The sequence below is a fragment of the Adiantum capillus-veneris genome, chromosome 20 (assembly GCF_014529385.1).
Source record: "Adiantum capillus-veneris isolate H3 chromosome 20, ASM1452938v2, whole genome shotgun sequence".
NCBI classification, from domain to species: Eukaryota; Viridiplantae; Streptophyta; class Polypodiopsida; order Polypodiales; family Pteridaceae; genus Adiantum; species Adiantum capillus-veneris.
The window spans coordinates 4,463,400-4,751,757 of NC_140950.1; the positions used below are offsets into that span (position 1 = coordinate 4,463,400).

Here is a 288,358-nt window from a genome sequence, read left to right on the forward strand (position 1 = left end):
GTGTGTGTGTATGTGTGTGTGTTTTGTCGCTTTTATAGATAAAGGCTGCTCTTCAAAGCAATTCTTTAAGCATTTGCATAATACATGGGTCTCACAAGCAATTAAGCGGGTTATGCTTCTCTCGGGTGTTTGGACTTCCTCGAAGCAGGAGCTTGCTGATGCCATGGTTTTGCATTATCGACAGGTGTTTGCTGCTACTTCTCAGGCATCTTCGATTGCTTGTCACGTGTGTCAATTGATGCTTTCCTTTGTTCATCTGATCATATCCTTGCAGTATGCATGTTGCCTTGAGGAACCGTTCACTAACTCAGAATTGCATAGTGCATTGCTTGCATTGGGACCGTGGGCGGTCTCCCGGCTGGGATGGGCTTACTATGGAATTTTTCCTTTCCTTCTGGGAGTCTCTTGAACGACCGTTGCTTTTCATAATAAATACAGCTTGCGAGAAACAAGATTGGTCTCTTCAGAAGGTTTACTTAAAGAGTTGCCTAAGCAAGCACTTTGCGAGCGATTCTCTCACTGGCGCCCTGTTACTTTGATGCCAGTGGTTTACAAGATATTGGCTAAGATGCTGATGCACCGCATTAAGGACCATCTTTTTACAAGACTCTATGAAACTCAATATGGTTTCATTCCACGTCGCCAGATTATGGACAATCTTGCCAATGTTATGATTGGCATGGAGTATCCTAAGTACACTCAACAAGATGTGTTGGTTATGCTAGTTGATATTGAAAAGACCTTTGACATTGTACAGTGGGACTTCATTGCTGCCAAGATGAGGTGCCTAGGGTTTGGTCCTAAATTGGCGAATGTGGTTTATTTATTGTATGCTTGTAGTACATCTTCAAGGATCCTGGAAGGTGAATTAACAGACTCTTGGTCTCTTGGTTGTTCGGTCAGGCAAGGTTGCCTCCTTAATGCTTTGCTATATGCTATTGCCACTCACCCCCTCTTGATTTATCTTGATCACATGACCTCTGTTGAGCGTCTTCATGGTTTGCGGTTACCCTTGGGTTGTAGCTTCATTGGCTAGGCTTACGCCGATGACTTGTTGTTTATGACTCGTAATCAACAGGCTGATGTGGAAGTGATCATGGAAGCCTTGAAATTGTTTGGCATTGCGAGTAGACTTAAGAGTCAACTTTTGTAAATCAAAACTTCTGCCTCTTCGCTCTTGTGATTGGCATAGTCTATTGTGGCCAGGCGAGATTGTCTCTTCAAATGTGATTACTAGACATTTGGGTTATCCAATTGGATGGAATGTCACTCACTTTCAGAAAGTGGATTGGGTTATGCAACGTTTGCATGTCAAATTGCACTACTGGAAGTTATCCACTTGGGCATTACATGTTCGTCTGCGAATTATTCAAAGTATCTTGATGGCATATGTTCAAATCTTTTTGCCACTAATGCACTGGCCTCGTCGTTGTCTTGATTCTCTTATGTCGAACATTATGTCCCATTTTTGGCGGACACATGCTCAGAAAAAAGGCTTGCGGTTGAAAAGTATATGAGGAACATCAAGAAGTTTATTCAAAACCTTGAGAAAGACAATTTTATGTCCTATTAGGTTACCAACCTATTGTTAACCAAATTTTTAATCTAACAACATTGGCTAACAATCATTTGTTAACCCAACATCATACAATCATTTGTTAACCCAACATCATATTCATGTAGGAACCACAACATTCAATCACAATTACCGCACACAACTGGCATGAAAAGTTGTGCAATCGAATGTCTCTTAGTGCTTAACCACAGCATCCACCTGTTGTTCTTGCTGCCCGTGTTTTATTGAGGCTTCAGCGTTTGGGACACATGCCTCAGCATAAGTCAGTTCAAAACAGCCAGTTGAATGGAATGGGAGGAGGAAAAGATTCTGTTTGGGAATCAAGTGAAATAGTCCTGCATATGTGAATCTATTTTGCTAAGCTTCCTAAAGGGCGCAGTAAATGAGATGGGGTGACAAGCAATCGCGAACTGAATTGCCAAGGCAATCGCCAATGACCTAGGCCTTGTTGTAATCCAAAACAAATGCAAGAAATCAAAATACGGACATCTTAGCACCATAAAAACCTCATGACCCATTATACAAGCTTCAAAGCACCCAAGCTGGTAGAAGCTAAGCACATTGCTCAAACCGTGCACACAAGAGAATCTGCACAGAGGTACATAGGTAGATATCTGAATATAATAAATACGCCTTTTTCCATTCCAATATACAGTATATGCAATGGGGGATTGATGTCTAACCAGACTCGTGAGAAGAAAACTAGCATGACCACATTCCCCCCCCCCCCCCCCCCCCCCCCTCCCTTCCTCCTCCTCTCGACATTTGTGGAGCTAGGAGCCAGTAGTAGACCACTACAATAGACTTGACATCAACTTACATAAAAGATCCTGAGAGCGCAGACCTGACAAGGTCCATATAGATCCCACTCAAATATGGGGCTCTCTCTCCTAACCTGCTGTGACATAGTGTGCCTCCCTACTAATCTTCTCTCTCTCTCTCTCTCTCTCTCTCTCTCTCTCTCTCTCTCTGGATACATCATGCTGGTTTGCACAGATGGCATCATGGTTTCAGACACATGGTTTCACCATGGACAGGTTGCCTCCTTTTCAATACTCTCTACAGGCACCCTTGAGGTCTCTGACACGGGTAGAGATTAATAGACTTATTCGTCAGGATCTGATCCAGTTGGACACGAGGAGGACATGGATAGAGCCGTTACAGGAGTTGGGCACAAAGATGGCTTTCTATAGAGAGCATCTTCTGCACCTCACGAGCTATATGGACATGCATCTTTCTCATGGTTTGCGTTGTGCCATTGGCCAGATACGCACGTCATCACATCAACTCGAGATTGAGACTGGCAGATTCAGAGGGACCAGCAGATAGCAGGATATGCCGCCTATGCCATCTAGAGCCAGAGACAGAAGTACATTACATATGCCATTGCACAGTGTACTATGAGATACGAGGCCGTTTTCATTGTCTATTCAGAGAAGGTTTTGGGCCTCTATCTAGGGTCATGAGTTATGAGGATCAGAGATGTCTTGGGCTATATCTACTTGAGTTACACAGGCATAGAGAAACTTTACTGAGAAGAGCTGAAGAGCGACAACCCCAGAGAAAGATCACAGATTTCTTTACACTAGATATTGTACACCCAGAAGAACAGACAAAGGAGCAGCCAACAGTGGAGAGGTCTACCCGCACTAATGGCATTCTCATAGACCGAGCATTGGAGCTAGGGAGATCTAGACGACCCCGATGGGGAAGAGGAGCTACACAGTTTCGAAGGAGGCTACAGCAAAGGATTCGAGCCAAACTCTTTCGTCGTCCATAGTGCAGATGAAGATGGATCCCTATGAAGATGGATCTCTACTCCCCTCCCATATTGCCTTCACATTGTACTGCTTAGTTTAGGATCCCACAATATTTATATTTTGTTATCCTAGTTTAATTTATTTTGTTAATCTGACTTTGTATTAGATACACCGCATTGTAACTTTCTGGTCTCATAGGTCACTTTGGCCTTTTGAAGACGTTAATATAACATTTCATTTCATTTCATTTCTCTCTCTCTCTCTAACCAAAGAAGAATCATCATCTCTTTGTGTAACGATCCACAAGCCCTTTCATGCTTTCCGGGGCGAAAAAATTAGCCTGCATTTCAAAAGCACAGATGTAGCTAATAAGAAGAAAACCTGTTAATGCAGAACAATCACTTAAATTTGTGACTCTGATACCTGTATGAACATCCGTTCTGCTTCCCCTTGCAGACCTTGTTCTTTTAATAAGAGGCCCTGCCCCAACATATGGACTTGTCAGTGTAAAACAAAGATTTCACACTCAACATATCAATTTCGATCCCTCACTGATGTTTGTACACTCTCAGATATATTTATATACTCTTAGATGACCGCAAGAAGGTTCTATGCTAATGCATTTCACAAAAAATATTCTTCAAGGAAGATTTAACCTGGTATGACCATGTTAGTTTCTGAAGCTAATCAACCTATTTGTATTTATGAGCGTACCTCATCATCATTGTGTGTAGAGCAGAACTCCCAGTCACATTCCTCATGCTCACAGGCAGTTCTCAATGTCATGTTGTAGCTTTTAATTTGATTTTATATAATGATAATCTATCTCATAATTTACCAAAAAGACATACACACAAGATGAATTCATTCAAGGCCCACTCCAAAGAAATTTAGAAGCAACAATTCTTCTTGTATCTAAGGATAAGACTGCTGCATATGGCGACTCCCCTGCACTCCATGACAATGCTCCTGTCTCTTTCTCCTGCTCCCTTAAGTTTGCCTGGTTTTTGCATAAATCAAGCCATACGAGGGGAAAGAAGAAAATAGGCAAGTATGGTGCATGTGTCAATCTGAAAGCAGACCCATAACACACATGCAGTCTTGTCTTGCCCATGATCGTTGTAAACCGCTGAAGCTCTCGTCTAAAACAACTAGCCAACCCATTCAGCCCTCTATTGCATCCCTCTCTTTGTATGTTTCCACTGAAAGATTTACTTTCACATATCCTTCCATGTGGGGCAAACCCCACAAAAGAGTTATATCTCTATCTCCTATCAACTGCACCATTCAAGGATCTGGCCATAATGTCCCATTGCAGTTCCATGCTGCAAGCAGTGTCTGCATCACATAGGCCATGTATCCCTGTGTAATAACTTGTCAGCAATTATGACACGACAAATCACCGTACATTGCTCTCTTACCTTCCTCCCATGCCTGGGTTCATGCGTACGAACATTTCAATATTTGAATCACTTCTGTGCGGGGACATTACCCTGCTAAAATGGGAATTCGCAAGTCCTCTTAAAGGGAATTGGATGTAAGATATCTATGCAATCAACAGTTGTGTGCAGTTTACAATGCAATTGCTCGTGAGATATTGAAGGACATGCCCCTCACAAAAGCCTGTATTCACCACACTTGCAATGGAGGTTATGTGTTCTCTCTTGACAGAGCATGTCAATTTGGGTTTACATCCTAGACCCTTATACAAGAAGGCAAAAGAAGTATGTCAATTCCTTATCGAAGCATGTGAATTTTCGATTGGAATTCATCCATGTGGATGGACTATTAGGTCAGACAAGATCATGGTAAGCCTAGTATACCAGTAGTTTTTTCCCTACATTCATGACAATATATGAAATTTGGTGCAGACGATTACAACATAGTCTGTAGTTGTGTGGAATTCCAAGCTTTTTCTTTTTTATAAGTAAGACCTAACATTAGGTTTTGTAGACTGAATGGAAGGGCACTGAAGTGCAAACTAAAACTGCACTCTCAAGCACCATCTTCCCATGCAAGACATTCAGAATATTTCACATACAATGTAAAGGAGAACCATGAATGTAAGTTTTCAGTAGACTTGCCAAAGCAAAAACCGACTCCTGAATGATTCATACAAAGCCTTAAGCAATGGCTAAGACAAAAGCGTGCAGCAGACAAGGTGTTAGGGTTGGAGTGGATAGAGCAAAGAGGCAATGATGATTAAGAAAGATAATCAAATGCATTATTCATGAGAGAGTACAAAGAGGCTCTCTTCAAAGCCTTGAGCTAGGCATCTAAAGCTAGTACAAATCTGTAATACAAGTTATAACCTAATGAAGAGTGCATGTACCTCCACCAAGATCTCCTAGGAGGGGGAATCAACCCATGAAAGAAGTGGATGATTTGGACTAGTGTCCGAGCAAGGGTAGTGTGAGACGTCCAATGAGGCTGGTCACTTATAAATTGTAGATGACGATCTCCACTGGTGGAGTGCCAATATTAGCCCGTGATGCTAGGCATGCGCTGGGTCATCTCGAGGAGGTGAGGCTGTCACAAACTGCTGACGTGTCAAGCCACTCAAGAACGGAGCCGACTTGCACATCCCGATCGAGGAGCCTAAACCCTAGAAGAAGCAGCAAAAGAAGTTCACCAACAGGCAAAGTCTTGACGAGTGGCCTACTATTTTAAAGAAGAGTTCCCACCAACTTATGGGACCCCGTCCAATGGGGCCAAAGTGACCTAAAAGAGATCAAATAAAGCAAGACCCACACACCCACACACTGATTGGAGTAAATTGTTGATGACATGGCATCTGTAAGGACGCCCGTGTTTTGTGCTGACAATGCCATGTGGCAGATTGTACGGACCTCCGCATTTCACGTTGCTTGCTGTTGACGTGGCAGGTGTACGGGTTTCCTAAAATTGCGCTAGCTGATTTTCAGCATGTGCTTTTGGGCTACATGCTTTTGAGTTTGAAGCTTTCACGTAATTGCTTTTGAGGCCAAGGGCCTTTAAGTATAAGCGAAGGGCTCATTCTCTGGCACGCTTCTCGGTGAAGGTGCAAAGTGCGAGTACCGGCATTGTACTGAGTTCAAGCAATATAAAGAAACACCGAAAGGGGCGCCAAGGTTTGGGGCTGGTGTTCTTTTGGGATGGAACTCCGTCACTCCGTGTCTCGTGTGTCCTGCATCTCTTTCAGTTCAGTTGTTATTTGAAGTACTTAAAGTTGTTCAGTCTATTCTTTTTCGTTGGCACGTGGTGCTCGTCCCCGCGACAGTGGTAACAAAGCTTCAGGCGTGTGCTTTTTAGAAGGCAGACCGGTCCTACCAAAGAGCAGACAGAGCAAGATGGCGCTTCCAAAGTTCACACGAAAGTATATCTTTGTGTCCCGACCCCAAACTTATTAGTAAAGAATCTTTCTGTTCCCACCCCAGACTTATTAGCTACTCTCACCCTTACTCCATTGCGCATCGGGCACGCTCCCGTTCTCATGGCTCTGTCTTACAAGGCATAAGCCATAAAGATCACATGCAAGAGAACGATCAAAGAATTTTCAAGCCACTATTTTTCTTAGAGGTAGTGCCATGGAGTGGTGGAAGTCTATAGCTACCAAACCACACACTCCAAGGACTTGGCCAGTTTTCAAGGATTTTTTTTTACCAGAAGTTATATACCTTCAGACATCTTTCTTCGAAGTGCTCCTTCTGGCAAAGTGGGGTATCCTAAAATAATAATCACAGAGGACACCCATTTTTGGGCTTCCCCTCCCCACTTGCTGTCCCGCCCTCTTTTTTACACTAAAAATCCATTTGAGCCCTGTCCCCCATCCCCACTCCTCGGGACGAGAAGAAGAAGCAGAAGAAGTTTCACCAACATGCAAAGTCTTGACGAGTGGCCTATTTTTTTAAAGCAAAGTTCTCACCAAGTTATGGGACCTCATCCGATGGGGCCCAAGTGACCTAAAGAGATCAAATAAAGCAAGACCCACACATCCACACACTGATGGCGTAAACTGTTGATGACGTGGCAGTTGTACGGACGCCCGCGTTGCTGACAGTGCCACGTGGCAGATTGTACAGACCTCCGCATTTCACGTTGCTGGTTGCTGATGTGGCAGGTGTACGGATATTTCAAAAATTGTGCTAGCTGATTTTCAGCATGTGCTTTTGGAACGCATACTTTTGAGTTTGAAGCTTTTGACGTAACTGCTTTTGAGGCCAAGGGCCTTGAGATATGAGCCAAGGGCTCATTGCCTGGCACGCTTCCGGGTGAAGGTGCAGAGCGTGAGTACCGGCATTGTATTGAGTTCAAGCAATATAAAGAAATACCGAAAGGGGTGCCAAGGTTTGGGGCCAGTGCTCTCTTGGGGTGGAGCTCCGTCACTCCGTGTCTCTCGTGTCGTGCATCTCTTTCAGTTTAGATATTATTTGAGGTGCTTAAAGTTGTTCAGTCTGTTCTTTTTTCTTGGCACATAGGGCACATCCCCGCGAAAGAGGCGGGGTGGTATGGGATGCTCGGTCTTACAGGTGTGTGCTTACGTCCTTGGACTCTGGCCTCAACTAGGTGCTGCTGCCGGATGGTGGCTATGGTCAGGTGGTTTATTCGACAACTGCCCTTAGGTAGTTCAGGTAGCGGAGAGGTCCTCCCTCGTGTTCTATTCAAGCTGGCTTGGCATGCACAGTTGACATACCACCTTCTCATAGGTGCGAGAAACCACAAGCATAACCTCACTTGGTACTCAGAGTTCTTTTCTCCTTCTCCACAAATTGTTACATGGAATCATATCAAAGGCTTTCTTGAAGTCCACTAAGCAACAATACAATCGCTTACCCCTTTCAACTTGCTTTTCTCCATGAGAAAAAAAATAGTGTTAAGATGATCAATGGTATTAAAACCTTAAAGGAAACCCGCGTGTCCTTTTGTACGCTTGGCATTCTTTTCAATCCATTCACTCAGTTTTATCTCCATTATGCACCCAAATAACTTTGCCATAAGAGATATAATCATTATAGTCCAGGAGTTGTTTGCATTCTTTAGATCCCCTTCTTAAGGCAAAGGCTTGACCCAATTAGTACTCCAATCACAAGGCATACTATGTTGAGGTGCAAGGGTGAACATAAATGGATGGGAGAGGCATCACATCGTTGGATGCCTCTCCCGTCCATTTAATAATTTCCAGCTTGATATCTTGAAGATCTTCTCCTTTCTGAGTGGCCAACTTTTTAAGCCTACCCTGTACATCTCCAATGCTAAAAAAGAGAGGGCGTTCATGGAAGGGAACCATAGTAAAGCATTTTTCCGCCATTAGGTTCCTCATATAGTTGCTTACAATGCGTATACATATCCATAAGACTCAAGTTACCAAAACTCTAAACCCGCTTACCCTTTAGGTGTTTCCATAAACTTCCACACGCAGGTGCCTTTTCTTGAACTTAATAAAATTTCGGATTGACTTCCCATCTTCTTCTCTTCTTTTGAATCAGTGCCTTGTATGCATGAAAATGACTTTGATAGTTATATTTGTCCTTAAATGCATCTAGATTTATCGAGGACTCTCGAGCAGAACTTTTGTCAAACCACCTCTTGCGTGATCTACCTTTATTAGCACCTTTGACATGCTTTATAGCAAAGCATTCTTCGGCACAAGAACATATAACTTTCTTGAAAGCTTTCCAATTATTTTCTAATGGTGCATTCCGAGCTCCATTGGTAAAGTGTAAAACTCTTTATGCGATACATGATGGCTTCCAAGAGTAGCATATAGTCAATCACCACTATCCCCATTGTGTTTTCTACCTCTAAATCTATCAATTCCGATCCATAAAAATAAACCATTTGCAATGAGCATATCCGTACTATTAACCATGTATAGAAGTAGCTTTTCAAAGTGATCTAACTCTTTCTCATTTATTGAAGTAGGATAATACAAGCGATCTTGCTCCAACTCCCTTGTAATGTATGGCATATCAAATTGTTATGTAGCATGTTGCAATGTTTTCCTATGGACATTTATGCCCTCAAAGACAATAAAATCACCTTTGCCTTTAAAATACGCAATGTCGTTCTCTAAATAAAAAATGGCTGATCTCTATCCATAGAAGTATAAAAAGGGGAGTCATAATGAGAAATGTAGCAAATGGCTACAAAAATGGCTATTATTTTTTGTGTTATAATTTTCAACCAAACAGAACGTTTGTGATTGTCCTCTTTTACAATTGATACAAAATCTTTCTTAATCCTATGCTACTCCTCCTTGCCCTCTTCCTTGCTTGAGATTTTTTGACCACATCAATGAATGTACATTGTATTTCTCTAGCCCATTAATCATGGTCATAGGGGACGTCCATTTTTGAGCTTCCCGTCTCCACTTCCCGTCCCGCCCCCTTTTTTACACTAACAATCTATTTGAGCCCCATCCCTCATCCCCGTTCCCCATTCCCTGACGCGTCCCTTGTGACTATGCCATTAATCCTGTGTGCATCATGCTCTAAAGTTTCAACAAGAGATACAACATCCGCTTTGCTAGTTAGTTCATGATTCATCTATGATAATCCCCACATTCCATGGATATCCATTACAATTCCAATCGTACCTCCATCTCATAGGTCACGCATTCCTATTTTCTCGATGGACTTGATTTCTCCTTGAGCATGTTTTCTTCATGAGACATGTCCTTGTTTTTCTTATTCTTATCATCATATCCATTGCGACACACATTTTGTTGCATTAGAGTGCAATCTTCACATACAAAACATTTTGTACCTTACCAATATATCCAACTATTATCAAGAATAATCTTCCTCTTGGTTTCATCTGACAGTGCAAACGGTTGGTCTTTCTCCTAAACGAGAAGCTTCTTGCTTACCCACTTTATGTCCCTCATAAACCGTAACTCCTGACATACCAAAGCGGCTTGATTCAGATTGACCCAATATGCAAAGGCAGAGGCCGAATGGACCTATAGAATAAATCTAGTATACCCATGATACATTTCACTTTAGCTATCATGCCAATAAAAAAAGGAGAAAAAAAATAGCTAAAAATACCATTAAAAACCATTTATTACTCATAAGAGTTACAATTAGAAGTCACGTCTAAAACACGGAACGGGGATTCGAAACGGACAGTTGGAATGAAAACGGAAAACGAAGAACTAAAAATAGCTCTGAAAACCTTTTACTACTCATAAGAGTTACAATTAGCTCTGAAAAACTTTTACTACTCTTAAGAGTTACAATGAGAAGTAATAATGACTCAGTACAGAAGAATTTGAAGTGTATTTTTGTAGGAAAATGAGCTCGCTACTGCTGCTACCCGCTCTCTCCCCCTCGCCATAGCTTCTCCCTCCCCCTCCTCCCCTCCTCGCCATCGTTGCCCCCCCCTCCCCCCAACCCTCGCGCTGGTCACCCCCGCTTCGCCCAACCTTGCCCGCCGCCCTTCCCCGCTGCCTCCCCTTGCCCGTCGCCTACCCCCCGCCTCCCCTCCCCCCCCCACCCCCCCACCCCACCCCACTGCCCGCTCTACCAACCCCGCCGCTCACTCAGCCTGCCCGCCCAACCAACCCCGCTGTTGCCCTGTCCCGCCCCCATCCTTTTGCCCACCCTCCTTCCTGCCCGCAACTTTTTTGCCCTTTCCCCTCCCGCCTGCTTTTTCAGTTTTTAGCCTTCCCTGCTTGTCGAGCCTCGCCAATCACTTTGGTGTGTTTGGTCCAGCGGAAGCCTCCCCCACTCGTTTCTTCTTCACAGCAGTAGACACAAATGGAGGCTCAAGCTCCACCGGAGAGGGACTCCAATGAAGCCCCCTCGTCTGACCCCGTTGAGCCCACCATTCGACTTGCTCTTTCACCGATAGAGCAAGCGAGCCTAGCCGCAGAGGTAGAGCGCATGCAGGCGACTTCTGTCATCTGCAAGATTCTCGACACCAGACCCAGCAGAGGAGAGCTGCGTGATCTTCTCCAAGCCCGCCTTCTCACAGAGGTGGACAAGATCTTGGACATTGAGATCCTTGGACGAGGCTCCTACCAAATCGAGTTCGAACCTCCGAGATGGCGTCCAAGGTCACCGCCATGAGTCCATTGACCATCCGAGCAAATCGAGCCCACTTTCGACAGTGAAGACATGGTTTTGACCCTGCTTCAGATGTTCTGGTAGAGGAGGCAGACATCCCCATCTCCGTCTACTTTCCTCGTTTGCGGAGAGAGTACCTACCACTTTTGTCCAAGATAGGCTCAATGATTGGGACTGTCCTGCAGACACCTCGCACGGTTGCCTCATTAGCTGCCAAGGCGGCCGGCATTACCTCAGTTCACATTCTGGTTAGAGACACTCACACTCTCCCGAAGGTCATCCTCCTGCCTCGGGTGAGTGGGGGTTGGTTTAGACAGAGCGTGGAGTATTCGGGCCTCCTGAACCAGTGCTTCATTTATCGACACATGGGCCATCTTGCGAAGGCCTCTCCACGGAGGAGGCCTCGACCTACACCACAGACTCAGCCCCAGCCTACAAGGGCAGCCAACAGCCACAGGCAGAGACACAGAGCACGCATGTAGAGCCACCCTTCGAGCTCCTCCACACCCCCCCCCCCCCCCCCCCCCCCCCCCTCCCCCCCCTCCCGCTCCAGTTTCACAGTCGACCCAAGGGACAAGGACATCCCCGGCTCCTAGGAGATCTCTTGGCAGCACCTTTGCCACGAGTCGCTTGGCGAGAGAGGGACTGAACTTTACAGCTGCACCACCTTCTTTGTAAGCCTTCGGCTTCTCTAGTGCCCCCAAGTTGTCATAAGGGATGGTCTGTAACATGGGCATTGTAGTAGGCATGATCGGCACATCTTGGCCATTCACATTTTGCATCAGAGGTGCGATATCTAGCTGCTGTCCAAAAAAACCAGCCATGTCAAAATGACCCTGTGACACCCCAAACTGGCCCTGGTTGCAGTGAAAACCTTGTTGCATGCCGATACTACCATACATGGGGTTTGGCATGGTGCCTTGCATACCCTTGAACACTGTTCCTGGCATGTACGCTGACTTCTAGGCGCATAACCAGCCATACTTTGGAACACTGATCCACCCCCAAAATACCCAGGATGTACCGTGGGTGGCGGAAAAACTGAGTGCAAAACCTGGTATCCAGTTCCTTGTCCATTCAAGACAGCATGCTGGCTCTGAAAGGTGGTGGCCTGAACTGGCATAACCTGTGGAAAAGGCGTTCTAGCCACCTGTTTAAGCACAGGAGGAACCTGTTTTGGAGCCCATGACTCCGCAACATGCGAGTGTTCCCTTTCCTCCTGAGCCGCATGAAGTACCTGGGCTTGAGCATCAACAAGCTTCGTACGCCGCGTAGGTTGCCTATTTTGCTGTTGCACTGGTGGCGCTTGCAAGAACTCCATAAACCTTGGATTCTGCACCAGTTGCGAAAAGACATTCACCGCGGCAACTAACTGAGTCTTGAACGCATCATCCTCAAGTTGCCAATCATAGAGCCCTGTACTATTGGAGGGACATTCACATTGACAGGAGGTACCGACTGACGTGGCCGTGAGCTCTCGCCAATCTCGAAAACCATAGGGATCTCATGCCTGTCCTTTGAAGAGGTACCCTCTGCCATAATGCCCTTCCCCTTGTCGGTCATAGTGTAATCCCATGTTCCTGCACTCTGTGTCTTTACCCAAAACAATCCAGGCTCACTCTTTAAGGAAAAAGTGATTGATGTCCCGGCAATGGAACCATGAAACCTGCCCGTGGGGCGGTAGGCATTGGCTTTCACCCAAAATTCTTTACTTTAGACACACACAGAGTACTTTGCAAAAGTAACCTGTAACGGCGATGAACACCTAAGTACACACACGGCTCGGAAGCTAGAATGCTCCGAGCAGACGCCGACAACCTGTAGGCCCCAAAATTGGCGCCCCTTTCGGTATTTCTTTATTCTTTAACAGAGGGAATAAAACCTGTGATCTCCTACAAGCTGCCCCGCACAATCTAGGCTAAGAAACACCTGTTTTGGCCCGATTTCGGCAGCATAACTATACTAGGACGCTTCACAGTCAGTATCCCCACGCAATAGGTGACTTTCCCGATGCATACGGACACTTAGCAAAACCTGGCGAGAATCTGCAGCACGCTGAATTCTCTGTTTTCTACCCCGAAAATGCGCCAGTTCACCTGTACAGCAGTCCCCTCGCGTCCCCGAACCTCCTGGGGGTATTAGGGTCCGTTTAGGGCCGAAACCCTAAACCTGCAAAAATACACAGCAGGCTGTAATTCCCTGTTTTGGGCTCCGTTTTACGTGCCGATCGCGTCTGTAGCAAGACCTCAAGGTCCCGCACCTATAGGGCTACTTGCCCTTTGAATCGGACGAGATTTCTGACGTGAAACCTCTCCGAATCACCTGTACCTGCGGGGGATTAGCCGCTAGCTAATCTAGTACCTGTGCAAGAGGGTCTTGCCTCGGCAATCGCGCATGGACCCACATAACTGTACATTGGTTAAATGAAAAGCCCACCAGTGGGGCATAACATATTGCTCGTAGGGGAGAGAGAGAGTAGTGCGTAGCGTGCAGCGCATCACTCCTGGCACTGTACTGTACATAAGGGGGAAAGGAAGCACTCCATAGCTCTTAACTTGTGTGGCAGATTGCAAATGAAGCCCCTTCCCTGCATAAAATTCAGCGCCATTTTTTCTGCATGAGGCAGGTTCATGAAAAAATGACACTTGGCGTGTTTACAAGCATTTGCTCGATTCGGGTTTGCCGCTTAAAAATATCCGGACTGGTCGCCCAATTGACTTCGCGGCAGAGTTGTAAAGTGTTTCCCTAGTCATACCGGAGGTAATGATGCAAACACATTTCACGGCCCCAAATAGCAGTTTCCTAAATTTTAGGAAATGATTCCGTTGGGCTCCCTGTAATCATCTGACCATCTATCCTCATTGGGACCGCATCCAAAAGTGCAATGGGGCCCAACTGTCGGATACTTTCTGTTGGTAGTCACACCTTGACGTTAGGCCTTTATTGAGTTCACTTCCTAGTATCCACCAACTTGCTAAGTGCGACAATGGGACCTATATGATCTTGCTCTGAGCCTAGACATCCTCTTACCATACGAATTCCAGTGCAGACCACTTCCCGTCTGCGGGTGAAACCACCGTTCACATTGGCCATACAATGTCCGACCGTTTGCTACTTCAAGAAGAGGGTCTCAAAAATAAAACAAAACCCATTGGAAAGAAACAAACAACTAAAGTTAGCAGTTGCCACGTCCTCGTGACATAGTTTAATAGCTGCCACGTCCCCGTGACATACCCCCCTCTTGAAATCGCAAACGTCCTCGATTGCATACCATAAATACACGCCACTGATGATTTTGTGTTGTTCACACTCTTTTATCATCGCATGTATCCGCAAGAAAGGTCATAACACATAGATACAAATGACTTAATGAGACCTTCATACTTTTGTCATTTCCATCTATTACACTGAATTCATATGTACATTTCATGTACTAGCTCTATCATTACCCCTCCTTTGCACACGTTGGGTTGGGGCATAAGTAGGCTGTAACCCAAAGGCTTCAAGGTAAAGCTGCAATACATTTGGTGACTCTGACAGTTCATGCTCTTCCATCCACTTTGCATCCATAGGCGGATAGTTCTTGAACTTCACCAAATAGCGTCTTGCAACTTGTCCTTTAACTTTTATGTCCTTATGTGCCAAAACTTGCTCAGGTACCAGGATCTCATCAAGTTCCTCAACTTCTGGCTGATCCTCATCTGGCATATCTTCTGGCACATCACCCACGAAGGGTCTTAGAAGACTCACGTGAAACGCATTATGAATCTTCCATGCATCAGGCAATTTCAGCCGTAAGCCACATCGTTGATCTTGTCAAGTACTTAAAAGGCCCATACTAACGCATGCTGAGCTTAGGAAACAACCGTTCCTTGCCCTTCATCTTCTTTAACCTTGCTTTTTCGAACCTTAACAAAAACCAATCACCAGGTGATAACAGCAATTCACGACGGTGACGATCAACAACCTTTTTCTGCTTTGCCTGAGTCGTCTTCAAGGCAACTTTAATCTTCTTATACATCTCATCCATGTTCTCAACATATCGATCTGCCTCAAAGATCTTGTCCTTTGTATGCAACATGGGAGGAACCTTTTTGCCGCCTTCAACAATCTCAAAAGGTGCTTTGCCAGTAGACGAATGCACCGTATTATTGTACACATACTCGAGCATAGGCAAATATTGTTCCCACTTGCCCTTATTATCTGACACATAGCATTTCAGCAGATCTAAGACAATAGAATTAGCCTATTCTGACTGTCCAACAGTTTGTGGATGAAACGAAGACGAGAACTTGAGCGTAGTGCCCGTGTTCTCAAACAATCCTCTCCAGAACAAATTGGTCATGCGAGGATCACGATCACTGATAATCGATTGTGGCATACCATGGTACTTAAACACATTGTACATGAACAAGCGTGCTATCTGATCAAATTTTATCTTCTTCCTGACAGGGATAAAATGGGCCTGCTTGCTAAACCTGCAGATAATGGTCCATATACCATCATTCCTTGTTGGCGTTCTTGGAAGATCAAAGATAAAGTCCATAGCAATGCTTTCCCATGGCTTATCCGGAATCGGCAGTGGTTGTAACAATCCTGGTGCCTTTTGCCTGTCAAACTTGACCTTTTGGAAAACTATGCATGCTCGCACAAAGGCATCCACATCTCTCCTCAAGGTAGGCCAATAGAAGAATGTCTCTACCGCTTTAACTGTTGCATCAATGCCACGATGCCCTGCATACGGTGGGACATGACTCTCTTCCATAACCTTATGTCGCAGTGGCCTAGTGACACAAAGTCTGCCATGCATCATCATAAAACCATCTCTGAGGAGGTAGTGCTCATGATGTTGCCCCTCTTGCAATTGTTCAAAGATCCTTGCAAAATCTTCATCAGCAGTATACTGTTCCTTCAAGTCATCTAGCTCATGATGATAAGGAATTGACACAGCTGAAAGTTGTGGCTTTCTTGATAACGCATCAGCCACAACATTCTTCTTGCCTTCCACATGCATAATCTGGAAGTGGAACATGGAAAGAATGTTTGCCCATCGCATATGCTTTTCGGATAACTTTGACTGTGTCAAGAAGTATCGCAAGGTCTGATGATCTGTTTGGACAACAAAATCAGCACCTAAGAGGTAGTGCTTCCAACTAGAAAGCGCATGAATCACGGCCAAGAGCTCTTTCTCATAGACTTGCATAGTCCTCTCTCACCCTTGCAAAATTCGGCTTTCATAAGCTGCTACCCGTCCATCTTGCATTAGCACTCCTCCGATGCTACTACCACACGCGTCACACTGGACCACAAATGACTTCCTAAGATCTGGCAAAACAATAACTGAATCTGAAGTCAACTTTTCCTTTCAGAGACTAAAAGCTAAAATCTCTTTTTGGGTCCATCTGAAAGTGACCTCTTTCTTTTGCAAAGCATGAAGAGGCGATGCTCTCTCTACAAAATTTCTGATAAACCTTCTATAGTAGGAACACAATCCCAAGAAGCTTCTGACATCGTGCACAGTCTTCAAGTCTGGCCATGTCTTGATAGCTTGGACCTTTGCGGGATCCATTCTAACACCATCCTTTGAGACTATGTGGCCAAGAAAGTGGATCTCTTCGAGGAAGAATTCACTTTTCTTAGGATTGACAAGTAACCTGTGAGACTGCGCAGCTCTTCAAACACAATGGTCAAGTGACGCCTATGCTCCTCTTCATTCTTCGAATACACGATCATGTCATCGAAGAACGTCCCAACAAACTGTTGATGCAAGCGGAAAATCTGGTCCATCATTCTGTTGAACGTGGCAGGAGCATTTGTTAGCCCAAACGGCATCACTAGAAACTCATAAAGACCAAATGTCGTTCTAAATGCAATCTTGTGCGCATCCTCTGGCCTTATACGAATCTGATGGTACCCACTCTTAAGGTGTATCCTGCTGAAAATTGTAGCAACCTCTAAACGATCGAGAATATCATCAATCTAGGAATAGGAAACCTATTCTTGATGGTATTCTTATTCAACGCACGGTAATCAACACACATGCACCATGAGCCATCCTTCTTCTACACTAGGAGCACTAGGGAGCAAAAGGGTGAAGAACTAGGCTGAATCAGCCCCTTCTCTAATAACTCCTCAACCTGGCCCATAATCTCTTTCTGCTGTGCCGCACTAACCCTCTAGCGAGGTCTATTTGGTGGGCTACACCCTGGCACCAAATCTATCCAATGGTCCTCAGGTCTCTCTGTCGGCAATTGTGGCGATGATGAATCAGAAAAACAGTCACTAAACTTTTGCAAAAATGTTGACCTTTCTTTATCTAACAAAGATAAATTTGACTGATCACTATCTGAGACATCACGTGCAAAAATCAAGTACACAGAAAGATGATTCTTTATTACAGAAGTGATAGCAAAAGCAGATACAATAGGGACTGACTCTCCTTTAAGATTTACATCCAAGATGTGAGTTTTGCCCCTATGCTGTGTACAGTGATCTTTTTGTTGTAGGCATCCAAGACTCCATGCACTCGGAACATCCACGGGATCCCCAACAAGGGTCACAACCTTCCAGCGGCATGATGTAAAACTCTTATGTGTCCACATATGACTGAATATGCAGACACAATTTTCCAATGATGGGAGTAACACACTCTGAGTGGCCAGGACATGCCAACCCTGCCTCTGCAGTGTACCCCATGTCTTCAGCTTTGATGCCCAGCTTAATAGCTAACTCTGGTGAGATAAAGTTGGCTTTGGCACCTGGACCAAAGAAGATAAGCACCGTCTGATCCCTAACTTTACCCCATGCCCTGCATAACTCACTGGCATCTGTGCTGGGTCTGTCACCCACCATGTCTGGTACTAAACCTTCCGTGGGTTTAGGCTTCTTGCCTTTCCGGTCTTCTTTATCCTCTGAGTCAGCTGGTCTTTTCCTTTGTGGAGAATCGATAGAAAAGTGACCAGGCTGCTCGCATATAAATCATTTGTTCTCAGCCATTAGGACTTTCTCTTCCTCGAGCGACTTGCGCACAAAAGGCTTCCTTTTCTGTTTCTTTGCCTGCGCTCCAGAAGTCCCGGCTGAATCCTTGTCTTTGGTGGCCCTTTCTGACCACTGTGACGCATCAAGAGCCGTTTTCACAAAGGGCTTCTTCGCTGAATTTTTCTTTTGCTGCCCTCCTTTGTCGCTGCTCGGAAATCCATTGTCCTCTCCTTTCAACAAGGCAAGACCAGTGTTCGCAACTTCCATTAGCTGAGTGAGGGTAGCCACTCTGTTCTTCGTACAGTAATCGCGAAGCCCTTTAGGCAACCCACAACACTACTTCTCTATCTGCTCTGTCAATGGCACAAATTTGTAGGGGGTCACTTGAGAGTAACGCTTTACAAAACCTCCTATTGTACTCCAGCAAGCTCTTGCACGAAGCTGAAGTAAGCTGGTGCCAATCTGTCATGACGCCGGCTTCAAATTCATTTGACAGCCAAGCATATGCAAACATTTGCTTCAAGTAAACCCAAGTGGCGGGTGCCTGTCCTTGCATTAACAATGTCGTCCACCATGTAAGCACATTGTCCTTTAAGAAAGTGGCAGCTTTCCTGACCTTCGACGCCTCTGTAAAATTCCCTCCCGCATAAGATGTATCAAACTGCTAGAGGAGGGTAAGAGCCTTCGTCTTATCCTCAAAACCACTGAAGGTACTGAACTTTACAGCTGCACCACCTTCTTTGTAAGCCTTCGGCTTCTCTAGTGCCCCCAAGTTGTGATAAGGGATGGTCTGCAACATGGGCACTGTAGTAGGTATGATCGGCACATCTTGGCCATTCACATTTTGCGTCAGAGGTGCGATATCTGGCTGCTGTCCAGAAAAAAAAGCCATGCCAAAATGACCCTATGGCACCCCAAATTGGCCCTGGTTGCAGTGAAAACCATGCTGCATGCCGATACTACCATACATGGGGTTTGGCATGATACCTTGCATACCCCCGAACACTGTTCCTGGCATGGACGGCTGACTTCCAGGCGCATAACCAGCCATACTTTGGAACACTGGTCCACTCCCAAAATACCCAGGATGTATCGTGGGTGGTGGAAAAACTGAGTGCAAAACCTGGTATCCAGTTCCTTGTCCATTCAAGACAGCATGCTTGCTCTGGAAGGTGGCGGCCTGAGCTGGCATAACCTGTGGAATAGGCGTTCTAGCCACCTGTTCAAGCACAGGAGGAACCTGTTTTGGAGCCCATGACTCCGCAACATGCGAGTGTTCCCTTTCCTCCTGAGCTGCATGAAGTACCTGGGCTTGAGCATCAACAAGCTTCGTACGCCACGTAGGTTGCCTATTTTGCTGTTGCACTGGTGGCGCTTGCAAGAACTCCATAAACCTTGGATTCTGCACCAGCTGCGAAAAGACATTCACCGCGGCAACTAACTGAGTCTTGAACGCATCATCCTCAAGTTGCCAATCATAGAGCCCTGTACTATTGGAGGGACATTCACATTGACAGGAGGTACCGACTGACGTGGCCGTGAGCTCTCGCCAATCTCGAAAACCATAGGGATCTCATGCCTGTCCTTTGAAGAGGTACCCTCTGCCATAATGCCCTTCCCCTTGTCGGTCATAGTGTAATCCTGTGTTCCTGCACTCTGTATCTTTACCCAAAACAATCCAGGCTCACTCTTAAAGGAAAAAGTGATTGATGTCCCGGCAATGGAACCATGAAACTTGCCCGTGGGGCGGTAGGCATTGGCTTTCACCCAAAATTCTTTACTTTAGACACACACAGAGTACTTTGCAAAAGTAACCTGTAACGGGGATGAAAACCTAAGTACACACATGGCTCGGAAGCTAGAATGCTCCGAGCAGACGCCGACAACCTGTAGGCCCCAAAATTGGCGCCCCTTTCGGTATTTCTTTATTCTTTAACAGAGGGAATAAAACCTATGATCTCCTACAAGCTGCCCCGCACAATCTAGGCAAAGAAACACCTGTTCTGGCCCGATTTCGGCAGCATAACTATACTAGGACGCTTCACAGTCAGTATCCCCACGCAATAGGTGACTTTCCCGACGCATACGGACACTTAGCAAAACCTGGCGAGAATCTGCAGCACGCTGAATTCTCTGTTTTCTACCCCGAAAATGCGCCAGTTTACCTGTACAGCGGTCCCCTCGCGTCCCCGAACCTCCTGGGGGTATTAGGGTCCGTTTAGGGCCGAAACCCTAAACCTGCAAAAATACACAGCAGGCTGTAATTCCCTGTTTTGGGCTCCGTTTTGCGTGCCGATCGCATCTGTAGCAAGACCTCAAGCTCCCGCACCTATAGGGCTACTTGCCCTTTGAATCGGACGAGATTTCTGACATGAAACCTCTCCGAATCACCTGTACCTGCGGGGGATTAGCCGCTAGCTAATCCAGTACCTATGCAAGAGGCTCTTGCCTCGGCAATCGCGCATGTACCCTCTGCCATAATGCCCTTCCCCTTGTCGGTCATAGTGTAATCCCGTGTTCCTGCACTCTGTGTCTTTACCCAAAACAATCCAGGCTCACTCTTTAAGGAAAAAGTGATTGATGTCCCGGCAATGGAACCATGAAACCTGCCCGTGGGGCGGTAGGCGTTGGCTTTCACCCAAAATTCTTTACTTTAGACACACACAGAGTACTTTGCAAAAGTAACTTGTAAAACGGCGATGAACACCTAAGTACACACACAGCTCGGAAGCTAGAATGCTCCGAGTAGACGCCGACAACCTGTAGGTCCCAAAATTGGCGCCCCTTTCGGTATTTCTTTATTCTTTAACAGAGGGAATAAAACCTGTGATCTCCTATAAGCTGCCATGCACAATCTAGGCTAAGAAACACCTGTTCTGGCCCAATTTCGGTAGCATAACTGTACTAGGACGCTTCACAGTCAGTATCCCCACGCAATAGGTGACTTTCCCGACGCATACGGACACTTTGCAAAACCTGGCGAGAATCTGCAGCACGCTGAATTCTCTGTTTTCTACCCCGAAAATGCGCCAGTTCACCTGTATAGCGGTCCCCTTGCGTCCCCGAACCTCCTGGGGGTATTAGGGTCCGTTTAGGGCCAAAACCCTAAACCTGCAAAAATACCCAGCAGGCTGTAATTCCCTGTTTTGGGCTCCGTTTCACGTGCCGGTCGCATCTGTAGCAAGACCTCAAGCTCCCGCGCCTGTAGGGCTACTTGCGCTTTGAATCGGACGAGATTTCTGACGTGAAACCTCTCCGAATTCACCTGTACCTGCGGGGGATTAGCTGCTAGCTAATCCAGTACCTGTGCAAGAGATTCTTCCCTCGGCAATCGCGCATGAACCCACATAACTGTACATTGGTCAAATGAAAAGCCCACTAGTGGGGCATAACATACTGCTCGTAGGGGAGAGAGAGAGCAGGGGTGGAGATTGCTGGCTCATTCACCAGGACCTCACCCAATTGGACCTGAGGAGGACATGGATAGAAGCCGACGCAGGGAGATAGTTTACTGAGCAGATATAGAGAGAGACAATCCCGGAGAGATCTTACTAATTTCTTCACACCAGACACTAGACGGATACACGAGCAGCAGCCACTACTGCAAAGGTCAGCTCATACTCACACCCGCAAGTACTCTCATTGACCGAGCATTGGAGCTATGGAGATCAAGATACCCACGACTGGGGAGAGGAGCTTCACAGCATCGACGGAGACTACAACAGAGGAGTCGAGCCATACTATCTTGATATTCAAAGTACAGACAAGGTGGATTTATCACCCATTATATCACTCTCTTGTATTGGGCACCCATTGTATTAGTGGTCACACATACCCCACACAGTTCCTGAAACCAGCCCGTAGGATGGTGGACCTTGGCATTCACCCAAATTCTTTAATTAACTTTAGCTTTCACACACAGAGAAACCTTTGTAGAAGGAACCTGTAACGGGATTCGTCACTTAAAGCACACACACGGCTCGGAAGCTAGAATGCTTTGAGCAGACGTCGACAACATGTTGGCCCCAAAATTGGCACCCCTTTTGATATTTCTTTATTCTTTAAGAGGGTAAATTACAAAAGGTTAGCCCTCGGAATCTTTACCTGTATTCATTGCTCGAACTCACTTCCACTGTGTCAAGGGGACGTGGCAACTGTTAACTATGTCACGAGGACGTGGCAGCTGCTAACTTTAGTTGTTGGTTTCTTTCCAATGGGCTTTGTTTTATTTTTGAGACCCTCTTCTTGAAGTAGCAAACGGTCAGACATTGTATGGCCAATGTGAACGGTGGTTTCACCCGCAGACGGGAAGTGGTCGACACTGGAATTCGTATGGTAAGAGGATGTCTAGGCTCAAAGCAAGATCATATAGGTCCCCCCGTTGCACTTAGCAAGTTGGTGGATACTAGGAAGTGAACTCAATAAAGGCCTAAAGTCAAGGTGTGACTACCAACAGAAAGTATCTGACAGTTGGGCCACATTGCACTTTTGGATGCGGTCCCAATGAGGATAGATGATCAGATGACCACAGGGAGCCCAACGGAATAACTGTTATTTTGGGCCGTGAAATATGTTCGCGACATTACCTCCGGTATGACTAGGGGAACACTTTACAACTCTGCCGCGAAGTCAACTGGGCGACCAGTCGGGATATTTTTAAGCGGCAAACCTGAAACGAGCAAATGCTTGTAAACGCGCCAAGTGTCATTTTTTGATGAACCACCCTCATGCAAAAAAAATGGCGCTGAATTTTATGCAGGGAAGGGGCTTCATTTGCAATCTGCCACAGGTTAAGAGCTATGGAGTGCTTCCTTTCCCCCTTATGTACAGTACGGTGCCAGGAGTGATGCCCTGCAGGCTACGCACTGCTGTAAGAGACAGCAATGGTGCATCAAGGGAGTAATGAAAGGGAGGCAAGCTGCCCATGGTGAAGACATGTATCTGGAACCGTGATGACATCTGCGCATACCAGCATGATGTGTTCCCTTGTAAAGCTAACTATCTGGAGGACTCAAGGCCAATTTGGCATACCTGTCTTTGATAGTATCCCATAAGCTGTGCATAAAGGAGACTTGATCTGGTAAGCGCCTTGATCTCCATAGGGCGCGGCTGCTTACTCCGCTTTGATGATGTCGTGTGGCACGCAGGCCTTAACTCTAATCAGCCGCGAGATCATAGATACCAAGGGCCTCTCCATACCCTTCCACCCATCCTGACCCACAGAGGGTCCCCAAACCTGAACCCCATAGAGCATAGCTAAGCTACCAAGGTATCAAAGAGCCAGAGCTTTGTTTGGGGTTCCTGGAACTGAACATGCAAACGCATCCTTTCTAATCCTCCCAAGGCCGCATACGCTCCAGTCAATCTAGTCTATGCTGCTCTTTTCAAAGACAACCTTGGCACAATGTGTTGATCTCCTGATCCACTGCAGTGTGGTGTTAAACACCATAACCTTGGTTTTACCGAGGTTTACAGACAATCCACTATCTTCCCCAAATCTATGTAATGCATCAAAATGTCACTACATACCCTCCGGTGAGTAAGAGATCAACACAATATCATCAGCATATAACAACAATAGAATCCATGTCCCTACCAGCTGGGCACCTTTGTCACCCTCTCTTGCAATGTAATCCAAAACCTCATCTATATACATATCAAATAGAGTAGGAGACAATGGGCAACCTTGTTTCACTCCAATAGTTTAGTGAACTAAATCAGATATCCCCTCTCGAGTGCGTACATGTCCCACCACTGATCTGTATGAAGCCATGATCCCCCAAATCAACTCAATGGCACTCCCATCTCCCCGTAGTTTGCGCATCAATCTCGCTCTGGACACCATGTCAAATGCTTTGTGGAAATCCACAAATCCATCTCCCATGTGCCCTACGCTCCTCAATGATGGCTTCGAGTGTTAGAATATGGTCAAGACCCAAGAGTGGAGAAGCCTCTCCTGAAACCCGTCTATCTGGCTGCCCGTATGCTCTCACTCTCTGCGCATCTGCTCAACTGCTGCTGAAGGATAGATGTATACAATCGTGCCTATGTGTGTCCAATCATAATAGTACAATAGTTTCCAGGCTCCGTAGGATCTCTTACCTTGAAGATAGGCACAATAGTTGACAATCTCCAAGTCTCAGGTAGACCCTCACACATGACACAATTGGACAGAACTGCAACAACCTTTGCCACCATAAAGTGCTCCGGAAATAGACCATCGTGATCATATCCTAATCTTGTCAATGGCCATCTTTACTATCTCAGTGGTAAAGAAGATACTCATAGATGTGCATGGCTCAAGAGGATCTGAGAGGGGTGTCTGTCCAGGGGCCGTATATAAGGATGTTGCATACGACCCCACACATCAAGGGAAGTAATCACTCAGGGAAGGGAGTGCTCATGAAAGAAACACCATGCTTCTTCTGAGTCTCTTCTCAAGAATAACTCGTATAAGCCTCGCTCCATCTGAGCTAGGAACACATGATTCTTCCATCGCACAGGGCGCTGCAAGGCTATCCGGGACTATCTGTGATTGATGACCCCTAGGAGAAGATCCCTCTCAAGTTGTGCTCTCGTCTCTCTACACTCCTCATGAGGCATGCTCCCCGAACGATGTCTCTCATCACGCTGAGTGGGTATGCCTCTACTATTGCATCATGCAACGTCTCAGTCAATAAAGTGGCGATCCCCTCCACTAAGAGTCGTGGCCTGGCTGCTATAAATAGACGACTATAGATCTCCTCTATATAAACAGAGTCGGTCTCTGTTGTAAATATATAGTGGGTATCTGTCCTCCCTCTTAACACCCGGGTTGTACTGTATTAAAAGGAGACGGAAAGTGTCAAGAGAGCATGATCCACTGCCATGACATAGTCCACAATGCTGGCCCCATGCCGTGCCTCCATGCCTGTGTGGAAAGAATGTCAAACCGGCTGCTCTAGGAAAATGTTGTAGGCCATTAAGTATGGCCAGGCCATGTGTAGTCGACATCACCATGAGATGTCTCCCATACTCTGTCTGCTCTGCGTCCTGTGAATGTCTCTCAAGCCCCAAATCTCCAGCATCTAGCTCTCTAAGCATCTCCTTTGAAGTATCATAGAAGAATGTCTGAGCATTGTGTGTCTGGGCATTGAAGTCCCCTAGGAGGATGATATCACCATCCCTGGGAAACTCCCATATGTCATCGTCTAGGACAGAGAAAGGTGACTACCCTTTAGGCCCAACATAGACTGATGAAGTGGGGGGAAAGTAGCATATGGCAAAGTATAAAGATCGGCCCGTGTCTGCCCTCAACCTCACCCACATGTTTCTAGCATGATCATCTCTTTGTACAATGTGTAGAAGTGGCTATAGCTCCTCTCTAAATAACACTCCTACTCCCCACAATCCTTTGCTCCCATGCTCAAATCTCGTGTCACTCTGGCTAGTTGTCTTCCATCTATATCCCGTCACATGTGGCATCATTTGTCCAAGGGCTTGATGAGTCTCTGAGAAGAATATAATGTCTCTGTCCCGAAAGTTATCCTCAAAGGCGTCCACATCCAGCCTATAAGATCCATTACAATCCCACGCTGCCATCTTCAATATGGTTCCATAGGTCGCGAATTGTCATGTAGAGCGTCACTCTACAATCACCACTCGAAGATTTATGTATCTTTCGTTTCTCCCTTGCTGCTGAGAGAGAGAGAGAGAGAGAGAGAGAGAGAGAGAGAGAGAGAGAGAGAGAGAGAGAGAGAGAGAGAGAGAGAGAGAGAGAGAGAGAGAGAGAAATGAAATGAAATGTTATATTAACGTCTTCAAAAGGCCAAAATGACCTATGAGACCAATCTGTTACAGAATAGTGAATTTGATACCATGTCTGGGTACAAAAAGACTAGAACAAAAATACTACTACTACTACTAGAATCCATCCTTATCTGCACTCCGGATGTCGAGAGAGTATGGCTCGAATCCTCTATTGTAGTCTCCATTGATGCTGTGTAGCCCCTCTCCTCAATCGTGGCCGTCTGGATCTCCGTAGCTCCAGTGCTCGGTCGATGAGAGTAGTGGTCGAATGAGTGTGGGCCGAGCTTTGCAATGATGGCTGCTACTCTGGCTGTCCCATATCTAGTAAAAAGAAAGCTGTAATCTCTCTCTGGGATTGTCTCTCTCTAGCTCTCTCCAGTAAAAGTGTCTCTATATCTGTGTAACTCAAGTAGATATAGCCCAAGACATCTCTAACTGAAGAGCTAACTTTCTGGAACACTCAAGGGCCAGTCTAGCATATCTGTCTCTAGAAGTATCCCACAAGCTGTGCACAAAGGAGACTGATTTGGTAAGCGCCTCAATCTCCATAGGAGGGGCAGCTAGCTCCGGTGGAATGATAGCGTGGGGTACGGAGGCCTTGGCTCTGATCAATCGAGAGATCATAGATACCAAGGGCCTCTCCATACGTCTCAAACCATCCTTGCGTACAGAAGGTCCCCATATCTGCACCCCATACAACATAGCTGAGGCCACTAAAGTATAAAAGAGCCATAACTTTGTCCGAGGTTCCTGGAACTGAACCTGCGAACACATCCTCTCCAAGCCTCCCAAGGCCGCATAAGCTCTAGTTAGTCTAGTCTCTGCTGCTCTCCCCAAACAAAACCTTGGTCCAGCGAAGACAACCCCAAGGTAAGTGTATGCATCTGTATACTTTACAATCTCCTGACCATTTGTGAAAAACGGTGCTGATCTCCTAATCCACTCTGGTGTGGTGTTAAACACCATAACCTTGGTTTTACCAAGGTTTACTGACAATCCACTATCCTCTGCAAAACTGTGTAATGCATCCAACTGGTGTTGCATACCCTCTGCTGAGTCAGAGATCAACACGATATCATCAGCATATAACAATAATGGGATCCACGTCCCTTCTGATGTCTGGGATGTACTATACTGAAATGAAACGAACAATGTAAAAAGAGCATGATCCACTGCTACGCCCACTGGTCTGGCTCCCTCTATGAAATCCTAAATACAAGGAATAAAGCTCGGCTGTGCCATAACATAGTCCACTATACTAGCCCCTTGTCTATGTGGAAAGCATGTGAAACCGGCTGCTCTAGCAATTCGTCGTAAGCCATTAAGTATGGCTAACCCATGTGCGGTCGTCATCTCCGTGAGGTATCTCCCATACTCCGTCTGCTCTCTGTCATGTGAGCATCTGTCAAGCCCCAAGTCACCCACATCAAGCTCTCTAAGCATCTCATCTGAAGTGTCGTAGAAGACTGTCCGAGAGTTGCCCGTTCGGGCATTGAAGTCCCCTAGGAGAATGATATCACCATCCCTAGAAAACTCCCATATATCATCATCTAGTTAGAGAAAGGCGATTGTCCTTTGGGTGCAGCATATACTGATGTACTGAGGGGGAAGTAACATATGGCAATGTATAGAAATCGGCATGTGTCAGCTCTCAGCCTCACCCACATGTATCTAGCATGATCATCTCTGTCCAGTGGGCTGTCTCCAATCTGTATCCCACCACATGTGGCATAAGATGTCCAAAGGCCTGATGAGTTTCTCAGAAGAAAACAATGTCCCTGTCTCTGAAACTGTCCTCAAAGGCACGAATGTCCAACCTCATAGATCCATCACAATTGTCTCCCACAAAGAGAGAGAGAGAGAGAGAGAGAGAGAGAGAGAGAGAGAGAGAGAGAAATGAAATGTTATATTAACATCTTCAAAAGGCAAAAATGACCTATGAGACCAAGAAGTTACAATGCGGTGTATCTGATACCAAGTCAGATTAACAAAATAAATTTTTAAACTAGGGATACCAAGTTATAAATACTGCGGAATCCTAAACTAAGCGGATAGGTGTGAAAGGCGAAAGGCGTGAAATGTGTGAACTGAGCAATACAATGTGTAGAAAATTTGGGAGGGAAGTAGAGATCTATCTTCATAGAGATCCATCTTCATCTGCACTCTGGACGACGAAAAAGTATGGCTCGAATCCTTTGCTATAGCCTCCTTCGAAACTATGTAGCTCCTCTTCTCCATCGGGGTCGTCTAGATCTCCCTAGCTCCAATGCTCGGTCTATGAGAATGCCAGTAGTGCGGGTAGACCTCTTCACTGTTTGTTGCTCCTCTATCTGTTCTTCTGGGTGTACAATATCTAGTGTAAAGAAATTTGTGATCTGTCTCTGGGGTTGTCTCTCTTCAGCTCTCCTCAGTAAAGTTTCTCTATGCCTGTGTAGCTCAAGTATATATAGCCCAAGACATCTCTGATCCTCATAACTCATGACCCTAGATAGAGGACCAAAACCTTCTCTGAATAGACAATGAAAACGGCCTCGTATCTCATAGTACATTGTGCAATGACATATGTAATGTACCTCTGTCTCTGGCTCTAGATGGCATAAGCGGCATATCCTGCTATCTGCTAGTGTCCCTCTGAATCTGCTAGTCTCAATCTCAAGCTGATGTGAGGACGTGCGTATCTGGCCAATGGCACATCGCACACCATGAGAAAGATGCCTGTCCATATAGCTAGGTCGAATCACAAAGCCATCCCCCGTGAGGTGGAGAAAATGCTCTCTATAGAAAGCCATCTTTGTGCCCAACTCCTGTATCGGCTCTATCCATGTCCTCCTCGTGTCCAGCTGGATCAGATCCTGACGAATGAGTCTATTAATCTCTACCCGCGTCAAAGACCTCAAGGGTGCCTGTAGAGAGTATTGAAAAGGAGGCAACCTGTCCATGGTGAAACCATGTGTGTGAAACCATGATGCCATCTGTGCATACCAGCATGATGTATCCCCATTAAAAGCTAATTGTCTTGAAAAGGAGGCAACCTATCCATGGTGAAACCATGTGTGTGAAACCATGATGCAATCTGTGCATACCAACATGATGTATCCCCATTAAGAGCTAATTGTCTAGAGGACTCTAGAGCCACCCTGGCATATCTGTCTCTGGTAGTATCCCACAGACTGTGTACAAAGGAGACTGATCTAGTAAGCGCCTCAATCTCCATAGGGGGGGCAGCTAATTCCGCTTGAATGATATCAAGCGGTACGGAAGCCTTGGCTCTAATCAGCCGAGAGATCATAGATACCAGGGGCTTCTCCATACGCCTCCAACCCTCCTAGCCTACAGAAGGTCCCCAAACCTGCACCCCATATAACATAGTAGAGGCAACCAAAGTATCAAAGAGCCATAACTTTGTCCTAGGTTCGTGGAACTGGACCTGCTAACACATCCTCTCCATTCCTCCCAGAGCCGCACCAGCTCTAGTTAGTCTAGTCTCTGCTGCTCTTCTCAAGGAAAATCTCGGCCTAGTAAAGACTACCCCCAGGTAAGTGTATGCATCTGTATACTCCACAATTTCCTGACCATATTTGAAAGTAGGTACTGATCTCCTGACCCATTGCGGTGTGGTGTTAAACACCATAACCTTGGTTTTACCTAGGTTTACACACAATCCACTATCCTCTGCAAAACTGCGTAGTGCATCCAACTGTCGTTGCATACCTTCTGGCGAGTCAAATATCAGCACAATATCATCAGCATATAGCAACAATGGGATCCACGTCCCTGCCAGCTGTGCACCTCTGTCACCCTCTCTGTCGATGTAATCAGACACCTCATCAACATACATACCAAATAGAGTAGGAGACAATGGGCAGCCCTGTTTCACTCCAATAGTAGAGTGAAGTAAATCAAATACCCCTTCCGGAGTGCGTACATGTCCCATCACTGATCTGTACAAAGCCATAATCCCCCAAATCACCTCTATGGGCACCCCCATCTCCTGTAGTCTACGCATCAATCGAGCTTTTGGTACCATGTCAAATGCTGTACGAAAATCCACAAAGCTACAATAGATCCGTCTCCCATGTGCTCGCCCTCCTCAATGATGGCCCTGAGTGTCAGAATATGATCAAGAGTGGAGAAACCCCTCCTGAAGCCGGCTTGACCCTTTGCTCGTACACCCTCGCCCTCTGCCCAATTACTCAAGTGTTGCTCCAGGATAGATGCATACAACCGTGCCAATGTGTGTCCAACCATAATAGTGCGGTAGTTCCCAGGCTCTGTAGGGTCACCAGCCTTGAAGATGGGCACAATATTAGACAATCTCCAAGTCTCAGGTAATCCCTCACACATGGCACGATTGAACAACACTACGAGAACCTCCATCAGCATATCCCTGGCATGTATAAAGTGCTCCGCTACTAGACCGTCATGATCATATGCCTTCCCGGTCTTCATCCTGTCGATGGCCCTTTGTACCATCTCACGTGTAAAGAAAGTGCTCGTAGCTGGGCAAGGCTTGGTAGGGTCTGGAAGGGCTCCTCTCCTCACTCTTGGGCGTCTCAATCTCCCTAGCTCCAATGCTCAGTCAATGAGAATACCGCGGGTGTGAGTATAAGCTGAGCTTTGCACTGGCGGCTGCTCCTCTATCTGTCCAGTGTCTGGCGTGAAGAAATTTGTAATCTGTCTCTCGGATTGTCTCTCTACAAATCTCCTCAGTAAACTATCTTTGTGTGTGTGTAACTCAAGTAGATACATTCCAAGACATCTCTGGTCCTAATAGCTCATGACTATGGAGAAAGATCCGAAGCCCTCTCTGAATAGACAGTGGAGAGACCTTGTATCTCGTTATACATTGTGGACTGACATATATAATGCATCTCTATCCCTGGATCTGTATGGCATACGCGGCATATCCTGCTAGCTGCTAATATCCCTTTGAATCTACTAGTCTCAATCTCAAGCTCGTATGAAGATGTCCGTACGGTGTATCTGACCAATGGCACACCGTAAGGCATGGGTAGCTGTGTATCCATATAGCTCGGTCGAATCACAAACCATCCCTTGTGAGTCGGAAGAAGATGCTATCTATAGAAAGCCATCTTCGTGCCCAACTCCTGTGTCAGAGAGAGAGAGAGAGAGAGAGAGAGAGAGAGAGAGAGAGAGAGAGAGAGAGAGAGAGAGAGAAATGAAATGTAATATTAACGTCTGCAAAAGGCCAAAATGACCTATGAGACCAAAAGGTTACATGTGGTGAATCTAATGCCAGGTCTGGGTACAAAAAGTACAATGAACTGAAAAGAAAATAGTGGGTAGGGGTGGGGTAAAAGCTGATACAAAGGGAATATAAAAGGTGAGTTGATACAATGGAGCTCTCTGACAGTAGAGGCATCATATACATATACATCAGTATCCAAAAGGCTATAGAGATTCAATGTCCTCCAAGGTAGGCACTTTGGCGGGACGACTCCTATGTCGTGCCAATATGGTATGGATCCTCTATCTCAATCTGCATCGATGTCGAGAGGGTCCCCTCATCCGTGGCCGACGGGACCGCCCCAACTCTATCGCCCGATCAAGCAGTATGCCTCTGGTGCCTCTGGTGCTGTTATGCCGTGGGGGCTTCTCGAACTCCTCTGTCTGTGAAAGAAATATGTAATCTTTCGCTGTCGCTAGATCTCTAATGTAGCTCTGTCTCGGGCTCTATCTGGCACACCCGACAAATCTTGGACTCAACGGGTACTCCTCTAAATCTGCCTGTCTCGATCTTAAGCTGATGTAAGGATGTGCGTATTTGACCCATAGCATATCGTATCCCGTGGGATAGATGAGTATCCGTGTATCCTAGTCTGAACACAAAACACTCCTCCGTGAGCTGAAGAAGATACTCTCTGTATAAAGTCATCTTCATACCCAACTCATGTGTAGGCTGTATCCATGTCCTCTTTGTATCCAACCGAATCAAGTCCTGTCTGATGAGCCTGGTAATCTCTGCCCTAGTGAGGGAGATGGAGGGTGCATCCAGAGAGTACTGAAATGGGGGTAGCCAATCCATACTACAGCCATGTAACTGAAACCAAGATGCCATCTCTGCATACCAACATGATCTATCTCCCTGCAATGCCAGCTATCGCAAAGACTCTAGTGCTAATCGAGTATATCTGTCTTTAGGGAGAGCCCAGGTGCTATGCAAAAATGAAACTAATCGAGTGAGTGCCTCCACTACCAATGGAGGAGCAACGAGCTCCACCCTAACAATGTCATGCGGTACTGACGGCCTTGGCTCTAATCATCCGAGAAATCATAGACACCAAGGGCCTCTCCATACATTTCCATCCATCAGTACTGCCAGCTCTGCTATGATGATCAACTAAGGGGCCCCATATCTCCACTCCGTACAGCATGGCCGAAGTGACCAAAGTGTCAAAGAGCCAAAGCTTTAGAGCCAAAGCTTTGTCCGAGGTTCCTGGAATTGAACCTGCGAACAAATCCTCTCGGCATCCATCAGTACTACCAGCTCTACTATGATGATCAACTGAGGGGCCCCATATCTCCACTCCATAAGCATGGCCGAAGTGACCAAAGTGTCAAAGAGCGAAAGCTTTGTCTGAGGTTCCTGGAACTAAACCTACGAACAAATCCTCTCAAGTCTCCCCAATGCTGCGTAGGCTCTGGTCAATCGCGTATCTGCTGAACGCCTCAAGGAAAATATTGGACCACTGAAAACAACCCCAAGATAAGTGTATGTATCTGCATACTCCACAATCTCTCGATCATGTGTAAAAGTGGGACCGGACCTCTTTACCCACAACGCCGTAGTGTTAAACACCATCTTACCAAGGTTCACAGACAATCCACTATCCCATGCAAATACATGCAATGCATCCAAATGATGATGCATCGCCTTTAGAGAATCTGAGATCAGCACAATATCATCAGCATATAATAGCAAAAGAATCCATGTCCCTGCAAGTTGAGCACCTCTATCACCCTCTGTCTGTACATAATCTGAAAACTCATCTACATATATCCCAAAGCGAGTGGGAGATAGGGGACAGCCCTGCTTTATCCAAATGGTGGAGTGAACCATGTCGGACATGCCTTGAGTAGTGCGCTGTCCTGTATAAAGCTAAGATCCCCTAGATCAGCTCTGTGGGCACCCACATGTCCTGCAATCTGCGTATGAGTCTGGCTCGTGGCACTGTATCAAAGGCTTTGCGGAAATCCACAAAGCTACAATATATCCTCCTGCCATGGTGTCTACCCTCCTCAATAATGGCTCCGAATGTCAAAATCTGGTCAAGAGTGGAGAAAACCTCTCATGAACCCTGCCTGTCCTGCTACCCGTGTGCCCTCTCTCTGCCCATCCACTCAACTCATGCTCAAGAATTGATGCATATAGCCTACCCAGAGTGTGACCAACCATGATGGTGCGGTAATCCCCGGGAAGCATAGGATCTCCCGACTTGAAGATAGGAACAATCGTGGACATACTCCAAGTCTTAGGAAAACCCTCATATATGGCTCTATTAAACATCATAGCAAGAGGCTCTGCAAGCATATCTCTGGCATGGAGGAAGTGCTCTGCTACCAGAACATCATGATCATGTGCTCTTCTTGTCTTCATCTTGTCAATGGCTTTCCTTACCCTCTCAGCAGTAAAGAAAGAACATGTTTCTAGGCATGCCTCTGGAGGGTCAGGCAAAGGTGGCTACCCCGATGATGTATAGAGAAATGTAGCATATTCCCCCCATGTCTCTGTGGAAGTGATGGCTAGCGGTGGAGAGTGCTTGTTGAAAAACCTCCATACCACTACAATGGTGACTCATAAACAGCTGATACAGACCACGCTCTAATTGAGATAGGTAAGCCCTCTTCTTTCGTCGCACTAGGCGGCGAAAGATAATCCGTGATTGTCTATGTGTAGTAGTACCCATGAGCACCTCTCTCTGTTATCTGATCCTCGTCTCTCTACACTCCTCATCATACCAATTGTTCTTAGGCATGCTCCCGGATCGTCTGCCTGTAGGCTGGCTGTGGGGATATGCCTCTCATGCTGCATCATGGAGCGTCTTTGTCAAAATTTGGGTGAGCTCATCTAGTGGTCGTCCTGGCTCTTGAGTGCATAGCTGCCTGTATATCTCATCAGTGTACACGGGATCCGTCTCCCTCATCGAGGTATACCAAGTATGTGTGTAGGCCTCTCTTAGTGGAGCTGTGTTGAATTGGAACGATAGAGTGAAAGACAAGATAGCATGATCGACTGCTACCCCAACCGGCCTAGTTCCCACCATGAAATCCTAAAAGGAAGGAATGAGTCCTGGCCGAGCCATAACAAAATCCACTGTACTAGCGCCGTGCCGATGTGCAAAGCATGTAAAACCACCTGCTGCAAAGAATCTCTCTAGAGAGAGAGAGAGAGAGAGAGAGAGAGAGAGAGAGAGAGAGAGATGAAATGAAATGAACAAAATTTATATTAACTTCTTCAAAAGGTCAAAACGACCTATGAGACCAAAAGGTTACATCCATGTGTGACTCTAGTTCAATGTCTGGAGAACATCAAGATACATAACAAATGAGGGTACCTAGAGTAGGTAGGTATGTAAGCCTACTCTACATCCCCATCATCATTAGCATCACATAATACATAATCTCAAAACACAAGGGGAGCGATACAATTACATGAGGTCTTATGAGGCGTACAATGGTGATCATCCCATGAACTCTCTCATCATTCATGGGTCTCTACAGTGGCCGCAATGTCCTCCATAGTCAGATCTTTTGGGGATGGGGGGGGGCTTGCTATTGCTCAACAATGCTTTGTACCCTCCGATGTAGACCTTGTCTATGATGTGAAAATTCCTCCTTTTGCTAATTCGTATTCTTTTCTCCATGCGACCTACTGTAGATTTTCATGCATGGTTGGTTTCTATTCCTTGTGCATATCATGTTTGAAGCATGTTTAAATGAAGTTTTTTTGTCAAAAAGGGGGGCCAATTTAATGTAAACCTTGTGTCACAAACTATTGACCTCTCAAGCCACTCAAGACCTCATTGGTTAGGGCTCCCCGAGCCTAACCCTAGTCAATTTGCAGATCCCGATCGAGGGGCGTAAACCCTAGCAGCAGTAGAAGGAGAAGACTTAAGTTCTCACAACCTTACAGGTCCTCGTCGAGTGGGCCTAGTTATTAAAAGACTTCCCAACTTATGGCACCCCATTTGACGGGGGCTAGAGAAAGCACACACCCATAAAGAAAAATCGTGTAGCCAACTGATGATGTGGCAAGCTGTACGGATCTTCCGCAATTCACATTGACATGCTGATGTGGTAGTGTACGCACACCTGGAAATTGCAGTGGCTACTGAGATGGCAGCTGTATGGATTTTCGTAATTTGCATTGGCAGCTTTTGTATGCCAGCTTTTGGACCAGATGCTTTTGAGTTTAATGCTTTTCATGTAAACAACTTTTAAAAGGCCTGGGGCCTTTAAATATGAACAGTGGGCTCTCTCTCTGGCATTCTAGTTGGAGCTCATGCAAAGCAAAGCCGCCGGTGCTATACTGTGTTGAAGCAATTTAAAGAGATACCGAAAGGGGCGCCATCATTTGGGGCCAGTGCTCTCTTGGGGTGGAACTCCGCCACTCCGTGTCTCCTGTGTCGTGCATCTCTTTCAAATTAGTTGTTTTGAAGTGCTTAAAGTTTGTTCTGTCTATTCTTTTCTATTGCCACATGGTGCCCTCCCATTACAGTGGTATCAGAGCTCAAGTCATATGCTTTTCTTCAAGCATACGAGTTCTTCAAGAGCAGACAGAGCAAGACGGGGCTTCGAGATTTTGCAGAAATTTTTTCCCTTCTCTCAAGAGAAAAATGAGCCTACAGATGGAGGTATGGGGTTGGATGAAGAAGAAACAAGAGAAGGAGACGATGAAGGAGGAGTTCGTTTTTGCCCTAAAAAGCACATGCTTTTTGACGCGTGTTACAGAGGCCTCTAAAAATCTCTTCAACGGTTGAGAATTTGAGTATAAACAGTGGGCTCTCTCTCTGGCATTGTAGCGAGAGTAGATGCAGAGCACAACCACCGGTGCTATACTGTGTTGAAGCGATATCAAGAAATACCAAAAGGGGTGCCATAGCTTGGGGCTAGTGCTCTCTTGGGATGGAACTCCGCCACTCCGTGTCTCGTGTGTCGTGTATTTGTTTCAGTTTAGTTGTTTTGAAGTGCTTAAAGCATAGTAATAGGGAACGGACGGAATGGCCCCTAAATGTTCCGAAATGGCGTTCCGGACGGGTCAAGCTCCCGAAACGGAGTCGGGAACAGAACGCCGTTCTGGAACGGGGTGTGACCGGAACAGCTACCCGGAACGGGGGGGAACGGCACCCAAAACGGCGAAACGGGAATCCGGAACGGGAAAGCCAAAAAGTCAACTTTTTTGACTAGCCATTTGGGGGCATGTTTGGGACTGTTTGGGGGCTTTTTGGAGGGTTGGTTTGGGGCTATTTGGAGGCTCGTCTCACCTCCTCCTCAAGCTCTCAACATCTCTACTGAGCTACTCTCCTTGCTAAAGCTTTAAGCTTGGATATGGAGCTGGCTTCTTCCTGTTCTTTTTTGGCAGTTAACACAACACCCTTAAAGAACAAATGTGGCTTCTACCTCTCTTTCTCAAGCTCCATCCCTCCCTCTCGTGTCTCAAGCTCCATTCCCCTCTCTCTCTCTCTCTCTCTCTCTCTCTCTCTCTCTCTCTCTCTCTCTCTCTCTCTCTCTCTCTCTCTCTCTCTCTCTCGTCAAACTCCATCCTTGTCTCAAGCTCCGTCATCGTAAAACATGTCTAAATATGGCTCTAATTAGGATGGTCCAATTCCAAAGTTTAGCTTATAGATTGTCACTAGCATATGAGCCTATAATACATATAATATATATAGTTTCTTTGGTCTACCGTTCCAGCCCCGTTCCCGTTCCCTCCCCCTTCCCGTTCCCGTCCCATTCCGCACCCTGCTGTTCCCATTCCCCGTTCCCGTTCCGGGTAACTATGGCTTAAAGTTTGTTTCGTTTGTTCTTTTCCGTTGGCACGTGTTGCCCTCTCGTTACACCTTGCAAATAAGTTAAAAATCGTTCGAAAGAGCTAGTTTCATGAGAAAACTTACTCTAAAAACTCTATCTTTGTTTCTTCTTCGAAGCCTCCTCTCTCACATCTGTTAGTGTTGTCACGCTCCCATCGTCACTTGCAATACTATAGCATTAGGCCTCACGTATCAATCTCTCTTTATATAAAGTTTCCATAGATAATGGTTTTGCAACACCAATTCGTACAGGGGTTTGTTCGACCCAATAAGTCTCCATTGGGAGCACATTAGTTGCTTTCACGAAACAAAGATAACACTTTCTGCCTTGATTATAAAGGTCTTCCCAAACTCACTATCAAGCATAAACACCCACTCCCTCATATGGATGATCAGATAGATTGACTCCATGGAGCGCTATACTTTCCGAAGATGAACCTGCAAGTCGGCTATTCCCATCGTCGGAACAAACTTCAAGACGTTCCTAAAACAAGTTCCCATACGCGTTAGGATCACAGTGAGTACTTAGTCTTACCTTTTTGTTTGTCTAATGCTCATGCTACCTTTCAATGGATGATGAATGATCTATTGAGGCGGTTTCATTGTTGTATTTCTCGATGATATCTTGATTTACAACTACAACCTATTTCAGCACATTGCGCATATATGCATTGTTCTCAAAAAATTGAGAGCCGAGAATTTTTAAGCCTCTAAGTGCAAGCTGTTAAAGAAGAAGCTTCTTTACTAGGGTCATATTATCACTCACGATAGAATTCATGTTGATCAATGATAAGCTTGACAAATTACAAGACTGAACCATTCTAAAGAATATGCAACAAGTAAAATACTTTTTAGGTTTCATTGGATTCTTTCGCAAGTTTATCAAGGACTATTCCAAACTTGCTACTCCAATTACGCTACCTTTGAAAGGAGGGATGAAAGGACTAATGTCACCCTGTTTTGAGAGAAATATATAGAGAAGGTAAAAGTCGATACTATTGCCTATTCATAGTACATTTGTTCATAAATTCATTCTGCAAAACATTGTCAGCCCGTCAATACCCCTAAAGTCTCAAAGAGAAATTAGTGACTTTATTCAATCTAGGCAATCTATGACAAAGGAGTGGAGTGGTTCCCCTCTTGTGCAATCCGCACCGCACTGGATTCAACCTCTTCCGGATTCAACCTGCTGATTCATCAGTAACTTTTGGCATAGACACTACTCATAACCCAAAAGCTTCAAGGTATAGCTCTCTTTGAAGAGAATTTATGATGTTCTCTTCCTCATCCACTTTGCATCGAGGGCCAAAAAGTACCCTTGACCAAATTATCCAGTGGACCTAGCTTAAGTTTTTGTTCTTTTCTTGCGCCTTGTGACCTGTTGGTAGCCCTGTTGGGCTTCCCTATCCTTGGCACCTCAAACTGGATCCTTAAAATTCTTTGATCTACGAGCTGATTCCCTTTATGTTATTTTCTTGTGCTCTAGGACGTATTGGTAGCCTTGCTAGCCTCCCCTGTCCACTGACACTCAATCTCAATCGTTTGAATTCCTAAGGAACCATCTGTTGATTCCTCTACTTCTTCGGAACCCTCAGATGCGCTATCATCGATTCCCTTGCTTCTCCTGAATCCTTTGATGAACTTGCGGTTCCCTAGGTTCGTCGGAACCCTCATATGCAATAACATTTGATTCCCTTTCTTCTCTGGAACCCTCTAATAAACTTTCATCCGGCTTCCTTGATGCATTCTCATCATGGGAAGACTCTTGCCCTATTGAGGTAGACACTAACTTGTGCGTAGGATAAGTCAATGAGCCGGCATACATTCCAAAACCTTGCTTGGCATGTCCCATAAGTCTCTTAATAGAATTACTGTCAAATCTCTTTTGGCAAACCACAACAAAACAGCTCAATCTGGTCCCTCAAAGTGATCTTCCGAAACGAGGACACTGGCAAAAAGTTATCCCAAAACCTCTCGCAGTAGTCATCCAACGTGTGTTTCTTAGTCATTCTCAAATGATGCCACGCTGTGATGACACCTTCTTCATATTTGTAGGATATTCAAGTTGACATGAAAATTGGCTTGAAGTTTACCCACGTCATAGGTACTTCTCTGCGTAACAACAGAGTAGACCACGATGTCTGTGCACTTCCTTTTAAATAAGATGCCGACCTCAAAGAACCGAACTCCCGAGAAGGCGAAGTCAAACTGCTATAAGAGCTCAATGACTGTCTTGATAGCCTAAAAACATGTCAAACATGATTGCTTGACCCCCATCCTTGAACTCCTTCGTCTTCTTGCTCATCTGTTCAGTGTCAGAACAGGACGAGCTCTCCTCCTCTGAACTGGTAGATGGCCTCCCATGCCTTCTAGACTTTTTCAAAAATTTGTTGTTCCTGCTTTTCTTACTTTTTCTCCGCTTCTTCTGCCTTTTCTCATCCTCACTAGAACTAAAGCACGACGAATTGTCTGAACTCTCTGAAGCTGAAGAAAAATCTGGGTCATCCTCAAAGCGAACACACTTCTTGGATCTGCTTGCCACCTCGAAAGTCGACTTTCGGCCCAAATAACCAGCCCAGTGATTTCCTTTTCTTCCGAGAGTGCTTCAAGTCTTTCATTAACCGGTTCACCTTCTTTTCAAGAGCTCTGCCCAACGCTTTCTGCGAATACTGTCTCCACTTTTCTGCACTCAGCTTTTCTTTCAGCTTCTTTCCTGACCTGAGAGGAGAATCAATAATTTCTCGCCATCTCGAGTAAATCTCATCCATCATGTAAATCTTTAGATGCTTCCCATAATTCGGCTGTAATTGACGTTTGTACTCCACTCTCGCAAAATTCCCCACTAGAAATTTGCCTAAATCTTCGTTGGTTTATTCAGTTCCCACGCTGGGTTTCAGCTTTTCTTCACCTCCTTGCAGAGGGGTGTTGTCTCTGTCAAATTCTCCGCGAGAACCCATGTGTGCTGCAGAAGGGATCAGATCCTCCGTATAAGAAGAATCTTTTTGAGCTCTAATATCACTCTTACAGGGTTGGTCACTCCAAGTGAAAAATCAATAGCAACACACAAATAGAAAGTGCAAAATCATTGAATTGGACGAGAGAGAGAAAATGATGTTATATTAACCTCTTCAAAAGGCCAAAATGATCTTGGTGGATCTAATACAATGTCTAGGTACAAAAATTGAAATGAAGTAAAGTGAAAAACTAAAATCATCATCGTCATCCTCATCAATGCCCAAGGATGCCTGGCATCGGGCGTTGTTCGAGAAAGTATTGCATTGGTTGCTGAAGAGCTTCATCAATGTCTGCCTCTATAAATACTCATACTAGGTGTCTCGCATGTCGTGCTAGAATAGTCCTAATTCTTTGATGAAGCCTCTGTCGATGTCGTGGTCCCCCTGATAGACGTGGGCGTCTAGCTCTCCCGAGCTCAATGGCTCTATCAAGTTTCAACTAATATACCTCTGGTATAAGTGGGCTTTAAAGTCTACTGTGAAGCATGCTCATCTAACTGCTGAGTCCCTGTAACAAACTGTTGACGTGTCAAAGCCCTGAAGAAGGGGGCCAACTTGCAGATGTCGGCCGAGGGGCCTAAACCCTAAGAAGAACAAGTAACAGAAGAAGTCCTGCCAACTTATGGGGACCCCGTTTGATGGGGCCCCTAGTGACAAAGGATTAAAATAAAGCAGGACCTGCACACACACACACACACACACACACACACACACACACACACAAAAAAAAAAACTGATGACGTGGCAGATTTCTGAAAATTGCGCTGACATGATGATGTGGCACGCTGTACGGATTTTCGTGTTTTGCGCTGGTTGAGGACGTGGCAGGCTTGTACGGATTTTCGTGATTTACGCTGGCAGCTTTTTGGCTTTGCTTTTGGACCAGATGCTTTTAAGTTTGAAGGCTTTTTACTGTAAACTGCTTTTGGGGCCTAGGGCCTTTAAATATGAGGTTAGGGCTCATTCTCTGGCATGCTTCCTGGAGAAGGTGCAGAGTCTGGAGTACCGGCTTGTACTGTGTTGATGCAATATAAAGAAATACCGAAAGGGGCGCCAAGGTTTGGGGCCAATACTCTCTGGGGTGGAATTCCGCCACTCCGTGTCGCGTGTCGTCTCTCTCTTTCACTTCAGTTGTTAATGAAGTGCTAAAAGTTTGTTCTTTTCTATTGGCACGTGGTGCCCGTCTTGTGACAGTCCCTGCTCTAAAGAAGTCAGAGATCTCCCTTTGTGAATGTCTCCCACTGCCTGATCTCCTCAAGAGACTCTCCCTGTGTTTGCGCAGCTCTAGCAAAAACAACCCGAGGCATCTTTGATCCTGATATCTCATGACTCTAGCTAGTTGTCCAAAGCTCTCTCTAAACAGACAATGAAAGCGGCCTCGTATCTCATAGTATACCGGACAATGACAAATGTGATGTAATTCTGTCTCTGGCTCTGTATGACACAACTGGAATATCCTGGCCTCTGTTGGTACTCTCCTAAATCTGCAGTCTCAGATGCGATGATGTGTGCAATAGCACATTATATCCCATGGAATAAATGAGTGTCCATATAGGCCAGTTTGATCACATATCCATCCTCTGTTAGTTGGAGAAGATGCTCTCTATAGAAAGCCATCTTCATGCCCAACTCCTGTATCTGTTGTATCCATCCATGTGCTCCTGGTATCCAGCTAAATCAAATCCTGACATATAAGTCTAGTGATCTCTGTCCGTGTGAGAGATAGGGAGGGTCCGCCCAAGGAGTACTCAAACGGAGGCAGTCTATCCATGTTGAAGCCATGTGACTGAAACCATGTTGTCATCTGCCCTTACCAGCATGATGTTCCCCTTGTAGTGCTAGATGTCGGGATGACTCAATAGCTAGCCGAGCATATCTATCTCTGGGTAGGTCCCATAAATTATGCATGAAGAATACTGATCTAGTAAGAGCCTTGACCATGAGAGGGGGGGCAGCCAACTCGGCTCGAATAATCTCATGTGGCACTCCATCAATCAGTGCTACGAGATCTGCCATGGTGGTCCACTGAGGGTCCCCAAATCTGAACCCCATAAAGCATAGCTAAAGCCACTAAAGTGTCAAAAAGCCACAGCTTTGTTCGAGGTAGCTGAAACTGAACCTGCAAACACATCTTTTCCAATCTATACTCCATCTCCTGGCCATATGTAAATGTGGGTGCTGACCTCCTGATGTTAAACACCATAACCTTGGTTTTCCCTAGGTTAACAGATAATCCACTATCATGGGCAAATGTGTACAAAGCATCTAAATGATGTTGCGTCCCCTCCGGAGAGTCAGAAATCAACACAATATCATCAGCATATAACAATAGTGGGATCCATGTCCCTGCCAACAGTGTTGCTCTATCACCATCCCTCTCAATGTAGTCAACAATCTCATCCACATACATGGAAAATAGTGTAGGAGATAGCGGGCAGCCCTGTTTCACCCCCATAGGTGGAGTGAACCAAATCAGAAATCCCCTCTCGAGTGCGTACATGCCCCACCTTAAAACCTCTATAGAGCCATGATACCCCAAATCAACTCTGTGGGTACCCCCGTCTCCTGTAGTCTGCGCATCAATCTAGTTGTGGGCACAATATCCAAGGCTTTGCGGAGATCCACAAAGCAACAATAGAAGCGTCTCCCACGTGATCTCCCCTCCTCGATAATGGCTCTGAGTGTCAGAATATGATCAAGAGTAGAGAAACCTTTCTTGAATCCCGCCCATCCTGCTACCCGTACACCCTCTCTCTTTGCCTATCTACTCAATTGCTGCTCAAGGATGGATGCGTACAATTGTGCTAATGTGTGTCCAATCATGATAGTGCGGTAGTTCCCAGGCTCCATAGGGTCCCTTGATTTGAAGATAGATACGATAGTAGAGAGACTCCAAGTATTAGGTAGACCCTCGCATATGGCACGGTTGAACATCACTGCTAGAAGCTCTGCAAGCAGATCTCTGGCATGTATAAAATATTCTGCTACTAGGCCATCGTGATCATATGCTCCCCTAGTCCTAATCCTATCAATGGATTTCTTTACCATCTCGGCAGTAAAGAATGCACATGTGTGTGGGCATGGCTCTGGCGGATTTGGAAGAGGTGGTTGCCCCGAGACTGTGTAGAGAGATGATGCATATTGACCCCATGCCTTCGTAGAAGTGATGACTGGTGGGGGAGAATGCCCATGGAAGAGTGGCCATGCCTCGCCTGAATCCTGGCTCAAAAACAACTGGTATAAATCCTGCTCTAGTCCAGCTAGAAATGCCCTCTTCTTCCATCGTACCAAATGCCGAAAAGCAGTCAATGACTACTTGTGAGTGATGACTCCTAGAAGTACCTCCATCTGAAGTCGGGCTCTGGTCTCTTTGCAGGATTTCCGAATTCCCTAACCTGCACACACACCTTATAACAAGATAGTTATGGGGACTAATTGAATCCCAAGGCAAAGTTTAGGGGCGGAAATGAAATCTTGCTGTAGAGCGTTTCAAGCACAAAAACTCTATGGTGTTGGTGATAATGAAAGATTAGTGAAAACGACCAAAAATTGTGCACAAGGAAGAAAATTTTCCGCCAAATAGATAAAGTAAATGATGCTTTCACATGGGGCAAATATAACCTCAACCAAGAGTGCTCAAGATGCACAATGTGCACACACCAATCGAGATGCTATGGCAAAGGCTTGTAAGCAATTTCTTAATGCAATGAGCAAATGTCATACACATGAATGGGAGGATTAGTGAGTGGATTATTGAAAATCTAAATGCACTAATGAAAGCCTAAAATTGCTTCCATCAATCCTAATCAAACATGGAGAGCAGTGGCTCATAGGTATTGCCAAGACCTTGCTCACACATGTCTGATTAGGCAATTAATTAGAAGAAAGATATTGATTACACCAAGAGGCTAGATGATTAAACTAAGATTTAATCTTCACCCTTTAATACAAATTGTTAGGGTTAGGGTGGATAGAGAAAAGAGGTATTCATGATTAAGAGTACACCATTACATATGAGAGATAATCAAACACTAATCAGAAATGCATTATTCGTGAGAAAGTACCGAGGGACTCTCTTTAAAGCCTTGATCTAGGCATCCAGGGCTAGTGCAACTTAATAAGAGTGCATATACCTCCACCAAAGTCTCCTATGAAGAGGGATCGACTCATGAAAGTAGGGGCCGATTTGGCCCCTTCTGAATACATCATGGGGACTCATGTGAAAACATCATACATATCATCTCATGAGAGGGTCATAGGTTAAAGCCCATTCGCAACGAAAGGGGCAAATGATTCTGATGTTGCCACAAGGAAAGAAATTGGGTGAACTCTCTATGCTAAAGCAAAGTCAATGGGCAGTTTTTCTCAACTTACAAGATGAAGGTTGAAGGAGAAAGCACAAGCTAGGTTCTGATGGTATACAAAGAACTTGGTAAGATGATCAACCAATGTAAACTCTCACCATAGCAGAACAAATGGGCTGCTTGAAGTACTCTAAGATGGCTACTTATTTGGGAAATCTGAAACAGTTACTTCTGGTCCAATGTTTGGATATTTAGTGACACCAGCGGATCTCTGACATGACGATATGAGTTCTCAGGTCATAAACTGCAACTCGGCACAGTTGGGCTATGCATAAGCATGATAATACCGACTAATTGCAGCAAATATGCCCAAGTCAGAATCTTCAGATGGATATCTCCATGCCATCTACAGCCTCTACATAGCTAAACACAGGTATTCATCTAACGAGGATATGCCAATGCAACCCAAACCACAAGTATTTCCAGCTCTGTGAAAGAAGACAGCCACACATTTCAAAGCACAAAAGATGGAAGCCTTTAGTGTTGGGACACTGGCAGCAAGATTTTTTCCAAAATCTCAGGCTCCTGATATCTAAGGAACAATTATAAGCATGCCCCAGCACTTTGGATGGATGTCACGAGTATTTCCAGCTCTGTAAAAAAAGACAGCCACACATTCAAAGCACAAAAGATGGGAGCCTTTAGTGTTGGGACACTGGCAGCAAGGTTTTTCCCCAAAATCTCAGGCTCCTGATATCTAAGGAACAATTATAAGCATGCCCCAGCACTTTGGATGGATGTAGGTTCCCCAGGGGAAGCACAAAACCTTTGCCAGGCATCCCATAAAATTGAAGATGGCTGGTCACATTGGTGCTAGCCATGCCTTCATTACATGACCCATTCTCCATCTCCCACTAAAATTACTCTATGTGCTCTTTGTTCTTCATTTGCCGCCTTATTTGAAAACATGCTTTTTACCACCATTTTCAAAGACTCAATGACCCCTGTTTTTAGTGGCTAAAGAGACGGAAACAGACATTGTTACTCGCAAAAACTATAAAAAGTGAGCTTAAAATTTTCGCACGGTGATTGCAGTGGAGTTTCCTAGCAATCAAGATCAAAATGCTATCTACCTTTGCCAGATAACCTCGAAAATCTTCCGGGTAACCCTGAATTATAGAATCGTATACAGCCAGTGCATCGCTGACGTGACCCCATTCAACATATATCTTCCCAAGTAAAAGATTAATCTGCCAATACATTGAGTACATCACGAGAAAAGTAAACCAGAGACCATACACCTGAAAACGCTTGGAAAGAAAACTAAAGCGTGAAAGAGATTTATCACCTGCACCAAGGTAGCTTCATCTGGATCAGCATTTTGAGTTTTATCATCCATTGCATGAGGCTCAGAAGAACTGAGACGATCTCTTTCTGCTGACACTTCTTTAACAGCCTACGGGGTTGCATTGGAGTGCTTCAGGAGATCATAGAGGAAGTAACATTTCACCAAATCCCTTAAACAAGTAGCCACAAGCAGGCAAGTCACGAATCTGTCTAAATGTCTTGTCTGCTGTATCTTCATATAAGAACAAACATGCAAAAAAAGTTGAAGTGCATGAGAAGAATGGGATTCCAAGGTTCAATCAGTTAAAGCAAACCGCCTACTCAAGAAGATGGGGGATGGACAACAGATATTTATGGTCAAATTTAGATAAGGTTAATCCAGAGTCAAATGATTCAAAACCTTCTTGGCTACATGAGTATGCTGATGTCTTTCCTGAAGATCTCACCACTCTTCTTCCTGCTCGAGAAATTGACCACTTCAGTTTAGGATGCTATTTTCAGTTTCTTGCTGATGAGATGACTTCAGACAAGGATGTAATTTGGTACTTGTCTCTCTCATTTCACTTTGCTCATTAGTTTATGTCATGAGCCCTTACACCTCTTTGAAGATATTTCAAAGGAGAATATGGAGTAAGGTTGGGACCTCTCGATCTTCTCAAAGGATTGACTCATGTCCTGCAGGCATTGAGAGAGATTAAGAGACAGCAAAGAAAGGGAACACAAGAGAGTTGGTGCATGAGGCCGGACTTCCGCGGCCATACTCAATGAGTGTCGCTGCCCTCTATTAAGAGCACCTCTGCTCAAACAAACCACACACTCTCCCAGATCAAGTGTGTGGTTGGACAGTACGACACCACTGTGGCCAACACCTTAATAACAGCTACTATTGCTTTGCAGTTGTAGCCCAAAGCAGAAAATCTGATGCCCACTCGCTTACAGTCACCTGCTGCCCAAATGCCCCAGCATAATGTGGTCTACTGCATGCTATCTGGTACTATCCACCGGGCTAACTGCAAAGCGAAAGCCATCCATCCTTCATGCTAGCCGTCAAATCTTGCTTGGAGCATGAGCCTCCATATTGAAATGATGTTATGAGTCCTCATGGGTTATCGTGTAACCAAGCAGACCAAGTTAAGAAGCTGGTCTGACCTTCCTCAAAAGGGAACCTGTGCATTTACTAGCAAAATTGCTCAATACACATTCCAAGTTCTGCCCAGGAATTAAACTTTTTTGATCAACGATCCCGTACAAATTACTCTTCTTTTTGCCACCAATCCTCAAATATTATCCTATTAAAAAATTACATGAAGTTCTAAAAGTTCCTATGGCATAACCCTTGACAAAGGTGAAAAGCAGATCCAAAGCATGTAGTAAGTTATTCTCTCTTTCAGTGGAGCTGGCTTTACATAACGATGATACCTTGCTCATCTTGTTAGTGCCTCCTCAACAATGAAAAAGCACATCGAAAGGCTTCAACATTTTCAAGGGTCCACATATATCTTGCACCTATTGGTAACCTGCATTTATGTCTTCAATATTTTGTGCATGCATACAAGAAATGTTTCATTTGCAAAGGTCCCAGGGCACTACAGTTTGTTTGTAGCTCAAACACTTAAACAAGAGTAGGATGGTTAGCAGCATTAAACTTCTTTCTGAAAGTGTCCTTAACAGCAGGAACAAAAAAGTTAAAAAATCATGATGAGAGCTGACATAGTACCAAATCAGGCTTTCCCTGTGAGATGATAACTTCTGCAAGGGCCTTCCAGAGTGTGATGCTATTTGGCGAGATCTGTATCAGGTTACAAAGAGAACATTATGACCATGCTATCAAGACAAAATGCAACTTGAAAAAAACTTAGATTGTGAGCCATTCAAAAAGCCTATTAGAGCTCAATTTTTTAAAAAAATTATACAAAAGTTGTACATAAATACATGCTTGTACACGGAATATACATAAGAGGGGTGTGTGTGGGCATGTGCGAGTGTGTGCGTGCACATGCACATGTGAGTCTTGCTCCCTTTTCATGTATTCTTTCCCTTTTTTGTCCGGAGTCTCCTGCTTTTCTATGCCTTTGCCCTCCGTTTCCATGCACCTTCTCTAGGTCGGGAGCCTCGTTGACTGCCCTTGCCTTTTCAGATTTGCCTCAGTGCATGCACGATAGCAGCAGCATAAATTCTCATCTCATGACCTCTGATCAGTTAATATCGGCCAGACTTTGGAGCAAAGTGGACACAATACTCCTGTGGAACCACAGAGCAGGTATGTTGAGCAGCAAGTTCACCCTCCTGCTAAGAATGTGGCACTCGCTTTAGTTCACCCTCCTCCTGAGCATGCAGTGACTCTTGTTCTGCCTGATATTGTGTCTCCAGTGCAAAATTCGCTGAGAATGCTGTTTTTAATTATCTTCCTGGTCAAACACCTAATCCAAGAGATGAGGGTCAGTGGCTCAATCCTCAATTAAGAGCATGTGGTATAGAAATGGTGTCTATCATGCTGCTCGTGGGTTTTACGAGATCTCATGCTAAAGGCGTTGATTTCAGAAAATGCTTTTGAAACAAGCCCTGATAAACTTTGGGACACAAATGACATGGGTTGCAACGGACAACCAGAGTTGATCCAGCACAAGTGCCCAATATGGGTGGAGTTTGTCGTTTTTCCTAAATGTTTGGGTGTCATTGCCTCAAACTGCTTCTACGTAGAAAGGTGATTTGCCCACCTCTGCCTATTGGCAATGCAGAAAGATTTTGTGATACAGATGTCACCCCTCGTTCCATAATGGTGCATGTTGATGGTGTTTCTATGGGGCCCGCATAGTTTGATTCGACATGGGGTGTGCTTGCTGATGTATGTTTTATTTGCAAGAAATTTTGACATATTTGAATATTCTGTCTAAATGGTGCCAACCAACCTACCTGCAACGACCTTAAAATGGAAAAGAGATTCCTTCCAGAGATGCTTCTCCAGATAAAGGCAAAGGTAACGTTACTCTAGCGTAGTTACAGCATAAAATTGGCAACACTATGTTTTTTAAGTAACAACCATAATTAAGGAACAAGTAGCCTCTTCCAGTTCATATATCTTAGCGTGCACATGCTCAACTTGAAGATGGTTATGGGAACACTTGCAGATGCCAGAAAAATTATAGCTCTTAGATCCAAGGCCTGTATTTGTGATGAAACAAGAGAACAACTTCTCACAAACTCTGGCAAATTTATTCTTCAAAGCAGCTGACGCCAAAAGTAAAGCATGAAATATGAAGAGAGAAACTAACCTTCAAAGCATTACGATATGAACTTGCACTCTCTGCAAATTTTCCAAGTGCATTCTCGACTTCACCTAGCAATCGAAGAGCCTCCACATCCATAGGTTTTTTCTACATACATTAATGACACAGCAGCTTCTTGAAATTCAAGCTACAAGTTACAGCAAAAAATCTCAACTAAAGGTCAGTGACACACAGGCTTACTGATATACCTTTATCTGCAAAGAAACAGACAATGCATGAGCATATATCCATGTGTCTTACAGTCATTGAATGTTTAATATTTTTGTTGCTACCTGGAAGCCCCTTCTAGGTAAGGTGCTCAAATTGGTCTCGACACTCATCGCACCATATCCATTCCCTTTGTGCTCACGCAATAGATTTCCATGTGATATCAGATGTTTCCCACAAGCCAAGGCTTAGCTCTCTATGAGTGTCACAAGTAGCCATCAAAGTCTGTCACCAGCAGATGATGTGCCACAAATGATGTAGCTGACCATTGATGATGGTATGATGCTATCGATATGACTGACAATGTGGCACTGCCATGAGGCAGCAGCAGCGACCAGGAGCAGGAAGGGCAGAAGAGCAGCTTGGCAATGCCAAAAGCACAAAAAGCAGACCAGAAGAACACCAACATGGTCAGAAAAAGAGATTGTGGAGAATAACAGTATTTGCTCTTGGAGGGTCTAGAAACACACATGTGGGGCTGGTTTGGACAGGCCGGTTTTGTTTGGATAGGTTGCTTTTTTTAACTGGGTGTATGTAATTGGGTAACTGGAACATCTTTGTATCCGGGACTGGCTATCTACAGCATGAGAACCATACTCACTACTGTGAGATTGTTGTGATTGCACTCTGGTCCTTTTTTTCCAGTTAGAATAAAGAGCTATCACAAGGGGCACTAGTTTTGAGGCCAATATTCCCCCAAGAGAAACTATGCCTCACAGTGTTAATTTTCCTAGCTGTCCAAGTTTTCCTGCTGATTTCAGTCTTCTCAGATCTTACCACCTATCAGTGTGACTAGCCGCTAATTTCAGTGGTAGCATGGTTGTTTGTTTTCCTATCAAGTAGACCACACCAATCCTTCATCTATCCTCATTTGCATTATGGAGGCAAATGCAAACTAGACCATGCAGACAGGGTTGACATGTACCGTATGTCCAATGTGTACACATACGAAGACGTGGGGTACGGTACTAGTCGAGACTTGTACTAAATGAAATTAAGACGTACATTGACGTGACAAGGACAAAAAAACGGCATACATCATTTAACCTAGAGTATAGAGTTAAGTTTTGATATCTACAAGTGTCCGGCTTTTCATTCATGGGCCATGGCCCATGCAAGCCTCCAAGTGCCCTCAAGTTGGTTGAGAGTTGACCCTTGTGGGTCTTGAACTCTTGGTCATGTCATGTCACTCACTCCCAAAAGCCTCATTCTTGAAAGTGACCATGAGAGCATCCTATGCTCTGAAGGAGCCCAAGAAAAAAGGTATCCATTGCTCCCACAAAGCGACTGAAAACAGCCCTCCAAAAAACGGCTTTAGCAGTCAATGTTCAAAAGCTGACTGGGAATCTGCAGTGAATGAACAGCACCTGGACGAAATCACTAAACGGAACAAGGCAGTACGGTTTGTACGGAACGTTTTGTACGTCATACGAGCACAACCCTACATGCAGAGAAAGACAAGTACTTGACAAGTATGAAGAAATGGAGGAGGAAATCAGAGAAGTGGAAGAGGACCAGGAAGAAGAACCTCTTTCTGACAGTGATGAAGAAAGAGGAACAGAAGAAGCCAATTGAGCAGCTCTAGATTTCAAAGCACAAATGTAAAGAATATGAGAGATAAGTCTCAAAAGATGGAACTCATGGGAGGAGCAGAGGAGTCCTTCAGCTTTTGGAAAATAGGAAAAGCGATGAAAAGACAAAGTAAACTGCAGATGCATGCAAGTGTAATGGCTATGGTGTATAGACCAACGAGGCATTCGTCGTAATGAGAGTTTTATCACAATTAGGAGCAAATAGATTAAAGAAGTGTACGCAGTGAAAATAGACTTGCTTGATTGATTATGATGATGATGGAGCAGATTACAAGCTAAGCATTATGGCCTTACATAGGCTCATAGTGAAAGGTGGCATTATATGCTAGAAAGTGATGTTCATCACATGTGGGAAAAGGGTCAAATAGCATGTGGCTGTAGTGAATAGCATGTGACTATAAAGAAGCATATGATTAGGGAAATCTATGTAGTGGGATGCATACATGCATATAATGGTGCATGGTTGGTATGCTTGGCTTTAGGGGTTGGTCACATTGTGACGTGTTTTTAAGGAATGATGCGATCCACCCCAAAGCCTTCAAGGAGTGTTCTTTTAGGCTTTTGGGACCCTTGGATATAATAAAGCATGCTTGTAAAAAGTGTACAAAGGCGGTGTGTGCCACTTGTCTCTATGCATGTGGTCAAGTTGTGCAAGGTACATAGTTGTGCGGGACCCTTGGATGTAAATAAAGCATGCTTGTACAAAGTGTACAAAGGCAATGTGTGCCAGCTGTCTCTACATATGCGGCCCAGTTGTGCGGGGTACATAGTTTTGATGTTTTTGTACATAAAAGCGTTGAGACGTTAAAGACTGAGTAAGTGCTTTACAAATATTAAAAAAACTAAACTTTTATCAGCTTGGGGTCGTAAGCGAAGAGCTGTTTTCAGTTGTGAAGAGGAAAGCTCATGTTGCAGCCTACGGTGAAGGGTGGGGGTTTTGATGTAGGGGTGCCCCTCTTGCTTTGCGAGAGCCTGGTATGGTGAGTTGAGAGTGTGTCTCTCCTCAATGGGCTAATGAAAGTGGGTGCTTAGCTCTACATATTGACCTCTCTTCATCTTGGTTTAAGGTATGGCAGCTATGTTGTGTGCAGTTCCCTTTGGTGCAGCTAATCGACGGTAGACTATGAGCTGCAATTCCTTGCTTGTACATATAAAAAAGGGCAAGCTTTTCCCTTAGTTTTCCATCACTTTTTTTAAGTTTTTTTGCCAAACTTTGTGGTTTTTTAAATTGGACTTGATTTGGATGTGGTTTGGTCAAGCTATGTGTATATATGGGAGCACCTATAGAGTCTCTACTAGCACATGAAAGAGTGTTTGAAAAGAAGTGAAGCCCTTGGCTTTAAAAGAAAAAGTGCAAAGATTTTCATTATTTTTCGACACTTTTTTTCTTTATTTTTTTAATCCCTTTGCTTCCTTTAGTGCATCCAAGCATAGTGGGAGTTGTACCAATGTAGAGGGAAGCTAGTCGGGGCTAGTCGAGGTTGAGCCTGAGTGAGTGAGGCTGTCAAAATTTGCGAGCAAGGATCAACGCACATTATCTTGAGAGAGCTATTCTCTTCATCCTCTTCTTTTTGTGTTGGTTTGAGGTGTTGTAGAGGCCAGCCCCTCCAATCCTTCACAACGTATCGAGTGTAAGCTAAAGGCTTACCCCGACAGACGCCCCCATCAGCTAAAGCTTCCAAAATATGCATGGATTCTAATTGAGCAATCTAATATGGATTACTTTTAGGGTAACTACATATGGCTTGTCATAATAACTAATATCTAATTCTCCTAAATGATTTTCTCATGTTAAACTGATCATTTAATATGGGGAAGTACCAGGGGAGAAAAGGCTAGAATATTGCTTAAGCTAGCAGACCGGCCAAAGTAGGGATCCAAAGGAGGGAAAATAGGGATCCAAAGGGGAGGCCATCTGCAAAAGAGCAATGTGCATTGATGGGCTTCAAAGACCCTAAGGTTCAGCCCATTAAGACTTCCGAAATACTAAGGTTCCAAAATTCAATGAAAAGTCCAATGGTCAAACTCTAGGTAAAATTGGATGCTTTGTAATTGTACACAAAGTCTTCCTAGATCCCTAGATGGGAGGGGGCGAGCCTCAAGGTAGGGGATAAGAGAGAAACACACACGCACACTCACAGGCTCTCTTTACACAAAGGGAATAGGAGACACATGTCAGCTCCCTAGACCAGTTGCCCCCAAGGTGCATTCAAATCCTATTGGATGGCCAATAGAGGTGGACCAATGAGAAGCAAGCTAGAGTACATTCAACTTTGATTTTAAAACACTTGATAAAAGAACCAATAAAAATTAAGCTCTCTAAAAGACTATTGGACAGTCTCCCAAGGGGTCCAATGAGCATTCAGCAGCCCAATGGCTTGTCTGATTCCTATTGGCCAGAAGACAAAGGGGTCCAATGAGAGTTTAATTGCATTAATTAAATACCTAAAGCTCTCACAAAAGGGGAAAGGGGGACACATGTCAAAAGGCTATCCCTTATGCTTCTCATTATCATTGGCTAAGCTTTGCAGGGTCCAATGGGGTGCCAGCATGAGTAAAATGCAAGAGGGGTCGACCAAGAGAGAGGGGGCTGATTTTGGCAAGGAATTATCACACACACTCCCACAATCTCATGTGTGAAGTAAAGAAGACTCTCTCCTTCTCAAGCTTTAATGGAAAGCTCATCATCTACTCCAAGCTGGTGAGAAGGAAGGCCTACACCAACAACTCTTGGCTTTGTGATGCAAATCCAACCAAGAGCCAAGCTTCAATGCATGCTCACCTCCTCTACCATGCTAATTACTAAGCTATGCTAAGCTTTTATGACTGATTATGTGAGGAGATTGTAGCGCGGATAATGTGCCGTGCTCTCTATAGTGGGTGCTACTTAGTGCAATGTACGCGACAATCTCACTCAAAACAGACTGAAAACAAAGGAACAATAGATAACAACTGATCTCACAAAGACACAACAGCAGACCAGAACATATGGCTCGACTATCTCAAAGAACCGATACAGACTCTGGCGTGGCAGCACACTCAGCTCCAGCCCAGGGACTCACAGGTACAATGGGGGTGTCGAGGCTCAAATGTGCAAGGATGATGAAGACGTGTTGTGTATAGACTCGCCCTCAAGACAACGACCCTGGACCATATATGAAGAAGATGATCCACCAACGGCTCATAAATGTCAGCCACCTAAGCCTATCTCCAAACTGAGTGGTGGTGGTGACTTGGTCACGATGTCCACTAGACCACCGTCCGTATCCCTGCCACGTGTCATTGCCCAGCCCAGAGAGTCTGTCCAGTGTGGACCAGACCAGACCAGACCAACTGTACTAACTGTGTGTCCTGTGAAAGTGACACTGTAGCCTGCTATAGGTTGCCCGCGACAAGACCGCTCACCGTCTCCGTGAGAGGAAATACTAAAAAACTTTCAAAGAAAACCACTAGGTACCGCATCTGTACATCTTGCTTCAAGCAGATTCTAGGCCCAACCATGACCTTACATGCCTCATAAGTGGAGTTAAAAACATTGTATGCTTGCCAACGCCGTAAACCTTTGAATAGGCAGGAACCAGTATGATTGCATAGTCCAAGAATCCCAATTTGCAAAGCAGAATGAGGCTTCACAGCAAAGAGATATGCTCGGTTTGGATCCTTCGCATCTTTATCCTCCATAACCATAGTGAGAGGAAAATGGTTCTCACCCCGATGTAAAGACATGTGCAACGTTGATGCAACTAGCTCCATCGAATTGAAAAATAGGATCACAGCATTAGAGAATGAGAAAAGGTCCTGATTGCCGAATCAGGTGAGGATGAAGTGAAGATTACTGAACTAAGTCTTAGGTCTCTGACTTGCTTGTGAAGGCAAAAGCTTTGGAACTAAAACAGGCATTAGCGGCTAAAAACTTGAAGGTAAATCATGCTTTGATTACTTGCAAGGAAGAAAAAATTCAACTCGTTGAAGCTCGACACCACGGATTGCAAGAAATGATTGCAGTTGGCGAGAGAAATCGATACTTGGAGGAGGAGGTTTCTTTGCACGAACACAGATGAGCTGCTTGCCAAATCGAGTCAAAACAGAAAAGTTACTTGATATGCGTACTGGACAGTACTGAGAGGGTGAGTAGGGGGTTGGGTAGGGGCGAGGGAGAGAGAGGGGGAACGAGGGGTAGGTAGGGGGGCGAGGGAGAGAGAGGGGGGACGAGGGCTAGGTAGGGGGCGAGGGAGAGGGGGAACGAGGGGTAGGTAGGGGGGCGAGGGAGAGAGAGGGGGGACGAGGGCTAGGTAGGGGGCGAGGGAGAGAGGGGGATGAGGGGTAGGTAGGGGCGAGGATAGGTGAGGGGGGGCGAGGGGTGGGTAGGGGGAAAGGGGCGAGGGGGGGGGACGAGGGGTGGGCAGGGGCGAGGGCTAGTGAGGGGGGGACTAGGGGCGAATAGGGAGGGAGAAGATAGGGGTGAGGGTGAGTTAGGGGGGCAAGAGCTGTATAGGGGGGCGAGGGTGAAAGAGCAGGGGGATGAGGGGTGGGTAGTGGGAAAGGGGGGAGGGCTGGTGAGGGGGGGGCGAGAGTGAGAGAGCAGGGGACAAGGGGGAGGGACTAGGGGCGAGGAGGTGTGAGGGGACGGTAGGGGCGAGGGCTGGTGAGGGGGGGCGAGGGGTGGGTAAGGAAGGAAATAGAGGCGAGGGGGCGTGGGGGGGGGGGAGACGAATTGGGTAGGGGCGAGGGGTGGGTAGGGGTCGAGGGTAATGAGGAGGGTACGCGCGAGGGCAAGAGGGGGGTGGGTAGGAGCAAGTAGGAGGAGGGCAGGGGCGAGGGCAAGAGAGGGGTGGGTAGGGACGAGAGTAGAGGGTGGGTAGGGGCGAGGGTAAGAGAGGGGTGGGTAGGGGCGAGGGCAAAGGGAGGGGGGTGATGGGTGAGTAGGGGGCAAGGGCAGGGAGGGGGTGGGTAGGGGTGAGTAGGGGGAGGGCAGGGGCGAGGGTAAGAGGGATGGGTAGGGGCGAGGGCAAGAGAGGGGGTGGGTAGGGGTAGTGAATGGTGAGGCTGGAATGACATGGAGCAGAGAGATATCATGAGCATGAACAGGGAATTTATCAGGCTTGAAATCAACATCTTTTTGGTTGTATCCCGTCTTGAGGAAGCTCTGCGAAGGGAGTTCACTAGAAATAGAGGAGAGCTTTCTTCTGGTCAGAGAATCAGACACTGGGGCTGATGGTGAAGGTGGGTGAAAACCTGTAGAGGGGATTTCTTTCCGCTTCTATATTTCTTCATAGGCTCGACAAATTCAAAGGCTTCCACCAAGGTCGCATCAGGAGTATTCTCTGTGACCTTCAACTTTTGAGCTGGCTCAGGTGGCTCATTAGGTTTAGTTACTGTGGAAACATTGGAAGAGGGTGTAACTTCAAGCAAAGAGCGAATAGAGACTCACAAGGCATAGATTTGGTAGCATCCAACCACTCCAACAGATCCTCATCTGACCCGTTAGGTGGAGTAGGCTGTTCCAATTCGAGGCTGGCTGCTAGGGACAAAGAACTATGTTGCACGACGAGATCCATGCCTCCTTCTAGGCAAATTGGTTGCATCGGGGAGCCAAGAGTATATATCCACATGGCATCGTTTTCCCAATCATGAAGTGCTTTAGTGTGTCGCAGCCATGGTCTACCGATGAGCAAGGGAAATCCGCCCTCCACTTGTGGAAGACAAACCACAACAAAATCCAAACTAAAAGTGAAATCTTGTACCTGCAGAGGCACCTTTTCCAATATGCTCATAGGGTATACTGTCCTCTGGTCGGCCAATGTTACTGTGAAGGGGGCAGGTTGAGTAGGCTATAGGCCTAAAGCCATCATAGTGAACTGAGACATCATATTGATGCCAGATCCACCATCCACAATTACTCCTGAAAATTGCTACCCCAAGACGGACACTGTCAGGCGAGGGCTTCTATGATCAGAGAGGGGAGCAGCGGGATTGGATATCATATAGGACTCTGATGGTCACACTGGGAGGTGCCCGCCACTAGGACTTGCTCCGGGGTAAAGTGACTGAATAACAGCAAGGGTGTCACTTCTAAAACTCGCATCTAGTCGTAGCATGTCATAGAGGGACAGTTGTTGAAAGGTGTTCTTCAAGACTATCTCTGTTGTAAGCTTTTCCTGTTCTACCAGTGGTTCTCTGGTACCTTGATCTTTTGTAGATTGGAAACTGCTTCCAAGAAAGCTTCATCAAGATCGGAGAGCAAAGATTTGGATTCTTACTTGCCACTGGGTGATGGCTTGTCAGTAGCTGAAGGTAGGGTATCCACTGTTGGAAGAATGTGTGGGGAGTTGAACGTGTTGGAATACTAAGACCGAGAGCAGCTCTCTGGGTCCGAGTGTGAGGACACGCAATGGCTCCTCTACCAACTGCAGCTTATTTTGAGGGGTAACCACGTGGGTAGAAGGGGGTGGCTGAGGAACGGTGCTAACTACTATCAGATTGAGCTTGGGAAAGGTAAACTCATCCTGACTTTGACTTGGGTTCGAAGCCGTGGATGCACGAAGTTTAGGGCAATCCTTACTGTAGTGATTGTAACCGGCCTGTTCAATCCAAAAAGGGCGGTAGACTTTACTTCAAACCTTGATTTAGCTTTCACCCATTATTAGTCGTCTATTTTACCTGTACTTTCAAGACACAACAAAGGGGAGAGGGATACAGGCTGCTAGATTGCACTTGTATGAGTAGACAGACACCAGATTGGCCCCTAACTTAGGCGCCCCTTTCGGTATTTCTTTATTGTTCAAAAGAGGGAATAAACGCTGTGGTTCCCTACAAGCTGCCCCGCACAAACTCGACTGAATTTCCACTGTTCCAGCCCGATTTCGGCAGCATAACTGTACTAGAACCCTTCACAGTCAGTATTCCTACGCATTGAATGACTTTCCCGACGCATACGGGCACTTTGCAAAACCTGGCGAGAATCTGCAGCACGCTGAATTCTCTGTTTTCAGCCCCGAAATTGCGCCAGATCACCTGTACAGCGGTCCCCTTGCATCCCCGAACCTCCTGGGGGTATTAGGGTCCGTTTAGGGCCAAAACCCTAAACCTGCAAAAATACACAGCAGGCTGTAATTCACTGTTTCGGGCTCCGTTTCGCGTGCCGGTCGCATCCGTAGCAAGTCCTCGAGCTCCCGCACCTGTAGGGCTACTTGCCCTTTGAATCGGACGAGATTTCTGGCGTGAAACCTCTCCGAATTCACCTGTACCTGCGGGGGGGATTAGCCGCTAGCTAATCCAGTACCTGTACAAGAGGCTCTTGCCTCGGCAATCGCGCATGAACCCACACAACTGTACATTGGTTAAATGAAGAGCCCACTAGAGGGGCATAACATACTGCCAAAGGGGAGAGAGAGGGCACTGCGTAGCGTGCAGGGCATCACTCCTGGCACCGCACTGTGCATAAGAGGGAAAGCAAGCACTCCATAGCTCTTAACCTGTGACAGAGACTTGCAAAATGAGCCTCCCAACTATAAATCACGTTTTTGCCTTCTCTATAAGTAGTAAACTGGCCTCAGAGTTTACTTTGGCTAGTCAATGACCCCACTTGGCTAACCATAGTCCTTGTCCAACCTTAGTGCTCTCTTGCCCTCAGGCCTGGACTCCCTCTGGACAGTTCCACACTAGCTATGCAATGCAAGGCAGTTAGATTTCCCGAGGGGTGTTTCCAAAAAGTGAAAGTAAATAGATAATAAGAAAGAAATCAACAAAAAGGATAGATAGTAGTCACACGCTGGTGACATACCCCCCTCTTGAAATCTCAAACGTCCTCGTTTGCATCTATGTCGTACATGCCTACTGTCAACACTGATGTATTCAACACCTGTCGACACATATACGACACATACATGCTCATTGTCAACCCTGGTGTATTCAACACCTTGTCGACTCATGTATTGCCTGCGTGTGAACCCTGTCCCAATGACATAGTGGTAGCTTCGCACTCTGCCATTGCTTTGAGTCACTAACTTTCCAATGACAAAATGGTAGCTGCACATTTTGCCACTGTCTTATAGTACACGTTGGATCCCGTAACACTTTCGAGCATACCCAAACCGACAGTTTAAGAATGCAGTTACACATGTACTCTTCAATAGAAGCAATCACTGTATCCTTGACAAACTGACAAGAAATACTCACTTCTATAGCACTAACCAAACTTTTGGACATTCCATAAGAGCAATTGCCAAACTGACAATCTGTACAGCTCTAACATTCATGTAACAGGTATTTGATTTGAGCTCACTTTAAATACCATGTACATCATTTGTTTCAGAAGCCATTGTCACACTGACAATCCATTTAGCTTTGAAACTCAAGGGGTCAAGGTAGGTTGCAAATCGAAGGCTTCCAGGTAAAGTGATAACACAGTTGGTGACTCTGTAAGTTCACCTTCTTCCATCCACTTGGCATCCATTGGTGGATAGTTTCTGAACTTTACCAAGTAACGCCTAGCAACCTTGCCTTTCACTTTCCTTTTTTTGTGTGCCAAAATCTGTTCAGGGACCAAGATCTCGTCAAGTTCCTCGACTTCCGGCTGATCAGCTGGCATATCTTCTGGCACATCACCCACATAGGGTCTGAGAAGACTCACATGAAACGCATTGTGAATCTTCCAACTGTCAGGCAATTTCAGCCTATATGCAACATCACTGATTATGTCGCATACTTGAAAAGGCCCATAGTAACGCATGCTGAGCTTTGGAAACAGTCTTTCCTTGCCCTTCATCTTCTTTAACCTTGCCTTTTCAAAGCGTAAAAGCACCCAATCACCAAGTGAATATACCACTTCACGACGGTGACGATCAGCTGCTTTCTTTTGCTTTGCCTGAGTCCTTTCTAAGGCCACTTTGACCTTCTTGTACATTTCATCCATGTCCTGAACATACTTATCTGCTTCAAATATCTTGTCCTTTGTATGCAGTATGGGAGGAACTTTCTTGCCACCTTCAACTATCTCAAAGGGTGCCTTGCCAGTTGATGAATGCACTGTATTATTGTATGCATACTCCACCAATGGCAAATACTGCTCCCACTTTCCTTTATGCTCTGACACATAGCACTTGAGCAGATCTAGGACAGTAGAATTTGCCTCTTCTGACTGCCCATCTGTTTGAGGATGAAATGACGAAGAGAATTTGAGCGTGGTGCCCATATTCTCAAACAAGCCTCTCCAGAACAAACTTGTCATGCGTGGATCACGGTCGCTAACAATCGACTGTGGCATGCCATGATACTTGAAAATATTGCTCATAAACAAGCGTGCCATCTGATCTGGCTTTATCTTCTTCCTGACAGGAATAAAATGAGCATGTTTGCTGAATCTGCAAATAATGGTCCAAATACCATCGTTTCCTGTCTGCGTTCTCGGAAGATCAAAGATAAAATCCATAGCAATACTTTCCCATGGTTTATCTGGAATAGGTAGTGGTTGCAATAACCCTGGTGCCTTTTGCCTGTCAAACTTGACCTTTTGGCATATTAGGCATTCTCGCACAAAGGCATCCACATCCCTTCTCAATGTAGGCCAATAGAAGAATGTCTCAACCGCTTTAACTGTAGCATCGATACCACGATGCCCTGCATACGGTGGGACATGACTCTCTTCCATGACTTTGCGTCGCAATGGCTTTGTGACACACAATCTGCCATGCATCATCATGAACCCGTCTTTAAGAAGATAGTGTTCATGACGTTGTCCATCCATTAGTTGCTCGAAGACCCTTGCAAAATCTTCATCATTTGCATATTGTTCTCTCATATCATCAAGTTCATGATGATAAGGAATCGACACAGCTGAAATTTGTGGCTTCCTTGACAAGGCATCAACCACAACGTTCTTCTTGCCTTCCACATGCACAATCTGAAAATGGAACATGGACAAGATATTTGCCCATCGCATAGGCTTCTCAGATAACTTTGTCTGTGTCAAGAAGTATCGCAAGGTCTGATGGTCCGTTTGGACAACAAAGTCTGCACCTAGCAGGTAGTGTTTCCAACTTAAGAGCGCATGAATCACAGCCAGTAACTCTTTCTCATAGACCTGCATGGTCATCTCTGGCCCTTGCAAAATTCTGCTCTCATAGGCTACTACCCTGCCATCTTGCATTAGCACTGCACCAATGCTACTACCGCAGGCGTCACACTGGACCACAAATGACTTCCTAAGATTTGGCAACACAATGACTGGATCTGAAGTCATCTTTTCCTTTAAGAGATTAAAAGCTGAAATCTCTTTCTGTGTCCATCTAAAGGTGACTGCTTTCTTTTGAAGAGCATGTAAAGGTGAAGCAATCTCAGCGAAATTTCGGATAAACCTTCTGTAATAGGAGCATAGTCCCAAAAAGCTTCGGACATCATGCACCGTCTTCAAATTTGGCCATGACTTGATTGCTTCAACTTTTGCAGGATCCATTCTGACACCATCCTTTGAGACAATGTGTCTCAGAAAGTGAATCTCTTCCAAAAAAAACTCACTTTTCTTTGCATTGATGAGCAACCTATGACTGCGTAGCTCTTTGAACACAATGGCCAAGTGATGCCTATGCTCCTCTTCATTCTTTGAGTAGACTATCATGTCATCAAAGAATGTACCAACAAACTGCTGGTGTGGACGGAAAATTCTGTCCATCATCCTATTGAACGTAGCAGGAGCATTTGTGAGACCAAAGGGCATCACTAAAAATTCGTAAAGGCCAAACGTCGTTCTAAAAGCAGTCTTGTGCACATCCTCTGATCTAATGCGGATCTGATGGTACCCACTCTTTAGATCTATCCTGCTAAACATAGCTGCTCCTTCTAATTTGTCCATAATATCATCAATTCTAGGTATAGGGAACCTATTCTTGATGGTATTCTTGTTCAGTGCACGGTAGTCGATGCACATACGCCATGAGCCATCCTTTTTCTGCACCAATAACACTGGAGAACAGAATGGAGATGAACTGGGCTGAATCAGCCCCTTTTCTAACAGCTCCTGTACTTGGCCCATTATCTCTTTCTGCTGAGCCGCACTAACCCTGTACGGAGGCTTATTTGGTGGGCTACTGCCTGGCACCAAATCTATCGCATGGTCCTCGGGTCTCTCTGGCGGTAATTGAGACGGTAATGAATCGGAAAAACAGTCACTATACTGTTGTAAAAACATTGACCTTTCTTTATCTAGCACAGATAAATTTGATTCATCACAATCTGACACTTCACGTGCAAAAACCAAGTACGCAGAAAGATGCTTTTTCATTACAGAAGTAATAGCAGAAGCTGATACAGTAGGAATAGACTCCCCTTTAAGCTTTACATCCAGAATGTGAGTCTTTCCCCTGCTCTGTACAGTGATCTTTTTGTTGTAGGCATCCATGATTCCCTGTACACGAAACAACCAAGGAATACCTAACAACACATCACATCCATCCAGTGGCATGATGTAAAATTCTTCAGCATCTACAAAGGACTGGATATGTAGACGCAACTTTCCAATGATGGGTGTCACAGCCTCTATATGGCCAGGACATGCCAAACCTGCCTCTGCTGTATACCCCATCTCTTCAGGTCTGATTCCCAACTTTGAAGCCAATTCTGGGGAAATGAAGTTGGCTTTGGCACCTGGATCAAAGAAGATAAGCATTGTTTGATCCCTGACCTTTCCCCATGCTCTGCAAAGCTCACTTGCATCTGAATTTGGCTTGTCGCCCACCATATCTGGCACTAGACCAGCCATGGGCTTCTTTCCTTTCCTGTCCTCCTTGTCTTCAGAATCAGCTGGCCTTTTCTTTGTAGGACACTTGTAAGCAATGTGGCCAGGCTGCTCACATATAAAGCATTTGTTTTCTGTTCTCAGGACCTTCTTTTGCTCTTCTGACTTGCGAGGAAAACGTCTTTTCCATTTCTTCGCTGGTTCCTTTTCTGATTCAGCCGTAGCTTTATCTTTCCCTGCGTTGGCTGACTCCTGAGTCCCTTTAGGAGCCTCATTGGGAACGTGCTTCTTGGCTGAATTTTTCTTGCCTGATCCTGCCTTGACGCCAGTGTTAAATTCACAATCTTCTCCCTTGAGCAAACCATTGCCAGTGTTTGCTACCTCGATGAGCTGCGTCAAAGTAGTGACTTTTGTCTTCGTGCAGTATTTTCTCAATCCTTTGGGTAGGCCACAACAGTATTTTTCAATCTGTTCTGTCAATGGCACAAATCTATAGGAAGTTACTGGAAGTAGAGCTTTCCAAAACTTCCGATTGTAATCATCCAGATTTCTGCAAGTGGCAGCATTAAGCTGGTGCCATTCTGTCATGACATCTGCTTCAAAGTCATCAGATAACCATGCTGCTGCAAAAATCTGCTTGAAGTAAATCCATGTATACGGAGCTTGCCCTTGAAGCAATAAAGTTGTCCAGCATTGTCCCGCATTCCCTGTCAAGAAAGTGGCTGCCTTGCGGACCTTTGAAGCCTCTGTAAAGTTTCCCCCTGCATAGGCCTTGTCAAACTGCTGGAGGAATGAGAGAGCCTTCTTCCTGTCATCAAACCCTGTAAAGGTCGTGAATGACACACCTTTGCCACCTTCTTTGTACGGAGTTGGCCTCTCCAGCGGCATTAAATTGTCATATGGAAGTGACTGAAACATGGGAACACTATTAGGGTTCATCTGTGTTCCTTGGCCGCTATTAACTTGACCTGGAAATGCCATATTTGGCTGCTGATTTGTAATTCCAGCCATACCAAAATTTGCTTGTGGCATCCCAAATTGACCCTGAGTGCTCTGAAAACCTGGTAGCATGCCCGTGACACCATACATGGGGTTAGGCATCATCGTTTGAGCACCCCCAAACACTGTTCCTGGCGTGTAAAACTGATTTCCAGGTGCATGACCAGCCATGCTCTGGAATACCGATCCACCTCCAAAATAGCCAGGGTGTACTGAAGGTGGTGGGAAGACCTGTTGCATAGCCTGTAGGTTGCTTCCCTGTCCATTAGAACCAGCTATAGGCTGCTGAAAGGTGGCAGACTGAACTGGTACAGCGTGAAAAACTGGCATCTCAGCCACCTGTTCTTGCACCTTAGGCATAGGTTGTGGAGACTGCATGTTCTCCGTCAAGTGTACAGGTGTTTCCATTGACTGTGCGGTATGAATCACCTCTGCTCGAGCCTTAACAGGCTTTTGAATATGATCCAGTGACCCAACTTGCTGAGACGGAACAGGAGGTTGCAGAAAGGCTAAAAACCTCGGGTTCTGCATTACTTGTGTGAACATAGCCACAGCAGTAGCCAACTCGGTCCTGAATATATAGTCATCTGTCTGTGGTGGTATTGACGACTCACCCACTTCATGTGTTTGTTGACCCTGTGAAGAGGAAACCTCTTCAGTCACATCATCTGGTCTGTCAGCCATAATTACAATTCCCTGTGTTTAGTCTATGATCCCCTGTGTCTTCAAGCCTAAACTGACCAAGGCTCACTTCTATGGGAAAAAGTGATTTAATCCCGTCGATGGAACCATGAAACCGGCCTGTTCAATCCAAAAAGGGCGGTAGACTTTACTTCAAACCTTGATTTAGTTTTCACCCATTATTAGTCGTCTATTTTACCTGTACTTTCAAGACACAACAAAGGGGAGAGGGATACAGGCTGCTAGATTGCACCTGTATGAGTAGACAGACACCAGATTGGCCCCTAACTTAGGTGCCCCTTTCGGTATTTCTTTATTGTTCAAAAGAGGGAATAAACGCTGTGGTTCCCTACAAGCTGCCCCGCACAAACTCGACTGAATTTCCACTGTTCCAGCCCGATTTCGGCAGCATAACTGTACTAGAACCCTTCACAGTCAGTATTCCTACGCATTGAATGACTTTCCCGACGCATACGGGCACTTTGCAAAACCTGGCGAGAATCTGCAGCACGCTGAATTCTCTGTTTTCAGCCCCGAAATTGCGCCAGATCACCTGTACAGCGGTCCCCTTGCATCCCCGAACCTCCTGGGGGTATTAGGGTCCGTTTAGGGCTAAAACCCTAAACCTGCAAAAATACACAGCAGGCTGTAATTCACTGTTTCGGGCTCCGTTTCGCGTGCCGGTCGCATCCGTAGCAAGTCCTCGAGCTCCCGCACCTGTAGGGCTACTTGCCCTTTGAATCGGACGAGATTTCTGGCGTGAAACCTCTCCGAATTCACCTGTACCTGCGGGGGGGATTAGCCACTAGCTAATCCAGTACCTGTACAAGAGGCTCTTGCCTCGGCAATCGCGCATGAACCCACACAACTGTACATTGGTCAAATGAAGAGCCCACTAGAGGGGCATAACATACTGCCAAAGGGGAGAGAGAGGGCACTGCGTAGCGTGCAGGGCATCACTCCTGGCACCGCACTGTGCATAAGAGGGAAAGCAAGCACTCCATAGCTCTTAACCTGTGACAGAGACTTGCAAAATGAGCCTCCCAACTATAAATCACGTTTTTGCCTTCTCTATAAGTAGTAAACTGGCCTCAGAGTGCCAAGTGTCACTCATTTGTGCATTTTCCCGCTTTAGACCCTCAGGTCTAAAAATATCTCACCTGCAGCCTCTGTTGACTTGGCCACAGAGTAACAAAATGATCCCCATGTCAAACTGCACGTAATGACGCGAAGACATTTTCAGGTCCCAAAATAGCAGTTCCCTAAATTTTAGGAGATGCTGCCATTGTATCTTTCTAGGTCATCCGACCCTCTTTGTACACTGCGACCACATCCAGAACTGAAATGTAGCCTCTGTAGCAAAGGATTCCACTTTGGCTAGTCAATGACCCCACTTGGCTAACCATAGTCCTTGTCCAACCTTAGTGCTCTCTTGCCCTCAGGCCTGGACTCCCTCTGGACAGTTCCACACTAGCTATGCAATGCAAGGCAGTTAGATTTCCCGAGGGGTGTTTCCAAAAAGTGAAAGTAAATAGATAATAAGAAAGAAATCAACAAAAAGGATAGATAGTAGTCACACGCTGGTGACAGTGATCCTTCGTTTCAGGGCACTGACGGCAGGGAGGGGACCCTTCGGGCAGAGGGCATTTGCTTTGGTAATGACCATACTCTCCGCATTTGTAGCACAAAATGGGCCGATTCAATGGGCGAGTCAAAGGGCAAGGTGGTCCTTGCTCCTGGTGCATGGAGTTGGAGATGGAAGCATAGAAACTTTGAGGGGATGAGGGAGTATGGGTATGATAAAAGCTCTGAGAGGGAAAAGTACTTTGTATACCATGTTGGTAAGGTGGCATATGGTGTGGATGGCCATAGGGAGAAACCATGTTGGATGCAGGTGCTGGCCCTTGTTGAAGAGTAGGACCAAGACTTTACTGAATTTAACGCAATCCCTTGAGGTAGTAGCAGTCCTTGTCCTCATGTCCAAACTTTTCACAGAAGTGGCAATAAGCCCGAATGGGACAGTCCTGTGGAGGGTGTCCTGGAGAGCGACACGAGCTGCACCATACCATAGCTTTAGTCTCCTGCTAAGACCGAAGCTCTTCTAGCTCTCTCTTGATTTGATCCAAAGCCTCGTGATGTGGGGGCTTCTCCTGTCTAAGAGAGATTGATTTCTCCTCTTGAAGAGCGTGTTGTAATTTTAGGGCTTCAAGTTCCCTACGTAAGGAAGTCAAAGGGTCAGACGGACTCTCCAAGAGTACAGAGGCACTCTCTACCAGAGAAGAGTTGCTAAACAGCTTCCTTGCCCCCTCTATCCTAGTAGCAGCCACAACAAACTCCTCCAAGGTGGCATCAGGTCGGAGATTCTCTCTCAATTTCTACTGAGAAGTCTTTGGAAGCGCCTTCTCTACCCATTTCTTGACCATGAACTCACCTAGTGGTTGAGAAAGCTTGGCGACCAGAGACTTGGTTTTAGTCATGAGTTCTACAAAAGTCTCCTCTGGCTGGAGCACCATGTTGGCCAACTCATCCAACAGCCTTTCCTGTAGTCACCTGGCCTGAATGCTGCACAGAACTGTTGTCTTAAAGCTGCCCAAGTTGCAAAATGGTTCTCTGCAAACTGACTGTACCATTTATCTGCTAAGCCATCTAAGGTAGATGGAAAGAGTACAAATAAGCATCTTCCCTGTTAAGACCACAACCTCTACAGAGAGATACAAACCTCCTTGCATGGTCATCTGCATCTTCTGAGGAGAGTCCCTTGAAGGTAGGAAACTTGATGTTTACCTTGGCCAACACACTGGTCAACACCTCCATGGCCTCTTGCTCAGGAGCTTGTTGCTTAATAGCTTGCTGTAACAAAATGGGGGAGAGCTTCACTGGGGAAGGTGACCTAGCAGATGTAGAACCTGATGGAGGAATGGATGAGGCTATATGTGGAGGTATGGGTGATGAGGTTGGTGGACTTCTACCAGGTACCAGGGATTGACGCCTTCTGTTGTAGTACTTCAGAGGACTTAGTAGTGCACTTTGACGCTCAAATGACCGCCTTGTATGTGTCATGCAGTGACCACAACCCCAACCAAACTTTGGGCAAGAAGACCCTTAGTTGGCTGAACACAGGTCTAGACTCTACTAGACCAGGACAAGTGACTAGACCACTTGGCTAGACCAGGGACGAGGAGGGACTAGACCAGGGACGAGGAAGGACTAGACCAGGGACAAGGAAGCCCTAGGCCAGGACGAGAGCTGGTTGGACCTGGGCGAGAGAGGACCAGACCAGCAGGCTTCACAGTGCAAGGCAAAGTAGGTGAAGCTAGGTAAAAACCAGCTAGCTCCTCGATTTGTACCTCAACAGAGAGTGAGACTTCAGTTGAGGTCCCACCCGGTGTGCCAAAAAAGAGAGCACCTGTAGCACGGATAACGTGTCGTGCTCTCTACAGTGGGTGCTACTCAGTGCAATGTGCGCGACAATCTCACTCAAAACAGACTGAAAACAAAGGAACAATAGATAACAACTGATCTCACAGAGACACAATAGCAGGCCAGAACATAGAGAGATAGTCCATAGGGCTCGACTATCTCAAAGAACCGATATAGACTCTGGCGTGGCAGCACACTCAGCTCCAGCCCAGGGACTCACAAGTACAATGGGGGTGTCGAGGCTCAGATGTGTAGGGATGGTGAAGACGTGCTGTGTGTATAGACTCGCCCTCAAGACGACGACGCTGGACCATATATGAAGAAGATGATCCACCAATGGCTCATAAATGTCAGCCACATAAGCCTATCTCCAAACTGAGTGGTGGTGGTGACCTAGCCACGCCGTCCACTAGACCACCGTCCGTATCCTTGCCACGTGTCACTGCCTAGCCTAGAGAGTCCGTCCAGTGTGGACCAGACCAGACCAGACCAACTGTACTAACTGTGTGTCCTATGAAAGTGACATTGTAGCCTGCTATACAGAGATATACTTCTTTCTCGTAAGACTACTCCTTCTTCCTCTCAATCTACTCTCATACCCCGCTAGCTCTCACCATCTTTGAAGGTGTGTGAGGTCTTGGGTCTGAAACCGTGAGGGAATTGATGTTGTCTTTTATAAGTGTGTGCATGGTGCTTGAAGCTTCCATCTTCATTGCACCAACAAGTCATTGAAGGAACACAAAGTATTGTATTGTAAAATGTCTCCCTTCATGGGGGAAACCTATAATACAAAGCCTTCTGGAGGGGAGACCGGCTCCATGTAAATCCGGTCCTCAACTGTTGTCAATAGCTTAATTTCTCTCTGTATTGTTCAGCCTATCTATCTAGGTGTTATGCTTTTTGTTGCTCTCTCCATCCAAGCACTCTTGCTATGCTCATTAGGAATCTATTCTAATGAAATGCTCACTATGTTTATGCTATTTTCCGCTACACACAAGTTACTAGGTCATTAAACGTTACATTGGTATCAGAGCACAAGGTTCATCTTTTCTTGCTCAAGAAGGGAGGTCCTCAAGCTATGTCACGTGACACATCCCAACCCTATGTGTCCATGGACAAGCTACACCACAACAGGGTTCAGTCAGTCCAGTCAGTTTAGATTAGCAGTGATCTGGCACTTTTGTGAGTCTATTCGTAGACCGTGCATGCCCAATCACTTGGCAATAGATGCATATCCTCTGGTTGCACACAACATGATCATGAGTATTCCCTTCAGAATCCATCAGATTCAGTCAGGAGAATTTTCCAGTGCATTTAGCCTATTTTCCTATTTTTGGTATTTTCACTTATTATTTTTAAGTGACTTCCCAACAAAAGTAGGTAGGGAAATTTTGCTAAGTTAATATATAAGCAAACCCAAGTTAGCACTTTCTGGCAAAAGAGGCAGCAGGAGCTTCCCGCTCAACAGGTAACTTCTCAACAGTACCTCAGCACCTTGGCGTTTTTGGACTCCCAACCTCGCCATACCCCCAGAACTTCGTAGCATTTTTGGACATATGCGCGAGCCAGCGCTTTCCATTGCAGTTACCGCCGGCAACAGCAGGTCCCTTGCATGATCGCCCCCCAGCACCATTCAGCCCTAGCGTTTTTCCCCAGATCAGCATTAGCGTTTTGCAAGCACCAGAGCACATCAGCGTTTTTGGTTTTCTGACCCAGAACAGCCTGGCATTTTTGGCTAGCAGCAAAGGTACATCAGCGTTTTTGTTCTCAACCCTAATCGACAACAGATACACACAATTTTCAGCCTTAGAATAGTAGCAGATTAGCCCCAGATTGGTTGCAGAATGCTCACCCACAGCCAAAAAAAACGCAGCCAAAACAGTCATTTTCAGCCACCAAGGCAGTCCCGAAATTCAGCGATTAGAAGATCACAGATTTCAGCCATCAAGTCGTCGTTGTCATCACCGTCGTCGTCGTCGACATAGTCCCATTGCATCAGTCCATTGCATACGCATTGTACACCTTTGTGCAATCAAAGTAGACCACTCTCGCCGACGAGAGTGGGGCCTTCGGAGGAGGGTTTTACAACCTCTCGGGTGTCGTATCTCTTTTCTCTCCTTCTCTCAGTCTCATACACTTGCACGCACAATATCCACTCGCTTTGTTCGTGATCATAGCACTCTCCATAAAGACGGAAGGCTCTCTCCTTCCCTAAGAACTAAAAGGAACCTTGAGCAAATAAAGATCACTAATCTTGAGAAAATACGACATTCATTCCGCTGCACCTAACAAGATAGCTATAAATGGTTCGTATTATTACTTGCAATTGAGTAAGTAGAATAGGGATTTTTTAGTCTTGCAGTGCCTCTACTTCGTGCCGATAACGGGGCATCACCGTCGAGACCTATGGTCTTAATAGTGGAGTCCTACAAGGCTTGCCTATGGCTTAACCACTATTGAGCTATTAGAAGCTTGACAAGAGCCGGTACTATTTTGGTGTTGAAAGACCCTCTCTTCTATTCCTTGCAATTATGATATTGGAGCCACGGGTACAGGAGCTTGAGCGCTTTTCCAAAGGGGTTAAGAGGAGCAGCAACTAGGACTTGAAGTGCCAAAGAACACCTAAAAATATTACACCTAAAAGTTGTTAGAATGGCTGACAATAGATAACTAATATCTAATTCTCCTAAATGATTTTCTCATGTTAAACTGATCATTTAATATGGGGAAGTACCACGGGAGAAAAAGCTAGAATATTGGTTAAGCTGGCAGACCGGCCACAGTAGGGATCCAAAGGAGGGAAAATAGGGATCCAAAGGGGAGGCCATCTGCAAAAGAGCAATGTGCATTGATGGGCTTCAAAGACCCTAAAGTTCAGCCCATTAAGGCTTCCGAAATGCTAAGGTTCCAAAATTCAATGAAAAGTCCAATGGTCAAACTCTAGGTAAAATTGGATGCTTTGTAATTATACACAAAGTCTTCCTAGATCCCTACATGAAAGGGGGCGAGCCCTAAAGGTAGGGGATAAGAGAGAAACACACACACACACTCACAGGCTCTCTTTACACAAAGGGAATACGGGACACATGTCAGCTCCCTAGCCCAGTTGCCCCCAAGCTGCATTCAAATCCTACTGGATGGCCATACAGGTGGACCAATGAGAATTAGGCTAGAGTGCATTTAGCTTAATTTATTTTAAAACACTTGATAAAAGAACCAATAGAACTTAAGCTCTCTAAAAGACTATTGGACAGTCTCCCAAGGGGTCCAATGAGCATTCAGCAGCCCAATGGCTTGCCTGATTCCTATTGGCCAAAAGACAAAGCGGTCAAATGAGAGTTTAATTGCATTAATTAAACACCTAAAGCTCTCACAAAAGGAGAAAGGGGAACACATGTCAAAAGGCTATCACTTATGCTTCTCAATTACATTGGCTAAGCTTTGCAGGGTCCAATGGGGTACCAGCATGAGTAAAATGCAAGAGGGGTCGACCAAAAGAGAGAGAGGGGGCTGATTTTGGCAAGGCATTATCACACACACACTCACACAATCTCATGTGTGAGGTAAAGAAGACTCTCTCTCCTTCTCAAGCTTTAATGGAAAGCTCATCATCTACTCCAAGCTGGTGAGAAGGGAGGCCTACACCAACAACTCTTGGCTTTGTGATGCAAATCCAACCAAGAGCCAAGCTTCAATGCATGCTCATGCTCCTCTACCATGCTAATTACTAAGCTATGCTAAGCTTTTATGAGTTATTATGTGAGGAGATATACTTCTTTCTCGTAAGACTACTCCTTCCTCTCAATCTACTCCCATACCCCGCTAGCTCTCACCATCTTCGAAGGTGTGTGAGGTCTTAGATCTGAGACCGTGAGGGAATTGATGTTGTGTTTTATAAGTATGTGCATGGTGCTTGAAGTTTCCATCTTCATTGCACCAACAAGTTATTGAAGGAACACAAAGTATTCTATTGTAAAATGTCTCCCTTGATGGGGGAAACCTATAATAGAAAGCCTTCTGGAGAAGGGACCTGCTCCATGTAAATCCGGTCCTCAACTGTTGTCAATAGCTTAATTTCTCTCTCTTTTGAAGTATTGTTCATGCTTATCTAACTAGGTGTTATGCTTTTTGTTGCTCTCTCCATCCAAGCACTCTTGATATGCTCATTAGGAATCTATTCTAATGAAATGCTCACTATGTTTATGCTATTTTCCGCTACACACAAGTTACTAGGTCATTAAATGTCACATGGCTCATAAGGTGAATCTAATGCAAAAGAGGGTAGGTCTTACCTCCAAACTTTGGGTTTGGGGTAGTGTCTAAAACCCATCACAATACAGATATTGATGACGTCCCCTTTTTTCTTCTTCTTCTTCCACAATGGGAACTTTACCTTTGGAATCTCTAGGATTCTTTGAATTCTTAGCATTATCTTTGAAGAAACACCGGTTGGGTGTATGCCCCTGCTTATTCATGGACATAGTGCTTATATACATGCCAATACGGATGCAATAGATTTGTAAAAAATGTGAAAATACGTGTGCAAATCCATGGCTTGGAGCTTCTTGGGTTTCAACAACCTTTGAATTGGATAATGCATACATAGTAGTGCACTTGCAAAAGGACATCGGCATTATTTTCCCTACATTGTACTTCACCTTGAGAGTTGGTATTATGTTGGAAAAAAGATATTGATAATACATTATCTCTCTCACTGCACCATATAAAAAGTACCCAGGTCCGACCCGAGGTGGTGAGAAGCGTGCTCGACAAGAGATACCTCCCCTTTAAATTTGAGCATTTGGTGTGACTTTGGAAATCAAGGCCCTTAGGTGCATGACAATGCCCACCTAAGCAATGTTTGAAGACCGAGGTGTGTAGGGTCAAAGGGTGAGCGGTGGGAACCCAGGCTTTAATGGGCTGATTTTAAATAAACAAAAGGTATTATTAATTAAACCTAACGAGGTAGTGCGAGTGCAAGGTGATTGCACACTCTTTTTTTTTTTTGGAAATGGCAGTGCATCGATTGCAGGATGACTAGGGCAGCCGAACGGTGGGTACAAGGTCGTGGGGCCTCAACTGCAGTAAAGGTGTGAGATTCGAATCTCGAGGAGAGCACTAATGGTCGTGGGTAGGGCAGCAGTGAATGACGACAAAACTGCACGCCATGAGTGATGGTGTGTGTACTGTATGTGGAGCTGACCCGATAGATGGGAAAGCTTTAGGTGGCACCGAGTTGACTTTAGCACCAACGAATTTGGCCAGTTATGGACAAGGTCGAAGTCAAATGTGGTGCGCAACAAAAAAAAACCTCTGTTGTGTGCTACCCAAATGGATTGAGGATTCAGAACAATCTTTTTTTTGTTGTAAATCTGCTTTGATTAATTTACAAGTGGGAAACCTCAAAGCGAGGAAAACCCACGAAAAGAAAGGGATACAAAGCACGGAGCACTATGAGGCTCCGAAGGCTAGAAACAGTTGGATTCAGAACAATCCCTGCAGGTTGCTACTTCCAACTTTGCTGGCCAGCCAACAGAAATGATCTCGATGATTCTGCGTTTACCTTAGCCCTCAGCTTTGCTTCAAAACTGAGACTTCCACGTCAAGGTAAATTGACTCGTGTTATGTTATGCTCACTGGAAAGTGCACAATTGAATCCGAGGATTGAAGCTATGCACACACCAACCAATATGTAAAATGATAAGTCGAGAGGATCTAATTGAAGGTGATATTATACATAATATGAGAGACTATCAATGCAAAACAAGAACATACATACACTCTAATGATATGAGTTTTAAGGGCTCGATTAATGAGCTTATTCGAAAAAAGCTAAATGCAAACCTAAGTGCTAATGCAATTGATTACACTACTGACGATGATCAAATAAACGGATTTATAGGGCTAGGTGTGAACCATCGGCTTTGATACCGCATGTAATGCCTATGGTGGATAGACCACCGAGGCATTCATCTAGTGAAGTTTCATCACAATTAGGAGCAAATAGAAAGTAGACTTGATTGATTATGATGACGAAGGAGAAAATACAAGCTAAGCATCATGACCTTATATAGGCTCAAAGTGAAAGGTGGCATTTAATGCTAGAAAGTGATATTCATCACATGTGGGAAAAGGGTGAAATAGCATGTGGCTATAGTGAATAGCATGTGACCATAAAGAAGCATATGATTAGATATCTATGTAGTGGGATGCATACATGCACATAATGGTGCATGGTTGGTATGCTTGGTTTTACGGGTTGGTCATGTATCGAGTGTAAGCTAAAAGCTTACCTCAACAATAAGTAATCCACACTCGGCTTTTTTGGATTTATAGTTGGTCAGTCTCCTTGACCTATCCTATTAGTAGCAACCTTACTTATTAAAAACCTTGTATCCATATGCATTTGTTATATGGCTGCCACGTGGAGGAACTAGCTTTCATCAAGCTTTCTTACTCACAAATTGTTTCATGGTTACCAATAGCTGCAACGCTGTTATATTTCAGTGCAACGACTAATGGTATCATCCCTATGCAAACTTTACCTCATAGTTCCACACCATAAAGCAATGGATAAAGCAAGAACAGTGCACAAAAACTCAAAATTTCATACGAGTCTCTAGGATTGTTGTTCATAGACACCAGACATTGCCCACATACCTTGAAATCCTCTTTGCTAAAAGTCAACAAGTATGTGATGTCAAGTAATATAAAGTCTATGAAAGATGGAAATGATTGAAAAAGAAAGGCACTTTATTGAATAGAGATTGGGCCTTATTGAATAGCCGACACTACTTTGCATACTACTTTCTACGTGCATGAAAAATCCTCTCAGCAAGAATTTGGAACTTCTTGATGACGCCAAAGCTCAGGTTGGCAAGAGAATTGGCCTAAGGATGGCATTGTTGATACATTCAGCAAAAATAGCAGCTGAAAAAGTTTTCATGGCAGTATCACAAGAAGCATTTCCAATATTTTATGCTAGCTTTAACCTTGGCCTTTTGCTTTGCTGTTTTAACACACACAACCCTACCATTAGGCTAGCTTTGATCGGCCTGACAACACTGCCCTCCACCGGAGTAAGCTGATCACAAGAGAGGCTCGAAGCAATGTAAATTTGTTTTGACCACGAAAGGTTGCGCCATCTGTCTTCTGTATATACCACCACACTTTCGGCCGAAAGACATTACCCTGCATGAGACCTAACACCCATATTTGCAAGTATAGAGGTCCCAAAAGCTTAATAACTTCCTTGTTCTAGCCATGGACGTTGCTTTCTTGTCATCCCAGTAAAGGTGGGAGCTCTTCCTGTCTAGGATTATTTAGGCATAGTCCCGGCTATCTATTAACACAATAACTGCTATTGCTGCATCTTCTATGGCAAAAAAAGAATTGACATCCTTGCTGGTGGAGGGTTTTGTGACTTTTAATATTGCCTTAGTCTTGGGAATTGTTCCTCCTCCTCTCTCTTCCTCTTCCACATGGACTTCCACCTCTTTGTACTCCTCCACTTCCTGATTATGTTCAAGGATTGTTTCCATGCAGCTGACGGGCTGCAGAATTTGGATTAGATTGTCCAAAGAAGAACAATTCGCTGAGCTCTAGCTAGTGATACCAGAGACAAAAGAGGTTAGTGCCTCTTTCAGATGCGTTGGCCCCTAAAGTAGGGGCCCTGGGGCAATATTTCTTTTTTAATTGATGAACACTCTACACCTGCTATATGCCCGGAGAGACCGCTCCCAGAATCCGACACAACTGGACACACATCGACATTGCCACGTCATCTGCTAACCATATAGCTTCTGTCCAGTCATCCTTACCGTCTCTATCTGACCATTAAAGTAGCCACATCATCAATCAATGGACAAAGAGTATTACAATGTTTCTGTGAACATTGTACTCCAGGTGGGATATTAAGGCTTTGTTAGCCAAATCCCCAAGCACATTAAAGAGACAAAATTTTTAATCTGCTGCTTTTATAACAATATCTATGAGCACGTCCTCCCTACATATCCACGCTGCTGCTCCTTGTCAGAAAGTAAAGCGAGTGACCCTCCTTTGTATTGACCAACTCAATCCCTTGGCTATGGTGGTTAACAAGTATTTTCACACAAATCTTCTTAGGAGATCTCATGCGCACCAACCCATAAGCAAGTAAATAATTTGGCCAGTTGTCTACATGCCAAACAAGGATCCATATACCTTGTTTATACTAAAGAAGCTTTCTACCTTGCTTATGTCAGTAGTAATAAAAATTCACTTTCCATCCAACACAACATGATTGGTACAATGTCGTCATGTATCATGAAACATTGCAAATGCTCATTATGGTATCCTTCTCATCCCACAAGCATTGACAATACTCATAGGTGAGTGCAGACTCTTTTTGAAACCTAAATAAGCTCTCTAGGAGCACATAAACTGTCAACTTGACTCTTGGGCTTTAAAAAGCAACAACAGTTGGTTGGGCTTTGCGGGACAGCCATCTTGCACTAATCTAGCTCCAAAGGGCAGCATGGATAGTGCATTTACGGTAAAATATTACATTTGAAAAACCTCACAAGCAATGTTAGGAATTCTAAAGAGACTTACCTTACCTTGAGAAGTTGAAGCAACATGGACTCCGATTTGCTGAACTCACCAGCTTCAGCATAAGAGACAGCCGCCCCCTGCACTCAAGAGTAGTAGCATTTTAAACCCTGTTCCTAATCTAGCGAAACTTAAATAGAGATAGATGCGCAAAGAACTCCAACTCCATGATAGAGTCTCAGATTTGAAATAAACTCTGAAGTATCAACATCACTAGCTAAATTATATGACATTAGAGCTATGAGGTAGGGCAATGATGCCCATTTGGTCTCCATAATTTTCAAAACAAGTATGGTGATTATATTGCTCCAATATCAATTGCAATGCGAAAAAGATGCATTGTATAAGATAGCTTCTTGACATCGATCCTACCTTTATGGTGATTTCTGCACCACTGTAACTTGTCATGAACAGGAGTCTTTTCGTTACTCTCAGAACTGTAGCCGATTGATTCTCGACAACCAACCCACCCTCAGTTACTAAGAATTTTGCTCTTCAGCCAATTACTCAAAACTAAAAAATTTCAGTAACCGGAGGTTAAATCTCTACCATTCATGGAAACAAATGCCTAGCATGTATGAACGCAAGATGACTACATGCAAACACAACTTTAAGTAGATTGTGAAGCTTCTTTTCTACATAAGCTAAGAAAATTATTAGAAAAACACCTTGCAAGATTGAACAAAGTTATTCAGAAAAACATCTTGCAAGACTGATGGATATATCTTAGCTTACATGAGCCAATGATCCTTCTTTTCATTCTTGCAAAAAGCAGATAACTAGTGTCAACCAACATCTGTTGTCACACAATAGACAATCTTGTTTCCTTTCCAATCACTTTCGCGGGAGGACGCTACTCAGAGCACTCCAAGATTCGGAGAGCTGCCTCTTACTTTAAGGGGAATGCTCGCACTTGGTGGTCCACGCTTCTTTTAAACAAGACTCCTCCAGTTAAATGGCTGAAATTTAAGAAGATTTTTATTTCTTCTTGGTTAACGCAAGAGTATGAACGAGATATATGAGCTGCTTGGAACCATCTTCGGATGACCAAGAAAGATACAATCAATGCTTACTGTGAAAGATTCTGGAGCTCTTTTCTACCCGCCTCTTCATTCAAGAAGATCTCGTTCAGAGAACAGATTGAGCGGTTTACCTTGGGTCTACCTATAGAGATCCGAGATCACTGCTTGGAGCAGAAGTCAGCTTCTATTCAAGAGTTGATGAGTCATGCGAAGTGGGGTTTTGCCATTCACTCTGGTAGTCTGACCTATCCCACAGATGAGGCCATGACACAACGAGCCGAACAGACTTCTGGGAATGAAAGTAGAACAAGAAAGAGCAACCAAGAGAAAAAGGATGCATGACCCAAGCTTACTCCTCAGGAGCAAGCTCAATTCATCAAGGAGGGGAAGTGCTTTGGATGCGAGGAACATGGACATATCTCCGCGAACTGCCCTAGAGAGGCATAGAAAGAACAGAATGATAAGGACGACGACAGGCCTGAGAGTTTGAGAGCAGCTGAGGAACGTGGATGAAAAGGCAAGATGAAAACAGGACCGGTTCCAGATTGTGTGGGTACCGATCCCGACACCATGGACGAGAGTACAGAACTTTGCCAAGCTTGGGGCAAAGTGAAAGATCAAGAGGCCCTGATTTTCTTTGATGGAGGAGCCAAGGCCAACTTCATTTCACCGGAATTGGCGGCGCGGCTCGAGATCACTCCTGATCGAATGGGACCACTTGCGGAGGCAATTCTAGCGGCACCCGACAGGGACATAGCCATTACACCTGTCATTGGCAAACTTCCGTTGCATTGTCAGGGGTATTTGGCACATGAGGACTTCTTCATAATGCCTTTGGAGGGTTGTGATATTCTCTTAGGGATTTCCTAGTACCACAAGAACAGCGCCGTAGTCGATTATCGGGTGAGAAAAGCGACTTTGACTACAGAGAAGGGCACAACCATTGTACTTGAATATTAAACTGAAGGGCGAGTCTGTCCCTATTGTATTGGCTTCGGCCATTTCAAAATTAATGAAATCCAGTCTGTTTGTTTACTCGATCTTTATGAAGAATTGAGTGATAAGGATAGGACAAATATGTCTAAACTTGATAAAGAACGCCAAGATTTTCTCCACTCTCACGCCGATTGCTTCTCAGAAGGCCAACCAGGCGAGTTACCACCTGCTCGTCCTGAAGAGCATACCATTGATCTGATACCTGGAAGCACACCACCGAACCGGCCACCTTACCGTGTGAGCCGAGCACAGAATGAAGAGATTATGAACCAAGTGAAAGACCTCTTGGAAAAGGGTCTTTTCCAGCCTAGTACTTCACCATATTGCTCTCCAGTGTTGTTAGTTTTGAAGAAAGATGGATCTTGGAGAATGTGCATCGATTATAGAGCTCTCAACAAAATCACCATCAAGAACAGATTTCCGATTCCTAGGATCGATGATATACTCGACAAGTTATAGGGATCCTCGTGCTTTAGCAGGATTGACCTGAAGAGTGGATATCATCAGATCCGAATCGCGCGGGGAGACGTCTACAAGACAGCCTTTCAGACTACTTTAGGGTTATTTGAGTTTTTGGTGATGCCTTTTGGCTTAACCAATGCTCCTGCGACATTTAACCGAATGATGGACAGGATTTTTCGAGAGTACAAGCTATTTGTTGGCACTTTCTTTGACGACATCATTGTTTTCTCCAAGAATGAGGCAGAACACAGAGATCATCTGCTTCGGGTCTTTCAGGCATTACGAGATCACAAGTTAGTGATTAATGCAAAGAAAAGTGAATTTTTCCTACCAGAGATACACTTTTTGGGACACATTGTCTCAGCAAGCAAGAGTGATAATGGATCCGGCCAAGATAGAGACTATACGTGATTGGCCCGATTGAAGAATGTCCATGAAGTTAGAAGCTTCTTGGGACTGTGTTCGTACTACAGGCGGTTCATACGAAAGTTTGCAGACGTTGCTTCCCCTTTGCATATTTTGACACAGAAAGGGGTCCCTTTCTCGTGGGGATCCACAGAGGTGACTGCCTTTCAGACTTTGAAAGAGAAATTGACTACGAGACCTATTTTGACTTTGTCGGACTTGCAGAAGTCATTTGAAGTATATTGTGATGCTTGTGGTCGTAGTCTAGGTGCGGTCTTAATGCAAGAAGGCCATGTCATTTCTTACGAGAGCCGATTGTTCTTTAGGCCGGAGATGACAGCACAGATTTATGAGAAAGAGCTTTTGGCGGTTATCCATGCTCTTACTCAGTGGCGGCATTACCTACTCGGAGCGGATTTTACTGTCTTTACAGACCATCAGAGTTTGCGCTACTTCTTGTCACAGAAGCACCTTTCGGAAAAGTAGATGAGGTGGGCGAACATCTTGTCACAGTTTCACTTCCAGATTGTTCATGTGCAGGGACAGAAGAATGTGTTGGCAGATGCTTTGTCTCGGAAGCCGTTGGTTCTGGCTATTTCCGCGATACATCATAGGAGCTTCGAGGATATGGTCGATCAGTATGCCACAGATACAAATTCTGCAGATATTTTCACACGGATACGGGATGGGGAGACACTGGCAGGATAATCCATTCGGGAAGGCTACTTGATGAGAAAAACCATGTTGTGCGTTACACAGCCGTTGAGGAAAAAGGTTATGACTGAATGCCACTGACCACCTTTCACGGGTCACCGCGGCATTGCTACCACCATGAAGGGGGTAGAGAGATACTTCTTTTGGCCGAGACTCAAAAAGGATCTAGAAGAGTTTGTGCACAGTTGCTTAGTATGCCAGAAGGTCAAGTTTGACAGGCATATGGCACAGGGATTGTTACAGCCTTTACCCATACCCATCCGCCCCTGGGAAAGTATTGCAATGGATTTCATTTTTGATCTCGCGAGAACACAGAGTGGTCACGATGGTATCTGGACTGTTATTGACAGATTTAGCAAATAGACTCATTTCATTCCAGTGAAGAAACAGTCAAGCCGGATCACTTAGCGAGAGTCTTTGTGGCCCAGATCTTCAGATTACATGGCATGCCTGAGACGATTGTCTCCGACAGAGACCCCAGATTTACGAGTTTGTTTTGGAAGGCAGTTTGGGAGAACGTTGGCACGCGGTTGCAGTTCTCATCATCGTTCCACCCGCAGACTGATGGGAAATCTGAGATTGCAAATTCAGTGGTTCTAGATTTATTGAAGTCTTATATCTCAGTTCAGAAGACTCAGTGGGAAAAGTACTTACCTTTGGTGGAATTTGCCTACAATAACACGATACACTCTTCGACGGGGAAGGCGCCATTTGAGATTGTTGAAGGTGCTACGAAGGTTCCACCCTTCCTAAGCACGAAAGATAAGATTTTTGAAGCAAATGAATATACGCGAGGTTTGGATACGGCTTTTGCCAAGGTTCGCGAGACTTTGCAAAAGTCTCAAGAACGACAGAAAAAGGCAGCGGATCGCCATCGTCGCGACTTGAAATTGAAGGAGGATAATTGGGTGCTCTTACGTTTTGAGAAGGCACGCCTTAGAAAGAAAAAGGAAAAGGAGAGGCTTTTTCCAAAGCTTAGTATGTGATACTACGGACCTTTCCAGATCACTGAAAAGATAAATGATGTCTCCTTCCGATTGGAACTGCCATATACTTGGAGGATTCACAACGCATTCCATGTGAGTCTCTTGAAACCTTTTAAGGGTGATGTGCTTGATGATGGGGAGCCTGATGAGCAACCCGGGGTGGAAGAAAACGAGGAGATCCTTGTTCCTGAACAGATTTTGGCACATAAGGATACAAGAATAAAGGTAAAGTCCGAAGGCAGTTCTTGGTTAAGTTCAAGAACTATCCTGCATTGGATGCAAAGTGGATGGAGGAGGAGGACCTAGAAGATACTCCTCAGATTGTGAAACTTTATTTCGATGCTTTTGGTTTACCATAGTCTACTCCAAACGGAACCCAAAATTCAGCTTGGCCGGAGATCTGGTGCAGTGGGATGCACAAGAGGGGAGTCACTCCGCTCCTTTGTCAACAGATGCCTTGATTTAGATACTAGAGTCACTGATGTCTCTTTGAGCTTCAGAGATACTGAAAGCTGACAGTATTCTGCTGTATGACTTTATGAAATGGAATTCCTGATTATGACACTGATTTGTTCTTGACTTCTTTTAAGTGCAGGAACTGATAGACGAAATGACTGCAGCATTTTGGTCTGATTGATCTCGAATAGACATGGTTGCAATAGGGGTTAGTCAATCGGACATCGATGAGGTCCCGATTGGATCTAGATGTACATTGCCGATAAATCATGGTCTAAGATCCGAATGAATGTTGAATGTCATGTGATGTCCTGTGATGTCTAGTGATGTCCTCTGATGTCGTGTGATGTGACTGTCGATTTGGTACATGTGCTAGATGTGTGTCCCTAGTACGTAGGTACTAACAGTCAATGTCTGCTAAGACGGTTTATGGCTTCTGTCGGTTTTGCAGGCGTAATCGCGGTCGATTACAATGCTTTCAAGAGAGGGGTATGTCACAAAGTGATGACGTGGCTACCGACAACAGAAACCCTAATTTCTGCCAGAAACCCTCAAATTCCTGCAAACCCTAATTTTTGCCAAAAACCCTAATTTTTGGAAACCCTAACCCTAATCTCTGGCTGAAACCCTAAAATTGCCACGTGGCTAGTATACGGATTTCCGAAAAACGCGGGGGCTGCTTTTTCTCCTTTCTAGCGACGCAATTTGGAGGCTTTTTGCTACGCAAGAGGAATTGGAGAGAGGGAGAGAGAATTTGCTTTATTTTTGCTCTCTTGAGAGAGAGAGAGAGAGAAATTGCTTTTGAACTGGAAGCTTTTGGGGCTCTGCTTTTGGGCATCCCTTGTAACCTTTAAGTAAACGGTTTAGGGCTCACTCTGCAGAGCATCTCGACGCAGAGTCTGAGAGTGAACCCCTAACCGCTCTTTGTACTTTGACGCTGATTTAATACATAAAGAAATACCGAAAGGGGCGCCAGTCTTTGGGGCCAATATCTCTAGGCACGGAACTCCGTCAAGCGAGTGCAAATCTATTGTGATCTGTGAATTGTTTTGAAGTGGTTATTTGGTGTTGTGGTGATCGATTCTTGACTTGGAGTGTCCAAGTCTGTTACAGAAGGACCCTCGGACATTGTACTTTGAGTCTTGATAAGCATTAAAAAAAAAAAAATACCGAGAAGGGGCACTAGTCTTTTGGGTCATGTTGAAGCTTATGATAGTAGAATGTTCTCGCGATCAGAGCGGGTTGCACAGATAAGCAGCTATTGACATACATGCTCTTACTTAGTGGCCCCACTTGCTACTTAGAGGAGACTTTATAATGTTCACCGATCACCAGAGTTTGAGGTAATTCTTGTCCCAGAAGCAGCTTTCAGATAAGCAGATGAGATGGGCAAATATTTTTGTCACACTTTTATTTTCAGATAATCCACATTAAGGCCCTTGTTTGGTGGACCTTGCTTACAATGACACAGTTCATACGCCTACGGGGAAGGCACCATTTGAGATTATCGAGGTGTCAGGAAGGTTCCACCCATTCAAAGCACAAAGATAAGATGTTTAAAGCAGATTAGAATACACATGATCTGGACACTACTTTACCAAGGTACGGGAGGCTTTGGAGAATTCTCAAGCCTGGTATAAGAAGGTAGCAGACAAGCATCGACTTGACTTGCAGCTGAAGGAGGATTGGGTGCTACTCTGGTTTGTGAAGGAATAAAGCACAAAGATAAGATGTTTAAAGCAGATTAGAATACACATGATCTGGACACTACTTTACCAAGGTACGGGAGGCTTTGGAGAATTCTCAAGCCTGGTATAAGAAGGTAGCAGACAAGCATCGACTTGACTTGCAGCTGAAGGAGGATTGGGTGCTACTCTGGTTTGAGAAGGCACGATTACAAAAACGGAAGGATAAGTAGAGGCTTTTTCTAAAGCTAAGTATGCTATGCTATGGACCTTTCCAAATACAGGAAAAGATCAATGATGTCTTCTTCATACTGAAGTTACCAGATACTTGAAAGATTCACAATGCGTTGCATGTGAGTCTATTGAGACCTTTCAAAGGTGAAGTGCCAGTGGATAGGGAACCAGACGAGCAACCCGAAGTGGAAGAGACAGAAGAGATACTCATTCCCGAACAAGTTCTCGCTCACAAGGTAAGGAAAGTGAAAGGTAAGCTGACACAACACTATTTTGTCAAGTTCAGGAATTATCCGGCTCTTGATGCCAAGTGGATGGAGGAGGAAGACTTAGCAAATACCCCTCAAATAGTAGAGCTTTACCTTGAAGCTTTTGGTTTAGCACCAACTATTCCAAGAGTTACCAATGAAAGCAGGTTCAATATGGTGCGGTGCGGACTGCACAAGAGGGGAGTTACTCCGCTCCTTGGTCACATGTTACCTCCATGGAATAGTCACTAATTTCTTTTGAGATTTCAGGGATACTGATAGGCTGACAGTATTCTACTGAATAACTTTGTGTAAAGAAGTACTTTACATGAAAATTCCAAAATAAATATGTTCCATGTGTTCTCCAATGTGTGTACGAAATGACTGTAGCATTTTGGTCTTGGTCACCCAAGGGGTGATATGGATGTGATAGTAACGAGATTTAGTAGATCAAGACATCCATGAAAAGATCAGCGCGGTATGGATGTGATTGCTAAATAAGTTACAACGATCATGATTCTCATCTAAGATCTCGATGGGAATAGTGATGTGAATGTGATGTTACCGTCGTCTTCGTGCAAGTGTTGGATGTATGTGGTCTAGTACACTGGTACTTAGAGTCAGTGTCTACTGAACTAATTTTTGTCCTATGTCTGTTTTGCAGGCGTAATCGAGGGCGATTACAATTTATTTCAAGAGGGGGCTATGTCACAAAGTTATGACGTGGCATGTCCTATAGGACAGAGCCCGGACAAAAGAGGCCAAAACCCTAGTGAAAGATACGGATAGCCCATGGGACGCTTGCTTTTGGGAACCAGATGCTTTTAGAAAAGCAGCTTTTCATGTAACTGCTTTTGAATTTGGCCAAGGGCCTTTGTAAGTGTGCCCAGGACCTCACTTCTGCGTAGTTTTGGGTGGGAGTGCCGGGAGGAGGAGGACCCTTGGACATTGTACTTTGAGAAGCATAAGAATAAAGAAATACCAAGAAGGGTTGCCAATCTTTGGGGCCATTGCGCCTAGGTGTGGAACTCTACCATGCCATGTCGTCTCTCCTCTTCTCTCTCCCTCAAAAAAAGTTATGTTCAGTTGTTTCCAGTTTCTCTGTTGTTGTAGATCTTAGGCTTGGAGTGTCCAAGTCTATTACAACATCCTCCACTACCATCTCTTTTGAAGATGCTTCTAATGTCTTGTATCGCCCTCCTATGTCAAGGTGATGGTCTATAAGCATGAGCTCTTGGCCACCAGCATGCTGTAATCTTCTTTACTCTACTGAGGGCAATTTCCTGCTGTGCTGTTGTACCCTGGTGAGTGTCATCTAAGCGTGCGCCAGATCTGTCTGATGTGGTCTCCTTGTCTGTAATAAGTGCCCTCGATACAGATCCATCTCAGGCAAGATAAAAGAAGTGGCCAAAGCCACTCTGATTATGGATCATTTATGTCCTGCCAAATAAAGAAAGGTAATGAGCTTGGATGTCACTATAACAAGCGCAACTAAATACAATGTGTGCACTGTGCCTCAGTCTCTACCTCATTTTTGCATAGGCTGCACAATCTGGCCCCTATCAGGATGCCAGCTGCTCTACCCACTCCAATCTCCAATGAATGAGAAAGCCTCTGAGCTTTCCAATCACTACCCTCAAGCTACGTGGTAGGAATAAATCTATGTAAGATGGGCGTTGAATGCAGCTTTCATGTGTGGGCAAGAGACAATGATCTGTAGACTCTAGTAGGCTATCTTGATGGGGCACGATGGCGGGCAAAGGATGTGCCGGTGCCACCCAGATTCTGTCAATGTGTCTTTGTCTAAGCACGTGAGCCAGTACAATTGGAAAGGGCAAGATGGCACTGGCAGGGGTGGCTGGCAATGGCCGACAGGAAGGCCTGCTTAGAGTTGGAAAAAACTGAAATTGGTCCAGGTAACCTAAAGAATAGAGGAGACTGGTACAGGGAAAGAAATTAGAAACTGTTTAGAACAACGGACTGTATGGCATAATACCCAACAAAAAAGAAAAAAGCATGCTGAAATTAAAAAATTCAGCAAATAGAAATTTCCCACCAAGAAAAAATAGGTAACGTGTCAAACCTCAAGGGCATTGAGGTCCTCTGGATCATTCTTCAAAACAGCTAAAAATTGTTGTAGCTGTTCCTGCAAGATAGCATGTTTTACTCATTAAAAGCATTCAACCAAAAAGAAGTGTTTAATCGTCTAAAGACTCAGATAATCACCAGCACCATTGTTCAAACATACATGTCTTAATGTCATCAACAAGAGCTTCTATTGTCTTCAAGGAATCTAGAATGTGAGCAGATTGGGATCCAAAGCAGCATTAAAACGAACGATGTATGTTTTTGAGCTAACAGGAACCACTGTGGCAACTTGCAGATATATTTGAATGAGTTCTTTGTGCTTCACTAAGAAACAAGCCTTTCAGTGCATAAATGAGGCAGACTTCTCTGTATGTGCTTCTTGTGCAGAAATACGCACATTTTCAGAACGTGAATCTATTCAATAACTTTTATTGTCTTAAAAAGTTGAGCAATTATTAGCCTGCCTCAGTACTCCATTGAGTAAAGTACCAAGATTCGTTCTGACAGCATGGTCCTGAAGGCTAAGACAAATTTCTTCCTCAGAAAGATTGCAGAAGAGCTTAGAGGATACCACAAACAAAAAGAGAGATGCTTTGATGTTCACTTGCTCAAAAAGCTCCAGTGACTGTATACTTATCCACGCTGAAATACTACATCTATTTACATTGCACAAGCGCAACTATTGTGAAGCCTACATTCACTAGAAACACCTAAAATGTTACTATTAAAGAGAACAAAGCAAGAATGATGAAAGAACCAAGATAATGCACTATAGCTTTCATGAAACATTTGTGACAACATGTACCAAAAGAGACTCCAAAGGCGCTCACATCTATGCGTTTTGATAGTAAAAATGGAGCCCAATCCAAGATACGTCAAACCAACTTTCTTTTGAGGATCTCTACACATGCACATAGAAAACAAAGCTTTTATGCACAAACCCTATTGACTACGAGCTTGTATTTGTTGAATCTAAATTAGCATTAATTACAATAATGTACAAGAAATAACCACCCAAACTGGTTGGAGCCATGCAAAAAGGCTAGAAACTTTCATAGAAGACCTCAAACTGCTGAGGTAAAACGTCTTCAAAGGGAAACAATCATGAAGACACTAAAGGAGCCGAGTACGAAAGTATGGGTAGGATAAAGCTGGAGAACTACGGACCCAAAAAAATCCTGTTGAAGATGATTGTGTGTATGATAAATAGCCAAAGCACCCAAGAAAGAACGTAGTTGCCTCTGGTAAAGGTTTATTCAATTGGCCAAAAATCCAGAAGGGGTTTCCAAAACTGTAGTGATGGAACAATATTGCAGCCATTGCCTAACCTCATGAAAAAATCCTTAAGCATAAGTGCAACACCATACTAAAACCCATCCATTGGTGTACAAGTATCCACAGAGAATTTGGAAGCGCAAATAGTTTCTCAAACACGTTTCATTTGGCATTCTGACACTGCAAAGGTGCCATCCTTGTTGGGGCCCTTCTAGCACACCAGCGCATTGCTTCTTCTTATGTGGTTATTGCCACCAAGGTGTTGCTTTAGTACTCTACCCTTGCCTACAAGCAGTGGAGAGTAGTATGCAACACACCTTCTATGCTACATTGAGTATGTTAGGTGCATATTCAGTAAGCATATTGTATCCTACCTCTCAACACAAGTACATTACGTATGGATCCTGTACACTATCCTTCGATTAGATTACATTAGTTACTCAATAATATAGGTATTTTACAATTTTGAAAACGACCAATGTGCATGTAACTCTGCAGCACATTCTCATCTACATAATGGCTAACATGTAACTAAAAAGTATTAGTTAATAAAAAAAATCTCCCCCCTTCCCCAATCCAAAAAAAAAACCCCCCCTTGAAATGCCTGTGCCTACGGTGTGCCGGGCTACACACCCTTGTGGCCGTCTAGCCTCCTCAAACCCGCGTGGACTCCCCCCCCCCCCATACTCTGCATACACAATGTGCTCTGCGCACCTATCCGTGTAAGCCATACGTGCTACATGGCCCCGAGGCTGTAGATGCCATGATGTTGCCTCCTCCTGGAGCAAAGTTTACATCCTCGTAAACATCTTTGGCCCCCAAAGGAGAGAAAACCATAAGGTGAAAACTCTCGCAAACTGAGCTCAAATTAGAACTCCTCTATCCTCTTCAAGTGAGTTCTCTCGTTCAAAACTCCTTGTTATGGGGAACGGGGAACCAAAACAGGCATGAATCGCCATTCCCTGTTACAGATACTCATGTCTAAAACATGGAATGGGGATTCGGAATGGGAAGTTGGGATGGGAACCGGGAACAAAAACATAAAAATGGCCATAACTATGATACAAAGTTCTTTTAGATGAAACCATGCATCTTAACCAGGAGGACATGCATACAACCGAAAGGCCCAAATACATGGATACACACTTATCTCATGGGATACGGTGTGCTATTGGTCAGATACACACATCTTCGGATCAGCTTCAAGTTAAGACTCGTAGATTTGGAGGAGTACCAGCAAAGGCCAGGATATGTCAATTATGCCATTTGAAACCAGAAAGAGAGCTGCACTACACATGTCATTGCCCAATATACTATGAGATTTTTCGCCTCTTTCTTTGCCTGCTCATAGAGGGTTTTGGACCACTTTCTAGAGTCATGAAATACTACTAGAGTTGCGTGCACACAGAGAAATCTTGTTGAAGAGATCACAGGAGAGCCATTCTCAGAGGCAGATTACAGGTTTCTTTAGACTGGCCACTGGACAACTCAAGGAACAGCTCTTACTGCAGAGTTCAGATAAAGAGGCCTACACTAAAGCAAACAAGGATTTCCTCGGGAGATGATCTTGCATTTTCCCAACTAGCACACATGAAAGAATGCATGCCCGACATCCTGGCTGCTAGCAAGAAGGGAAAACTTGCCTTCTATAGAGGAGGCAAAGTGATAGTACTTGAAAAACGCACCGCATAACGGTGCGCAACCTATGGGACCAAGCTAAAGCTTTCGGTATGGAATTGCAACGGCTCATTACGATTGGATGTCGAACCCTTCGAGGATTCCTTTAGAGGGAGGGACATCATTTTCTTTTAGAGACGCATCAAAGCCCAAAGAGCACACTCCCAAGGGTGACTTGATACAGATGAGAGAGCACATGCAGACAGGCAGCTTGTAATAAGGAGGCGCAGAAATGCTATTTAGGGAGGAGTTACACCCTATCATCGAGGTGGTTCGCAGAGATGAGAGTGCTCGCTCTATGTGGGTCAAAGTTCGAGCGAAGGAGAGCAGAGCCCACTACATTGCCGTATGTTACTTCCCTCCTAGCACATCTCATTATGGTTCGCCTAAGGGGCAGTCACTATACAAGATACTAGATGAGGAAATTTAAGAGTTCTCGAGCGGAGATGTCATCCTAGTTGGGGATTTCAATGCTTAGACAACATGTCATCAGGCATCCTTCTTTGACACTTCCGAGGAGATATTGAGAGAGCTAGACTCCCGAGAGATGGGGTCTCTTGGACCTCAGAGGATGCTGAGGAGTTTGCAAAGTGTGGGAGATATTTGATTGAGATGGGCACAACACATGGATGGGCCATTCTCAATGGCCTTGATAGATACTTATGTTCATGCAGCTTCACTCCTTCCCTCATAGACATGGTGTTAGCACTGTGGATTTATGGCTCTCGCCTAGACCTTTTGAAGTGGCAATAGATAATCCCAAGTAGCAGCAACCACAACATTTACCACTCTCACCTTAATGGGAGACCACGGCGTGGGAGTACGCCTCAAAATAGCTGGTATGATGATGAGTGCCGAGAGACGACAACCCGACTCTAGACAGAGGTGGATTTGGGAGACATCACACATGTGCAATCACGTACACTCTTCCGACACCTTAAACAACAAAAGAAGAGAGCTTTCTTGGCTCAACTTGAGAGAGATATTTATTAGATACTCTTGAGTCAGGATTCTAGGGAGGCTTGGCAGCTCTTAAGAGAGCAGTTGCCCTCTACAATCATCACTTCTATAGAGACATGGACACAATGCATCCTCTCTGTAACAATCGCAAAACAAGTACCATTGCAAGCCCCGCAGGAACCCCTATCCTCCCACTTCTACTATCTTCATAGCAAAGATAGTGAGGCAAGCCATTGACAAATTGCACAAAGAGAGGGCACAGAATCATGATGGTATAGTGGCATAGCATTTCATACATGCTAGAAATCATATTGATGGTTTGTTGGCCTTGATGTTCAAGAGAGCCATGTGTGGAGGGTTTCTTGAGACTTGGAGTACGTCTACGATTGTACTAGTACTCAAGTTTGGAGATCCGACCTTGGCAACTAGCTATGGTACTATCATGATTGGTCACTCATTGGCCAAGCTACATGCATCTATATTTGAGCATGAGTTGAGCAGATCGGCAGACTGTGCAAGTGTCACACAAATATGAAAGAGTAAACTGACTTTTAATTGTACTTCAAATACTCAAGAGAATTGGAGAGAGAGAGAGAGAGAGAGAGAGAGAGAGAGAGAGAGAGAGCGAGCTTGACACTTCATTGGGGACCAGAAGATGGGTTGGTCCCCCCCCCCCCATTAAGAGATTATCTTTATTACTAAGGGAGAATCTTTACAAGCACAAGAATGGGGCAAAATCCCGTCCTCTATTCTTTCTTTTATGCTTCTGACTCGGAGAGTGAGAAAACTACTCTCTGAATACTGAGAGGATTTTCCCTCTGCTGTGAGATTTTGAAAAGCTCTCGGAAGCGAGAGTCTACCTTCCACAAAACTCAACGAAAATGAGTCTCTACCTTCCGCTAACTGTGTTCCTTTACGCATAATCATTCCTGCAATAAAAACAAGGGAGAAACACGCAAAATGCACGCACACATGCTTGCTGTAATTTTCTGCACATAACCTGAAAATGTTACCTGAGCACGTTCCAATGCCGAAATAGAGACCTTTTTAGCGAAGGAATCGCACCGAACTTTGTGTACGCGTAGTGAAGGTAGAGAAGAACTAGATTCTATGAGTACTTTGCTGAAATTCACCCTAAAAGAGATTATTAGAGGCTGAAAACAGAGAATTTACAGCCACCACACTCTACGGAGAGAGTGCCTGCTGCAACTTCTCGCGACGAATCTTCAACAAAAGCTAGTTATGGCTATGAGAACCCTTGTTCTAGACAATGGGAGCACGAGGCCACCACATATGTCGCACGGGGCTGCTCTCAAGCTTCCATGGAGAGCTCCAATAAGTAGAGCAAACTCATAATAGGGAGGTAGGAGCACTGCCAACACTGAGAAGAGGGAGAGAGGCTGCACTCTTATAGACTCCAGCAAGAAGGGGGTGCTAGAAGAAGAGAGAAGGCGAGAGAGGGTGAGAGTGAGAGTGAGAGAGTCACTTTGCATTGGTAAGTGTGCCAAGTGGCACACTTACTTAATAACTTTAAAACCATTCAATTTTCACATTTAAAAGTCCCTAGGCTATTAATGAAATGTGGAAATTAACTCACAACTGCACACATAGATGCAACTAATGAAATGTTAGCTGCTCCCCAGCGCAATGTCGTACCGACACTGCCCTGACATTACCTGTTCGCACTTGTCCGGCCATTTGGTCCGGCACAAACAATTTAAAGTATTTTAACTCACTTATCCTAAGGCCTTATAAATAATGCAAGCCTTAAGATTACTGTCCTAAGGACCCCATCTCATTCCTCTGCTTGCACTGAGGTGCGTCATTTTCTGAGACTGAAATCTGAGGCTACTATCTACCCCTTTATTGAAGACCCGATTTCCCAATCAGTAGGGCTTCAGGGTAATTTTTTGCTAGGGTCTCCTAGAGGTGCTCTTGCTTAAATTTGGGCGCAACTGGGACCCTGGAACAGCTAGGTCTAATCTGATGTGCACACAACTAATTAGATAATTATTTTCTCGTAAATAAATTAATTATTTACAAAGTCTGACATTGTTACATCCCTCTTGGTTCTAAACAGTTGACCACAACTGTAGAGCGTCAACATAACTGTGCAAGATGTCTGGGTACTCCTTTAGATCGGACTTAGTCATCCACTTTGCATCTAAAGCTGTGTAATTCTTGAACTAGACTAAATACTTTCGATGTAGGCTCCCGGACTTTAGTTGTCTCTCAGAGTGGTGTATTACCTGTTCAGGTTGGGATTTCCTTAGTCTCTTTGACTTCCGGAGAATCTTCTTCTACTGGCGCCACCAGAGGAGGTCCAACATATGGTCGGAGGAGACTTACACGAAAAGCATTATGGATACGCCAATGAGAAGGCAAATCCAATCTAAAAGTCACTTCATTGACTTTATCTACAATCTTGAAAGGGCCGTAAAATTTATGGGAAAGTTTAATAACTTTCCCTTTTCCGGCCCACTTTTTTAATCTAGCTTTCTCAAACGTAAGTAGAACATATTGTCCTTTTTCAAGATTGAGTCTCCTTCTGTGCTTGTTTGCTTTTCTCTTCTGCTGCTCTTGAGTACGAAGAATCGCTTGCTTTAATTGTTGGTAGGCAGTATCAATATTGCGCACAAATTCATCTGCGGCAAAGATGTTTTCTTTGGTAACCATAATAGGAAGTAAGAGCGGCTTCCCATAAATAATTTTGAAGGGAGCTTTCCCAGTTGAGGAATGTATGGCATTATTATACGCAAACTCAACTAACGGTAAGTAATGTTCCCATTCGGATTGTCTTTCCGAAATATAACACTTAAGGAGGTTTAAAACAGTGGCATTAGCGATTTCGCTTTCACCATCTGTTTGAGGATGATAAGCTAATAAAAGATCAAGCTTAGTTTCCAACTTCTCGAACAATGCTTGCCAAAATAGACTAGTCATGTGAGGATCTCTATCGCTGACAATAGTTTTTGGCAATCCATGGTGTTTAAAAATCTGAGTTAGTAATATTCTAGCCATGTGATCAGCTTTGATTGTTTTCTTAACTGGAAGGAAATGTGCTTGCTTACTGAATCTATCTACTATAGTCCAGATTGCATCATTTCCATTCTTGGATCTAGGAAGATCCGTAATAAAATCCATGGCAATACTTTCCCATGGCGTGTTAGGCACAGGGAGTGGTTGAAGCTTGCCATAAACTTTATGTCTGTCATATTTCACTTTTTGGCATACTAAACACTCGAGTACATATTTTTCGATGTCCGCCAGGAGTGTTGGCCAAAAGAAATATCTTTCGAGGGCACTAGTGGCAGCAACAATTCCCCGATGCCCGGTATAGGGAGGATTATGTGCTTCATCTATCACCTTCTGTCGTAAGGGCTGAGCTATGCATATTGCTTGTTGACGAATGTACTATCCCGAACGGAATAAGGTGGCCTTGAGTGACTAGCTTGGAGATCTGCCCAAATTGTAGCGAAGTCTGGATCTTGAGGATACATCTAAGTGAGAGATTCTAGTTCCTCATGATAAATTGTTGTCATTGTGTTGATCTTTGGACGCCCAGAGGGAGCATCTGCAACCGCATTCTTTGTTCTGGAAGTGTGTAAAATCTGAAAATGGAACATTGAAAGAAAGTTGGCCCATCTCATCTGCTTTTCTGATAACTTTCTCTGTGTGAGAAAGTAGCGAAGACTCTGATGATCTGTCTTGATCATAAAATCAGCTCCTAACAGATAATGTTTCCAAATGGAAAGAGCGTGAATTACTGCCATTAGCTCTTTCTCATAAATGAAAGCATGCAACTCTGCATCTCTAAGGCGCCGACTTTCGTAGGCTATAGCGTGACCCTCTTGGTTCAAAACTGCTCCTACACAATCTCGAAATGCATCGTAGTACACATCGAAAGGTTTGCGAAGATTAGGGACGGTGAGAACAAGTCCATGACTAAATAGATACTTAAGCTTTTGAAAAGCTTGTTTTTGTCCAGGTCCCCAATGGAATGGAATCCGCTTCTTTGTCAGATCATGGAGAGAACCCGCTATGGCGGCAAAGGCTCGAATGAAACGCCGATAAGGAACAAAGGCCGAGAAAACTTCGTACGTCATGTACTGTAGTTAGCGTAGGCCATTCTACAACTGCTTGAATCTTATCAGGGTCCATTCTCACCTAGTTGTGAGATACTATATGGCCCAAGTAGTGAAAGAACACAGTCTTCTTAGCATTCACAACTAATTTGTGTTTACGTAATTCTTTGAACACTAATGCGAGATGCTTGTAGTGTTCTTCTTCAGTCTCTGGGAAGATTAAGACGTCATCAAAGAAAACTCCTCTAAATCTTCTATACGAGTGGAAGATTCTATCCATCATTCAATTGAAGATGGTTGGTGCATTAGCGAGTCCAAAAGGCATCACTAAGAATTCATACAACCCGAAGGCTGTTCTAAATGAAGTCTTATGCACATCCTGAGGAGCTATGCGGATTTGATAATACCCGCTCTTCAAGTGTATACGACTAAAGACACTTGCTCCTTGTAACTTATCAAGAATGTCATCAATCCGAGAGATTGGGAATCGATTCTTGATTGTGATCTTGTTTGAAGATCTATAGTCTATGCATATGCGGAATGTGCCATCCTTTTTCTGTATTAGCAAGACAGGTGAACAATATGGAGAAGTACTAGGCCTTATTAAGCCCTTCTCCAACAGTTGGTTAACCTGCTTGAGGATTTTCTCTTGCTGCATTAGACTAACTCGATAAGAGGGCTAATTTGGAGGAGAGCTTCCTGGGATCAAATCAATTGCGTGATCCTCAGGTCGAGAAGGTGTGAGTTCATTTGGAAGTTCATCTGCAAACAATCTTCAAAAGTTTCTAATAACTTAATTCTTTTTTTCTCTAAAGAGGAAGAAAGTTGTGAAGCACACACATCTCTCTCTCTTGCAAAAATTAAGTACGCTGAAAACACACTTTTTCATTACTTTCCTGATTGCAATGTGATTGGCGATGGGGATACGCCAATCACCTGCATCCGCAAGTACAAGATATTGCTTTCCTTTATGATCAAAGGATAAAGTTTTCTGAACAGTGAGGAATGGGATGCATCTTGTAGTGCCAAGGCATTCCCAAGATGACATCACAACCTTCAAGTGAATCTAGTAAGAAAGACTCTTGATCTTTGTAGTTGTCGATCTTTAAATTCTGCTTCCCTACGATTTAAGTAGAATTGGAGTTCTGCTCTTCGAAAGCAGTATCTGCTTGAATAGAAACGCCAAAACGATTGGGTTGTAAATTCACGTCATCAGCTAGCTTTGTGAGATGAAGTTGTCTGTACTACTAGGATCAAGCAGAATAAGAGCTCGTTGGTTGTTGATGCTACCCCATGCTTTGAGAAGAGCTCTTTCTTTTCCATCCTTGGTTGTATTCCCCTGTACATCTGGGACTGCATTGGGAGAAGGTGGTTGCCACGTTTTGGTAGGACAATCACCCTTCATATGTCCAATTTTTCCACAATTAAAGCATCTTCCTTCACTGATGTAGGTTCTCAATTCAGCAGGAGAGAGATATTTCCCTTTCTTGGGCTGATTTGGCTTTGCTTCTGCATCGGAGGCGGTTCTTTTCTTCTTTTGAGAAGAAGTAGAGGTAGGTTGTTCATGGAGTGCCTTCTGCTTGGCATGATAGGTGCTTTGCTCCATCTTCCTGGGAGTACCCTTGTCATGTATTCCATCAGCTATGCGAGCTGATTCCATAAGTATCTGCAAGTTACCTCGAGTGTGAAGCTTCATAGCCTTTTGCAAGGCTTCATGCAATTCTGCTTCAAACTTGTGCATCTTCTCTGAATCTTCAATCTTTTTGAATGGGGTGACTTTCAAGAGAACGTCCCAAAACCTATCCACATAGCGTGGAATAGTTTCGTTCTCTGACTGTGAGAGTCGATTCCATTCTTCCTTTATAACTTCCCATAGTCTAGAGGAAGGAATTGTGCATAGAACTCCTTCTTGAAAGCAATCCAATATTAGGGTTTGCGTTTTTCTAGGATTAGGGTTAACCACCAACTATTGGCGGTGCCTTCCATGTACATACTGGCATGGCAAAACTTGGATCTTTCTTTAAAGTTCCCTTCCGCAAATGCAACTTCAAATTTGGCGGATGAAAGCCAAAGCTTTGTCATTATCACACCGTCCATTGTAGGTGTCGAATTTTACATCTTTGTCACCTGACTTGAATGTTTTTTGCTTGTGGTGCTTCCTCTTATGGTGCTCCTTCTTTCTGTGCCTAGACTCCTTGTGGAGAGGAGTCCTTTCCCTTGAATGCACTTCCTGCTGCGACGGATCTTCAAGAAACATGTCTTCTAGAGCGACTATGTCATCCAGATCCTTCATGAAAGAAAACTGAGGCGAATCAGGAGGATCTTGCTCTTGAACTTTTAGATTAAACCGCACATGAGGTTCCTCTCTCTCTCTCTCTCGTGCATACGGGAGGTTCCAATTAAAGGATCTTTCTTTGGTTCTTGCGTCTTTGGGTTCTGCGCGATTTTTCCTAACCCCATCGGCACTTTCACCTTCCCTTTCTCAAGGGTAGGGAGAATCTTCTGGACTTTTGGATGGGAGAGAGCTTTTTGTGACTCTGCCACCTGATGTTGAAGGATAGAGAACTCTATCTCACATTCTTCCATTTCTGCAGTCTGCCAAGAGTCGTCGATCCCTTAAGAAAGAGAGAGACGACCTTGCTCTCATCTATGTCACAAAAATACGGAAGCGTAAACTGGGTTTTAATTGTACTTCAAATACTCAAACGAATTGGAGAGAGAGAGAGAGAGAGAGAGAGCTTGACATTTCATTGGGGACTAGAAGATGGGTTGGTCCCACCTCATAAAGAGATTATCTTTATTACTAAGGGAGAATCTTTACAAGCACCTGTAAGATTTTGAAAAGCTCTCGGAAGCAAGAGTCTACCTTCCACAAAACTTAGCGGAAGCTCTCGAAAATGAGAGTCTACCTTCCCCTAACTGTGTCCCTTTATGCATAATCATTCCTGCAATAAAAACAAGGGAGAAACACGCAAAATGTACGCACACATGCTTGCTGTAATTTTCTGCACATAACCTGAAAATGTTACCTGAGCACGTTCCAATGCCGAAATAGAGACCTTTTTCGCAAAAGAATCGCACCAAACTTTGTGTACGCGTAGTGAAGGTAAAGAAGAACTAGATTGTATGAGTACTTTGCTGAAATTCACCCTAAAAGAGATTATTAGAGACTGAAAACAAAAAATTTACAGCCACCACACTCTACGGAGAGAGTGCTTGCTGCAACTTCTCGCAACGAATCTTCACCAAAAGCTAGCTATGGCTATGAGAACCCTTTTTCTAGACAATGGGAGCACGAGGCCACCACATATGTCGCAAGGGGTTGCTCTCAAGCTTCCATGGAGAGCTCCAATGCGTAGAGCACACTCACAATAGGGGGGTAGGAGCACTGCCAGCACTTAGAAGAGGGGGAGAGGCTACACTCTTATAGACTCCAGTAAGAAGGGGACGCTAGAAGAAGAGAGACGGTGAGAGTGAGAGTGGCATTGGTAAGTGTGCCAAGTGGCACACTTACTTAATAATTTTAAAACCAATCAACTTTCACATTTAAAAGTCCCTATGCTATTAATGAAATGTGCAAATTAACTCACAAAACTGCACACATAGATGCAACTAATGAAATGTTAGCTGCTCCCTAGCACAATGTCGTGCCGGCACTGCTTTGGCATTACTTGTTCGCACTTGTCCAGCCATTTGGTCCGGCACAAACAATTTTAAATATTTTAACTAACTTATCCAAAGGCCTTAAAAATAATGCAAGCCTTAAGATTACTGTCCTAAGGACCCCATCTCATTCCTGTGCTTGCAAAGACGCGCGTAATTTTCTAAGCCTAAATCTGAGGCTACTATCTACCCCTTCATTCAAGACCCGAATTCCCAATCACTAGGGTTTCCTCGTAAATTAGTTAATTATTTACAAAGTCTGACATTGTTACATCCCTCTTGGTTCTAAACAGTTCTCAACTGTAGAGCGTCAACATAATTGTGCAAGATGTCTAGGTAATCCTTAGATCAGACTCAATCATCCACTTTGCATCTGAAGGGGTGTAATTCTAGAGAAGTAAAGGAGTGGAAGAAAGAGATGGAGGCAACCTTTCTTCAAAAGATGGAGAAATGGAAAGAGGAGAAGAAGAACCTATGCGAAAGGATTTCTCGCATCGAAGAGCAAGCGGCTTCACAAGAAGCCACAATCCGAACTCTACAAGGTGAACTTCTTGCAGCAAAAAGTGGGCGGCTCGAAAAAGACGAAATTCAGCCATCCATGATGGGAGAATTGAATACCATGAGAGAAGAAATACGGGTTATCAAGGAAGATGAGGAGAAGAATTCATGGGCCGCGGTCATCTCCGCAATACAAAAGAGAGAAGAGGAGGCCGAAAAATGGATTGAGGTCACCAAGAAAGGGAAAGGTAAGGAAGCTCCTTGTACACCCACTCTTATTAACATGACCCTCGAAGAGGAACAAAGGAGGAGGATGCCGGCTCTACATGTGGGGGTAACAGGCCCCAAGGACATAAACAATGTGGTAAAAGAGGTCAAAATCCTCACATCCATGATGGGGATGGACAGACCTTCACACACACAGGCATGGAGAGTGGGCAAGAAGAGTGATGGCCTGGGAGAATCTTCAAAAGAGAGCTCTCATACTACACTTTCCCTCCTTGGAAGAGAAGAAGAAATTTCTGAAAAAGAGGCCTACTCTTAAGAAAACGGGTATTTTCCTCGGTGATGATCTCACTCTCTCACAGCTTGCGCATATGAGAGAGGTAATGCCAAAGATTACAGCGGTCAGGGAGAAGGGAAAGACGGCCTTTTATAGAGATGGTCGGGTGGTGATTGTAGAGCGGCACTCTAGTGAGACCTATGGGACCACACTGAAGATGGCTACTTGGAATTGTAATGGCTCTATGAGGTTTGACGTTGGTGGCTTTGAGGACAGTTTCAGAGACGGGGACATTGTTTTCTTCTCAAAGACTCATCAGGCCCCTGAACAGCTTATGCCACATGTGGGGGGATACAGATGGGAGACAGCCCACAGGACAGTTGCGAGATCAGAGCATGGGAGTAGAGGTTCAGGAGGAGTAGCAGTGCTATTTAGGGAGGAGTTACAACCACTACTACATATTGTACGGAGAGATGATCATGCTAGATACATGTGGATGAGGCTGAGAGCTGACACAGGCCGACTTCTATATATTGTCATATGTTACTTCCCCCCCGGTACGTCAGTATATGCCCCACCCAAAGGACAATCGCCTTTCTCTATACTAGATGATGATATATGGGAGTTTTCTAGGGATGGTGATATCATCCTCCTAGGGGACTTCAATGCCCGAACGGGCAACTCTCAGACAGTCTTCTACGACACTTCAGATAAGATGCTTAGAGAGCTGGATGTGGGTGACTTGGGGCTTGACAAATGCTCACATGATAGAGAGCAGACGAAGTATGGGAGATACCTCACCGAGATGACGACCGCACATGGGTTAGCCATAATTAATGGCTTACAACAATTTCCAAGAGCAGCCGGTTTTCACATGCTTTCCACACAGACACGGGGCCAGTACAGTGGACTATGTTGTGGCACAACCGAGCTTTATTCCTTGTATTCAGGATTTCATAGTGGGAGCCAGACCAGTGAGCATAGCAGTGGATCAAGCTCTTTTTACAGATAGTCTCAGATTCCCAGCACCTTGTGCGACAGAAGAAACGAGCTTACTTGGCCCAGATGGAGGGAGACTTGTACCAGTTGTTCTTGAGTAGAGACTCAGGAGAGGCATGGCGATTCTTTCATGAGCACTCCCCTCCCCCAGTGATTACTTCTCTTGATGTGTGGGGCCAAAATGCAACATTGTTATATACAGTTCCTTGACAGGACTTCCTTCCAGATCCCACAGAGCCATGCCCACCTACCAGCACCATCTTTACCATTGAGATGATAAAGAGAGCCATTGACAGGATGAGGACCTGCAGGGAATATGATCATGATGGTCTAGTAGCAAAGCACTTTATACATGCTAGAGATATACTGGTAGAGGTTCTTGCAATGTTGTTCAATCGTGCCATGTGTGACAGGTTACCTGAGACTTGGAGGTTGTCTACTATTGTGCCTATCTTCAAGGCAGGTGATCCTATAGATCCTCGGAATTACTGCACTATTATGGTTGGGCACACATTGGCACGGTTGTATGCATCCATTCTTGAGCAGCAGTTGAGTAATTGGGCAGAGGGTGAGGGTGTACGCGCAAAGGGCCAGGCCTGTTTTAGGAGGGGTTTCTCCACTCTTGATCATATTCTGACACTCAGAGCCATCATTGAGAAGGGCAGGTCACATGGGAGACGGATTTATTGTAGCTTTGGGGATTTCCGCAAAACATTTGACATAGTACCGAGAGCTCGATTGATGCACAGACTGCAGGAGGTGGGGGTGCCCATAGTGTTGATTTGGGGGATTATGGCTCCATACACATCAGTGATAGGACATGTATGCACCCCGCAGGGGATATCTGATTTAGTTCACTCCACCATTGGGGTGAAATAGGGTTGCCCATTGTCTCCTACTCTATTTGGTATGTATGTTGATGAGGTGTCTGATTACATTCACAGAGGGTGATAGAGGTGCCCAGCTGGCAGGGACGTGTATCCCATTGTTATTATATGCTAATGATATTGTGTTGATCACTGTCTCACCGAAGGGTATGCAGCGACAGTTGGATGCATTACACAGTTTTGTAGAGGATAGTGGATTGTCTATAAACCTTGGTAAAACCAGGGTTATGGTGTTTAACACCACACCACAGTGGATCAGGAGATCAGCACTGACTTTCACATATGGTCAGGAGATTGTAGAGTATATAGATGCATACACTTACCTTGGGGTTGTCTTCACTGGGCCGATGTTTTCTTTGGGGAGAGCATCAGAGACTAGACTGACTAGAGCTTTTTGCGGCCTTGGGAGGATTGGAGAGGATGTGTTCGTAGGTTCAGTTCCAAGAACCTCGGACAAAGTTATGGCTCTTTGACACTTTAGTAGCCTCACAAATGATGTATGGGGTGCAAATATGGGGACCTTATGTAGGCCAGGATGGTTGGAGACGTATGGAGAGGCCCTTGGTATCGATGATCTCTCGACTGATCAAAGCCAAGGCCTCCGTACCCCACGCTATCATTCGAGTAGAGCTAGCTGCCCTCCTATGGAGATTGAGGCGCTTACTAGATCAGTCTCCTTTATGCACAGCTTGTGGGATACTACTAGAGATAGATATGCTAGATCGGCCCTTGAGTCTTCCAGACAATTAGCTCTTCACGAGAACACTTCATGCTGGTATGCACAGATGACATTATGGTTTCAGATGCATGGCTTCACTGTGGACAGGCTGCCCCCTTTCCAGTATTCTCTTCAAACACCCTCCATGTCTCTTACACGGGTGGAGATTACTAGACTAGTTCGTCAGGACCTGATCCAGCTAGATACCAGGAGGACATGGATAGAGCCCCGATGGCTTTCTATAGAGAGCATCTTCTCGACCTCACAGGAGATGGGTTTGTGATTTGACCCAGCTACATAGACACACATATATCTCATGGTTTGCGGTGTGCCATGGGTCAAATACGCACATCCTCACATCAGCTAGAGATTGAGACTAGCAGATACAGAGCAGACAGCAGGATATGCCGCTTATGCCAGCTAGAACCAGAGACAGAGCTACATTATGTCATTGCACAGTGTACTATGAGATTCGGCCGTTTCCACTGCTTATTCAGAGAGGTTTTTATGAGTTATGAGGATCAGAGATGTCTCGGGCTATATCTACTTGAGTTACACAGATATAGAGACACTTTACTCGGGAGAGCTAGAGAGAGACAGTCCCAGGGAACAACGCAGGCCGATGCCTGGGGAGCATTTCGTTGTATGTTTGAAAACCTCCGAACGACGCACGCCGATGCCTGGGGAGCGTTTGGTTGTACGCTTGTAAAATTATTGTTGTTGTGACTCCCGGCCCGGACCTCGATGGTTATGCGGGAGGAGTATTAAGAAGTCTGAGCAGTGGTTACTCTCAGCACCTCCAAACGACACACGCTGCGGTCCGGAGGGCGTTTGGTTGTAAAAGGCCTCTATATCTCCCGGCCCGGACATTTTTAGGTTATGCGGGAGGAGTGATTTTTCACTAGATATGGGACAACCAGAGGAGCAGCCATCACTGCAAAGCTCGGCCGACACTCATTCATCCACTACCTCATCGACCGAGAACTGGAGTTACGAAGATCCACACGGCCACGATTGAGGAGAGGGGCTACATAGCATTGACGGAGACTACAGCAGAGGACTCGAGCCATACTCTCTCGACATCCATTGTGCAGATGAGGATGGATTCTAGTAGTAGTAGTATTTTGTTCTAGTTCTTTTGTACCCAGACATGGTATCGGATTCATTATTTTGTAACAGATTGGTCTCATAGGTCATTTTGGCCTTTTGAAGACGTCAATATAACATTTCATTTCATTTTCTCAGATCACTCTTGCTCGACATGCAAGACGCCCAACCAGAGTACTGACCATGGAGGATATTGATGAGATTCGACAACGACCGATGAGAGATTTCATTTGAACCCACGAAACCCAAACCCCCCCCCTCCTTCCCTCTATCCCATTTCAATCCCGAATCAGCTTCAGATTCATCCCCTTAGTGTTTTTGTGTTAGTTAGTTAGTTCTTTGTACTTTCCGTACTCAAACATGGTATCAGATTCACCAATTGTAACTTTTTGGTCTCATAGGTCATTTTGGCCTTTTGAAGACGTTAATATAACATTTCATTTCATTTCTTTCTTTCTTTCTCTCTCTCTCTCTCTCTCTCTCTCTCTCTCTCTCTCTCTCTCTCTCTCTCTCTCTCTCTCTCTCTCTCTCTCTCTCTCTCTCTCTGTCTCTGTGTGTGTGTGTGTGTGTGTGTGTGTGTGTGTGTGCATGCGTGCGTGCGCGCGCGCGTGTACTACAGTTTAGGGTTTCGCTTGTAGAGTAGGGCTTTGTTGATCTGCCACAAATTAGGGTTTCGCCTGGTTTTTAAGGGTTTCGTTGTTGCACTAGATCAGGGTTTTGCTGCTCCTGCACCAGCTCTCTCTCTCTCTCTCTCTCTCTCTCTCTCTCTCTCTCTCTCTCTGCTGTGCTGCTGCTCGCCCTCGCGCCCTGCTTGCTGCCCGCGCTGTGCCGCTGCTCGCTGCCCTGCTCCCGCTCGCTGCCCTCCCCTACGCTGCCGCCTCCCCTTGCGCTGCCTCTGCAACCCCGCCCCCCCCTCGCTTCGCCTACAGCCTCCCTCTCACGCAGCCCCTCCCTCGCAGCCCCCCTCCAGCCTCCCCCTCACGCAGCCCCTCATCGCTCCCCATCACACAGCCATCTCTCTCTCTCTCTCACGCAGCCTCTCTCTCTCTCTCTCTCTCTCTCTCTCTCTCTCTCTCTCTCTCTCACACACACACACACACACGGAGACATACCCACACACACACACTACACACATACACGCATACACACACGTGCTCCCTCTCTTCCCCTTCTCCCCTCTTCTTCACAATATGAAGAGAGGGTAGTTACGAAGACAACCATGTCTTCCCCCATCATCAAGACGCCGACGTCGACAATGAAGACAACCTTCATGCTCACGAACAAGAGGCTTGCACAATTGGAGAAGGACATGAAAGAATGGTGGATGGAGAGAGAGATATGGAGGGAGGAGAAAGCCACCTTCATCAAGCTATGGAACGAAGAGGAGGAGGACATGAGAGCGGAAATCCAAAATCTCAAAGAGGAGAAGGAGAGAAGGGAACGGGAGAACGAGAAGGAGAGGGAGAGATGGAGGAAAGAGCAAGAAGAGATGAAGGCACAAATCGATCTCCTTCATGCTTCCATCACATCCCTCACCCTCGAGGAAGGAGAGATTAAAGAGGAGGCTAAGGAAGCCCTCAAGGAGGAGATCACCAAAGCCCTCACCGCAAGCATTGAGGACAAATTAGAGGCCACCAAAGAAGGATGGGTCGAAGTGGTCAAAAAGAACATCAAGAAGGTAGCAAGAGAGGAAGCCCAAAAAGATGAGGTACTCATCGTACACACAACCATCGAGGAGGAGAAGATGCGACAAGCTCGCCGTCTCAATGTGCAAGTGACCGGCATCAAAGAAGAAGAAGGGTCTACACCCGAGAGCGATGGGAAAGCTTTATGCAAGAAAGTGGGATACAAGGAAGAAGAGATCCCTTTCTCCAAAGTTTGGAGAGCCGGCAAAGATCCAAAGAAGAGAGCTCTCATCCTCCAATTCGCCTCCGAGGAGTCTCGAACTTCTTTCCTCCGAAAGAGGGTAATCTTGAGAGGGCTAGAAGGCCCCCCGATTTATCTTGATGATGACCTCACAAAGATGCAACAAGATCACCGTCGCGCGTGCATGCCTAGAGTCCACCAAGCCCGCAAAGAAGGGAAGAAGGCAGTATATCGAGTTGGTAGGGTTATCATTGATGGCAAGACCATCGCATAGGGACTCGCGGCCTGTGGGACACACGAGGAGATTCATGTCACGGTTTGGAATTGCAATGGAGACCTATGGACACACCCAGAGAGACTGGAGGAGGTGATGAGAGGTCGAGACATCATTATACTTACAGAAACACACGAGAGCCCAGAGAGAGGGTTACCACGGATACATGGATTCCAGTGGAAGTCTCTACATCGGGGATGTATGCGCCAGCACACCACTCGCGGCTCAGGAGGAGTGGCCATACTCTTTAGACAGGGGCTTCACAGCAGACTACAGATTGTTGCCCGGGACCCACAGGCCCGCTACATGTGGATTCGCCTCGAGCTCTCACGAGACAGGATCGTCTACATTGCCCTTTGCTACTTTGCTCCCACAGGCTCCAGATTCGCCCCTATTGAGCAGGAGTCACCGTACGCATGCCTCACGGAGGAGATTATGGAGTACTCCACCCTGGGTGAAGTCTTCCTTATAGGAGACTTCGATGCTCGTACGCGCAGTGAGCAGTGTAAGGCATATGACCACGAGGACCCAGAGGCACTACACACTCTAGATGAGGACGCTACTATGAGAGATACAGCACACAGAGCTCCAGTCACAGCCTACGGACGACATCTACTTCGACTTGGCTCCCAGCACCGTCTCGTTATTTATAACGAGATGGTCCAGTGGCCCACCTCAGGGGGCCTGACTTGTATGCCACATGGAGTTGCAGAGGGAGGGGGGAGTACAGTCGACTATATTCTGGGACCCAGGGAGGCTACACACCTTATCACATCCTTCACCATTCCACCCATACCCATCGGAGCCGACCACACATACCTCTCTTTCTCCATCACCGGAGATACCATCCCACATAGCTCCACAGCACACACTCCACACACCACCATCCATTTCACACATGAGCTAGCCTCTCTTTACTCGACCGAGGTCGAGCATGGCCTATGCCTCCTCCACCCATCCACACCACTCTCAGTTCTCACATCACATATCTCTTCCGTTCTCCACACTTCAGCTATTAGCTCTTTTCCACACACCACTCACACAGGACGCACTCCCCCCCCCAGGACTATGCCTCAGAACCGCTGGTATGATGATGAGTGCAGAGAGCTATACCGACGCCTCCGTGCACGGCGAGCCTTAGGAGAGATCAGAGAGAGAGAGGCCAGACGGCATATGAAGACGCTGACACGCCAAAAACGGCAAGCATTCGAAGAGGCACAGGAGCTTGAGCTATACGGCCTATTCATGAGCATGGATAGCGCGACGGCATGGCGCACCCTGCGCGAGCCACGTCCGACTACAGCTATTCAGGATCCACAGATATGGCATGATTATGCAGAGCAACTTTATGAGGTGCCAGGGAAGCCTCCTATCCCACAGCCACACGAGCCACGCCCCACGTGCTCCTCCTTCTTTACAGCAGAGATGGTAGAGAGGGCCATACGCCGCATGCAGCACATACGAACAGCTGACCATACTGGATTACAGAGTGAGCACATCATTTATGCGGCCTCCACTATAGTCTTCAATCGGGCTATAGGGGAGGGCTTCCCAGAGGAGTGGACACAGCACACCATAGTGCCTATCCACAAATCTGGCGACACCCTGGACCCAGGGAACTACAGGACTATCATGATTGGCCACACGATGGCCAAGCTATATGGAGCAGTACTTGAGGCACAGCTCAGCTGCTACGGACACAGCACACCATAGTGCCTATCCACAAATCTGGCGACACCCTGGACCGAGGGAACTACAGGACTATCATGATTGGCCACACGATGGCCAAGCTATATGGAGCAGTACTTGAGGCATAGCTCAGCTGCTACGCAGAGATCGAGGGTTTACGAGCTCCAGGCCAGGCAGGTTTCAGACGAGCTTTCTCCACCACTGATCACATCTTCGTTCTGCGTTGCCTCATTGATGGGGCAAAGGCGCGGAAGAAGAGGCTTTACTGCTGCTTTGTGGATTTCCGCAAGGCCTTTGACACAGTCCCACGCGAGAGACTCTTCCAGCGCCTTCACAGCATTGGGGTACCAACAGAGATGATTTGGGCCATATATGCTCTCTACGAGAGGGTGACGGGTCGAGTTCGTTGCCCAGGCGGTTTTTCAGAGACCATTGCTAGCACCATTGGTGTTAAGCAAGGATGCCCACTCTCCCCGACACTCTTTGGGCTCTACATCGACGAGATCTCCGACTACATACTGCGAGCAGGAGGAGAGGGGAGCGACTTGGCAGGTACTCCGGTCCACATCATGTTATATGCTGATGATATTGTGTTGATTTCAGAGTCACCCGAGGGCTTGCAACGCCATCTTGAGGCCTTGGACGAATTCAGCACACACAGGGGGTTGACTGTGAACCTTGGCAAAACCAAGGTTATGATCTTTCACACATCCAGTGCAGTGAGGAGCGCTGCCACCTTCACAGCAGCAGGAGGACAGGTTGATGTAGTCACCTCCTATGTCTACCTTGGCATCACATTCACCAGCCTACCAGGACCCTTCACTATGAGGCAGGCTGCTGCTGACAGGCTCACCCGAGGATATGCAGCTCTGGCCATGCTAGAGCGGAGATGCCACCGGGCACACTTTCAGGAGCCCCGCACGAAGGGGTGGCTTTTCGACACCTTAGTCACCCCGGCCTTGATGTACTCGGCGGCAGTATGGGCACCAGGATTAACAGCTGACCAGTGGACGCAACTTGAGAGGCCATAGGTATGTATGATCTCACGCTTGCTCCGCAGAAAGAAGACAGTGCCACATGACATTATTAGAGCCGAGCTCGCCACACCACCTATGGTTGTAGAGGCACTATTCCAGACAGTCTGCTTCATCCAGAGGATGAGAGAGCTACCTCCTGACAGACTTACTCATAGAGCATTTGAGGCAGCTATACAGCTATCAGAGAGTGGGCATGAGAGAGCATGGTACTCACAGGTCAGAGCATGGTTTGAGGGACACGGTCTTGACATGGAGAGCCTACCACCATTCCAGTACGACCCCCACTCACCATATATTCACCTCTCTCGCAGTGAGAGGAACTTGGTATTGAGACAGGATCTGTGGCAGCTATACACTAGGAGAGTCTGGGAGTCACCTGGCTTGGGGACGAGGATGTCAGATTACAGAGAGCAGTTTCTCACCATATTGTGTGGGGGGTTCATACAGAGACCACGCTACATGGACACATATATGCCACATAGCTCATGGGTGGCGATTGGTCAGCTGAGAGTGGCTTCACACAGGTTAGAGATTGAGATCGGGAGACATACTGGTGTTCCCAGGGAGGAGCAAGTCTGCAGAGCCTGCACAGAGGAGGTGGAGAGTGAGGAGCACTTTGTATGTAGATGCAGAGCATACACTGAGATCAGAGGCAGGTACGAGGCCTTATTCAGAGGACAGCCCACTCTCCGAGAGATCATGGACTCTCGAGATCAGAGACAGCTCGGACGTTTCTTACTAGAGATACAGAGCCATCGGGACACACTACTACAGCCACACACAGCTACACAGACAGAGGGGAGACAGTCGCAGCTCACAGACTTCTTTCAGAGGATTGCCGCCCCTCCCTCACCAGACACTCAGAGAGGAGTGACACTCCCACAGGCGGAGGTGAGCCGAGCTAGACGACGACCACGAGTCACAAGCTACAGGGGCGCGAGCTCCCACCACCGACAGATCGAGGAGATCCGAGCCCGGGAGCGCCGTGCCACTGAGGAGCGAGTGGCTCAGATGAGGGCCGACCCGACAGCTTTCATCCGGGTAGCCTTGGCACCAGACCCGCCCATGTACCACATCTTACATCCCCCCATTAGTACAGGATGGAGCTAGATAGCTTGATGCATTCTCATGATTGTACTACCTTGAGCATATAGACATGCATATACCCCTAGAGATAGAGCTCCATCCATCCCTCCTCAGATACTCCACTACCTACATTCAGTTCAGTTTTGTATCAGTTTTTTTTCATTTGTCTTTCCGATAGACGGATGACATACACACCATGTACATTTGATTTGTGTCATAGGCCGATTTTGGCCTGACATAGACGTTAAAAATCTTTTTTTCTTCTCTCTCTCTCTCTCTCTCTCTCTCTCTCTCTCTCTCTCTCTCTCTCTCTCTCTCTGCGCGCTACCTCACCTAAGTCACCTCCGCGCTGTTTTCTCACGCCGCCCCTATTTATCACCCCATCGTAGGCAGTTTTTCTCCGTGCTGTCCCTGCTCACGGCGCCCTGCTCACCCCATCGCTGGTAGTCTTTCGTGCGCCCCCCCGCAAGTGCAGGGAATTTACAGACTTCGACTCAGCCCTTCAAGAATTTGAAAACAGAGTTGCAAAATTACATAATCTCAGAATTTCATTTGGATTTTACAGGGAATTTACAAGAAAATTGGAAACTGCAGAACTCACAGAAACTGCAAAATTGACAATGTATGCCATGTACGCTTAGTGTGGAAACACATGTATGCATAATGCGGTGAATGTAGTTTGGTCTCTCCTCTCTCTTAGAAAGTGAAACAAATAAGGTAAGAAAAAGATGGCAGCGCACTACATGGTCACAAGCAAGAGGATGACAGTCATTGAAAGGGAGTTGAAAGAATGCAGGGCTCACATGGATGAGTGGAAGAAAGAGAAGAACTTAATTCTTAAATGGAAAAAGAGGGAGGAACAAGCGAGGGAACTAGAGCACAAGGAGTTCCGGGATGAAATTCAAGCTCTAAAAGGTAGCATCTCAACCCTTTGGAAGGAACTCGACGAAACCAAAGAGGGAGGACGCCTTGAAGATGGAGAAATTCAACCATCAATGATAGATGAGCTGAATAGTATACGAGCACAAGTCAAAGAAATAAAGGAGGAAGGAGAAAAGAAGACCTCATGGGTGAAGGTTCTATCCAAAACGCAAAAGAAGATGGAAGAGGCTGAAAAGTGGATTGAAGTTGTCAAGAAGGGAAAGGCCAAGGACACTCCGACTACACCCGACATCATCAACAAGACACTAGAAGAGGAACAACGAAGAAGGGTACGCGCTCTACACGTGAGAGTGACTGGCCTAAAAGATTCAGATAAGGTGGACCAAGAGGTGATGAGCCTCATGTCAATGATGGGGGTGGAGAAGCCCTCGCACACACAAGCTTGGAGAGTGGGCAAGAAGAGTGAAGGTAGTGGGGAGAGTTCAAAAGAACGGGCTCTCATTTTGCGCTTTCCCTCCATGGAAGAAAAGAAAGGCTTTTTAAAGAAGAGGCCAACCCTAAAGAAAACAGGTATCTTTTTAGGAGATGATCTTACGCTCTCACAGCTTGCACATATGAGAGAGGTCATGCCGGAGATTATAGCAGCAAGGGAGAAGGGAAAGTTAGCCTTCTACAGAAATGGACGAGTAGTGATTACAGAGCACCGCTCTACATGACGGTGCGAGACCTATGGGACCACTCTCAGGATGGCGGTTTGGAACTGTAATGGTTCGTATAGACTTGATGTGGGGGCCTTTGAGGACAGCTTCAGAGACAGAGACATTGTTTTCTACTCAGAGACTCATCAGGCTCCAGGACAGTTGATGCCGCATATATCAGGATACAGATGGGAGACCAGACATGCACCAGATCTGCGCATGGGACTAGAGGATCAGGAGGTGTAGCAGTTCTTTTCAGAGAGGAGCTCCAACCACTACTGCACATAGTTCGGAGAGATGATCAGGCCAGATGCTTGTGGGTGAGGCTGAGGGCAGAGACTGGACGTTTCTTGTACATCGCCATATGCTATTTTCCTCCCAGCACTTCAGTATATGCTTCACCCAGAGGACAGTCTCCTTACTCTGTACTTGATGATGATATCTGGGAATTCTCCAAGGATGGAGACATCATACTTTTGGGAGATTTCAATGCTCGTACACGGAGCTCACAGACGGTTTTCTATGACACCTCAGAGGAGATGCTCAAAAAGCTAGAGCCAGAGGAGATGGGGCTTGAGAGATGCTCACACGACAGAGAGCATACGGAGTATGGGAGACACCTGAGGGAGATGACGACTACTCACAGTTTAGCCATACTGAATGGCTTACCGACTTTCCCATCTTCTACAAGTTTTACTTGTTTCCCACACAGACATGGGTCCAGTACTGTAGACTATGTTCTGACACATCCGAGCTTTATCTCTCACATTCAAGATTTCACAGTGGGGCCCAGGCCTGTTGGGATTGCAGTAGATCATGCACTTTTGACATTATCAGTCTCCTTTGAGTACAATACATCTCAGGCCTCACGGAGTGGTAGACATCCACGCTATACTTTTACACCAGAGACTGACTCAGTCTATGCAGAGGAGATACGTAGGCTTTTATGCACATCAGAGCCAGTATACACAGTGGAGGAGATCACATCTATGCTGACAGTCACATTGCATGGGGCAGCGACAGAGGCATACCCACACACTCAGCCTGGTCAGAGACGTCGTTCTGGGCACATGCCTCAGAACAGCTGGTATGATGAGGAGTGTCGACAGAGGAGAGCTCAGATACTGTGGGAGCTTGCATTGGGAGTTATCACCTATAGACAGTCTCGTATTGCTACACGACGACTAGTGCGACGGAAGAAGCGAGCTTTCTTGGTCCAGATGGAGCAAGATTTATATCAGCTCTTCCTTAGTAGAGATTCAGGAGAGGCTTGGCGTCTATTCCATGAGCAGTCTCCCCCACCAGTGATTACTTCTACAGAGATATTGGGGCAGTATGCAACATCCTTATACACTATACCTGGACAGACACCACTACCAGATCCACCACAACCATGTCCGGCTGCGAGCACCTTCTTTACCACTGAGATGGTAAAGGAGGCCATTGACAGGATGAAGACCAGACGGGCACAGGATCATGAGGGTTTGGTAGGAAAGCACATTATACATGCTGGGGATTTGTTGGCAGAGATGCTTGCACGGTTATTCAACCGTGTCATGTGTGAGGGCTTTCTTGAGTCTTGGAGATTATCTACTATTGTACCTATCTTCAAGACAGGAGACCCCACAGTGCCAAGGAATTACCGTACTATCATGGTAGGACACACATTGGCACGGTTGTATGCATCCATCCTTGAACATAGGCTGAGCAGTTGGGCAGAGATTATGGGCATACGGGCACCTAGGCAGGCTGGTTTCAGGAGGGGTTTCTCCACACTAGATCATGTCTTTACACTCAGAGCTATCATTGAGGAGGGTCGAGCACATGGTAGACGGATTTATTGCAGCTTTGTAGACTTCCGCAAAGCTTTTGACACAATACCGAGGGCCAGATTGATGCGCCGACTTATGGAATTGGGGGTACCCACAGAGCTGATATGGGGGACTATGGCATTGTACAGTTCAGTGATGGGTCAGGTACGCACATCAGAGGGGATATCTGACATAGTTCACTCCACTATCGGAGTGAAACAAGGATGCCCATTGTCCTCTACTTTATTTGGTATGTATGTTGATGAGGTCTCTGATTATATTGACAGAGGAGGAGATAGAGGTGCTCAGCTTGCAGGGACATGGATCCCTCTGTTATTGTATGCTGACGATATCGTGTTGATATCAGACTCACCAGAGGGTATGCAGAGACATTTGGATGCATTGCATAGTTTTGCAGCGGATAGTGGATTGTCTGTCAACCTTGGTAAAACCAAGGTCATGGTATTTAATACCACGCCACAGTGGGTTAGGAGATCAGCACCTACATTCACATATGGGCAGGACAGTATGGAGTACATTGATGCATACACATATCTTGGGGTGGTCTTTAGTGGACCGAGGTTCACACTGAAAGGGGCAGCGGACACTAGATTGACTTGTGCCTATGCAGCCCTAGGCGGTTTGGAGAGGATTTGTTCGCAGGTTCAGTTCCAGGAACCTCGAACAAAGCTCTGGTTCTTCAACACTTTGGTCGCTCCAGTTATGCACTACGGGGTTCAGGTTTGGGGACCGTCCGTTGACAGTGCTGGATGGAGTAATATGGAGAGACCCTTGATACTTATGATTTCTAGGCTGATTAGAGCCAAGGCCTCAGTTCCACATGACATCATACGAGCAGAGCTGGCTGCCCCACCTATGGAGGTTGAGGCACTCACCAGATCAGTATCATTTGTACACAGCTTATGGGACACCACCAGGGACAGGTATGCTAGGCTTGCTCTTGAGTCATCCAGATAGCTGGCATTGCAGGGAGATACATCATGTTGGTATGCACAGATGAGCTCATGGTTTCAGAGGCATGGTTTCAGCATGAACAGGCTGCCCATTCTCTTGATGCACCATCTTTGGCTCTTACACGGATGGAGAGTGCTAGACTCATTAGGCAGGATCTTATCCAGCTTGATAACAAGAGGACATGGATAGAGCCATCACGGGAGTTGGGTACGAAGAGGGCTTCTATAGAGAGCATCTTCTCCAACTCACGACAGATGGATTTGTCACACGGCCCAGCTACATGGACACACATCTATCTCATGGGTTACGATGTGCCATAGGCCAGATTCGCACATCTTCACACCAGCTTGGGGTGTACCAGCAGACAGTAGGATTTGTCAGTTATGCCATGCAGAGCCAGAGACAGAGTTTCACTACATATGTCACTGCACAGTCTACTATGAGATACGGGGACGCTGAGACAGGTAGATTCAGAGGTGTACCAGCAGACAGTAGGATTTGTCAGTTATGCCATGCAGAGCCAGAGACAGAGTTTCACTACATATGTCACTGCACAGTCTACTATGAGATACGGGGACGCTGAGACAGGTAGATTCAGAGGTGTACCAGCAGACAGTAGGATTTGTCAGTTATGCCATGCAGAGCCAGAGACAGAGTTTCACTACATATGTCACTGCACAGTCTACTATGAGATACGGGGACGCTTTCATTGTTTATTCAGAGATGGTTTTGACTCATTAGATAGAGTCATGAGATATCAGGATCAGAGGTGTCTCGGATTATTTCTACTTGAGATACAGAGACATAGAGACGCTCTATTGAGAGGGCAAAGACAGAGACAGTCCCAAAGACGCATCTCAGATTTCTTCAATCGGAGTACCACAGAAGCAGAGGGGACACCACCATCACAGAGCTCGGTTCCCACCCATACACACACCAGCGGTACTCTCATTGACCGAGCTATAGAGTTGGGGAGATCGAGATGACCGCAACTGAGGAGGGGAGCCACACAGCACCGGCGGAGATTGCGGCAGAGGATCCACAGGATTCTAGCACGACACCCAGAGTGTCGACCAGGATAGGCTCCATGCTATTGCTTTATTATACCATGGTGACACTTATCCCCATTTTGTACCTTTTTGGCATGATACCATTGCTCAGCCTACCAGCCACCCATAGGAGTCGGTAGCACTCCTATCTCAGTTCTTTGTTTGTAGTTTTCTTTGTTTGTACCCAGACTTGGTACTAGACTCATCATTGTAATCAGTTGGTCTCATAGGTCATTTTGGCCCTTTGTAGACGTAAATATATCATTTCATTTCATTTTTCATTTCTCTCTCTCTCTCTCTCTCTCTCTCTCTCTCTCTCTCTCTCTCTCTCTATCCCAGCCTTGGGTGATTGCAATCAGCAGTAGTTCCAGCGTTTCAGCCCAGACTTCATTCATTCAATAACTCCAGCGTTGCGATCAGCATCATCGCCAGTTTTCAGCAGTACACCAGCGTTGGTTCATCATTAGTCCAGCTTCAGAGCATTAGCATCAGTGTTTCAGCCATCAGCACCTGCAGTCAGCACCAGCAGTACCATCCCGCAGTTCGGCCAGCGTTTCCAGGATTGCCTTGGCGTAGCAGCGGACCAGCGAAGCCTGCAATCCACCAGCGTTTCCTGGCAGCAGTACCAGTAGTACCATCAGCATTCATTCATTGCATGAGCTGCGCCTTTGGGGCTCACTTCTCTGGGCATCTGGACGGGGAGATTGAGAGTGAGCACCCGCGGGCTCTTTGTACTTTGCACACAGATTAATACAAAAACAAATACCGAAAGGGGCGCTAGTCTTTGGGGCCAATATCTCTTGGCTCGGAACTACGCCGGGCCGTGTCGTCTTTTGTGAACTGTTTTAAAGTGAATCTTTACAGTGTCGCGGTAGAATCTTGACTTGGGGTGTCTAAGTTTGTTTCGGTGGTATTAGAGCACGACCGATTTCTCTTCTACCGGAAATCCAATCCCTTTTTTGTGACACATATAGATTCCAACAAGAATCATTCGACTTCTTCTGCATCTGCTGTTGCGGGACGAGATCACGAAGAAGATTCAACCGAATTAGCAGAGGAAGAGTACGGGTCACCTCGGCCTACTCAATACGAACTTCAAGAGATGGGACGTCAACAGCAAGTTGACGAGTGCACAAAGTAGATGATCAAATTTGCGAAAGATCCTCGGTTTGCGGAATTTTTGTCTCAACAATCCGTGGCAGAAAGCCACCGAACCATTCATCAAAACCGGCAATCAAGAAACCTCCTTCTCCGAGGATGTTTACAGAACAAGAACTGCAAGCGGTGGTTCCAACCCAGATCAGTCAGCTAATGGACACGAACAATCAATCCTAAAAGCAAGCGAAAAAGCACGAGAAGGGAACTGATTACCCTAGTTATTTGGGCTGTCAATCTTCTTTTGCATCTGCAAGAAAGCAAAAGAAGCATTTATGATTTGAAGGACTATCCAGCTCTTCTTCTTCCTCTTCTTCGGACAGTTCTTCTAGTTCTTCTAACTCGAGCGAGGAGGATAGAAACGGCAAAAAGCGAAGCGAAAAGAAAAGCTTTGGAAAGGGCAAGAAAAAGGCAAAGAAACCTAGATTCCGCCCAGTTTCTGATAGCTCTACAGAGGAGTCATCCTCTAACAATTCGGACTCCGATGACCATATGTTTTATGCAAAGAAGAAGCACTTTTACAGAGCCAACCAATATGACTTCCTCAAAGACAAAAGCAAGAAAGCAAAAGAATTCAAAGGTGGATAGTCGATAAAATTTGAATCCTTTTCTGGGTTCCGAGATGCTCCCAGGGCTTCAACCAGCAGTTTGACATAGCCTACTCTGGAGGGAACTACTCAGAGCACTCCAAGATTAGGAGGGCTACATCTTTTCTCAAAGGAAATGTTCGAACATGGTAGTCCACTCTTCTTCTGAGGAAAGAAGCTCCAGTCAAGTGGTTGAAATTAAAAAGGCTCTTTATTTCTTCTTGGCTGACTCGGGAATACGAACGGGATATACAAACCGCTTGGAACCATCTTCGGATGACCAAGGGAGATTCTTTGGACGCTTATTGTGAGAGGTTTTGGGACTCTTTTCTACCAACCTCTTCATTTAAGTAGGTCTCTTTCAAGGAACACATTGAGCAGTTTTGTTGCGGACTCCCTACAGAGATCCAAGACTATGCTTGGAGCAAAAGTCAAATTCTATCAAAGAACTAATGGGTCATGCGAAACGGGGTTTCTCGATACATTCAGGAAATTTGACTTACCGCACTAATGAGATCTTGACTTAAAGAACCCGACAAACCTTCAACAATGAAAGTAGAAAGAGAAAGAGTTCCCAAGAAAAGAAAGATAAGCATGCACGACCCAGACCGACTCTTTGAGAAAGAGCTAATTATATCAAAGAGGGAAGTGTTTTGGTTGTAGGGAACAAGGACACATCTCCGCAAAGTGCCCCAAAAAGGCACAGCAAGAACGGACTGAAGACAAGCCAACGAGTAGCAGTAGAGGAACGTGGTAGAAAAGGCAAGATGAAAGCAGGACTGGTACCAGATTGCATGGGTACTGACTCAAGCCTGATTGATGAAAGTACATAACTTTGCCGAGCTTGGGGCAAAGTAAAAGATCAAGAAGCCTTGATTTTCTTCGATGGAGGAGCCAAGGCCAACTTCATTTCACCTGAATTAGCGGCGCGGCTCGAGATTACACCCGACAGGATGGGACCACCAGCAGAGGCAGTTCTAGCAGCACCCGGACGGGACATAGCCATTACACCTGTCATTGGCAAACTTCGGTTGCATTGTCAGGGGTATTTAGGGCACGAGGACTTCTACATCATGCCTTTGGAAGGTTGTGACGTCCTCCTAGGAGTCCCTTCGTACTATAAGAACAATGTTGTGGTCGATTATCGCGCAAAGAAAGCAACCTTGACGAATGAAAAGGGCCGAAAAATTGTAGTTGCTGTAAGACTGAAGGGCGAGTCCGTCCCTATTGTATCGGCTTCGGCCATTTCCAAATTAATGAAGTCCGGTCTCTTTGTTTACTCGATCTATTTGAAAGAGTTAAATGATGAACACAGAACGAACATGTCTGACCTTGATAAAGAACGCCAAGATTTTATCCACACACATGTTGATTGCTTCTCTGAGGGCTTGCCAAGCGAGTTGCCCCCATCTCGTCTTGAGGATCACACCATAGATCTGATTCCTAGAAGCACACCACCAAACCGGCCACCTTACCCTATTAGCCCAGCCCAAAATGAAGAGATCATAAACCAAGTGAAAGACCTTCTTGAAAAGGGTCTTATCCAGCCGAGTACTTCACCCTACTGCTCTCCGATGTTGTTGGTATTAAAGAAAGACGGATCTTGGAGAATGTGCATTGATTACAAAGCTCTCAATAAAATCACTATTAAAAATAGATTTTCGATTCCAAGGATCGATGATATTCTTGACTGACTTCAGGGATCCTCTTGTTTTAGCAGGATTGATTTGAAAAGCGGATATCATCAGATCAGAACTGCTCCAGGAGATGTCTACAAGACAGCATTTCGTACAAGTTTCCGTTTATATGAATTTTTGGTGATGCATTTTGGTCTTACTAATGCTCCAACGACTTGCAACCGAATGATGGATAGGATTTTCCGAGAGTATAGATCATTTGTCGGCACTTTCTTTGATGACATTATAGTCTTCTTCAAAGATGAAGCAGAACATAGACACCATCTGCTCAGGTCTTTCAGGCATTGCGGGATCACAAGATAGTTATCAATGCCAAAAAGAGTGAATTTTTCTTGCCAGAGATACACTTTTTGGGACACATCATCTCAGCAGCAGCAGCAGTACAGATGGACCCGGCCAAGATTGAGACTATACGAGATTTTCTAGATTTGAAGAATATTCATAAGTTAGAAGCTTCTTGGGCTTGTGTTCTTACTACCGGCGGTTTATTCGAAAGTTTGCAGAGGTAGCTTCTCCTTTGCACATTCTAACACAGAAAGGGGTCCCTCGTGGGGACCCACAGAGGTGACTGCCTTTCAGACACTGAAAGAGAAATTGACTACTAGACCAGTATTGACTTTGTCGGATTTGCAAAAGTCATTTGAAGTATATTGTGATGCTTGTAGCGGTCTTAATGCAGGAAGGCCATGTGATTGCCTATGAAAGCCAGTTGTTTTCAAGGCCAGAATTGACAACACAGATATATGAGAAAGAGTTGTTGGCACTGATCCATGCTCTTACTCAGTGGTGACATTACCTACTCGGAGCCGATTTTACGGTCTTCACTGATCGTCAGAGTTTACGCTACTTCTTGTCACAGAAGCAGCTTTTGGAAAAGCAAACGCGGTGGGCTAACATCTTTCACAGTTTCACTTCTAGATTGTCCATGTTTAGGGATAGAAAGACTTGGTGGTAGATACTTTGTCTCAGAAGCCGTTAGTGTTGGATATTTCCGCGATTCATCATAGAAGCTTCAAGGACATGGTTGATCAGACGTCACAAATCCGGATTTTTCCGATGTATTCACTCAAATACAGAATGGGGAGGTAGTAGCGGAATATTCCATACGCAATGGCTACTTGATGAAGAAAACAATGTTCTGTGTCACACAGCTGTTAAGGGAAAAGGTTCCGACTTAGTGCCATTGTCCCATAGTTACAGGGGACGGAGGGGACGGAGCCTAGAGACGGGGGACGCCCGGTTCCGGGTCGGGGACGAGTGGGAACGGGTGGGGAAGACGGCAAATGGCCTGCCAAGTGGGAACGCACTCAACACGTCCCGGGAACGGCAAGGTTTTTTTAAAATTTGAAAAACTGATCGTTTCTAGTGGCTAGTTCCTCTCCAACAACCCATATATTTACATTTCTGATCAGAAGAGTCAATGGGAAAAAAAATTGCCCTTGGTGGAATTTGCCTACAATAACACAATCCACTCTTCGATGGGGAAGGCACCATTTGAGATCATTGAAGGTGCTCCGAAGGTTCCACCCTTCCTTAGCACGAAAGATAAGATTTTTGAACCCAACCAGTACACGAAGGACTTGGACATTGCTTTTGCCAACGTCCTGGAGGCTTTAGCAAAATCTCAAGAACAACATAAAAAGGCACCTGATTGACATCGACGACATTTGAGATTAAAGGAAGAGGATTGGGTGCTCTTACGTTTTGAAAAGGCACGCCTAAGAAAGAAAAAGGGAAAGGAGCAGCTTTTCCCAAATCTTAGCATGAGGTATTATGGTTCTTTCCATATAAAAGAAAAGATAAATGGTGTCTCCTTTAGACTCAAGCTACCCGATACTTGGAAGATTCACAATGCATTTCATGTGAGTCTATTGAAGCCTTTTAAAGGCGATGTGCCCGATGATGGGGAGCCAGATGAGCAACCCGAAGTGGAGGAAAGCAAGGAGATAGTCGTTCCAGAACAAATTTTGGCACACAAGGACAGAAAGATAAAAGGTAAAGTGATTAGGCGGTTCTTGGTTAAATTCAAGAACTATCCTGCATTGGATGCGAAGTGGATGGAGGAGGAGGACCTAGCAGATACTCCTCAGATTTTGAAACTTTACCTTGAAGCATTCGGTTTAGCATAGTCTACTCCGATAGAACCCCGACTTCAGCGAGGGTGAATCTAGTGCAACGGGTTTGCACAAGAGGGGAGTCACTCCGCTCCTTTGTCAACGGATTACCCCGATTTTGAATAGTCATTGATGTCCCCTTTTGGTTTCAAGGATACTAATAGGCTGAGTAGTATTCTGCTGTATGACTTTATAACAGGAATTCCCAAAAATGAAAATATTTGATTTGTACTTGACTTGTTTGAGTGCGGGAATTGAAAGACGAAATGACTGCAACATTTCCGTCTCATAAATCTCCATCAACATGATTGCAATAATTATTTGTTAATCGGGCATCCGTGAGGTCCAAAATGGATCTCGATGCAATTATTAAATATGTTGCCGATGGTCAGGGTCTGAGATTTCGAATGAATTTGTCTGTGATTTGTCATGTGATGTCCTGTGATGTGACTATCGTTTTGTACGAGTGCTAGATGTGTCGTGTCTAGTGCGTCGGTACTAACAATCAGTGTCTACAGAGACAATTTATGGCCTCTGTCTGTTTTGCACGCGTAATCAAGGGCGATTACAATTCTTGCAAGAGGGGGGTATGTCACAAACTAACGACGTGGCAGTGTCCGAACGCAAACACACGTGCTGATTGTTGACATAGCAGTACGGATAGACTGTACAGACGTCCGCTTTATGAGATGACATACTGACGTGGTAGTTGTACGGAAACCCGGATATTCTGCTGACAAGCTGACTTGGCAAGTTGTACGGACAGGCCCGCTTTTCGCGCCGCTGACAACTATACGGATTTTCCTAAATTACACTGGCTATTTTTAGCAGCTTTTGAAGACCAAAAGCTTTTGGAGATTACTGCTTTTGAGTTAATTGATTTTGGGGCTCTGCTTTTGGGCATCCCTTGTAAGAATAAATAAGCTTTTGGGGCTCACTTCTCTGGGCATCTGGACGCAGAGACTGAGAGTGAGCACCCGCGGGCTCTTTGTACTTTGCACACAGATTAATATAAACACATATACTGAAAGGGACGCCAGTCTTTGGGGCCAATATCTATTGGCACGGAACCTGCTATGTCGCGGTAGAATCTTGACTTAAGATGTCGAAGTTTGTTTCAGCCAACCTTCTTCAAATGTTCCTCAACGAAGGCGCGCAATGGAAGAAGGAGAAATGGACTTGCACGCAGAGATACAAGCACTTAAGGCGGATTCACATGCACTCAAAGTAGAGGTCTCAGCCCTATAACGATGTTGCATACTGGTCATAATAACAAGGGATGCCCTTTTTCAAGCTTCCCATCCCCACTTTTCCGTCGCCACTTGCCGTCCCGCCCTCTTTTTTACACTAAAAATCCATTTGAGCCCCGTCCCCTGTCCCCCGTTCTCCGTCCCGGAATGCATCCCTTGTGAGTATGATACTGGTACCACGCATCAGGGGAAGTAATCACTGGGGGAGGGGAGTGTTCATGAAAGAGTCGCCATGCCTCTCCCGAGTCTCTACTCAAGAACAACTGATACAAGTCTCGCTCCATCTGGGCCAGGTAAGCTGGCTTCTTCTGTCGGACAAGGCGCCGGGAAATGATCCGAGATTGTCTGTAAGTGATGACTCCTATAAGGAGATCCCTCCGAAGCTTGGCTCTCATCTCTCTGCACTCTTCATCATACCAACTATTCTGGGACATCCTCCCAGAATGTCGCCTCCGATCCGGTTGAGTGTGTGGGTATGCCTCTGATGCAGCACTATGTAGTGTCTCGGTCAATAAATAGGTGCACTCCTCCACTGAGAGGCCTGGACCAGTTGTACATAGATGATTCTAGATCTCCTTTGTATAAACTGAGTCAGTCTCTGGTGTAAATGTATAACAGGTATGTGACCTGCCTCTTGATGTTTGGGCTGTACTATGCTGAAATGAGACGGACATTGTCAAGAGAGCATGATCCACTGCTACGCCCACTGGTCTAGCTCCCATTGTGAAATCTTGAATGCAAGGAATAAAGCTCGGCTGTGTCATAACATAGTCCACTGTACTGGCCCCCTGTCTGTGTGGAAAGGATGTGAAACCGGCTGCTCGAGGAAATCGTTGTAAGCCATTAAGTATGGCTAGCCCATGTTTAGTCGTCATCTCTATGAGGTATCTCCCATACTCCGTCTGCTCTCTGTCATGTGAGCATTTGTCAAGCCCCAACTCACCCACATCAAGTTCTCTAAGCATCTCATCTGAGGTGTCGTAGAAGACCGTTTGAAAGTTGCATGTTCAGGCATTGAAGTCCCCTAGGAGGATGATATCACCATCCCAATAAAACTCCCATTTATCATCATCTAGTATAGAGAAAGGCGACTACACTCTGGATGTAGCATATACTGACGTACGAGGGGGGGGGGGGGGGGGGGGGGGGAAACATATCGCAATGTATAGAAATCGACCTATGTCGGCTCTCAGTCTCACCCACATGTATCTAGCATGGTAATCTCTCTGTACAATATGTAGTATCTGCAGTTGATCCTTCTAAACAGCACTGCTACTCCTCTTGAACCTCTACTCCCATGCTTAGATCTCGTGACTGTCTTGTGGGTCGTCTCCCATCTATATCCCACCGCATGTGGCATCAACTGTCCAGGGGCCTCGTGAGTCTTTGAGAAGAATACAATGTCCCTGTCTCTGAAACTATCCTCAAAGGCACCAACGTCCAACCTCATAGACCCATTACAATTCCAAGTAGCCATCTTCAATGTGGTCCCATAGCTCTCACACCGCCATGTAGAGCGCCACTCTCCAATCACCACCTGATCATCTCTGTAGAAGGCCATCTTTCCCTTCTCCCTTGCCGCTTGAATCTCTGGCACTACCTCTCTCATGCGCAAGCTGTGAGAGAGTGACATCATCTCCAAGGAATATGCCCGTTTTCTTTAGTGTAGGACGCCTCTTCAAGAAGTCCTTCTTTGCCTCCATGGATGGGAAACGCATGATTAAGGCTTTCTCCTTTGAAGTCTCCCCATTTCCTTGTGTCTTCTTCCCTACCCTCCATGCCTTTGTGTGAGTAGCCTTAGTACCCATCATGGGGTGCAGTTCTTTGACTTCCCCTTCCGCATCATCTCGGTCTTCTAGACCGGTTACTCGTACATGCAAAGCTCTAGTCCTCCTTCGCTACTCTTCTAAAGTCATGTTGAGGAGTGGGGATACATGTGGTTTCTTTCCCTTTCCCTTGCTTAGCGACTTCTATCCATTTCTCGGCCTCATCCGCCTTCTTCTGTGTCTTCGTAATCACATCCATCCACGAAGTCGTCTTTGCCACATTCTATTTCTCTTCCTCTTTGATCATCCGTACCTGCTCCTTGATTGCCTTGATTTCCTCTATCACCGAGGGTTGGAATTCACCTTCCTCTAGTCCACTGTTTGCTCTATCAACAAGCCTGGTTCCTGGACGCAAGAAGCCAGCTCCTGGCCCATATGGAGCGAGACTTGTATCAGTTGTTCTTGAGTAGAGACTCGGGAGAGGCATGGCGACTCTTTCATGAGCACTCCCCTTCCCCAGTGATTACTTCCCCGGATGTGTGGGACCAGTATGCAACATCGTTATATATGGTTCCTGGACAGGACCCCCTTCCAAATCCTACAGAGCCATGCCCAGCTACAAGCACCTTCTTTACCACTGAGATGGTGAAGAGAGCCAATGACAGGATGAGGACCAGCAGGGCATGTGATCATGATGGTCTAGTAGTAGAGCATTTTATACATGCTAGGGATATGTTGGTAGAGGTTCTGCAGTGTTGTTTGATCGTGCCATGTGTGAGGGGTTACGTGAGACTTGGAGGTTGTCTAGTATTGTGCCTATCTTTAAGGTAGGGAATCCTACAGAGCCTGGGAACTACCGCACTATTATGGTTGGACACACATTGGCACGGTTGTATGCATCCATTCTTGAGCAGCACTTGAATAATTGGGCAGAGGGTGAGAGGGTACGAGCAAAAGGTCAGGCCGGTTTCAAGAGGGGTTTCTCCACTCTTAATCATATTTTGACACTCAGAGCCATCATTGAGGAAGGCAGGTCACATGGGAGACGGATTTATTGCAGCTTTGTGGATTTCTGCAAAGCATTTGACATGGTCGCGAGAGCTCGACTGATGCGCAGACTGCAGGAGATGGGGGTGCCCATAGTGTTGATTTGGGAGATTATGGCTCCATATACACCAGTGATGGGACATGTACGCACCCCGCAGGGGATATCTGATTTAGTTCACTCCACCATTGGGGTGAAACAGAGTTGCCCATTGTCTCCTACTCTATTTGGTATGTATGTTGATGAGGTGTCTGATTACATTGACAGAGAGCGTGACAGAGGTGCCCAGCTAGCAGGAACGTGGATCCCATTGTTGTTATATGTTGATGATATTGTGTTGATCTCTGACTCACCAAAGGGTTTGCAGCGACATTTGATGCACTACATAGTTTTGCAGAGGATAGTAGATTGTTTGTAAACCTTAGTAAAACCAAGGATATGGTATTTAACACCACACCGCAGTGGATCAAGAGATCAACACCTACTCTGACATATGGTCAAGAGATTGTAGAGTATACAGATGCATACACTTACCTTGCTGTAGTCTTCACTGGGCCGAGATTTTCTTTGAGGAGAGCAGTAGAGACTAGATTGACTAGAGCTTAAGCGGCTCTCGGAGGCCTAGAGAGGATGTTTTCCCAGGTTCAGTTCCAGGAACCTCGGACAAACTTATGGCTCTTTGATACTTTGGTAGCCTCAACTATGCTGTATGGGGTGCAGGTTTGGGGACCTTTTGTAGGCCAGGATGGTTGGAAAAGTATGAAGAGGCCCTTAGTATCTATGATCTCTCGACTAATTAGAGCCAAGGCCTCCGTACCACACGATATCTAAGACGCTTACCAGATTAGTCTCCTTTGTACACAGCCTATGAGATACTAGTAGAGATAGATATGCTAGATTGGCCCTTGAGTCTTCCAAACAGTTAGCTCTTCAAGGGGACACATCATATTGGTATGCACAGATGACATCATGGTTTCAAACACATGGCTTCACCATGGACAGGCGGCCTCCTTTCCAGTACTCTCTTCAGGCACCCTCGATGTCTGCGACACAGGCGGAGATTACTAGGCTCATTCGTCAGGACCTCATTCAGCTTGACACCATGAGGACATGGATAGAGCCGGCACACGAGTTGGGCACGAAGATGGCTTTCTATAGACTCCACCTCACAGGAGATGGGTTTGTGATTCGACCCAGCTATATGGACACATACCTATCTCATGGTCTGCGTTGTGCCATTGGTCAGATACGCACATCCTCACATCAGCTCGAGATTGAGACTGGTAGATTCAGAGGGATACCAACGGATAGCAGGATATGCCGCTTATGTCATCTAGAGCTAGAGACAGAGCTACATTACATATGTCATTGCACAGTGTACTATGAGATACGATGCCGTTTCCATTGTCTATTCAAAGAGGGGTTTGGGCCTCTATCTAGGGTCTTGAGTTATGAGGATCAGAGATGTCTTGGACTGTATCTACTTCAGTTACACAAGCATAGAGACACTTTACTGAGGAGAGCTAAAGAGAGACAGTCTCAGAGACAGATTACATATTTTGTACACTAGATATTGGACAGCCAGAGGAGCAGTGACCATTGCAGAGCTCTGTCCGCACTCACACTACAACTACTGGCACTATCATAGACAGAGCACTGAACTAGGGAGATGCAGACGACCACGAGTGAGGAGAGGAGCTACATGGCATCGACGGAGACTACAGCAGAGGATTCGAGCCCTACTTTCTCGACGTCCAGAGTACAGATGAGGATGGATCGTCACCATTTCCCCCCCTTCTTCCACTATAACACACCTTTTGTACCTTTTGTATTAGCTGGCACACCTATAGAGTCCCAGCTTGTAGTAGTTGTATTTTGTTTTAGATCCTTTTTTGTTCCGGACATGGTATCAAATTCACTATGTTGTAACAGCTTGGTCTCATAGGTCATTTTGGCCTTTTGAAGACGTTAATATACCATTTCATTTCAGAGAGAGAGAGAGAGAGAGGACGGCTTTGTAACTAGGCCTGCATACATGGATACACACTTATCTCATGGCATAAGATGCGCTATTGGACAGATACGCACATCCTCACATCAGCTCCAGATCGAGACTAGCCGATTTCGAAGGGTACCGGCAGAAGCCAAGATATGTCACCTATGTAACTTAGAGCCAGAGACAGAGTTGCACTACACATGTCAATGTCCGACATACTATGAAATATGCGGCTGCTTTCACTGCCTATTCAGAGAAGGGTTCGGACCTTTTTCTAGAGTCATGAGATACAAGGATCAGAGGTGTCTCGAATTGTTCCTGCAAGAGCTACGTAGACTTAGGGAGAGCTTGCTGAGGACATCAGGGAAAAGACAACCTCAGAGACGAATCACAGATTTCTTTACACTAGCCAAAGGAGAGCCAACGGAGCAGTCATTACAGCAGATCTCAGAACCTACTCATACTAGAGGTACACTACTTGACCGAGCCACTGAGCTTGGCAAATCGAGATGTCCACGACCTCGGGGGGTCTCCCACTACCGATGAAGGCTGCAACAGAAGATACAGATCACTCTAGCTCGACATGCAAGACGCCCAACCAGAGTACTGACCATGGAGGAGGTCGATGCGATCCGACAACGACCGATGAGAGATTTCATCTGAACCCACAAACCCCCCCCTCAAAAGGGTTTTTTTAGTGTCTTAGTGTTAGTTCTTTGTAACTTTGTAATTTCCGTACTCAGACATGGTATCAGATTCACCAATTGTAACTTTTTGGTCTCATGGGTCATTTTGGCCTCTTGCAGACGTTAATATAACATTTCATTTCATTTCATCTCTCTCTCTCTCTCTCTCTCTCTCTCTCTCTCTCTCTCTCTCTCTCTCCATGAAGGAAACATATTTCTTATTCTCTGTTACTCCCCCCCCCCCCCCCCCCCCCCCGTAGGCGTGCCTACCTACCGGGAAGTAAATCTGATACAACCACCCTAAGGCAAAGTAGAACGTTACCCATAGGCATAAAACCTGTGAATAGATGAGGCCCATGAGAAACTAGGTGGGCCAATGAGGGTAAAAGTACCCTGGGAACTAGGTGGAGAGCCGAGAGGAGAAGGCATGCAAAGATGCCTCTGGAAGATAGGCACCTCATAGATGTCGAGCGAAGAATCCTCAAGTAAGTGGCAAGGGGGCAACTATACTACCCAAGACCACCAAGCAACCAGTAAGAAACTGAACCGGCAGGTAGGAGGATGGGCAAGAAGAAGCACATGTAGACACTTAAGAGAGCTGCAACACCACAAGCTAGAGAGAGGCCAAGGTAGGGAGGAGTCGGCGAATTGCTTGGCAAGGCGTGCCATCAAACAACTACTAACAGGTCGGAGGAACATATGGCAATGTCGAGGAGGCCAAATCCGATAAGCACTCTGCCATACGACCCATACTCTTGAAGGAAGAAACCCCGTAAATGAATAGATGACAACTCCATTCGAGCAGCCTCGGGGAGCTCTAGCTTGATAGAGAATTAGAAGCGCACAATGAAGCCATGCATGCACGCACAACACACAAACACAGCACGCAAACACGCACACAGACATACATTCGTAACATACAGACGTCTACGCACGGATTTTCAAGCCCACACAAACACATTCAACAACATACACAACTATGCTGAGGGGTAGTTGTTCAGAGCCAAAGGGTTGAAGCTGGGAGAAGTGGGAATCAGGGCGAAGCTCTAGGATGGGACAGCAGGCAGCCACAGTATGAAGTGGGGCGTTATTTCCCGCTCATAAGAGAGGTGATCTAGTCTATGACATTGTCAGGATGGGTGTCCAATATCCAGACGGACGTAGTGTAAACCCGGCCAGTGTGGTTGGTCACTTTTATAGAAGGAGCCCAAGGCCTCATTTTTAGTGATCGACCCCCACAAATAAGTGATGGGACATGTACGCACCCCGGAGGCCCCGGAGAGGATATCTGATTTAGTTCACTCCACCATTGGGGTGAAACAGGGTTGCCCATTGTCTCCTACTGTATTTGGTATGTATATTGATGAGGTGTCTGATTACATTGACAGAGAGGGTGATAGAGGTGCTCAGCTGGCAGGGACGTGGATCCCATTGTTGCTATATGCTGATAATAATGTATTGATCTTTGACTCACCAAAGGCCATGCAGCGACAGTTGGATGCATTACACAGTTTTGCAGAGGATAGTGGATTGTCTGTAAACCTTGGTAAAACCAAGGTTATGGTGTTCAACACCACACCAAAATGGATCAGGAGATCAGCACCAACTTTCACATATGGTCAGGAGGTTGTAGAGTATACAGATGCACACTTACCTGGGGTTGTCGTCATTGGGCCAAGGTTTTTTTTGGGGAGAGCAGCAGAGACTAGAGTGACTAGAGCTTATGCGGCCTTGGGAGGCTTGGAGAGGATGTGTTCGCAGGTTCAGTTCCAAGAACCTCGGACAAAGTTATGGCTCTTTAATACTTTAGTAGCCTCACAAATGATGTATGGGGTGCAGATATGGGGACCTTATGTAGGCCAAGATGGTTGGAGACGTATGGAGAGGCCCTTGGTATCGATGATCTCTCGACTGATCAGAGCCAAGGCCTCTGTACCCCATGCTATCATTTGAGCAAAGCTAGCTGCCCCTCCTATGGAGATTGAGGCGCTTACCAGATCAGTCTCCTTTCTGCACAACTTGTGGGATACTACTAGAGATAAATATGCTAGACTGGCCCTTGAGTCTTCTAGACAGTTAGCTCTTCATAGGGACACTTCATGCTGGTATGCACAGATGACATTATGGTTTCAGATGCATGGCTTCACTATGGACAGGCTGTACTCTCTTCAAACACCCTCCATGTCTCTTACACGGGTGGAGATTACTAGACTCATTCGTCAGGACCTGATCCAGCTGGATACCAGAAGGACATGGATAGAGCCGCAACACGAGTTGGGCACGAAGATGGCTTTCTATAGAGAGCATCTTCTCCACCTCACAGGAGATGGGTTTGTGATTCGACCCAGCTACACGGACACATATATGTCTCATGGTTTGCGGTGTGCCATTGGTCAGATATGCACATCCTCACATCAGCTGGAGAGAGAGATGGAGATAGAGGTGCACAGCTGGCAAGGACATGGATTCCACTATTGCTCTATGCTGATGATATTGTGTTGATCTCCGACTCTCCAGAGGGGATGCAACGTCACTTGGATGCTCTGCATAGATTTGCCCACCAAAGTGGTTTGTCTGTCAACCTTGGTAAAACCAAGGTCATGGTATTTAATACCACCCCACAGTGGATCAGGAGGTCAGCGCCCGCATTCACATACGGCCAGGAGACGGTGGAGTACACAGATGCTTACACTTACCTTGGAGTGGTTTTTAGTGGACCAGCATTTTCACTGAGGAGAGCAGCAGAGACTAGATTGACCAGAGCCCATGCAGCATTGGGCAGTTTGGAGAGAATGTGTTCACAGGTTCAGTTTCAGGAGCCTCGGACGAAGCTCTGGCTATTTGACACTTTAGTGGCGTCTGCATTGCTCTATGGAGCTGAGATTTGGGGGCCTTCTTTGGATCATCACAGGAGGACAGGTCGCACTGATGGGTGGGGGGACATGGAGAACCCTTTGGTCTCTATGATCTCACGGCTAATTAGAGCCAAGGCTTCAGTACCACGTGCCATTAACCGAGCAGAGCTTGCTGCCACCCCACTAGTAGTCGAGGCGCTTACCAGATCTGTCTCCTTCATACACCGCATGTGGGAGCTTCCCAGAGACAGATATGCCCACCTTGCACTTGAGTCCTCTCGACAGTTAGCCATGCAGGGAGATACAGCATGCTGGTATGGTGAAATGACATCATGGTTTCAGGCGCATGGGTTCAGCATAGACAGATTGCCCCCCTTCCAGTACTCATTAGAGGCACCCTCTCTGACTCTTACACAATCCGAGATCACCAGGCTCATCCGACAAGACCTGGCTCAGCTAGACATCAGGAAGACATGGATACAACCAGCGCAGGAGCTGGGCACGAAGATGGCTTTCTACAGAGAGCATCTTCTCCAGCTTACAGAGGACGGTTTTGTGGCGAGGCCCAGATACATGGACACTCACTTGTCTCATGGGACACGATGTGCTATTGGCCAGATACGCACATCTTCACACCATCTGCGGATCGAGACTGGGAGATACAATGGAGTACCAGCAGAGGCCAGGACATGCTCCCTGTGTAGCATGGAGCCAGAGACAGAGTTGCACTACACATGCCACTGCCCCGTCTACTACAAGATACCAGGCCGCTTCCACTGCTTGTTCAGAGAGGGCTTTGGACCACACTCCAGAGTCATGCAGTACGAGGATCAGAGATGCTTGGGTTTGTTTCTACTCGAGCTGCACCGACACAGAGAGAGCTTGATGAGAGGAGAGGCTAGCCAGTCTCAGAGACACATCACAAACTTCTTTAGAGCAGACACTACCACAGCAGAGCCCGTCGCCTCACACCAGAGGCACACTGATCGACCGGGCGACCGAGCTGGGGAGATCCAGACGCCCACGACTGCGGAGGACTACACAGTATCGAAGAAGGCTGCACCAGAGGCTTCGGATCACTTTGGCCCGACATGCACGACGCCCGGTCAAACTACTAACCATGGAGCAGATTGATGAGATCCGCCAGCGACCGATGCTGGATCTCTTGTGATTTACCTAGCCCAGCTAGCTGCTCTGCCCCGTTCACACCTAGCAGTCCAGGATTCCATAGCATATTTGTTTTGTCATTTTGTCATTTTGTTACTCTGACTTTGTATCAGATCCACCACATTGTAACTTTTTGGTCTCATAGGTCACTTTGGCCTTTTGAAGACGTTCATATAACATTTCATTTCATTTCTCTCTCTCTCTCTCTCTCTCTCTCTCTCTCTCTCTCTCTCTCTCTCTCTCTCTCTCTCTCTCTCTCAGGGACACCAGCAAATAACAGAATATGCTGCTTATGCCATCTAGAGCCAGAGACAGAAGTACATTACATATGTCATTGCACAGTGTACTATGAGATACGAGGTCGTTTTCACTGTCTATTCAGAGAAGGTTTTGGGCCTCTATCTAGGGTCATGAGTTGTGAGGATCAAAGATGTCTTGGGCTTTATCTACTTGAGTTACACAAGCATAGAGAAACCTTACTGAGAAGAGTTGAAGAGAGACATCCCCAGAGACAGATCACAGATTTCTTTACACTAGATATTGTACACCCAGAAGAACAGACAGAGGAGCAACCAGCGACGGTGGAGAGGTCTACCCGCACTACTGGCATTCTCATAGAACGAGCATTGGAGCTAGGGAGATCTAGACGACCCCGAGGAGGAGAGCAGCTACACAATTTCGAAGGAGGTTATGGCAAAGGATTCAAGCCATACTCTTTCGTCGTCCAGAGTGCAGATGAAGATGGATCTCTACTCCCCTCCCATATTGTCTTCACATTGTACTGCTTAGTTTAGGATCCCGCAGTATTTATATTTTGTTATCCTAGTTTAATTTATTTAATTTAATTTATTTATTTATTTTGTTAATCTGACTTTGTATCAGATACACCGCATTGTAACTTTCTTGTCTCATAGGTCACTTTGGCCTTTTGAAGACGTTAATATAACATTTCATTTCATTTCATTTCTCTCTCTCTCTCTCTCTCTCTCTCTCTCTCTCTCTCTCTCTCTCTCTCTCTCTCTCTCTCTCTCTCTCAGCGCGCAAGTTCTCAGCCTCAGCACCACAGCGCGCAGATTTCAGCCTCAACACCACAGCGCGCAAGTTCTCAGCCTCAGCACCACAGCGCACAGGTTTCTAGCAGAGCATGGGCTCTTAGGGAAGCAGAGCGGCTGGGGTTGTTGAGCGTGCATGAGCTGCTGAACGTGCAGGGCTGCAGAAACGCAGAGGGAGCAACTCACTGGCGCACCCTCTCTCTCTCTCTCTCTCACGCAGCCTCTCTCTCTCTCTCTCTCTCTCTCTCTCTCTCTCTCTCACACACACACACACACACACACGGATACATACCCACACACACACTACACACATACACGCATACACACACGTACACCCTCTCTTCCCCTTCTCCCCTCTTCTTCACAATATGAAGAGAGGGTAGTTACGAAGACAACCATGTCTTCCCCCATCATCAAGACGCCGACATCGACAATGAAGACAACCTTCATGCTCACGAACAAGAGGCTTGCACAATTGGAGAAGGACATGAAAGAATGGTGGATGGAGAGAGAAATATGGAGGGAGGAGAAAGCCACCTTCATCAAGCTATGGAACGAAGAGAAGGAGGACATGAGAGCAGAAATCCAAAATCTCAGAGAGGAGAAGGAGAGAAGGGAACAGGAGAACGAGAAGGAGAGGGAGAGATGGAGGAAAGAGCAAGAAGAGATGAAGGCACAAATCGATCTCCTTCATGCTTCCATCACATCCCTCACCCCCGAGGAAGGAGAGATTAAAGAGGAGGCTAAGGAAGCCCTCAAGGAGGAGATCACCAAAGCCCTCACCGCAAGCATTGAGGACAAATTAGAGGCCACCAAAGAAGGATGGGTCGAAGTGGTCAAAAAGAACATCAAGAAGGTAGCAAGAGAGGAAGCCCAAAAAGATGAGGTACTCATCGTACACACAACCATCGAGGAGGAGAAGATGCGATAAGCTCGCCATCTCAATGTGCGAGTGACCGGCATCAAAGAAGAAGAAGGGTCTACACCCGAGAGCGATGGGAAAGCTTTATGCAAGAAAGTGGGATACAAGAAAGAAGAGATCCCTTTCTCCAAAGTTTGGAGAGCTGGCAAAGATCCAAAGAAGAGAGCTCTCATCCTCCAATTCGCCTCCGAGGAGTCTCGAACTTCTTTCCTCCGAAAGAGGGTCATCTTGAGAGGGCTAGAAGGCCCCCCGATTTATCTTGATGATGACCTCACAAAGATGCAACAAGATCACCATCGCGCGTGCATGCCTAGAGTCCACCAAGCCCGCAAAGAAGGGAAGAAGGCAGTGTATCGAGATGGTAGGGTTATCATTGATGGCAAGACCATCGCATAGGGACTCGCGGCCTGTGGGACACACGAGGAGATTCATGTCACGGTTTGGAACTGCAATGGAGACCTATGGACACACCCAGAGAGACTTGAGGAGGTGATGAGAGGTCGAGACATCATTCTACTTACAGAGACACACGAGAGCCCAGAGAGAGGGTTACCACGGATACATGGATTCCAGTGGGAGTCTCTACATCGGGGATGTATGCGCCAGCACACCACTCGCGGCTCAGGAGGAGTGGCCATACTCTTTAGACAGGGGCTTCACAGCAGACTACAGATTGTTGCCCGGGACCCACAGGCCCGCTACATGTGGATTCGCCTCGAGCTCTCACGAGACAGGATCGTCTACATTGCCCTTTGCTACTTTGCTCCCACAGGCTCCAGATTCGCCCCTATTGAGCAGGAGTCACCGTACGCATGCCTCACGGAGGAGATTATGGAGTACTCCACACTGGGTGAAGTCTTCCTTATGGGAGACTTCGATGCTCGTACGCGCAGTGAGCAGTGTGAGCGCCTCCGTGCACGGCGAGCCTTAGGAGAGATCACAGAGAGAGAGGCCAGACAGCATACGAAGACGCTGACACACCAAAAACGGCGAGCATTCGAAGAGGCACAGGAGCTTGAGCTATACCGCCTATTCATGAGCATGGATAGCGCGACGGCATGGCGCACCCTGCGCGAGCCACGTCCGACTACAGCTATTGAGGATCCACAGATATGGCATGATTATGCAGAGCGACTTTATGAGGTGCCAGGGCAGCCTCCTATCCCGCAGCCACACGAGCCACGCCCCACGTGCTCCTCCTTCTTTACAGCAGAGATGGTAGAGAGGGCCATACGCCGCATGCAGCACAGACGATCAGCTGACCATACTGGATTACAGAGTGAGCACATCATTTATGCGGCCTCCACTATAGCCCCGTTGATTGCACATGTCTTCAACCGGGCTATAGGGGAGGGCTTCCCAGAGGAGTGGACACAGCACACCATAGTGCCTATCCACAAATCTGGCGACACCCTGGACCCAGGGAACTACAGGACTATCATGATTGGCCACAAGATGGCCAAGCTATATGGAGCAGTACTTGAGGCACAGCTCAGCTGCTACGCAGAGATCGAGGGTTTACGAGCTCCAGGCCAGGCAGCTTTCAGACGAGCTTTCTCCACCACCGATCACATCTTTGTTCTGCGCTGCCTCATTGATGGGGCAAAGGCACGGAAGAAGAGGCTTTACTGCTGCTTTGTGGATTTCCGCAAGGCCTTTGACACAGTCCCACGCGAGAGACTCTTCCAGCGCCTTCACAGCATTGGGGTACCAACAGAGATGATTTGGGCCATATATGCTCCTTACGAGAGGGTGACGGGTCGGGTTCGTTGCCCAGGCGGTTTTTCAGAGACCATTGCTAGCACCATTGGTGTTAAGCAAGGATGCCCACTCTCCCCGACACTCTTTGGGCTCTACATCGACGAGATCTCCGACTACATACTGCGAGCAGGGGGAGAGGGGAGCGACTTGGCAGGTACTCCGGTCCACATCATGTTATATGCTGATGATATTGTGTTGATTTCAGAGTCACCCGAGGGCTTGCAACGCCATCTTGAGGCCTTGGACGAATTCAGCACACACAGGGGGTTGACTGTGAACCTTGGCAAAACCAAGGTTATGATCTTTCACACATCCAGTGCAGTGAGGAGCGCTGCCACCTTCACAGCAGCAGGAGGACAGGTTGATGTAGTCACCTCCTATGTCTACCTTGGCATCACATTCACCAGCCTACCAGGACCCTTCACTATGAGGCAGGCTGCTGCTGACAGGCTCACCCGAGGATATGCAGCTCTGGCCATGCTAGAGCGGAGATGCCACCGGGCACACTTTCAAGAGCCCCGCACGAAGGGGTGGCTTTTCGACACCTTAGTCACCCCGGCCTTGATGTACTCGGCGGCAGTATGGGCACCAGGATTGACAGCTGACCAGTGGACGCAGCTTGAGAGGCCACAGGTATGTATGATCTCACGCTTGCTCCGCAGAAAGAAGACAGTGCCACATGACATTATTAGAGCCGAGCTCGCCACACCACCTATGGTTGTAGAGGCACTATTCCAGACAGTCTGCTTCATCCAGAGGATGAGAGAGCTACCTCCTGACAGACTTACTCATAGAGCATTTGAGGCAGCTATACAGCTATCAGAGAGTGGGCATGAGAGAGCATGGTACTCACAGGTCAGAGCATGGTTTGAGGGACACGGTCTTGACATGGAGAGCCTACCACCATTCCAGTACGACCCCCACTCACCATATGTTCACCTCTCTCGCAGTGAGAGGAACTTGGTATTGAGACAGGATCTGTGGCAGCTATACACTAGGAGAGTCTGGGAGTCACCTGGCTTGGGGACGAGGATGTCAGATTACAGAGAGCAGTTTCTCACCATATTGTGTGGGGGGTTCATACAGAGACCACGCTACATGGACACATATATGCCACATAGCTCATGGGTGGCGATTGGTCAGCTGAGAGTGGCTTCACACAGGTTAGAGATTGAGATCGGGAGACATACTGGTGTTCCCAGGGAGGAGCGAGTCTGCAGAGCCTGCACAGAGGAGGTGGAGAGTGAGGAGCACTTTGTATGTAGATGCAGAGCATACACTGAGATCAGAGGCAGGTATGAGGCCTTATTCAGAGGACAGCCCACTCTCCGAGAGATCATGGACTCTCGAGATCAGAGACAGCTCGGACGTTTCTTACTAGAGATACAGAGCCATCGGGACACACTACTACAGCCACACACAGCTAACAGACAGAGGGGAGACAGTCGCAGCTCACAGACTTCTTTCAGAGGATTGCCGCCCCTCCCTCACCAGACACTCAGAGGGGAGTGACACTCCCACAGGCGGAGGTGAGCCGAGCTAGACGACGACCACGAGTCACAGGCTACAGGGGCGCGAGCTCCCACCACCGACAGATCGAGGAGATCCGAGCCCGGGAGCGCCGTGCCACTGAGGAGCGAGTGGCTCAGATGAGGGCCGACCCGACAGCTTTCATCCGGGTAGCCTTGGCACCAGACCCGCCCATGTACCACATCTTACATCCCCCCATTAGTACAGGATGGAGCTAGATAGCTTGATGCATTCTCATGATTGTACTACCTTGAGCATATAGACATGCATATACCCCCTAGAGATAGAGCTCCATCCCACCTCAGATACTCCACTACCTACATTCAGTTTTGTATCAGTTTTGTTTCATTTGTCTTTCCGATAGACGGATGACATACACACCATGTACATTTGATTTGTCTCATAGGCCGATTTCGGCCTGACATAGACGTTAAAAATCTTTCTTTCTCTCTCTCTCTCTCTCTCTCTCTCTCTCTCTCTCTCTCTCTCTCTCTCTCTCTCTCTCTCTCTCTCTCTCGCGCGCGCGCGCACACGCGTGCGCCACCCACCTGCTGTCTCTGAAACTGCTGCTGTTGCTGCCGCCGCCCCTCGCTGCTGTTGCCTGCATTGCCGCCCCCCCCCCCCCCCCCCCCCCCCCCCCCCCCCCCCCCCCCCCCCCCCCCCCCCCCCCCCCCCCCCCCAAAAGCAGGTACAGGGTTTTTTTGCGCGTCAAAAATTACCCCCCCACAGCCAGAAAATCAGAGTGACAGGGAAAAAAACAGGAAAATTTTCAGTTGGAGATTTTTTGAAAGAAAGTGCAACAACCTGCAGGTTTACAAAAGGCAAAACAACTTTGACAAAAACTCTGCAGAAAAGCAAACATCAAGAACGTATGATTGATTTGGGGAAACCCTATGTATACATTATGCGGGACAGGGATGTATGCGTAATGTGGACATAGTGGGTTGACGTGGCAGAAGTGCAGATTGTATTTTTTGATGGAGGTCATGACTACTTCGCCGGTGTGTAAGCCCCATCCGAAGGCAACCTTTGTGCTTACAAATAAGCGGATTACACAAATGGAGAGGGAGATGAAAGACTGGAAAGTAAATATGGAGGGATGGTGGAAAGAGAAGGCCAACCTTCTTCAAATGTTTCTCAACGAAGGCGCGCAGTGGAAGAAAGAGAAAGAGGACCTGCACGCAGAGCTACAAGCACTTACGGCGGAATCCAAAGCACTTAAAGAAGAGGTCTCAGCTCGCAAGCGAGAACTTGCGGATAGAGCGAGCAGTGGACTAGAGGAGGGGGAATTCCAGCCTTCGGTAGTAGAGGAAATCAAGGTCATCAAAGAACAGGTACGGATGATCAAAGAGGAGGAGAAACAAAAGATGTAAAGACGTCTTCGTGGATGGATGTGATCACGAAGACGCAAAAGAAGGCGGATGAGGCCGAGAAGTGGATAGAAGTCGCTAAGAAAGGCAAAGGGAAAGAAACCACATCTGTCCCCACTCCTACAATCATCAACATGACTCTAGAGGAAGAACAGCGAAGGAAAACTAGAGCTTTGCATATGAGAGTAACAGGTCTAAAAGACGGAGATGATGTGGAAGGGGAAGTTGAAGAACTTCTCCACATGATGGATAGTGAGGCTACTCATACAGAGGCATGAAGGGTGGGGAAGAAGACACAAGGCAATGGGGAGACTTCAAAAGGGAGAGCTTTAATCATCCGTTTCCCATCCATGGAGGCAAAGAAGGACTTCTTGAAGAAGCGTCCTACACTAAAGAAAATGGGCATATTCCTTGGAGATGACCTCACTCTCACACAGCTTGCGCATATGAGAGAGGTAATGCCAGAGATTCAAGCGGCAAGGGAGAAGGGAAAGACGGCCTTCTACAGAGATGGCCGGGTTGTGATTGTAGAGCGGCACTCCACATGACGGTGCAAGACCCATGGAACCACACTCAAAGTTGCCACGTGGAATTGTAATGGATCTATGCGGCTTGATGTGGGCGCTTTTGAGGATAGTTTCAGGGGAAGAGACATCGTCCTCTACTCTGAGACACATCAAGCCCCTGGGCAGTCTATGCCTCACATTAGTGGATATAGATGGGAGACTGCCTATAGACAGGAGACACGATCAGAGCAAAGAGGGCGGGGATCAGGAGGAGTGGCAGTGTTATTCAGGGAGGAGTTGCAGCCATTCATACATATAGCCCGCAGAGATGAGCAAGCTAGGTACATGTGGGTGAGACTGAGAGCAGAGACAGACAGATATCTTTACATTGCTATTTGCTACTTTCCCCCGAGCACGTCAGTGTATGCACCACCCAGAGGACAGTCCCCTTTCTCTATTTTGGATGATGATATATGGGAGTTCTCTAGAGATGGTGACATCATCATTCTAGGGGATTTCAATGCTAGGACTGCCCATCATCATGCAGTATTTTATGATACTTCAGAGGAGATGTTGAGAGAGCTGGATGCTGCGGACAGAGGCCTATCGAGACTATCACAAGATGGAGACACACTGAGTATGGACGGCACTTGATAGACATGGGGACTGCACATGGATTGGCCTACAGAGATTTCCCACTTTAGGGGTTTTTACATGCTTTCCACACAAACATGGAGCTAGCACAGTGGATTATGTCATGGCACAGCCGAGCCTCATCTCTAGTATTCAGGATCTCACGGTTGGACCCAGACCTGTTGGTGTGGCAGTGGATCATGCTCTTGTGTCAATGACCATCTCTTTTCAGTTTAGTGTAGCACACAAGCTACGGACGGCAGCCCCTACTCGCTACACCTTCACGCGGGAGACAGACTCTGTATACATAGATGGGATCTACAGACGCCTATGCACAGAGGAGCCAGGGCGACCTCTGGAGGAGCTTACTACTATATTGACACAGACACTACATGATGCAGCAGCAGAGGCATACCCACATACCCAGCCTGAGCAGAGACGCCGTTCGGGGAGCATGCCCCAGAACAGTTGGTATGATGAGGAATGCCGAGACACTAGAGCTAGACTTCAGAGGGATGTGCTTTTGGGGGACATCATTCACAGACAGTCACAGATTGACTTCCGACGCCTAGTGCGGCGGAAGAAGAGGGCATTTTTGGCTCGGCTAGAGCGGATCTATATCAGCTATTCTTGAGTCATGACTCACGTGAGGCATGGCGGCTCTTTCAGGAGCACTCTCCCCCCCCCCCCCCCCGCCATCACTTCTACAGAGGACTGGGGCCAGTACGCATCATCTCTGTACACAGTTCCTGAGCAGCCCCCCCTTCCCGACCCTCCCGATCCAAGCCCACACACATGTGCTCTTTTCACCGCGGAGATGGTGAGGAAGGCCATTGACAAGATGAGGACTGGGAGAGAATACGATCATGATGGTTTAGTGGCTGAGCATTTCACGCATGCCAGCGATCTACTAGCAGAGCTTCTAGCACTGATGTTTAACCGTGCCATGTGTGAGGGCTTGCCTGATACTTGGAGCCTATCTACTATTGTACCTATCTTCAAGTCGGGAGACCCTATGGAGCCTGGGAATTATCGCACTATCATGATTGGACACACATTGGCACGGTTGTACGCATCTATTCTTGAGCAGCAGCTGAGTAGATGGGCAGAGAGGGAGGGGTTACGCGCAGCCGGGTAGGCAGGGTTCAGGAGGGGTTTTTTCTACTCTTGACCATATCTTGACACTCAGAGCCATCATTGAGGAGGGTAGATCGCGTGGGAGACGGATCTATTGTAGCTTTGTGGATTTCCGCAAAGCATTTGACACAGTGCCTAGAGCTAGATCGATGCGCAGATTACAGCAAATGGGAGTACCCACAGAGCTCATTTGGGGGGTCATGGCATTATACAGGTAAGTAGTGGAGCAGGTACGCACATCAGAGGGTCTATCCACACCGATTCACTCCACTATTGGGGTGAAGCAGGGCTGCCCGCTCTCTCCTACTCTATTTGGTATGTATGTGGATGAGGTTTCTGACTACATTGAGAGAGATGGTGATAGAAGTGCACAGCTGGCAGGGACATGGATTCCATTATTGTTATATGCTGATGATAGTGTTGATCTCCGACTCTCCGGAGGGGATGCAACGTCACTTGGATGCTTTGAATAGGTTTGCCCAGGAAAGTGGTTTGTCCGTCAACGTTGGTAAAACCAAGGTCATGGTATTTAATACCACCCCACAGTGGATCAGGAGGTCAGCCCCAGCATTCACATACGGCCAGGAGACTGTGGAGTATACAAATGCGTACACTTACCTCGGAGTGGTTTTTAGTGGGCCAGCATTCTCATTGAGGAGGGCAGCAGAGACTAGACTGACCAGAGCCCATGCAGCATTGGGTAGATTGGAAAGGATGTGTTCACAGGTTCAGTTTCAGGAGCCTCGGACGAAGCTCTGGCTCTTTGACACTCTGGTGGCTTCTGCATTGCTTTATGGAGCTGAGATTTGGGGACCTTCATTGGATCATCACGGGAGGACAGGCCGCAGTGATGGATGGGGGGACATGGAGAAGCCTCTGGTCTCTATGATCTTGTGGCTCATTAGAGCCAAGGCCTCAGTACCACGTGCTATTGTTCGAGCAGAGCTAGCGGCCCCCCCACTAGTGGTTGAGGCGCTCACCAGATCTGTCTCCTTCATACACCGCATGTGGGAACTTCCCATAGACAGATATTCCCGCCTCGCACTTGAGTCCTCTCGACAGTTAGCCATGCAGGGAGATACAGCATGCTGGTATGGGGAGATGACATCATGGTTTCAGGCGCATGGGTTCAGCATAGACAGATTGCCTCCCTTCCAGTACTCACTGGATGCACCCTCTCTGACTCTTACACAGGCCGAGATCACCAAGCTCATCCGCCAGGACTTGACTCAGCTAGACACCAGGAGGACATGGATACAGCCAGCAGAGGAGCTGGGCACGAAGATGGCTTTCTACAGAGAGCATCTCCTCCAGCTTACGGTTGATGGTTTTGTGACGAGGCCCAGATACATGGACACCCACTTGTCTCATGGGGTACGATGTGCTATCGGCCAGATACGCACATCTTCACACCAGCTGCGGATCAAGACTGGGAGATACAGCGGAGTACCAGCAGAGGCCAGGACATGCCCCCTGTGTGACATCGAGCCTGAGACAAAGTTGCACTACACATGCCACTGCCCCGTGTACTACGAGATACGAGGCCGCTTCCATTGCTTGTTCAGAGAGGGCTTTGGACCATTCTCCAGAGTCATGCAGTACGAGGATCAGAGATGCTTGGGTTTGTTTTTGCTCGAGCTACGCAGACACAGAGAGAGCCTGATGAGAAGAGAGGCTAGCCAGTCTCAGAGACAGATCACAGATTTCTTTAGAGCTGCCACTAGACACCCGGAGGATAACTACTACCACAGCAGAGCTCGTCATCTCACACAAGAGGCACACTCATCGACCGAGCGACTGAGCTGGGGAGATCCAGACGCCCACGACTGCGGAGGACTACACAGCATCGGCGGAGGCTGCATCAGAGGATTCAGATCACTTTGGCTCGACATGCACGACGCCCGGTCAGACTACTGACCATGGAGGAGATTGATGAGATCCGCCAGCGACCGATGCTGGATCTCTTGTGATCTAGGTATCCCAGCTAGCTGCTTAGTTCACACCTAGTAGTTTAGGATTCCATAGTATTTTATTGTGACATTTGTCATTTCATTTTTGTCATCTTGTTACTCTGACTTTGTATCAAATCCACCACATTGTAACTTTCTGGTCTCATAGGTGAGTTTGGCCTTTTGAAGACGTTAATATAACATTTCATTTCATTTCATTTCTCTCTCTCTCTCTCTCTCTCTCTCTCTCTCTCTCTCTCTCTCTCTCTCTCTCTCTCTCTCTCACACACACACACACACACACACACTTTTTTTTTTTAATATCATGATTGAAATACTAATGGGAAACCTCAAAACGAGGAAAACCCATAAAAAACATTACATGCGGAAATTTAGAAACAGTCAAAGTAGAGCTCGTAATGAAGGGAAGAGAGCTCATCGAAGTCATGGGCAAATTTAAGAGACTGTCGAAGGGAAGTTTTGAAGAAGCAAAAATTGTGTGCGCTCCAAACTGTCCAAAGCACCCAGAATCTAACCTAGTCGAAAAAGCATGTATACATACTCTCATATGCTCTATATCTGCAGACAAATTGTTCCTCATCCTCAATCACACCAACTACCACAATTGTTCTCCATGCGTGGCCACTGGAGACACTTCCCATAGACTGTATATTTACTGTGTACATGCATGGTTTAGGTGCCTGCAGTACCCAAAAGATCATCACAGAACACCTACCAAAAGCCTTTGTAGAAGCCAACATCATCTCCAAAAAAGAGTCGCAGCAGCAAGAATGAATTATCTACTATCAGAAATCTCCTTGTGAGGTTCGCTCACGAACCATGTCATTAAATGGGACTGATTTGTCAGATTCAAAAGAAGCTCAAATATCCTTCATTTCTTGCCAAGAAAAAAGAATCATAAATTGTGCTTCAAATTCACCATCTCATGCATAACTTTGTAAATAAACCATCTCAAAGAAACTATGCCTAGTGTAGTGGTCAATTTTCCATTGCGAAGGTGGAACAAAATGTCTGAAGGCAAACCCTCGAACCAAACCACTTTCTTTTCTGCTTTCGTGCATGCCACTTCTTCTCTATCTCTTTTTTGCTAACCTAACCTATAGGTTGGAAAATAGCCTTTTCTTTTTCTCAATTCATGATAGAAAGGAAAACCTTTTGGTTGAAAGCGGTAGCCCATACTTCAAAAGCCACATCTCTAGACTATCAAGTCAGGAATCAGAAAATGTTGAGATTCTATCATGGAAGATCAGACATGCTGAATGTTCTTGCTAAAACCCTTACTTCTTTATTAAACCTTAAAATCTTGTACAGTATTTGCTTCTTGGACAAGCTGTAAAAAGCAATCAAAAAGCCTAATGTGAATGCTTGTCAATGCAGACACGAGCTTATTTAGTCATCTTACTCCCTTGGTGATCATTCTCCATCCTTGCACAGGCTCTCTGAAATATGCCCAGGCCAATCTTAGTCAACGTTATGTCAAAAGCTAGATGCTGAAATCCTACGTAACTCTTTTTATCTCTCTCATATCTCCTACCTTGTTGAAACGTCTCTTCTTACATCACCTCCTACAATGATGCTAAAACCATCGCATTAAGATCTTGAGCTTGCTTGCACAGGGCAAGAAAACTTCTGGCTCTAATACCTTTGAAACCAGCCTCTGCCACTCCAGCATGCACCACGGAACACGCAAGTCACAAATTGTAAAAAACTGCAAACTACGCAGAGGTAGAAGCACAAGAAAGAGAAGCAGTGACTTCGAATTGTCCACTGGAAGCGGACCTGTAGGTATATGTCAACTGCCACACTGAATTGAGTTTGCGCCACTTGGATGCCAACCTGTAAGTGCTAAGTATGATGGTGAGCCTAGCACCCATTCATATGCCTCCGCTCAAAAGCCATGGCCATATGGCTTTCAAGATCTTCCACAAGACACTCTACCTTCAGGAATAATTCATACCCATACATTTTTCCCCAAAGGGTGGGATGGGATCACATAGTGTGACTTCTTCATCACTTTTCTGAAACACAGTGAGATGCCCCAAGTGATAGAAAGAAATTAAAACCCAACATGTACTGTGAATGCATTGTCGATTTATGAAACTATGACAGTGAAAAGCAGAACCAGATCTGCTTTTCTCTACATGATTCTTCTCAAATTGTTCATCTTAGAATTTAGGCACTTTGATTTTCCCCCTATTTCACATGCTGTCTCTGAAGAAGGTATCTCAGTATGTTAGTGTGACTAAGACACAATGTGAAAAGATGGTGCAATTACACTCTTATGTATTGGCTTAAAGAAACAAGACTCTGTATCGTGTGACGATGTCAAAACTCTATAAGGCCATTAAGGTGAGTGAGTATTGCAGAAAATCCATGTGGTAGAATACCTTCAGTTGTGCAGAATCTTTCAGATCTTTCTCTTTTGTGGAGCTTACACCTGTATTCTGCACATTTGTTCTGTAAAGAAGTTAGTGGATCCATAAAGAAGTTTAACTACAGCAGACCTACTATGAAATGCACGACTCTGAATCTATTTCTAGCTATCTGTCAGCTTAAAACAAGTTCTTTGACTGTTGTAGATCAAACTGTCAGCCACTTACTCTACTGATGGAAGAATGTCACCAAAAGCAAAGATCAATCCAAAAACCGCAACAGCAATACCTATGCCAACCTGTCAAATAAATTCTTAACTACCAAAAGAAAGTTGGAGTTCGACACTGTCATACAGTTCACAAAATCAATACAAGGACTTACTCTCACAGGAAGGCTGACAGTTTTTGACTCTTTTGCTGTATCGGGAGCATCATAATCTATTCGCCCATACATCCTCTGATCTTCTAGCTTTTTCTTCTCTTCTGCCGACCTTGAAATACACACCATTTCTATAAAAGATCTGACATGGCACACTTTTTCAGGAATTCTAGCAGCAAGGCATAATAAAAAACCAGGGCCTGATTTTCCATCTGTTCTCATTACTCCTAAAATCAGAATTGCACGTATATATTAATATGTGGAACCACACAAATTTTAATGACAAGCTATTAGACACGACAAGAACTGCACATAGCTCTCAGCTGCTATCTAAGTAGCAGAGATAAAACCTAAGAGCATCTGGGAGTGTGTGGTTGTGTATCAAATGTGCATGCAATCCATTGTTAATTGCTATCTGACTTGTAAAAAAAAAACTAGAGCATGTAGTCCACCTCCTGAGCAGCGCATATGCCAGATATGTCGAATGAAGCAACTGAAAGAGGAGCATTATATATGCCAATGCCCTGCTTGTGGTCAGATTTGGCGAAGTTGGAACTGCCTCTCCTGACAGGGCTTTTGAACACTCTTGAGGTGGCCGGTCACTGGAGATGCCCAGGAATGTAAAGACTCATAGGCTCAAGGAGGCACTCTTGGAGCAGAGTAGCAGAAAATAGAGTATTGTAGGTGGTCTGACATAGACTCCTTTTGTTGCCGAGAAGTCTAGCCCCAGACCCATCCACCTCATAGACAGTGCATCTTGGTTGGAAGAGCTCCACAATTGGGTCGATTGAGATGCTTGAGGCTCAGAGGTACCCCATTACACAAGTGCCAATTGCAGCAGAGGATCCAGAAAATTATTTCTTTAGGACTGAGCAGTGAGCAAGGCTCATGCAGTTCTTCACCGTGGAGAGGACTGGTGCTATTTGCAACAATGTAGGCAGTAATTCATGAGGTGATCACCACTCCCTCTAATACTCTTAAATTGGACCGATGATAGCTATGTTACACCCCTCAACCCCCAAATGAAACAAAATTAAATATTGGCCTTACTTATTTTGTGATCACCCTGAGCATGTGGTCGGTTAGAAAGACAGTGATCTACCAAAATCTGCAATACTTGAACCAACTTCAATACTTTAAAACCGTTAAAATAAACTGGTTTGAACAAGAGAATGAAGGGAGATGGAGAAGATGGTGAGGTAGAATGCTCGAATGGCAGATTCTAGACAAAGAAAATCATGCCAGAACAAAGAAAGAAAGAAAGATTATATAATAATCTCATGAGCCCAAAGAGAACTGGCCTATGAGCCAAAACCATGTATAAAATAACGATGTCATCCTGGTGTCATAGTATGCACGATCCCTTAAGAAGGAGTCTCCTCAAAGATTGTGGATGGTACAAAAAGAATAAGAGTGGCCTAGGTGAAATACATGGGGCTACATGGAGCTCTACTCCCTATAAGGCTCAATGCATGTCTATATGCCTCGGTACAGCATCATCGTGAAAAATGCAAGCCTAGTCAGCTCCATCCTGTGATGATGGGCGGGTGTAGTATGGTGTACATGTGGGAGCCCTTTGTAAAGACGCACATGATGTCCACATGATCAGTAGTCCTCCGCTGCCATCTCTCCCAGAGATGTCTCTCATGTTGGCTCGCCTCAGTCGCCCGCCTGTGTTGCCGTGGTGGTCTATAACCAGGGGCTCTTTGTCGCCGCCGTGCTCTAATCTCCTTTGCTCTACCAAGCCTGGCTCCCTACTGTGCTGTAGTACCTTGATGGGATTTCACATGTGTAGGGCATAACAAAATTTATCCTACTCTATCTAATATGATCTCGCCCACTCCCCATCAGTAATAGATGCTCTTAGTGCCAGTACATCTCAACTAAACAGCGACCCAAGCATCGCTTCTCCAATGTCAACACCAAATCTCAAGAGAAAACTAAGTCCAACCAAACAAGGAGGGGTATCAGGCTCAGATCACTATAACAAGCACAATTGCAAACAAAATGTGCCTCAAACTAGGCCTCCATTCCTGTTACACGCTTGGACACTCTAAGCAAGAAATCAATAGCAACTCACGAACAGAAATTCCAAATCATTGAACTTAGAGAGAGAGAGAGAGAGAGAGAGAGAGAGAGAGAGAGAGAGAGAGAGAAAAGGAGAGTCGACACAGCACGGCCGAGTTCCGAGCCAAGACGCATTGGTCCCAAATACTGGCGCCCTTTTCGGTATGTCTTTATTATTTCTCTTCGCAAAGTACAACTCCCGCAGGTCCACCTCTCTCCGACACTCTACGTCCAGATGCTCTTTAAAAGAGTGGCTCTCTGAGCTCTTTTAAACTACAGGGATCCCCCCAGCCCCAACAGCATCATATTCAAAGCACAAACTCTCGAAAGCTCTGACCCAAAAGCCTTGCGCAAAAACTGCCAACTCAGCCAGCGAAAATCCGTACAACAGTGCCACGTGGCTGATGTACAGAATTTCAGTCCAGACTTTGTGAAGGATTTGGGGGTGGCCTCTATAACACCTCCATTTTCACAAGATTTATGAGGAAAAGTAAAGTAGCTCTCACAAGAGGACGGGATCCGATCTCCACTCACAAATTCACTCACCCTTGCACTCACAAAATCCAGCCTACACTCGACTAGCTTCCCTCTACACTGCCATAGCCCGAGATATGATCAATTGCACTCAAAGAAGCAAAAAAACCACTAAATTTTGGGAAAAAGACCAACAAAAAACCAAGGAAATTCTCTGCAGTTTTGTTCATAAACACCATACCCTCGCAACATGTAAGCAGCCCTTGCATATGCAAGATGGGGGCTCCAAAGTCGCTCCCAACTGTGCACACAAACCCATCAAAAACCATGCCAATCATGACTTACACAAAAACTCATGATGTTCAGCCAAAAAACTTAGAAAAAAACATGGAAAACAAGGGGAAAGTTTAGGAGGAGAAATCACTTTCCCCAAATGAGAAGCAAGCATAGGAAGAAAGTGTAACCAGGTGCGAGGAAAGTCGACTAATTCCACCCATACAAGGCACTTTTGACGGATGAGGCTTTGGTAGTCTTTGGTAAGAGGTCATGGCAATACATGTACCATCTGAGTACCAAAAAACAATGGCTAATGGGCGTCGGTGTCTGCCAACAAGACTTCATAGAATCCTCTGGCGCCAAAGTAAACACCTTGAACTGCCTGGTGTTTAAGAAGGAAATCTACCCACTCACCCACGTCTTGCGTAGTAGGCATCTTGCCCGGAAGAACAGAATATCTGCATTTAGAGCATACTGCGCCACTGGGTCCATGAGAGCTTGAACAGGAATGAGCACTTCAGTAGTGGGTTCCTGACCCTCCCAAGCATTCTGTGCACCTTCAAAATCCTCTAATAAACAGGCCCAGATTTCACCCATTTCCAAAGACTCAGCGGCCGTCTGTTTCCTGCATTTGTAAGAGCTAACAATAGGCATACCGAAATCCGACATACACTAAAGGGAACCTTGCATTTATACACTTTCTCACAACTTTGTACAAAATCCACCCTAAGGATTCAAGCAAACCGAAAGCTGCACACTTGCCCACAGTTGTGTACAAGAAACCTCCCTTTTGTACAATTGCTAGCACACAGAGCAAAAAATTGTCACTAACTTGAAAACTTAAACAGCTGAATTTACACACACTGATATGACTGCCAAAAAGCTTTGATGCAGACTACACACACACACACACACACACACACACACACACGTCGAAGCAACCCAGCAGTAGGAGACGAAAGCTACACAAGGACACACTTAGAAGGTGGACAGCTGTACAGACGCCAACTAGCCTGCAAGGGTGCAGGTAGCTGAGCGACGCAGACTGCGCAGAAACACAGGCCGCACAGCAGCACACATTATGTAGGAGGTCCCTAACGTAGAGCTCGTTGCGAGCCAAGGCACGCAGGGGCACCTTTCGTGCAGGTGCTTCAGCTCGCACCACCATCACAGTTCTCTTGCACACCACACACTACACAAACACACACTCGCACTCGCACTCTCATCCGCACCCTCACACACACCAAATCAGAACCCGAGTGATGGTTGACTGCACAGGGGCAAGTTGTTGCACTGAGTGCGAACTGCTGCAAAGCGATTGCGCTCTAGACAGGCAGTTCGCGCACGTCGCATAGTGCTGAGAGGCGCGCACAGGCCCACCCAAATGCACACACTCACGCACCACACATACAGCACTTCTTTTTTTTTTATTAATGTCGAATTGAATTACTGATGGGAAACCTCAGGTCGAGGAAAACTCATAGAAGATATTACAAGTGGTAAATCAGAAACAGCCAAAGTAGAGCTCGTAATGCAGAGAGGGGAGCTCCTCCAAGTCATAGGCAACTGTGAGAGACTACCAAAGAGATGTTTTGAAGAAGGGAACATACTCCACTTGAATATGCTCAAACATGAGGAAATTACTTGCTCTCCACACTGTCCATAGCACCCAAAATCTAACCCATTCGAAAAAGTGTGCATATGGCTTAAGCAACAGCGGAAGCACCCCAAAACGCCAAAAATATCGACTAAAAGGTATTCCAAGGAAACGCACGCAAAGAGATGTAGAGATATAGTCTACAAACTATTTCGTATGAGAACAAGAGCACAATAAATGTGGAATATTCTCAAGACCACAGTAAATGTGGAATATTTTCAATGTTGGCACCACACCGAACACATCGCAAGGAAGCTAATCTTCTGGAGTGCAGAAACCCGCCAATTGGGAGGACCCCAATGATGCATCGCCACATAAACAATCGCTCCTTTAGAGGAAGCTTAGCATGCCACACTTTCATAACTTTAACTCGTCACCATGCAGCCCCTTTGTTGATATTTTATACCTTATTACAGTGTTCCTGTATCCAAGAAGATGACTGCAAATGACCATATAGCTTCGAAGATATAGAGAGGAACGAAGAATCAACATAATGCCAATCACAGATACCATTCTCAACAACAAGCGACGGAATAGGAGATATGGAATCAACCAGATCCTTAATGGTGTGCCACATATGTCTATAATACATACCAAGACCAAATGTTAGAGCAACTTGCCTAGGCCCTAAACGAAAGCACTTGTCCATCAGCATCGATCACATCCAATATGCTTTCAATGCCTTTCCGAGAGAGAAAATAAGCCTATCTGGGAAACCGTTGAACAAGAGTCTGATCAAAAACCCGACTCCAATGCAAACTCTCCATTCTGATCGAATTGCCAATCACATCATCTTGACCATGCCACGACAACTCCTTTGTGACTATTTTCCAGTCAGCTGCAAGACTAGAAGCAAGGGGGCAGCCAGGTATTGTGGCTTCAAATTTGCCAAAAACCCATCCCAATAAGAAGGCTGCCAATGCCCAAAAGCTGGTACCAGTACTAATAACAAAGTGGCCTTCCTTGTAATAACATGAGAACACAAATGTAGAACATTCAGACCACCACAATGCTTTGGAGTACATAGCTTATCCATAGCGAGCAACCACAGGCCTTTTTTCTGAGAGCAAGTAGTCTAGAAATGCTCCAAAATCGTAGACATGAAAGTCCGAAGATGACGAGGTGGCCAATGCAATAATGGGAGAAAAGTTTGCATGTATGCCACCAAAATGGAATGCACTATTCTGAGTCTTACATGTAACAGCCACGTAAACAGTTTCCAATAATGCAATTTAGACCTAATTTTATTCTCCACCCAATCCAAGAATTTGGCAATGGTTATTGAACACGCAAATGGGCATTCAAGATGTCGCACAATCTGGCCCGGTTTCACTATCTCTCCTGGCCATAACATGGAAAAACCAATCCATTAGGTTCAATGGCAAAAGTTTAGACTTTCGGAAGTTAACCTGCAGAAGAGCAGCTAATCCATAAAGATGTAGAGCTTCCATGATACATCGAACATCATTTGGTTCATTTCTAGGCCAGAACATGGAGTCATCAACATATGCTTGCACCACAAAATGAATACCAGATGGTAATTCCAATCCATGTAATTGGCCAGATGCCGTTAAAGAGTCCAAGTACATCAATAAAGGATGCGTCGCAATAGCATACAATATAGCACTTAATAGGCATCCTTGCCTGACCGAACGACCAAGATTGAAGATCCCAAAACTTTGTGAGCTCACCATCAATTCTTCCCGAAGATTGGTTGTGCTCATAAAGAAAATAGACCACACTACGCCATTCTGGACCCAAAGCCCAAGGCTGCCATTATCTTTGTAATGAAGTCCCAATGAACAGTATCAAATGCTTTCTCTATATCCACCTACATGATAAGTACATCTTGTTCAGTATATTTCGCATATTCAATGCCGATAAAAGCATTAGCTATATTATCCATAACTTGTCGACGAGGAATGAATCCATATTGGGCAGGATGTATGTCGGGAAACAAATGATCTTTAATGCGTGTAGCTATCATTTTCGACATCAATTTGTAAATGACCGACATAAGTGTGATAGGACACCACTGCAAGAAGGATTCACATAACGCTTGTTTACGCAACAATTTCATCAGTCCTTTCCACGATTGTGGCAAAGATTGTGTAGTCCATGCATGATTCATCATGAAAAGTAGTTGTTGCTTAAGGGATTCCCAAAGCGAAGGAAAAATTCAACCGTAAGACCATCCCATCCAGGCGATTTCCAATGACCAAGATGTAACACACTATCGTGCAATTCGTCTTCAGTAAAGCTGGCCTTAGGGGTATCTACATCATCCATTGTCAATATAGGATGTGCATGCGACAACAATAATTGTCTGGCTTGCAAAACCTCACTTGAGGGAACCTTCGCAGTTGCAAAAACCCGTTGAAAGTGATTCACCATGGCATTTGCCATCTACATGTTATTGGTGGTTCATTGCCTAGTATCATCCTTTACTCTTTTAATTGCCACACCTGTCTAGATAGTACAGAAAAAGGATAGCACATTCCACATGTGCCTAGTATAATCTTCATATTGTTCACATGTCTTGCTTGTACAGAAAAAGGATTGCACATTCCGCATGTGCCTAGACTACAGATCTTTAAATAAGATCACAATCAAGAATTGATTCCCAATCCCTCGAATTGATGACATTCTTGATAAGTTACAAGGAGCGAGTGTCTTTAGTTGTATAGACTTGAAGAGCGAGTATCATCAAATCCGTATAGCTCCTCAGGATGTGCATAAGACTTCATTTAGAACAACCTTCAGGTTGTATGAATTCTTAGTGACTCCTTTTGGACTCACTAATGTACCGGCCACATTCAACAGAATGATGGATAGAATCTTTCACTCATATAGAAGATTTATAGCAGTTTTCTTCGATGACGTCTTAATCTTCTCAGAGACGGAAGAAGAACACTATATGCATCCCGCATTAGTGTTTGAAGAATTACGCAAACACAAATTATTTGTGAATGCTAAGAAGAGTGAGTTCTTTTAAAAGAAATTCATTACTTGGGCCATATAGTAGCTCACAACCCAGTGAGAATGGACCCTGATAAAATTCAAGCAGTTGTAGAATGGCCTACGCCAACTACAGTACATGACGTACAAAGTTTTCTCGGCCTCTGTTCCTATTATCGGCGTTTCATTCGAACCTTTGCCGCCATAGCGGGTCCTCTCCATGATTTGACAAAGAAGCGGATTCCATTCCATTAGGGGCTTGGACAAAAACAAGCTTTTGAAAAGCCATAGCCTACGAAAGGCGGCGCCTTAAAGATGCAGACTTGCATGCTTCTATTCATGAGAAAGAGATAATGGCAGTAATTCATGCCCTTTCCATTTGGAAACATTATCTGTTAGGAGTTGACTTTATAATCAGGACAGATCATCAGAGTCTTCGCTACTTTCTCACATAGAAAATTATCAGAAAAGCAGATGAGATGGGCCAACTTTCTTTCAATGTTCCATTTTTAGATTTTACACACTTCTGGAACAAAGAATGCAGTTGCAGATGCTCTCTCCAGGCGTCCAAAGATCAATGCAATGACAACAATTTATCATGAGGAACTAGAATCTCTCAGTGAGATGTATCCTCAAGATCCAGACTTCGCTACAATTTGGGCAGATCTTCAAGCTGGTAACCCAAGGCCATCTTATTCCATTCGGGACAATACGCTATATCGTCAACAAGCAATATGCATAGCTCAGTCCTTACGACAGAAGGTGATGGATGAAGCACATAATTCTCCCTATGCCGGGCATCGGGGAATTGTTGCTACCACTAGTGTCCTCGAAAGATATTTCTTTTGGCCAACACTCCTGGTGGACATTGAAAAATATATACGCGAGTGTTTAGTATGCCAAAAAGTGAAATATGACAGACATAAAGTTTATGGCAAGCTTCAGCCACTCCCTGTGCAAAGCACGCCATGCGAAAGTATTGCCATGGATTTTATTACGGATCTTCTTAGATCAAGAATAGAAAAGATGCAATCTGGACTATAGTAGACAGATTCAGTAAGCAAGCACATTTCCTTCCAGTTAAGAAAACGATCAAAGCTGATCACATGGCTAGAATATTTCTAGCTCAGATTTTTAAACACCATGGATTGCCAAAGACTATTGTCAGCGATAGAGATCCTCACACGACTAGTCTATTTTGGCAAGCATTGTTCCAGAAGTTGGAAACTAAGCTTGATCTTTTATCAGCTTATCATCCTCAAACACATGGTCAAAGCGAAATCGCTAATGCCACTGTTTTAGACCTCCTTGCGAAGTGTTATATTTCGGAAAGACAATCCGAATGGGAACAGTACTTACCGTTAGTTGAGTTTGCGTATATAATACCATACATTCCTCAACTGGTAAAGCTCCCTTCAAAATTATTTATGGGAAGCCGCTCTTACTTCCTATTATGGTTACCAAAGAAAACATCTTTGCCGCAGATGAATTTGTGCGCAATATTGATACTGCCTACCAACAATTCAAGCAAGCGATTCTTCGTACTCAAGAGCAGCAGAAGAGAAAAGCAGAGAAGCACAGAAGGAAACTCAATCTTGAGAAAGGACAATATGTCCTACTTAAGTTTGAGAAAGCTAGATTGAAAAAGCGGGGCGGAAAAGGGAAAGTTGTTAATCTTTCCCATAGATTTTACGGCCCTTTCAAGATTACAGATAAAGTCAATGAAGTGACTTTTCGATTGGATTTGCCTTCTCATTGGCGCATCCATAATGCTTTTCATGTAAGTCTCCTCCGGCCATATGTTGGTCCTCCTCCAGTGACGCTAGTACAAGAAGATCCTCCAAAAGTCAAAGAGACTGAGAAAATCCTTCAACCTCACCAGATAATACATCACTCTGAGAGACAACTAAAGTCCGGGAGCCTACATCGAAAGTATTTAGTCAAGTTCACGAATTACACCCCTTTAGATGCAAAGTGGATGACTGAGTTCGATCTCAAGGACTACCCAGACATCTTGCACAGTTATGTTGACGCTCTACAATTGAGGTCAACTGTTTAGAACCAAGAGGGATGTACCAATGTCAGACTTTGTAAATAATTAATTTATTTACGAAAAAATAATATCTAATTAGTTGTGTGCACATCAGAATAGAACTAGCAGTTCTAGGGCCTTAGATGCGCCCAAATTTGGGTCAAAGCACCTCAGGGAGATCCTAGCAGAAAATACCCTGAAGCCCTCGTGATTGGAAAATCGGGTCTTCAATGAAGGGGTATAGTAGCCTCAGATTTCAGGCTCAGAAAATGACACGCATCAATGCAAGCACAAGAATGAGATGGGATCCTTAGAACAGTAACCCTAAGGCCTGAATTATTTTTACGGCCTTAGGATAAGTCAGTTAAAATGATTTTAAATTGTTTGTGCTGGACCAAATGGTCGGACAAGTGTGAACAGGTAATGCCAAAGCGGTGCCGGTACAGCATTGTGCTGGGAGTAGCTAACATTTCATTGGTTGCATCCATGTGTGCAGTTGTGGTTCAATTTGCACATTTCATTAATAGCCTATGAACTTTTAAATGTGAAAGTTGAAAGGTCTTTAAGTTATTAATTGTGCCAAGTGGTACACTTACCAATGCAAACTAGCTCTCTCACTCTCACCGTCTCTCTTCCTAGCGCCCCCTTCTCTGGCTGGCTTGATAAGAGCACCCCCTCCCCCAATTCTCAGTGTTGGCAATGCTCCTACCCCCCCTATTGTGAGTATGCTCTAGGCATTGGAGCCCTCCATGGAAGCTTGAGAGCAGCCCCTTGCGACACATGTGATGGCCTCGTATCCCATTGTCTACAACAAGGGTTCTCATAGACATAGCCAACTTTTGGTGAAGATTCATCGCGAGAAGTTGCAGCAAGCACTCTCTCCATAGAGTGAGGTGGCTGTAAATTCTCTGTTTTCAGCCCCTAATCATCTCTTTTAGGGTGAATTTCAGCAAAGCACTCATAGAATCTAGTTCTTCTCTACCTACACTACGCATACACAAAGTTTGGTGTGATTCCATCGGGAAAAAGGTCTCTATTTCGGCATTGGAACGTGCTCAGGTAACATTTTCAGGTTATATGCAGAAAATTACAGCAAGCATGTGTGCGTGCATTTTGCGTGTTTCTTCCTTGTTTTTATTGCACAAATGATTATACATAAAGGGACACGGTTAGCGGAAGGTAGACTCTCATTATTGAGAGCTTCCGCTGAGTTTTGTGGAAGATAGATTCCCGTTTTCGAGAGCTTCCCAAAATCTCATAGCAGAGGGAAAATCCTCTCAGTATTCAGGGAGTAGCTTTTGCACTCTCTCAGTCAGAAGCAGAAAAGAAAGAATAGAGGATGGGCTATTGCACCGTTCCTGTGCTTGTAAAGATTCTCCCTTAGTAATAAAGATAATCTCTTTATAGGGAGGGACCAGCCCATCTTCTGGTTCCCAATGAAGTATCAAGCTTTCTCTCTCCCTCTCTAATTCTCTTGAGTATTTGAAGTACAATTAAAAGTCAGTTTACGCTTCCGTATCTCCCATCTACAGCAGGTACATAGTTTCTTGAGCCAGGTGAAACACGAGATTTCACCGCCCTCTTTGGAGTCTACCAACCATCTGTGGAATCACCCATTTTTGCTTTACCTTTTGTATCAGTCTTTGCACTAGGCTGCACATGAGCCAAATGCTTAACTTCTCTGTATCCTAGTGAGACTACATGTTTCCATTAGAATCTCCCATCTTTGCCTTTATAGACGAAGAGGAGGGAGAGGGAGCATGAGTTCCAAACGTAGGAACAGCAGAAGGTGGCCGTTTCAACAGAGGTTCTGGGCACTCACAATGCATATGGCCAAATTTGCCACAGCTAAAACATGCACCTGCAAATTTTCCCCATTTGAGTTTAAATGGTCTTTTGCCCACTATTGGATCACCAGAGTCAACCGTGATTCTTATAGGCGTCGGTTTATCGGTGTCCCAGAGCACACAGAATCTATTAGAATTGGTATCCAAGTTTGGGGGACATATCACTTTGCCCAACTGAGCAGCCAAAAGAGGTACACTCCACCCGCTCTCCACGCCGATAACAAGTTACAAACTGCTCATACAACTGTTTGGGGGGCTATCCGCTCTCTCCTACTTTATTTGGTATGTATGTGGATGAGGTTTCTGACTATAATGAGAGAGATGGTGATAGAGGCGCAGAGTTGGCAGAAACATGGATCCACTCTTGTTATATGTTGATAATATTGTGTTGATTCCGACCCCCCGAAGGGGATGCAGCGTTGCTTGGATGCTTTACATAGATTTGCCCATGACAGTGGTTTGTCTATCAACCTTGGCAAAACCAAGGTCATGGCATTTAACACCACACCATAATGGATCAGGAGATCAGCACCTACATTTACATACGGCCAGGAGACAGTGGAGTATATAGATGCTTATACATACCTTGGAGTGGTCTTTAGTGGTCCAGCATTTTCATTGAGGAGAGCAGCAGAGACTAGATTGACAAGAGCTTATGCAGCATTAGGGGATTGGAGAGGATGTGTTCACAGATTCAGTTCCAAGAGCCTCAAACGAAGCTCTGGCTTCTTGACACTCTAGTAGCTTCAACATTGCTCTATGGAGTTCAGATAAGGGGGCCTTCATTGAATCATCATGTAATGGAATTTGCCTATTCAATTTGAGAATAGCGGAATTTAATGAGAGTACTTTCAAGAAATGATTTTGTGAGCATAGCGGGTAGACATAATTGAAGATAGCAACATAATCATAGCAATTAGTTAACTTGGCATAGACAATACTTTTGCAAGAGAGAGAGTTTAGAGAACATGACAACAATTGAGGACCGGATTTATGTGGAGCCGGTCCCCCCTCCAATAGGCATTTGTATTATGATTTCTCCCATAAAGAGAGACTTGTTACAATACAGTCTTTGTGTTCCTTGTGACCTAGGTGATGCCATGAAAATGGAAGGCTTCATGCACCACAAACATAACGTAAACTTGAAGAAAGCTTTAACTATCCCAAGCCTCAGTCCCAAGACCTCAAACACCTTCGAAGGTGGAGAGAGCTAGCAGGGAATGAGGGTAGGGAAGAGGAAGAAGAAACATTTCGTAGGAGAAAGAATTAGTTCCTCACTTATCATACTCTTGTTGCTAGCATACATAATAGCATAGTAATGAAGATGAAGGAGATGGCAAGCTTAAGCATTGAAGCATGGCTCTTGGTTGGATTTGCACTCCATAGCCAAGAGTGTTGGTGTAGGCTCTCAACCTCTACTTGCTTGGAGAGGGAGCTCTTGCACTTTGCATAGCACACAATGAGAGTGATTGTGAGTGTGTGTGGGTGAGTATACCCCTCAAGCAAGGCCCTAGCTAGCTTGGGTCGACCCCCCCTTGTAGCTCATGCTTGAAGCTCATTGGACCCCTCCAGGCCTAGCCAATCACAAGCAGGAGCCATTACAAGCAACATGGGTAGCCTTGGGACAAGTGTCCCCCTTTCCCCTTTGAGAGAGAGGACTTGATAAATGAAAAATCAATTAGATAATTCAAGTAATTTATCATTGGACCCCTTTGAAGCTTAGCCAATAGGCTTCAAGCAACACATGAAGGTAACATGGGTAGGGGCCTGACATGTGTCCTTGCTGCCTCTTCAAGTTGGGGCTTCCCTTGTGTGTGTGAGTGGGTGTTCTCTCTCTAGCTCCTAGGAAAAGGGCTCGCCCCCCCTCTTGTAGGAATGATTTTGACTTTAGGTGATCAAGCACCTTACTCATCAAGCATGACAAAGCACTTGAAGTAGGGGGTGTTCCCACAAGCATCTCAGGCAAGCTTCTCAAGGCACCTCAAGTACCTTAATCATGCAGCAAGTCAAGCACCTCAAGCATGGAGCCAGTCAAGCACCTCAAGCATCTTAATCAAGCACCTCAAGCATGAAAAACACCTCAAGCATGACAAACACCTCAAGCACGACAAGCACCTCGAGCTTGGGCCGGGTTCCCACCTCAAGCTCAGCCCTAGCTTACTTAAGGTCAAAGGACTTTTTACATACATTTATTGGAGGTCTTCAATGAAGCTAACCCTAAGGTATTATGCTCCATTGGTTAGCCTTGCTCTTTGATAGACCATCTCCCTTTTGGGCCCCTTTACTATTGGCCCCGTGTTGAGATAGATCTATAAGCACACACCTATATCTTAACACTTGTTCCCGTTTATTCTCCCATATTAAGTGATCAATTTAATATGAGAAACTCATTTGGATTAGTTAGATATTAGATTTTATGACATTACCTCTCTCTTGAAATCATAGTCGTCCTCGACTATGAGGTAGAATAGATAAAGTCTTAGTCATTAGTCAATCGTACTTAGCGGGTAAAGGATCCCTTTTTACCCTACGACATCTTTCCAAGATGGATGACTAATCCATTTGGTGCTTGGGAGACATAGCTGCCGCAAGCATGTCTGCTCTTTTAGTCCATTTCATTCTCCCATAGTAGAGTGACAAATTCTACTTGGTGTTTGAGAGACGTCGTCATCACAAACATGATTCTAAGCATGCATACTAGTTAAATTTGTGCACAATTAAAAAGAGGACTAGTCATATAAGACAAAAACATGAGTTATTTAAAAGAAATTTGTACATTTGCTTACTCTAATGTAGCATTGTAAGCATTGACAAGGTTCATACTATCCTTAAGTTGTACTCCTTGCATCCATTTAGCATCTTCAAAAGGATAATTTTTGAACTTAATAAGATACCGTCGGATAATCTTACCATGTCGTAGTACCTTGTCTTCATGCCGAAGGATAGCTTCGGGTTGTAGCACCTCTTCTTGGTCTTCAACTTCGGGAGGGTCTTCAATAATTGGTTCAATTGGTGGCTCTCCTTTGTAGGGCTTAAGTAAGCTTACATGAAAGGCATTGTGTATAAGCCAATGGTTGGGCAACTTGAGTTGATAAGCCGTCTCATTGATAGGCTTCAAGATTTGGAAAGGACCATAGTATCTTTTTGCTAGTTTAGCATAATACTTTTGATGGCCCATAGGATTTTTGCCCGTCGTTTGCCTTAATCGAGCCTTAGGAAACTTGAGTAAGACCCAATCATTTTCTTTGAACATTAAGGCTCTTCTGTGCTTATCAGCAGCAGCTTTTTGCCTTTGTTGAGAGATGGCTATAGCCTCCCTAATCTTTTGAAAAGATTCTTGTAGGTCACGGCTATACTCATCGGCGGCGAAGATCTTCCCATGTACTTTCAGTAGCAAGGGACTTTTAGGTCTTCCCTCTATGATCTCGAAAGGTGCTTTGCCCGTAGAAGTATGTACAATATTATTGTAGGCATACTCTACTAGCGGTAAATACTTTTCCCATTGTGAGCGTTGATCTACTTCGGTAACATAAGTCTTGAGTAGATCGAGTATCGTAAGATTGGCTATCTCACTTTGGCCATCCGTTTGTGGGTGATAGGCCGAAGAGAAATTCAATCTTGTTCCTAGATTTTCAAAGAGACCTTTCCAGAAATTACTGGTCATTCTAGGATCTCTATCTGACACGATGGATGTGGGTAATCCATGGTGTTTGAAAATCTGAGATATGAAGAGAGTTGCCATTTGATGTGCCTTAATAGTCTTTTTGACAGGAATAAAATGTGCTTGCTTGCTAAACCTGTCGACTATTGTCCATATTCCTGTATTCCCATGGATAGACTTGGGTAATCCAAAGATGAAGTCCATGGATATACTCTCCCATGGTGAATTTGGAATAGGCAATGGCTGGAGTAATCCAGGTTGCTTCCCTCTATCATACTTGGTCTTTTGGCATACTACACATTTTGAAACATACTCTTGTATGTCCACTTTCATGGTAGGCCAATAGAAATACATCTCTACTCCTCGGAGAGTAGGTTGAATACCTCTATGCCCTGCATATGGGGGAGCATGGGATTCATACATAACCTTTTCACGAAGGGAATGGGTAACACATAGCCTATTGCCGTGGAGAAGATAACCATCCTGCAAGGTGAATGGTTCCTCTTTCTTCCCCAAAGCAAGGGCTGACATTATGTCTCTAAAGTCAGGGTCAGTAGCATACTCATCTATCATAGAGGATAGATCATTGTGAGTAGCTATAGACACCGCATTAACTTTTGGTCGTCGTGAAAGTGCATCGGCAACTTGATTGTGCTTACCAGCTATGTGAGCAATATGGAAATTAAATTGCGAAAGAAAATTTGCCCACCTCATTTGTTTGTCGGAAAGCTTGGTTTGCGTCATGAAATACTTGAGACTTTGGTGGTCGGTTCGTAGGATAAATGGAGTCCCCAATAGGTAGTGCTTCCATGTGTCTAGGGCATGTAGAACAGCTAAAAGCTCTTTCTCATAAATGCCCAAGACTCGTTCATCACCATTGAGCCTTCGGCTCTCATATGCTATGGCATGCCCTTCTTGAAGCAAAACCGCTCCAAGGCAATCACCACAAGCATCACATTGGACCTCAAATGGCTTTGAGAGATCCGGAAGCACGAGGACTGGTTGGGAAGTAAGCTTCTCTTTGAGTTTTTCAAAAGCATTTTGCTCCTTAGCAGTCCATACAAACTTAACGTTCTTCTTGGTTAAGTCGTGTAGTGGTCCTGCTACTTGAGAGAATTTTGCTACGAAGCGTCTATAGTATGCACACATACCAATAAAGCTTCTTAGCTCATGTAGATTCCTTGGGTTAGGCCATGATTTTATTACCTCTAACTTTGATGGATCCATACGAATACCATCGTGAGAGATAATATGGCCTAGATATTGAATCTCTTGAAGGAAGAATTCACTTTTCTTTTGGTTGAGAAAAAGTTTGTTCTCCCTCAAGGCTTGAAAAATCACTTGGAGATGTTGCTTATGTCCTCCAAAGACTTGGAGTAGATGATGATATCATCGAAGAACACTCCAGTGAATTTTCGATATGGTCTAAAAATTTTCTCCATCAAACGATTGAACGTAGCTGGTGCATTAGTCAAGCCAAAAGGCATGACTAGAAATTCATAAAGACCAAATGTTGTGCGAAACGCGGTCTTTAAGATATCCTCATCCACTATCCTTATTTGATGATAGCCACTCTTAAGGTCAATCCTACTGAAGTAGGTAGAGCCTTGTAGCTTATCAAACAGATCTTCTACCCGAGGTACGGGAAATCTGTTTTTGATAGTGATATGGTTTAGTGCTCGATAGTCCACACACATACGGTATGTACCATCTTTCTTTTGCACTAAAAGGACTGGAGAACAAAAGGGAGAGGAACTAGGCCTCACCATCCCTTTGTCTACCAGCTCTTGTACTTGCCTCATGATCTCCTCTTGTTGAGCTTGTGAGACTCGATAAGGAGGTTTATTAGGCGGTGAGCTTCCTGGAAGGAGCTCAATACGATGGTCATCATCCCCTCAATTTGGAGGTAGGTCCATAGGGATATCATCGATGAACACATCTTGGAATCCTTTTAGAAAAGTAGACAAGTCTAACTCTTCTTGATTCCTATCATTTTCATTTGATGAAACATTATTAGCTTTTAGAGACTCTTTGACATAAATCATGTACGCAGAAACTGAGCTCTTCATTGATTTATCAAAAGAAAGAGGATTTACAAGTGGAATAGTGCGACCACGCTCACTAGCATCTACATACATGTTCTTTCCCCTGTAGGTGAAGTAAATTCTCCTTTCAGGGAACTTCATGTTGGCAGCCATGCGATCAAACCATGGTGCCCCTAGGATAACATCCTGATGTTGGAGGGGAGAGATGAAGAAGTCTTCTTTGTCGACATAGCTTTGGACATGAAGCCTCAACTTCCCAATCAAGGGAGTAACGGAGGCTTGTTGTCCCTTGAAAGCTGCATCAGCTGTTACTATATCTCCCATCTCAAAAGCTTGAATGCCCAACTTGGTGGCCAACTCTATTGATATGAAGTTGAGAGTAGAGCCAGGGTCAAACAAGATGAAGGCATCATGCTCTCTTACCTTTCCCCAAGCATAGGAGAGTGATGATCCTTTGCAATGAGCATCCTCTTTTGGAGCTTCGATGGTGGAAGCCCTAGGAGTCTCATTGCGAGTATTCTTCTTGGGGCAAGAACGATAGCCATGTCCTTGCTCCCCACACTTGAAACACTTATGGTCCTTGCGAAAAGCTTCAAGCTCTTCAGGAGAGAGTTTGTTTTTACCTTTGTAAACTCCCTTCTCCTTGGACCGATTGTTGTTGTTGTTGTTGTTGGAAGTGCCTTGGGAATTATTTTGAGCATTGGATTTCCCCTTTGCATCATTTTTATCTTTGTTTTCCATGGGCTTGACATTACGTCTAGCCCCTTGATGGAAATTGATGCGTGAAGCAACCATGGTGTGGTGGATTACTTCGGTAATAGTACCGGGCCGTTGAGAATTGATATATTCGGCCATCTCTTCAGGTAATCCCGCACAGAATTGCTGTCTTTGCTCTGCAAAGTCTATCTTTTGAAAGACAGTAGCTTTGAGATGTAAATCCCAAAACTTATCTACATATTTGTTGATAGACTCATGAGAGAGGAGCTTCAAGCCGCGCCATTCGGTAAGAACTTTATCTTTAGTATCGCTTGGAAGAAATTGCTTCATGATGGAAACTCGTAGAGTTTTCCATGTCTTTGGGGCTTCTCCATTGCCACGAAGGCTAGCCCACCATTGACGAGCTGATTTTTGGAAGTGCATAGCTACATGGCGTAGCTTGGAGGACTCTGTGAAGCCCTCGTCCCCAAAGGCCGCATCAAATTGCTGTATGAAGGCCAACACTTTGTCGGTAGCACCAAAGGTGCCATCGTAGGTGAGAAAAGAGATACTCTTTCCTCCCTCGTTGAACTTCTTTAGCTTTTGTGACCTTCGCCATGCAGGAAATGATTTGCGATGCCCTCCCCTCTTGTATTCTTTAGGAGAATAGCCATAACTTTCATCGGAAGAGAAGGAAGGTGAAGAAGAAGGAGAAGAGGGTGACCTCTTCCTAGCCCTTTTCTTCCTTTGTTTCCTCTCTTGCCTTTGAGAGTGATGAGGAGGACTATGGGTTGCTCTTTTCCTCTTGGGAGGAGTAGGCGATCGTCTATACCGCCTTCTTCGTGGAGCCACATCTTCAGAAGAACTTAGACTTTCATTGCTTTCTTTCTCTTTGGATTCCTCCTCTCGAATGGGAGAGAGTCTTCTTTTGGGGGTCTCTTCAAGAGGCCTCCTAAGCTCTCTCTCCTCTTGGAGAGGAAGGGAAATTCCATAGGCACGAAGTTGTTGAGTAACTTCGGCTTGCAAGGTAGGGTTGCCCATAGCTTGTTGCAACCTAGTCACAAGATAATTCACAAACATGGGAGCATCATCATTAGCACCTTCATGTGCAAAATCAAAGCTATCAATGTTCATTCTACTCTCTTGATTATTGTCAGCCATGTTAACAAAATTTTATGTATGTACTTAGTGTATGCTTTGGCAATTCAAAACCTTAGTTGCCACTCCTCTTAGCCTTTGAAAATCGGCTCTTAAGTATCTACACCCACGGCTCAAAGTGGTTAATTATAGAGAGTAGAGGAGTAGGTCTAACATAGCAGAGTTGCCAAGGGCTAGCTCCTTTCGGACTTCTTATGGCTCAATAATGGTAAAGCCGTAGGCAAGTCTAAAAAGACTCCATTATTAAGTCCAAAGCTCCCGAGGTGTGCACCATCCCCCACATAGTGGGCTTAACAAAACCGGTATTAGATCCCAGTTCCACTTGCTCTATTATAATTAACAACATCAACCATTTATAGGCTACTTAAGGACCTCTCTTCTTAAGCAAGAAAAGAGAAACCAAATGCTCTGATACCAATGTAATGGAATTTGCCTATTCAATTTGAGAATAGCGGAATTTAATGAGAGTACTTTCAAGAAATGATTTTGTGAGCATAGCGGGTAGACATAATTGAAGATAGCAACATAATCATAGCAATTAGTTAACTTGGCATAGACAATACTTTTGCAAGAGAGAGAGTTTAGAGAACATGACAACAATTGAGGACCGGATTTATGTGGAGCCGGTCCCCCCTCCAATAGGCATTTGTATTATGATTTCTCCCATAAAGAGAGACTTGTTACAATACAGTCTTTGTGTTCCTTGTGACCTAGGTGATGCCATGAAAATGGAAGGCTTCATGCACCACAAACATAACGTAAACTTGAAGAAAGCTTTAGCCAAGAGTGTTGGTGTAGGCTCTCAACCTCTACTTGCTTGGAGAGGGAGCTCTTGCACTTTGCATAGCACACAATGAGAGTGATTGTGAGTGTGTGTGGGTGAGTATACCCCTCAAGCAAGGCCCTAGCTAGCTTGGGTCGACCCCCCCTTGTAGCTCATGCTTGAAGCTCATTGGACCCCTCCAGGCCTAGCCAATCACAAGCAGGAGCCATTACAAGCAACATGGGTAGCCTTGGGACAAGTGTCCCCCTTTCCCCTTTGAGAGAGAGGACTTGATAAATGAAAAATCAATTAGATAATTCAAGTAATTTATCATTGGACCCCTTTGAAGCTTAGCCAATAGGCTTCAAGCAACACATGAAGGTAACATGGGTAGGGGCCTGACATGTGTCCTTGCTGCCTCTTCAAGTTGGGGCTTCCCTTGTGTGTGTGAGTGGGTGTTCTCTCTCTAGCTCCTAGGAAAAGGGCTCGCCCCCCCTCTTGTAGGAATGATTTTGACTTTAGGTGATCAAGCACCTTACTCATCAAGCATGACAAAGCACTTGAAGTAGGGGGTGTTCCCACAAGCATCTCAGGCAAGCTTCTCAAGGCACCTCAAGTACCTTAATCATGCAGCAAGTCAAGCACCTCAAGCATGGAGCCAGTCAAGCACCTCAAGCATCTTAATCAAGCACCTCAAGCATGAAAAACACCTCAAGCATGACAAACACCTCAAGCACGACAAGCACCTCGAGCTTGGGCCGGGTTCCCACCTCAAGCTCAGCCCTAGCTTACTTAAGGTCAAAGGACTTTTTACATACATTTATTGGAGGTCTTCAATGAAGCTAACCCTAAGGTATTATGCTCCATTGGTTAGCCTTGCTCTTTGATAGACCATCTCCCTTTTGGGCCCCTTTACTATTGGCCCCGTGTTGAGATAGATCTATAAGCACACACCTATATCTTAACACTTGTTCCCGTTTATTCTCCCATATTAAGTGATCAATTTAATATGAGAAACTCATTTGGGTTAGTTAGATATTAGATTTTATGACACATCATGGGAGGTCGGATCGCAAGGATCGCACTGATGGATGGAGAAGCATGGAGAGGCCTTTGGTCTCTATGATCTCACGGCTTATTAGAGCCAAGGCTTCAGTACCACATGACATCATTCGAGCAGAGCTAGCTGCCCCCCCCCCCCCCACTACTGGTGGAGGCGATTACCAGATCATTCTCCTTCATACATCGTCTATGGGACCTTCCAACAGATAGATATGCCCACCTAGCACTTGAGTCCTCTAGACAGCTAGCTATGCAGGGAGATACAGCATGCTGGTATGGGGAGATGACATCATGGTTTCAGTTACATGGATTCAGCATGGATAAACTGCCCCCCTTTCAGTACTCACTAAATGTACCCTCTTTGACCCTTGCACAATCTAAGATCACCAGGCTCATCCGCCATGACCTGATTCAGCTTGATACTAGGAGGACTTGGATACAGCCGGCACAGGAGTTGGGCACAAAGATGGATTTTTATAGAGATCATCTTCTCCAGCTCACTGAGGATGGTTTTGTGGCGAGGCCCAAATACATGGACACCCACTTATCTCGTGGAATACGATGTGCTATTGGCCAGATACGCACATCTTCACACCAGCTTCAGGTGGAGACTGGCAGATATAGAGGAGTACTAGCAGAGGCCAGGACATGTCCCCTATGCCATATGGAGCCTGATGAAACAGAGTTGCACTACATATGCCATAGCCCAATATACTATGAGATATGAAGTCGCTGTCATTGTCTATTCAAAGAGGGCTTTGGACCACTTTCTAGAGTCATGAGGTATGAGGACCAAAGATGTCTGGGATTGTTTTTACTCGAGCTGCGCCGACACAAAGAGAGCCTGATGAGGGGAGAGGCTAGCCAATCTCAGTGACGGATAACTGACTTCTTTAGAGCAGATACCAGGCAGATGGAGGAGCAGATACCACAGCAGAGCTCACACACTCCTCACATCAGAGGCACGCTGATTGATCACGTGACCGAGCTAGGGAGATCCAGACGCCCACGACTACGGAGACTACACATCATCGACGGAGGCTACATCAGACAATTCGGATCACCCTCGCCCGGCATGCATGACGCCCGGTCAGATTATTGACCATGGAGGAGATTGATGAGATACGCCAGCGACCGATGATGGATATTCTGTGATCCAAATGAGGATTATACATACTGCCCATTTTTGTATCAACTTTTATGTCAGCCCTTGTATCAGCTTTTGTATCAGTCTTCACTCACTACATCCACCCCTACTCATTTTAGCCTATACTCACATTCAGTAGTTAGGATTTTATAGTATCTTTTTTCAGTACATTGTAGTAGATTTACCAAGTTGTAACTTTTTGGTCTCATAGGTCATTTTGGCCTTTTGAAGACATTAATAGAACATTTCATTTCATTTCTCTCTCTCTCTCTCTCTCTCTCTCTCTCTCTCTCTCTCTCTCTCTCCATAGTTGCCTTGTTCATTCATGTGGCATTGCACGTGTTCTCTCGTGTCACAGAATCTTATCAAAGCTAAGCCGGATTAGCGTCGAGGTGTCCACCGGATCACAGACCAGCTCTTGTCTTTATTGCATATTCCACTGCCTATTCTGACCTGGTATCAGAGCCCTCAACCACCTTGGATGCTCGATATTGGCTGATCCAGTGTCGTTTTGGAATTGATTGAGAGAGAAGATGCTTGTTTTTCCCTGGTTTTTCTCCAGTTCGGGGCAAATTTGGGTATCTACGCCTTCCCCGTCCTTTACCCTTGATTACCCCAACCTCTTTTCATCGAGGGGAACCCGATGGAGGTTTCAAGATGTGTATCAGGATGTTCTGGTTTTCTTAGATGGAGCTTTGTTGCCTTGCCTTCCCGCAAGGATTTCACTTCCAACCTTCTTCTTCTGAGAGAAGTGTTTGGACAGCAGTAGGATCTTCTTCAACACTTCTGGAGCAGGTTTCTATAGCTGTGTTTTCTTCGAGGAGATGGATTGGCAGATTTGTTGTGCCTTCGCAAACGCTTGGAATTGTCGATGGAGCTATCTATCCGATGGGTAGCAGGTTGATGAGCCTGACAACCGAAGCCCGGCTCGCCTCCCCATGGATGCGGCTCTACCTTTCGACACCGGGCTAGCACCGCTGTGAGGCTTCCAACATCGTCCACGTCGTCTTACATGCAACATCCAGGGTCGGGTCGGGTCGGGTCGGGGCGAGAGACGTAGGCTGTCACCATAGCAATGCCACCGACTCCACCGAGCACCTACCCGTCAAGGGCAACACATCGCACCGCCCACGGGCCAAGCCTGTCGGATCAGCCGTCGCCCATATAGTCCCATCTAGGCACACGGGTTTGGGACCTACCATATCAATACAAGCCCACATAGCTCGTGGCGGGGAAAATGCCTACCACATTCCTTGATCACACCGAGGCCCAGGCAGAAGCTTACTTTCGTCGGCACGTAAGCTCCAGACACAGTCCGCCGTCAGTTCATTGCCTACCAAGCACTTCAGCCACCCCGAGCGCGCCGAGTCATGGGAGACTTGAAAACGGCCCAAAAGAAGTATAGAATCGACTAGATACTAGAACATCCCCACTAACAAGAAGAGCATACCCATCCTGAGCATGGGCCAACATATACGAAGTAACAGGGAGATTAGTATTTAATAAATTTTGATCACAGTCTTACGAAGTGTCCTTTCTTCAAAACGTGACTGGTCACATGTTGAATACCTAACTCAAAAGAGAGTGTAAGCCATAGGAATGAAAACACCACCCCTTCCTGGTTGTTTTGTCCTTAAATTCTCCATGCCGCTTGAAGCTATTCACAAAACTGGATTGAAAACCCACAAAAGAGCAATCAATTGTTCTCTAATACCCCTGAAACCGGCTGCAACCTTCAAGAACGGGTGGTGAACTTGTTGGCAGACTTCAAACACACTAGACACAAAGAGGTTGAACCTCCAAACACCTGTGCACAGAGATAAACAGGGACAGAGTTCCACGCAAACACAAATTGACTCCTGAATTAGAGAGACCTAGAAGTATTTCTTTATCTTTGATTGATATCCAGCATTACAATGCACAATTGTCTTTACCTTATAATTAATATCAAGCAATACCGTGTACGTCTTGCTAGGAGAGACCACTCTTACAATTTGTGTTACAACTGGCACGCTGGCCTCATACTTATATGTCCTCCCACAAAGAAAATTCTAAATACAGTTCACCCCATGTCAGCAGTTTGCAAACAGAGAGAGCTCGTCTCTACAGGGAGGATAACCATTGATCTACAACTCAAGTGGCCACAAATTCTTTCAGATGGCTAATTAGGGAGATGAAAGGAGCCTTCGTAGCCAAGTTGAAGAGGGATTTATACTAGCCATGATGCTAGAGAACCTTGTCCAGACTTTTTTGAGAGCACTTGCCCCACCTTTGAGATCGCCTCTCTTGATGCAACAGGGTGATATGCAACTGAGCTATACGTAACGCAAGACTGGAGACCAGAAGAGTACAAGATATGATCTTATGATATATAAGTTTTCAGCAAAATATCTGAGACAGCTACCCATGAGTAAGATTTCCTGCACATTGCCAATTTCCAATGGGTTTCAGAGAGGCCAACAAAGAAGCTTCTACCTTCTTTTAGCAGTAAGCAAATGTAAGAGAAAACACTTTCACTCCAGCTAGTTAAAAAAAGGATGGAGTCAAAAGCTGAACCGTCTCGTTCAGATTAAAAGGAAAAGGTGAAACCGAACTACCTTTTAATAGCCTCCAATCTTTCTTCAAAACTATCACCTACGCTCCCCTTCTCTGGCTGAAAATTCGTGATTGTTGTCAACCTTGGTGCAAATTTATCGTCTGCTTCAGTAACCAAGCACAAGTGTCACTATGAAAAACAAACTGAATGACATTTTTTAAAATTATTACTTACCTTCCGATGAGGCTTTTGTGTTCTGCAAAGATGTTGATTCTGCTAACACTTTCCTACACATGAAGAGAATTTCTTTATTTAAAATAAATATAGATAATTGATCATCAAGAACAACAAGATCTAGAAAACCACCTAGCAACATCAAAAAGGAACAAAGTATATCAAATGCTGAACTGCATTTGGTTCATTTCAGATCAGAGTTTGTTAAGTGCAGGGAAGCTTTCTGGATTTCACAATGAAATCATCTATTGGAATGTACATGTATCAATTATGGCTAAACTCATATTCAACAAAATATTGTATACAGAAGAGGTGTCTTGTATCATGTATGCTACATTGTTTGCAATTCTCGCCCACCTGTGTTCTCTTGTTAGATTCTCTCTCTCTCGGTTTCCGATCCAGACACGGTACCAGATCTGTTACCAACTAGATTCTCAGACACGGTACCAGATTCACAAGCTTGTAACGGATTGGTCTTAGGTCATTTTGGCCTTTTGCAAGCAGCGCTCCCTGTGAGGGGAGCGAACCCATAGGCTGCCTGCCTTGGGCTTATCGTGCACCCACAGCTACCTGCTTTGTGATTCTCACCTACAAGTCGCCTTGCCCATAGGTGAAGACTGCGTCTTGTGCAGCAGAGAGGGGACTTACTTGACTGTTTTTTGTCAAAGAGTTAAACAGCAGCTGGCATGGGAAGTTACTGCGTTTCTGCATAGTACAAGTTCACTAGATATGGGACAGCCAGAGGAGCAGCCACCACCGCAGAGCTCGGCCCAGACTCACTCGACCACTACTGGCACTCTTATCAACCGAGCACTGGAGCTACGGAGATCCAGACAGCCACGACTGAGGAGAGGAGCTACACAACATAGACGGAGACTACAGTAGAGGATTCGAGCTATACTCTCTCGACACCCGGAATGCAAATGAGGATGGATCCTCACCATTTCTCCATCTGTCATTGTTTCACATTCACATGGTTCCAGCTTGTAGCAGTAGTATTATGTTCTAGTTTCTTTTGTACCCAGACATGGTATCAGATTCATTATTTTCTAACAAATTGGTCTCATAGGTCATTTTGGCCTTTTGAAGACATTAATATAACATTTCATTTCATTTCTCCTGCGGGCTGCTGCCCATGTGCGCTCTCTCTCTCCCCCTCTCTCTCTCCTGCGTGGGGTGCTGGTTCACCTGCGTGGGCTGTGGGTTGCAGCGTGGGCTGCTCCCTCTCTCTCTCTACCTGCGGGCTGTTGCCCCTGCTCATCGCGGGCTGCTGCCCCTATGAGCTGCTCACGCAGTGAGCTGGGGGCTGTTTACGCCACCTCCCTCTTGTGGGCTGGGGGCTGCTAGAGCCGCCCCTCGCAAGGACCAGCGGGCTGCCCTCTGCCTACATGTCCATGGTCTTGCTGGGTATTGCTTCACCCTCACAGAACATGGAAACCATCTCCCCTGCTCCACCTTCATAGGGCACGGAAGCCATGAATGTTTCACCCACTTGCAAGCCGCAAGCAAAGGCCACCTTCATGCTCACCAACAAGCGGATGACGCAAATGGAAAGGGAAATGAAGGAATGGAAAACAGAGATGGAAGGATGGTGGAAGGAGAAGGCCAACCTCCTTCAGATGGACTTCAACAAAGGCAGACAATGGAAGAAGGAGAAAGAGAACCTAAACGCACAGATACAAGCACTCAAGGCGGACTCACAGACACTCAAAGAAGAAGTCTCAGCTCTCAAACGAGAGCTTGTTGACAGAGCAAGCAGTGGACTAGAGGAAGGTGAATTTCAGCCCTCTATGATAGAGGAAATCAAGGCAATCAAGGAACAGGTAAGGATGATCAAAGAGAAAGAGAAATTGAATGTGGCGAAGACGTCTTCATGGGTGGATATGATAACAAAGACACAGAAGAAGGCGGACGAGGCCAAAAAATGGATTGAGGTCGCCAAAAAAGGGAAAGGTAAGGAAGCTCCTTGTACACCGACGCTTATCAACATGACCCTCGAAGAGGAACAAAGAAGGCGGATGTGGGCTCTACATGTGAGAGTGACCAGCCTCAAGGACATAAACAATGTGGAGAAAGAGGTCACAAGCCTCACATCCATGATGGGGGTGGAGAAGCCTTTGCACACAAAGGCATGGAGAGTAGGCAAGAAAAGAGATGGCCCGAGACGGTCTTCAAAGGAGAGAGCTCTCATACTACGCTTCCCCTCCTTGGAAGAGAAGAAGGAATTCTTGAGGAAGAGGCCTACTCTCAAGAAGACACGTATTTTCCTCGACGATGACCTTACTCTCTCACAGCTCGCACATATGAGAGAGGTAATGCCAGAGATTACAGCGGCAAGGGAGAAGGGAAAGATAGCCTTCTACAGAGATGGTCGGGTGGTGATTGTAGAGCGGTGCGTTGCAGAACGGTGCGAGACCTATGGGACCACACTGAAGATTTCTATTTGGAATTGTAATGGGTCTATGAGGTTGGACGTTGGTGCATTTGAGGACAATTTCAGAGACAGGGACATTATATTCTTCTCAAAGACTCACCAGGCCCCTGGACAGGTGATGCCACATGTGGTGGGATATAGATGGGAGACAGCACACAGGACAGCTACGAGATCTGAGCATGGAAGTAGAGGTTCAAGAGGAGTAGCAGTGCTATTTAGAGAGGAGCTACAGCCACTACTACATATTGTACGAAGAGATGAGCACACTAGATACATGTCGGTGAGACTGAGAGCTGACACAGGTCGATTTCTATACATTGCCATATGTTACTTTCCTCCCAGTACGTCAGTATGTGCTGCATCCAGAGGGCAGTCGCCTTTCTCTATAGTAGACGATGACATATGGGAGTTTTCTAGGGATGGTGATGTCATTTTCCTAGGGGACTTCAATGCCCGAACGAGCAACTCTCAGACAGTCTTCTACGATACTTCAGATAAGATGCTTAGACAGCTGGATATGGGTGAGTTGGGACTTGACAGATACTCACATGACAAAGAGCAGACGGAGTATGGGAGATACCTCATGGAGATGACGACTACACATGGGTTAGCCATACTTAATGGCTTACAGCGATTTCCTGGAGCAGCCGGTTTCACATGCTTTCCACATAGATATGGGGCCAGTACAGTGGACTATGTTATGACACAGCCGAGCTTTGTCCCTTACATTCAGGATTTCACAATGGGAGCCAGGCTAGTGGGCGTAGCAGTGGATCGTGCTCTCTTGACAATGTCCCTTTCATTTCAATATAGTACAGCCCAGACATCAGGAGGCAGGTCACACACCCGTTATACATTTACACCAGAGACTGGTTCCGTTTATACAGAGGAGATCTGGGACCATATATGGGAAGGCACAGCTGGTATAGGCCTCTCAGTGGAGGAGTGCACCACTCTACTGACTGAGACACTGCATGGTGCTGCATTAGTGGCATACCCACACACTCACCCGGGCAGGAGACGACATTCTGAGAGCATACCCCAGAATAGTTGGTATGATGAGGAGTGCACAGAGATGAGACCCCAGCTTCAGAGGATCTTCTTTTAGGAGTCATCACTTACAGACGGTCTCGGATTGCTTCCCGGCGCCTTGTGCGACGGAGAAGCGAGCTTGCCTCGCTCATATAGAGCGAGATTTATATCAGATGTTCTTGATTAGGGACTCTGGAGAGGCATGGCGACTCTTTCATGAGCACCACCCTCCCCCAATGATTACTTCACCTAATGTGTGGGGGCCAATATGCGACATCGTTATACACGGTTCCTGAACAAGAACCCCTTCCAGACCCTACAGAGCCATGCCCAGCTACGATCACCTTCTTTACCACTGGGATGGTACAGAGGGCCATTGACAGGATGAGGACCATGACGGTCTAGTAGCGGAGCACTTTATACATGCTACAGATATGTTGATGGAGGTTCTTGCAGTGTTGTTCAATCGTGCCATGTGTGCGGGGTTACGTAAGACTTGGACGTTGTCTACTATTGTGCCTATCTTCAAGGTAGGTGATCCTACAGAGCCTGGGAACCACCGCACTATTATGGTTGGACACACATTGGCATGGTTGTAAGCATCCATTCTTGAGCAGCACTCGAGTAATTGGGCAGAGGGTGAGGGTGTACGAGCAAAGGGTCAGGCCGGTTTTAAGAGGGGTTTCTCCACTCTTGATCATATTCTGACACTCACAGCCATCATTGAGGAGGGCAGGTCACATGGGAGACGGATTTATTGTAGCTTTGTGGATTTCCGCAAAGCATTTGACATGGTACCGAGAGCTCGATTGATGTGCAGACTACAGGAGATGGGGGTGCCCATAGAGTTGATTTGGGGGATTATGGCTTTGTACAGATCAGTGATGGGACATGTATAGTGTACGCACTCCGGAAGGGGTATTTGATTTAGTATGTTGATGAGGTGTGTGATTACATTGACAAAGAGCGTGACAGAGGTGCCCAGCTGGCAGGGACATGGATCCCATTATTGTTATATGCTTATGATATTGTGTTGATATCTGACTGACCAGAACAGTTTTGCAGAGGATAGTGGATTGTGTGTAAACCTTGGTAAAACCAAGGTTATGGTGTTTAACACCACACCACTGTGGATCAGGAGATCAGCACCTACTTTCACATATGGTCAGGAAATTGTGGAGTATATAGATGCATACACTTACGTAGGGGTAGTCTTTACTGGGCCGAGATTTTCTTTGAGAAGAGCAGCAGAGACTAGACTAACTAGAGCTTATGTGGCTTTGGGAGGATTGGAGAGGATGTGTTCGCAGGTTCAGTTCCGGGAACCTAGGACAAAGTTATGGCTCTTTGATACTTTGGTTGCCTCTACTATGCTATATGGGGTGCAAGTTTGGGGACCTTCTATAGGCCAGGATGGTTGGAGACGTATGGAGAGGCCCTTGGTATCTATGATCTCTCGGCTGATTAGAGCCAAGGCCTCCGTAACGCATGATATCATACGAGCGGAATTAGCTGCCCCCTCTATGGAGATTGAGGCGCTTACCAGATCAGATTCCTTTGTACACAGCCTATGGGATACTACCAGAGATAGATATGCCAGATTGGCCCTAGAGTCCTCCGGTCAGTTAGCTCTACAGGGGGATACATCATGCTGGTATGCACAGATGACATCATGGTTTCAGACACATGGCTTCACCATGGACAAGCTCCCTGCTTTTCAGTACTCTCTACAGGCACCCTTGATGTCTCTGACACGCGTGGAGATTACTAGACTCATTCGTCACGACCTGATCCAGCTGGACACGAGGAGGACATGGATAGAGCCGGTACAGGAGTTGGGCACGAAGATGGCTTTCTATAAAGAGCATCTTCTCCACCTCACAGGGGATGGGTTTGTGATTCGACCTAGCTACATGGACACACATCTTTCTCATGGTTTGCGTTGTGCCATTGGCCAGATACGCACATCCTCACATCGCTCGAGATTGAGACTGCAGATTCAGAGGGATACCAGCAGATAGCAAGATATGCTGCTTATGTCATCTAGAGCTAGAGACAGAGTTACATTCCATATGTCATTGCACAATGTACTATGAGATACGAGGCCATTTTCATTGTCTATTCAGAGAGGGTTTTGAGCCTCTATCTAGGGTAATGAGTTATGAGGATCAAAGATGTCTTGGACTGTATCTACTTGAGTTACACAGGCATAGAGACACTTTACAAAGGAGAGCTGGAGAGAGAGAGAGTCCCAGAGACAGATTACAAATTTCTTTACAATAGATATTGGACACCCAAAGGAGCAGCCACCATTGCAGAGCTCTGCCGCACGCACTCATACTACCAATACTCGCATTCTCATAGACCGAGCATTGGAGCTAAAGAGATCTAGACGACCGCGATGGAGCTACACAGTATCGACGGAAACTACAGCAGAGGATTCGAGCCATACTTTCTCGACGTCCAGAGTGCAGATTCGGATGGATCTCTACCATATCTCCCATTGTACTACACATTGTACTAGGCACCTTTTGTAATAGCTGGCACATCCATACAGGTAGTTGCATTTTTTGTTTCAATTCTTTTTTATTCCAGACAAGGTATCAGATTCATATGTTGTAACAGCCTGGTCTCATAGGTCATTTTGGCCTTTTGAAGACGTTAACATATCATCATCATTTCTCTCTCTGCAGAGGATTCAAGCCATACTCTCTCGACATCCAGAGTGCAGATGAGGATGGATGCTAGTAGTAGTATCTCTGTTCTCGTTCTTTTGTACCCAGACATGGTATTAGATTCACCATTTTGTAACAGATTGGTCTCATAGGTCATTTTGGCCTTTTGAAGACGTCAATATAACATCTCTCTCTCTCTCTCTCTCTCTCTCTCTCTCTCTCTCTCTCTCTCTCTCTCTCTCTCTCTCTCTCTCTCTCTCTCTCTACAGGATGGAGCTAGATAGCTTGATGCATTCTCATGATTGTACTACCTTGAGCATATAGACATGCATATACCCCTAGAGATAGAGCTCCATCCCTCCTCAGATACCCCACTACCTACATTCAGTTCAGTTTTGTTTCATTTGTCTTTCCGATAGACGGATGACATACACACCATGTACATTTGATTTGTCTCATAGGCCGATTTCGGCCTGACATAGACGTTAAAAATCTTTCTTTCTTTCTTTCTTTCTTTTCTCTCTCTCTCTCTCTCTCTCTCTCTCTCTCTCTCTCTCTCTCTCTCTCTCTCTCTCTCTCATATCTTCTATTAAAATAAACATCTCAAGGGAACAACCTCGAGAAAAATGTAGAAAGCCGATCACTACAGAGGTGTGATGCCAAAAATGTCCATAAAATATACAATGAATTACCAGGACAATTTCTTAGTTTTCATAAAAAAGTCTCCTCATAGGCTTGTACAACAAGAGGAACATCATCTTTGTCAGAACTGCATGAAGGTACAATAGAATCCCCAAAAACCCTAATGGGTTTAGGAGAAGCAAGTGGTATCTCCGTCAAAGAAGAGCAAGCCTATAGAGGAAGATCGTGCGATGGATCCTTGCGTCTGTATACTTGTTTGACTAGAGGCACCTCTATCTACCTCTAGAGCCTTCTTGTCCTCTTCTTTGCTTCTCTCCTCTTCAAAGTTCACTCTCTCAACCTCTACTCTCCTAGATCCTAATGATACCTCATGTCTCAACTAAGGCACTATCTACTTTTTCTGCTCTAGATGCACTATTCCCCTAATGCATCCAACTGCCATATGACCTCCTATGTACGGTATCATAGATAGTCTCCTTCCAAGAGAACTCATGAAGCGTCTACAATCTGAATTTATTCATACGAGCTCTCTCTAGACCCAGAAAGGTCGGGTCCCGTTGTCACCAGGAGGTGTATTTTTCCTATTGCCTTCCGTAAATAAGTACTAGATATTTTTATTTATTTTATTTTTACTTGTTTTCCCCGGAACCCTTGAAAAGGTGCAAGTGGACATTGCATGGCCAATGTGAAACGGCTGCGGCCGAATAGGTTTCTCACAGCGGGAGTCTGGGTCGGTCAGTCTGGGACTGGTCGAGCCAGTTAGCACTGAATTCTGATGAGTATGGAAGCCTGTGTGCGCCAAATGAACTCTGGGCCACTCGGAAAGTCACTTATAACTTTATAAGTCAATGGGAACTAGGGAATTAACTCAAAGGGGCAAACTGGACACTTGGCAGTTGTAGAGCCATCTGCAGGACAATTTGAGAGAGGAGGCTGAATTTTACTCTAAGTGATCTACAGTGTGTGTGTGAGTAGTGGGTGCAGGTCTACAGCTTTAATGGAAAGCTTGCCTTCTCCTCTGTCTCATGTAGCGCGATGATTTGCTCTCGTGCATCTCTCTCTCCCTTTTGGCACATATGGTAATGCCCCACTAGTTGGGCTACTCAGTTGAACATGTACAGTTCTGGGGGTTTATGCGCGTTTGCCAAGGCAAGAGCCTTCTGAACAGGTACCGGATTAGTTAATTGCTAATCCCCCACAGGTACGCACAGTTCCATCGCGAAAGATTGCGAGTTCAGAGAGTTTTCTCGCGTGAAAACTCGTCCAATTCACAGGGGAATTGTCCCATTGCGTGCGGGAGCCCTTGGGACACGCGTAGGTGTGTTCGCTCCGCTAAAAACGATCCGAAACAGCGAATTACAGCCTACTGTGTTTTTCTGCAGGTTTAGGGTTTCGCACCTAAACTGCAAGGGAACACCGGGGGAGCCTCGTGAGAGCCTTGGGATGCGTGTACAGGCTTTTGGGCACCCGACAGTGAAAAACAGGGAATTACAGCCCGCTGAAATTCTGTGACAGCTCACCAGAAAGCTTCCAGATAGCGAGGGAAACCGTCCTAGACAGGTGCTTTTGACCTACAGGGGTTTTTGCATCGTTATGCTGCCAAAATCAGGTCGAAAACCTGCGTTTTCAGCCCTCGCCAGGTTTGGACAGCTTTGTGAAAGCTTGTGCGAAGTGGTCGGATCGTCTACCTTAATTTGAATAAAGAAATACCGAAAGGGGCGCCAGTCTTTGGGGCCTACAGGGTGTCGGTCTCGTGTGCGGAGTGGCATTCTAGTCGCTGGACGCAACTGTGTTCTCTTTCCTTCTCAGTGCTCTGTGTAAAGTTAACAGGTAAATTGAAATAGTACCGCCCTCTACGTTGTACAGGCCGGTTACATGGTTCCATCGACGGGATAGTCAGTTTTTCTTCAAAAAGTGCAGCATGGATTGTTGTGGGTGAAAGCAACACAGAGCTTGTCGTTATGGCAGAGAAGAGAGACCAAGTACCTAAAGAGGGATCTTCCTCACATGGCACGGAGAAAATTCCTTCAACTCTTCAAGAAGAGGACAGGTTGTTTAGAACTCAACTGCGTTGTTGCATGGACATGTTTCAGCAGTTGGCTAACAACCCAAGGATGCAGGAGTTCTTACAGGCTCCGACACAGGGTTTTCAGCCTCCTACACAGGGCATGACTGAGCCGTTGCAGGAAAAGGAGATTTCCAATGCACAGAGGACTCATGATGCTCGAGGGAAAGCCCGTGTGGTTGAGCAACTAGCGGTGTCCAATGATCCAAAGCAACTTGCTTTAGCTGGACAGGAACCAATTGTGAATGGTCAAGGGAGTAATGAATACGCTATGCGTCAGACCCTTCCATTACCTAATACTTATCCTGGTTATTTTGGAGGTGGTTCAGTGTTTCAAGCTATGGCTGGACCTTCCACAGGTTATATGCCAGGGAATGTGTTCGGGACAATGCAAACAGGCATGGGTAACCCTATGTACGCGAACATGGGTGTCCAACTAGGTTTTCAGAGTGCCTATGGCCAGTTTCGAGTGCCTGGAACACAATTTGGTATGGCTGGTTTTTCGCAGCCATACGTACAAAATGCAGATATGACAGGGAAAACAATTGATGCGAGTGCTGGAATGAACACTCATGGAGCACCACTGTTACACGCACCTGTTTATGATAATGTGGCTCCTTTGAGTCAGCTTAAGGATTACAAGGAAGGTGGGCAGGGAGTGAAGTTTGAAACTTTCCGAGGAACTGAGGACCAATTGAAGGCTTTGACCTTCATACAGCAGTTCGATGAAGCTTATGCTGGAGGAAACTTCACGGAATCTTCAAAGATACGCAATGCTGCCACTTTCTTGAAAGGGAATGCGCTTCAATGGTGGACCGCATTGTTAAACCAGGGTCAAGCCCCAACAACGTGGGTCCAATTCAAACAGCTTTTTGCGCCTGCATGGCTGACAAACACTTTTGAAGTGGATGTGATGACAGAATGGCACGAGTTGAATGCTAAACAGTGTGCGAACCTGGAAGAGTACAATAAACAGTTTTGGGCCGCACTGTTGCCAGTCACCTCTTACAGGTTTGTGCCATTGTCAGAACAGATTGAGAAGTACTATTGAGGATTGCCCAAGAAAATCAGGGGACTCAATATCCTTCTCTCCTCTCTAGTGCCTACTATAAGAGGCACCTCTGCCTGAATCACTACAGCAAAACTGTTCACTCTGGCCCCTCAAAGTGATTCTCCAAAACGAGGACACTGGAAAATAGGTATCCCAAAACCTTTGGCAATAATCATCCAGTGTGTCTTTCTTAAGCAACGTTGGCTTCTTTCGGCTGAAAATTAAACAGCAGCGATCTCTTTTCCTTGCACCATAAACAGCAGCCAGCCCCTCCCTTGTACTAGCACTACCTCTTCCCCCCTATTCCTGCGGGTCTGCCACCCCTATTCCTACCACGTGGAGAAGCCTATAAAAGCAACCCACTCTCTCTCTCTCTCTCTCTCTCTCTCTCTCTCTCTCTCTCTCTCTCTCTCTCTCTCTCTCTCTCTCTCTCTCTCTCTCTCTGTGTGTGTGTGTGTGTGTGTGTGTGTGTGTGTGTGTGTAAGGATTCTAGGTACTAATCCTCTATTAAGTACTTAAACTCATGATTAAGACTTAAGAAACTGAACCGAACTCAAAGAAAGACTTAAGAAGACTCTGTGTTTGATTGATTGAATGTGTGATACAAGGGCTCCTTATATAGGAGACGAATAGACACAAATGAAAAGACACGTCTCTTGGTGAAGAGACATGACTTTAGACGTAAAGACACATCCTTTCGGCGAAGAGCTGCAACCATTGGGCGAAGAGTCGCACCCGTAGAGCGAAGGGGTGTGACCAATCGTCGAAGGAGTGTGGCTTTTGGCGAAGAGACACGTCTTTTGAGCGAAGACTCGCAACCATCCAAGCGTAGGGGTCCTCCTTGGCATGGCACTTCGCGTATCTGCATCAACGAGTAAGTATTGTAATGTAGTTAAGTCACAAACGTGACATTCCCTCCCTCTTAAAATAAAACTCACGGTAGTTGTACAAACTCCGGGAGGAGGAAATGTATTGTTGTTGTGCTTCTGCATCCAAAGCTCTTTTTGTTAATTCCCACGTCATGGCACTGTTACTGATCATGACTATTTTGCCAAACTGAAAACTGATCATATCTGCAACTTGTCTCATCTTTTTCAAAAGTATCAATATCACATTTGCGTTTTCTGTTGAGTGATGACCACTGGTTGAAAATTTGTAAGGTATTCCATTGGTTATCTGGAACAGTAAAATCCTCCTGAAGGGATGTCGTAGACTGAGACAGAGTAGTGTTTGGAGGTAGATCCATCTGTAAAGGTTTATCAATAGAACAGTTTCTGTCCAATGATTCATTATCAGCGACTGAAGTGGTGCTGCAAGAGTCTGTATCTGCTTTATCCTTTGCATCATTGAAGGTAAGGAATGGAGTCTTCAACTTTGAAAAATTATCATTCACCACTGCATTTGGTATCTGTTCAAAAACAAAGACTGTATTCTGCAAGGGCACTGACGAGGCGAATTTTCTTGCCTGGATCACGGTCAAAGAAGGGGTTATGTGCTTGTTTGTTGTCACATAAGAATTGGAATCTTCTGAATTTTCAGCTTTCTCAGCGGGTATTAAGGCTTCCAATTGAGAAGGGGGAGGCTGAGGGAGTTGTCGCCTCTTAGACCTCTGAAGGATCCTCTTGCACAAGGAAAGGATCAATAAATCTTCAACTTTACCACCATCAGATAAGAAAGACTTAAATGTAGGGCATGGCTCGCGAGGGGGAACTTGTCCAACGTCGCGGCGTTCACGACCGAGTACTTGACTAGGATCGTATATCTGTGTCACTAAGTAAGCCCATCTTGATATTGTTGATGATCTGTTGGAAGCTTCATATTGCTGCTTTTGTTGCTGATGATTCCAATAAAAAGTTTGCTGCTTAGAATTGTAACATTTCAAGAATATTCATGCTGAGACTTTTGTTGCTCGCATGAAGATACTTTGTGTCTGGTTGTCTCTGAGAAACCATGCTTTGGGTGAGAAAATTTCGGTTCCGAAGGCTTATGTTTGAGTGGTTCTTTTTGGTCGACCACTGAAGCGTCGGAAGAAGATGCCTGTATTATCCGAGAAGTTGTTGGTTGACTCTGAGAAGCGTTTTGTGTCTGCATCTGCTCGAAGCGAGTGTGAATTGATGTGAGGCTCTTGGAAAGTGCTGCCATCTGCTTTTTGAAAACTGTTATCGGGTCCTCGGGTAAAATATTGTCGTCGCCATCTTGTGATTCGGCCATGCCGACTGTTCAGCGAAAGTAATTGTTTCTCTAAATAAGCTTAAGAACTGATACTTCGAGAGCGGAAACTACGTCTGGAACGGGTTTCAGCTTTTGAGTCGGGGAATCCGCAATTATAATCGCGTCGTGTACATGAGCAGGATTTTCCACCAAGAGTTCTTCAGGAACCTCGTCTATGTACGAGAAATACGGAAAAGACTAGGTGTGATCGTCTGCCATGGTTCTGGTTTGTACTTGGTGAGGAGAGAGACCAGGGGCAGCGCTGGAGGGAAGAGAGGGGCAATGTTCACATTTGGTAAATTTGGGCAGCGTAGTGCCATCTGGTGATGCTCTCTGGCATGTACTTTTATTGTTACGTAAGTTGAATTTGTTTAAGAGGGGCACTTAAAAGGGTGTTTCACATTGGTGATAATTTAGGGGTTAATTTGGGGTAGGCCACTTAGTATTTTAATATGTTTAAGTTCTCCAACTTATAAAGGCTGCTGCTAGCGTAAAACAAAGACCCAGCGCAGAATTTCAGCGAAGCGTAAAATCTCAGCCAGTGCATGTGTTTCAGCCAGCGCTTCAGCATGGGCAGCCCAGCGTTGGCAAGAAACTCATCCCAAAGTTTTCAGAAATTCAGCCTTCAGTGTACGTGACTCTCAGGGAAGGGGTGGCTTCCTTGTGCCCTCTCGCGAATAGGTGCCCTTTGGATATGCAGCAGCCAACAAAGGGAATTCAGCCCCTTGCCGAGTGAATGGGCACACAGGCGAAGCGACACACCCGTATGCGAAAGGGTGCGAGCAAGGTGAAGAGGTACCGTCCTTTCACATGAAGAGGTGCGCGCACAATCTCGAAGGGACACCACCCGATGAGGAGGCCAGGTACGTGGCACTCCCGCACACCCACATTTGCATCCCTGTCCTTTGTTCTATATGTATGTAATTGGAACAGAATAGATTTAAGTTACCTCATGCTTGTATGCAAATGCGTACCATCTTTCTTCTGCTTCCATGCAACTCCGGGAAGGGGTAGAGTGTAGCGGCGAGGGTGAGAGGCTCACAACCTTCGAGTCCCGGGAAAAAAAATTGCTCTGATACCACTATAAGGATTCTAGGTACTATCCTCTATTAAGTACTTAAACTCATGATTAAGACTTAAGAAACTGAACTGAACTCAAAGAAAGACTTAAGAAGACTCTGTGTTTGATTGATTGAATGTGTGATACAAGGGCTCCTTATATAGGAGACGAATAGACACAAATGAAAAGACACGTCTCTTGGTGAAGAGACATGACTTTAGACGTAAAGACACATCCTTTCGGCGAAGAGCTGCAACCATTGGGCGAAGAGTCGCACCCGTAGAGCGAAGGGGTGTGACCAATCGTCGAAGGAGTGTGGCTTTTGGCAAAGAGACACGTGTTTTGAGAGAAGAGTCGCAACCATCCAAGCGTAGGGGTCCTCCTTGGCATGGCACTTCGCGTATCTGCATCAACGAGTAAGTATTGTAATGTAGTTAAGTCACAAACGTGACACTCTCTCTTCTTTTGGGCTCTGTTTTTAGCCTCCCTTGTACTCTTTATAAGTGCCTAGAAGGCCATTCTTTCACGCATCTGGATGCAAAGCTGGAAGATCTAGACCCAACTAGGGTTGTACTCTTGCAAATCAATAATAAAGAATTACCGAAAGGGGCGCCAATCTTATTTTGAAGTACTAAAAGTGTGCCAAGTGTGTAGTTTGCAATTATCTTAGTGTTTCCTTCCGACCCCTCGCCAAAAGTGATTAAAAAAATCAATTGTGGTCACTCTCCCACTCTCAGTTGTGGTGGCAAAGAATGTTGTCTCGCATTTGAATGAATCGTCTACCTTTCAAAGAGCGCATTTTCTTATGGGGAAGTATGGTGGGTGCTTTATCGGTTGGTACTTTGTTGCATGTGCGGCGCATCGCCTCCTACCGTTGTGTTCGATGTCATGGGGCTGACGAGCTAACGAGAGTGACGCATTCGCATTGGGATTGCCGCCAGTCTTTCATCAGCCAAGTGTCCTCTATCTTGTGCCTTCGTTTCCCCCCGGAATAGTTCATAGACGATTCTAGATTTTGGAGTCCTCCAGCCGCCACAATCTCCATTTGACACCTTCTTCAGTTGGGTCAGATTTTGGGTTATGTGGACCATATGGCACCAAAGTAACTCTCAGATGTTTCATGCCATGGAAATTGACCCTTTCCCTTACTTCAAATGTCCGCTTGGACAAGCACTTCACTTTGCTCGTGATATGGGAGACATCTCTCTTGAAGCTTATAGGATTTACTTTAATTGTTTCTAGTTTTTGAAGCCTTATCATGCTTTGTCTTTTGTACCTCTTCTTTATTGGGGGTTTTCCTCTGTTTGAGGTTTCCCACTTGTAAATTCAATCAAGACTTACAAAAAAAAAAGTGTGTGTGTGTGTGTGTGTGTGTGTGTGTGTGCGCGCGCGCATGTTTGTGAAATATATGGGTGAGTATGTGCATGAATTGCAGAGGTCATGTGTGTGTGTGTGGGTGGGCGGGTGGCTGGACGGGTAGGAACGGGTGTGTGGCAGGTTCTCACCTACCACCTTGTAGCAAAAAGAAGGGTGGTAGATATAAGTACCAGCATGACCCCTCTATCGCAAGCAAATCTGCTTCATTGCATGATGCTGCAATAAAAGGCCATGCTAACAAGCTTATCTGTGACCAAGTCTACTCGCAAACTGTTATGTCCCGCTCACAGGAGAGGGGATCTAGCCCAGACACCGTCGGGATGGGCTGCTAGCGTCCGGGCAGACGTAGTGTGAACCCGGCCAATGTGACCAGCCATTATTATAAAAGGGAGGCCAAGGCCTCTTTTGCAATTATCAACCCCCATTGGCAGAGTGCCAGTGGTTAGCCCGCGAGGCTAGGAGTGCGTGAGGTCACCTCGAGGAGGTGAGGCCGGGTGGTATGGGACGCTCGGTCTTACAGATGCACGCCTACTTCTTCGGACGCCGGCCCCAACACGGGGGAGCTGCCGGATGGTGGCTATGGTCGGGTGGTCTGTCCGACGCGTGTCTGTACGCGGTCCATGTAGCCGGGAGAGCCACTCCCTGCGTTCTTTTCATGGTATCAGAGTTGGCTTGGCTGCGGAATGGACCGTGTGCACACCTACGGGCTGGTTGGAGTCGGATAATCACTATTTCACGCAGGTTTTGATGAAGTAGCAGTTTAATTGATTATTTTCTTCTCATGAGCGTGTTTGCAGGTGAAAATTGGCACTTTGTTTTGCTGATTTGTGACAAAAACCAGCGATTTGGCAAGCGGAAGTGCTTAAAATCGCAAGTTTTTATTACATTTGCTGATTTTCAATGGAGATTGGTAAATCTTTCATTCAATTGCTGATTTCAAATTAAAACTCAGCATAAAGTAATTCACTAATGAAATACAGCATACAGTAATTTTAACCTCTTCCTCTACGCTGAGAGAGAGAGAAAGAGAGAGAGAAGCACCTCCCTCTCCTGTAGCAGGGGTTCTGCAAAACACTGCAAGTGTGGGAAGACAGCGGTAGCAAATTCTTTTTTCCAGCGTGGAGGATCGAGTTGGCTCCAACGTGAGCAAGAAATTGCATGCTCAGCACAAGCCCGCACACGCATGTAAGCAGGGAAAAATTTGCCACGCGTTGTGCTCCTCTCTCTCTCTACGCACGCGTTTCTGCAAATTTTTTAACGCTGGCAGCCTTTAGGCCTTGCGCTATTTTTTTTTTAAACGCTGCCTTGTTCTGTTAAAACCTGCAAATTATAAAAAACCACTTACAGAGAGTGAGTTTTTGCAGAAAAACTCAGTTTTCCAGCCCTCAACTCCTCTCTACTGCTCCTCTCTCTCACCTGCTCGCACTTCGGCGCTCCCGCCATCACCTGCTTGTCTTCGGACGCGTATGCTGATGCGTAGCGCTCTTCGGAGTCCAACTTTTTGCGATTGAAAAGTACAGAAAAGGACCCAGTTTCGCGTGAAACCGTCAGCTTTTCACAGATTTTACCATGGACTCCTCCAGCTCGGATGTGCAACGTGACGACACGCCAGGTAATGTTCAAATTCCGTTCACGCATGCTCTATACACATGGATTACAAGTACTTCCCAGAGCTTCGACCAGCATGTTACCGCTCTGGAAAACGCGAACGTTCAAACGAATATTCGCTTGGCCTCTCTCGAAGGGGTCGTGCAAGGGCTTAGTTCCCGACTTACCGCTCTAGAAAATACGGCTTAGTCGACGGCTGCGCGAATTTCTGAGGGCGAAATCCATCTCCGGCAATTGCGGACGCAGATTGCTGCTTTTGGGCGTTCACAGGGTGGTCCAACTGCCACAATTCCGTACAAAACTACAAATTTCAGGGATGTAGGGAACTGGCCGTAAATAACTGGTTGCACCAGTGGACCACGTATTTTGATCTCCATGGGGAGCATGATGAACGGAGGATTCAACGATTCTATCTACGCAGTAAGGCGCTTACCTGGTGGCGCGACATGACAGAGAAGCCTACGACGTGGGCTGACTTCTGTGTGAAATACAAGAGGGATTTCGCCAAAATGGATCCTTTGAAAGCTTACGCCAAACTGTAGAGTCTTTCAATGAAAGCTCTATCTTTTGATAAGTACACCACGGCTTTCAAAGAAGCGCTCATCGTTTGCAAGGTGGATTCCATGCACGCTGTGCACATGTACCTGCTGGGATTACATGAAGATTACCATTGGGCCTTAATTAAGGACAAAGCCCCGATTGACGTCGAGAATGCAATGGCAAAGGTCAGGACATTCCATTTGATAAATGGAGCAAACTATGAGAAGAAAAGAACTTCAGACCATCAATCCGGTGAGGGTGCTTCGAGGAAGCGACCCCGATTCCAACATAAGTCCAAATCACCGTCGAGATCTTCTCAGGAGAAGAAGAAAGCCAAAAATGCTTCAATTGATGATACAGTGAAGAAGGGGGCTTGCTTCGGATGTGGCCAGACAGGTGACCAAATCAAGGATTGCCCCAAGAAGAAGACAAAGAAACCGCAAGGTCCTCCTTCGGTTCACATTCACGAGATCTTAGGTAACTCGGATGTCATTCAAGTTGATATCCATCATTTAGCGCACAATTCATGCACAAATTGTACTTTTAACACGAGAGTGTTTGATAAGCACGATCTTCTCCATTTCCCCGGGAAGATCAATGGTCACCACGTGACCGTACTCCTTGATAATGGAAGCTCACACAATTTTGTGGATGCAAAATTGGTGCAGAAACTGAGCCTGCGGACGCGGGACAGTAACCATGAGTATTGCGTGAAGATGGCTCGTGGCGAGGATACGGATGTATGGAATAGGATAGTTCCAAATTTGTCGCTCGAGCTGGCTGATTACAAAGAGAACCTGGATTTCCACACCATGCGCCTATACAAAGCAGATGTTATTTTAGGAATTCCATGGTTTTATGATAAACAAGACTCATTGAAATAGACTATGTACATCACTCTCTTGTTTTTGTTAAGCAGGACGTGCCTCATGTATCTGTGTCGCTTTGTAATCAGATTTCTGTAAATAATGGTTTTGCAATACCAGTTGTTACTGCTTTGGAAATATATAAAGATATAAAGTCTTCTGATGTTGACTTTTAACAGTGTGTACCATCTGCTTGGTTGGATTCATTAGTGCTTGGTACTTCTGTCACTGAATTTCATAAAAATGTTTCATGTTCTTCTGTTGAACTTGGGGATTCCAACGAATCCAACCTTATCCGCGAAATCATGATTGATTTCAAGGATGTTTTTCCTGATGATCTACCTCCTAGCTTGCTGCCTTCGAGAGGAGTAGATCATGGCATTGAGTTGGTGGCTGGTAGTCAGCCCTTCTCAAAGCAACCCTATCGGTTTAGTAAAACAGAGGAGGACGAGATTCAGCAGCAGGTTAAAGATTATCTCGACAAGGGTTTTGTTCGGCCAAGTAAATCCCCGTGGGAAGCGCCAATGTTACTTTCTCGAAAGAAGGATAACAGTATGCGCTTCTGCGTGGATTACAAAGGGTTGAATAAACTCACTGTTAAGAATAAGTATCCGCTCCCGCACATGGACGATCTGATAGATCAGCTCCATGGAGTGTTGTATTTTACGAAGATAGACCTGCGATCAGGCTATTATCAAATACGGATCAAACTGGAAGATATTCCTAAGACAGGTTTCCATACACGTTATGGTCACTTCGAGTTTTTGGTCTTGCCTTTTGGTTTAACCAATGCTCCAGCTGCGTTTCAGCAGATGATGAATGATCTGCTGAGACCGTTTCTAGGCAACTTCGTTGTTGTATTTCTCGATGATATCTTGATCTACAACCGAAGTTTGTATGAGCACTTAGCGAATATACGCGTTGTTCTCGAAGTACTGAGAACTGAGAAGCTTTATGCTAAGGCTTCCAAGTGTGAATTCTTCAAGAAAGAGCTTCTGTATTTGGGTCACATCATTACTCGCGATGGAATTCACGTCGACCCTGAAAAGTTAGATAAAGTGCAAAATTGACCCATTCTGAAGAATGTGCGCCAAGTAAAGTCCTTTTTAGGCTTTACAGGATTCTTTCGCAAATTTATCAAGGATTACTCTAAAGTCTGCTCCGCTTACGCAACTTTTAAAAGGAGGGGTGAAAGGGCCGAAGACTTCGGGTCCTCATCGTAAAGGTAATCCCCCTGTTGTCTGGAATGAGCGTTTCGACAAGAGCTTTTGGACACTAAAGCACTTGGTGACTACTACGCCAATATTGCACATTGTGGATCCTAGCAAAGCGTTTGTGGTTGAAACGGATGCTAGTGATTATGCCATTGGTGCGGCATTATACCAGGATGGACGTCCTATTGCGTTTGAAAGTAAGAAACTTTCTGATGCTGAGATGCGTTATCCAACGTATGAGATGGAGCTTTACGCCGTAGTCCACGCCTTGAGGAAATGGCGACACTACTTGTATGGCTCTACGTTTGTTGCGTGGACAGATCATCACTCCTTGCGCTACGTCTGTGATCAGGGTGATCTCAGAGGCCGGAAGGCTAAATGGGTTGAGCTTATGCAAGAGTTTGACTTTGAGATCCGTTATAGAAAAGGATCCAGCAATTGAGTTGCCGATGCGCTCAGCACGATTCTTGAGGTTAATGCCTTGTCTATGGCTGAAATCTCGACGGACTTCTATCTCTCTCTTCGAGGGGCTATGTCGTTCTGATAGCTATTTTGGCAAGATATGGAACGAGGTCGAAGCGGGGCATGACTCGCGTACAGGCTTGGGTGGTCCAGAGACCCAAGTGAGTCGTGCCGGAGAGACAAGACAGCGACAATATTCCATTAGAGGTGGACTATTGTTCAGAAATGGAAAAGTCTGCGTGCCGGAAATTGATGAGGTTCGACATAGGATTTTATGTGAATGCCACGATGTTCCTAGCGCTGGGTACCCAGGCATCAAAGAACTTTGGCTTTGGTCAAACGATATTTCTACTGGCCAAGGATGCGCTCTTACATAGAGAGCTATGTGAAGAGATGCGCTCAGTGTCAGGTCAATAAGGCAGAGCGCCTTGGGAAAGCTGGCCTGCTACATCCATTGGAAATCCCACATGCCAAGTGGCAAACTATTTCCATGGACTTCATCGTTGGTTTGCCAAATACTAGTCGGGGCAAATACGCCATTTGGGTTGTGGTCGATAGACTCACAAAGATGGTGAAATTTATACCAACGAAGTCGACAATAAAAAGCCATGAGTTGGCGGTTTTATTTGTCGATCAGCTTCATAAGCGGTATGGTCTGCCAGAGGATATCGACGGTGATCGAGATACTAAGTTCACTGGCCGATTTTGGCGAGATAAGTTTGCTCATCTTCAAACGAAGTTGAGTACGTCGTCTTCTAACCATCCTAAGTCCGACGGACAAACTGAGAGGATGAATCAAACGTTAGAGGACATGTTGAGAGCCTATGTCTCTCACAGGCAGTTTGATTGGGAAAGGTATCTTCCACAATTAGAGTTTGCCTATAATAGTAGCAAGCATTTTGCTATTGGATTTAGCCCGTTCATGCTGATGTATGGATTTGAGCCTAAATCCCCAATTGCTATTGGCTTAGAGAAAGTCAAGGAACGCCAAGCTTGTGATTTCCTGTATGACATGCAAGAAATGCTCGAATTGACTAAGGATGGTATAAGAATGGCTCGTGATCGAGTCACTACTCATGCTAATCAAAAGAGTTCTCCAAGGACTCTTAATGTGGGACAATGGGTCTATCTGAAGATACCCAAGGATTCCAAGACTATGCGAACGGGAAAGCATTATAAGCTTTCAGCTAGATATTGTGGTCCATTCTTGATCACAAAGAAGATTGGCCGAGTTGCCTATAAACTGGCTCTTCCTTCGGATCTTAGTGTACATCCAATGTTTCATGTCAGCCGCCTTAAAGTAAAATTAGGCAAAGCCGACGTTGTTGTGCCTATCGAGGAAAATATATGGCAAGAGATGCAAACCGAGTATATTCCTCGAGAACCAGAGGCAGTTTTAGATCATCGTACCTATCATTTGCACCAAAAGGCTTATGACGAGTACTTAATTAAATGGAAGGGTCAATCTAAAAGGTTTGCTACTTGGGAACCAGTTAGAGCTTTGAAAGCTCAATATCCCCACTTCATTGATGAGGACATCAATGGTTCTTAAGGGGGGAAGTATGTTATGTCCCGCTCACAGGAGAGGGGATCTAGCCCAGACGCCATCGGGATGGGCTTCCGGTGTCCGAGCGGACGTAGTGTGAACTAGGCCAATGTGGCCGGCCAATTATTATAAAAGGGAGGCCAAGGCCTCATTTGTAGTTATCGACCCCCATTGACAGAGTGCCAGTGGTTAGCCTGCGAGGCTAGGAGTGCACGAGGTCACCTCGAGGAGGTGAGGCCAGGTGGTATGGAACGCTCGGTCTTACAAGTGTACGCTTACGTCCTCAGACGCTGGCCCCAGCACGGGGGAGCTGCCGGATGGTGGCTATGGTCGGGTGGTTTGTCCGACACGTGTCTGTAGGCGGTCCGTGTAGCCGGGAGATCCACTCCCTACGTTCGTTTCACAAACCCTAATAGGGTGAACCATATCATGCAGGTAATGAGCCCCTAACACAGTGTTGCTGCAAGTACGCAGATCACGAACCCTGCAAGCCGCCTAGGCAAGTCTGCGGGCTAAAAAGGATGCACCCAAGCAATTTGGCATGTTGGCGTGAGCTTGCTTGGCGCACATGAGCTTGGTTGTGCAACATACAACAATAATGCTAGCAGGGGTGGCACGGCACGATAGGATGGGGGTAAGGCTAAAAATGTTCGGCGCCCATAAGCGACAGAAACCACGACAGATGCCGAGTTACAGCAAAGAAAATTTAACTCGAATTACTGGATTGAGAGCATGGCAGATACGAGAAGGCTATAATGGGCTAGACGATTGTCGAGGAGGATAATGTGCGAGTGCACAAGTTCCTCTCTCCCCCCCCCCCTTCCCTCCTTTCATGTTTGTCTGATTTGGGTTGTTGAAAACCTCTTGGCTACGATAATTTGATAGTAAACTTCTTTGGTTTTCATTGCAAGAGCTACATTATGTTCAAAGGTCTAGATAGTATCAATTGAAACAAATTTCTTAAGCCTTGTATTGCATATTACTATGTATGGTTTATTACTTTCATGATCCATCTATGTTTACAATTTGGATTGGATGTGTCATTTTTTGAGTTTGCTATTATTCTTGAGTCTTTTAGAGTTGAGACACTTATTGCATATACCTCCTTCAGACGACTCATACCCCAACTGCTCCAATCAGCTTCTTGCCTTAAAATATGAAAACGAGACGAGTCATGACCAAATTCGTTAGGTTATCCAGGAAATCATAGTTTAAGGTTTCAAGTTAGTAGAGGTAATTATTGTAAAGTTTTGAATCTCAATGAGTGTTCTTTTACATATAAGATAACTCATGTGCACCTATATGCGTCATGTTTTTTTATTAAAAAAGTTTTGAAAAACACCTCCAGGTCTTCAGTTATTTGATAATTTTAGGGAAGAGACCATTGAAAATGGAAAATCTTTTAAAAACTTTGGAGTTTAAAACCTATGCAACTATGGCAAGAGCCACGGTATAGGATGAGTCAAGCCTGGTATTCACAAATTCTACCTCTCTCTTAGAAAAGAGGGTTTCATAAAACACTTTCCTGATTACGCCCTTCTGAACCTTTGACCTCAATCGTATGTGTCTCCAGCAATTTTTCATTTCACTCCAGAGGACTCTCTTCTTCCTTCTATCTACATGTATGATTTTGGCTATACATGAGTTATTTCCATGTTTTCTACATGAAGTTTTTCGCTTTGAAGTTTCCAACCAGCTTTTAAGCATTATCTTTTTTGTACTGTGGATGTGTGTTATATATAGAACATCTAGTTTTACTATGCAAAGCTCCCAAAGCATAAAAATCTGAAAGACTATCCTTACACAAGAAAATTATTCTAGACAGCTGTCATCACTAAATGAATCAACACAAAAACTTACTCAGACTGCCAAGTTGATAATTGCTTGTCATCTGATTTTGGCGAGCCACTGAAGTTCTGCAGTCACGCAAAATATATAGTTTGTTCAATGTATCCCTGTGGCTCCATAAGTTCATTCACTTATTATTGGATAACTAACCAATCTCAAGAAGAAACAACATGCAGGCTCAGAAAACAAATATTGAACAAACCAGGACAATTCTTGCCATTCCCACAAGATGAGGGATGTAACTTCTTTACAATGTTTTTTTATTGAAGACTGCATGTCATTCACCTAAGGTCAAGCACAGCAAAGCTACCTACGGGGGGATTGAAGTCACACACCCACAATTCACACATCCACCCGACAGGATCTAAAAATTCAGAGAGAGATTGTCAGTTGGAAACCTGATAACAAACGACAATCTTGGCGTCTGCGGAGTGCAGATGCAATTAAATAGAAATGAAAAGCTCACACATACTGCTTTGCAAAAAAAAAAAAATCTTTCAAAAAGCGACTACTTTTTTTTCCCAAGGACCCATCTTCATTCACCTGGTCCTTAGCAAACAACACTTACTTTATCACAATGCTGTAGTCATCGATGTGCAATGATGCACCACGATTCTCTGTTTTAGGATGGCTCCAGGAATATTCTGTCCACAATGCTCTGCTACTCCCCCTAGTGATGCATCAAGAATACTCCCTTCTTGTGGATCCCATACTAAATGATTCAAATGTGAACATTTCAAGACACGATAAATTTTCATTTTTAACTAGAATTGTACAAAAATAGCCAAATTGAACCACCACCACCACCCACAAGGTATGTAAGGGAACGGGTTTTCATCATACCATGCCCCCCCCCCCCCCCCCCCCCAAAAAAAAAGTCACCCTACCCTATTCGGCCCGAGTTCAATATAGTATGGCTCCAACAATTCAACATGTATATACATAATCCTACATAGCCCCATTTATAGGAAAGTGCAAGGTATAGACTCATGGTAGTCATCCACAAGAGAGTATAACCATCAGTTCCATCATGCATGGTATTGACCAAATACTAAAAACATCCCTGTCACAAGACGGGCACCACGTGCCAATAGAAAAGAACAGACTGGACAGACTTTTAGCACTTTAATAACGACTGAACTAAAAGAGAGACTTTTAGCACTTTAATAATGACACGCGACACGGAGTGGCGGAATTCCATCCCAGAGAGATTGGCCCCAAACCTTGGCGCCCCTTTCGGTATTTCTTTATATTGCATCAACACATTACAAGCCGGTACTCCAGACTCTGCACCTTCTCCAGGAAGCATGCCAGAGAATGAGTCCTAACCTCATATTTAAAGGCCCTAGGCCCCAAAAGCAATTTTACATGAAAAGCCTTCAAACTTAAAAGCTTATGGTCCAAAAGCAATGCCAAAAAGCTGCCCATCGTAAATCACGGAAATCCATACAGCAGTCAGCGCAAAACGTGGAAATCCGTACAGCTTGCCACGTCATCATGTCAGCACAATTTTCGGAAATCTGCCACATCATCAGCAGCTACGCAATTTTCAAAAATCTGTTGTTGCTTCTTCTGTTGCTTTTGCTTCTTCTAGGGTTTAGGCCCCTCGGCCGGTAGCTCCGTTCTTCAGTAGGTCGACACGTTAACAGTTTGTTACATCTCCTCTTCTTGAGAGTAATCGTCCGCGATTACAGCATATCTGCAAAACAACTCAAGTTAGCTCAAAAAAAAATTCCAAGGGTCATTCCAAGGGACATTCAATTTGCTCTTTTTGTTAAGGAGTTAGCTTCTCTTTTCGTCCAGATAGGAACTCTTGATATTCCGACGTAGTAAAATTAGCCATCACACCCAGACCGTATTGATCTTCCACGGGTGTCTTGATGCACTAAAATTACATACCTAAGCAATCTCATCCAATCGGGAATATTCAGTAGCTGGCACATCACAATGCAACACAAATTCTCACATATGCATGTTACAAGACATAGAAACATAAAGTCGCCGATGAATACTCCCCCCGTAAATAACCATCCAAGTCTTGGCCATGAGCTGTTCAACGACTCCCTTATCACTCCTCCTGCAAATAGCCTAAAAAGGTCCGGGCCATGAGATATAGAGGCCTTTTACAACCAAACGTCCCCCAAACCACAACTTGCGTCGTTTGAAGGTGTTGAGAGTAACTACTAAGACTTCCTAATACTCCCCCCGTAAATAACCACACAAGTCCGGGCCATGAGTAACAACAACAATACTCCCCCCGTAAATAACCACAAGGGTCCAGGCCATGAGTAAAAACAACACTTTTCAATCAATCAATACTCCCCCCCGCAAATAACCACGAGGGTCCGGGCCATGAGTATGAACAAACATTCTCAAACATAATTTCTCACCCTCCACCCGAAAGTAAATCACCAATCATTGAAACCAGTATTAAAACCACAGTCAAACATTTCAAATCGGCACCAAGACAGGTTCAAAACAGATACCATCCATTTCAAACAAATTCCAAACAGGATCACCAAATAAGTTCTCAAACAAATTTCGAACTTGAAAAGCAATCTCGACATCAGTCGAGCTCAAAAAGTCGACTGACTTTCCATCCTGAAACCTACACCAAAAAATTAGGGTTAGATTCATTTCATAGGGTCGTGGCCAAGCACAGCATGGTCCATCAGTTCTTGGACAAACAGTGTTTCTTTGGCGGCAATGGTGTCACAAGGCGGGCACCACGTGCCAATAGAAAAGAATAGACTAAACAGACTTTTAGCACTTCAATAACAATTGAACTAAAAGAGAGAGAGAGAGAGAGAGAGAGAGAGAGAGAGAGACGACACGCAACACGGAGTGGCGGAATTCCACCCCAGAGAGTATTGGCCCCAAACCTTGGCGCCCCTTTCAGTATTTCTTTATATTGCATCAACACAATACAAGCCAGTACTCTTAGACTCTTCACCTTCTTCAGGAAGCATGCCAAAGAATGAGCCCTAGCCTCATATTTAAAGGCCCTTGGCCTGAAAAGCAGTTACAATAAAAAGCCTTTAAAACTCAAAAGCTTCTGGTTCAAAAGCAAAGCCAAAAAGCTGCCAGCGCAATTTACGGAAACCCGTACAGCCTGCCACGTCATCAGCCAACGCAAAACGCGGAAATCCGTACAGCTTGCCACGTCAGCATGTCAGCGCAATTGTCGGAATCTGTCCGCTGCCCTTAGGGTTAGGGTTAGGGTTAGGGTTAGGGTTAGGGTTAGGGTTAGGGTTTCTATAGTTTTAGGGTTAGGGTTTTCAAAATTAGCGTTTCAACAGTTAGGGTTTCTGGCAAAAATTAGGGTTTAGGCCCCTCGGCCACATCTGTAAGTTGACTCCATTCTTTATCAAGTATATAAGCAGAGGATGGGGCACTCATTCCCAGCAGAAGAGGCAGCAGAAGAAATTCCAGCAACTTGCAGTGCACCTTCTCAGCAAGACCGACAAATAGCCCTATCGTTTTCAGCCAACAAGATCAGCCTAGCGTTTTCTATTGCAAATCAGGCATGCCGTTTTGCAGTTTCCTGTGGCCAAATCAGCCAAGTCAGGTAGCGTTTTCAATTTTCAGCCCTTAGCCATTACAGATCCAATCCCTAGCTTTGCAACTCGCAGCACATCCTCGTCGTACCTCCAAATCAGCCAGAATTTTCAGTTTCAGCCCACAGTTTTCAGATTTCAGCATCAGCGTTTTCAGCGCATCGTCGTCGAGTCGTCGTCATCGCCATCCTCACCGACACAGTGTCAGTGTTCAGCAAAAGGTAAGCGTATTCTAGATTTCAGCATTTCAACCCTAGCGTTTTCAATTTTCACCCCGTTCTCGTCGTCGACATCGCCGGCAAGTCCATTGCATCCAGACCATTTGTTGACGGCAGGATACAGAAGCGGTTTCCCAATACATTGTACTACTATTTTTTGAAGTCAAACGGTACCTTTGTAATATTTGAGCTGCAAATAGACCTTGTGGGAACGAGCCTCTATGGAGGAATGTATATAATTCAACTTTTGTAACCTAAACCCAACTTTTGAAATTAATAAAATCGGTCTTATCTCTGTGCGTGGAGTCTGAGAGAGAGAGTGACTTGATCTCGTCGCGACACGCGCTACGGAAGGCCCATTGCTGAAGCGACACTACCACCGCGTTAGCAATTGCAAGGGCTTCCCTCCGACACCAACAGTGTATGATTTTGACAACAACGCGAAGAGAGCGTCTACAAGCTTCCGGGTGAGTTTTCTTGCAAACCGGGTGTTTGTTTGGTGACTTCTTTGTACCCATGGGTTCACGGCGAGTAGGACTACATGTTAGGATCATACGCCACGAAAAACAATAACTTTTAATTTGCTGCCTGTCTTTATACGCGATTGTCGCAAGGGGTAGTTGGAGGTGGGTTATCCAGTCACAGTTTATAAGATGTTGATCTCAAGCCAAGGAAAGTGTACCTTATGAGTTTCGTGACGTTTCGAGTGCGTTTGACCTAGATTCGATGAGCGTTAGTGTTGTAGTTCGGATTGTCTTCACTAGTGCGATCTTTGACCTGATTTCCTTATTAGTGGTTGTCTTCCAAGGTCGAGAAGTAGGTTCCTAACCCTCTTCTTGTTTCCATGCGCCTACGGGTTAAGCTTCATCCTCGGCCGACATAGAGTTGTTGGTTTTGTTCTTGCTATGCTAGCATCTGCTTGCGGCGTACCCGCCAACATTGGCGCCGCTGCCGGGGATCGAAGCCTTAGGTAGGTGGCCTTAGACTAATCCTATAGGCGAGAGTTCCTCTGGTTTACCAGAGTATTCCTTCTATCTTAGATTAATTAGGACCTATAGAGAGGTGCTAGGAAGCGTGTGTCTTGCCTTGGTCACCTGTGTTGATGGTTTTAGTTTAGAAATGTGTTAGTTTGGGAGCTTGAGTGGTTAAGGAGGTGGTAAAGCATTGGCTAGTCTGTTTGTGTCAAATAAATGCTTATCTACTCACAATTACAAAAGCAAGTTTTTTATGCTTAGGAGTAGCTTTAGGTAGGTGAATTAATCTTGATCTAGAGCTGTCCGTCAATGGAAATTTGCTTAAGTTTATTGGTTGAATCAAAATTTTGAAAAGAGAGTGATTCTTGGGTGAAAATGAGAAGCAAGGATCATAAAGATGTTTTGCATGGCTGAGGATCTCTGAGGACTAAAGAGGGCATCAGAAAGGACCTGCACATCAAAAACTGAATTCTGTAAGTTTAGACTTCATACGCGTACGAAGTCTCCAAAGCCAAAAAGAGATCAAATTTGGGAAAACTAATTGTACTAGAGTGTGCAAATGAGTAGTTATACCCTAGGAACACCTTAAGTTGGGAGTCTTGGCAAAGATTTGGGGACCAAACACCAAAAGATGGAGTGGTTGTAATAAGAAAAAAAATCAGAAACTTGTGTTTGGAAGCACTTTTAAGCTCTAAATTCACTTTTAAGCTTTAAATTTTGCTGAGAACACATGTACATGATGCTAATAAGTAGGGGAACTTAAGGAAGAAACAGATCTGAATTCTGAGACAGAAGACTTTATACGCGTATGAAGTCTTCGGGGTAGATTTGAACACTAATTTGCATGTGGTCTGGACTAAGCCATTTAGGAGGGTTATCTAAGCCTGACTACAAGAATTCATATCATTTGGTCAGCTAACTTTAATTATGGAGAGTATTTAGCAAATTCTAACCAAAAACAAAGAAAAGTGGGGAATTGGTGAATCTTTGGCATTAAAACTTGATTTTGAGCACATAGGCTTAGAATACACATCAAAGAGAACCTTGGGCTGAGGTTTAAGTTCATTCTGATCAAAAAAAGTCTTTATACGCATATAAAGACTATCAACCCAGAATAGAGCCAAACTGGACAAAGATAGATGCTCAAAGTTTCCTAAAGCCTTGGGGAAGCCCTTGATTCATATTTTATAGCATTTGGATCAAAACAAAGCTTAAGAAGAACAAGAAACAATGCAAACACTCTACAAGCCCATGTTTTGGTCACAACATGAACAAACTTGATTCTTAACTTAAGTTAGAGAATATCTGTGAAGTCCTTGAGTGCTAGACTACCTCTGGAGCAATTTCATGTCAATTGGTCCTAAAAGTCTTTATACGCGTATAAAGTGTTTTTTATTGCTATTGACCAATAATGAACTTAAGACCACACAAAGGGTGTCAACACTCGACAAGAAACACTGATCTGCAAAAATCTAGTCAATCTGGTCAGAAAGACTTTATACGCGTATAAAGGCTTACTGACCCTAATGACTTCCAAAGTGAATTGGGACATAACATTGCATTCTGAGAGACCTTAGATGCCACTAGCCAAGATTACACTCAAGCTGGAAAGAATCTGAGTGTGCAAGGGCCAAGAATCGGAAACAAGATCCCAAATCAATCTACATCACCTTGTAGCTCACACTAAAGTGGTCCAATTTTTATTTTGAAAATCTCTGTGAGTTGCATGAGTGGTAAAGAACCTCTGGTGAAGAAAGATTACCATTCTGATCAAAGTCTTTTTACGCGTATAAAGACTGACAGTCAGATTTTAGAGCAGACAGCATAGCTGGAGACTGCCAAGTAATCCACGTAGCTCTGACAACACCTTTTGCTAGTCCATTCTGTGATAATAACATATAAAGGGGATCAACCCTACCAAAGGAAAATTTGGACAGGAAAAACTTGCATATTCTTCCTAATCAATACTGAATGTTACTAACAGAGAACCATCATTAACAAGGAATTGCAGAGTCTAAAGTTTTGTACAGATAGCCAGCAACGAAGTCCAGCAAGTCCAGACCAATCTAAAGTGCAAGCATCAACCAAGTAAAGAGCTGAAATAGTCAGAGTAAGACACAACAGAGTGAACCCAAAAGGTAAAAGGTTTGGATTTGTAGTGGTGTATTAACAAATTGATGTATTTAAAATCACAAAGAAACCTTCAAAGAGACAAGACAACACCAGGTGATCAGGTCAGCATAGTATCTATGAAAGAGAGTGTGACCCAATTAAGGTAGATCCACTAGCACCAATCATAGAGGACGGAAGTGGGACCGACACCTCCTCTGAGCAATCCTTTTATCTCATGGCTGACCGAAACATGGTGATGAACCAGACAATCCAAGGAGAGGGAGGGAGCACCTCTAGAAACCCTCCTCGGACATTAAGATTTACAACCCTTTACTTAGAAGGACCAAATACCCATGGGGCTTTGGTCTATGCTGACGAAAGGGGACGCAAAAGTATATGTATTGAGAAAAAACCAGCAGAAGGAGTGGATGCCCTTCTAGCTTACGATGATAGGGATAGATTCCGTGATGAGGAGGAAATACATTACCTTATAGTTAAGGATCCAGAGAACTGCAACAAGTATAGGGATAATGTGGTAAAAGGGAAGATGATTTCTAAAATCACCGAAATACCTCCTTTAATAGACCTTCCTTATGCCACCCTAGTGTTTGACAAGAAGGTGACTAAAGTTGCGACTAGTCATGGAGCGGTAGGAATCTACGAATACCTGAATGGAAGAGTCAAGACATATTTTCAATGCCTAGCACCATTTGCCTTTGAGCTACGCACAGAAAAGACTCTGTACTTGTTCTCTTATGAATCAAGTGAAGGAAGCCTCATAATATATGTTGACAAATATGGACGTGAGTATCGACCAATAGAAAAGGCAGAGGTAGCGAGATTGATAGCCACTAGGGTAATCCCAACAGAACTCGCTATCACTCAAGGACTAAATCCTACCCCCAGTAAATCTACCAATCCCTTCGAAGAAATGGAGGATGAGATCAGAATCTCAGCCAGGCACGCTGGAACGGTAGAAATACCAGCCTTTCCTTCATATCTCAACACAAATCCAAAAACGCTACAATCATGGTTGCAACCTACGGTAACGAGAGAACAAGAGTTCTATAGAGGCGAAGCCCCTGTTACAAATAGTTCATATGTGACTCCCATAGTTTCACCTATGCCCACGTACTCTTATTCTTATCCCAAGGAAAGCAAGGGACCAACCACAATCCCAATCACTGCAGGATTTCCCTATCAGGAGAGAATAAAGACAGAAAGAGGGTTTGTAAGGGAACCGCCTGTGGAAAGGTCATACAGAGGAATTGGGATGGGAGGCGTACTTAACGGAAGATTGAGACATGAACCAGACCCTATGAGGAGAGAGGGACATGGAGATTCTACGGTTCGACTGGTAGAACAAAGACGTGTAAGACCATCTCAAGTCCAGAAATGGGTACACAAGAGGTATTCCGGAGAAGGAGATCCTAGAGATCATGTGGTAACATTTTTGCGAGTGATCCGAGCAGAAGAGAATAGAAACTTCGATACACAATTTGCCGGATTTGGACTCACCTTAGAAGAAGACGCTGCCACATGGTTTAACTCTGTGGAAAGACAAGATTTTGGGACCATTCAAGAAGTCTTTGACGAGTTCGTGGAAGAATTCTCTCAAAGAGGGATAACTCACAATACTGTCTCTCAAATCCACAAGTTTAAACAGAAAGATGGAGAATCTGTTAGAAAGGCAGCCCCACGACTGAAACGATACGTGAAGCTCTGTCCAATGGAAGAACTACCTACTCAATCCAGACTGATGTTGATATTTATCCAAGGATTGAAAAATGCAAATCTTCAAAAAGATTTGCATATGAAGAAAAGCCCTACTCTAAATGAGTTAACCAAAGAGGCTTTGTTCCTTGTAGATAAATGTGAGATCTACAGAGTCGGAGATCTAAGGGATAAAGATGATGATTCATCTCAGCAAAGTGGATCAGAAATTGGGAGAACTGTACAACGAAATGGACCAGGAGTAAACCAAGAGCGACTGATAGAGGAGGTGCTAAAGAGGATTAACCCATTTACCAAGCCACAGGCTAAACCTTTAAAGTGGTGCGCCATCAAACAAAAATGGACAAATCATGTTACTGAGGAATGCTACTACAACAAAGGGTACGTGAAAGAACGATAGTATGTTTCCCAACCACAAGTAGCACCACCTCAAGTGCCACATGTACCTAGATATACTGTGGGAAATTTGCCAGGATCAACTGGGGTTGAGAGACCACAGTTAGTTTTAGGGCAACAACCACCACTCCCAGGAACCAGACCGATAGGTATGAGATACACGCCAGTTGTGGAAGAAACAGAGGAACAAGCCTTAGTGCCTATCCCTGTTTATTATGAAGAACTGATTGAAACAATGGCCGGCCCAAAATACTACCCACCAGAAGAGCCGAGAACACCGGAATCATGGAGTATGATAGCTTACCAACAGAGGGGTGCCCAAGGAGCTCCAAGACAACCACTTGGACCTTGCTATAAATGTGGGGGAGACCATCTTATGAAAGATTCTCCTCATTTGGAAATTGTACGAGTGAATGCGTATTGTCCGGATTGCGGTATCACTCATTTGATTGCCGATTGCCCAAAAAATCCAAACAAAACAGTGAAAGCAACCATAAACCTTTTGACGGCTATCCCTTCAAGCAGTGGTTCCGAGAATGAAACAATTATACCAATACACGTTATTACACGAGCTCAGGCTCAAAAAGAAAAAGATGAACTTGGAAGTGAAAAAACAAGAGGTAAAACGCCTAGCATCGAACGAAAAAGTCAACGAAACACGTGGAAAGCTAGAAAAGCACGGGTAGAAGTTAGGAAAGAACGAGAACAAAATGTCATAATAGAAGAGTGTCATAACAGCGGACCAAAGACAGGCTAGAAAAACTTGAAAAACGAGCACTTCAAAAGCCAGAAACACCAACAGAGATTGAGATTGAGAAGAAATCGAAATCCAAAAGTGTGGGATCGGCCGGATCGGTACTAGTGGAGAAGGTAAATGAGCATCTAGACGCACTCTTGAAAGCATGCATGGGGTGCTGATAGTGAGCTTTTGGTGGGAGTGACTGTCAACTGACATCCTCTCTCCTCCTTAGCTAGCCAAGGCACATTTTATTCTCTTCAAGTGAGGGTTTTTCCCCTGGCTTTTCAGTTTTCACATTTTGCCCTTGTGGCTAGCTGTATACAGTTTTTTTGGATGTGTTGTAAACAGTCATGCACTAATTCGGCACCATTAAATTTTGCCATTCCACAAAAATTACATTAGCCTACATGTTCTTGTAAATTGAGACACAATTTAGTCATCCTTGCTGCCAGCAATTCGGGTTTCCAAGAGATTACTATAACTGCTGACTGATTGACAATCCTACAGTTTTGAGGAGGGCAAGATTAACAACACGATGGCAGGTGGACAAGAGTCTGCAAATATAAGTCCGGTTATCATCATCCCACAAACAAGGACTGAAATAACATCAAAGGCTTAGGACACAGATACAGGAAGCTTACAGCAGCTAGCCTGAAATGGTGAGGTGAGCTTGCATGAAGCAGACAATGCAGTTAAGACTAGCATAAAACTAATCAGATAACCTTCAGACTGGAAGTGGCAAGGAAGCAAGCTGGCAAAAGAAGAGGCAAACATTTGAATGGCTCACCTTACTCTTCTTGCTAGGTTGAGGTCCGAAGCCTTCATTTGATGCCCGCCACTGACGTATCATTGATCTCCTCCATAACTGTGTGTTGCTTCCGGACGTCCAAACCTGAAAAATGCGCACAGAAAGGACATGCAAAGTGCTCTCAAGGTGCCAAGCAATTAAGTAGGAACTATACGAAAGCACTCACTGGTGATAACTGACAGAGAGGCGCACACAAGAGCATTCTCGTCTTAACGCGCTGCTTGTACGTGACACAGATTATCCAGTTCTGTCATGGGTCATACGCGACTTTATTTTACTTGGGGTCTATTTTGTTAAAAATAGACCATTTGTCACAAAATAATGACGTGGTATGTCCACCGGACGAGATTAAATAGAAACCGAGAGATATAAATTGTTCCAACTTATGGGGCTCCCTACCGAATGGGACCCAGGCCATTATATTCAGATGCGTAGAGTGTTGACATGGCAATTGTATGAACGGCTCGAAAATTGCGGAGGAGTGTTGGCTTGGTAGGTTTTATGGATTTCTGTGATTTATGATGGTTGCCTAGAGCAAACCTAAAGCTTTTGATGTATTGCTTTTAGAAGGCCATGGGCCTATCAATTGTAACTAGGGCCCCCCTCCAAAATGCATGGGAGAGCATTGAGCAGAGAGGACCCACGAATTTGTACTTTGCTCAATTATGAATATAAAAATAAATACCGAAAGGGGGGCCAAACTTTGGGGGCAATACCTCTAGGCACGGAACTACATCGGGCCGTGTCGTCTCTCTAATTGTGATAAGTGATTCTTTAGTTTATGTTCGTGTGTTGCTATTGATTTCACGCTTGGAGTGTCCAAGCATGTAACACCATTACTAACGCTCTCACATATTCCACCGACAGGGCCATCTGTTTACAACCACCTCCGCTCTGCAGTTCACACGAGCCGCCCGACACCTTGCTCATGGCTCAAAAACTCTACAGCTGAGAGCCGCCTTTATTAGAGATTGAAGCGTGTGCCCGTAATTTCTACTGAAAGCATCGTGGCAATTTATCTCTTTCGAAGGAGAGCTTGGTGGCTCGCCTAAATTTTAGGTCGGTCCGAAAGTCTCACATTTTTTTCGCCAATCCATGAGTGCCACCTTATGAGAACCTGGCTACCACTTTGCTGCCAGCCTGTTTTAACCCAGCCTTAGGACGCATTCATACTGCACGTGTGCTGTAAACAACTTTTCCACTTGAAATATGCAGGCCCGCCTCAGCTGGCGGAAGTGATGTTCACATTGCAGAGCACGTAGCCTCTGCAAAAGGCACTTCTGCACAGGTGACTCCAACCGGCTCATTGGTTCTTCAAGCGCTTGTCCACCTTTGGCGGCTCAACAAGCCGGAACACAAAAGTTGATACCCGGGCTGAGTCAACATGCCACGCCATCAACACATTGCATGAAACATGTGCAGTGTTAATTGCATAACAGCAGGCGCCTCAACTGATTGATCCACATAAACTCAACATGGACACTGTGAACCCAGCCTTAGGCTCTGTTCAGACAAGCTTGGCAGCAATCGTTGGTTCTTGGACCGCCTTCAACAAGGGGCAGTATATCACATTCACCTAGGTCCTACAACGAATGTGCCTTCTGAGATGCGCACCGTCGATGCAGGTTTGAGCTACGGCATCCGCCTTTTGCATTGAAAAGGTGAAAGGCCAGCGATGCATTTCCAAATTCCGAGGGGGGAGGCTCGCCCATTCGGAAGCACACAGCATTCCTTTACCCCAGGCAACATGCAGCACGATTCTTTCTACAAGTTGGGGAACCCGCCCCCCCCGGTGTGCACCTCCTCCTTGCACCCCTCTGTGCACCTTCTCTCTGCTCTCGCACCCCTGCTATAGCACCCAGTCTCGTCCGCCTACCAACGGTCGTGACGAGGTAGAGGCCCCCTTTGCTGAGAGAATAGGAATCTGGAGAGAGAGACGCCTGACTAGATTCGCCAACAGCCCCTCAGTCCCCCTAGGTTCACCAACAACCTCCCTCAGGACTAAGTGGCATGGGCATGGGAGGGTGGGATCTACGGCGGGGGCATTGTGGGCCGTAGATCCTAGTGGCGGTGCCGAAAGTAAATTAGGGTACCCTAGATTACTTTTATTATTAAAAAGTGATCTACGGTACCCTAATTTACTTTCAGCACCCGCCCCTAATTTACATGTTTTAAGTAAATTAGGGCCCCCACGTTTCACAACGCACGCATGGCGTAGTGGTTAGGGTAGGCGCCTCTCATGCGTGAGGTCCCGGGTTCAAACCCGATGCCCCAAAATGGGGTACCCTAGATTACTTCCGAAATGCGGTACCCTAGATTACAAAAGTAATCTAGGGTATCAGCATTTGGGATCTACGGCCCACAATGCCCCTGCCGTAGATCCCACCCTCCCATTCCTGTGCCACTTAGTCCTGAGGAACAATCTCTGCCCTTTCTCTCGCCAACAGCTCCCTTTACAGCAACCCCTGCCCAACAGCCTCCGCAACATCTCAATCGCACGTAAGACCACTCCTGCTCATGGCGTCAAAGCCTTCTGGAAAAGCAATGCGTGCTTGGTTCGCTTGATAGTTGGCGCCATCACATTTTAGTCAAATTGAGAGCATCTGAATACGATTTCGTTATTTTTGAATCGTCGGCACCATTATGTCTGCACGTGAACAACTCTTGAATTAATTCATTAATTTGTCTCCCTCAAAACAGCAATCTCAATAGCCATAACATCCCCTGGATAGCAATCTTTGCATGATCATAGAATATGTCCGGCTTGGTTAAAGTTGGCATCCCTTACTTGCAAGTGACAATCAGAAACCAATACTCATATGCTTGTTCCACTATTCTAGTCCACTCAATCGCTACATGAGCTTTGGGAATTCGCTGACAAGGAAGCTGGGTCCAGGACGTTTTTTGTAAAGGGATAGCACTAGCTCAAAATATTGAGGATGCAAAACTGTTCTTGGATAAACTCCGAGCCAAATATCTTTTCTTCCATATGATTAAGCTCCGAAATGGCCCTTATTTGATCTTCAAAAGAACAGACATGATTAGATCTCTTTTGTAAGCACCCCGCCTATCAAAGGGTATGGAATCTTGGCCAATATTGACTTTACACACAATGAAATGGGCCAAGGTAGACTTATAGACAGTCATCATTCGTTCTAATGGCGGGATTGCCAAAAGACGACAAAGAGGAATCCGCAACAAAAGGTGATTGTATGGCACTATATGCGCATCAGTCCACCCGCATAAATGTGGAATATCAAACATAGAGCCAAAGAGATTGCTTAATGGTTCATTGCCAACATTTGAATGATAGTCTATGGTGTATGATCATCAAAGTCATTGCACCCGTTAATGTCATTAGGAAGTGTCACTAGGGATGGTCCAAAAACACGCCTGCTAGGAGGAATAAAGAGGGAGGACCTATGGTAACAGAGAGCAAGATCAACAAAGAAATGTGGGATATATACACACTCAACAAAGTGACTTATAATTGGATACTTAATGGAGGACGAAGATGTAGCAGGTTCATTGTAGAATCCAATGTGGGAGTTTTGGATCCCATTTTGATGGGATATTGCAAGCATCCAAAGGGAATGGTCCACCAATGATTTTGGTCCCAATCACATCTTACATTGCCATATTTTGGATAGCAATATTGACGCGCAACTTGGCACAAACTTTACTCCGGAGGAAGTGCAAAAATTATACGAAGGTGGGTATCAAGTGGAGCAAGTTGCAGAGGGAGTGTGCTCCTACAAATGTGCACACTCTAGGGGCCAAGGAGTGTGTGACAGAGGCATAACATACTCCAATGCAAAGCGGGCATCCAACACTCAAGATGGGGTGCGGACAAAGAACCACACAATAATTCCATTGGAGGAAATTGCTTTGACTTTCGCTTTGAAAGCAAGGGTGACAAAGGAGAAGAAACTCAATAATCACGTGAAACTTCTTGTGATCACAATGTGTTATCATCACATTCACATAATCACAATTTATATGATCACCGGTGGCGTGACAACCCACCAAAAGCCCGTTAGGCTTTATTCTTTTCTTGATGAGCTCGCAATGAATCATTTAATGCCGTGCGGGCCTACCAAGAAGAGAATAAAACCCAACTGGTCTATTGGCATATTAAAAAATGGGGCTCGAGCGGAAGCACTGGGTCTCATTTTTAGAGCACACACACACACAGATCGTCATCGATGTTCGTAGGTACATCAACAGGAGGGAGGGAGTGAGAGAGTCGTGTCGTGTGTGAGAATGCTCTGTGTCACAATTCACGTCAAAAGCAGAGTAGCAAACCACATGAGTCATGTGGTTAAGAGTGCTTTGTGTGGTAGCGTGCCCTGTGTCATAGAACACAGCAATAGTGGGGTAGCCAACCACACAACGAGGGTGTGTGCATTAGCCATTTTAAGGGACAATTCTTACCACGGGGGCATCACCTCAATTACACAAAAAATATAGTGTCTGTATTGTCACATCATATGGATACTACATCAGTAATGCGGCGATACTAGTATCATTATGGTGAGTCAACTTCCCTTCTCGATACAATAGGTCACATATGGGCATCAGTCTCGGTAACACAACCATATGATGCTCATAATTGATAGATGTCCTTAGATTCGAGCAGCACTTGGTCAGTAAGGCGTAAAAAGTGTTGCTCATTAGAAGCATGCGTTTATGTATACATGCAACGTTTAAGTCGAATGTCGTTTAGATTATATGTGCATGTATATCAAATGTTTGTTTGAGTGCTATATGTGGAGTATGTATACGAAATATCTGTTCAAAAACGCGATCATGGATAGTATTTCGTATACAAATTTCCATGATGACTACAAATTTTCATGATGTGTCTTTTTGTCAAAAAAAACTTGTATCAAATCATAACACTTATGTATTTTCAAAAAAATCATCATAATTATTTGTTAACTATTTCTACATAGGATTGATGATAACTATACACAAGAAGCAAAAAAATGTTTCTTTGATAATTTTAACTACAATAACCATACAAAAACAAAAAGATCTATCTTAAAAAGTCTAACATTTTCTTTCATTTCATCTCTCTATTGTGTCAACAAATTTCTCATTGAAAAACTAAATGTTTCATTAACAACATAATGCATGTTTTTTTCCTAAACATATTGAAAGAAGAATATCAATTGATCACAAATGTAGACTTCATATCTCTCTCTCTCTCTCTCTCTCTCTCTCTCTCTCTCTCTCTATAAAGAGTCTAAAACAAAGTGAACATTTTTGAATATGATTAACAATCATATTTTGAACCTATATCTTTGATAACATCTCCTTCTTATGGTTTAGCATAGTTTTTCCAAGTGTGGCATGTCTTCAGTATATATGGTTGGACATCTTGAACCAATGTATTTGATAAGCTTTATTGTTATGGTTTGACCAATGTCTTTGATTGTATGACATGCATGAAATGTATGATTAACCAATATTTTTAATATCTATCTTGTCGTCATAAATTGACTAATGTTTTGATTGTGTAACATGTGTGGAATCTATTTGATTGCAACTTGGATGCATTTTGCTAAACATTTGAATCTTTTTTTTTAAATTGCCATGGGTAGATATGAAACTTGAACAAGAAAAGATCATCAGGCGAGCAATTCACCAAGAGTACATACTAGAAATCTCAATGTGTGCAGATGCCAGAATCCAACAGAACAATGAAAGTGACATTTTCATTAAGGATTTCATTAGCACTGTGTGGGTGAATACAGAGTGTAGGCTAAGTGAAGAAGCCCACCATGAGTTATTGGTGCCATTGGCTATCAAAGAATTTGATCCACATCACCAAATCAGAACAATGCTTTGGTAGCATGAAGATCTATAGTAGAGATTTGAAAGAAGACACTCCTCCCACATGCAATATGACTAAGGTGGAGGTGTGGGACAAGCTGTGAAAGGAACAAAAGGTAAAGATAAAGAGAGTGAAAGTTCAAGACAAATCCACTTTTCCCAAGCAAGTAAATATAAGATGCATAGAGAGCCATCGATGGTAGGTCAAATGCAAGTGGCACATAAACAATCGTGCCCACAGCATTGACTGTTAAGTGTGTGCATCTAATTGGCATCCCCCATGAATCTTTAGTGGAAGGTGCAAGAATTGGCTCAAGATCCTTTGGTGTTTGCAACTTATACACTATCAAGAGCATTTTATTCTTTCCAGAGCACATGAGTTACATCAGCAAATGCTACATGGGAGGGGTGGACGCAAAGTTTGACGTTTTATTCTTTCTAGAGCACATCAATACGTCGACAGATGCTACAAGGAAGGGGCAAACTCAAAGTTTGATAGTTTCAAGCAAACCAAGGTATGCAAACATTGCATCCGTCAATTGTCAAATGCAGTGGTTTCACCATAGAGGCCCCATGTATAACTTTTTTTTCATACTACAAAGGAGACTCTCTGAGAGATTTGATGTGTCGAGTACCTTTTTTGTAAGGCACAGTTTGATACTACATGCATAGAATCCAACATAGTTGGTTGGAAGAAACTGCCCCCAATAAATTTTGAACCATTAGAGATAGAACATGCATGCCTTAAAAAGGTGATCCAACATGGTTGGAAGAAACTACCTCCACAAATTTTGAACCATCAAAGATAGAACATGTGTGCCTTAGAATGGTGATCCAACACATACTAGCAATTTTGCATGCATTGATGGACGATATCGCAGCTGCTCACTCAGCTGGTATTGTGGATTGTGATCTACATCCATACAATGTAATGTTAGATTTCACACCAGCGAATCAACCTCGCATCAACATTATCGACTGGGACATGATGTTCAAAACCCCGACCAAGCAAGTTATAAATAACTATGTATATAATGCATGTCAATTTCTGACATCACATTTGGTATACGAGAACAAGAATTGTCAAAATGGCCATGGATTATGCCAAAAATTTATGATCCACACTGTAACGATGCATACACAAAGGTCAATGATATATTTATTCTCGAATTTATGTGCAAGATGATGATAGGTTTTTGGAATGCAGCGAGAAGAGTGTTTTTCTACGATGAAGTGTTTTTATCATCCAGACCACAATACTCTTAGAGCTAAACAACAAAAAGTGGACACATGGATGAAACTGAGGGAGAGTGAGGCCAAAAGGAATACTTTTGACATTTAGCGCTTTTTTTAAGAGCAATTAAAAATAGATCCTAGTCATGTTCAATGACCACTCATTGAACTCACACCTACTTTTTATCCACGTAGACACATAAAAACTACTAATGCTTTTTGTAGATTGGTTTTTATATAGGCCAACTATCTGTGATCATGTTGATTACTCTATTTTTGAATGGTATGTACAATTAAGTCTACTCTTTCATTGAGCATTTTGCCTTCTCTAGTCTGATATGGTCTTATTTTGGTTGATAAACATTGTAACTAAAGAGTATATATATGAGAGAACAATGTTTAACAAAACATGTTGTTAATATTCTATCCATTTGGGAATTGCACTTCCAAAATACTATGGCTAAGCAAGACCAAGCACGAGCTGCATAACCTGCCCCAACAAATCATCACCAAGCAGTTGCTAATGTATTTCAATGCATGAAGTCACTTGCACATGGCATGTTTGTTGTAAATGGTTTTTTGTGTGTATAATTTAATCTACTCTCTCATTAAGCATTTTACCTTCTTTGGTCTGATAAGGTCTTATTTTGGTTGATAAACATTGTAACTAAAGAGTTTAAGAGTAGGTGTTTGAGAGAACAATGTTTGACAAAGAAATCATTAATATTCTATCCATTTGGGATATGTAATTCCAAGATATTATGGCCGAGCAAGACCAAGCACGCGCTATGTAACCTGCCTCAATAGATTATAACCAAGCAGTTGTTAATGCTTTGAATACATGAAGTCACTTGCACATGGCATGTCAGTACAACAAGCAACGCATACAACCCATTGGCTATCCGAATGGGCAAACCCAAACCATGTGCAGTGGAAGGATATCAACAAGAAAGTAAAAAAGGAAATGATAAAGACCGTATGGCTATGTGAAGACTTCAAAATCAAGAAAGGCAGGTGGAAAGTGTCAAAGTGTCAACATCGAAAAATCAAAGAAAATGCCAAAAGAGTTTACTTCTTCAAAGTGTTTGGATATCCCTTGCACAATGCGATTTGTGCTCTTTAGATTGCAAAAATGTTGTATCCATAATTTTTCTAACAATGTCTTGTAGACTTTCTCCTCAAAGGAGACCACTGTAGCCACACATTATATAAGAGAGAGGTATATAACATTCACGCAAGAGGAGTTGGGGTTAATTATTGAAGGTGCAAAGATAGACTTGGAAAAGGAACAAAATATTTTGACGACACAACTGGTGGAGAAGGATGGAAAAATCACACGGCTTTTTCAAGTATCCTAAATGCCTTTGATGTCACAAGCAAGAATGGAGTAAAGTCTTAATCATCTTAGGCAAGACGTTCAGAACATAACACGACTAGTATATCCCCCACTTGTCCAAGGGACACACATAAGTCACCTAGTCGTCCATCTGGAGTTAGTCCTTGCATCAAACTCAAATGTGACTTCATCCTCTCAATGCTCAGTTTGCTATAGAACTTCTAATGGATGGAGTGGCTTCTACATGTTGGCATGTGGCCACTATTACCATTTCATTTTCTTAATTAGATTAATGCAAAATAGTAGTCAATGTGGAATTTTTTCTAAAGAGATTCCACAACGTGTATATTATATGTTCAAGATGGCCGATGAATACAAATTCAAGCAAGCTTGACAAAGCACTCCTAGTGCAATAAGAAACCTATTCACTCTTGAAGAAGCACATTTTGAACATCATCTCTCACAACATTAGACATTGGATGCATATAAATGTAATTTTGACTTAAAGCACTGTTGTATACGTTGAAGGCTTGTTAAAGAATGTAAAATTCAATTACAAATTCACATCTTGTAAACTTGTGACATCTTATGTTGAGTCTGTGTAGTCATTATTCAACTCTATCTCTTTCCATTGTCAATTCTGCACTGCTGAATCATCTACATCTATCATGAGACTCTCTTTAATCTCATCTATTGTACATTGCGCTACACCAATGTTGAACTCGCCTTCATCTTGTCCTTGACAATCGTACACCCAACCAGGCATTTCTACCTCGTAGCCAACACTTTCGATATGATGTAATATATTTTCATTGCAAAACATGTAAACTAATTTTTTAGCTCTATCTACTGGTAATCTGTTGTGAATTGTGCCATAAACATAGTTGTACATACTCCAATTTCTCTCAGAGCTTGAATTTGCTACACATTATGCCAAAAATTTCATTGCAAGTGGACTAAGAGCTGAATAATGCTCACCATCGTTCATCATCCACCACTTTCATGTACGTTGCTCTTTTGTCATTGATTAAACAAAATCATTTACAAAATGTCCTTCCTTTAGTTGGAATGGACTCATCTCTTTGATGTAATTAATACAATCTTGAGCATTGGAATAGAACGTATTGATGACTTGATAAAAAGATTTAACCACCTTTGCATTTGACATCAAGTTTAAATTCCAAACCTTGTGATCAAGCATGTAAGCCACACTATGGAGTGAACTATGAGCACTCCACATGGAATGAAAGTACTTGAATAAGACTTTCCATTTTCTAATAGTGAATGGTACTCGCCACTCCTTTTTCACTACACAGTCTTTTAACTTCTCAAGATTTTTTCAACTTTGCCTAATTGTCCACCAAGTCATCCATACTTTCCCTAGGTTTGGTACTTTTTTATCAAGGGTGTGAATCGCAGACATAACAAGCATCATTATATTGGTATGTATCTATTACACTCTTCCACCAAGCAAGTCTATTTATGGGTCCTTGTAAACTTGTAACCTTCTCTTTTACTTGCAAGCTGATCCAACTACCGTTTGTCAAACTTTGTACAACCAAACGTGTCAATTACAGAGTACTTATTACGTAGGAGAGAATCCAATGTGTAATAATGCATGCAAAATCGAGTGTCATCAAGCAATTTCAACATAATTGACATGTTATCTTGTATATATCTAGCATTCTTTGTTATTTCAAGATAAACTTTACAACTTGACGAGCCACGTCAATTATTTTGGCAAACAATGTGGTTTTTTCACTATTGTATCAATCTTTTAACACCAAGTTTAAATTGTGTGTATTGTAACCATTGGCATAAATGTGTGGAAAGCATCTTTTTATTATACTACCAATATTTATATAATTTTTTGCATTGTCCATTGCTTGAACAACATGTTCAACACCTATTTCTTTAATCACAGTGGTCAACACATGAGCAATATAAGAACCACTCTTAATAGCATCTAAATTGTCAATAGCTTTTATGAATGTCTCTCCTCTTGGACACACTAATATAACATTGATCAAAGGTATTCTTTGACATTTGACCAACCATCATTGATAATTGTGTGTCCTGAGAACGATGTATTGCTAAGAATGATTTTGGAAACACGCTCTTTGACTTTGACGTAACGTTTGTCCAAGAGATCATTCTGTATCGTGTGATATGAAGGGGCTAAAAAACATGGACCATACGCACCAATCTTATTCCATGCACGTTTCCAATGATAGCTCTCAACCATGACTAATGTACTTCTAGTGAAGGAAGTTACTTTTGCAAGCTCTTCTAACATCTGAGCTCGAAACCTTTGGTGCAAAGATCTTTGTCGCATTTACCGAGGCCTAACCTCGTTGTCACACTTCGAAGAAACACTGCTAAGCCTTGTGTCTCCTTGAGGATCTTTTGTAGTTCTCATTGGTGTTACCACATGATTGACATGCTTGGAGTCAATGCTCTTGGTACGCATTCATAACAAACCTCTCTATTTGGTGTCTCTTGACACCCTTCTTATCAAACTCTTCTTTCAAATGCTTTGCAGCTATGGGTGCATTTGTGACAACTCTTTTTTGGGCCACCCAAAAAATACTCCCTAATATGTGGAGCTCCACCTGATTTTGTGATGTGCATAGTCTACATTGCCACTCCACATATCAACCGCATATGTTGTTTGTAACTCCCACTCTTTGGGAGGGGATTTTTTTTCTTTCCTGAGTACGTATTACTCGTGTCAACATTCTTTTCCATTGATTGCAATTAAAGTTGAAGGCATAAGAACCATATTCATTTGCAAAAATAGTTTTTTATTTTTAAATATATATACAAATTTAGATAACTTAATGTGGTGATTGGCAATGCTTCGGTTAATCTGTATGACGAGTGTGATGAATTTTAGAGGGCATAAAGTGGTTGATGAGCTTTGGCAATGCCGTGATTGATATGTATAACAAATGTTGTATTGTGCAATGCTTTGATCGATATGTACCCCAAATGTTATGCTTGGCTATGCCTTAGTCGATATACATGTCAAATATGGTGCACTTTAGTGCTTGTGGGGACATTTAAATTATGGGCATGCCAATGATGTGGTACTCGGCAATGATTGGCAATGCTTTGAGTAAAATGTAAGCCAAATGTTATGCGTGGAAACGCCTTGACTGATATGTATACCAAATGTTGTGCTTGGCAATGCTTTGTGAGGTAAGTATGCCAACTGATCGGTGGTTATTGGAGAAAGATGTCGTGCTTAGCATTGCCTTGGTCGTTATGTATGTTAAATGTGGTTCCTCCACCAATACAATCACTTAAGTTGGCCGAAAATTTTGATGAAACATGTTGTACTTATCAATGCTTTGATATATATTTATGTTGAATCAGGCACTTCAAGGAGCATAATGAGTGCGTGAAGAGCTTTTTGATTTAGCAAATGTCCAATTTGGCGGTGGCAAGAGGCATTGAAAACATTGTGCTTAATGATGCTTTGCTTGGCTATGCTTTAGTAGACATGTATGCCGAATGTGGTGTTCTTTAAAAGGCACAAAAGTTAAAGAGTGGCCTATGGTGCCCCTTTTTGATCCACCTTGCAGAGAAAATGGCCAACCCCATCAACCGCTGCCACATCATCAGGCCTTGTCATATGTCACATGAGTCATAGCATCGTGACTGATGGACAGGAGGCAAAAAAGGGGAAATAAGGGGAGGAGAGGAGCGTGGTGTAAGGGATTCAAAGCATTGGTAGATAAGAACGGAGGAGAAGACAAAGAGGCATGATACGAAGGGGGAGATAGGAAGCTCGTTCTCTCTCTCTCTCTCTCTCTCTCTCTCTCTCTCTCTCTCTCTCTTTCTCTCTCTCTCTCTCTCTCTCTCTCTCTCTCTCTCTCTCTCTCTCTCTCTCTCTCTCTCTCTCTCTATCTGTGGAAACAATCAAAGGGGAGTATTGTGGGACTCTCGCAAAGGATACAAAGTAGTGGGAGACGAGAAAAGGGAAGCGAAGGAGGAGAAGCAAGACTAATCTATCTCACTTAACCTTAACTCTGTGTGTGTGTGTGTGTGTGTGTGTGTTTGGGACCTTACCAAAAGAGAGAAGATAATTGGGCTCTTCTCTCTCGAGCTCTCTATCTCTCAAAAGGGAAGCTAAGCCGTGGAGAATCTGGACCAGAAGCTCTCTGAAAACCAAGGATGATTCTAGCTTTCTTGGGCAGATTTTTGGGAGAATTAATCTCTCATAAGCTTGGGATTTGCTATAACAGTGGCTATGAAAGCAGTGCCATTAATGCCTAAGATTTATAATTGAAATTTACCCGGGTTAACCATTAGCATCTTAAAGCATTCAAGGTGTCAATGTTAAGCATTCTAGGTGTCATTTAAGTATTTTTCTTTGTGTGGTGTGCTCTTGTCTCTCTTAATTCCCGTAGCGAGCAGCTCGGTGCTGACCCGGCTTACCTGGCAAACCCATTATCCCCGACAGACATATCTAAGAATATGGTTTGATGCATCAATGGTAAGGCAAGACAACATCATGAATCAACCAAATAATAACGTTCTCAAAATTAGTATAATAAAACTATACAATATCTATGAAATCTTCAATGCAATTACACACTTGAGGACTGCTTTAACCCAATAAAGGATTGTAGTCCCCTATCACATTTGACTAAATATATAAGAACTGCTTTCACCCAATCAAGGGTTGTAGCCCTCATATTGTGTAGTGACAAAAAATATACAACAAACAAAGCCTATGATGGTGTGAACTGAAAGACTTCAAGGACCTTTATATGTGTGGTACACTAGTATAGGACATCCAACCCTTGACTAACGACTCATTTTTAGTACATGCTCGTCTTCTAAAACCAACTTCAGACCCTTTATGGACCAGTGTCTTTATTGCAATGAGTATGATCCTAGAGAGACCCAATTTCTTCACCAAACAAAAGACACTGGTAGGCATCGTACCTTTGTCTTAGGCCAAATTCACAAGGAGAATTAATCGTCTTTGACAAAAGGCTACGCTCCAAGGAGAATTAATCGTATTTGACACAAGGAGAATTAATCGTACTCGACACAAGGATATGCTCCCTAGGGATCCACCTAGTCAAAAGGCTAGATTTGATAGCCTTTTATTTTATAGAACAACAATCCGTTGGGCTTTTTTCTATTCCTTGCGGGCCCACGGAGCATTTGTATTTTCTCGGTGGGCCCATCGAGAATTTAAAAAATCCTGGCAGGCTAATCGGTTTGGAAGGTTCCTATAGGTGAAGGGAAACATCACGTGAATACTTAACGTGATCACGTGTTTTTACAACGTGATCACTCAACATTTAACATGTTCGCATATTTATGATCACGTTAATGAAATCCCTACATAAGAGATGTGTCGAGCCAAAGGGGTCCATGAAGTTTTTAAGGTGAAAACCCATGGAGAAGGAAACCATGGCACTAAGTACAAGGTTCAGATTTGCAGAGATTCAACTTACACGTGCCCAGATTTTCAAGATAATGTTGCACACAGGTGACCCTATCTTGGATGTAGACACGCATATTTTGTATTCTTGTGTGTCTTAGGTTTAAGCCACAACGAGAATATGTTTATCCATCAACCAATTATTAGTGTAGTTCAAGTGTTCAATGCACTAAGTAGGGAGTGCACTTAGCAGAGCACATGTATCCTACCATATACATGTAAGCACGTTATTTTTCACCTTTCTCAATGAAGATTTATCAATAGTTACAGGCTTTTGATGCGATTATGAAATGCATCTTCTTTGGCTTGCTAAACATTACAGTGAAATGTTTTGTAATGTTTTTTTTAACAATTGTGCCAAAGGGTATGAGGTTGTTGGCTTGTCACATCATTAGTCTATTCACATTATATTGAAGTAAAAGCCCTTAAGGGCTATAAAATGGCATTATCTTCACATTTTTAGTAGTTTTCATCCACTAGCTTACATAGAGCATTACTTTTTATCCACAATGTCTGACAACCTTGAGACGTCCATCAAGGCTGCTTGGGGAGGACATCACCAACGTCAAAGCAACCTATGGAGCTCGATGGTTCAAGTAGGTGATCAAGGAAACAATAGAAATGTATGTCCTTTATCGCATTTGCATAGAGATCAAGATGCATATGTTGCTAAATCTAAATGAAAAAGGCCAATTCGCTATCCTCCTAGAAGACAAATGGGATTATCATTTAGAAGGATGAGCGAAGAACAAAAGAGAAGCTAGAGCATGTGGTGAATAATCTTTTGCCCATAGAGGGCCATGCTCCTACAAAACGTAGGCCTTTCAAAAATAGATTGTGGTCGCAAAAAATAAAGTGCCTCCTTAACCCCTACTTATCCTACAAATAGTAATGCATTCTGTGAATAATGGATGTTCATCTTCTTTTAAGGTTTGTTTTTGTTGTCCATGATTTGTGCAATGATGTATTTTGTTACTAACGGTATGTATGCCTCTCTCTCTCTCTCTCTCTCTCTCTCTCTCTCTCTCTCTCTCTCTCTCTCTCTCTCTCTCTCTCTCTCGCGCGCGCGCGCGTGTTTCCTAATATTTTAGTGAGGAGTGTGTGCGTGCTCGGCATGTTGTGCAAGGAAGGAAAACACAGAGAGTTTTGGGTGGAGCTATCAATGAGGATTAGGATTTCTCATTACTTCTTATTGTTCTATATGATCAAAAGAATAAATAAGGTTAGTACCGTCATTGTGATGGGTGCTTGACCATTTGGCTTGAACACAAACAATCTCCCACTTGAAGGCCAACGTGGCCCAAGTTGCTATATGTTCAAGTATGTACATGTGTATGAAAGAGCACAGGGAGATAGACATGCCAATAACCACCCAACCATACCTATATATAGGCCCTTGGCCCTCCTATATATAGCCCCTATACGGCATGTGTATCCATCGACCCTTGGCCAGGGCCGTGCCCTCCTATAGTCCTACCCTTGGCATGACATTACTCCCCCCTTAGAGAAGCGTTTTTGTCCGGGAAAACAAAAGTGGTAGGATCTTCATAAGAACACTAATGTTTTCCACAGTGGTATCCCTCATGGATCCAACTATTTGCTTGACTAAAAACACGGTGCAGTAGGAGGTTCAATGAAATCAAGAATAACATCTCGATTTTGCACATTGTTGTCCATTTGCAACCATTTAGTGTGTAGACTCCATTTAGAATGCACATGAGCATGCTAAACGAGTTATCACGACAAAGATGTATTGAAAGAGTACCGCTTTTCACTTTCCGTGAAAGTAACTTGCTGACCTAACTCATCAGCCAAGTGTAAGTCCTTGACTTGTCTCAAATTTCATCAATAAACAACCCCACCATAACTAGTGTTCAAGGTTGAGAATCTGATTTATACATGAGGAGACCAAACCTAGTCGCAAAACATGCTTTAGCTGATGGTAAGCAAACTCCAAGTAGAGCAATAAATGCTTATTAATTGGATTGCTTGGTGCTAATATACACACTATGCATACCCTTTAGCACAAGATTACACTTTGTAATCTGCATATCCCCTTGGATAACTGACAGTACTGAGGTGTGTTTCCCCCACGGTTTACAGACAGTCTTTCCAGATGGCTGGTAAACAGGGATCACTATATCGTACAACATTGATGAGGAATCAACAATTGGTTGAATAACCATCGTGGTTAACTTTAAAAATCCACAAACACCCAAACCGAGCCATGACCTCTATTGGTGATTAGTAGACCCAAAAGTAATCTCATAGAGATATTGCACAAAGAGTGCAAAATGGTGCATAAGCATCAACTTGATGAATACGCATGCCGTTCCAAATCAGCCTTTGCTAAACACTAGGGCCCATAACACCTAGTGTGCATGCGTTTAGCAAAAAACAGATCCGAACCTGTATATCAATGATCATCCTTGCCAATACTTATGGCAAATGTGATGCGCCTAGCACACATTAAAGAGGAATGTAAATAGTGCTGAAAAGAAACTAAATACTTTCAGTTGCAATCATTTGCAAGCCTTGCTGAAACGTATGAACCATAATAGAAGGTGAAACAATAATCACTTCTAGATACAAACAATGAAACTTTTTCATTAACAACTCATAGCCTTTCTATATGTAAAACAACCATCTGTAATGTTGTTTAGCAGCCCTTGTACCTTAACAAGTCATTCTAAGTCTCCGGCAATTTTTGGCCATCGAAATTGCTTCTGATATGTCTGTTGAAAATAGTTTAGAAAATAGATGTGACCAGCACCTAGGGACTTTGTTGTGACACATATTTGCAATAGTGGGCGCTAGTGTCAGTCCCAGTGACTCATATTCGTCACATGTGGAATATGTCTCAATTAAGGATGTCTGAAAAAAGAGCATCCTACAAGTACAAGATGTACTTGTGTATGGAGGTAACTCTAAACACTTTGCGACAAGAGTGAAAGGGACCCTCATTCATTGCTCCAAGTGGCTAAACCAAACTCCTTGAGTCCCTAGACCATGTTATTTCCCATGTGACAACGTGTGCCAAATCGAATCCGACAAGCGAGTGCATAACAACATAATGTACATTGGACACTACGACCCAAAATACTTGTTTTGGCCTGCCCTTGGCATGGCCCTGGGGATTGAACTAAAAGTTCAGTTACCCGTATTCAAATGCACAGGAACATGTCTCCCACCTGTAAAAAAACCAAGCAACATTGCACTGGAAACCCTGGGTGTTGCCTTTGCAATCCAAACCCATTCGGTAGAATCTACATAGTCAACCCCTTGGTAAGACCCTTTGTAGAAACTGCTCAAATAGCAGGTAACGATAACGAACATAGTTAACCGTGTACAGAATGATGAGAATCATCTTGAAAAGTTTAATTTTTCCGCTACTGCATGGTAGATTGCGGAATTCTTTCCTTGAAAGTATAACGGGAATAGATCAAACTGTGATCCTCAATGCCTATGGGGTGATTTAGTAAGCACCCGCAGGGTCTTACCCCAAAAACAATTGGCATCCATAGACACTCGTAGTGCTATAGAGAGAGCAGGAGATCCACACCAATGGAAAGCCTAGCTCTTATGGACAACCATGCTGTCGCAACGGTATGTTGCATCTAAAATCCGTGGTAGAAATCAGCTGAGTTGAGTTTATGGTTATCAAAAACTCAACTCGAGTGTCGCACAGAAACCATGTCGTACAAAAATGACATCGTAAACATCCGTAATGATAGGACTCTTGCTTGTCCATTAACGTCGTTGTGTAGTTTAGTGGGTAGATTTGTTCGATCTTTAGAACAATCATCCAAGGAATGCCAACAGTTGGGTCATACCCGAGATCTGACAATGACTCTTAGCCAGTGTGTGTGGCTCATAGCCCTTATGGCAGTTAGTGTTCAATCGACGAAACGATGAAGACTAATGTAGAGGGCATCTTGCTCAATTTTTAGCTTAGAGTTAGAGCACCTTGGCTCATGCTGACTCCCAAACAAAACATGTATCAAAAACTGCATAGAAAGTTTTCATTATTCATGGAGAGAAATAAGAAAGAGAGAGAGAAAATGATGGGCTGAGGAACTTTCCTTAAGTGACGACTTTGTATATGTTGTGCCCAATTTGTGTGCTCTGGCGCATCTTATGCCTGACTTGCAGCTTATCCTATAAGCCTGCAACAATCTGCATGTATAACACTCTCATCGAGAGAGGGAACAAAAAACACAAGCCACAGCTTGACCCACTTACCATGTATGGGGTTGTGACTTTACAAAAATGACTTAATATGGCACTTTGCCTGTGAAATAAGTCCTCGATTTAGGTTCCATTTAGTGGTATTGTGCGTTGACAGCAGCCAACAATCTAGAACGTTGACAACAACCAACAATCCAGAACGTAGTTTGTTCGTGACAGAGTGTCTGGTGTGATAGCGAAAGCGTAATCTCTGAAGTGGTGGAATTCATGCCACCTGGTGAGCATGCCTTGCATACAAATTTTTAAGCCCTTGGCGAGAGTGATGGCCTCAAACGTGAGAGCCAAAACCATTAGTGCCTTGCACAGTCTAAACTGGTAGGGATTTTGTGAGGTGATATTCTCTATTTTGCCAGTTTTTTCAAACTTGTGTGCCACTACCCGTGATTCCAAGTCATTGGGCAGTACCTTGGCACAAGGGAGAAGCCGTGCTTCGTGTATAACGCCGTTGCTGTAACCAATTGTCCCAAGAGTTCGTAGGAGAAACTTGCTCACAGATGGCTCATAGCCATATTTGGATGTCGGACAGATGGCTCATAGCCATATTTGCTGTGCGAGTGGGAGTGGTCGTATACACAACGAGTGGAAGTTGCCGTATACACAACTCGCCCTCTTGCGCCATATATGCCCATCGGGCACGAAATAAAATAACTTGCAAGCCCATTGCCTAATCCCTCCCAAATCTGTATGATCATAGCATATGCCAAATGGGATGCAAGATCCCTAAATGGAAGCCTTGCTTCACCAAACTCTGTTAGTTCTAATAGATTTTGACATACAGAGAGCATGGGAAAAAGAATCAACCTTGTCGAGCAATTTCAACTGGGATGAACTAATACTGTGTGGCAAGCATTCACTGGCAGCTGCTCGAAATAGTGAGAAGGAGTCGGCCATGCCGAGCAACTTGCCCCCTGCATCAAGTCGAGCAGCAGGATGTGCCAATCTCCTTGAGAGTCTAAAAACACTACAAATTGGCTATGCAGTTGCATCAAATTGAACTGCTGACGAGTTGTTCTTCAAGTCAAAGTGATAGAGACTCAAGCCATGCGTGAGTCTAATTGCTATGTCAACAATGTATGCCAGTAGCATCATACTAAACGCATACATTCAACAAATACTTATCATTTGAAAAGGCAATACAAGCCTTGCTTGTTGGCAATCGTAAAAATTTTGATGCAGCATGGCAGGCATTAAATAAATGATGCAAATGATAAGGTTGCTGCAGATTTAGAAATCGTGCAAATTTGTAGATGAATGATCAATCACACTCACCAAACTATGTCGAGAAATGGAAGTGACTAACTTGAACAAGAGCGTTGCCGTAAAATCATTCAAGCCTTGCTTGATAAATTCTACCTATCTCTTAGGTGACAACCATTGCACAAGTTGGAATTCACAAAACCAAATAAAGTGCAGATGATTGCATAAAACTTTCAAAAACTAATGCCGAAAGTACCTGGAACGTTAGCGAATGCACCTACGCCCTTGTCGTGCATGGTGCTTGATCCCTCTCGTGAGAGCCGTAAATTCTCGAGTCTGGCATCACCAAATCTGTACCAGACTTGGTACTGCTTGAATCTGGAAATCTGTCGGATGCCTTTCAAAAACAATTGGCGTCTGCTAGTGATGCCTTGCATGTCAATTCCAATCCATGTCAAAGTTAGAAACCTTGTTTCCCTAGTGTCCTGGCGAATTGGATCTCATTTGTTGTATTGCGTTGATGCAAGCTTTGTCGATAGGATTACTCTTCATCAAAAACCGCCAAAATTGAGCCTTGTTAGAGAGATGGCGGAGATTGCTTTAATGTCAATACGTATGCCGAAATCAATCTTCAAAATCAACGTGGTTGTAATGGGAATTGCCGATGAACTTTGAGAGTAGCAGAATTAGGAAATTAGGTGAAGCACTTTTGAGAGATTCTTTGTGAGCATAACGGTTGAACTTAATTGATGGTAGCAACATAAACATGGTACTTAGTTAATTTGGCATGAACAATACTTTTGCAAGAGAGAGAGTTTAGAGAACATGATAATAGTTGAGGACCAGATTCATATGGGGCCGGTCCCCCCTCCAATAGGCATTTGCATTATAGTTTCTCCCATCAAGAGAGACTTGGTACAATACAATCTTTGTGTTCCTTGTAACCTAGGTGATGCAATGAAGATGGAAAGCTTCATGCATCACAAGCATAACATAAACTTGAAGAAAGCATTAACTATCCCAAGCCTCAGCCTCAAACACCTTCGAAGGTGGAGAGAGCTAGCGGGAAATGAGGATAGGGAAGAGGAAGAGGAAACATTCCATAGGAGAAAGAAAAAGTTCCTCACTTATCATTACTCTTCTTGCTAAGCATACATAATAGCATAGTGATGAAGATGGCGAAGATGGAAAGCTTAAGCATTGAAGCATGACTCTTGGTTGGATTTGCATTCCATAGCCAAGAGTGTTGGTGTAGGCTTTCACTCTCACAAGCTTGGAGAAGGAGGTGGTGTTCCTCAACTTTCACCATGTGAGAATGGCTTTCCAAAATGAGTGTGTGTGTGTAGTATATCCCCCTAGAACCCCCCCTCCTTGATTTGGGTGAGTGGTGACCTTTCTGCATGTTGCAAGCTCATTGGACCCCTCTCCCCCTAGCCAATCACATGCAGCATGCAGTCAAGTACATGGGTAGTCTTTTGACAAGTATCCTCCTTACCTCTTAGAGAGAGAGAGCTTGAAAATATCTAGATATTTGTTAGATGGAAGTAGAAGCTCATTGGACCCCTCTTTAGCCCAACCAATAGCATTCAAGCACACCATGTGGTTAAGCTTAGTGAGAGTTTGACACGTGCCCCATGTGCTCTTTTAGAATTTTCCTAACTTTGAGATTTCTATGCATAGGAAGTTTCTCAAGCAACTTCCTCATTAAGTGTGTAGGTTCTCTTTTTGACTCAAGCATCTTACCCCCCATGCATAGGAAGCTTATCAAGCAACTTCCTCATTAAATGTGACAAGTACCTCAAGTACCTTAGTCATCAAGCAAGACAAGCACCTTAGGTGGAGTTCCCACCTCAAGCACAGCCCTAGCTTGCTTATGTTTAGATCCGGTTCCCACCTCAAGCACAGCCGTAGCTTGCTTAAGTTTAGGTCGGGTTCCCACCTCAAGCACAACCCTAGCTTGCTTAAGGTTCCCACCTTAAGCACAACCCTGGCTTGCTTAAGTTTAGGTCGGGTTCCCACCTCAAGCTCAACCCTAGTTTGCTTAAGGTCAAAGGACTTTTAACACTAACCATTGGAGGTCTTTAATGAAGCTAACCCTAAGGTGTTTTAAGCTTCATTAGCTAACCTTGCTCTTTGACAGACCATCTCTCATTTGGGCCCCTTTACCATTGGCCTCGTGTTGAGATAGATCCGTAAGCACGTGTCTATATTCTAACCCTTGTTCTCGTTTATTATCCCATATTAAATGATCAGTTTAATATGAGAAAATCATTTGGGTTGGTTAGATATTAGATATTTAATGACATTACCTCTCTCTTGAAATCATAGTCGTCCTCGACTATGAGGTAAAAGAGATAAAGTCATATTCATTAGTCAATTTGTCTTAGCGGGTAGAGGATCCCTTTTTACCCTACGACATCATTCCAAGATGGATGACTAATCCATTTGGTGCTTGGGAGACATAGCTGACGCAAGCATGTTTGCTCTTTAGTCCATTTCATCCTCCCAAGTAGAGTGACAAATTCCACATGGTGTTTGAGAGACGTCGTCATCCCAAACATGATTCTTAGTATGCATACTACTTAAATCTGTGCACAATAAAGAGAGAATTAGTGTTATAAGACAAAAACATTGATCATTTAAAAGAAACATGTACATTTGGTTACTCTAAGGTAGCATTGTAAGCGTTGACAAGGTTCATACTATCCTTAAGCTGGATTCCTTGCATCCATCTAGCATCTTCAAAAGGATAATTTTTGAACTTAATAAGATACCATTAGATAATCTTACCATGTCGTAGTACCTTGTCTTCATGCCGAAGGATAGCTTCAAGTTGTAGTACCTCTTCTTGATCTTCGATTTTGGGAGGGTCTTCAATAATTGGTTCATTTGGAGGCTCTCCTTTGTAGGGCTTGAGTCGGCTCACATGAAAAGCATTGTGTATGAGCCAATGGTTAGGTAGCTTGAGTTGATAAGCCAGCTCATTGATTGGCTTCAAAATTTGAAAAGGATGATAGTATCTTTTTGCTAGTTTAGCATAATACTTTTGATGGCCCGTAGAATTTTTGCCCGTCATTTATCTCAATCGAGCCTTAGGAAACTTAAGTAAGACCCAATCATTTTCTTTGAACGTTAAGGCCCTTCTGTGCTTGTCAGCAGTAGCTTTTTGCCTTAGTTGGGAGATGGATATAGCCTCCTTAATCTTTTGAAAATATGTTTGCAGGTCACGGCTATACTCATCGGCAGCGAAGATCTTCCCATGTACTTTAAGTAGCAAGGGACTTTTAGGTCGCCCCTCTATGATTTCAAAAGGTGCTTTTCCCGTAGAAGTATGGATAGTATTATTGTACGCATACTCTACAAGAGGTAAGCACTTTTCCCATTGTGAGCGTTGATCTACTTCTGTAACATAGGTCTTTAGTAGATCAAGAATCGTAAGATTGGCTATCTCACTTTGGCCATCCGTTTGTGGGTGATAGGCCGAAGAGAAATTCAAGCATGGGATTCATACACGACTTTCTCACAAAGGGACTGGGTAACACATAGCCTATTGCCATGGAGAAGATAACCATCCTGCAAGGTGAATGGTTCCTCTTTCTTCCCCAAAGCAAGATCTGACATCATGTCTTTAAATTCAGGGTCAGTAGCATACTCATCTATCATAGAAGATAGATCATTGTGAGTTGCTATTGACACAGCATTAACTTTTGGTCATCGTGCAAGTGCATCAGCCACTTGATTGTGCTTACCAGCAATGTGAGCAATGTGGAAATTAAATTGTGAAAGAAAATTTGCCCACCTCATTTGTTTGTCGGAAAGCTTTGTTTGCACCATGAAGTACTTGAGACTTTGATGGTCTGTCCGTAAGATGAATGGAGTCCCCAATAGATAGTGCTTCCATGTGTCTAGGCCTAACACCCGTGACCCGTGTTGAGCTTATTCTCCCTTAAACTTTCTCATATATGCCTAACACCCGTTCATCTGTGTTGAGCGTTTGGCTCTCATATGCTATGGCATGCCCTTCTTGAAGCAAGACTGCTCCAAGGCAATCACCACAAGCATCAAATTGGACCTCAAATGGCTTTGAGAGGTCCGGAAGCATAAGGACTGGTTGGAGATAAGCTTCTCTTTGAGCTTGTCAAAAGCACTTTGCTCCTTAGCAGTCCATGAATACTTAACGTTTTTCTTTGTTAAGTCATGTAATGGTCCTGCTATTTGAGAGAATTTGGCTATGAAGCGTCTATAGTATGCACACATACCAATAAATCTTCTTAGCTCATGTAGATTCCTTAGATTAGGCCATGCTTTTATTACCTCCAACTTTGATGGATCCATACGGATACCATCTTGAGAGATAATATGACCTAAGTATTGAATCTCTTGAAGGAAAAATTTGCTTTTCTTTTGATTGAGAAAAAGCTTATTCTCCCTTAATGCTTGAAAAATCACTTGGAGATGTTTCTTGTGTTCCTCCAAGGAATTGGAGTAGATGATGATATCATCAAAGAACACTCCACTGAATTTGCCGTAGGGTCTAAAAAGTTTCTCCATTAATTGATTGAATGTAGCTGGTGCATTAGTCAAGCCAAAAGGCATGACTAAATATTCATAAAGGCCAAATGTTGTACAAAACGCGGTCTTTAGGATATCTTCATTCACTATCTTTATTTGATGGTAGCCACTTTTAAGGTCAATGCTACTGAAGTAGGTAGAGCCTTGTAGCTTATCAAACAGATCTTCTACCCAAGGTACGGGAAATTTGTTTTTATAGTGATATGGTTTAGTGCGCGATAGTCCACACACATGCGGTATGTATCATCTTTCTTTTGCACTAAAAGGACTGGAGAGCAAAAGGGAGAGGAGCTAGGCCTCACCATTCCTTTGTCTACCAATTCTTGTACTTGCCTCATGATCTCCTCTTGTTGAGCTTGTGAAACTTGATAGGGAGGTTTGTTAGGCGGCGAGCTTCCTGATAGGAGCTCAATTCGATGGTCATCATCCCCTCGTTTTGGAGGTAAGTCCATAGGGATATCATCAATGAACACCTCTTGGAATCCTTTTAGAAAGTTAGACAAGTCTAACTCTTCTTGATTCCTACCATTCACCTTTGATGAAACATTAGGACCTTTTAGGGATTCTTTGACAAAAATCATGTACGCAGAAACTGAGCTTTTCATTGATTTATCAAGGGCGAGAGGATTTACAAGTTGTATAGTACGACCAGACTCATTCGCATCTATATACATATTCTTTCCTTTGTAGGTGAAGTAGATTCTCCTTTCAGGGAACTTCATGTTGGTAGCCATGCGGTTGAACCATGGTATCCCTAGGATAGCATCCTCATGTTGGAGAGGAGAGATGAAGAAGTCTTCTTTGTCGACATAGCTTTGGACATGAAGCCTCAACTTCCCAATCAAGGGAGTAACGGACGCTTGCTATCCCTTGAAAGTGGCATCGGCACTTACAACATCTCCCATCTCAAAAGCTTGAATGCCCAACTTGGTGGCCAACTCCCTTGACATGAAGTTGAGAGTAGAACCAAGGTCAAATAAGATGAAAGCATCATGCTCCCTTACCTTTCCCCAAGCATAGGAGAGAGGTGAGCCTTTGCAATGAGTATCCTCTTTTGGAGCTTCGATAGTGGAAGCTCTAGGAGTTTCATTGCGAGCATTTCTTTTGGGGCAAGAACGATAGCCATGTCCTTGCTCCCCACACTTAAAACATTTGTGATCCTTGCAAAAAGTTTCAAGCTCTTCAGGAGAGAGTTTATTTTTACCTTTGTAAACTCCTTTCTCCTAAACCGATTGTTGTTGTTGTTGTTGTTGGAATGGCCGTGGGAAAAATTTTGGGCATTAATTTTTCCCTTTGAATCATTTTTGTCTTTATTTTCCATGGGTTTGACATTCCGTCTAAACCCTTGTTGGAAATTGATGCGTGAAGCAACCATGATATGGTGGATTACTTCGCTCATAGAGTCAGGCCATTGAGAGTTGACATACTTGGCCATCTCTTCAGGTAATCTCGCACAGAATTGTTGCTTTTGCTCAGCAAAGTCTATCTTTTGAAAGACAGTAGCCTTGAGATGTAAATCCCAAAACTTGTCCACATATTTGTGGATAGACTCATGAGAGAGAAGCCTTAGACTCCGCCATTCGGTGAGCACTTTGTCCTTTGCATCACTTGCAAGGAATTGCTTCATGATGGAAACTCGTAGAGTTTTCCATGTCTTTGGGGCTTCACCATTGCCTCGAAGGCTAGCCCACCATTGACGAGCCGATTTTTGGAAGTGCATAGCTGCATGGCATAGCTTGGAGGACTCCGTGAAGCCCTCGTCTCCAAAGGCCACATCAAATTGTTGGATGAAGGCCAATACTTTGTCAGTAGCACCAAAGGTGCCATCATAGGTGAGAAAAGAGATACTCTTTCCTCCCTCTTTGAACTTCTTGAGCTTTTGTGACCTTCGCCATGCAGGGTAAGCTTTACGATGTCCTCCCCTCTTGTATTCTCTAGGAGAATAGCCATAGCTTTCATCGGTAGAGGAGGAAGGTGAAGAAGAAGGAGAAGAGGGTGAACTCTTTCTTGCCCTTTTCTTCCTTGGTTTCCTCTCTTCCCTTTTGGAGTGATGAGGAGAAGGACTATGGGTTAACCGTTTCCTCTTGGGAGGAGTTGGCGATCGTTTAGTCCTCCTTCTTCGTGGAGCCACATCTTCGGATGAATTTAGGGATTCATTGCTTTCTTGATCTTTGGATTCCTCCTCTCGTATGGGAGAGAGTCTTCTTTTGGGGGTCTCTTCAAGAGGCCTCGTAAGCTCTCTCTCCTCTTGGCGAGGAAAGGAAATCCCATAAGCACGAAGTTGTTGAGTAAATTCGGCTTGCAAAGTGGGGTTGCCCATAGCTTGTTGCAACCTAGTGACAAGATAATTAACAAACATGGGGGCATTATCATTGGCACCTTCATGTGCAAAATCAAAGTTATCAATGTTCATTCTCCTCTCTTGGTTATTGTCAGCCATGCTAAGTAAACCTATGTGTTTACTTAGTGTATGCTTTGGCAATTCAAAACCTTAGTTGCTACTCCTCTTAGCCTCTGAAAATAGGCACTTAAGTATCTACACCCACGGCTCGAATTGGTTAATTATAGACAGTAGTGGAGTGAGTCTAACATAGCGAAGTTGTCAAGGGATAACTCCTTTTGGACTTCTTATGGCTCAATAATAGTAAAGCCATAGGCAAGTCTAAAAAGACTCCATTATTAAGACCAAAGTCCCGAGGTGTGCACCACATCCCACATAGTGGGCTCAACAAAACCGAGAATAGATCCCAGACCCAGTTACCCTAATTTAATTAACAAAAATGACCATTAACAGGCTACTTAAGGACCTCTCTTCTTAAGAAAGAAAAGAGAAACCAAATGCTCTGATACCAATGTAATGGGAATTGCCTATGAACTTTGAGAGTAGCGGAATTAGGAAATTAGGTGAAGCACTTTTGAGAGATTCTTTGTGAGCATAGCAGTTGAACTTAATTGATGGTAGCAACATAAACATGGTACTTAGTTAACTTGGCATGAACAATACTTTTGCAAGAGAGAGAGTTTAGAGAACATGACAATAGTTGAGGACCGGATTCATATGGATCCGGTCCCCCCTCCAGTCCCCCCTCCAATAGGCATTTGTATTATAGTTTCTCCCATCAAGAGAGACTTGGTACAATACAATCTTTGTGTTCCTTGTAACCTAGGTGATGCAATGAAGATGGAAAGCTTCATGCATCCCAAGCATAACAGAAACTTGAAGAAAGCATTAACTATCCCAAGCCTCAGTCCCAAGGCATCAAACACCTTTGAAGGTGGAGAGAGCTAGCGGGGAATGAGGATAGGGAAGAGGAAGAAGAAACATTCCATAGGAGAAAGAAAAAGTTCCTCACTTATCATTACTCTTCTTGCTAGCATACATAATAGCATAGTAATGAAGATGGAGAAGATGGCAAGCTTAAGCATTGAAGCACGACTCTCGGTTGGATTTGCATTCCATAGCCAAGAGTGTTGGTGTAGGCTTTCACACTCACAAGCTTGGAGAAGGAGGTGGTGTTCCTCAACTTTCACCGAGTGAGAATGGCTTTCCAAAATTGAGTGTGTGTGTGTGGAGTATATCCCCCTAGAACCCCCCCTCCTTGCTTTGGGCGAGTGGTGACCTTTCTGCATGTTGCAAGCTCATTGGACCCCTCTTCCCCTAGCCAATCACATGCAACATGCACTCAAGTATATGGGTAGTCTTTTGACAAGTGTCCTCCTTACCCATTAGAGAGAGAGAGCTTGAAAATATCTAGATATTTGTTAGATGGAAGTAGAAGCTCATTGGACCCCTCTTTAGCCCAACCAATAGCATTCAAGCACACCATGTGGTTAAGCTTAGTGAGAGTCTGACATGTGTCCCATGTGCTCTTTTAGAATTCCCCTAACTTTGAGATTTCTATGCATAGGAAGTTTCTCAAGCAACTTCCTCATTAAGTGTGTAGGTTCTCTTTTTGACTCAAGCATCTTACCCCCCATGCATAGGAAGCTTCTCAAGAAACTTCCTCATTAAATGTGACAAGTACCTCAAGTACCTTAGTCACCAAGCATGACAAACACCTTAGGTGGAGTTCCCACCTCAAGCACATCCTAGCTTGCTTATGTTTAGGTCGGGTTCCCACCTCAAGCACAACCCTAGCTTGCTTAAGTTTAGGTCGGGTTCCCACCTCAAGCTCAGCCCTAGTTTGCTTAAGGTCAAAGGACTTTTAATACTAACCATTGGAGGTCTTTAATGAAGCTAACCCTAAGGTCTTTTAAGCTTCATTAGCTAACCTTGCTCTTTGACAGACCATCTCTCATTTGGGCCCGTTTACCATTGGCCTTGTGTTGAGATAGATCCGTAAGCACATGTCTATATTCTAACCCTTGTTCCCGTTTATTATCCCATATTAAATGATCTATTTAATATGAGAAAATCATTTGGGTTGGTTAGATATTAGATATTTAATGACATGGCCATGCCAAGAATTTCTGTAGAATCTGTGATGGCATGTTCGTGGATGTAAATCGGTGTCGGAGATGCTTGTATAGATGCTCGCAAGCAGGCCACAAGCCGAGGTTTAGGGGTGTGCATGCACCCCTAATCAATTTGATAATTTTAATGGTGGCCACCTCTTGCAAGTTTGGGCGCCTCAATATGAAAATATCGCCTGTTGCAACAGCAATGGCGTGCAGGTGATGCCGCCCGAGAGAGAATGAGAGAGGGCGAAAGTCGTGTTGCGTCATGGCCTTTAAGCATGTGACATCATATGCGCCCCTCAGCCTCGCGCTCACATCGAGCTCCTCAACAGCCGAATCGGCGTGGGTGCGCTGGTTTCTCCTCCCCTTGTTAGGGACTGTGCCCGCGGCCCTTTAGCAGCTCGTGCTTCCACCTCTACTAAGTGGCCATGCCCGCACAGCCAAGCCTGGGCTTCTTCTTCTCCACCATGCAACATGCAAAAGCCCTCCCCAATCTTGAGGACCACGCCCTCTATAATTGAGAGAGAGAGAGAGAGAGAGAGAGAGAGAGAGAGAGAGAGAGAGAGTCCATGCCTCGGCTGAAGTTGATCAATAGAGAGAGAGAGAGAGGGAGAGAATCCGTGAAGGCATGCAAAGCCATGCCTCGCCATGCAAAAACCATCTCCATTGATTCTCCTCCATCACTCCCCTCTCCCCTGAGCTCTGACACCAGTGAAGGACCATTGGGAGATATACATGCCAATAACCACCCAACCATACCTATATATAGGCCCTTGGCCCTCCTATATATAGCCCTTGTACCGCATGTGTATACATCGGCCCTTGGCGGGCCATGCCCTCCTGTAGTCCTACCCTTGGCATGACAGTGTACAATCGTAAAGCATTCAAGTGGCTTCACCCTAAACCCATCATCTCCATGCAATGTGGAAACCGCTTTGAGAGTAGGCTCTTTGTGAGAGGCATCTACACAGTTGTCATTCGTATAAGCCTTGACTAGCTCAATGTGTTTTGCAAGCCAATATGTTAAGTATTACATGATAATGAGCTTCTATGTGTTTTGACTTGGAGTGAAACATGGGATTCTTTGCAACACAATCGCATTGATTATCACAATGTAACATTAGAGTATGAGTAATGTCAAGATCTCCCACTAGGCAAGCTAACCACACATTTTTCTTGCTAGCAGACGATGTATAGTTTTGGAGGCATGATCTCTATGACACGACTACTCTAACAAAAAGGAAAACATAGCCAGACATGGATCTTCGACCATCCACACAACCCGTATGATCCGCATCTGTGTAACCCACAATGGATGCATCACTATTCCCAAAGTGCAAGAACTTGTTTGCCATACCTTTTAGATATCTCAAGATGTGCTTCGTTGCTTCCCGATGCTTTTTGCCAGGATTTACTATAAATCTACTAACTAGTCCCACTACAAAATCAATGTTTGGTCTCGTGGCTATCGTGGCGTACATAAGACTCACAAATGCTAAAGAATATGGCACATTGGCCAGTTTTTATTTCTCAGCATCAGACTTGGGAGTATCAATCTTTCTAAGTTTTGCATATGCCTGCATTGGGGTACTCAATGTAGCCTTCCACCCCTGCATAATAAAACATTGTAAAACTTTGTGGATATATGTTTCTTGTGACAACTTTAGTATTCCACATTTCCTATCCCTCTTGATACGCATACCAAGAGAATGATTTGTATCATCCAAATCCTTTGTAGAAAACTGCGTGCTAAGTGACTTCTTGAAGATGGCAATCTCGTCTTTAAACTTCACGGCAATGAGCATATCATCGACATAAAGTATAAGGATGATAAGTGAACCATCACTCAACTTCCACATATACAAGCAGTGATCTTCTTGGCTCCTTTCATACCCTTGGGACTACATGTACTTGTGAAACTTCATGTACCACTCACTATCTTGAGCCTTGTTTTAGGCCATACAATGCCTTATGTAATTCATACACTAGTTGTACCTCCGTAGGCTTCTCAGGTTTTACTTCAAAACCCTCTGGCTGTTTCATGGAGATATCCTCATCAAGATTCCCATAAAGGAAATCTATCTTCACATCCATTTGAACAAGTTCCATGTTCTCAATGGCTACTCATCCAAGCATAAAACACAATGTAGTCATTTTGACCACTAGAGAAAAGATTTTATCAAGATTCATGCTTTTGTTTTGCTTGAAACCCTTAGCAACCAATCTAGCCTTGTACTTTGTACTTCTTCTTGTAGACACATTTTCAAGGAGAGGCTTGTTTGCTCTTTGGCAACTCTATCAATTTCCAAGTCTCATTTTTCATAATTGAGTTATACTCAGATTGCATTGCATGTTGTCTTCCATTTCAATAGCCTCTTGGTAGGCAGGTAGGCTCTTCACAATCAGTGACCAATAGATAGTCTAATCTTGACTGAAATCACTTAGCGGCATGAGATACACATGTAGATCTCCTCACTACCTGACTGCTAGCCTCTACTCTCATTAGAAGCATCACTAGCTCTCTTTGGAGCACTGCTAGTGGTACATCGCTACTAGACTGAGTTGTTTATGTAACTGGACTTGAGGCTACGTCCTCAAATCTCACTTTACGATACCTAATCTCTTTCACAAGCTACATGTTCATCTTTGACTCATTAAAGATCACTTGTGAGGTGCGAATATGTCTTCAAGATTTAGAGTGCCAAAGACAATAGCCCATCTCTTCATCTACACCATAGCCACTGAAGATGCACCTGTGTGACTTGGGGTCCAATTTCTTTCTAAGATCTTTAAGGACATGTGAGAATGCCTCACACCCAAACTCTCTTGTAGGATCTTGTAGTTCAACGATATAATATGCGACCTATTTGTGAGGATGGAGATCAGTGAGTGCAAGAGAGAGAAGGAGAGAAGGGGGGAGGAGAAGTAGTACACAGTATTGGGTGGAGCACATGAGAGCAATGACTCTCAAATCCTTATTTCCATTACAAGAAAATAATGTAAGTGGGTGGGAGCCCGTTCGAAATCGGCCATGGGGCATGAAACCTAACAATTGGTCGAGTGTCCACACAACCTGCATAATCTGAATCAGTGTATCCAACTATGGATGCATCACTGTTTCCAAAGTGTAAGCACTTGCTGGCTGAGCCCTTGATGTATCTCAAGAGGCACTTCACTGCTTCTCAATGCTTTTTGCATGGATTTTCCATATATTTGCTTACCACTCCCACTGCATATGCAATGTATGGTCGTGTGCTAACCGTGGAGAACATGAGACTGCCAACTGCCGAAGAATACGACACCTTTGCCATCTCTGCCTTTTCAGCATCCGATTTGGGACAATCATGCTTTTCATATGCAGCCATTGGGGTACTCAATTCTTTCCCCCCTTTCATATTAAAATGTTGCAAGACCTTGTGAATATACTCTTTCTGTGAGAGTTCAAGTATACCAGGTTTGTGATCTCTCTTGATACGCATACCTAGAAACAAGGATTTTAATTACGCGATGACGCATTTTGTTAAATGTTAATTATTGTTGTTATTATCACTATTTTTTTCATGTTAATAACATATCTAATGTCATGACTTACGAAAACCGGTAGAAAACGTAGAACCGGCGGGACAACCAACAATCCCGGCAGGCCCGGCGGGTTTATGATGAAACCCGGTGGGCCCGGTTGGACAAGCAAGAATCCCGCCGGACCCGTCATGTACCCCCTCCATATTTGGCGGCTCTATATAACCCTGTAGTAGACATCACATCACATCACCTCTTCCTCTAAATTTTGTCATCCTTTAAAATTTAGAAGAAAAACTAAAGGTAAAAAAATGAATAGTCTTTTAAAAAAATTAAAACTTAATGTAACTCTGATCATGGATCATTAGTTCTTTTTTGGACTGAACTGATTCTTGAAAGGAGGTAGAAAGGTGAATCTTTGGGTCGGTATCTCTACATTTGGGATGGATTAATATCATGTTTAGTTCACTGTTATATTTGCTAAATTGATTGCTATATTGATTAGAACTTCTATCATGGGTCATTAGTTCTTTTTTGGACGGAACTGATTCTTGAAAAGAGATAGAAAGGTGAATCTTTGGGTTGATATCTCTACTTTTGGGATGGACTGATCACATGTTTGATTCACCGTTGTATTTGCTTGCTATTCCGATTAGAGCTCCAATCATGGGTCATTAGTTCTTTTTTGGACTGGACTGATTCATGAAAGGAGATAGAAAGGTGAATCTTTGGGTTGATATCTCTACTTTTGGGATGGACTGATCACATGTTTGATTCACCGTTGTATTTGCTTGCTATTCCAATTAGAGCTCCAATCATGGGTGATTAGTTCTTTTTTGGACTGGACTGATTCATGAAAGGAGGTAGGAAGGTGAATCTTTGGGTCGATATCTCTACTTTTGGGATGGACTGATCACATGTTTGATTCACCGCTGTATTTGCTTGCTATTTCGATTAGAGCTCCAATCATGGGTCATTACTTCTTTTTTGGACTGGACTGATTCATGAAAGGGGTAGGAAGGTGAATCTTTGGGTCGATATCTCTACTTTTGGGATGGACTGATCACATATTTGATTCACCGTTGTATTTGCTTGCTCATGTTTGAGTAGATTGAGGTTTATTCCCTTCAAGCTTCACTACTATGCTTGTGTGTGATATTGATTATAACACTAATGTTTGGTTTGAATAATACTTGAAAGAAGAGATAGCATACTGAGCTATGTTTATTGGTATTGCAGGCATCCAATAAGTATGTCTTCCACCAGGAATGTGAGCGGTGATGTTGGTGTCTCAAGCCTGGCTTCCTTGAGGAGACCTCCTACCTCGATGCCAGGTCCTGCTTCGCAGGGCACCACTTCGCAGGGCAAGCGAAAGGCAGGTGGAAAAAGTCCAGGACCCGAGTGGAATTTTGCCACAAATTTAAATAAGTATCAAGAGTGGAAATGTAACTTTTGTGGAGAAGAGAAATCTAGAGGAGCACCAAGAATAAGGGATCATTTGCTAGGTGGAAATACTAGAATCCAAGGAGGAAAGTGCAAGGGCTTAGGTGCAGAAGAAGCAGCTATGCGCTTAAAAGCTTTAATTGGTAAGCTAATTTCCACGAGCAAAAGATCAAAACTCTCTACTTTCGACCATCACACCCCGTTATCGATAAGATCAAACCAGTATGAGGGATCATTGGGTGTAACGCCCACCAATGGAAGCACTCAAAGCAGGGAACCAACTTCTCATATCGATGGAACTACACCTCCAAACCATGGATCTCTTGAATTTCAGGTAGGATCGTCAAAAAGTAGACAGGTTAGCTTACAGACGAGCTTCAAAACGCTTGCCTTAGAAGAAGCACAACTTGCTCTAGCTAAAGCCGTTTATTTCACTGGGGGATCATTGGCCATTGTCACCCGTGATGCATGGAAGTCAGCTTGGAAACTCATTGAGGAGTATGGTGCTGGATTTACCCCTCCAACATATCACCATATGAGAAACCAACTGTTGGATAAATGTTACACAAGCACACAACATGATATTCAAAGGGTAATATTAAATGCAACAGAACAATCTGGATACACCATAGTTAGTGATGGTTGGTCCAACGTTCAAAGGCGGCCATTGATCAACATCATGCTTGTATGTCCTCGTGGTGAATGTTTTATCAAAGCTGTGGATAGCTCTGGTCAAATAAAGTCTGGCAGTTTTATAGCTGACATCATTGGCAACGCAGTTGAGGAACTTGGAAAAGAAAATGTTGTCCAAGTAATCATGGACAATGCCAAAAATTGCAGGGCTGCAGGTAGGATACTTGAAAGTCGCTTCTCTCACCTATATAGTGCTGGTTGCAGTACACACAGCTTGAACTTGGTATTGCAAGATTGGTACAAGAGAGAGGACACAGAGTGGTTCAAATGGATAGTAGACAATGCTCGCTTAATAGTCAACTTTGTTTTGAAGCGTCAGAGGGTTCTTGACATGTACTGTCAGAGGATGTCTACTATGTTGAAACTGCCGTGCGAAACTAGATTTTGCACCAACTACTATACGGTAGAATCACTAATAAAAAATAAGAATGCTGTGATGGAGACATTTGTTTGTGCCACTTTTTCAGAATGGGAGGCCGGTCAAAGGGAGAAGATAAAAAGCAAAATAGGGGTGATCAGAGATCTACTAGCTGATCGCCACTTCTGGGATGATGTGGTGGATGTGCACAATGTCATGATGCCAATTATGCTCGCATTACACCAACTAGATTCTGCCTTGCCTAACATAGATAAGGTGTGGATGGCTTGGTGGACTGTTTAAGAAAGACTTGCAAATCCACAGGAGCCCCAGGAGACAATTGTGAAGCCTTGGAAGGCACCATTCACTCAAAAGAGGAGAGAAATTTTGAGAAAGTATGTGCATGGTCGATGGGTTGGAGCACATAGTCCACTACACATTGTAGCTTTCTTATTGGATCCAGAGTATTGGGCAATGGAAATAGACAAACTTGATGAGGAGGTGCTGGAAGACTTTTATGATGTGATAGGCAGGTTTTATGATGATCCTGATGAGCATGCATCAGTTGTTACTGATCTTACAAAGTTTAAACTCAAAGAGGGTAAGTTTGGTACATAATTTGTGCAAAAACTTGCCACGGAGCAACCAGCGTGGAAGTGGTGGATGATGAATGGTGGTAGTGCACCCACCCTTAAACGCCTAGATGTTAGAATCCTAGCCCAATGTGCATCCAATTCAAGTTCTGAGAGAAACTGAAGTACATATAAATATGTACATTCCACCATCAGAAACCGCCTTCTAAATTCAAGAGCTGAAAAATTGGTGTATATGTACTGCAACCATCGGCTATTAGCAAGAGTGCAAGCTGGGAACTACAAAGAGGAGATGCCGCGCTGGACTTATGATGTAACCAATGATGAGGTGGACGAAGACAGTGAGCTGCAAGGGGAATCTCATGAAGTAGAAACTACATGTACTTTAGAAGAGATTGAAGAGAATTTGGAAATTGAACCAACTTTGACCCGTCGCAGCAAGCGACGGTGGTTTAATTAATAGATTATCAAATCCATTGAGTGACTTCTGTTCAAGTTCAGAAACTGTTTATCTTATAAGCTTTTTTTTATATTTAGTTTAAAGTTTAGACATTTGCTTAATAATAAACGAAGCCCTTAAAAACCTTTACAAGGCCACAAATCACTATTAAAGCTTCATAATATACAAAGCCCTAACAAATCTTTGCGTCATCACATATCATAATTGAAGCTGAAGTGAGGACAATTCACAATTCACTAATAAATTCTCGCAAGACAACGAGTAAATGTTTTCAAATGTTACAAAAACTATCCAAGTGATAGTGAAATATTTGTGAGAATATCTTCATTCTCCTGTTCACACTGACCTTTAAGCTTATTATAGTCTTCAGACATTTTGAACATTGCATATAGCTTTTTGGATATCTCATACTCACATATAGCACAATGAAAGTTATTCATCATGCTTTGCATCAAGCATGATATATGGTACATATGTCCGCATGGCAAGCTGAAGTGACCACACCACTCATGAAAGAATGATCTACATATGGGGCAAGGACCACCGTGCTCACCAGAAGCTGGAGGGGCCTCAATAGATGTTGGGTGCTCAATCAATGTGGCAGCATTTTGTTTTTTTACAGTCGCCTCTAACTCTTTTACGTGGCAAGATAGCACCTTCACCTCCCTTTGAAAGTCTCTATTTAGGGTTGCTTCTGCATGAGAGCCTTGTGTAGCTTGTGATGCTTTCCTCAGTTGAGTTTGAAGCTCCTCCTTAACTTGGTGCACTTCCATTGATGCACCTTCTAGTGCCAATGACATCTCTTGCCGTGTGATGGTGATTGCACTACTGCGAATGTCCTCAACCGTCATGTGAGGTGTCCTTGAGCTGAAGTCCATTGCTTCACCCAAGACATAATGCATGTATAACATCTTGGCAAACCACAATGGACAATCCATATGATGCATAGGATGACCCATAACATCGAGATATATGTTCTCTCCATTGTCTCGTATGTCTGCATTAATGCATGGCAACGTTACAGAGTGGGCAATACTCCTCACAATCCCTCTATGGTTGAGATCTACCCCACTTTCTGATGCAAAGCTTTTCCACTTATGCTTGGTCTGTCCTTTGAACTCCTTGGCACAATAAGTATTCGTTGCAGGAAGGAAACTGATCCCTTTGATTTGAACTTGCCACCCTGTGCCATAAGCCCCTGACCCAAGTTTCTTGATCTTCTTAATGGACTTATTTGGAATGCCCAGAGTCATACTACATTCAGAATTGTATATACTGCTCTCCAGGTGACTGACAGAAGTAGTAGAACCCGATGTTCCCTCAATGGCAGCCTCCTCAATAAACGGTTCTCCAACTTGGTTGCTCCCCATAACTCTGGTGATAGCCATTCGCATTTTCTTGCTTAGGCCAAACTGTGTGTCTATGTGGGATGCTCGCCTTGACCTCTCCTTTTCAGCTCTCCATCTAGTGTTCCAATGCTCTAGCTTACCCTTGTCTACTTCTTGAGGGCATTCCTCTTTCAAATAAGAGGCCACCTTGGGCAAATTGCCCACCCAACTGCTCAGTAATGAGATTATTGATTCGATTGTTTTGTCTAGATATAACAACAACATTTTGCGGGCAATCTCACTGTATAATGATTGCAATCTAGACTCATCTGCAACAATCTGTGCTATATCGTCGGGATCTAGTGCAGAGACGATTATTTTCTTTATGAACTCTATCATTGAAGTAGCAGAAGGATCCATTTTGCCTGCAATGGTATTATTGCAAACAACACATTGTGAAATATAACTATGTGCCACTGCATTTGGATCTTTTCTACGTGAAAGAAAAAGTGCAGTATAGACTATAGATCTCGTACGCTTTTGCAGTGACACACCTAATCGCAATTGCAACCATGTGCCAATGCCTCACCGTACGACAACTTACAAACAGATGCTCCTGTTATTCTAGCAGCAACACACCTAGTCATAATTGCAACCATGTGCCGAAGCATGAATGACTGGGAGCAACAGAAAACATAGTCACCCTACGCTTTTGCAATGACACACCTAGCCGCAATTGCAACCATGTGCTAGTGCATCCACGCACGGTGAATTCTTTCAAACAGATGCTCCTGTCATTCTAGCGACAACACACCTAGTCGCAATTGCAACCATGTGTCAAAGCATGAATGACTGGGAGCAACATAAAACATAGTCACCCTACGCTTTTGCAATGACACACCTAGCCGCAATTGCAACCATGTGCCAGTGCATCCACGCACAATGACTTCTTTCAAACAGATGCTACTGTCAATCTAGCAGCAACACACCTAGTCACAATTGCAACCATATGCCGAAGCATGAATGACGGGAAGCAACATAAAACATAGTCATCTTGCGTTTTTGCAATGACACACCTAGCCGCAATTGCAACCATGTGCCAGTGCATCCACGCACGGTGACTTCTTTCAAACAAATGCTCCTGTCATTCTAGCAGCAACACACCTAATCGCAATTGCAACCATGTGCCGAAGCATGAATGACTGGGAGCAACATAAAACATAGTCATCCTACGCTTTTGCAATGACACACCTAGTCGCAATTGCAACCATGTGCCAGTGCATCCACGCACGATGTCTTCTTTCAAGATTCAAGCATATGAAGCATTATGAAATTATATGAGCACACATTCATGCATTAGATGCTACCGTCAATCTAGCAGCAACACACCTAGTCGCAATTGCAACCATGTGCCGAAGTATGAATGACGGAAGCAACATAAAACATAGTCATCTTGCATTTTTGCAATGACATACCTAGCCGCAATTGCAACCATGTGCCAGTGCATCCACGCACGGTGACTTCTTTCAAACAGATGCTCCTGTCATTCTAGCAGCAACACACCTAGTCGCAATTGCAACCATGTGCCGAAGCATGAATGACGGGAAGCAACATAAAACATAGTCATCTTGCGTTTTTGCAATGACACACCTAGCCGCAATTGCAACCATGTGCCAGTGCATCCACGTACGGTGACTTCTTTCAAACAGATGCTCGTGTCATTCTAGCAGCAACACACCTAGTCGTAATTGCAACCATGTGCCGAAGCATGAATGACTGGGAGCAATATAAAACATAATCATCGTACGCTTTTGCAATGACACACCTAGCCGCAATTGCAACCATGTGCCAATGCATCCACTTACGATGATTTGATAAAAGAAATTTTATACCTTTACGTTTTAACGCAAAAAACTCAAAAAAACATCAATAAAATAAGGAAGGGTATAAAAAATTAATGCTACACTGCTTTGAGAATGTGGAAAGCTGCCAGAAAGTTTGGTGAAGACTTTTCAATGTACCTCTTTTGTGAAAAAGACAAGCACCGGCGTCGCCTTTATATAGCCACGGCGGGCCCGGCGGGAAAGTAGCTTTACCCGGCGGGCCTACTAATTAGACTGGCGGCGGGCTACGAGCCGGTCTCCAGGTCTCCTTGGAGGTCAAAAAATATGAATGTCAATTAACATAATATTTGTTATTTTGCATTTCAGTTGTTATTAACCTGAAATTATAGTGTGATCACATCATTTTGAAATCCCTGCCTAGAAAGTGATGTGTATCGCCCAAATCTTTCATAGCAAACTGCTTACTTAAGGCATCCTTGAGAAGTGCAATCTCATCTTTTGACTTTCTGGCTATGAGTATATCATCCATGTACAAAATCAAAATGTTGAGGGAACCATCATTCAACCTCCTTGTGTACAAGCAGTGGTCCTCTTGGCTCCGTACGTAACCCTGGGATTGAATGTACTCATTGAACTTGATGTACCATTTCCTTGAGCCTTGTTTTAACCCATACAAAGATTTCTTGAGTCTACACACCAGCTCTGCTCATGTTGGCTTCTCAGGATATATCACAAAACCTTCCGGTTATTTCATGTAGACATCCTCTTCAAGATTCCCATGAAGAAACGATGTCTTCACATCCATTTGGACCAATTCCATGTCCTCGATGGCTACTAGACCAAGCACAAGATGCAATGTAGTCATTTTGACCACATGAGAAAAGATTTCATCAAATCCATGCCTTTCGTTTGCTTGAACCCTTTAGCAACCAATCTGGCCTTATACTTAGGCTCGGGATCATCGGTGGTATACTTCTTCTTGTACACCCATTTGCATGGCAATGTCTGTTTACCCGTAGGTAATACTGTCACTTTCCAAGTTTCATTTGCTAAGGTTGAGTTATACTCAGATTGCGTAGCCTCTTCCCACTTCACGCTATCGTCCACTTGAATGGCCTCTTTGTAGCAAGTGGGCTCACCGCAGTCAATGACTAGCAAATAGTCCAATCTTGGCTCAAAACGCTCAGGTGTACAAGATGTATGAGTAGATCTCTAAAGTGCCCGATTGTTGGATTTCACACTCTCTGGAGAACCATGTGTGTGTGTACTACTGGAAGGTGCATCACTAGCACGTCCAACATTGTGTGTAACTGGTGGTGAGGCAACATCCTCAAACTGTAATATGCGATACTCAATGTCTTTCACTAGTTATCTATGCATCTTAGACTTGTTGAATATCACTTGTGAGCTAGCTGTGTATAACCTTCTTAGATTCTAGGTGCCAAAGACGATATCCCATCTTTCCATCTACACCATGTCCAATAAAGGTTCACTTGTGTGATTTGGGGTCCAACTTTTGTCTAAGCTCTTTTGGCACATGTGAGAATGCCTCACAACGAAATACACGTAACCTGTCATAATTGGGTTGTTTTCCTGTCCACATCTCCTACGGAACCTTGTACTTCAATGCTGTACTAGGTGACCAATTGATGAAATAAGTAGCCGTCGTAATAGCTTCTCCCCAAAATTCTTGAGGTAAGTTGGCCGTAGACAACATAGAAGTGACCCGTTCCTGAATGGTTCTATTTATCCTCTCAGCCACACCGTTCTGGGTGGGTGTATAAGGCATGGTAAACTGTCTTCTAATGCCTCTTTTATTACAAAAATCCTTGAATTCGGAGAAGATGTACTCGCCTTTATTGTCAATTCACAAAGCTTTAAGCTTTCTACCCGATTGGTTCTTGATCAGGGCTAAGAACTTCTAAAAGACACTAAAGAAGTCACTCTTCTGCTTCAAGAGATAAACCCACACCTTTGTAGTTGAGTCATCTATGAATGTCAAGAAGTATAATTCTACCCCTAGAGACTTGACTGGCATAGGTCTGCACAAGTCGCTATTATGAACGAGATCTAGAGGACTCCCTAGATCCTTATCCAAAGGCGATGATGTCAACCTAGTCTGTTTGCCATAGATGCAATGCTCACATAAAGAGAAGCTAGAGTAATCTAACATAGGAATATAACTTAAATGCTGCAAGACTTACATTCCCTTCTCACTCATATGACTTAGTCTGTTTGCCATAGATGCAATGCTCACATAAAGAGAAGCTAGAGTAATCTAACATAGGAATATAACTGAAATGCTACAAGACTTACATTCCCTTCTCACTCATATGACCTAGCCGGCTATGCCACAACTCTATAGACAACAGCTTGGCTACACAAATAGAATTCTCTTTCATGGAAGAGACAGAAAGTACGTACAATGAGCCAAACTTCAAACCTTAAAGCATGACCATATTTCCCTTCTTGATAATCCAAGAACCATGAGCAAATATGGTAGTGTAACCCAAATCATCCAGCTGTCAAACTCTTTGTCAAATTGGGTACATGTCTGACATTGTGCAGCATAAAGTCAGTGTCATTATGCATATAAAACTTGATGCTATCCACACCGCATATAACAATCTCATAAGAGTTTCCTAGCTTCACTGTGCCATGTGTGGTAGTGTATGTAGAAAACCACTTCTTGTGAGGAGTCACGTGAAAGATAGCACCTAAGTCCACAATCCAGTTTTGTGCATAACACTTGTCAAGAGCTAACAATGCAGCAGGACTCACATCTGATGTGAAAGTCAACACATCATTTGGCATATCAAAAAATTGTCTCAATTACTGGAAACTCAACCACATTAATCTCCTCAATTTTCATGTTGCTTTTAGGTTTGTCAAACTTCGCTTTCTCCTTGCCCTTGTCACGCTGCAATGTGCAAAAATATTTCTTTAAGTGTCCCTTTTCATGGCAGTAGTAACACTCACCATTTCTCATGTCTTTGCCGTGACTCTTGCTATGACCTTGCGTGCAATCTTGAGAACGACTGTGGCTACGACCACGTTGCCTTTGCTTGTCATGATTGTCACTAGCCACATACGCATCACCATGCCCACTCGCATAAAGAGATTGACGTCGAATCTCCTCAGTGAGCAACACACTAGCAACATCGCTAAAAACTAACTTGCCATTAGGTACATAATTGCTTATGGTTGGGTTGAAGGTATCCCGTGTGACAATGGTAGCAAACATAGCAAGAAAATGGCCTTCATTCCATCATCGAAATTGAGACCTTTTAAGGTAATGTATGAAAATATGTTGTTGAACTCGTTCAAGTGAGAACGAACATTAGTGCCCTCTTCCATATTCATGTGCATTTAGCTTCTTCATCAAGAAAACCTTGTTAGAGGCATTGTTGCCATCTCATGTTGCACATAGAGCATCCCATAAATCTTTGGCATTGGTCTTATCTATTATGGTAAAGTAAATGGATTCACCAAGGTTTTGGTGAATGGTCGCCATAGCATGCTCATTCCAGTCTTCCCATTGATCGTCAGTATACACATTTTATCTTCTTTCACGCAAGCGTGCTATCAAGCCTTTGTTGATCAAAACATCTTGCTTACGCTACCGTTTGTGCCATCAAACTTTTTGATGTAGTACTCTTTTCTTTCGGAAGCCCTACTTGCAGTCATGACTCAAGAGAATGTGGCCAAAAACTTATGGTAAATTTCTTGGGATAATTTCGATAGAGTTTCCCCTTTAACAGGAGCAGAAACTCAAACCAAAAGTAATAAAATCATTGTGTATGAATAGTTGAATGCGCCAAGAACGCATAAAATGGATTTTCCAAAAAATACGACAGAGTCTCCTTTGTATGGGGAGCAAACTCTCAAACTCAAGAGGACAAAAGTAAGCGCAAAAATTGCTCAAAACAACCACTGGGCATAAACTGCTCAAAACCAATTTCCATGTGACTGCCAACTCGACATCAAAAGCAAAAGAAACCATCCAGATACATATCCTATGACGACCGTACCATAAGAGGGGGACCTCCAGCAACCTGTATCATCGAAAGTATCGCAACATTCGAGAATACCCCAGCTAAAAGAAACCTCACGAAACGACCCTCCAAAAGGCTAAAACAGACTCAAAATGACTAGCCACAGTCTCAAAAAGGGCTCTTCCGATCAGAGTCTAAAAAACAGTCTAGAAAATTGGCAAAATGTCAAGCCTAAATGGCGCCACAAGATATGTACAAAGGTAGTAACCGCAACTCAACGTACATGAATGACCGCGCACAAACAGGTGCCAAGTATTATTGTGTACAGTAAAAAGGATCCTTGCGGGGATATATGCTCTCAAAAGAGCTCAAAAGCATTGTGCGTGCTCAAAAAAACATGCATTTGTCTACACATCTATGCTACTATCAAAATGACTGCTAAAATCGCATAAAATGCGCTGTGCATGTAAGCGTCTGAAAACTTGGAGAAACTACTATATGTGGGCTTGAAAGCCCCCTGTAACCTGCGTGTCGGTGTAGACTGGGAATGTTGGTACCAATATCCACCCCCGGATGGAATGTGCTCGAATTGGATGCCGAGCATCACTCCTCTATGATAGAGGTACCTTGCCGTGCATGCCAAAATATTGTCGATAAATCGTCAAAGTCGATGCCAAAAAACTGAAACCAATGTTGCCTTCCGCCACCGAACGGAAGCAGTTGTCGATGATGTAGTCGCTGAAGTCGGTGTCGGGACAGCTCTAATGTCGAGAGTCAATGTCAGAGTCTAGAGAAGCACCGATCCGCTCTCACTGCTGTTGGCAGTAAATCACTAATGTCGAGGCCGCCTCCCATCATCGGATGGGAGTCTCCGATGCGGAGGCGAGCGGTACAAACGGAGGAGAATTCTCTCACTCTCTCTGTCGCTCTCTCTCTCCCCCCCCCCCCCCCCCCCCCCCCTTCATTGTCTCTCAATCCCTTGCTGTAGGTCTCGAGTTGAAAAAGAGGGTGTGAATAGGGACTTGCACACACTAAGTGTGTGAGTCAAAATTTAAAAAAAAATCGGTTCTCTGCAAAATGTCAATTTTTGTAGGTTGTATGTGATGATGTTGTCGAGAGCCAAAGACTATATGGACTATCGAAGTTTGTTTAAACTAGTCAATACCATGTGTGTGTGTGTGTGTGTGTGTGTGTGTACAACCATCACAAGACGTGCTTGTTTATTGTTGGTACCCGCTCTGTGTGTAAGATTAGTTCTGCTACTCGCTTCTGGGCTTCAAAATGCCAACACACTTCAAGCTACTCAGGATTCGCTGCAAGTCGCTATCTTCTAAGATGCCAAAAAGTCAAGCCTTCAACTGCTTGCTTTGATTTTCCTGCAGAGATCCGATTTGCTGCCCAATCTGACTATGAGCTCTAAGTCCATTTGTGCTCGAATCTAGTATGCTTCTCGTTGCCTTCAAAGTCTTGCTATGATCTCAATCATTTCACTTGCTTGATTCCATTGCTTCCGACCTGCTCAAGATTGCCTCTCGACTCTTTATTGCTCCTCTTGCTCGACTTCCTATTGCAATTTTCTTCCAAGCTCCCATACCCTTGGGGTTGCTACACGTGTGGATAGGGGAGGGGATGCCGACGGGTTCCCTGTGCTTTGATGCCACTTATGAGGATGGAGATCCGTGAGTGCAAGAGAGGGAAGGAGAGAAGGGGGAAGGAGAAGTAGTACTCAGTATTGGGTGGAGCACATGAGAGCAACGACTTGCAACTCCTTATTTCCATTATAAGCAAATAATGTAAGTGGGCGGCCCAGGCGCCCGATCAAAACCGGTCATGGGGCGTGACCTAACATTATTGAAGAGGTTGACCCACGCCTTTCAAGTAGAGTCATCTATGAAAGTCAAGAAATATAATGCCCCCCTAGAGACTTATGCCGCATAGTCCCACATAGATCACTATTAACCAATCTAGAGGATTCCCTAACTCTTTTTTCAAAGGAGAAGACAACTAGAGTCACCCTAGTTACCTATAATGCTGTTTGGAAACTAATCTATTGATTGTTTTCTTATTGTGGATGCATGTAAGGGTGCTCTCTCTGTGGCTTTGCTTAAGGAAAGACGCGGTGTCACTTTTTCCTTTTCTCTAGCAGGACCCCAGAGAAACTAAGATCCGGCTTGAACATTAGAGAGATGTATCTTTTAGTATGAATGACTAAATAGATATGTTTACTTGAAATGGATGTTGTGGTCTATGGTTCTTGAATTTCTGATGAAGTTTCATGTGTTACTTTAGCCTATGTATATAAGTAACTTTTAGAATATGGCTGTATGGCACGGTGATGTATCTTCGAGTTTTTTCATAACTTCCCTGTGTACCCTTCTGACAATTGGCAATGATGCAACTATACTTCTCTCTCTCTCTCTCTCTCTCTCTCTCTCTCTCTCTACCATCACAATGAAGACTTTCATAACTTCTACTCTCTCCATTTCTCTCTCTCTCTCTCTCTCTCTCTCTCTCTCTCTCTCTCTCTCTCTCTCTCTCTCTCTCTCTCTCCCCTCATAACCTTTATAAACTTTCAAGATGTGGCTGTATGGCACGGTGGCATATTCCTGAGTTTCTTTAAGACTTCCCCACAATCCATTCAAAGAATTGGCAATGATGGAACTATTCTTTTTTCTCTCTATCTCTCTCTCTCTCTCTCTCTCTCTCTCTCTCTCTCTCTCTCTCTCTCTCTTACTTTTCCCTTTTCTCTAACAGGACCCCAAAGAAACTAAGATATGGTCTGCACATTAGACAGACGTATCTTTTAGTGTGAATGACTAAATAGATATGTCTACTTGAAATGGATGTTGTGGTCTATGGTTCTTGAATTTCTGATGAAGTCTCATGTGCGATTTTAACCTATGTATATAAGAAACTCTCTCTCTCTCTCTCTCTCTACTTCTTGGGATCGTTTCTTACGATGTTAAAACTCTCTTCTTCTTCTTTTCTCTCTCTCTCTCTCTCTCTCTCTCTCTCTCTCTCTCTATCCCTATCCCTACTCCTTCACCACTCTAGCTAAATTAAAAGATGATGATGCATGTTTCTTTTTGGAAATGATAATTCAAAAGGCACTTGCATCATTGTGTTGCAAAGTAGCAAGAGAAAACTGCTTATGTTTGATGTGAATTATGTGCTACTAAATGTTGGCACACAAAACATGGGAGGGAGAGAGAGAGAGAGAGAGAGAGAGAGAGAGAGAGAGAGATAAGTGAGAAAGATATGTGGAGGCAAGGGGAGGAGAGAGTGGAAGAGGTATGTAGTAGGAGGAGGATAGGAATGTGAGATCCCGACGAATCTGGTGTGTGTGTGTGTGTGTGTGTGTGTGTGTGTGTGTGTGTGTGTGTGTGTGTGTGTGTGTGTGTGTGTGTGTGTAGCTGTTTTAATTTTAATAAATACACGCCAAGGAACAAGGCATTCAAAAGACGACTGGTTAAAGATGTCTAGGCAAAGATTAGTACAGAAACAACTCAGTCTTTGATTCATAACTGTACATCATAATAAGAATGAAGTATCATTCCAAATGAGTTTATACAAAGGTATTAGAACTATCCCAGTTGAATCATCAAGTGTTTTCAAAGTCGGACTGCAGCAAGGTAAACCTTTTTAAGCCAAGAAAGAATTCACACCTGCATCCATATAGCCAAGACAACATATATGTTAGACTTGGCTACGTATGGCAGGCTTCAAAGAACCTATCAGTTGTTATCCATGTCAAACTTAAAAATTATTAGACTAGCTACTGTCCTATACAAAGTAATCCTACCAGAATTGCTTTATATGTTATAAAAGTTCTTCTTTATAATAACCATTTACTGTGAGAGGAAGTCGACTACTCTATATATCATCCTATGTGATTCTTTAGTTTAAACATTGTATGAAAAAAACCCAGGTTTAGGTCAGCTAGCAAGAACCTGAGTTAGACAAGTAATCTTTTAATTTTGCAATAGGCCTGCTCACCTATCAACACCCATTTAAGTACCATAAAGAGATTTCCTTTGGTATCAAAATAGCAATTGGATTAATCTGCCCAGGAAGTATTAGCCAGAGCCACAAAAAATGGAGCTCATTTCCAATGGTAAAAATTACTTTCAAGTCATCCCTTAATTAGTGCCACAACGATCCATCAATAAGGTATAACAACAAAAGTTTTTAGATAGATTTTTTCTCAAGCTTTAGTGAGCAAGCCCGAAGTATCATTATCCAGACTTAAGCCATTGCTGGCTAGAAAAATTCCAACCAGATGTAGTGAAAAAAGGACTAGATTTAAGCCAACAATCTAAGTACCAAGCTGAAGGTCAATGTTTTGTCAATGCAAGTAGCCTCCTCCATATCATAATACCATACCATACACAGGTAGTAAAGCAAAAAAAGACCAGATTGGTAGTCACCATATCAGTAACAAGTCTAGATCAAAATTTAAGCCAATTCTTTTTAAAGAATAAAAACCAGATTATGTATAAAGCCAAACCATACTCCTAGTAAATAGCAGCAAGCTGCATGTCAGATTTTTTGCATGTCATGGTCAGCATGACAAAGTCCAGCAAGGCCAGCAAAGAGACAAAGATCTTGCTAAAAAATAGCCCAAAGCAGTATAAGCCAGACCCAAGGATGTACTAGTCAAAACCAGAGCCAGATCCAACCAACTCCAACCATACCCAAATACAGCTAGTTCATGAGAGTAAGATCTAACCCAGAGACTAGGTCATAATTTTGGTAGCTGTAGTAGAAGAAAGATCAGGACTAAGCCAAAAATCCAAGACCCAAAAAGCCAGCTAGTAATCAGTAAGCAGGCTGTAGGTTTATAAGACCAGTATTTGGCCAATTTGAACAGATTAAACCTGTAAAGAGTCATAGGAATATGCCATGGAAACCTCATGAGATACATCACATCATCCTTTATATAGTCAAAGTTATCTTAGAAGTATCATCAAGTATTAGGTCCATTTTTTTCAAGCCAGATTTTTTGCAAACTATATGTATCATAACCAGATAAACAATTGCAATCTTCCAAACTCAGATTTCGGCAGCATAACCAGCAATGCCACCAGGATTTCAACACCATACTCACCATAACTATCAAGTTAATGCAAAAAGCACCAATTTTTCATAAGTTTTTATGATAAGCCACTAATGCAGTGATTGCATAGAGTAATTTCTAAAGTAAAGTGAGCAGGACTGAAGCCCTCACAAAAAACCAGTTAATTTTCAAGTCAAAAAGACCAACATCATTTCAAAAGCTTCCTGTATTGTGTCCAAACTTCAGTTTAAACACTGCCCTAGAACAAGGCCCTTCTCTCAAAATAGTGCCAGAGTTTAGCCAGTATTAGGGATTAATCTTATCAGTCAGATTATAGCCAGTAACCGATTCTTTTGTAAGTCAGAACAGTTTCCTTCATATCACCATAATGCAACCCAATTAGTTAGTAAAAGAAACTCGATCATTATCCATATGTATGTCAGACATGATGCCATTTGTTAATACAACAGAAACAAAACCAGAGTATGTATGAAATCGATAACAGGCAAGAAGCACTAGAATACTTACTGAAGGAATATGAACCAACATCCCAGAATAACAACCTGTGATCAGCACGATCAGAACAATTTCCCCATATAACACACTTAGGTATTAAAACATCATGATCAGTAACCATATGACTGTTAGAATTGATGCCACTTTTTAGTAAAGCAGCAAAAACTAGAGTGAGTAAGTATGTAATTAGTACAAGGCAAGAAGCAGAAAAAACCCTCTATTGATGTGCAAATATCAGTAACTAGGTTATCCTAAGGTGAAAAAACATGTTATAATCACCCAACAGAACAAAGGAACTGAGCTTTTGAGTTTCAAAATTATCTAACATGTGAGCAAGAGTACTCCCTAAATTTTCTCCAACAAGCCAAGGGAGACTGTCTAAGTGAAGGGAAGAACCCCTCACCTTATTATAGGGGTCAGAGAAGTATGACAGTAATCGTCACAGCAGGCTAGGTAAGGCCACACCCTGCAAGCCCTTCATAGCGCGCAATCTTCATCGGGATCGTGAGTGGGCCCTAAAGAGGAGGAGATTTTATGAAAAAGCAGAGCCACAAGCCTTGTCGGGCCGCCAATCATCATCAGAAGGGGAAGAGGATTGGTGGCGACAGATACTGCATAGGATTCAACTCGGTGGTTTAAGCTGGGAGACGCCATATAAACACCATATAGGGTAGGGTTATTTCCACAAGGGGCTATTCCCATAGGGTTAGGTTTTTAGAGGTACCTTGCTACCAAAATGGCATAGTAGATAGCTTCTCTTAGCCATAGTGTTCACCATAGCAAAAGATAGCAGTGAATTATTATGTAAAGCATAAGGTAAAACTCCCATAAGGCAACAACTCAAATCAAGTTTGAGTGTAACTGGTTGGATGCCATATTTTGTAGCCAGAATAGTGATTCAGGACACAATCAGATCCCCCCATATGCTATCAAGGTCAGATGTTGAGATGCAATGACCAAGTGTGTGTGTGTGACACACACACACTGTCACAAACACACACACACACACAGAGGGAGGGGGGGCGGGGATTGGGTGAAAGGAAGGGAAAAAGAGAGTGCAAAAGAGATGTGTGAAGGAGTACGAGCGGAAGTGCGACGCGAGAGAGAGTGCGAGAAGAAGAGTACGACGATATGGTGAACTCGCTCTACTGTAATGTGTAGAGCATAGTGAGTTCTTATTAGGTTTTTACAAAATAATATGTGTACATACCTGGCGGCCCGCCCACTTACCTGGGCGACCACATTGGGCTTTATACCCCAACAACCTCCCACTTAAAGTCCAATGTGGTACTTTAAGTGTGAGAGAAGCTACTATACAAGCTAATATACAAGAGATATAGAGAAGTGATGTACTACCCTACACCTAACTGCTTGCGAAAATGCGCAAAGCTCTATGAGGGAAGTCCTTTTGTAAGTAGATCAACAGGATTTTCTGTGGTGTGAACTTTGACTGAAGTTGCTTATCCTCGAGCATTTCCCTGATGAAATGATACTTCACATCCACATGCTTTGTCTTTGAGTGATAAACTGGATTGCGAGCCAATTGTATAGCACTTTGACTATCACAATATAACACAGGCATCTCTTCTTTGATTCCCAAATCTGTTACTAGTCGATTAAGCCAAATTGATTCTTTGCATGCCTCTGATGCTGCAACATATTCAGCCTCTGTAGTAGACTGAGTAACACAATCTTGTAATCTAGAAAGCCATGATACTGCTCCACCAGCCAATGTAAAGACATACCCTGACGTAGACCTTCGGTTGTCTAAGTCACCTGCATAATCTGAGTCTGTAAAACCCTTTACACTTAGCTCCTGACTCCCATAGCATATACGCATACTCTTTGTAGCTTTCAGGTATCTCAATATTCCTTTCACTGCCTCCCAATGTTTCTTGCCTAGGTTTGACATGTATCGACTTACTACTCCCACTGCAAATGCAATGTCTGGGTGAGTAGCAATCATTGCATACATCAAACTACCCACTGCAGACGCATATGGAATCTTATCCATTTCAGCCTGTTCTTCCTCAGACACAGGACAATCTTGTTTGCTAAGTTTCACATATGGTGGCAATGGAACACTCAGTGCCTTTCCCTTCTCCATATTGAAACGTTGCAAAACCTTGTCAATATACTCTGTTTGAGATAACCAAATCAACTTCTTTGATCTGTCTCTCTCAATGCGCATACCAAGTATATGACTTGCCTCACCCATGTCTTTCATGTCAAACGATTTTGCCATCTTTGACTTCAAAGCTGAAATTTCTTCCAAGTGCTTGCCAGCAATCAACATGTCATCCACATACAAAATAAGGATCAGCCAACTACCATCCTTAGCCTTCTTTGTATATAGACAGTGATCGAACTCACTACGTTTGTAGCCTTGAGAAAGCATAAACTTGTGGAATTTATGGTACCATGCCCTCGGCGATTGTTTTAAGCCATAAAGACTCTTTAACAACTGGCATACCCAATCTTCCTTGCCTTTCTCAACAAACCCTTCTGGCTGCTGCATGTTAATTTCCACATCTAAATCACCATGCAAGAACGCTGTCTTGACATCCATTTGGTGCAACACCAAATCTAATATGGCAACCAATGCAAGAAAGCATCTCAATGTAGTCATTTTGACCACCGGAGAGAAGACTTCATCAAAGTCAATGCCTTGTTCTTGCTTAAAGCCCTTGGCAACAAGCCTTGCTTTGTACTTTGGCTGACTATCATGAGCGGTGATCTTATACCTGTAAACCCATTTACAGGGTAGAGCCTTTTTGCCCCGTGGTAATTTAACTAGCTTCCATGTCTGGTTTTTATGCAGAGCTGTCATCTCTGACTGCATGGCCAATTGCCAATTCCCGGAGTCCTTCATTTGCACTGCTTCCTTGTAACATGAAGGCTCATTGCAATCAGTTAACATGACATAGTTCATAGATGGAACAAACCTATCAGGAGGTCGCGTGATACGTCCAGATCTACGCACAATAGGTGGCTCAGGCTCAGCCACAACCTGTGGTTCCACTCTATCCTGTCCTTGCTCCTCTTGAGCCCTGACATTTTGTCTTGCACGTGCAGGTCCATCTTCTTGGAAGACAACTCTTCTTCTCGCACTCTCTCTCGCGTCGCACTTATAGGTTAGGCATAGGTCCACACAAATCACTATGAACAAGTGCCAACTGTGTATCTCTTCTACTGCTTCTATGCTTATGTGGCTGCTGTGTTTGCTTACCATACAGACAATGTTCACAGAATTCAAAATCATTAAATGAAAAGCCAGGCAAATAACCAGAACGAGACAAGATTTCCATTCCCTTCTTGGACATATGTCCTAACCGGATATGCCACAAAGAAACGTTCGGCTGCTCGGTTACATTGATTACATTTTTAGAGACATTTGATACATAAATCATGTAAAGTCCTCCAGACTTTACTCCATGTGCTACTGTCATAGAACCCTTGGATATCTTCCACATGTTCTGTCCAAAAGTGGTGACGTAGCTAGCATCATCAAGTAAACCTGTGCTGATCAAGCTCTTTGTAATTGCGGGAACATGTCTCACATTCTTCAGCGTGAAAGAAGAGCCATTCTGAAACTTCAATTGAACATCTCCAACACCTAAGATCTCACATGTCTGTCCATTGCCTAGCCGAACATGATCTTTAGTGGTCACATAAGAGGTAAACCACTCCTTGTTTGGAGACACATGAAGTGATGCCCCTGAGTCTATAATCCAGTCACTCAGTGCATTTCCATCAGATGTTGTAAGAAGAACTGAGTCCATTGTATTTTTCAAGAAGTAAATGTCTCCTGACACTAGACTGTCATCCTCTGCAACAGTGTTTCTCACATTTATTTCTTGAATCTTCACTGAGGACTTGTTCTTCTCACCATGGTCTTCAGCTTTCTCTTTGCCTTTTTCTGCTTTCCATTCTCTGCAGTCTCTTTTCATGTGACCCTTCTTGCCACAATGGTAGCATTCTATGTCACTCTTGCCTTTAGCACTGCGGGACTTGCTACGAGACTGATTCCTCTTTCCACCTTTGTACTTTTCTTTGGTCCTTCCCCTGACAACTAAGGCTGTTCCTTTGCCTTTGTCCATTGTCTTTCTATTGGTTTCTTCAGTAAGCAGACTTCCTTCTACACCTGCTATGTTCAAACCATCTGGAGGTGCAGAATTACTCAAAGCTGTGCGAAAAGTGTCCCAACTTTCCGGCAATGTGATCAACAGGAACATAGCTCTAACAGGTTCATCAAACTTGACACCTTGAGCTGACAACTGACTGTAGATTGTGTTGAATTCATTCAGATGATTGGACATAGGTGTCCCTTCTTTCATCTTCAAGTCAACAAGCTTCTTAAGCCAGTATACCTGTGTAGCTGCACTCTGCTTCTCATAAAGATCAGTCAGCTTTAACCATGCTTGATAAGCCGACATCTCGTCTGCTACATTGAAGTAAACGCTTTCTGCCAAAGTCAGCATAATGGTAGAAAGTGCCAATTCATCCATTTCGCTCCATTCATCTTCGTCCATATCTTCTGGTTTTATCCCCTTGAGCTTTATAGGTTTTATCTGCTTCTTTTGTACCAACACGTGCCAAATCTGCTTCTTCCACAATGGGAAATTGGTTCCATCCAGCTTCTTGATATTGTAAAGAGCAGTGTCCTGTGATCCAGCCATAGCTACGCTTCACAATGGTTTACTTTTTTGGGAAAAATTCGGCAGAGTTTCCCCTGTAAACTGACCTCTGAACCAATATCAACCTGTCAAATGAACCAAGAAAGCTTCAGATTCTACATAAATTTCGGCAGAGTCTCCTTTGTAAAATGGCTCTGGTGTACTAAAAAACAGACCAAAAAACAGCTCAAAAAACACTGTCTCTCTGACACTGTAAGCTGTGGGTAAACCTGTCCTGCACCTGTACCGTCTCTGACTGTCCTGTCACTGTCCTGTAAGCATAGACTGCGACAATGCCTCAACGGCAGTAAAGCAAAGATGCAATCCCAACTGTCTAACTCACACTCAATACATCCTAGCTGCCTATCTAAGGGTGCTCGAGGGATCGCTCCAAGACCTGTATCACCGAAAGGATCTCAACATTCGAGAATCCCCCAGCTCAATAAAACCTCACTCGACCCTCAACAAAGGCTGCAGTAAATCTGACAGTACATAGACTTCCCACAAAGTCATACATCCACAAATTTCCCACTATATGCTGTAACCGCTGCGGCGGTTGTTTGCTGCATGACTCACAGCCAGCAAACCCTCAACAAACATACATCATCTATGACAATACATCCCATGTGGAAGTACCTGCAATGTCAGGATGAAATCTGGAATATCAAGCAGCAAACACAAGCTACCTGATGAACTAGTGGATGTCGCCTACAGTCTGTGTGTAGATGCGCCCGTGTCGTATGTGACACGCCTCCAAGAACTGTGAACCGTCCTTCGATGTGTAGACAGCCACAAATCAACACTCTGGGAGTGTCGATATCCTCAGCACCTGCAGTCGTAGGCCGAAAACCCCAAATTTGCAGAGTCGGATCTGCACCCGTCGAGACCACGTAGTCGAAAATGGCCTGTGCAGGACTTTGTCGAAGCCGAACGGTGACCGAGATGACCTCAGATTGAAATTCTGACAACACCGAGGCCTTCGGGCCTTCCCACGAGATTTGGGGCCGTGTCTTCACCTGTCGAATTTCACTCCAATCTGAGCTGGTGACTCTAGCCTCCTGCAGTGCTGCCCCGAGCCTCGATCTAAGCTCTGATATCAGTTGAAGGAGTACGAGCGAAAGTGCGACGCGAGAGAGAGTGCGAGAAGAAGAGCACGAAGATATGGTGAACTCGCTCTACCGTAATGTGTAGAGCATAGTGAGTTCTTATTAGGTTTTTACAAAAGAATATGTGTACATACCTGGCGGCCCGCCCACTTACCTGGGCGACCACATTGGGCTTTATACCCCAACAATGTGAAGGTAAAGGGGATGGGAGAGCAGGAGAGGCAAGTAGTAGGCACAATTAAGATGGAGGAGAGGGGGTGGGTGGAGGTTGTGGAGGAGGAGAATGGATTTGGTGGCCTAGGAGGGTGGCCCAAGAGAAAAAGCTCTCTCCAAATCTCACTCTGTCAAGCTCGCTCCATACCTTAACGCCACTTTTTAAGTAAAATTGGTTTTGGAAAAATATGACTTGCAAAATTCTTGCCAAGGCCTTAGTTGTTTCTCACAAGCTTTTAGATACATGGATGATATCCCAAGTATTAATATTTGATCATGGCAAGATGAATTGCCTTTCATTTGCCTTGCTATTTTGTAATTAGAACTTATTGATGTCCTAAATCTAGAATTGAAATCTGGTGTGTTCTCTACATCTATTCACTTTATTAACTTTTCTATTACTTTAGTTGTCCGTTTCTTGGGGAATTCAACTTTGACTTTATTTGGAAAAGTGATAAATTGCACATTATGCCTACAAAATTTGTATTAAAAAAAAGCAACCCACCATTTAGAGCTGCTATCAATACCCATCTAGATATGTTGTTTCTAATTTTGTTCTCCTCTTTTAACATCTTCGCTACCTTTGAAGAGATTAGCAAATACTATCTTAATGGATTTAATAGATAAGAACTCTTCCAGACTATCACCTTTGATGTTAGACATAACAATTGGCATAACATCACGTTCAACTGTGACTCTCTCCCTCACCAACTTGATGAGATAGTACCATACTCAATGGGCCTACTGCTGCTGACATTGAGTATGGAGTCTAGGTAAGGGCAACCATCACACACACTCGTCTTTTGACATATACAATATGTCTCTGACGTAAAACTTCCAACAACCATTTACCTAACTTAGCCTTCTCCCAAGACTAGGTTATCTTGTGTAAAACGTGGCAATACATTGCCTTGTGCAAGCTCCCTATCACCTGGTCTTGACCTTGTCTACTTGATCTAATCCTTAAGTTTATGGGATCCATGGATTAACAAAAAATAAGTATCCTTTGGACAACTTGTGCCTGAGGGGACCCTTAGTGGGAACCTACCCTTCATTAAATTGGTGATTGATGGACTTGGGTTTTGTGAAATATCTTCTTAAGAAATTTTTATACTTGCCTAAAAACTACCTGGAAAAAGTTGACAAAACCTTGCCAATGGTTGGCTCTCGCAGTTAAATCCATTATGGGAACCATTGCTTCACATGTTAATCCCTGACATTGGGTGGGAACCACTTCTCTGATGACTACTTTATTCAAGGGGGGGCAATCTCATGCCCTCATGTGTTGGTAAACACTATGGCCTAACCAAATGGCAAAAACCTTCCCTTGGAAAGTGACTGGACTCTAAGGGCACTCCTTGTGGGAACTGGCCCTTCCACGGCTTGGTGGTTTCTCTGACCTTGTTGAGAACTCACATCCTCTTGGACTAATGGTTGATCATTTTGGTTTTTAAGGGTAAGCATTAATTGCCAATCCCCACGGGCACCTATGGAAGACTAGCTCTCCGAGTCGTGCTATGGTCATCTTCTCCAAAGCTCTTGTCTATGTGCTTTCTTCATGTGGTGACATCACCTCCCTGTATATCTCAAGCTATTGTATTGGTCCTCTTTGAGCTATGGGCTACTGCTTTGTCCATGGTAAAACCTCCCCCCAATTTTGAATCTTTCAAGGTACTAATCTCTCCTCTCATTGTGAGTTTCATGGGCTCTATGGGGCATGTGATGGCCATGGCACACTATCTCCTATTGAGATGACTTCCCATGTAGGCCTTACTAGATGATTTGGAGTTTGGAGAGTACATGCAAGAGATAAGCTTGATAGACCCATCATGCAGAGGGTGAGGATGTCATATCTATTGCTTTAAAACCCTATTTAAAGGTGAGGACTCTTGCCTTCACTTAGCCTTGTTTACTTTCATTTGGACCATTTGTTTCAATTGTGCATCTCCACCTATTCACTATTCACTTGCACTAGAGGTGGTGAGTGGGCTTCTTATGACCTTGTTGATTTGTATCACATCACGAAAATGGTCAATGATGCTTCCACTTCTGAGGTTAAATTTTATTTATTTCTTTATGTTATACATTAACTTAATGGTTTCTTTTGAACATTTAGTTTTCTTGACCCTATTTGCTCTAAATGAATAGACATTTGATTGATTGCTTAGGGTTGCTTGGGAATTCTCTAGATGTAAAAACCTAGGGTTACTTGCTCTCTTGATTCTTTTGGTCTTGACTTGGTTCAATTCGTCTTAGTTAGTACTTTTTTAATTTTAGATTGTGTAAACCTCGGGAAGTGGCTTTTGCGTTGATGATTATGAGCTTGTAAATTGTCTTTGATTTGAGATTTTATTTATTTATTGTTGAAACTTACCTACTGATTTGGTCATGTTGGTTCCATTTCTCCCAAACAAAATGCAAGGGATAATACTTTGGGATTGCTGGCTTTCCATTTCTAAGGCGGATGACATAAAATCTTTGTTACGACCAATATAAGTTACATGGAAGTCAATTGTTGTATATTCAAACAATATAAAGATTCATATGTAAGTTAGACTAGGGGCTACTCGTTGTTTGACCTTGATCAGAGCTAATGGGCTTATCTTCTGGAACCTAGAAGTTGCTTATTCTTTTGTTGACTATCTTAACATGTTAAAGCCTTGTTTGATAAGAATGGGTCTTTGATCTTGTGAAGAGTGTGGGGTTTGTCTTCTAAAATCCGACACCTGCATAGTATCTTGCTAGATTTGAGGCTATTGGCATATTGGATGTGAAACTATTGGATTTGTCTTTTGAAACAGGGCACTTGCATAGTAACTTTTGTGAAGCTATTGACTTTGTTTTGACTTGAGAACTTTGACTGAAGTCAAAACTGAGTGTTATGACCATAGAAGTTATATAATCTTCAGTAAATTCTTATTTGTGTATGAGTATGGATACATGATGATGCTTGTGCAGGCCAAGCATGTTGGGGTAATCTAGTTTTTTTTATTTTGAGCCAAGCTCTTAACTAAAATGGGCTAAATATGTACCTTTTATCTATTAGACATGGATTTCTTAGGGAGTTGGGGTTTCTAGTTTTGTACTTTCTAACTTTGACCTTATTCTGAGCACTTGGTTATGGTAGAAGGTGGAAAATATGGTTGATTAGGGCTTGGTACTATACCTTTTTATGTTGCTATTAATTTTGACCTAATGAGAAGCACTTGGGTTTGCCCATTTTCTTGATATTTAATGGAGATATGAAAACGGTTTAGTGTACCTCTGAGTAGGGAAATACATAAGTGGTTTAAGGATTGGAACCTACCATATGAAATTGCCCTACTAGTTAATAGTTGTTGGAATTAGGGTTGCAGGAGAACACACACAGCTTAGGGAAGATGAAGGAAGCTCTAGGCACATAACAGAGAGTGCATTACTTAGTGTGCAATGGAAAGATAAGATAGTCCTAGAGTGATGGACGTATATACAATGCATGGGGGGAAAAACCTCCTAGTGAGGAAAAAAATGCCTCGATGGTCCTAAATGTATTCACACACATCACTACCACATGTGTATGGTAACAAATCCCCCCTAGGAGTGATGCGGTGAAAAAGAGCTGGCACATAGATTATAGGGAAGTGACATGCCCTGAGGACATGATCAGTCCACAAAGGGGAGTAAGCCCAAAGCTTTGCAGAAAGCTTCAAACTTCTCACAAGACAATGCCTTTGTGAAAATATCTGCAAGGCTGTCTTGTGTTGGCACATAAGCCAAGCCGATCTCTCCTATTAAGAGCCTCTCCCTGACATAGTGCACCTCAATGTGCTTGCGAGCATGAAAAACTTGAGCTCCTCGCAACTACCAATGCGCTTTGACTGTCAATGTAGATAGTGTTGGCAGTTTCCTATCCAACACCCAAATCAGCCATAAGGCATCTAAGTCATACACACTCAACCGTAGTTATGAAGACTGCCCTGTACTCAACCTCACAACTGGAAGTGGCCACAGTAGGTTGCTTCTTGCTCAACCATGATATGCATGAGCTTCCAAGCATGAAACAAAAACCACTTGCGGACACTTGTGTGTCAAAACAATGAGCCCAATCTAAGTCTGAAAAAGCATGTAAATCTAGCGGCAACGACCCCCCCTTGGGATAAAACAAGCCAAGATGTAAAGTGCCACTCTAGTAGCAAAAAATCCTCTTGACAGCTTGCTGATGCTTATACCCTAGGCTATGCATAAATCTGTTGACTTGTGAAACTGCAAACTGAATATCCGGCCTCGTGTTGCATACATAAATAAGGCATCCAACAGTAGTTTGGTAAAGAGTGACATCAGTAGAATCACTAGCATCATGAAGACTCAATTTCAAACATGTTTCCATGGGAGTGGCAATAGGTTTGCAATCCTCAAGTCCACCATCACACTGCTTAAAATGTATATCCAAGTAATTATGCAATAGTCCCAAATCTTTCATCTTGAAAGTAGTATTCAAATCAGCCTTAAATTCAGCAATATGTATCTCATTTGGTCCAGTGATCAGCAAATCATCCACATAGAGAACGACAATGAGAAGTACATCACCCTCACGTTTTACATACATGTGCTTTCTATGGGATTGTTATGAAAGCCTTGTTTGACCAAATGAGTATCAGCTTTCTCATACCAAGCACTCATACCAAGCACGAGGATATTTCTTCAACCCATACAAAGCTTTCTTACATCTGTACACTTTATCCTCTTGTCCTTTCTTGACAAAACGGCGAGGCTGCGTTACATAAACTTCCTCAAATATGTCACCATTCATAAAAGCAGTAACGATGTCTGACTAATGTACATCCCAACCAAAATGAGCTGCCAATGTACATAGAAAACGAACGGTAGTCATACAACAAGTGGGAGCAAAAGTTTCTTCATAATCTATGCCTTTTTGCTACGCATAGCCTTTTGCAACAAGCCAAGCCTTATGGCGATCAACCTCACCATCCGGCTTGCGTTTCAACTTGTAAACCCACTTTGTCCCAATGGTCTTTTTGCCAGGAGGCAAATCACATAAAGTCCACGTGTCATCTTCTTTAAGTGCATTATATTCTGATTGCATGGTAGCCGTCCAATTTTCTGAATTCTGTGCTTCATCAAAAGATAGAGGTTCCTCAACATCATGTAAGCTAGACATAGCCAAAGCATAACAATCTGATGCATAAGATGCATGACGAGAACCTGAACGAGTACGACTAGACAAAGGTGCATCCAATTTACTGTCATGCAAAGTATGCACCATCCATTTAGGCATACCTCTAGCCTGCTCATTCTCAGCCCTTTCCTCATCAAGTACATCGTGTATATCTGCATCAGTAATAGGCTGATCTATAATATTCTCAAAAAACCCTATAGGCTGTATATTTGCCTCATTGAAATGTACATTCAAACTTCCACCACTGAAAAGAGGCAACAAAGTGTCATAAATGTCCTGTGAACTTACATTATTGTCTCTAGTACATGATAGCAAGGGCTGAATGGAATCTTCCACAAACACAATATCCCTTGAGACCAAGATACACTTCGTTTTCGGATGATACAACATGTAACCTTTACTTTCAGCACTATAACCAACAAAAATACATTTGACAGCCTTATCATCAAATTTTCTATGCTGTGTTTGTGGCACCAAAGCATATGTCAAACAACCAAAAACATGCATGTGCTCAATAGAAGGCTTTCTATCATGCCATGCTTCATATGGAGTGATAGACTGCAAAGCTTTTTTAGGACCTATGTTAAGTACATAAGTGGCACACATGATGGCCTCAAGACAAAACGAACGTGGCAAAGCTTGACTTTTAACCATATATCGTGCCATTTTTGTAACTGACCTATTTTTTCTCTCAGCAACACCATTTTGATGAGGTGTATAAGGCACTATACATTGGTGTTTTATCCCACGACTAGCCAGAAATGCAGTAAATTCATGAGACATATACTCCCCCCCTCGATCGAAACGGAGGGTGCATGCATGCATGGAGTAATCATCAACGAAAGTCCCAAAGTAAAGGTAATTACCCAAGGACAGAGTTTGCATGGGTCCACACACATCACTATGCACAAGCTGCAACCTGTATGTGGCCCTAACTGAACCATCCTTTGGAAACTTTGAACACTGCATCTTACCCAAAATACAACCTTCACAAACATGTTTGATAGGTGCCTCAAGAGCGGCAAAGAAGCAACCATATCAGATTTCTGCAAACGTAGCAAACTCGCAAAATTTAGATGTCCAAAACCTGCATGCCAAAGTTTTGCATCTGAAATAGCCTTAGAATCTACAACTACATTTGCAACATTCTGCCCACACTTGTCATACAAAGTGAGCTTATACAACCCATGACATAAAAAGCGTGATACAACAATTTCATCATCCAAGTTGAGATCATGTACTGTACATCTGTCATCCACAAATTGTCCGAGTCTAGCAAGTGAAGATACAGACAAAAGATTCTTCTTGATTGCACGTAAATAAAGTGCATCCAAGTATGAAAGAACTGCCATTTGCAGTAGTAAGAACAATCTTTCCAACTCTCTTGACCGGATAAGAGGCATTGTTGGCACAAGTGACAGAATTATCATGAGGGACATCCTTGAGAGAGGTGAACAAGTCACGATGAGAGGTAATGTGCTTTGTAGCACCACTGTCAAAGTACCACACTTGAGCATCTGCAGCAACTGACAAACATGCATCATGGACAGAAGGATCAAAAGTGCACTCTGCACTAAAAGCCCATTCTGCATCAACATCAGCATCACAGTCTCCTTTCACAGAAGACTCAACAATAGCTGCATTTGTAGTGGAACCGACAGTAGTAGTTGAACCAACCTCTTTCTTCTTAGCCTCTTTGGCCTTCAATTAGGACACTTCTTGATCAAGTGATCATTAGCTTTACAATAATGGCAACGAGTCTTCTTTTTTCCCTTATCACTTGAATTCCCAATGAATTGCTGCCAGCAGAAGCATTAGGAACATATGATTTACCACTCGCAGAAGAACCATGAGAAGTGGCTACATTGCTGTTACCACCTTTTCTTTGAGCAGCAATAAAGGCATGTTCAACTACACGATGTCTAGTCTTGTTTTTTCTGGAAAGTGACTCTTGCAATAGCAATGTGCATAATGCATCAAAATTGACAACTTTTGGATTTCCTTGGGTCATGAGTCTCCAAGTACTAGCAAAAGTCTGGTAAGAATCCGGCAAAGCATCAAGAATAGTCTACACAAGGGAACTGTCAGAAATGACTTCACCTATAGAAATAAGTTGCTCACTGTTATCCTTGACACCAATAAGGAAAGTATCCATGTCATCTTCCTCATGCATAATCTTCGACTCCAGCTCTTTATGCAGCAACACAAATTTAGCCTCATTGCGACTTGCATAAAGATCAGCCAGAATATCCCAAGCCTATTGTGCAGATTTTGTTGAACGAATGTGAGGAGTAATAGTGCGCTTCACAGACAACACAATCAATGCATGAGCCTGCGCATCTTTTACATCCCAATGAGATTGCTCAGTCGTAGGCAAAACAGATCTGGTAGCTGCAATTGATGGGAACAGGATCGTGCTAGCTAGGGTGGATGAAAGAGAAACATCGTGCACACAAGTGAGTGTGTGTTGGCTAGATTATCACTCGAGCAAATTAGGTTCCAAGATCAATTAGCTTAGACTCATAAACACGATCTTGAGTATTTGCTAAGCCATCACAAGCTCGCCACAAACCAAGGAGATGTAATGCAAAATAGACTTGTGTTTATTCATTCATGAAATTAGTTTTAAGTAGCTCTACAGCCTTGCACCACTGCATGTGGGATAATTCCACCTTTCCTCTCCTTGACTCGTATTCTAGGACACAAGGAGAAAGCTCACACTTTACAGTCCTCCCCTTGAGGTTTGGACTAGGAAGAAACTGAAGAAACTGACATCTCTAGCACACTCCAATCCGAGAACATCTCTAATCTAGGAGACCATCCCCAATCCAGGAGACAAACTATCTCTAATCCAAGAGATACTCAACACCTCCCATTGAAAAGATGTATAAAACTGAGACCAAGCTAGTCCAAGCTATTTCCAAAATAAATACAATTGAAGGTGAAATGCCAAAACAAAAGTTAGAGAACTTCATCGTAGACTAGAAGGCTATTGCCACCTTTTTCTTCATCTTCATCTTTGTATTCTTCTGCCAAATAGATTTTGGGCCTTGGATTTCTGTTGGTGCTGCCGCTGTCCCTTTTGAAACACTTGGAAGGAAGGTGATCCTTCTTCCTGCAAATATTGTTGCAAGTTTTTTATGCTAGAGAGTCCTTTGCTATGTGCCCTTCTTTGTGACACTTGAAACAAGTTTTGTTACTAGAGCCGACTGCAAAAGCCCCCCCCCCGAAGTAGCATTCCTCCCTTGCTTCTTCTCCTCGGACATTAAAGTGTTGATTACATCTTGGAAATCTGGTGTCGGATCCTTTTGTTCAATGATGGTCATGATCTGGTGAAAGCTAGGTGGTAAGGCTGTCAAAAGAATTGCAATTTTGCCCTCGTCTGGTACTGCACTGTTTACATAGGCTAGTTGTGTGGTCATGCTTTTTAGGTGATTGACCAAGCTTGCAATATATTCATTATGTTCCATTTGTAATCTGTATAAAGCTTTCTCAAACTCATGTTGCTCTTCTTTTTTCTAGCTCCTAAGTTTTTTTCTAGTGCTTCCCATGCAGTTGACGAGGTTTCACAATCATCAGTAAAGTGTACATAATTGTCATGTAGTGCAATGATTATGATTCCTAATGCCTGCTCATCCTTAAATTGATGTTGTGCACTCATAGCTCGTGTTAGTACTTGTGCACCAGCAGTAGATGTCGGATCAGTGAGCGTTGGCTTGACTACTCCCCACAATTGCTTTTTTATTAGGTAGCCTTTCAACTTTGTTTGCCAAGTGGGAAAGCCATCGCCATTAAATTTCCTAAACGCTTTCTCTTCCATTGCACTAATAGAGGGGTCTTAGCTTAGGAGACTCTCCTAGCTAGTGTCTACCTCTTTCACGAGCACAAATACCCCTTAGGAGATGATAGGAAATTTATTTGCAAGTTATCGTGCTTGGCTGCAAGCGCGGGGAGTCCACTAGGAAATATGTAAGATAGCACGTGCGAACAAAATGAGGAATTTATAATTAGGTACATTTACATAAAAATGTACTTACATAAACGGTTTTTCAATTAAAAAAGTGAAAATTCTCATATGTAAGCGCTAGTTTTTTTAACAGAAATGCATACATAAGGGTACATATAATACTTGAAAATATCGTGGTAAGGGATTATTAAAATGCCTCTTGTTCGCACGTGCTATATGCAATTTTTATATTGTGGACTCCCCGGGGCTGCAAAATTTTAAAGTTTAAATTGCGCGCGCGCGCGAGAGAGAGAGAGAGAGAGAGAGAGAGAGAGAGAGAGAGAGAGAGAGAGAGAGAGAGAGAGAGAGAGAGAGAGTTCCCTTTTGTGAAGCTCCTCTTCACAAAGAGGTATTTCCCTTTGTTTTGATTTGGCGATGCTTTGCCTTGGAGTGCAAACCTTCAACCCTTTGCTTGGACTTTAGAGTCTTGTACGCCTTTTGAAGCTTTGAAAGTTTGTTGAAGTCCCCTTTGAAGTTTTGAAAGCTTTTGAATGTTTGGCTTTGCTCAAACTCGATGGGAGTAGGTTCTTGAAGGGCTCAAATTCCTCTTTTGCAGGTGTGACAGGCCGCCAATAAGCCGGCTTGGGGTGCCTTATAAGCTCCTTGGAGCTAATGCCATAGGGTGAGAGCACCCCCTTGTGGAGAATGAGGCGGGCTACGGGGAGGTGGAGGATGCGTGGGAGCAGTTGTTGGTGGGGGTGGTTGGTTGGTGCTTTGGTTGAGTTCCATCAGTGGTCGACCGAGGTGAATAGGAGCGCCGGTCGCACAGCCGGTTGAGACTTTAAGGCAGCAGGTCCACCGGAAAGCGGTTCGACAGGCGGACGTTGGAGATGAGTGGTTGTGTATTTATAGATAAACCACAAGTATGCTCAACCAACCAAGAATGCAAGTACAACAATAGATCTCAAACCATAAATCATGCAAGCATCACAAGAATGTTCTTAAGCGTGCTTAGGCACTAAAGCAAGCAAGCAAAAACAATTAGAGAGTTAACGAAGGAGATAAGAGGGAGAAGATGATGGCGACTCTATAGTGAGGCTCTTAAACTCTTGAATTCTTTTCACCCTCACAAATGGCGAGTTCACATTGTACAGAATGTTTTATATATGTAGGTTACAATATGCATTGTCCAAACACTCAAAACTAGTTAGCACTATAATGACTTGACTAAGACACACTAATCTCATCGCTCTTACAACTTGGAACTCATTATGAGTCTGATCTACATTATACAACACTGTATTGGCAAAAATTACATGAAAGACATTATTTGCGATGGGAAGTTATAAACCACTTCCTCATTTCTACTCCAATTCGACCTTTACCTTGACGGTTGTAGATTGCATTTATGTAGTGTGTGAAAATCACTACACAACAATGTGTGCATAATCAATGATCTTTTAGTGATCTCCAATGCCTGGCAAGCCTAAGTTCCCTCCGAATCTTGATCAGGTCATCGTTGTGCATGCTAATGCCCTTGTACGAGCTTTTGGATCAAGTTCAACCCCTGCTGTGTTCAATTATAATTGCAATACTATGTTAAGTTATATGTTCAAATCCTTTATTTTTTTTTGCAAAACTCACAAAATATGAGTGGTAAATGTAATATGTTCAAATCCTAAAATGGTGCTCTTCCCATAAACCCCAGTTTGAGCGAGATGCTGGGTGGCCGCCGGTTGTCCCTGGTGGCGAGGGTTTTCCCCCGTCTCTTCTGCCGCTCCATTTCTGTGAGCAGAGTAGTAGACAAGGCGCCCACTTCTTCTTCCACAGCCTACCTCTCCTCTTCAGAAGAGTCTTCATCAGCAGGGGAGTCTTGCTTGGAATCAGAGGATGGGGAGGCCGCTCCCCAGCCTCATCAAATTCAAGTGCTGCGTGCTTACCTGAGGAATCGCCGCTCGCGCTGTTTGGCCAGGGTGCGCGAACATGGCATGGTCCCAGCAGTGGTGGTCGACCCTGACAGGGAGCGCCGACCGAAGGATGGATCCACTGATATCTTCATCTCTTTGGATGCCAAGCCTCTGGTTGCAATTCTCAAACACATTGGCAAGAGGGACTTTGTTTCGCGGGTCTTTGATATGGATATTTATCGGGGCCCCTCGTCTTCTGAGCTCAAAGAGAGCCTTCAAGTGCTACCACGAAATGTGAGTGATCCATTTCCCTGAAACGGTGCATGGCATATAGGGAGCTTTCCTCTAAGACGACATTTGTAACGCATGTCAGGATTGAGTTTCCCCAAATATTCATGTGAATTTCTGCACGTTTAAGTGTTTGACGGCAGTTACACGTGTATGCAAGTTCCACCTGGCTTTCTGTATTACGGATGTCTGGCACATGTTTTATGTATGTATCATATGTGCTCCCTTGTTGACAGCTGAATTATGGTCCTGGGAAGACCAATATTCTCAATATTCAATTCGTCAAAGCTCCTCCCGGCGAGAATTTGACGCTCGGAATCCCGTTGGAATTTTTAGGAATAGATCAGTGCCCTGGGTTGAAAAAAGGTAAGTTGGAATTTGGGAACTTGATTATCATTTACTGCTTCAGGGGACAATTTACGTGCTGATAGTCTCGAGTTATTCTTTTTGTAGGTGGGACACTGAAGAAGCTTGCCAGGTATGTGGTTTACACCTGTAAAGTAGTTGAATTGCCCGCAAAGATAGTGGTGGACATGTCCGTCCTCGAAATCGGTGATCGAGTGCGAGTGCAGGATCTTGAAGTCAATTTTGATCATTTGGCATCAGATAGGACAATGGTGGTATGTGAAATTGTCAAAGATGTAAGCACACTCAAAGCGAAGGCTCGACAATTGAAGAATGAAATCCTCTACAAGAAAAAAGCTCTTGCAGAGAAGGAGAGTAGCATGCAAGAGCATTCTTTGTCAGATGATGAAATTGACGTCAGTGATGATGGTGAGGATGAGGTGATTCCTTACAGGCATCAGAAACAGAGAGCATTAGCCAAGAAAGGGTCATCCATGAAGAAGGCATCTACGAAAGGCTTTGATGAGGACCCAGACGCAGAAACATCAAGTCGGGGATTGAAAAGGGCCAATTCCAAGACTTCTAGAGGTATCGAGTCAAAAACGAGCATCAAACCATCAAGAAGGAGGTTGTTTGGCACTTCCATTGTGTCATCCAGAGAAAAACAGCTGGATGAGCAGGCAGCACATTACAATGCGTCGTCGAGTGTGAAGAAGCACAAGTTTGATGTCTCTGAAAGTGATGAAGAAAGCGAGGATGATGGAGCATTGCCCAGCTCGGCAAGGAAGCAAGGGTTGATGAGGAATAGGGGCATTACTGAAACATCAAGGCGTAGGGTACCAAGAGGGCAACAAGGAATATCCTCAAGCTCGAGGCGGCGCAGGGTCTCAGATGATTCTGAGGCAGAAGACGAAGACGATGTGATGCCTAGTCGCTCAAGGAAGCGAGCAGCAAGTAAAGCTCTCCATAGCAGGGCTGATTCCGATACTGAAGGTGACGATGAAGCGTACATAAGCCGCGCAATGAAGGCATCCGTCAATAGAAAAATGTCCGGTATTAGACCCCAAAAGGAGCGCAAGGGTTATTGACATGCTCTGATTCTGAAGTCGATGGTGCGGCTTTGTCAAGCTACACAAGGAAAGCGGCAGGAGTGCCAAAGAGTTGAAGGAGAGAATTTCGGATGTAAGTTTTATAGGTGGGTCTTGTTGGCATATTATCAAACGTAATGAATCTCTCAGCCTTCAACTGATTGGTGTGTACCTCTTCCTAGCTTTTTAGGAGAGGTAACTACTCTCTCTCAATTGTCTTGTGGATGATTACCATCAAGAGCTGTAGGATGGATGCCCTTTCCACTAAAGGCAAGTCCAGGTTTCTCTTGGATTCATCTATGATGTATAGTTTGCTTGATTTTAATCTTAGCGTCTTTGAAGTTAATAGCAGTAGAAGTTTCAGGTAGTCGTCAGGTTAATACAAGAATCAGGGTGAGGGAGCTTTCTTCAAATGAAGCTTATTTTAGTTGTATGTTATGAACGCTTAAGTTTGGCTTTCAGAAGCGTATTATGGATTTTTTTTTTTGCTTTGGTTAGTTTTCTCCAAAAGGTGGCGGTTGTGGATGAATTCGAGTGGCATTCATTCCAATGGAATTACATTTTAACTTGGATGGCACTACAATTTGTTTGCTAAGGAAAATGAAGCCAACAATCAAAGATTTTTAAGGCTCATCATGGCGACTTAATTATGTTCAAGAAAAAGTCGTTGGACGAGGATACAAATTGGTAGATGTGCTTGCTGGGCAATCTCCTACCAAGTCACATCCAAGATTCCTTGTGCAAAACATTCATGAACATATGGTCCTATTCATGTTTTCATTCCCTACCACAAAAAGCCTCCTCTACCCCTCACTTTCTACATAATATTGGGGGCAAATTGCCATCAAGAGCTTTAAGTCGAATTCCTCAACAGCTATATTCCTTCCACCAGTGTTTGCAATGGGAAGGATCAGAATTTTTGTGAATCTCTCTCATTCATCACCTTGATTGAAGTGGATGGTGTTACATGCATCTGTGGATATAGTAATGGCTATCAAGCCCAATTTGTGTCAATAAGCAGTGGCAATGAAAGTTTGTAAATGTGGTCCAGATGTCTATACCACTCAGCATTTAAAGGCCTTTGCATGTGATCAAGGACATGTATGCATAGCTAACTGAGAGTAGATACCCATAATTTTTTATGTCAGGTAGCCAGAGGCCGCCAAGGAGTAGAAAAGGCAGACATTAAAACATGTGGACAGTGTGGCATTTTATAGGTGTGACTCTACAGTAGACACTAACAAACCCAAGGAAATGAGTCAAGTTTGTGAATCCACTCAAATGGCTAAAGCCTCCAAGTTGAACGGCCTAATAAGACAATAACCATCATTTGTCCCAAGAAACTATGGGCTCTAATACTTCAAGCACAAGGCTTTTATAAAAGCCTCTCACAAATTTGACATTGTCGTACCGTCAACTTGCACTCCCTAAGCTAAAAGAATATCATTGAACCAATGAGGGGACAATGTCATTGTTGCATCTACAAGCCTTTTTATCATGTTTTCTCTATCTCTATCCACGTTCCTTCCACCATGGTAGCACATACATGTATATCCTTAGTTGACAGCTAGGAAGAATGTTGTCTAGCTAGGCCAAGAGACCTTGGAGAGTAACGAGGCGGCTCTCATACAAAACTTTCAGCAGGTAGAGAAGGCCAAAGTCACACATCTACTTAGCTATGTGCCAAATCCCCAATTGTTTTGTTGGAGTTGGAGAACAAGGTGGCTCATGGAGCCTACAAGTGAGCAATATGATCAAGATAGGAAGGAGTTGGCAAGTTTTCCAATAAGGGATACATCACAAAGGCGAAGAAGGAGGTCTAGAAGGTGGCCTCCATCTCTAAATCCAAAGGTGATTCTACCTCCTTTTCCTAACTTTCCACACCTCCAAAGTGCATGTTCCAACTTTGTTAACCACAACTCCTTAGAATCCCCAAAATTTGGAATGTTGAAGCCCCTCAAAGATATATATACTATTTTGTATTCCATTGCTTGTTGTCGAGGTGTAAGTTCACAACCCAATTGTTTTGTTACACTACCTTCTTTTGGGTTATTTGTGCCTAACAATAATTGTTAATATCAACAACATGACTCACAAAAAAAATATCTCTTACATGGAAGCTGACTTTATAGTTTTGTAGCTCCTTGATTGTTCTCCCTTGTAGGCTCCATGAGCCACCTTGTTCTCCAACTCCAACAAAACAATTGGGGATTTGGCACATAGTTAAGTAGATGTGTGACTTTGGCCTTCTCTACCTGCTGAAAGTTTTGTATGAGAGCCGCCTCGTTACTCTCCAAGGTCTCTTGGCCTAGCTAGACAACATTCTTCCTAGCTGTCAACTAAGGATATACATGTAGGTGCTACCATGGTGGAAGGAACGTGGATAGAGATAGAGAAAACATGATAAAAAGGCTTGTAGATGCAACAATGACATTGTCCCCTCATTGGTTCAATGATCGATCATTGTACATGACATGAGTGCTTGCTTCACAAGGTGATGACCAATATTGACACATGAAAACACACCACAACATAGCATGTTGCAAAAAAGACGATATTTACTGTAAAGTACACATGTCATTAAACACTCCCAATAGTGGGGACATCATTGATGGTGAAAGAGCGGTGGTAATGCGTGTGATAGTCTCCACCAAACCGTGCTATTTTATAGCCTCCCCCTAGCTTACACACTGTCCGGCCGCGCCGGTTGCCTTGCCCGTAGGACCCATTTCCTTACATTACCCCCCCCCCCCCCTTTGGAGAATCGTTTTCGTCCTCGAAAACGAACGTAGGAAAATGTTTCTTAAGTGCGGAGACATTCTCCCATGGAGAACCTTTTGTAGGTCTATCTAGCCATTTTACCAACACTAGTCATCTGACATGATGTCTGGTGCGAAGCTCATGAGAATCCAAAATCTTTTCGGGCTCATGAGGGATGCTTGGCGGTTTGATAAGGTCAACTAACACACTTGTATCAATGAGATTATCAATCTGTCCTAGCTGTTTTCGTAAACGACTAACATGAAAAACAGGATGAACTTGTGAGTGCTCTGGAAGAGCTAACTTATAGGCCACTTGCCCTATATGTTTGAGAATGGTAAACGGTCCACAATAACATGGTGAAAGTTTATCAACTTTTTCCGTCTTCAGACTTTCTGAATGCTCCGGAACCTTGAGGAAAACCTTCTCTCCTTCTTCGAAAGTAGCAAGACGACGATGCTCATCTGCGTACTTCTTATATCGATCTTGAGCTTGCTTAACATTTTGTCTAGCAACTCGAAGAATGTCAAAATGGTCTTGGAGAAAATCCTTCGCTTGTTGTATCTTCTCCTTAGCCAACCCCACCGTAACGGGTGATCTAAGTTGAAATCCATATAAACGCATAAATGGACTAACCCTGTAGTCACATGCTTTGAATCATTATAAGCAAATTTCAATATAGGTAAGTAATCTTTCCAATTGGTTTGCTTCTTGCTAATATACGCTCGTAGCATATCCTCTAGCACTGTATTAACTCTTTCGATTTGACCATCTTTTTTTGGATGATCATCGTACTCAGATTAAGTTTAGTTTTCAACTTTTGAAACACAGCTCTCTAGAAGTGATTATCGAACTTTCAATCTCTGTCACTAATGATACTAGCTGGAAGACCGTAGAGTATATATATATGCTCTACAAATAGCCGTGCTGATTTCAGTGTCTTAATCGTAGTCTTAAAGGGAATGAATCGACCAATATTTGTGAGACGGTCTACAATTACCCATATGGCATCATGGCCACGATTTGTAGTAGTAGTCCTACTAGAAAATCCATAGAGATACTCTCCCACTTATCTTGTGGAATCTCTAAAGGATGTAAAAGGCCACCTACCTTGAGGCGCTCTCTCTTATTAACTTTGCACTGTTGGCAGTTTAGTACGTACTCTTGAACATCATGATATAAGCCTGGCTAATAAAATTGCCGTCGAACTAAGACATACGTCTTATGAATACCTGGACGACCAAAACTTGGACTATCGTGACACTCAAATAAGATTTGGCGCCTAGTGTCTGAGTCCTTTGGCACACATACTCCACCCTTGTGGATTAAGTAACCATCATCAATGGAAAAATTCTTCCATCGCTTAAGCTCTTCCTGAGTAGGGGTGGAGCTCTGTGTGTTGGAGTTTTTATCTGCGCGTGCAGAGAGATGTTGATCTGACTGTACAGAGATATGTGAGTGTGAGGGATCCCTTTTTAAAACTGCACTCCACACTTTAGCATATGATTGATTGTGCACACTTGCCATGTAATGACTCCAAAAATCCACTCTTTATTTCCGTGAAAGCAAGTGAATTAATATGAGGCATCCGACTTAGTGCATCCGCTACTACATTATATCGTCCCTTGCGATATCGTAGCTTACAGTTATAATCTTGAAGGATTTTTGCCGATCTAGCTTTACGACCCTTCAAGTCCATTTGAGTAGTAAACCATTTGATACTCTCGTGGTCAAAAAGCTACTTCAAACTCGGCACCATATAAATAGTATTGCCACTTTCGTAAAGCGTGAATTATGGCATAGAGCTCTCTCTCATAGACAAAATAATTCTGTTGAGCTCTATCTGAGCTCTCTCTCATAGACAAAATAATTTTGTTGAGCTCTATCTAACTTTTTACTTTCAAAGGCTATAGGTCTTCCCTCCTGGAGAAGTACCGCACCAATTTGCTTTATCACTAGCATCAGTCTCTACGACAAACGGCTTACGTGGGTCAACGATTGGTAGGATGGGAGCAGTGGCTATAGCTACCTTGAGCTGTTCAAAACTGCATTTTTGGGCTTCTTCCCAAGAAAAGTCTTACCTTTTGCTTTAAGTTGATCCGTCATAGGAATAGCAATTTTGGCATAATCATGGATATAATGTCGATAAAATCCATCCATGCCTAAGAATATTTGAAGTTCCTCAACCGTATTGGGATGTGGTCATCAAAGAATGGCAGCAACCTTATCAATGTCCATATTGATGCCAGAATAAGAGATCACATGATCGAGGTAATGTATCTCTGTTTTAAAGAAATTGCACTTGCTTTGCTCAGAATACAGAGCATGAGCTCGTAGCTGTTCAAATACTAATTGTAAGTCTTCTATAACTTCAGTCTTACTGTAAATGAGGATGTCATCAAGGAAAACCAAAACAAATTTTCCAAGATAGGGACGTAAGACACTATCCATGAGTGTCATAAATGTAGTTGGCGCATTGGTTAAACCAAAAGGCATAACCAAAAATTTAAAATGCCCGCACCGTGTTCTAAAGGTAGTTTTGGAGATATCTTGCAAAAGAATACACACCTTGTGGTATCCTGAACGAAGATCTATTTTTGTATAGTATCTTGCCCCATGGAGTTGATATAACAACTCATCCACTCGAGGCAGATACTTGTTCTTGATGGTTATCGCGTTTAATCCGCGATAATCTATGCACATGCGCATAGTACCATCTTTCTTTTTTACCAATAGAATTGGTGATGCCCAAGGTGAGGTGCTAGGTCTAATGAAACCATGGGCGAGGTAGTTAGCCAATTGACTCTCAACCTCCTTGGCTTCTTTAGCACTCATATGATAAGGTGCTTTACTCACCGGTTTAGTTTCTAGCAAGACATCTATGCCATGCTGCACATCACGTGTAGGGGGTAAACCTAGTGGTTAATCACTTGAGAATACATCACTATACTCCGTGAGTAAGTGAGTCAGCTTTTGCCGTGCAAAAGGAGAAAGTAAAGTAGAGTTATGCTGCATAGAGAATCTTGTAATTCCTGTGATGTTTGTTTTACAATAGTTGCATGTTGCTCAATAGAATTAAAATTGAGAGCACTTTGCTCGTTAGATTTGTTAACTCTTTGCTTATCATTAGAATTCATTGCACTTTGCATACCATTACTAGAATTCATAGCACTTTGCTCTTGAGAATTCACAAGACTTGGAGACAAGCAATAACACAAAAAGACTTCATCTATTAAATCTGCTTTCTGCAAAATAGAAAGCTCGACTGTACATATAAGAGGTGCAGATGGTATATATTTCTCACCAAGCAAAAGCATATGTTTACCATTGGCCATAAAGGATAAGGAGTTGTGTTCATAACTAGTGTGTAATGTGTTTCCTAAACCATGTAGCTACTCCCGTCCTAAAACTACATCAGCACGGTCCATGTTCATAACTTGAAAGTCAAGGGTCATTGTATGATCTTGAACAATAAGTTCAACCCCTTGAACTACCGTGTCCCATACTTCTTTATTATTCCCAGACATCTGCTCTACCACATACTTGTGAGAGCAGGGAGTCTATGTAAGCTTCAATTTCTTATCTAGCTTATAGTTCAGGAAGTTATGAGTTGCACCATCATCCACTAGAATACAAACACGTTGTCCGTTAATAGTGCTATGCATGCGAATCAAATCATGGGGGCCAAAGGTGACCTGCCACATTGAAGCAGACACACAACACTTGTGCTTTTCTTCCATATGAAGAACCTCTACATCATAATATTTAGGAGATGAATCTAATGTGAGGTGTTGCACCGTGTGCATGGCCTTTTCTTTGCCTTGCAAAAGAGGACAATCTTTTTTGTTATGTTGGTCCGTCTCTGAAAGACATTTCAAACACAAATAGTGTTTCTTTGTACGCTCAAAATCAGCAGTGCTGAGAGACCCACGTGGAGTATCTTGTGATTGCTTAGCCTTCTTAGCCTCTTGTAGGCGTGGAGAGGTAGATTGTCTCTTATTCCTCTTGGAACGTGTGGGAGATCTACCTCGCCATTGGCTCTTAGCCACATTGCTCTTAGCAAAATTGTTCTTAGAGTAGGGAAAATTTCCCTTCCTCTCTTGGTCATCATCATATCTTTGGGCACGATCGATGGCTTCTTCCAAAGTTTTTGGATGTTGGGTCTTGACATAAAGACGATAGTCTTTGTCAAGACCCCTATTAAAACCCCGTATCTTTTGGAATTCATCTAGACCTTCTAGTTCTAATATGATTTTCTGATACTTCGAAAGGTACTGTGTGTGAGAGAGAGATCAGACATGCGGCATGCATCCCATGCTAACCAATTCTTATCTTCTTCTTTGGAGTCCAAAAACTCTTTGGAGAAAGAAGCTTGAAACGTAGCCCAAGACGAAGGACGAGCATCTATTGGAAATGTTATCCACCACTTATAGGCCTTGCCTTTAAGAGATAAGACTTGTTTCCACAGTTGTCTTTATATCTGGGGTGTGTTTCAACAATGAATATCACTCCATTTTTGTAGAAACGTATTGACCGCATCCTTGTTGCGATCACGCTCTTCCCAGTGAAACTCAGGAATGATGATATTCTTAAGCAATGCATTGCTACCTTTTGCATCTTCTGAAGCACTTCTCTCTTGGACTCCTTGAGTCGTGCGAGCTTGGTTTCCTTGAACCGTGCCACTTGTGGATCCTTAAGCCGTCTGTGAATTCATAAATTTCACAAGTAGCTCAGTAAGATTTATAACATTTGCATTGAGTACAGAGAGGTTGTGTTCAAATACGCTTTGGCGATTTTTCAAAATCTTGAAAGCAGCCATATCTACAAGTCCATGATCTTCTAGATTATCATCGTCATGCATATTAGTGTCAGCAGCACCCATGGTACCCTAACTTTGATCTACCTGCTCAAAATCAAAAGTGTGCGTAGGTGGGATATCCTCACTGGCCATAGTAAACACACACTAATGTAAAGAGAGAAAAAAATGTCAACTTGTACCTTGTAAAACTTGAAGTCTTTGTGTTTTTTATGCTTGGCGATTTGCGTCGCATGCGAACCTCGCCTTGCGAAAATTGTAGCGCTTCACGTGCGTTCGTCGTAAGAACACCTTTGTGGATTCTTCACAAAAACTCATCGTTTTTGTGAAGGCTTTTGTTCACTTTGAAGCTACCTCCTTGAGGAAAATAGAACTTTTGGAGGAAAACCTGCCTTCCTCCAAGGAGTGCAATTGAAGTTCAAAGCTTTTCCTTCCTTCTAGCTTTCTTGTCAACACAAGTATGCTATCTTTCCTTGTTATACACAACAAGGCTCAATAGCTTGATGGTAAAGTGTTGGCCTCGTACCCTCGTGGGGTGGGTTCAACCCTCCTTCATGCAAGGGTAAAGCGGGCCTTACTACGCGCGTAGCCAACGAAAGCCTTTGGAGCCTCGATGCCATACAGTTGCCAGCCGAGTTTGCCTTGGTCGCTCGTTGTGGAGGGCATAGGTGGGGCGGTTGCGATCGGGTGTCGCTGTCTGCCTTCGCATGCTACGCATAGAAACCTGTGCCTGCCTTCTTTTTGCTTCACAACGGAGACGTCACTGTCTGCGGATCGTGGGAGAGAAGCAGCGCGTCGCATGCACATGCAACCCGCTTTTTCCCTTTCCAAAAAATAGCTCTGATACCAGTGAAAGAGCGGTGGTAATGCGTGTGCTAGTCTCCACCCCACCGTGCTATCTTATAGCCTCCCCCTAGCTTACACACTCTCGGGCTGTGCTAGGACCCATGTCCTTACAGATGGTGTCATTACTTGTTGGACAACATACACAAAAAAAGTGTGATAGTGTCAAAAGTGGCATACCCCAGCCTTCACCACCACATGAGGAAGATGATTTAGAGGTGTTTCGCACTAAGCGGAGTTTAACATCCACTATGCACGTCACCTTTGAAGTATGCTACCCATGCCCTCTCTCAGCAACTCTGCCAAAAGAGACGGAGTTACACAAACCCCCATCATAAGAATATATTTAATCCGCATGAAGACAACTTTGATGCCGTCACCTTTACCCCCGCCCTATTGTGTGCGAAACACCTCTTACCCAACAAGCTGCTATGAGGGTGCCACTGGGCAATAGGAAATTCACCACCAAAGTGAACGCACTCTCCACCAGATTTAAGGCAAATAGTTCCATGTTGGACTACCACCTACGTCTGGTGGAACCTTACATTGCCTTGAAGATCCTTTTGTACTAGACACATGTCCCCAAAAGAAGTGAATGGATCCATGCAATCGAACGAGGTTACAGACCCCAACAAAAACATTGGATCTCTTCGAGACTCCTACAAATGTTAAACTAGTCTTGCTTGGTTGGCCATGCCATAGAAATTTGTCTCAAATTTGGTGATGCGGTTTAGTGTTGATGTGTTCTTGCCGGCAAGACATAGTTTATTTACATGTACTAGATTGTAGTACAAAGATAAAAAAATGAACTTGGACTATTGAATTGGTTATTGAGTAGACGTCTCGTTTGATTGTGCAAGGTAGAGAACTCTTTTGTCAAGCTTCAAGAAAACCATGTGAGTAAAACTTTTTATCATGCAATAAGGAAATTAAACCAAACTACAAGAATATAGATAGTGCACACTATACAAAAGTGCCATATAGAAGTATGGTGGAGAGTCTGCACCGTCTCCTGATAAATTAGAAGGAGTAGAAGTCGTTCCCTATCCCGTAGTCTAGTTGTGTGGTCTAAGCAAATGCATAGACATGCATATGACTTACCTTTATGATTTGTTGTTACAATGTATTGTCCCACTTTGTAGACTTTTTCGTTTTTAATTTTCTTCCCTTCTTACGGATCGCTCTTTCTACCTCATTCTTCAACTTGTAATAAATGGAAAGACTTTGGTTTTTCTCTTGTATTGATAGCTTTGGTTGTTGGCCAAATGCGTGTGCCTTACCAAATGCATCCTTCTTCCACTTCAACATGTCATACGTAGAGAGATTGACACTGCGAAATCCTTGAGCGAGATGCTATTATTTTGTCTCTACATAGGATCTTCCCAAGGACGATTTGGAATCTTTGGGATGGAATCAATCATGGTCCTTTGCTACTACGCTCACAACTCTATCCTTTCTTTGGCTAAAGCATATTTTGTCATTGCAGCTCTTTAAAGTGAACCATCTAGATCTCTCAGATTATTACAAGTAACACATCAACGAAGTACCTTGTTTGTTGAGCTCAATTTTGAGCTCCTCTTCGGCACCTTTGTCTTGATCAATACAAGAGTCCAGATCCATCAAAATCATAATTGGGGTAATCCCTCGTATCCAAGATCCCTAACACTATTAACTACTTAGCTTCCCATCTAGAGGTGAATTCATTCTCTTTAGTAGTCAGCTAGAAGAGAAATTTTTGTCCTTCTCTATGACATTAATCTTAGGAAGCCCTTGTGGCTTGCTAAAAGATGATTTATACTAAAGGGATTAGCTTTCTCATCCAAAGATCATGTTAGGTTCTTTTCATCACTAGAAGATCTTGCCTTGTCTTTTGATCCCATTTGTCATGAAAAAACTAATTTTGTTCCCACTCATGGAAACAACCTTAACCCATACCTCTTGATCTCTCTTCTTTTGTATTAGCAATGATACATGCAAAAATTTGCGATACATTGAGACATATGGACAATCCCTTCCTTTCAATCATGAAAACCAATTGCACAAAGTAGCCATGATCCATGACATATAAAACCATGACTCAGTAAACATTGAACAATGCAAGTTCCTGTGGTTGATTCATTTTTGAAGATCTAGGGTTTTTATAATTTGAATCCCCTTTATTGCGATTTGTGCATTCATCATTGTTGTCACTTCCAACAAATCTATTGTATCTATCCCTACAATCATCATGCTCTCTGTAAGTCCTTGGTCACTGCATCCTTCTGACTATGTTCGCTTCTATATTCAATTTCATCCTATCTATCATGGTCTTTTAGTCGTTCATATTTCCCTCATATTTATTCATCATCTCTTTTCAACTTCTCTCGATTGTCACACTCACTTTTGTTATCAAGTCTAGCATCACCACTATGTCCGTATTGTCCTTCTTTCAACTTAGCCCCATGCTCATGCTCGTTTTGTCTCATGTCTATCGTGATCTCCTTCATCATCTCTTCTTCAACTTCTACCCTCACGTGACTGTCACATTCATGTCTGCCATCATGTCTACCATTACCACTACTTTTGTGTTTTTCCTCTTCTTTCAACTTAGCCGCATGCTCAAGCTTGTTTTGCAAATTTTTGATTACTTGGTTGGCTTACTGAAGTTTTGCCAACTGAAGCCCATACAATGAGCCACATGGTTGAATCACCACCCTAGGATAATCAAAGAAAACTATAGGAGTGTGTGCTTTTGATGGTTGGTTTCTTTTCATAGCCTGCAGAGAGCAACTTGCTTTGTAGTGTGGCTCGCTCATCCCTCCATAGTCCATCCCTCTCTTTGATGAGCCCTAAGTCATCCAACCCACAAGTTGACCTCTACAACCTACACTAACAGCCACTCTTGAGAGCCACCTTGCACCATGTCCAATTGAAAACTATCCCTGTACCCTTTCGATGCCATGCTCCATGCTTTTTGTTTGCGTGTGTTGATTAATAGTGCATTAAAAGATACGATCGCATGAGTTACAGGAGAGATGGTGATGGAGATCATAGCAGAGATGATCGACAAGAGGATGGAGATTACGATAGACAAGAACGACATAAGAGCAGGTATGAAATACAATGAGTCCATGACAGCCAAAGGATGAATATAGAAGGAATTTTAGCCACTTGTATTCTAAGGATTCACAGAGAGCACGATGGTCGCAAGTGCATATGATGGGGGTGACGATGATGATGAACAAAGAGATTGTAGCAACAGAGATTGGGGTGCAGGAAGCAGTGAAAAGAGGGGAGTGTGGGTGTGGCATTTTCTGCGACGATGAGGGGGCCACTTCCTACCCTCTCCAAATGCACTCACCTATGCTTGCATCTTGAAGGCTGTAGGGTAAGGATAGAAAAGTTTCAGTTGTTTTCATTTCAAAGATGCAAACCAGAAGTCTTGTCTGCAAACAAAGAGCAAGATTCATACTCGTAAACAATGATTCTCTCTAACGTTTTCTACAAAGTATTCCTGCTTCTCAATCTTCTATGCGAGGACATGCTCAACTCTACTACACTTTGTCAGAATAAAATATGTTGGCTTCAAGCTCTTTGTTAACCTTTTCTTCCAAAAAATCCTTGTGCTCCTGCTTTCTACCAAATATTAACACCATTAATCCGCTTATCAAAGCTTAACCCCTCCAATTGGATGAAGCCTTGTAAAGCTAGCTGATGTGTCTACCCATCCACTTGTCACACTCGTGATGCCATCTTTTTCTTCTACCTCATTCAGTGCCAACACACCAACTTGGCCAACCTTTGCATGCCTAGTCCACTGTCACATCCATCTCAGTTTAATAGGTTTTAGTAGAATGCAAAGTTAATATTAAGTTTGAGTTTTTTTATTTAAATAATCTAGTGTAGAGCCCAAAAAAATATGAGGTGTCCGCCAACTCAATATTTGTAGCAGTTTTGAGTTTTTTATTTAAATAATATAGTGTAGAGTCCAAAACAATATGAGGTGTCCGCAAACTCAATATTTGTAGCCTACTGATCAAGCCGTTCTATCGTAGTGATTGTGACAGAGCTTATGAAATGAAAAGTCATCACTAGAATAACCCCTGATTCTCTTTAAGTTAAGTCTATGTCCTATATCTTTTGTATTTGTGTTAACTTTTATTTTGTGTGTCACAGAAATCACATATATTCGCAACAATGGTCGTTTCGAGTACACAACCACGGCTCCACTTCGACAACACTGCAAGGTTCGTTATTTGCATCTAATTCCCCATGCCTGTGCATTTGCTTGGTCGACACATAAAGCCTATGGGGCAGGGCATGGCTTCCATTTCTTATAATTTATAGAGAGATTACAGTGCCAACTCTTTACCATACTTTTGTATGACACTTTTGCATGACATGCACTATATATTTAACATTTCTACTTTGTGCTTGAATGCAAGATGAAATGTTTTAACTATTCACATTGCTTATTTATAGCTTGACATAAGCACCGCTGTATACCTTGCACAATCGAAAAACACTCATACATGATTGCAAGCTTCATTTCTTACTAAAGTCCATTGATGCTTTATGTATTTACTTGTTTTAGAATTTCACAATGCTTTCCTTTACTTTAGTTTAGCTGCATGTTTTTTCAAAATGTATACGCTTTTCACTTGTCAAGCCTGATCGACTTTTGTGCTTCCTTGCGTGCAGGCCACTTGACATCATATAAACCATCTCAGGGCTGCAATTAATCATTGAATTTTAATAATTTGTTGTTACAATGTTTGCAATGTCATGCCCATTCAGTCTTTCGTTCTTTTGTCAGGAGGGACAAAAGGCCCATGCTTCTCCTTGTCTCCAACCTTGCTTTTACAAGGGGGAGCATACGAGTGCGCAGTTCATTAAATGAAACAGCACCATTGCTACATCTATATCTATAGTATAATAAAAGGGGGAGGGATTCAGGCGCCCCCCCCCCCCCCTTTGCCACATGGCGTTATCATGCATCCGGTTGAGGGAATGACTACTTCTGGGCTGAGGGAATTTAGAAGAGAGAGGTTGAAGTGACACTTATAAGGCCTCCAAATTAGGAAGCCGCCCGCCCCGCCTTCATATCGCGCGAGATGCTTGAAACACGTTGAAGGCTCAACCGGTAAGCTCTCGACTGCCAACCCACTTAATTGTCGACGTGGTCGTGCCCTGTGTTACTACCACCCAAACAACACTCCCTCACCTTGCTTTGAGCAACAGGTTCTCGATGCGCAGGGAGTCCCGTTTCACGATGGGGATAGGTGGTGCATTGCTGCCCATAGCAAGAGAGCACCAATACCAATACTCTCTTGCTCTGTTCCATCTCCGCCCTCAAACCTCCGTCAGGTTGGTGACCTCTCATCCTACAACTGTGTTCCCTGCTGTGGTCCCTTCTCCGTCCGCAGCTCGAGAGCCCCCCCTCAACCTCCACATTATATTGCCCCCCCCCCCCCCCCCCCCCCCCCCCCCCCCTTCTTCTTTCTCAGCCTCTCTTTCTGCTCTCTTTTAGGCCTTCAACTTGGACTTGCCTGGGGCAGGAAGAGCATAGGGGCACAGAGTAGGCGATTGAATGTGTTCTCCGCACAGGCAAGGAGGGTGTGTGGGAGGCTCAACTCTGATCTACGATTACACCAGCAAGTGAGTTTTTTTGTTTGGGGGGGGGGGGGGGGGGGGGGGGGTTTACGTAGATCACACCAGCAAGTGAGTTTTTTGGGGGGGGGGGGGGGGGGGGGGGGTTAGTAGAATCTCTCTCTCTCTCTCTCTCTGCGCGATTGGGTTTTCTCCACAATTGGGCCATGGCAACAAAACGAAGACAAACGAGGGTAAGGTTATGACCTCTTTGCAACAGGATGCTTCTCTGCTAACTACCATGTCAGTGGCAGCTAGCTATTCAGGGGTTTTTTAAAATGTCGAACGAGTATGACTATTGAGAGTAGCTAACTACAATGATTACAATGTTAACTACAGCTTCTGGAACGTGTAAGAGAATTCGTGTGGATTCATGGAGGCTACGTGGAGAAGTGTGCATGCTCGTTTCACTTCACAAAAATGCCTTAGGTACCTTAGGGAACCTCCACACGGAAGGGGGTAATTGTAATTTTAGCCCCCTCAAACTGATGGTGGTGAGGATTATCCCTCCCACCCAAAAAAAACTCATGTAGCCACACGCACAAGCTGTGGGCTTAATTAAAAAATTAAAATGAATATATGGGGTTGGTGCTTTTGGACATGTCCTTGCTTGCTTAGGCTTTTTGATTTGAAAGAATAAAAAATTGAAAGCTTTAAAAAAGTGGAAGCTAGGAGAGAATAAAAAATTCAAAGTCTACACTAAAAGAGGTTGTGTGCTTTTGTGACGCTGTTAGCGACGGAAATACATTGGGTTTTTATAACCTCCGGCGTCGTTAATAGCGTTGCTATATAGACGGTCATAGCGACGGTTATAGCGACGTTTACACAGAAGTCTATAGCGACGCTCCTAGCGACGTTCCAGAGCCATAAATAACGACGATTATAGCGACGCCCGAGAGAATTTTTTTTTTGGTGACAGTGCATTGAATGCTCTGCCACCCATCAACCATATTGTACTTGATTCACTTTTTAAAAAAAGTGCAAGGATAGATAATAGACCCAAAATAGTCACCCACAAGACGCATTGTTTGCAAAATTGACAAGCGTAAAATTGACAATTGTACACATCATAGGCAAAATGAATTGATTGGCAAATATAATAATGACAATTGTACAATATCATAGGCATAAAGAATTGATTGGCAAAATGAACTGCGGTGACAAATATAATAATATACATGGTTCAAAAAGACGTATAAAATTCGTCTCATGATACATAAGCTATGAGAAACCCTAAACTAATGCTATCTAGCTACGGCTAAACTGACGTCGTCTAATCAGACGTCTCATTGCGTCTAAGCGGCGTATCTGTCGGATTCTGCAAAAAAAGACAATAAGACAACTTTCAGTAAGTATAAACATATAACGACATTTATCAAAAAATACAAAAAATAGAAAAGAGTAAACCCTAATACTTACCATGCCGCCGCGAGAACTGAGAATGTCCATCAGGGCGTTTAAGCTCTTCCTGCCTGCGTACTCGCGCTCGTACGGTGTGGGATCACGTCCTGTCATCGATCATTGTCAAAACATACAAAGATTTCATTATGTTAGAATTAAAAAACTCATAAACCCTAAACTATCGAACATAAAGAGCAATGCGAAAACACTTACAAAATCGGCCTCAAATGAGGCCCATCCACCGCTCCCCAAGTGGTGCGAGCTCCCTGCCTCTACTCGCGCTCTGGCTGCATCCTTTTGTTGCTTCCACTTGTCGGGATTCTCGCGCGCTGCTTTCTTCGCATTCTTCCAATCTTCTTTGGACAGCCAATCTGGCCTGTTTCACCCATGCTTGATTGCTTTTTGCACTTCGGAACGCTTGTGTTTGCAGTATTCGCGCATTCGAATCTTCATCAGGTCTTCATTGAAGCGCTGATCCCGTGTTGGAACGGGAAACTCATCATGAAGTATGCTGATGACTCTGTCTTTTAAATCACTTGGTACTTCACTCCATTTGTTTAGTATGTAGTGTCTAAACAGCTGAGAGCAAAGACCACGCATGCGCGAGATCACCTTCTTGCCGTCATCATCCATGATGATGCCGCCCTGAAGTCGATGGAGTAAGGCAAGCCCTCTGGCCGGTGACGCGTGAACCTGGGTGTCCCGGCAGGGGTCTCTAGCGGCGTGTCGATGGGGGTACGGACGTCAGGTGTCTCCACCGGCGTCTGGGCCCCGAAGCGAGGAGTGTCGAGTGGGGTGGCTCCTGGCGGAGTAGGTAGAGGTGTGTAGCTGCTAGGAACAGTCAGCCGCGCAAAACCTGGCGTAGATGGCGATGCTGTGGCTGGTGTGGGGGCGGGAAAAGAAGGGGAGGGTAAAGAGCCTCTTCGAACACGATGCGGTGTGGAGGCATCGGCGGCGGAATCCCCACAACCACCGCCACCGCCACCACTAGAGCGCGAGTAGAAAAGAGCGTTATACACCATGGAAGGTACTTAGAGAGCCAGAGCTTTTACAACACGGAGCAAAATTGTTCAAATACAATATATTTGTGGCTTTAAGAGATCTCTCTCTCATCCTCGCATAACTCAGCATAACTTCCTATATCTATATAGAGCTCTCCGTTTAAACACATATCCTCTGTTTCATTTTGTAGATCCTCTGCATGCACCCTATATAGAGTAGTAGCATCTTGATGCTCATCTGGCACCACCGCAGCGGCTTCTGATTGAGCATCTTCTCTGATCTCCTCCATTGATGCCGTTGTGATTGGCACATGGTAGCCTTCATACGTCCTTGCACTACGAGGGGCTACCTCTATGACGTACCACCAGTTTGATGTAGACTTTGTAGGATGAAATATTACCTGCCAGAGCCACATAACTTACATGAGAGCTTTCAAGCACATAACTTGTAAAAGGGGGATGTTAACTATTTACATACTTACTTGTTCACAATGCTCGGGTAGTACGAAAGTGTCTCTTAGGTCAGTCCATTTCTTAGTAGAATCCACCTCAAGAAAACCAGACTCTCCTCTACGCACAGTAGCGTTGCGACCCTCCATGATTATCTTGAACCATTGCACGTCGAACAAGTCGACAAAAAATCCTCTATAATCGATCCTCAAAATCTCTTGTAGCGTGCCGAAGTAAGTGAGTTCCGCCACCACAGGATCTGCATCAGAGGAACGTCGTCGACTAGACTGTTCAAATTTTGCCATGATTCCACAATCTTGAGTAAAACGCTTTTTGTCGATCCCTTCCACCCTAAAATGTCGACCTTTACACCATGCTGCTGTGTATGACTTATACTACAACGAACAAAGATTATGAGTGGCCGTTCAAACGTTTAGAAATAAAGTCACTAGCTAGTCGTACATTGCAAACTTACCTTGGTCGCGCAACCCCGAGAGTACTCCCACTCTTCCTTAGTCACTTCGTCACCGCATTGTTGTGCGCTTTTCAATTGGTTGTGCAACCATCTTAAGCTCATGAATGTTGGTAGGCTCTCCAGACCCGTCGGATAGTGCATCGGTGGTCGTCTTCCCCGTCACCACTCGATTCGTGCCCTTTGTCGCTCTTGCTTTGCATCCTCATATTGTGAAATCCACTTTTGCATCACTGGATTGTGAAGCATACAAAATCGGTTGATTTCAGCCTCTAGATCTTCCGTCATCTTCTTCTCAACACCGAGATTGCACATGACAATCCCAGATATGCGCTCATCATCTATGGTTTGCCATAGCGTGTCCCGGGCTTTATCAAATCCGTCTAGCCACTCTCCAATGTACACTAGGGACTCTGATACCAACCAACCTTCTGCCAGTGGGGGTCCGCAAAGATCGAATGGTCTCTTTTACTTTGCGTTCTTGGGCTCCTGTGAAAATCCATGGTGCTTTAGGGAGTTTTATCGATCCATCAGACAATATTGCTCCATACGATCCACATTTCTAAGGTCAACTCTAGCTCCCAAAGTATCTTTCTTGCCGGTCAGATGGTCCCATAGTAGATTACCCACATTCTTGAATATGTGCATTGGATCGAGCAAGTGATTGATCATGAGTCGGGGCCAGTATGGTAACTCGTACCATAGAGATAGTCTCTTCATCCCTGGAGGCAATCCGTCATCGCACATCTCCTTCTGCTCTAACCATGCTTGTGCAGACATCCTTGGTGGATTTCTTCCCAAAAAGCCGTCGCGTAACACATGATTCTCTGGAAGATACGCTTGATGACCTTCGTAGATTTGCTTCTTCAGTGAGGGCGCCCTACGTGCATTCAATCTAGGTCCACATGTGACACATGCTCTGTATCCGCTTGTTTGAAGCCCTGCATGTATACACATGATAATAGATCAACTATGGGAAAAAACAAGATTTACAGTGTCTGAGTGAGGAGTGTTAATAGATCACCTGAGCATTCTGTTAGCCCGGGATAGTCATGCATGGTCCACATTAGAATGCCTCTGATCAAAGCATTCCGTCGTCCTGTGTGTCGGCTCATATCCACCACCTCTATGCCAATCCACAATTGTTGTAGCTCTTCCAATAGTGGACGAAGATACACATCCATATTCTTCACTTTATATTGCCCTGGCACAATCAAGCTTAGCCATAGGTGCCCCTTCTTCGTAGTCAACCACGGGGGAATGTTGTAGTTGACGATGACAACGGGCCATACACTGTAAGATGTTGATCTTTGACCAAATGGATTTACGCCATCCATAGCCAGGCCTAAGCGCAAATTTCGAGCTTCCCTGGCAAAATCCAACCATGTTCCATCTATATGTTTCCAGGCTGCGCAATCTGCAGGAATTCGTAGCACACCATCCGAAGATTTATTCTCCTCATGCCATGATGCTAGGGCGGCCATGGACTTACATTCGAAGAAATGCTTGATGCGAGGAAGCAGAGGAAAATGTCGCAAAACCTTTTGTGGAATTTTTGTCCCGTGGAGATCTACTCGATATCTTTCGGAATTACATTTCGGACACTTCTCCATGTCTATGTATTCCCCTTTGAAAAGAATGCAGTCATTAGGACAAGCGTGGATAGAATTGTAATCCATCCCCAAGTTTCGCAAAATCTTTCTTGCTTCATCTCGGGAATCTGGCATCACATTGTCAGCTGGTAGTATGTGCTCTTTAAGCAATCTACACAACATAAAAATACGATACAGTCGTGTAAAAATCTATCAGATCATTATACATTTAGAGTTTTATTAAAGTAAACTAATTGTAATAGATCACCTGAAAAGCGCTGTGACGCTAGTGTCACTCCATCCAAACTTTGCCTACTTGTTGAGAAGAACCAGGAGTGCTTTCAATCTAGACATACGTGCTCCATTATACAATGGCGTATCGGCTTCACTTTTCATATCATCATAGATAAGCCTTTCTGAATCCATGATTGTCTCGATCATTTCATCAATCTCGGGCTCAAACATTGCCTCGTTGGGAATGTGCTCTGCATGATCATTCCCCGAGCTGTCAGAGGCTACATCTTGTGGCCTCACATATGCTACTTGACCAAAGCGCCTGCGAACACGTCTATTGGGTTGCAAGATTGCTGCTTGTTGGCCAGCGTCACAGTCCGACGAGTTATAATTGGCAACAACTCGATCTATAATAGATGGATCGAACTCGCCAAATTCGCGAACGTGCTGCAAAGAGACACGTCTTGTCCGTCGCACAGCATGCTTGCATTGATTACAAGGACATAAGACCCTCGTTGAAAGATAGGTGTTTCGGTTGGACGGTCCCACATCCTCGTCACTACTCATAATGAGGATAAAAATCTTATAACCTGGACAACAAATTTAATATTCTATTGGTATTCTTCGTCTTATCTCTCTCTCTCTCTCTCTCTCTCTCTCTCTCTCTCTACCTCACATTCTCTAGTCATGTCCAATCCCCGCATACCTCGGTCTAGAGGTGCACGGAGATCAGAACCACCGGGTTATAATCTCGTCTTTATTGGTCAATACCTATATTTGTGGGTACAAGAAATCTACAGACCCACGTCTACATGATACTGCATGTAGTGGACAAAACCCCTTTGCCTCTTCTCTAGCTGTAGCACTTCACAGCATCTTAACATCTTTTCACAGTAGATCTTTTCACTGTTCGTCTAACTCTAAACCCTAAACCGTAAGTAATTCTTGCGTGGACTCGATCTAACGTAAATAAGCGTAAATCTAAATAAACGTAAATCTAACTAAAAATAAATTTAAATCTAATTTAACGTAAGTCTACATCTAACCTAATCTTTAACGTCTTTTGGGATAGTTTCCTACGACGTTAAAACTCTCTTCTTCTTGTGTGTGTGTGTGGGGGTAAACCTAAA

The 288,358-nt window shown here is 44.3% G+C and overlaps 2 protein-coding genes across 2 annotated transcripts; one reads left to right on the forward strand and one right to left on the reverse strand.

Annotated features, from left to right (window-relative positions):
• Positions 1-3,135: 3,135 nt before the first annotated feature.
• Positions 3,136-201,429, reverse strand: LOC147432025 (Tetratricopeptide repeat (TPR)-like superfamily protein). The gene is made up of 16 exons (XM_086491834.1): positions 201,302-201,429; positions 201,115-201,219; positions 190,610-190,665; positions 167,967-168,019; positions 167,794-167,893; positions 143,357-143,465; positions 143,203-143,273; positions 142,990-143,059; positions 85,661-85,723; positions 76,378-76,449; positions 49,136-49,237; positions 47,581-47,652; positions 45,865-45,972; positions 45,650-45,766; positions 3,760-3,816; positions 3,136-3,676 (listed from the first exon to the last, which is right to left on the reverse strand). Exons 1-16 carry the CDS (start codon positions 201,335-201,337, stop codon positions 3,617-3,619), a joined length of 1,251 nt encoding a protein of 416 aa, XP_086347960.1. The 5' UTR covers positions 201,338-201,429; the 3' UTR covers positions 3,136-3,616.
• Positions 201,430-266,087: 64,658 nt separating this feature from the next.
• Positions 266,088-268,377, forward strand: LOC147432026 (uncharacterized). The gene is made up of 3 exons (XM_086491835.1): positions 266,088-266,604; positions 266,835-266,964; positions 267,052-268,377. Exons 1-3 carry the CDS (start codon positions 266,122-266,124, stop codon positions 268,029-268,031), a joined length of 1,593 nt encoding a protein of 530 aa, XP_086347961.1. The 5' UTR covers positions 266,088-266,121; the 3' UTR covers positions 268,032-268,377.
• Positions 268,378-288,358: the final 19,981 nt, after the last annotated feature.

Coding starts and splice junctions, on each gene's coding strand:
- LOC147432025 (XM_086491834.1), bottom strand. CDS start 201,337: ATGCTCTTGTGTGCGCCTCTCTGTCAGTTATCACCA. Junction 85,724..142,989: donor AAGATTCTGCACAACTGAAG/GTATTCTACCAC, acceptor GCTATCTTGCAG/GAACAGCTACAACAATTTTT. Junction 3,817..45,649: donor TTCGAGGTTATCTGGCAAAG/GTAGATAGCATT, acceptor ATGTTGGGGCAG/GGCCTCTTATTAAAAGAACA.
- LOC147432026 (XM_086491835.1), top strand. CDS start 266,122: ATGCTGGGTGGCCGCCGGTTGTCCCTGGTGGCGAGGGTTTTCCCCCGT. Junction 266,605..266,834: donor TTCAAGTGCTACCACGAAAT/GTGAGTGATCCA, acceptor CCTTGTTGACAG/CTGAATTATGGTCCTGGGAA. Junction 266,965..267,051: donor GTGCCCTGGGTTGAAAAAAG/GTAAGTTGGAAT, acceptor TTCTTTTTGTAG/GTGGGACACTGAAGAAGCTT.